The sequence below is a fragment of the Schistocerca americana genome, chromosome 2 (genome assembly GCF_021461395.2).
Source record: "Schistocerca americana isolate TAMUIC-IGC-003095 chromosome 2, iqSchAmer2.1, whole genome shotgun sequence".
NCBI lineage: Eukaryota > Metazoa > Arthropoda > Insecta > Orthoptera > Acrididae > Schistocerca > Schistocerca americana.
Window position 1 is genome coordinate 1,064,849,506 of NC_060120.1, and position 243,793 is coordinate 1,065,093,298.

The following is a 243,793-nucleotide window of genomic DNA, read 5'->3' on the forward strand; positions in this document are numbered from 1 at the left end:
GGCTCTTGGGAGGCCCGGTCGCCTTTCACGGCAGTCGGTGGCGGCCTCCGCTAAACGGCTTTGGCGGCTGCTCCTCAATCGCCTCGCTGCTGTGGGCTGCCATCACAGCCAGCCACCTGTTCCGTGGACGGCGTTACACTCAGTGCCATATGCCTACGAACCTGGGCGACGTCACGGAGAGAACTGCCGCGAAGCTCGGCACAAGCAAGATCTATATTGGGAAGGTCTGGACATTGGTGTTCGTAATGGAGCCGCCATATCAGCGCTAGAGCAGACTACACAGACGCTAGGGAAGAGAGCGGTTCCTTCGGGTAGTTATTATCCTTCTGAGAACAGTTTGCCTGTCTTTTGTGTCGGAAATTATATGTTTACGTTTAAAAATAAAATTCTGGCTATGTGAAAGAACAATATAGCACATTTCGTTTGAGTAAATCAATGTGCCTTCATGAATGTTTGTACCTGCTCAATGTAAACACTTGACAAAGAAACCTGATGCAGCATTATCATAATCAAGCCGTGATTGTGACGTCTGCTACGGAAGTCGCTGGATGTATCGTTACAAATGTTGTGCATTATTATTGATGCTATCTTTACACAGAGAAAGTTGTGTAGGCATGGGAATATGAAAACAGCACCATTTGCAAACGATTAGTATTGAGGGTATAAAAATATAAAGTTTAGTTTAGCGTTTATGACATTTATATCTGTACTGTAGTCTGAGTGAACAAACGAGTCAGAGAAGCTGTGCAATGTATCATGGGAGAGTCACTAGTAACTCGTTACCTGCAAAGTTGACCGTTTCATGTGCCTAAAAACAAGATACTGACTAAAACCAATGCTAGCAGGCGAAACAAAACCAGGCCAGAAAAACTCACTAGGCATTCCATCCTACCGACAACACCCCTCAGACTTTTTTTAATAATAACATTGTGATTCAGTGACTGCAACACAAGGAACAATTACAGACTATTTGAAGCATAACACATAGCTTTATGTTCCCCAGATATCTTTGGGGGAAAGCAAAATTTTGTTAATGAAAAGGTAATTTTCCTTGCAAGGTAACTGAATTTACTAATTGTATCTTTGGCCAGTATACAAGTATTGCAGTGAGAATGAATATGGTCACATTCTGTACAACCAGACTGCCTCACAAAAATTTTGGTTTCACTGCTTCGAACCAAATCAATATTGCAACTGACTGAGGGATCACGATTATACAAAAGATAAACAATGAAGAAAATACCAATAATTTACAAATATTTATTTTGATAAATGAGGGTAATGAGTGTGATGTACTTACTGCAACTGGAAGATTTTTTTTGTAAACTCATATTTACGCAGAAGGTTTATTTACACACAGTCCCAAATAACAGAGTGCTATCAGTTTTACATTTCCTGGAAATCAGTAATGTAACTGTTGCTGTGTGACAGTTTTAGTTTTAAATGTTGATCAGATAAAATCCATTAGTTATGGCAAACTAATATGTTGTCTAACAGTGCACATTATTCGCAGATCATAATAACATAAGGCTTTAGACTGCTAGTTACCTGAGCAGTATTTTCAACAGTCAATAGCTTACCAAGTTAACACAATACATGCGAAATACAGTTATCTCTTGAAAATGACTTTTACATCACTATGATCACAGTTCACCTTTACAACAAGTAAGACACAATTTCAGTGGAAGAATAGAGTAAAGGCAGCTAACGTGTACGATAGAAGTATCTTTTGCCTGAACAATGACAAAAATGGAGCTTGAAAAACAGGCTCAGTGAATTTTCTTTTACAGGCAATACCTAATCCAGCAGTAGACATCAGCTTTGTAGACATAAGTGTTAGGGGTATTGCAAAAATCGTTAGGTCACTGAAAAGCAGTAACTTTTCTGCTATGTTTCAGCCATTGAAAGCGTACTACAAACTTGCTGACGTGATAGCAGTTTCCTTTAACTTTATGTACCGACCAGCTATGTTTCAAATCTGGAAATAGCTGAGCCTCAGTGTATACTGTATCAATTACAGAAATATTATATTTATGGACAAAAGAGTCCACCACAAGCAGAAGAGACAGATAAAACAAATCAATTTTCGGAAGGAAAATGCTACAAACAAAATGTGCACAATTGTAAAATAAAAATGAACACAAGAGATTTGTTGATGGTTTGCTTAGCACAAAAAAGGAAATGATCAGGTAAAACGTAACGTTCTACTTACAGTAGCAAAACATTATTTCTGAATATCAGCTCTCGTTCGCATAACGAACTTCTACAGGTATAGCCTTTTGATTTACTAGTGAAACGCATGTTTAAGTCTTTGGCAAAAGTGTGTGGTCTCACAGAGAAAAAAGTCTTTAAAAAAAATTCCACTACATTATGCTCAGGACAAAAAGAACCACTGACACATTCAGTACAACTGAGACACATTGTAAACAAATTGTGAGGAACAATCTCATATTTCAACAGTTCGTAAATACATTTTTGGAAGACCTCTTCACCGTGGCTTATAACATCAAGTGTAGCCTGTATTGGATGCATCAGTGCCCCTTGATTCACAGTCGAAGTCCACACATAGGGAAGGTTCTCTGAAGATTGTGGAGAATATATTGATTTAAGACGTGTCACATGTAACTGACTTTGAAGTTCTGATAAGTTTATGCACCACCCACCCAGACAAGACCTGCTAGCTGAACAGTGTTAATACTTAAAGGTCTGATGGATGAGGCTCTAACTCAGTCTCAGCCTCTGGCTGTTTTGATTTGGAAGAAAAGTCTCATCATTACCGTGGTACACGTGAATACTGTGCAACGCTAAACTCCAGATTACATGCCTAAATTTTACTGGTGTAGGATGAATACCACCACTTTCACGGACTTGGGAAAGAAAATATTCTCTATAGTCTGTGGACAGCCTACTAGTTTGTAGATAGTCAATTGCCTGCTTGGAAGATAGTTCCTCAAACAAATCCAGAGCAGTTGTAATAGACAGCTGAAATCCAGCTTGTATTGGTTTCCACTGCTTCTTGCTGCTTAAACTCAATGTTGTAAACCACTTCCCACACCTGTCTCAAATGCATCATCCAATCGGTTTTGTTCTTACAGATTGATTCTGCTTTATTTCTGCTTGCCATTATTTCATACCACTTATTAACATTATTAATAAACCAGCTTGTTGTTAGAGCCTCTTTTGAAAGAAGCCCTGCTGTAAAGCAGAAGCTACATTATGATGCAACAAGTTTCTAGCCACTGGAACTCTCATCTTTCAAATGTACTCGGATTAATAATGTTCTCTAAAATGTGGGGCTGATCTGCAGCAAAATATAAGCTCTCGCCAGACAAGCACGGATGCTTAATTTTACAGTTCACCTGGCTACAGAGGAGGAGGAGATTAGTGTTTTACGTCCTGGCGACAAGGAGGTCATTAGAAACGGAGCACAAGGTCGGATTAGGGAAGGATGGGGAAGGAAATCGGCCGTGCCCTTTCACAGGAACCATCCAGGTATTTGCCTGAAGCGATTTTGGGAAATCACGGGAAACCTAAATCAGGATGGCCGAACGCGTGTTTGAACCGTCGTCCTCCCGAATACGAGTCCAGTTTGCTAACCTCGCTGGGTTCACTTGGCTACGAATTGAATGAATTCCTAGAATTCGCCACATGCCAAGATCGTTAGCACACATGACACTTTGAAATACACTTCACTGTTACACCTTTGGCATACAAACATTCAATTACTTTGTTGAGAATGTTCCAAAGTTTGTTTGGGGTTGCAGAGTTCCCAGATAAAAATTATGCCACAATCTGCTTCCAGTGCAGTGTTAACCCTCGCACCACAAAAACTAAGTCATGGCTGGCAATCTGTGCCTCTGATGAACTGCTTAACTCTTCACTAACAAATCCTATATATCTTTTTAAACCTTTGTCATATTCAACAAATGGCCTTATGGAGATTTCATCCAATGAAAGTACTCACAGTTTTCCTCGCACATCTTCAGACTCCAGGTTCTCACCTAACAACTGAATAATATCACGCTGAATTCCAGGTGCAAATATACAGCTTTCAGTCCTCCTCAGAGTCATTGATGATGGCAATGGGTAGTTGGTGCACCTCAGATTTCCAAAACTCTTTGTACCAACAACACATTTAACGTTTAGAGCAAATCTTATAGTTTTGTTTGACCATTTGTAAGGGTTTGACTGAGAAACTCCTTTATATTACTTTTTCTGGTCTGCGTGTAAAAAATTGCTAGGGTTGCTCTCCATTTCAGCCATCTTCTCTATAATTTTCTTCATTTGTGAAGATAGAAGAATATTTAATATGGACCTACCATCAAAATATATGTAAATGATAATCATTATTACACTTTTATTACTAGTGAATGTTTATGAATGATGCAAGTGAGTTCACTATAAAAACTCACATCTGCTTTCAGTCTTTTGTTTTGCAACTGCAAGTTTGCAACAGTATCTCCATCTGTACTGCATGCTTCCTGTTTATGTTCATGCGTTTCTTCCTCAGACGCTTCAGTGGCAGGAAATGTAATTACGAAACTCCATTATTTCACAGGAAAAAATATTAAAATAAAGACAAAATTTGAAACATCCTTTTCAGTAACCATCTTACCAGCATTGCGCCTTTAAACGAACACTGGCATGCATTCAGCTATGAAACCAAGTTCCCCAATCCCAACATTGCATTTGCAGCTACAGTACTGGCATAACACAATTAGTGTGTCGGGTGCGACAATTGCTATCTTCTGATTTACGATTTATTCTTAATATAACAGATTCCACTAACCACACTGCACAGTAACAAACTGTACAAACCCATGTTGTCGGCAGAATGCATGCCAGTACAGTACTGAGAGTCAACAGAAACTGCAGTAGGGCCAAAGGAGAGCTTTAAACATAAATGCTTCATATAAATTTATGTGCGGCTACAATGTAATTCCGGGCACAATTTACTCGCCGCTGATTTGATCCTCTCATAAGCTAAAATCATTTCAGGTTACACAAGAGCTGGTAACTGGTTATAGATTGGAAGATTACGTTCATAAATGTAAAATAAAATAAACTATTGCGTTCCGTCGGAAACATGGTTACATATGAAAACTGAAAAACGTTGATGAACATCTCACCTTCATTGAAAGTTTGGGTGCATTTGGGACGTCAAATTGTGTTTGAATGCCAGTCCATTTTAGCAGTCTTCTTCCATCAGCTCTCCTTAACTCGAACTGTGAATCCATAAAGTGAAGCTTTAAAAAATCGTAAACATATACGTTATTTAGAAAACATACGATATTCCAATTCTGATTCTTTTAACCGGTAATTTACTTACTTCACACAACTTGGAATGTATTGTTGGCTGCTATTTGTCTCTCCTACAGTTCTGTAACCATTTAACTCTCTGATCTTCCTCTGTAGGAAATGTGAATAAAGTGACCTCTTTCGCTGCAATTCGGTGCAGCACAGCAACCCATTTCTAAATACACTCACGTTCTAGTGACAAACTATACCTAGTATAAAAACAATCTGCTACAGTCGCGTGATAGGCTAGACCCAAAATGGCCGCGATCGCAAAGGATCACGGTAGCTTGACCAGACGTGTCCTGTATAGACCCTGGGCACAAGCATGTGCTCGTCAAACAGGAAACTCACCTTCAGTCACTATCATGGAGCGCAGTTACTCCCATCACAGTGATCGCTTTCGCTATTACTATCTATGCCACCTAAGCGTATTACTGTTTTAACAGTTTCATCGCCAAAAAAGATATCTTACTGCTAGTATACTCGTTCAATTTTTATGCGTGTTCGCACAACGGAATCCAATCTAGGTTGGCTACTGAACTAAATATCTCCTCTCATAAATGTTTCACAGCTGTTACGTTGGGAAGGATGTTGCTAGAAGCTACCCAAGCTTTCAGAAATGGGAAAATATTTCTACTATATTTAAGTCCCGGTGGTAGGCAGGATGGAGCAAAACAAAGTGACCCACATTGTGCAGAAACCTACTGACGGAAATACTCGACAGGCCTTCGCTTGGTTCTTCGAACAAGGTCGTGTTGAAAAGGTTTCAGCATGTCATCCGAGACTTGGGTAAGTTCCTTTGTTGGCCATTTTAGAAGAATTAGATGTTGGAGATATATTTATTTTACGGTTGTGATATAGAGTAATGTCAAGAATTAGTATAGAGTTACGATTTGAATTGGGAATCACCTTTTCCGTCATTTATTTTCTCAATTTTGTTCGTTCATGTGGTTGTGGTAATCTCCTATTGATTTGACTTATACATAACAAGCGCATTAGGAATAAACCCATTTTCATCGGCTATATGTGTAATTATTAGGCTTTGTCCCTCGATTCCGGCTTGAGGAGACAGTGAGTTGTGTTATTAGTTTATGATTTCCCACTTATGCGTGATGATAAAATGAAACTTTCATAAACGTAAACAATGTCTTCCTTTTCCTCCATAAATTCTATACTGAAGCGCCAAAGCGCCAAACGAGCACTCAAATACAGAAATATGTAAGCGGGCGCTCCGGTCGGCTACACCTACGTAAGACAAACGTCTGGCGCAGCTGTTAGCTGGGTTACTGCCGCTACAATAGTAGGTTATCAAGATTTAAATGAGTTTGAACGTGGTGTTATAGTCGACAGACGAGTGATGGGACATGGCATCTCCGAAGTAGCGATGAAGTAGGGATTTTCTCGTACGATCATTTGATGAGTGTACCGTGAATATCAGGAGTCCGGTAAAACATCAAATCCCAGACATGGGTGTGTCCGGGAAAACATCCTGCAAGAACGGGAACAACAACGACTGAAGAGAATCGTTCAACGTGACGGAAGTGCCACCTTTCCGCAAACTGCTGCTGATTTCAATGCTGGGCCATCAGGAAGTGTCAGCGTGTGAACCATTCAACTAAACATCATCGATATGGGCTTTCGTGTACCCTTGATGACTGCACAACAAAACCTTTACCCCTCGCCTGGGCCCGTTATCACCGGATTTAGACTGTTGATGATTGGAAATATTCTGCCTGGTCGGACGAGTCTCGTTTCAAATTTTATCGAGTGGATGGACGCGTACGGTTATGGAGAATGAATCAATGTACCCTGCATGACAGCAGGGGACTGTTCAAGCTGGTGGAGGATCTGTAATGGTGTGGGACGTCCGCAGTTCGAGTGATATGGGACCCCTGATACGTCTAGATACGATTGTGACAGATGACACGTACGTAAGCGTCCTGTCTGATCTCTTGCATCCATTCATGCCCATTGTGCATTCCGCCGGGCCTGGGCAATTCCAGTAGGACAATGCGACACTCGACACGTCCACAATTGCTACAGAGTGCCTCCAGGAGCACTTTAAACACTTCCGCTGGCCACAAAACTCCCCAGACATGAACATTATTGAGGATGTCTGGGATGTCTTTAATTTGCTGTTCAGAAGAAATCTCCGTCACCTCGAACTCTTAGGGATTTATGGACAGCCCTGGAGGAATCATGGGGCCAATTGCCTCCAGCACTACTTCATCTATTATCCGAGTACATGTCATGTTGTGTTGCGGCACTTTTGCGTACTCGCGGGGGCCCTACACGATATTAGGCAGGTGAACCATTTTCTTTGGCTCTTGCTCTTGAGTATATTTATCGTTTCAGATATGCAATTCTTTTTTCTAGGATGTTGTCTCTGTCTAACAATATGAGTCAGCTTCATTTTTTCTTTAAAAAATACTAATATTACTACCTTTCTTTATGAACCACCTTACACTAGTATTGCTACCTTCAAAGTCTACAGCTTCTTTTAATTTATTTGTAATTCCTTCCACTGTAGCCACTCATTTTTCGGTCAGATAAAAGTTGTAAACAATTCTGCTGACAACGGCCTCGTCAAAACTATCACTGCTTGTAACTGTTTTGCGTTTACATTTCCTATTTTCGAAAGTCACACGAGGGTGCAATGATCACAGTTCCTCACATATGGGATTTTTCGAGTATGATGAAGTGGGCCATTGAGGATTAATGCATTTACAATAACTTCATCAAACCTCGAAGGTCTTCTTGAACGTGGAGAGTCCCTAATGTCAAAACCATACTCCTTAAAACTAGAAGACGATTTCCTTGCCAATCTCTGTCCGATTGTATTACTCCATAGACGGTCCAAATGTTTCTAGCTGCCTCCTCTGCTGTCACCCCTCTGCTGAACTCAAACAGAAGAATACACTGAGGTGACAGAAGCCACGAGATTGCGATACGCACATATACAGATGGCGGTAGTATGGCGTACAAGAGGTATAAATGGGCAGTGAGTGCACTGGCGGAGATGCGGAAAGGTGTGCGACGTGGTTACTGCCGCACCACAGGAATAAACGGACTCTGATCGCAAATCGTAGTTGCAGCTAGGCGGGTGAGAAATTCCATTTTGGAAATCGTTAGTTAAAAGCGTTTTGTCATTACTTGGTTGCTGTCAACTCTTAGGTACAGGTATAATTTCTGGTATGGAACGTATCTGCACCTTTCACCCTGGTACATTCTTTTCCCTTACTGTGAAACATGTTTATTCATTCAGGTACTCCTTTCTCACCCTTTTTATCTGGGATGTTAAACCCAGGCTTCTTTCCTTCCTTCTTTCTTTCTCGATTTTTCCATACTACTCATGCACTGCACTGTTCCGGAAAGGGGCACGCAAATCTCCCATCGGCAGCACTTCTGTGTTAGCTCACATTTCGCATTTAAAGAACTTCAGTCGTATGTTTACACGCCATTTTCAATGAGGGTATTTTACAGGGAGCTCTGCTATATAGTACTTCATACGCCCAACCTGTGCAGTCGACTTTATATTGAAACAACTGTATGCATTACTCCTTCGTTAATTTGTTAATACGTTGGAGGTATCGCCATTGTGTGCTGTCGCTTACTCTTCTTAACACGACATTTACCCCTCACGATGAGGTTATCTTGACGCTCACGCCATTCAGTGTCGGTTGTTTTCTTCAAAATCAGAAATAAATTTCAATACACTGAACGAACTGTAGATGGTCGCGTTGCTTAAATGCATAAATTTACAAATTTCACGGCGAATACCTCCTTCAATCATATTTCGTGCTCATTTTCGCAATATGAAAATGTTTCGATCTTATCACAGGAATATAAACCGAGGAACGATTCGCTGTCCGGTGTGGCCGAGCAGTTCTAGGCGCTTCAGCCTGGAACCGCGCGACCGCTACGGTCGCGGGTTCGAATCCTGCCTCGGACATGGATGTGTGTGATATCCTTAGGTTAGTCAGGCTTAAGTAGTTCTGAGTTCTAGCGGACTGATGACCTCAGATATAAAGTCCCATAGTGCTCAGAGCCATTTTTCGAGGAACGGTTCTAGGCAAAGTAACTGCAAAACATGTGGATATTGCTGAAAGTCTCTATTACCCATCTATTTTGCTATTTTGGGACAACTTTAAATTAAGATTCCGAATTTTCGGTGATGCAGAAATAAATTTTTTGTGATTTCTTTTCTTATGAGTATTATTTAGTAGATTACCGACAGTTGCAAACAAATCGCGTATGGTTACAAAGTTCTCTAGAGTCACACGCGATGATAACTCTTTATTAGCATTGTTCCTAGGCGAGCCTCACAACAATTAAAGATCGCGGGACGTGCTGCGTGCGTTGCCTAGCAATTGTCTGCCTGGTGAACTTAAGCTGTTGAGGTGCGTATCGGTGATTGTAGAAAAAGAATCTGCTGAAAAGTGAAGTGAGCTGCACATCTGTCCTTGAAGGAGCTTAAGTCGTCGCCGATAAAAGGTCGATTACTGAAGAGAGGCAGATATCAGAGGAAACCATGAAGCCAGTGGAGGTAAGTGACCAATAACTGTCTACACTCAGCCATCATCAACGTCGAAGTAGAAATCCCCGACTGAGTGCATCAACCATAAAAAACGGCTACTGTTGAATGCTATTACCTCATACATCGTAATCAGAATAATATAGAGCTTCGTATGTGGGCTCACAGTCTCCAGCGTGATCGCCTATCACTGTGTATAGAAATCTATACTCCGCAAGCCACCTTACGACGTGTGGCCGAGAGTGCTTCTGAATTCCCACCTTTCCTCCTATATTGCCGGCCAGAGTGGCCGAGCGGTTCTAGGCGCTACAGTCTGGAACCGCGCGACTGCTACGGTCGCAGGTTCGAATCCTACCTCGGGCATGGATATGTGTGATGTCCTTAGGTTAGTTAGGTTTAAGTAGTTCTAAGTTCTAGGGGACTGATGACCTCAGCAGTTAACTCCCATAGTGCTCAGAACCATTTGAACCATTTTTCCTCTTGTATTCGCGATAGGTGCTTGAGACGACCGCTTAATAATACGCTACTGTAAAGTCTGTAATCAGTCAGAGTATCACACCATTATCATTTCAGGACAGCTGTAAGCGAGGAAATAATATCCTGCCCTATTCTCTCCGGAACTCACTCTTCCCAATTTCCACAGTAGCTTCTCCGTGTTGCACAACAACTCTTGTGCAGTCTCCCACTGGAGTTGAGCATTTCCTTAACGCTCTCGCGCTTACTATACAATCCCGCGAAAACACCTATCGATCTCCGTTGGATCTCCTCCAACTCTTATATTATTCCAAGGATCCAGAGTGATCAGCAGTAGCGAAGAATTGCTTGGACAAAAGTTTTTGTAAGTATCTTCTTTTGTGGATGAATTGCACTTCCCCAGGACTCTTCTAGCGAATCACACCAGTCCACAGAGTAGATGCAGTAATCGGGAATAGAAGTTGCTAAACTTTAGCTCTCATGTCTCCCGCTCGGGTGTGTACATGTTTCTCCCAGCCGTAGTGAGTCTATGTCCGATGACATGGTTCATCAGTAATTCTCCGACCTACCGCCATCACAGATAAGTTCTTTGCCGTATGTGCTACGCAGATAGATTTCCTAACATCCGGTGTCAATCAAATTAAACTTTTTCATAAACAGGACTGTTTAAATGCGATCCAAAGATTGTAGTAGTAATATTAGTATCCCGTTTAAGTTGCTTTTTCATTAAGTAAAGGCTGAATGTGCGACTACCACAAACAAATAGTGTTATGTCCACAAGAAGGTGGGACTGAGTGGAAAATAAAAGATAAACCAGCTTTGAATCATCATCACTCTTTCCTCACAATATCAGAATTTTGTTTTCGGCTGAAGCATTGCGAATTAACTATGTTCAGACAGCATGTTATGGTCAGCTTAACAATAACATTATTGTTACTGAAAGTGATTTGAAATATTTTATACAGGTTGACATGCTCAGAAAAATATGTTAAATGTCGTTTTTTGCTGGAAAGGCGAGGTCCAGGACCTTGCACGTCGGTACTATTTCGAGTCAGCAATAAATAATAACTTTCCTTCCTGTCAGGTATATGTTCTAGCTAAATACTATGAATAAGAAAACGATTTAGGGTTTTTGAATTTTATTTGCATGTTCCTGGAACCTCGATATTCGGCGTTTTATTCGGACACAATGATATATCACTCACAGAACAGGTCTAAATGGAGTATAATTGGTTAAACGCCAGTGAGTGTGTTGCGCATATATATATTAAAGGATCTACTAGCATAAAAAGCGCGTGTCAATGCCACCGTATTTTATCATCTTGCTACAGCTGCATTTTGTGTTGAGGTGTACATTGACAACGCAATGACTCAGTAAACGCAGCTAGTAGCTATTTTACGAATCTAAAATGTTTGTCCACTATGTATTTGCTGCTGATACATTTACTGAAATTTACGACTAATGTAGTGAAGGTAGTTATCTAGCGTTGTCGATAATAGAATACATTCACTACTTAGGGAGACTTCACAGACTCAAAAAAGACGATTCGAAATTGATGATAATTGTGAACCATTTATTGTGTGGAAAAATAATAATTTTCCAATTAAAATAGTGAGTCATTTTGTTGAGTTCCAGGCACGAATTAGGAAGATGGAGACTTAATTACTAGGAATCAAACTGCTGACTACTGATCCTAAATTTTGCCAACAGATTAAAAGGATATCTAGAGCTGTGTTGGAACTTCAGCTTATTCGGTGGATCGCAATATAGCTGAAAGGAAAACATGGCCTTGGCAACTCGGTGACGCGAGGATCCGACAAAGATGTGCCACTGTAAGGATCCTCTGTTCTCAGATGTACCGATCTGGCATCCGACTGAACTGACTTACGGAAATGAAATAAATTTCAGCTGAGATCCCTGAACGGCTCGAAACGTAGGAAACTCCAGTGCATTAACCTCTCCGTCACCGTGTGCTGCTCTTCCTAGTCGTCCACATTCAAAATTAAGCCGTAGCTGATTGAGATTGATATGAGTCGCTGGGCAATAGACGCATTAGCGAAAAGAGTTTCTCTCCTCTGTCGGCGTCGCTAATATCAGCAAGTTACTGGTAGTCCTCTCATACGAAGGCTATTCCATTATTAAGGTCTGCTGGGTAGTAAAGTCTAAACCACAGAGGAAATCCGATGAAACCTTGCACAGATGTCTCCGGCAGTGTCCCACGTATGTCCGTCGATCGCGTCATGTCACTATTTTCAGCTGTGGGAGGACAGAGAGCAAGTAAAAGTGCACAGAAAATAATGGCCCCGCCAAGAACAAGTGCCTGCCGATAGATTTCGCCTTATTACATGCAGCTCACGTACCGTTACTGTTAGGGATTTCCTTCTTCTTCATGAGATTTCTGGCCACACACTGCAGCGGCAATGAAGTTGCTCCTGCAGCGTTTTCGATGAAAAGTGTTTGATCACCTGCCCTACAGCCCGAAATGGCTCCCTCTGAGTTTCATCTCTGCTCACATGAACAGCTCTCCATGAAGAAGAGTTGGTTTCACGTGGAACAGAGACGAGCACTGCGACACCTGCACATATCATCCACCACGCAGTCCCGACTAGACAAGACTGCAGACCAGCCTAGAGAATTTTCGGAAAGCGCAGGCAGCTGCCTTCTAAGGCTTGGGTATTGCAAATGCAGTACAAGGATGCGACATTTGTCTAACGCTGAACGGTGACTATGTAGAGAAGTAGATGGATGGTGTTAGCCAAGTTTTGCGAACTGATGGATGTGGCGCAATGGTTAGCATACTTGACTTGCGATCCCGAGGACGACGGTTCAAACCCGCGTTCGGCTATCCGGATTTTTGGATTTCCGTGAGTTCCCTAAAACGCTTCAGGCAAATGCTGGGATGGTTCCTCTGACAGGGCACGGCCGTCTCCCTTCTCCATCCTTCCATAATCCGAATGGATCGAAGTCATCGCAGTTTGGTCCCATCCCCCAAACCAACCAACTCTTCCAAATAAATAATTTTTGACTATCACCGTGCTTTCCATTTCGCGACCGATCGGATCTTTATAAAACAACAGCACTCGTACATTAATCTGCCAAACAGGCTGAAACCGACTGGGTCGTAGAGCAGACAACGTGTGGATTTATCCTAAACAGGCATAAATAGAACAGGCAACACCAATGTAGCTTTACCTTGTAGGAGTTTTACTACTCGTTATATTTGGATTGGGTTTATTGAGGCACACTGCGTAAAACCTGGTACAAATACAAAATAATATGTGCTGAGCAAGCAGAATATAAGCAGTGCAAACAATGATTTCAAATTATTGTACAATTTTCTTGAAGGGCCATGGTTTGTAGCTAATAAATATTCACATATCAGCTACAGACAGAATACACCAAACACAGCTCAGGAGAGAATGAGAAGCATACACATGGACAATATCACCTTTATGTAATCACAGTTAACACAAATTTTATTTAATCATGTTTTCACCTCCTGTAAATCAAAAAAATGTTTTGTATCCTCATGAATCTTGAACTTACATATCGTACGTGAAACTTTTGTGTCGGTGGTCAATGTTTTTTTCTGGGACCAGATAAGATTGAAATACTAAATTACAAAAATTCTTGATGTTCACCAAATATTAGGACACACAGTACATATTTTACATCAGTACCCACACACGTTTCTCATCCTGGTAATGACTTATTTCCGCGGATTAATTTGCTGACGTTTACTTATAAACTGCCGACTGATTTATATATATATATATATATATATATATATATATATATATATATATATTTGCAAATACCACAGAATAGTACCTCTAATAGTAAGATAGAGATTCCCGTGATAGGCCAAGTAAATTTTACTGAATGCTCTCCTACACTTCAAACTGACACAAATACATGAGACGGTTTAGCAACATAGTTACCAAATCCCTGTAAACAGGCCTCGGAGCCTTCCACCAGTCCTTCAATTACTCGATTGTAAAAATCCACTCGATGGTCACAGAATCTCTCCAGAACCTCTATGTGAATGTCTTCATCGCCGGAAAATGGCGACTTTCTTGAATCAGTTCCTCGATGGTCTGGACATTGTGTTCTTTGGTCGATGTCAATATCGATGTCCTTCCTTTCCTATCAGCGTCTTACGCAGCTGATCAGCATAGGTTAAACTGATGACACCATTTCAATACAGCGGGACGCGTCTTTGCATTTTGTCCACACACAGCCAGAATTCACGGTCGGTTTGTGTGAAATTTAGATGTTTTGCCGACACGAATCGGACTGCCTCGCGCAGCTCAACTTTGGAGCAGCTTTCCAGTCGCCGTTCCATTTCACTCTCAAAGCGTGACGCAGTTATTATACGTACCGCAGTGTAGCTGTGTCTGCAGAAGGCTCAGGGCATGTACTATCTTCTGATCACGCACCAGTCTAGTTGTGCAGTGGTCTTAGCGTGGGACAACATGTGTTACTGCCTGAAGTCACTGCGTTTCTGCTTTTTCATGGAATTGAAAAGAACAGTTCCTTTTTTCTGTGAGACAAATACATTTAGTGTACTGCATAACGTGAAACCCTTACATCCAGGCAGCGCACATCTGAATCGACTTCTCTCGGATGTATTCAGTATCTCAGGTGGACACGACACAAGGCATGGAGCATCTTTACTGTTAGTGTTGGCTCAGGGTTTGGTGTTCTGGAGCATTTCCTCATTCGAAATGCATCGCTTTTGTCATTACATTCCACCTCTTCTTCCTCACAGTCTTCTGCGCCTTGTATTCTCTACTGTGATTGTGAATGTGTGTGTGGTTGCTGAATGTGTACAAAGTGCTGAATCTCTTAAGGTTTTTAAATAAAGCGTACGTTATTCACATTCTACACCTTTATTCTTCATATCAACATCACCTTTGCTTGCACCCTTTCATTACTATTAGGGCCGGCCACGGTGGCCGAGCGGTTCTAGGCGCTACAGTCTGGAACCACGCGACCGCTACGGTCGCAGGTTCAAGTCCTGCCTCGGGCATGGATGTGTGTGATGTCCTTAGGTTAGTTATGTTTAAGTAGTTCTAAGTTCTAGGGGACTGATGACCTCATAAGCTAAGTCCTATAGTGCTCAGAGACATTTGAACCATTTGAACCATTACTATTAAAGCGAAGTCCTCGAAGGTAATCTTTCAGTTTTGGGAAACAGATGAGACCTAGTCGGGAATGTATCGATAAAAGAGAACACAATTGACGGATTGTTTCAGATGTCGCAGCGCTCATCTGTGCTCTATTTGTAGACGAACTCTCCGAATTCGTATTTCCTGTTTTTTGAGATTCTGTTTCTCACGCAACGACGTAGTTACGATGGACACAGACATGTTACACGCAAAAAACTCGGAGCACTCTAGCACCAGCGTATTTCCACTTCCATCTCCGATGCTAAAAAGTCAACCGAGTAATTTGCATGACATGTAATACCTCAACCGATATTGAGAACAGAATAAAAAATTTTGAGGCATCACTTCTCATCACGCTTTCGTACATCGAAAAAATTTATCTTTACATTGTTTTTCGCAAACAAGCGGTCTCTTATTCCATAGCAGAATTTATACACATGTACAACCTTAAATTACCTTTCTCTGTCTAAACCACGCTAACACTGCGATAAACAGCTTTCTTCAATCAGATACTGAAACTTACAGGGAGATTTCAGAAACGGAACCAAGTGATGAACAGAAAATACATGGTGCAAAGTGCAACCTACAATGAGGCACAACAAGTTCAGTTAATTATCTGACCTAGACCAAAACAAATAAAATTTCGATACAGAGTATGTGCTTATCGAGGACTGGGAAGGGTATTTCAGGATCTTCATGGTACAATAAAACAGTAACACTTGACGGAAGGGAGACCTTCAAGATCTTGCAGGAAACAGTTGCATTGTATTTCGATGTATCAGTAGAAAAACAGTTACCAGCCTCCTCCTCTCCTGAAAATTTCGAAACCTGCTGGAGCTTCTAATAGGTGCTTCTATTGGAGTGTAGTATAGAATTCTATGGTACACTAAAAGACCCAATCCTCTGCCCATTCTTCCTTGGCGAGTGTCGTCCTCTGCAACCTGATATCTGAGGATGGTAAATGATTTAATTACAGGGTGAGAAACACCGGACTTGTTCGTCATCCGTTAGTCCTAGTCATTGTAAACTAATCCCAAGTGACCTCGTTTCCACGGAAAGGAGATTCATGTACCTCTTCGCTTAGTTGCAGTACCCGAATATTCATTTTACTGATCCATAGTCATTGCTGAACACATTCCTATACACATTTGGATTGTTACTCTACAGAACGTTCTAGAGCCTGGCGGGACGACCAGATTTGAGAGTCTCTCGAATCGCTATAGCTTCTGCTGTAGAAAATGAGACATGTGGTGGAAGACGAAACTGCTTGGAATATTTCAGCTTCTGGACAAGAAATACACGTCGTACTGCTGAAATCTCTTGAAAGAACAAGCCATTAGTATAAACATAACAACGTTCGTCGAATAAGACAGTTGAACTGATTGTGCCAAAACAGTTTTTCGTAAAACCGTAGAAGAGAATCTCGAGGTTTACAAACAGATGTAGGAACGGAATACCAAGTGGGCCGATGTAGATATCAGATTGAATTCAACCGTAGGTTTTAAACACCGGATCTAATGCTTAAACTAGTAAGGAATAAAGACGCCACATATCCGATTTGGAACTTATGTGTGGAGGAATTTATCTTACATCCCGTAGGAGGGTGATTAATCTACTGTTGGTCTGCTGTCTCCCTAGGCCAATAAACCTTCTCGCGAGTTAAACAGAGAACGGACTCGTGGCGATAACGTATTAGACCTTCTGGTGACAAACAGACCCGAAACATTTGAAACAGTTAACGCAGAACAGGGTATCAGCTATCATAAAGTGGTTACTGCACCGATCATTTCAGCCGTAAACAGAAATATTAAAAAAGCTAGGAAGGTTTTTCTGTTTATCAAAAGTGACAAAAGCAGATTTCAGAGTACTTGACGGCTCAACACAAAAGTTTCGTCTCAAGTACAGATGGTGTTGAGGATCAGTGGACTAAGTTCAGAATCACCGTACAATATGCATTAAATGAGTATGTGCCAAGCAAGACCGTAAGAGATGGAAAAGAGCCGCCGTTGTATAACAACCGAGTTAGAAAACAGCTTCGGAAGCAAAGGGAACTTCACAACAAAAACAAACATAACAAAAGCCTTGCAGACAAACAAAAATTACATAAAGTGAAATGTAGTATGAGGAGGGCTATGCAAGAGGCGTTCAACGAATTCGAAAGTGAAGTTCTGTGTACTGACTTGGCAAAAAATCCTAAGTAATTTTGGTTTTATGTCAAAGCAGTAGGTGGATCAAAACAAAATGTCCAGACACGCTGTGACCTAAATGATACTGAAACAGAGGATGACAGACTAAAGGCCGAAATACTAAAAGCCTTTTTCCAAAGCTGTTTCACAGTGGAAGACTGCACTGTAGTTCCTTCTCTAGATTGTCGCACAGATGACAAAATGGTAGATATCGAAAGAGAGCGTAGCGTTCCAAAACATTGGAAAAGGGCACAGGTCATCCCCGTATTCAGGAACGGACGTCGAACAGGTGTGCAACACTATAGACCTATATCTCTAACGTCGATCAGTTGTAGAAATTAGGAACACGTATTATGTTCGAGTATAATGACTTTTCTGAAGACTAGAAATCTACTTTGTGGGAATCAGCATGGGTTTCGAAAAAGACGATCGTGTGAAACCCAGCTCGCGCTATTCGCCCACGAGACTCAGAGGGGTTTCCCAGGTAGATGCCGTGTGTCTTGACTTCCGCAAGGCGTTCGATACAGTTCCCCACAGTCGTTTAATGAACAAAGTAAGAGCATATGGACTATCAGACCAATTGTGTAATTGTATTGAAGAGTTCCTAGATAACAGAACGTAGCATGTCATTCTCAATGGAGAGAAGCCTTCCGAAGTAAGAGTGATTTCAGGTGTGCCACAGGGGACTGTCATAGGACCGTTGCTATTCACAATATACACAAATGACCTTGTGGATAACATCGGAAGGTCACTGAGGCTTTTGGCGGATGATGCTGTGGTACATCGAGGATTTGTAACAATGGAAAATTGTACTGAAATGCAGGAGGATCTGCAACGAATTGACACATGGTGCAGGGAATGGCAGTTGAATCTCAATGTTGACAAGTGTAATGTGCAGCGAATACATTTAGCTACAATGTAGCAGGTCAGCAACTGGAAACAGTTAATTCCATAAATTATCTGGAAGTTCGCATAAGGAGTGATTTATAATGCAATGATAATATAAAGATGATAGTCGGTAAAGCAGATGCCAGACTGAGATTCATTGGAAGAATCCTAAGGAAATGCAATCCGAAAACAAAGGAAGTAGGTTACAGTACACTTGTTCGCCCACTGCTTGAATATTGCTCACCAGTGTGGGATCCGTACCAGATAGGGTTGATAGAAGAGATAGAAAAGATCCATCGGAGAGCAGCGCGCCTCGTTATGGGATCATTTAGTAATCGCGAAAACGTTACGGAGATGATGGATAAACTCCAATGGAAGACTCCGCAGGAGAGACGCTCAGCAGCTCGGTACGGGCTTTTGTTGAAGTTTCGAGAACATACCTTCACCGAGGAGTCAAGCAGTATATTGCTCCCTCCTACGTATATGTCGCGAAGAGACCATGAGGATAAAATCAGAGAGATTAGAGCCCACACAGAGGCATACCGACAATCTTTCTTTCCACGAATAGTACGAGACTTGAATAGAAGGGAGAACCGATATATGTACTCAAAGTACCCTCCGCCACACATCGTTAGGTGGCTTGCGGAGTATGGATGTGGATGTAGATGTAGAAGTACTTTGTTGTCAAGCACAACATCTAACGAAGTCTCTCGGGTATGTGTTCCAGTTACGATATCTGAGATTCCTTGTTGTACTCCACATATCAGATATCTTAATATCACTATTCATTGTTTCACAATAATTTATCCAGAGTAGACGTTTTTAGTTCTTTCGTGCAACACGTTAGTTTTAGCATTCGTCTTCTAGCAATTCAGGTTGTCTTCTGAAGATAAGGAGAGCTTATATTGCTTAAGCGCTAGTCCACGTTGCGCAGTAACTGTGAAGATTTCGTATCCCATGTCACAGAGCTGTCAATCTGTAACGAAGTAGCTTGTCGTTTTTTGGGATAGAGAGATCTGTCACATTTAATGCATTGAAAAATGTGTAGCAGGATACGTTCTATGGATCCGTTTCTGGCACAACAGCTACTGTATTCTCCACGATTGTTTGAAAGAGTGCCAAGGAGTGTTAGGAAAGAATTCCACGATCTTGCTGTCGGTTAGTCATTAGAACATTAGGGAAATGATCTGATCCTAATGGGTCATGCCATATTAAGTAGAAACCGTATCATCTGGTAACGAACATAACGTGAAAACGTCAACAGAGCTGCCTTTATGGGGGAAGACACATCAAGAGAGGACAGCCATCGTTGACAATTAACAGTATGTAAACAATAAAATCGGCAGCATCGGTCGTAACGGGTGTGAAAGCATTTATTACAGAAAATCGATTTTAGTCACTGAGTGACCACCTTCAGTGCAAATATTAAAGTCTTGAAGACCCATGTGATAATAGCAAATATTACAAGTTGGGATCAAATGGCTCTGAGCACTACGGGGCTAAACATCTGAGGTCATCAGTCCCCTAGAACTTAGAACTACTTAAACCTAACTAACTTAAGGACATCATACACATCCATGCCCGAGGCAGGATTCGAACCTGCGACCGTAGCGTTCGCACGGTTCCAGACTGAAGCGCCTAGAACGACTCGGCCACCACGGCCGGCGAAGTTGGGATCAATATAGAAGAACATGGCAGTTGACGAACAGATTTGTTCGTTAAGTGCTATGTTCTTTTATATTGTATACCCAACAGGTGCATCGTCTTAGTGTCACTGTGCTACAGCGCAGGCTCAAAATATGAATATTTCACACTATCTCTTGCTGTGGCAAACGGACGCGATCGTTTGCTGCCTTTTGCGTTTGATATGGTGTATGGTGTGTCTTAAGAGGCTTCTGGAGGTATCATTAATTTATGGGCGGTTGTCAGAAAACCACCCAAAATTGTTTATCATGTATACTTTCTACCAAAACCGAGCCGCGGTCTCCAAGACGGATTTTAATAGCATATGACTGGATTTCCTACAATATACTCCTACAATACCGAGCCCGTTTCCGTGAGACGAAGGTCGAAAGTTACCCTACTTGAACAAGTAAGATATGCACGTGTAACGGGGTGTGAGGCGAAATAGTAGCTTATACGGCGGAGATTCAAGCGTCTCTACTGGTAATGTATTTGTCGAAGTTGATCGCATTGTTCCAAGGCAAAATCGCTGGCAACCGAAATGTACTGCGTCAAGTTTATGAGGTGCACCTTTGGTATCCATAATCGATGACTGAGCGGAGGAGGCCCTAGGATATGTTCAAGAGAATGGTGGGCTCCACACCCTACCAAGTTACATCTACAGATATCGTAATGTTAATGCTGTTTCCTGATTACAAGAAATAAGTGATCATCCCATCTGAAGCGCGTTCCAAACACCACAGGCTTCAGTTGCCTATGGGAGGGAGACACTATGAAATAAAATGGATGAATTACACCGTCGCAACCATCTCCGGTTAAAGGGAACTATGGAACATTTCTGAGTTGAAATTGTTAGGTTGTTGACATTGTAACAGCGTGTTAATGCGTAAACGACTCTGTCTAAAGCCATGCAAAGATATTCAAGATCAAGCTGTACAGGATTCAAGACGCTGACTAGGCTTCAAGATCGTGGTGTATAGGAGAAAGGTATGAATCATTTGCAACCCGGATAGTTTCAATGCCGGGTGAAAAGATGTTGTACGTGGTCCGTATCTCGTGTGTACGTTTAAAACATATAAGGGCTGGGCATGGAGCACTGAGGCAGTCCTCTCTAGGTTGTAATAGCAATTTGTTCTGCAGTCAGAGCACTGTATTTTAGGAAGGTTTGAATGCCAAACAAAAACGTCTCTGGCATACACATATCGCTTAATTTTTGTAGTAGAAGTGAAATTTAAACATTGTCGTGCGCACCTTTATGTCGATAAACGCTAATGCAAAACTGTTGCCTAGAGTTAAACGAAAAATTTCAAAATGTATAATACGAAGAACGCATAGTTTCCGTTACCCTCCGGAAACCCCACCTGGTTTTCTGAAAGCAAATACTTCTATCGCAGCTACCACTCTGAGTGGGTCTTAATAAACTATCCAAGGGTCCTTCTGGCTCAAGACGACGTTCTACTTCCGGCCATTGCTTTAGGTCACGGAGCTGGAATAATTATTTGAACTGTTCAGTGAGGAGAAGTGTGTCATCCAAATACCGTTGAAAGTTCGTAGAAACTTTGTCAATGCACTATTTGGCGAATTACACAGCGAAGGATAGTGGACATGATTCACTCAAAGGACAGAGATCGTCGAGGACTGCAGCATTTTCTTCAGCTCTTTTAGCTGAAAAGGTGATCACAGGATATGGCCAGATTCTATGGCTACTGGTGGAATAACGGCACTGCAATCGTGAGACAAACATTTGGTCCGGGCTCCATTTTCGATTTCTGAGTTTTCATACTGTATTGAACACATCGGACAGTATAATGACACTATTCAACGTTTCACAATAATTATTTGTTTCTGATGTTCCTGACTTTGTTTTTTATTTTTACAGCCTATTAGTTGTAGCATCTGTCTTCCAGCATTGCAGGTTGTCTTTTCAAGATATGGAGATCTTATATTATTTACGTGTTAGTCAACGCTATGCAATCATTTGTGAAGATTCCGTATTCCATGATATCACAGGGGTGTTAGCGTGTAACGAAGATGCGTAATACGTTGTGAGCCGAAAACGTAGTTTATGAAGTGGCATAGCACCGATGAACAAGTTGTAAAGTGTCTTCACTAACATCAGAAGAGTTCTGGGAAGCCAACGTTGTAGTACTGAAGCACAGGGAAAGTTTTGTGCGCGTTAAATACTCTGTGAGGTGTAAAATTAGTCGCGCAATATTTGAGTTTCATATAAGTAATGTATCAAAATTTTACTGAACCATAAAGTTCTATCCATATGAGTGGCATTCCCTACTGTGGGTGGCAAAAGTGGGGAAGTAGCGGAAAAATGCTCCTACAGGAGCACTAAAACGGCGAACACGCTGTTGTTCAAAAGAGTCTGACAGAAAAGTGGAGTACCAGCTGCCTCATCTTGGTTTCCCAGCACCTTTAAAAAATTTCCCAACAATTTTGGTATGCAGGCAGATTCGCGCGCTTTTTTATGCAGAGAGAAAATGTTAAAGCGGCACTGGAAAAGACACAGATATACTGGAAGGTAGTAAAAGGTGGCTGTGGCATAGAAAGATCGGAGGAGGCGTTAGTAATGTGAGAGAAAGAGAGTGAAACAGTGGCATAGTATCGTAGTTGACAGTGCTAGGAAAAGAGTGAAGGAGACTGTGCCAGACAAACAGGAGTAAAGGGAAGGTGCAGTTGGAAGTGAGTGAACGCCAGTGATAAAGAGAGACAGCGTCTACGACAGTGACATCGAGGACGAGTGAGAGAGAGTGACAGCGAGAAGACAGCCGCAGTTTGAGTGGGTGAGTGAAATAGTAGCAGTAAGAGAGAGCAAGAGGGAGACAATGACAGTGAGGGGATACAGTAGTAGTTGGGGTGTGAGATATAGTTAGGGGAGTTTGTCGGAATGAGAGATGAGTTGCGTGTTAAATAGAGTGCGATATGTTCGCGTACAAAAACATTTGGGAAAATTTTAAAGGTGCTGAGGGAACTAGAATGAGGCGGCTTGTAGACCATACTTTAGTCAGAGTCATTTCAAACAGGAGAATATTCGAATTTTGAGCTCCGATAGGATTCATTTTCTCCGGAACGAATTTACCTATCTTGCGATGTAAGCGTTGAGATCACCAGAGGTTGTTCAACAGTGCATTCCACTCCACTTCGCTTACATTGCTTTACGGGGAGAAACGTACCGATAACAGGGTGAATAATACGAATCGTAATTACATCTGCGCTACTGATATCTACAGTCTTATATTAGGGGAACTGATCTATCGTTCCGAAAAAGTGTCTTCTTCCCACAGCAGGACAGGGACACCGCCTTTGGTTTAAATGGCTCTGAGCACTACGGGACTTAACTGCTGAGGTCATCAGTACCGCAGAACTTAGAACTACTTAAACCGAACTAACCTAAGGACATCACAAACATCCATGCCCGAGGTAGGATTCGAACCTGCGACCGTAGCGGGCGCGCGGTTCCAGACTGTAGCGCCTAGAACCGCTCGGTCATTGAGGCCGGCGACACCGTCTTTCCACTCTGGTCTGCTCGACCTGATAATACAGAACTCTCTAGAAATGATACGTCTGTCTTGTGCCAAAAAGGTTTCGGAAACGCAAGCTGCAGATATAATTGGGTATGAAATCTCTCGGAAGACTTTCTTCATTTTCTTTGGCTGACCAAACGCTCCACTGAACGACCCCGAAAACCGTGATAGGTGATAGCACATACAATTCCATTTCTTAAATCTCTCATGTGTACCTCTACTTTGGTGGGGAAGAGTACCTCGGTTGTTAATGTGATACTGCTGGTGTTACGCGTGTACTGATAGTGGCTGCCATTCTTCGTGAACGTCGTGAAGCTTACTTGCGTGCCTACTTCGTGACATGTCGTTCTTTCCTGGGATAGAGGAGGCAGGGGGATAGTCTGTGAGTTTCCGGCACTCTTCATGTGATTTTTTGTAGTTTTAGGGTATTTTTCAAACAAATTGAGGAAAGCGTCAAGTCCATGTGAAAGGTAGTCCACAAAAAATTCGTAACTTACTGACTGCTCTGCAGCAAGAGTATGAGACGGTGTCATTTTGCTGTCTGAATACATAAACTCTGAATCACACGTGTTCTAATGTTCTTTTGTCTTCGCAGGTGCTTTACAGCATTTTGTGCTGTATGTGTCTTCCCTGCAGGAAGAAGACACGTGATTTGGGGCAGAAATCAAAGAAAGCACGTTCGACGGAAGTCTATGATTACAGAAATGTGGACATGGAGAAGGTAAGCACTGAGCAAGTCTAAGGTGTATGAAAAATTCCACAATGAAGCCAACGCCCAGTTACATTACAGTTAATATAGTCACTGATACAGCACCATACAGAATCTCACTGTATCAGCTTCTGGACTCGGCTTGTTTATGACGAGTAGTTGAGGGAGTTTAGCCATCACCAAACGACAGCTCCTCCTACAGTGCACACTCACCCCACCGTTTTATAAGTGCATTTTCAGCGACAGTGAAATAAGTGTGGATCGAGCCACGTAACCCAATTGCAGCCACACGTATTCGTATCCATCACCCCCATAACACTAGCCGCTCACTTTCCTATGATCTTCGGATCAGCGTGATAGCTATACCTGCTTACAAAAGGACTCGTAATAACTGGTGACAACGGTAACAACACTAATGGTTGGAATTAAGCTAGTAAACTGAACTGAAGAAAACATTTCGGCTATACACGTACGCATCCCGGACCGACCAAAACTTCCATATGTCACATATTGCCCGTATTTTCTATGTTCGCATTTTGTTGTGCATGTGGAGGGAGAGACTAATTATTACAACCATCACACAGTCTGTGTTTATACGATGTCTGTATATTAAATTACAATTTCCTTCAGTCAAGCATGCAGTCATTAACGGTTTGAGAAAAGAAGACCGCGTACTTACGTTCTTCCTACTAGGAGGCAACTTCTATACATAATGTGGCAATCAGTCGCAACGCTGCGGACAGCAGCATCCTGTCTTTGATAAATAGTAAAGTGAAGTACGCATGAAGGCAACCGAAAATTACATTCAGTCGATATTGTTACAGATTTGTGGGTCAAACCGTAAAAACATGCCTGGTAGGATTAAACATCGTTCCTTTTGAGAATATTCAGGAGTAGCAATTGATGAATGGTTCAAACATTTAGGAAAACTTTATATATTTTAATGGATAAGTTCATTTCCGTTAGTAGATGTAACCCAGACATGTCACACCATCGCAGACCACGCGGTATTAAAATAGGTGCACAGTAGATTGTAATACGTCTACAATTATTTACGTTATCAATGCTCTTCTCAGCAAGCATCGGTGAGGAATGTCTGACATCATGACCTTAACCAGAGATATATGACATAGCATTATTTTCATGACGCCATCAATAAGGATATGCGTTTAGTGTACGCAGATGTGTGTTACTTAAGTGATATTCAATGTAGCAGACTTTCTGAAACCTAGAGTGGCTTGCAATGTTTATGTTCCGAGTCTTCAGATGACATGTCATTCGTCAGTAGTATAGAGATCACAGTGGGACGATGGCAGCAGAATGAATTTGCCTTTTGCAGGCACGGACTCCATCGACTATACTAACCAAGAACGACACACGACCTGTCCTCACAAGTGTACTTCCACCAGCGCCTCATTTAACGACTTCCAAACTTCACAGAAAGGCAAAGGTCTTGTACTCGAGTTTCATTCCGGCATATTCCGGCCTTCATATTTCACTACGTGTTTACTGAATATATCTATCCACATTTGCTTCACATATTCTAAACCTTCATTGTACATACAATTTTTCTCCTTTCAAGCGACAGTTTAACTATTACAGGATGCCTTAGCAGTAGCCGTATTACCGTGCCACAGTTTTGTCTAGTGTTTTCCGTTAAAATCTTACCTCACGTTTTCATTCTTGTAGCTCTTCGTTCTCTGCCTTATTTGATGTCTTAATTTATAACCGCCATCTGTAGCACCGTACTTCACATCTCTTAAACGATACAGTTATGGACTGCATATGTTGTATAAAATCTGTTTCAGTATTGTAAGTCAAGTGTTTAGAATGTTCGCATCTGTTAGAAAAATATGCAACCCACTCTTCCAGGTTTATGGCCGCTTGAAAAAGAGGAGGGTGTCACAAGTGCCTTCTGTCTTTGAGATATTTCCCTGCCAATGGACTCCAGAATCAGCTAGTCGCATCAAGTATGGAGATAACAATGTGGACTGTACGCTAAAGGACGGCTATGCAGAGGTAAGTCAGTTTCAATACAACCATGTGAAGTAAACTCGAAGAAAGGGTAAGAAAGTACGAGAGAGAAGAATGACCAAATAAAGTAGCAAACTGTATGCTTTGCAGAATCTGTTACTCTGCCGGATAACTCTTTCATTTGTACATGAAGGACTAAATAAGAATTGCATTTTATTACAATCCAGTAATAGTATCTTGCACTGGTTACAAGAAACTAAGGTAAATCTAAGGTGAAAAGCAGCAGTAGTACTCGTGCACTAAGCTTCCTCTGTAAAACTTCTGGGGGTTCGGAATATATCACTCGTTTCATACGCAATAGTGTTCTTCGGCGCTCCACCTTCACGAAATGAAAAACGAAGGTTAACAGTGACTTAGTGCACCAAAACTGGCAAAAGCTTTCGACGTGCTACCTCAGTCTCCAGTAGACAGGTTACGGCCATAGGGAGCGTTAGTTTGGATATCCTTGCATAAAGCTAAGCACTTCCATAAACTGGTAAAAGCGTATGCCTTCAGTTTAAAAGGAAGACGAAAGATGACTTTAATTTGAGTGCAGTAATTTGAGGAAGTAGTACGAATCCACCGCATAAAAATGCACACAATGGCAGAACGATATAACGTGTGTTTCAGTTCCAGTCCATATGACACTTACCTAGAGCCGATGCAGGAGGAAGTTTAGAAACTTTAAGAATAGTTGATAAGAAAATAAATAACCGGAACAGAGACCATAGAGGTGTTAGAGAGGGTATTAGAGGGCGGGGATTCTTAAACAAAAGATAACAGTGCTGCCGTAGAGACCCCCTGTAATGTTCCAGAATCGGAATTCGAGGTTGATTAGGCGGTGTGAAGAAAGAGAAAACGTAAATTAAAATGACGATGGGAAGAATAAGCTAAGAGAAATTAGTGTGATAACAAAGATAATTATAAACATAAATTTACATTTTCGTTAGTAAACACTCTCACTTGCAATTCCCTACGTATTTAATTGTGTACTGGCACTTCAAATTTATTTGATGTTGTGTCATAAGTTAACTGTTTGTTGATGCCTTAGCACTAGTAGCAACAAACTACAGGTAAGTAACTAAGTGTGCTCCATAAATATCTTTCTTTGTCTTTTCACTCTAGTACCTTTTAGCTCCCTACCTTATTCGATATCTTACCTTACAGCACATATCAATAGCACCGTACTAAAATTCCTTAAAACTGCAATTACGGGCCACTTATTGAATATATAGTCTGTTTAATTATTACAATTCAGATATCTAAACCTTTATATCTGCTGTATACATGTATTGCCTAAATTAGTGATGGTAAAAACAAAACTCCCCCAGGTTCGTATATTTGGGCGCTTCAAGGTGATAAATGTGGCCGAAGAAATTCCTCCATCTGTTGCCCACAACTGCAACCTTCCTGTAGAACCTCGCAACCGCCGGAAGAGGCGAGAGAAGAAACAGGAGGATCCCATTGACGTAAGTCAATATTATTACTACCATGATAAAGAAGCAGTAGGGAACGGCCAGACAGGGTGTGAGGAAAGAATGTACAGATGGTATCTCAGATGGTATGCACTGCGGAATACTCCACTGCCAGGTAATACACTGAAGAGCCAAAGAAACTGGTACACATACCCTGTATCATGTAGGGCCCCTGCAAAGCACCCAGAGTACCGCAACACGACGTGGCACGCACTCGACTAACGACTGAAGTAGTGTTGGAGGGAACTGACAGCACGAATCCTGCAGGCCTGTATATAAATCCGTAAGAGTTCGAGGGGATGGAGATCTCTTCTGAACAAGAAATTGCAAGTCTCAATAATGTTCATGTCTGTCTCCAGCTGCACACGCCTCACACCATTACTGAGCCTCCACCAGTCCCCTGCTGACATGCAGGTTCCATGGATTCATGAGGTTGTCACCATAACCGTACACGTCCATCCGCCCGATACGATTGAAATATAGAGACTCGTGCTTTCAGGAAACGTGTTTCCACTCGTCAACAGTCCAATGTTGACGCGCCCAGGCGATGCTTAAAGCTTTGTGTACTGCAGTCATCAAGGATATGCAAGTGGGCTTTCCGATTCGAAAGTCCATATCGACGAAGTTTCGTTGAACCGTTCGCACTCTGACACTTGTTGATGGCTCAGCATTGAAATCTTCAGTAATTTGCGGAGAGGTTGCTCTTCTGTCACGTTGGACGACTCTCTTCAGTCGTTGTTGTTCTCGTTCTTGCAGGATGTTTTCCCGGCCACATCCATGTCTGGGATTTGATGTTTTACCGGAATCCTGATATTCACGGTGCACTCATGAAATGATCGTACGAGAAAATCCCCACTTCATCGCCACTTCGGAAATGCCGTGTCCCATCACTCGTTTACCGACTACAACACCACATTCAAACTAAGTTAAATCTTGATAACCTGCCGTTGTAGCGGCACTAGCCGATCTAACAACAGCGCCAGACAGTTATTGTCTTATACAGGCTTTGCGGACTCCAGCGGTGTATTCTGCCTGTTTATATATCTCTGTATTTCCTATAGCACTTTCTTTGGTGCTTCAGTGTATTATTGGGAATCGCTCAAGCTCCATACGTGCTTTCAGAGCATGAGAGACCGCAGCTGACACTCAGATTTACAAGAAGAGCAATGAGAGACATTCACTCTATTACAGACCAATAATATTATCCTCAACTTGTTACAACACCCTAAGGTAAAACTAAGGTTGCATGCAAGGATATAAATGTGGAAAGGGATGCTAGGCCATGAAACTGAAGAAGACGGAAGATGAAGAACAATATACACAGGGAGACGTGGCTCTAGTATAATTGGTGTAAATTAAACAAACAATACGGTATTTATATGTTAGGAGGAATCATACATTTTCTTATAATATAGCAAAACAGTGTGAAAGGAGTATGAATTTAAAATCTGTTACTAATTACTTTTATTGTAAAAAACAATATATCAAGATATTGACAAAGATAGAGGAAATAACTCTACATGATGTATTGTTATTCAGGCGTAATATTTCGTCCTGGCGGAAGATACAGCGTAGCAATATCAAAATATACTTGTATTTTCGTTAGCAATCTTCTGTTTTTAAATCTACCGGCGTAGTTGCTGTAAGATTGCAAGTAGTAACCGAAAACTATCGAAGACGTCACATATCATACGGCTAAAAAAAGATGTGTCATGTTTTTTGTATCATCATAGTCTTGCTTGGTGTCACTCTTTTGTATGGCCTAATCATTTTATATCATGACACGCCCTATCCCACTGTATATGCAATGGGCTGCTTCTTTTTTTCTAACCTGCCCATATCTTCACAATTTTAACATACATTAAATACACTGTATTTCACGTTCATTACTGTCTGCAGTGAAGGCTTAGTTACTTAATATGTAATCCATTTAAGAATGCTGAGAAAGACGTCTTAACTTTTCTGTCCTTTAAACACATGCTATTCTAGATGAATCAGTGATGATAAACTCAAACCTCCCACAGGTTGATTTTACTTGGGACTTTGGAGAGGAAGAGATGGCTGGAGAGATTCCACGTTTTGAGAGCGACACTTGCGATCGGAGTGCTCAACCTGAAATTTTACCGCAGAAACCAGAGACAGAGTTGTTCGATGCTCCGCAGGAGGGCCGTACTGAGGTAAGTCAGTAGCATTACTACCATGAATAGTTAGTAGGAAGAAATGGCCTGACAGGTAGACAGCGGAAAAAAGCCAGTTACACCTCTGACTGCATGCATTGCAGAATCACCCACTCTGCGAAATTTATTTATTTATTTCGAATCTCTCACGCTCCAGACATGCCTTCATGACAGCAAAATGCACTCGCGAGTCACGTTTACCTTTTATTTCAATCCAGAAATACTAACGTCCATTGGTTAGAAGACGTTAAAGTAAACTTCAGATACAACTTAATTTTGCTGAGATGCAGTAAGCTTCAGATGTAAAATTGCCACGACTTCGGAATGCCACTAGCGTGACATGTCGGTCTAAAAGGAGTTGAGATGCACCGATTATAGACGACAGCCTTGGATACTCGCAGCTGGTCGAGCTCTACTGCTGGCCAGACTCTCATCTGTCCATCGGTGTCGTACGTTCGAGGCAAACGTGTAAGATTAGAAGCTGACTTCCAGTTTGCGACGAAGGCGTTATACACGCAGTGCGATTTCGAGTTGTGGGCCGCGGGAGACTGAAACCGGTTGCCTCATTATTAACGCAACTACGACGAGGATAGTGTCTAGCGATTTATGTTAACGTGGAGTAGTTGAATCAGTGAAAAAGTGAAATTATCATAGCGCATACTGATTTCAAGACTATGTCTTAACCAAGTCACCACGTTGCAATTTCACGCGGAAATAAAACTTTGTATACCTTGTGTCTTAAAGAAAGATACTATTCTTTACTGAAACATACAACCACATCAAATCTGGACTGTTCTGATGCTTGCGACTAAGCTTAAGTTGGCCTGTGCCTCCCAGTGCAGTGCGTCCTCAGCCATTTTGTGGGAGGAACACACGAGGTCGGTTACATGCCTCACTGTTCTGTAAATGTAGACCGCCGTTGCACAACTTGTGTCATCAACACACACTAAACAGAGGTATAATTGCGAAGACGTATCAGTAGTAAAGAGAAAAGCTGCGATGCAGTTCTGTAATTGTGTGACATTAGGCAAACCTGTTAGTTGAACTGATGTCTCGAATCCGACATCCACATGTCAGGGGATGTGAAACCAAGAGCTGGAAATAAATGACTATGAACGCCATAAATTAACATGTTGTGTGGCAGTAGGGGATAAATACAGAAGACAGAAAGAATCACAAAATGTCAATGATTGTAGCCGACTAGATGGTGAACATGCCACCTAAGACAGATGATAAAACCGAATGACTATTACACCAAATCAGTATGCGTGGTAACGGGTACAATGGTTGACTCCCTTGTAAAAGTTCAACAGGATAAATGTGACGACATAAAGATTCCGAATGAACTTATGGAATATTCTATACCATCCGAAAAGGCGCTCTACTGGGACTCTTTTATCTACCTTCTAACATAGCTCACACCTAATTGCTCCAGCTAAACTTTCGTGGCGTCTGATTTGCCCTATTGTGATACTGCCAACGGTTGTTCTAATGCTGACGCACACGTGATCTTGTAATTAAGTTCTTGATGAAAACTATTTGCATAAGTAGACTGTAAGAGTACAAAAATTGTAAGAGCTTACGAGCAGTTGGCAGAGACCACATGGAATCAATGGCACAAGCCGTAAGGAAAGGGCGATGAAGGGTTGCCCAGGCATTTTCGGTACAGCTTCTGACAGACTTAGGACGAGAACTGAAACAGATGCCATCCCATCTGCAGGTCCACACCGCTATCAATCATTGTTAATACCGAAATTATACGTAATTACTATAATATTATGACGTCTTTATTGGACAGAAATTCATAAAAAGAAATGAGGCAAGAATTTTGATTGGTACTAGCAATAGTAGGCTGCTTTCGAGGCTAAATTATTTAAAATAAGGCTGAAACACCGTTTTGGATCACCTTCTGTCGCAGGCTGAGCAACATCTTAGGGGCAAACTCTACCTCTACATTTACATCTACATATAACTCCGCTGGCCACCAAGCGGTGTGTGGCGTAGGGCACTATTCGCGCCAAAGCCATATTTAACCACCCCCTGTGTTCCACTCGTGGATCGCGCGAGAGAAAAACAACTGTCTCAACAGCTTAGTACGAGCTTTAATTTCCCTTATCTTTGAATGATGATCATTGCTGAATTTGTAAGCTGGTGGTAATAATATATGCTCTACATCCTCGACGAAGATAGTATTTTTGGAATTTAGTGAACAGCCCCTTCCCTTTAGCTCGTCGTCTATCTGCAAGTGTGTCCCACTTCAAACGTCATAACCATGTAATCCGAAGACAATGAATCGCGAAAAACGACTTACATAGTAGTATTTACCAAAAGACTGCGCTTCTTAGTCACAAAAGAGGATTACCTCTGACCACTTTTTACTTCAGGTACATAATCAGAGTATACGAATAATTTAGTAGGAAATGGAAATTTGTGCCAACTGTGTTACGGGTTTCGCTGGTCCTGTTATAAAACATAGTCGAGATGCATCCAATCGAAAAGAACACATGCTCTTTCACCCATCATCCTTTCCCATACCTAGACAAAGTTTTCTAATGACCTCGTCAACCATGGTACGTTACGTCTCAATCAGCATACTCCCGTAATTGCGGCTGCCGCTGCACGTACTTTCTACATGTTATGTTGCCTCGCCACAGCTGTGCTGTTAGGGATACGTCGGATAATATCTTTCTGAAATTTACTACTGTGTCGTTCATGGTGTTGCACTGGTTATCTGAAATCCTAAGGAAGTCGATTACTTTATTGAATGACTCGATCTGGGACAGATTCTGTACGGCTAAAAACGCTCCTCGCACTTATTAGCTGGGATGATTTGACCGAAGAGAGTGACGTACACAAATGCGTGCAAAATAGTTCCACGTGATAACACAGTAACAATTCTAGATATAAAAGTGTTACCACTGCATGAATACAAATGTGTGATACGTAACGTCACAGAAATCATTGATGAAAAATATATTACTCAACAAGAAGAATACTAGTAATTCATTAGGAAGTAATTCTATTTATTGGAGGTTAAAAATATGAAATCATACGTATAACAGACATCAGTTAAGTAAAAAAACAACATCTCTTGGGGAGAAGCGGATGTAACGTTATTGGAGTGAATTAAAACATAAAGCTTTAACAACTTCAGAGCAATTATACAAGTTCTGGTATATGACACATGAATGTGAAAGGCGTATGAACGTTTTATACTTGACTAAACACTTTTATTGTAAATGAAATTAACTATCTGGACAACTGACAAATATACTGCATTTAATTCCAAACGATATTACGATAATTGGATGTAATACTTAACTTTACTACATGATTCAGAGTAGTAATAAAAAACATATATATCGACATTTTCTTTAGCAAGCTCCCTTGTTTAGAGTTGAGTGTATGTTTTGCTACGTAGTTGCTGTACGTCTTTATGTGTCCTATTGTAAGAAGTAAACAAAAACCATCAAAAACATTACATGCCATATAGACGACAGACAATGTCTGATGTTTTTAGATCATCATTCTTTTAGAAAGTTTCATTCATCTGCGTGATCACTTTGTATCATGGTGTGCACGAAGCACTGCATGGGCAATAACCTGCTTCTTATGTTCGAACCTAACCATCTCTTAACAATTCTTACTTTCAAGTGCCCGATTAACTATTCCTCCTTGCCTTACGAATATTCACGTTAGCCTTCCTGATCAGTCTGCCCCATAAAAATGTTCCCCCTCCATTAAATTCCTGTACCTCATAGTTCTCTACCTCTTTCTTACTTTTCAACAGATATCTGTAGCACTGTTCTTCATCTTTATTACAACCTACACATAGAGATCTCGTGTAACCCATTTCAGAAAGTTAAGTCAGTATCTAAGGTGCTCTGTAGGTTAGAAGCTTGCCTTTACAGCTGAGTCAGTGATGATGAAGTCAAACCACCCACAGGTCCACGTCATTGGGCGTTTCGACGTGACCAATCTGCTAGAAGATATTCCACCGCTCGAGAACGACGCCTGTAAACTGACTGTGAACGCCGAGACTATTTGCAAGAAAGCAGAGGTGGAATTCGTTGATCTGCCGAAGGAGGATCCCTCTGAGGTAAGTTAGTGTTATTAGTACAATGAAGAGCTAGCAGGAATAAATGGCCACTCAGTTTGGAGCGACGAAAAGACAAATACATCTCAGACTGTCTGTATTGCAGAAACAGAAGATAATTTTCGCGAACCTCTCACAATCCGGTTACCTGTCACGACTATAAAATGTAGTCGACTGTCTCGTTTACATGAAGGACTAAACGAGAGATTTACTATATTACAATCCTATATTACACTCTAAGACAAAAGAACGACGCACCACAAACGAATTATCAGAATGGGAAGGATACCGGTAAACGTGATGTTCAGGTGTACAGGTACAGACAAACAAATGATTATGCGTTCAAAAAAATTGGATGATCTTAACAAACTGAGCAAGTCAGAAACGCGTTGGTACACCTGTGGACCTTCTCCAAGCAGTTGGTGGCCTTGGCATTGATTGACATGATTGTCTGATGCCCTCCTGAGATATCGTGCCACATTCTATCCAACTGGCGCGTTAGATGGTCAAAATCCTCAGTTGGTTGCAGGTTCCTTTCCACAATGCTGCAGACGTTTTCAATTGGAAAGAGATCCGGCGACTTTTCTGGTGAGGTTAAGGTTCGGCAAGAACGAAGACAATCAGCAGAAAATCTCGCCCTGTGCGGAAAAGCATTATCTTGCTGAAATTTAATCCGAGGACGGTTTGTCATAAAGGGCAATAAAACGGGGTGCAGAATACCTTCGACGCACCGCAGTGCTGTAAGATTGCCACGGATGACAACCAACCGAGTCCTTCTATGAAAGGATAAGGCGCACTAAGCATTATTTCTGGTTGTCGGTCCATACGTCGGCCGACATTCAAATTGGTATCTTACCGATGTCTGGGGCGTATATATGCGTTTTCAGCGACGTATCTCTTTGTCACGAGTAGAATTGTCTTCAGCGAAGAAGCTCTCTTCGAGTTGAGCACCGGTCACCAAAGAAGACGTGTCTCAGGAAGCCCCTGGCTGCCGCCCACCATACAGTCCGACAGCCAGGAGTGACGGTCTGGGGCGCCATTGTTTTCACAACTGGAACCACTTGGATTCCATTCGCGGCTCCTTTACAGCACAGCTGTACGTCGACGATATTCCACGCAACGCTTTGTTGCTATCCAGGGCTTATATTTCAGCAAGACGAGAGTTTATACTGCCTCCCTTCATGCTTGGCAGATTCTACCATGGCCGTCAAGTTCGTCGGATCTGTCCCCAATTCAGAACGTTCGTAGTGTTATGCGTGTTGTCCTCCGTACAGTTCGAGCTTTTGATGCAGTAAACACTCCTATTGGCAGAATATGCCACGATGCCGGGAGCACATCCAGTAACTGCAATAATCTGTGCCACGTCAAAAAACTGCTGGTATAAAGCCCAGAGGAGGAACAGCGCATTGTTGACTCCCTCAATTTGTGAAGCCCTTTCTCTTACATAAATAATTCAGTTTAACTGAAACTGTAGTAATTTGTTAGTCTATATATGTACATCACTTGGTTATTTAGAGTGTACTCACGTCCTTCAATTACTAGACACTAAACTGAATCCAAGGTCTAACGCGATGGTATCACTATAGATTATAAGCTTATACTGCAAAATTGTCTCGGGTTCGGTATGGTTACATGGCACCCTGCAAAGACTTGAGTCGTGCCAGTTGTAGACCATAGTTCTTGCGAGTCACAAGTCACAGTATGTCACTGCTGGCTGGAGTCACATCCTTCCGTCTACACGGCAGGTTCGAGGTAGTGGTGTAAGATAAGCAGTTACCTTTTATTTCGCGACAAAGACGTTATTTACGTAGCGTGATTTCTGATTGGGAAATGACGAATACTCAAATCGATTGACTCACTTTCAACGCATCTATGACGATCGATGTTTTACGTAATTTATGGAAATGTGAACAATCTAAATCTGGATAGTCGGTGAACATTTAAAAGGGCGCGTACTGATTTCCAGTACTGTGTCTTAGCCAACTCATAACTTCTCAACGTTGTAGTTTTCTTTGGAATATTGTCTCTATCTGGCTTGTTTCTTCCGGAGATGTTAGACTTCGCCGAAGTCGACTCCTTCAGTGATGAACTGTTCTATTAGTTTCAAGTGATCTCAAGTACCTCTTGCTTCAACGAGATTGCATCATTAGCTATTTGCTGGAAAGAACAGAGGAAATCACCAACGTGCTGGACAGTAATGTAAACATTGACCGCAGTAGCATAGGATCGTCTGAATGCGGATAACCTAACACACAAAATAACGGTGAACGTTTTATCATCTGATATGACAATAAGAATTAACAACGACGAGTTTAAAGGAGAATGGTATGATGAAGTGTGTTGAATGTCAGAAGATTAATAAAGCTACTGCATGTGAAGGTACAAGGATACCTCCTATCTTACGTAAGTTCAGTCGCCACTGCTACCAGAATATACCATGACAGAATATTTTTCGTGTAAGGATCCGTCTGTTTAGCCTCATCCACTATTTTGCTGTGAACAGCATCAGTACAGCTATAACGCTTGGTACGCACGGAACAGGCAACTATTAGAATATCAACCCGAGGCACAACCGTTGCTCTTGTTGTCTCCGGTCTGAAGAATGGCATTATGCAGCTCGCCACAGTAGTCCATCGAGTGAGAGCCTCTTGGTTTCTTCATAACTATGGCAAGCGTCATTCATGTGAGTCCACTTTACATGTTCAAGTCTTCATCTATCAGCAGAATTTTACAAACATCCCACGTTCCACGATCACACACACTCCCTCAGTCCTTTTTCACCAACTTGATAACCCCCTAAGGCTTCATGATGCATTCTATCAACAGATTCCACCTTTTATTCACTTTCTGTCATAAAAATATTTTTCTCCCCAGCTCGATTGAGTTGCCCCATGTAAGCCACGCCCTAGGTCGACTTCGTCTTCAGCGCTCTCCTGGAACACTTCCCTTCAAAACCATCTGCTCTTTTCTGCCCTGAACTGCTTACAGTTCACGTTTCATTCATGTACAAGGCTAGACTGCAGACAAATACCTTCAGAAAAGACCAAGTGACATTGAATTTTGCTATTGGCGTTCTCAGTTTTACATCTTCTGCACTTCAGCATCCATCTGATATTTTTCCACCCAAGTAGCAAAACTCTTTTGATACTTTCAGTGTCATTTCCTAATCCATTTCCCTCCGTAGCTCACAATTTCGATTTTATTCTACTGCATTTTACTACCTTACTTTCGCTTTTTTAACATTCAGCTAACAACATATTTTCAATAGGTTACCCATTTCTTTCAGCTGATAATTCAAGTAAAGTACCGTCTCTGATATAATTGCATTGTTATCGACTAAACAAAAGTTATTTTTTTCTTTTTTTTTTTTTTTTTTGCTTCCAGAACTAAAATATTCATTCCAAGTTTCGGTTTCCTTTCCGTATTGCCTGCTGAATGTCCACACTGAATAACAAGTGGAATAGGCTAAAATCCTGTCTAATTCGTGACTCTCATTTCATCCATGTTACCTTCAGAAATGCAGCAGGTATGAACGTCCGTTTGCTTTGCTTCAGTGTATCTCCCAAGTTGTAGAATTGAGTCAGTAATGGTTCGTGCATCTCTACATCCCTCTTGAACCTAAACTCATCTTTTGCCAGTCTAATCATAATTTCGTGTTTCCAACCATGCCATTAACATTCACACTCCTTTGGAATTTTCCACTTTCGAAGTGGGATCATTACATATTTTTGAAGACTGAGAGTATGTATCCAACCTTGCTCGTGTTACAAGTCTGGTGAACTCTTTTTTTTTCTTGCTTCTCACAATGATCCCAATAACAGTAAAGAAGTTTTGTCTACTCTAGGTGTCCTTCTTCGACATATGTCTTTCAGTGGTCTGTGAAATTCCTTTCAGACTATAATGTGTTCCTTCATACCCTCGTCTAATTCCTCTTTCCTTTCGATAATAATTACTTCAAGCTGGTACTCTTTGTTGAACCTGTCCGTAGGCTGTATCCCAGTTTCAGTCTTTCCTTTCTTGCTTCATACTGTCTTGCAATCTGACCCATAGGTATTCATTTATGTGATTTTCTCCAAAGTTTTCTTACATTTTCCTGTGTGGGGCGTCTATTATTCCCCCAGTCAAGTTTAGAGTTTCTTCTCCATTACTTTTAAACCTGTGTATTCACATCTGCTGGATTAATTTCCTGTATTTAGGTATTTTCTTCTTTCGTGAATAAAATTCTTTACTGATGAGTTGTCTTTTCCTCCATTTGATCCTATGCAGCTCTCATGATCACATCTCTCGAAACCAACCGTTCGTCATCTTTTGCAGTACATCTCCTATTCTGAATCAGCGGTTGCCTAAAGCTCCCTTTGAAACACTCGATAATCTTCTGAAGTCTTCTGGTATCACCAGGTTTCTAAAAGATACATAGATTCCTTTCTCTTTTTAAAAAAAAAACCAAATTCAACTGATTTCTGTGCACATTTTTCTAGGCGCCTTTCTATATAATTACTTACCCATAGCTCATGGTGCTCTGTTGTATTTTATATTGTCCTGCTCTCGAATTCCTGCCTTGCATCACAATTACTTGTTTCCTCCTTTCATGCAATGAATATGTTTTTCTATTGAAACTTAATTTATTTCCACCTTCTAATGATGTACAAGCTAGCAGCCTATCATTCTAACATCATGTGCGTGTAGGACTGATGTTTATCTGGCTACTCATGTTCATCTGGCTACTAAGTTGTTCGGCCGCATTCCTATTTTCTTGTTCATAAATAAATCATCTCCTGAGAAATTTCCTTTTGCTTTCAGCTGTAGGAAGTACCCACACAACAAACCCCACCACACTGACCAAATTAGCTCCCTTTAGCAGGAATACGTGTATCAGAGGGAAGTGCCTAATCAGGACGCCAACGAGCACCTTAGATCGTCCCGCTGGCTGGAATGAGGCACGCCTCAGCCAGGTAGCAGGCTTCACCAGTGAGGCAGCTGCATACAGTGGCACTTTACACTATACGCCGGCAGGCAGTGAGTTGTCTTTTCGTTTGCTATTCCATCATTTCATTGCAGCTGATTCCCTCATACCCTGACACCCAGCACAATATCACTTATTTCCGTATTTACATTAAGTTATGTTGGGTGTCCAGAAACCGCAAAATGCACTGAATAAGCAAATGTGCAATAGGGAAGAATAGGAAATGGGTAATTTCGGAGGACTCGTAACAGCTGAAATCAAACGATGCTTGTAACTGACACACAGTTCTTCATTGAATAAAAGTAAACCACCGAGTTGGGTAATTCCCAATCACAAGACTGCTCGCAAGCAGGTGAACTATCCGTTTTAGATTAACATCAACAAATTCAGAACAGATAATTCGATAACAGTAACAACACCCAAATCAGACTGACTTACAAGCAAGGAATTACATAGGAAGGGCAACTTAATTAATAACCTTCCAGAAATCGAATGAGTGTGTATCTAGTTAAAGTTCCGTTGCTAATAGATCTTCAGCGATATCCCATTGCACATTGTGCGATAGACGAAGACACTTGTTTGTAAACAATTTACTTCTCTTTTATATTTTTTAACGGTTAGCAGCCCTACGGTATTCTCTGAAGGCTGGACTTCTTAGTATCATTTTAGCGCTTTTCTGACGTTAACAGGACGTTGTGTTCCTGTCCTGGATTTGATTATACTCTGCTGCTACAACTCGAAATCTTCTATCATTGCTCGTGGAACTCGTACATGAGGCCACCTTTGGCAATTGACTGTGCTCGTATATTACAAATGTTGTGAGGCTGGTCTAAGATTTTCAATTTTCTCAAGCAGTTTAATGCTGTTTTGTTCAACCAACTAACCTATCATGACTTCATTAAGTTCATTATGTAGGTCTCTGGCTCTAGACCATCGGAGTTATTTGAAAACGTGTCTTATGCATCTCTTTCATATGACTTGAATATATTTGTCCGGAGTACTGTGCCCAGAAACGAACTTCTGTATATCTTGGCCTTATCGTGACTGCCTTATAACGTCTTATTTTTGTATTGACTTTCACGTTTTCGCTGTCTAGCAAGGGATGTAGGGCATCAATTAGTCTGATCGTCTTCTCTTTCTTAACTTGTATGTGTAAGTTGAATATAAATTTATTGTCTAATAATACACCTAGGTATTTGACGTGGTTGGTCCCCTGTATCTGTCTGTTATTGATTTGTTGTCTGCCCCTCGGGTCTGGCCTTCTTGTGGAGAACAGGACTAAGCGTTTCTTATCAGCACTTAGACGCACCATGTTATGTTTTGTCCGGTGCTCTGTAATAGTTAGATTGCCTCTAAAGGCGGCCTATGGTTGCATTCACTCTGCCACAACATCGTTTGCTAAATACCCCAGCTTACTAGTTTATAAATTGTGACAGACCGGAGACGACATGTAAAAGTGTATCATTTATTAGCTATCAGCTGTTATGGATATCGTTAAATCTTCTTTTTATTTCTTCTCTTCTTTGCACTACACGCGTAATAACAAGAATGGTATTCCGTATTAACTGTCTGTTCGTCACAGTGTCTGGATATACTATGCTACTATTATTTTATTATGTAAGTCCTAGGTGAAAACTGATTTTGTCATAACTATAGCTATGCTGTTTGCCTAGGTGGACGCTGCTGAAAATGAAAAACCTCGTAACGAAGTGAAGGAGGGGGCAGCCGAGGATCTCAGGAGCCATGCTTCGGTTGCTGCTTCCAGAAACTGAAGAAAAGATTTATTTGTTCCAATAGTTCTTGTTTGTTTCGAGTTTTTTGTTCTCTTCGAGTTATTTGTTCAGTTTTGTTCTTTGCTCTTGTGTTCGAGTTTATTTTTGTTCAGTTTTGAATTTTCATTACCAATCTTTTTCTCATTTATATACAAAAAATAAATCTTTTGTTTTTCGTCAACTGTTGTCTAGTTCTTTAAGTGTGTTACTGTAAAATGATAGTTCACGAACACACTCTCTAAGAAGTTCATTTTCATGTATTTAATAGCAATCAATAATATACGCTTTGCATTCTGGAAACTAATCAAAGATAGCTATTTAAACTAAAACAACATAGCCTGCTGTCAACCGAATGCCAAACACGTAAGCCCCTCGTCCACAGCACCAAATACATTGTCACCTCACGGCTGGGCCATTTTATGTAGTCTTATTGACGTGGGTATAGTACACTTCTCATTTCGTAGACAGCCAGATGCCATTCAGAGAAATAATATTCAGAGAAAGAATATACAACATCGATTCGATTTGTACTTCAGGCGATTGTGAAGATGGGACTAGTACCCCAAAAATCGATCATGGAAAGGTGTATATATATATATATATATATATATATATATATATATATATATATATATATATATATCCTCGCTGTCACAGGATACACTATTTGTAATTGATCACCATATGCAGCTGCATTACCACCAACCACTACGATGTTCGTTCAAGATACTCTAAGGCACTTGAAAACCTCAGTACAGTGCCGTAAATAGGGTAAACACGTACCTCCGACAGTGTCGCATATTTTAGCTTAGTTTACTATACCACGTTCACTTCACCATGACACACTTCATAAGATGCTGAGAAGCTCAATTTAATTATATATTTTTTAGAGTGGGTTCGATAAGTGTGTGTAATGAGGTGTAACACCATATCTCCAATGACTATGGGTAAAATCATGGCCTGGAAATTTGTCCACACTTGTGAACAACTTATATGGGGGTATATATCAGCCATAAGATGTTTAGGACTCCGTTGGATAAAACATTGATGGAACTTTGCGAAGAACTCTCATAATCTACTTTCTCCTAGGAAGCTTACTTCCATGTAGCAGATGAGTACAAATCTGAAGATTTCGCGTTCGTACCGATATAAATCTGCACCTTCAGTCTGATGATTGGGACATTTGTAATATATTCTCTGTGATTCTCCTTACGCCTTCCAAGAGTACCATACCTTTCTACTCGTAGTTTGTTTAGGAATATTGTATACATGCTCTATACGAATTTCTCACTTCCATCTTCCGTTGATACACGGGGTAGCTACTTCAGGAAAGGCAGTTACAACACGTTAAACTGTCAGTAAATGGCAAGCTCTCAGGGAAGAGGTTTGTCTCCCATTATTTTCAGGTATGGATAGCTGTATGGTGCAGTGTGTATAATACGTACGCGTTAATGTAAGAGTGCAAATTTTATTCCCTATAGACATGGAAAGTGTTGGCTCTTTAACGTCAGTTTAATTAATTGTACTGCATCTTGCCAAGATCATACCAAAATTGCGATTTTATCCTGTGTATCCTAGTGCAGAACTGGGTCATAGGTCGGCACAAAATGATTTTAGCTCTGTTAATCCTGGCTCTGCTTGATCTTTGTTATTCGTTGTGTACGCCAGCAGCACTGATCTCACCATATTCATAACTTTGAGTGAGGTCATTTTCGTAAACCTGTTCTGCTATCCTCACCCTGCAGATACAGCATTAATTGAATGCGATCAGAACCTTCGGAGGAGAGGTAATGTCGCTTGGCATATATGACATCCGAAAAGGCCAACGCCTCTTGAGCCGATATGTTTCGTCCGAACTGCGGTGGAACGTATGAATGGACCATAGCAGAGCGCAAAGTTCACAAAAGTACCTCTGTCGCTGAAATAAAAATAGAAAATAAAATTAGGAGGAAGACTGCGATGAACGTTCTTTGAGCTATTGGTTTGTTGATAGACTCGTCTCACTTTTGGTACTCGAAATACATGGAATGCATAGAGTGAATGTAAAAACTATTTCGGTACCAACATATTCCTGATGCGAAACTAATCCAGCAGACAAACTACTAAGCTATCAAAACATAGACTACATAGCTATGTGGTGTAAGAATAATTTTCCTGGTGGAATAGAAGACAGAAATAAATACGCTACATAAGATAAAATTGTAAGGAGTCGGCCGTTTCGTCGGTCCGCAAGTGTTTGAAAGCACAAGAAAAAGTACGGTAGTTAAATGCTTTCTTAAATTATTCGTCGATTCAATTTGAATGCCATTCTCGGGTAACTCAACGAATAACAAGCGCTTCTGACACTTCGCAATGTATAAATAACCGCAGTAAATAAATAAAAGAAGAAATATCACAAGAAATCAGTCTCTATCTCGCAGTAAATATTAATGCCCTACTTCAGAAAAAAACCAATGGTTCCAATTATGTCATGTGACTGACTATTTGTCTTACAGTGAAATGTGCTTCAGCAACCAACTAAAGAAAAAGTTCCTGCAACTAGCCAATATATTGGAACCGAAATAAAGCCTTCTGTTATGAATCATAATAAAACACCCTATGTTCAGACAACCACGCAAAGAAAATGACTAACATTACAAGCAAATCCTGGTTGTTGTATCCGCGAAATTTTAATGAAACGCAATGCATCAAAAAATCAATAGATTCCAATACTTGGTGATGCGTATGTTGTTTACATGAACAAACTAATACAGACATTTGAAACTCTATCAGTGAATGTGTGTATAGTGAGGTAGCAAACAGTTATCGTGTCAGACATCCCTTACAGAAATCATCAAATTGATTCTTCTTGTGTAAAAGACATTCAAGAAGCAAGGCAGTGCGTAAAGAAATACTTGCGAGTCAGTTGGGTATGTATGTTTCTTCTGTTTGCTTTATATCTCCTCTGTTAACTACAAATCCCTGCTGATCGCTTCTTTCCTTATTCCATGGTGATACTGTAATGGACATTTTCTCCGCCAAATAACGAAGTGCATTTTCAGTGATTCATTAAATGTGTAACGATAATGTGATATAAGTTATACCACTAGTTTTTTAGTTATTTTGTATTTAAGTGTAAATTAAATTGAAGTATTTTAGATATTCTAATGTTACAAGCACTTTGAACTGTATGCAGTTTACAAGTATAGAGATCGCTTTCGTCTAGCAGGAAAATTATCTGAGCAAAATTTTGATAAGCAGGAATCGAAAAATGGTAGGGGTCAGTCGCTGATGGGGCTCGGTAACCTAATGACGAACAGACAGGACAAGAAATTCAACAAGTGAGAAAGAGTGATAGTTTCGAGGAATGTAAGGGAGTTTCTTTGTGACGAAAGTCAGAAGATTTTATGTAGATCATAGAATCATCGTAACGAGTAGAAGAATGCTGTTTGACCGATCTAGTATGATAAAAAAAAATTATTATTATTACTATTAAATATATTTCAATTCTTTCAATTTAGATCGGTATTTCATACTAGAATGTCGTGTTCCCAGTTTGGCACAGCTTTGCCACAGGAGACACGAAAGCGGTCGAAGACGTCCGTCTTCTGGTCGGCTCCTGATCGTTGTCAGAAGGAGACTAGTTTTTGAATACGCAAAGACTTCTATTACTTGGAAAAGAACAACCCGGATTTCTTTACGTAATCAGTATGATTTTTAAATTACCTAAGGGACCTTTAACAATGAACAGTAAGAAAAAATGCATTTGCAAATGAAATCATTCATAAATGGGGCTGCTATGAGTTGTATAGAAGATAAGGGGCGGCCTTCTGTACACGACCAGGATGCCGCAGTATTCTCTGCTGTAGTAAAAGCTGTTTGACATTCATAAAAATAATATGGCATGGAGATAAAAAAAGTATAAAGAAAAAAAAACAGAATAAGAAGTTTGGTAAACACTAAATATATTCAAACAATTCTCACTAGCAAATTAGGGCTTATTTATAAACAATACAACTTACATAATTACTTTTCTAACAGTATGGTGCGATCAGATTTCAGCCTGCCCTGTGCTGTTTCCCATGTTCGCGTTTTTTGTCACAAATTACAGTCACTTTTCTCCTTCGTTGAAGACAATTCTTGCACTGTCCAACACCCCCGATAACAATAGCTTGCCGAGTTACAATTTCGAACATAAATTACTTGAATGTTATTAATTAATAATGTTGTCTGCACGCTGGCAAGACCGCTCACTCTTTTAGCTTAAAGTCGACCTCCTTTACGCTTTCACACCACAAGCAGAAGTACATTAAAATCTGAAGATCTACAAACGTTTTCTACCGTCATCTTTTATTTAGATCGAAGCGGAACGACAGTTCAGCTTCTGTTAAAATGTTTCTTTGACTGCGCAATCGATGTATTAGCGTCCGCGCTAGATGCGCATCTTTACAGTTACGTAAATTATACAAAACAAATGTCTTTCAAAGAATACTCAAAGCTTTCGTAGTACGGAAATACCAATAATATTACATCGCTTCCCGCGTGAGGAGTAATGAGTCTGAAAGATCGTTACGACTCACGCGCAGTCGTAATATTATTGGATTCACGTACTTAGTGAATGAAGTATTTAAGGATGTCTCCTTGTAGGGAGCAAAACAAACATAACATAAGGCACATGGAATTATATACGTTTCACACTAAGTCGTCAAAGCTACTCACAGTTGCCTGACCATTAACAAACTTGGTTGTGGCATGATGTCATCATAAGTGTTCAAGGATTTAACATAGGTTCTCAAGAATTACTCTCATTCAGTCAATTGAAACATTGAAATACTAACATAGATACAAGTACAAATTAAATACACATACAGATACAAAATACATAAATATTGACAATAAGAAAAAAGATCTATTATAGTATTGGTGCATTTCCGCCAATTGTGAACAGAACATAAAACTTTTATCAGTCTTTCTCGTAGCGACGTCACTCTTCACTTTGTAGTTGGGAGTATTTCCCATGAACTCGGGTGATTTTCACAGGGGAATTCTTTCATCACCTGTCACTTTTCACTGCACTAAAACTGGGGATCACCTTTTCACATTCTGGTGGAAAAACACTGGGAATTTCACTATGTGAAGGGGGAAGTGATATTTCTTGAGTCGACGATCCACCGGGTCATGTCGGGAATCAGGAAAGTTGATGACTGGTTCAATGACGAATGAGTCAGTTTGGTGGCTGTCTTAATCTCATTCCAATTCATGTTTCAGCACATGAAAATACAGAAAAAAAATCTGTATTAGGACTTGCTCATTAACTAGCATCTTAATCTAAGGGAATATAGAGTAAGAATTTAAGACAATAAAAATTACTACATAGACTATGTACATATACATTATATATTATTCATATTTTGTGTCTAGGTTTTATGTTCTTTCGTTAGCAAATATTAGCAAAACACGTTTCATCTGGTACAGGTCTTTCTTAAGCAATGTATTTAGCAATATTGCCGTAGCAATTTTTATAGTTAAGGAAAAGTCATCATTAGTGTCCTTTAAATGTAAATATAGTAAAATCGTGCGTAGTTTATCAACGTTTTATTATTTTTATGTCCATTTTCATCTCAAATCTGGAGCACGCTTGCGCCCGTTATGGAGAGGAATGCTTATTGTTGAGTACGGGCCGGCGAGCAGTCATTGAATGTTGCCACAGTGCTTCACAGTCACGTGGTAACGAACTGGCGGTTTAACAGCGTTGGCAGTCCGCGTCCTGCACGAGGCAGATAGTTCTGTGGCTGCCAACCTTTCTTTTAACTTGTGCATTTTGTTGAATCGTGGGTACTGGAGCAGCTCGTCAAGGCGACATGGTCAACCTGGACGGTAAATTGACTGCACCAGCGACGAAGAACAGTCATCGATGAAAATGACTACTGTCTCCTATTGCAGTAAGTACAATAGCTTGTCTATCCTTTGACTGATAGTCACTGTATCGTCGTTACAACTTGAGAATCCTTGTAATGCTACTTCACACGCGGAACATCACTCGTGTCCATAAGTTTATTACAGTTTTGATTCACACAAGAGATAACTAGTTTTTCGTGTCCATACATGTGTCAAATTACGATTTTACACACGTGTCCATCATTTTGTCACAGAGTCACACGCAGCAATCCATACGTGTCCATATAGGTCTCTCTATACCACAGAGTAGCACAGGTAATGCTAAAATTACTTATCATGAAAGGATCATTTACAAAATATACATAGTTTTTTTTTAATTACTGTCCAAGACCTAACGAAAAACGTGTTTGCTATTCTGAATGGTGCTTCTGAAGCACGTTAGATTTTATATATATTTTAAATCTGATTCTTTTCCTTTTCTTATTGTTCTGTAACAGCCCTTTTTTTTCGGTTACATCAATAATCAGTAAAATATACCCACTTTGGCGTGCCGAACAGTTTACGTTCAAAACTTCATCTAACAGAAATCGGGAAAATTATTCCTATTTCCTAGGATGCTTTTGCTCACAGCAAATCAGATTTACATCACGTTTCGATAAGTAACTGCAGATACGCATTAACCAACGAGCCACGATCGTCAATACACACAATATACACACGTCAAGTCTTTTGAACCAATTTCCAAATTTCTTCCCCTACCGGGTAGGGTAGAAAGGTAAGAACGCTAAAGAAGAAAACTACAATAGGATAGTGCAAGGAAATGAAAGATACGAAGATAGATAATAGGTGAAATAATCAGTTGAGCAAATTCATTCTTCGGCTCCACCGTTTTTAATGTCATCCACGTGGCATAACTTGACTTCAGTATTAAAATTTCGCACAAATCCGTTTCCAAAGCATCTTCAAATATATCTCAACATCACGGCATGCGGACATAGCAGAAGAATATAAGCAGATTATCTCAGTCCTCAACTAGGTGTCTTAATATCGAAGGTTTCTGTATAATACTCGTGACATAGGAATAGTCTCTCTAAGTTTCTCCAATACAGGACCTAATTCTTATTATAAATGCAAATTTCTTAACTGGTTGACTCATAGTAACAAATAAATTAAGGTTGCTCTCCAGTTGCGAGTACCATTATTCATTTCTTTGTACATTAACTATATGTTGCTGCTTATACTCGGTGTAATCTACAGATTACAATGTATCAGTTTTGCATCGTACATGGTTCCAGCGACTTAAAATATCAATCCTTTGAAGGCTTAACTTAGGTTAATACTTCACATATACGGACATTCTGGTCTGAATGAGGGATTTAAAGAAAATCTTTACTACTTGGTAAAAAGGAGATTTGCCATAACTTAAAACTAAAGCAGCAGGTGGCACTTTGGCACATCCCTTACTCAATCCAACGACTGCAGTCTTCTCGTGCTCAAGAGACTTAAAACTACCTTAAAACTAAAGCAAATCTTATTTTCCAAATACGTAGAGTACCTTCTTCAATCACTTCATATCTTTCAAGCTCCATCATTACTTCATGACCACTTCACTCAAATGATTACGTCACCTGCAGAATACATGTACATGCTGTTGATTCACTTACTTTCTAAACAGATCACACTCTTGTTTCAAGTTGCAGCTTAACATAATAAATGATATTTTTTTTAATGTTTTTCATGGTACTTCTTCAGGTCTACATGGTGGTAAAGTCCTTTTATTCGTCCACTAACTGGATCTGCCAACACGTAACAACCAATATGTGGCTTCCTGACTATAACAAACGGTCCTTCGTGTAGGTGTTGCCACTTACGATTTTTACGTAAGATGAGAAATGGTTTGAAGTGTGTTCTCAGAAGAACACGCTCGTTCAGGCGATACGACAGAACTTTATTGACATACTTGTCAAATGCCTTTTTTCTTAAATTGGCATGAGTTGTGAGAGAGATCAGGGCTTGTCTTAACTTATTATCTAGGTTGACTTCTGGACCTTCTATCTTGGGGATAGGATCAGTCCATTCATTGCTTTCCTTTTGCCTGGAGATTAGTTCTGAAGGTGTGAAACCGGTCAAAGTGTGCTTTTAGTTTTCCGTATATTCATTAGGTTGAATTTCGCCCACAGCTACTTTTGAAGTACCGGGCGGTACGCTCGGTACGAAGTTTGCTTCCGTATTCCACCTAAGTTGCGACCTATTTGCCGGAATTTCAGTCGAGATGGTGTGTGTTGGCTGGTTTTCTTGGGCAAAATAGATGCGAGAATTTTGAGGTTCATGATTTTGACTTTGATAGTTAGTAAAAGGCGGAGGACTATTCCTAAAGTTTGGAGCATACTGTTGTTTGTATTGCTTGGAAGGATCTGGAGCATTTCTCCCTTGAGAACAGTGCTGGAATCTAGGCTGGTTACCATACTGCTGTTTACTGTTGGTGTTAATCCAACGTCCCTTTCCATTGAAATTATTATTATAGCGATCATTGTAATTAACTGGTGAATTACCGTATTGCTGTTGTGTTGTCTGGTATATGGGGTGGTACCTATTTTGATCCTGGAATTTATGTTTCTGCTTCCCGTTACGGCAATAGTAGTTGTTATTATCGCACGGAACGTCGTGTCCTTTACTGTTGTTGGGTTGGTATGACATACCTGAGTCTGCGCCTACACCGTGCGGCTGTGTAGTGTGCGGGCCAAGATTACAATTACTCCGCGCACTAGCACGCACGTCTTCTCGAATCATGTCAAGGTTGTCAAGTACTGACAGAAAAGCCTCCGTGTCGTCGTCACTGACATTTACTAACTTCTCCCTGATTGATACCGGTAGCTTTGACTTAAGAATCATAATTACGTCCTTCGGGGAAATGGGCGTGTCCCAATATTGTATTTTTTTCAGGTATTTCTCGAAGTACCTGCGGAGACCAGCACTTCTCGTATTAAATGGTTCAGCATTATATACCTCCTTTCTAAGGCGTTGTTGTATGCCTGAACTCCAGAATTTGTTCAGAAATTGCTTTTCGAAGTCAGCGTAATTATTACATCTGTCAATTACTTCTGTTCCCCAGACAGAACCCTCTCCTTGAATGTAACCTACTATAAAGCGCATACGTTGCTTGTCATCCCAGCTCTCAGGAAAAACACCATTAAATGACTTCAGAAAAACCATTGGGTGGATGTTGCGTTTCTCTGGCAGAAAAGGCTGGAACACGCGGTGCTTGAGAACGCTTTCTTCTTTCATTAGCTCGACAAGAGTTACTTGATCATTCTGGTTGCGTACTAACGGATTCTTATTGCTGTGTCCATGTACAAGTGGAGAGAATTCTACACGAGACACGGGATTATTATTGTATTCATGTTCTGAAGAAAGCAAGTGTGAATGCTCACTTCTATTGTCATTAGGAAAATCATTGACTTGTCGTTTCAACTGCTCGATTTCCTCAGTGAGGTGTCGTTTCCACTCGGGAAGATCTCGGTGAAAAACTCTACGAATCTCTCCTAATTCAGTGAGAATCGTATCTCCTGATGTACCTGGAGCAGCTAAAACTTCAACTGTGGCTGACTTAACGGCTTCTTTTAAGTCGTGTTGAACCTTGTTTGCTATGTACTGTTCCTTAGTCTCGACCCATTCTACAAATTCTTTTCCTATCGTGGAACGTACGTTGGCTGCAGCATCATTCACCCTCTTTTCAATGTTTATTTCGGATAGCGCCTGTGTCAGGTCATTGACCTGGCCTTGCAGAGTGACGACATTGTCTGCAAGCTTGTTTACTTTAGCTCCGACCTCAGCGGACTTTTTTGAAACTTCTGTTGTAACTGCCTGGCAACTTTCGATTTGTACTTTGATGTCTTTGTGCACGTTACCTACTGTGCTCTCACATGCATCTACCTTCTGCAGAATACCTTCTATCCTTTCATTAACTTTAGTACTTAATTCCGAAATATATTCCACCGTGACTGTCCTAATTCTTGCCTCTAAGTTGGCATCAATATTATCTAACCTATTTTTCATTGTACCAATCATGGTATTCAGGTCAAACCATTTTCGCTCTGTCTGCCGTTCCTTTTCCCTTTCTTTTTGTTCCCTTTCGTGTCTATCTCGTTGTTTTTGTAATTTATAAGCTTCCCTTTCCCGTTTCTCCTGATCTCTTTCTTGAAAAAAAATTCTCATCATTTCAACCATCACATTTTCTCCCGCTTGCTGTGACGATGATTGCTGTGACGATACGTCACGCACACCATCATCGTCTACCGTTGTCTCCATTCGCGATTCGGGTCTGCCTGTTCCCGTTCGCGAACGTAGTGGGTATGACTTGACAACTGTGTCATCACCGTCATCCAGACTGTTTGTCGGCTTTCCTTTGTCATCTGCCATGTTTATTTTCAAGTTTGTGACGTAACTGCTCAAAGAAATATTTCGCGGTACGCCGATCGTCAACTCTCAGATGCGCGCGCTGATAGTCAAACGTCACACCGCGGTAGGTGACAATTGCAGAGCTATACCGGGTAGAAGACAAGATGGCACCTAACTTTGAAAATAAGTGACAAACACCTACTAGACACTGAATCCTGCTATTATGGCATCCATCTTGTGTTCCTAACCGTAGCAACAATGAAGATGCTCATAATACTCACAAATAAACTTTGCATGAAGAGATGATCAGAAATGAATTCTAACTACGTAAATAAGCAACTCTGCAAGGAAATAACAGCGATAGGATAAAATGAAACAGTAAGGAAAGAAATTCCGGAAATCAGTTATATTATACAAGACGCGAGATTTTATGCGTAATGAAAACCGTACTTACATCAGACGTTTTGCGCACTGCTGTTATTTTTCGAATTTTTCTCTTTGTTTTTTATACTTCCTCGATTTCGTTCAGTACTTCCTTTACGGCTTCCCGATGTCCACCGGATGATGTCATGAAACAATAACAGAACAGATTAAAATTTTTTTTATCAGGTCCCTGTTCGGGCGCCAGATCTAGTATGATAAAAAAAATTATTATTATTACTATTAAATATATTTCAATTCTTTCAATTTAGATCGGTATTTCATACTAGAATGTCGTGTTCCCAGTTTGGCACAGCTTTGCCACAGGAGACACGAAAGCGGTCGAAGACGTCCGTCTTCTGGTCGGCTCCTGATCGTTGTCAGAAGGAGACTAGTTTTTGAATACGCAAAGACTTCTATTACTTGGAAAAGAACAACCCGGATTTCTTTACGTAATCAGTATGATTTTTAAATTACCTAAGGGACCTTTAACAATGAACAGTAAGAAAAAATGCATTTGCAAATGAAATCATTCATAAATGGGGCTGCTATGAGTTGTACAGAAGATAAGGGGCGGCCTTCTGTACACGACCAGGATGCCGCAGTATTCTCTGCTGTAGTAAAAGCTGTTTGACATTCATAAAAATAATATGGCATGGAGATAAAAAAGTATAAAGAAAAAAAAACAGAATAAGAAGTCTGGTAAACACTAAATATATTCAAACAATTCTCACTAGCAAATTAGGGCTTATTTATAAACAATACAACTTACATAATTACTTTTCTAACAGTATGGTGCGATCAGATTTCAGCCTGTCCTGTGCTGTTTCCCATGTTCGCGTTTTTTGTCACAAATTACAGTCACTTTTCTCCTTCGTTGAAGACAATTCTTGCACTGTCCAACACCCCCGATAACAATAGCTTGCCGAGTTACAATTTCGAACATAAATTACTTGAATGTTATTAATTAATAATGTTGTCTGCACGCTGGCAAGACCGCTCACTCTTTTAGCTTAAAGTCGACCTCCTTTACGCTTTCACACCACAAGCAGAAGTACATTAAAATCTGAAGATCTACAAACGTTTTCTACCGTCATCTTTTATTTAGATCGAAGCGGAACGACAGTTCAGCTTCTGTTAAAATGTTTCTTTGACTGCGCAATCGATGTATTAGCGTCCGCGCTAGATGCGCATCTTTACAGTTACGTAAATTATACAAAACAAATGTCTTTCAAAGAATACTCAAAGCTTTCGTAGTACGGAAATACCAATAATATTACACCATGCAGAGACGAACAGAGTTTTAAGAATAGACACCGATGTTAACGTTATAAACGAAGAAGAAGATATGCAAGACAAGAAGATTTCAAGCAAAAAGATAGAAAGAAAAAATATCAAAAAAGGCGATTCAAGACTGTAATATTTGACAGTGAATAAATGCATGAGAAAAGAAAAATCAAGCCACCTGAAGTTTGAGAAGAACTAGCAGTCATCACAGAACGCTAGCGTACAGTGAATTTGCTGAGGCTGAGTACACTGAATAGTTATCAGCTTTATTTTGATTGAGGGAAGACTTTGAACGGCAATAGTAATGTGGATGGTGTTGTGAAAAGTGACTATTTGGCGGCCTACCATGTTTATAGAATTTGGTATGAGAATTGACTGTCTATTAAAAAATTACCTGTAATGAGGACCAAAGCAAACATTATTTGAAGAGTGTTCCTCAACACATATTTTGTGCAGACGTTAATTAAAGTTAGAGACATTTAAAAGACTTTGAAGGTTAGTGAATGTTATCCAAAAGAACAATTGTTGAGCTGATATATTTTTATATTCACTGAAACAAAGATCTGTCTCGCAATTAAATGTTGTTTTCATGTTATTAGAGACTGTATGATTTCTGTATAGTCAATATTTCTCTTGTACTTTAAATTGCAACAGTTGGTGTTGGTTAAGTCCTGCATAAAGTTTGCCCTCCCTGCGAAAATGAATAATTCTCAATTTTTATAATGAGGTCGGGCTACTCTCAGTGATGATTCTCAGTCCCCGACACTAAAAACGAGCAGTGTACTTTATATTTGATGTTTAAAATAGTCAGTTTGTCAGAAAAGCTTCAGGACAGGGTTTTCAAAGAATAGAAAACTGCGCTTGGCAAGTCATGATCCTAGCTCCGAACTAAGTAGTCCCCTTGGCTACCTACTAACGGTTACTAACGTTGCTGGAGGTCTTGGAAGCAAACAGGGAAATTTTCAGTTGTGGTGCTTCTAAGTTCATTTCTCAAAGCTTATAGGATGTCTGCGATATCTTGATGCAACTTTCCATTCAGTCACCTCTTCATTCGCGGAAACAAGGAAAAAATTTGAAGGCGAGGGATGGGGCGAATATGGTGGATGTGGGATGTCAATAATAGAATGACAGAACAGATACTCGATAACAGATGAAGCAGTGAGGTGTCTTGCATTGTCATTCAGTATGAAACAATCTTGTGAATGCCGCAAATTACGGCAGCGATGTCGAATTGCTTGTCGCAAACCTTTCAAGACTTCGATGTAAGCAGTTTTGTTCACTGTTTGACCTGGAGGAACATACTAGAAGCGAACTAATCCTTTAGTATCAAAGAATGTGTTCAACATTGTCTTTGTTCTCGAAGATTGTCGTTTGCTACCGGTATCACCAAACTTAATCACTAACAATAATTTTTGACAGAAATGTGGAATGACTCCATCCAGTACTTCAACAGAATCTCTTCGTCTTCCCTCATTCTGTTCGTCTGTTAGTGTTTGAGTTACGAGTTTGCAGTAATTTTCCGTTTGCCTAAATCTTCGCATAAAATCTCAAGACACATCACGATTCAAATTGAGTTCTCCTGATGTCCCACGCACAGCTGCAAGTCGCTTGGAATAAAAGCCTTACACGCTCCTCGTTTGCATCGGTATGTGCTGTAGACGGGCGACCAGATCGTGTTCGTCTTGATTCGAATCTCTGTCTTCACGAATTCCTTTGTGTTCTTGAAAGTGCCTCGCCTGCATTTATTGCCCAGTTTCACTAGAGGTTTTCCAGAGCTTGATGCAGAACTTTACACTCACTCTTTGCTCATGATCAGTATCCATTGTGTTAGCGTAAATAATGTGCCAAAAACCCAAACAGTGTGTTGCTAAGCACACCACTGTCACATCGTTAGTTTGTACGGCAACATGGCCGAGATCATTTAAGGAATGGACACATGCCAGATAACATAAAAACAACATTTGTCCTTTTTAGTATTGCAAACTCAGAAACAAAAAACCTTGTCCTAGAATTTTTCTGACAAAGGGAGAGATTTAAAATATTTATTGCTGGTTAACTTTTCCTTTTACTGAAACAGATTGAATGTTTCTAGGATCTAGCTTTCCTCTGATTAGTAAGATATGAGTAGTAGTTGTGCGTTAATAGATAATATGATTGTCTAACTGTGGCGAGCTTGTAATACCACAAAACGTGTAATGAGATTGATGCAGCTGCCCTCTCAATAAAGTAGCTTAATAAAACAAAAAGTATTGTATTTCTGAATATTCATTATGGGCAACTAGTTCTGAATGAAATATAAATTGAATTGACCACGAGAGTATTTAACTTGTTACTTCCACTCAAGGCTTCGAAGAAAGCTTGTTTAGCAACACATGTTGACTCACAAAAACTATGCTTCATTTAACATTGGTATGGATTTCAAATAAAACGTATAAGATTTATTACTTTGAATATTATGGTGCATCATATACACAAAATTCCCCATAGTGACGTCACCTAAAGCAACATGTATCACATGTTGTCCTTAGCACACCCCTACAAAAATCAGATTTTCGACGGATTTTTGAAGTGATGTCAGGTACAGCTTATTCGGTGAATGAAATACCGACTTGCTGACGCCAACCGCAAGATAAAGCCATTTCACAAACAGAACGCAAGCTATTTCAAAGAATCGTATTCATTGAGAGTCACTCTGTCCTGAGACAGACAAATTTGCACCAACCAACATGGCCTGCACACTGCCAGCATTTTGTAGTGCATAATGGTTAGATATGCCCAGGAGAGATTTGTTCTTAATAAAATGTCTGACACCTACCAACTATTGCTGATTCACACACACACACACACACACACACACACACACACACACACACACACAAATATATATACTATTGACAATTAAAATTTCTGCACCACAAAGATGACGTGCTACAGACGCGAAATTTAGCCGACAGGAAGAAGATGCTGTGATATGCAAATGATTAGCTTTTCAGAACATTCTCACAAGAGTGGCGCCGGTGGCGACACCTACAACGTGCTGACATGAGGAAAGTTTCCAACCGATTTCTCATACACAAACAGCAGTTGACAGTCGTTGCCTGGTGAAACGTTGTTGTGATGCCTCGTGTTAGGACGAAGAATACGTAGCATCATGTTTCCGACTTTGATAAAGGTCGGATTGTAGTATATCGCGATTGCGGTTTATCGTATCGCGACATTGCTGCTCGCGTTGGTCGAGATCCAATGTCTGTTAGCAGAATATGGAATCTGTGGGTTCAGGGGGGTAATACGGAACGCCGTGCTGGAACCCTACGGCCTCGAATCACTAGCAGTCGAGATGACAGGCATCTTATCCACATGGCTGTACCGGATTGGGCAGGCACGTCTCGATCCATGAGTCAACAGATGGGGACGTTTGAAAAACAACAACCATCTGCACGAACAGTTCGACGACATTTGCAGCAGCATTGACTATCAGCTCGGAGACCATGGCTGCGGTTACCCTTGACGCTGCATCACAGACAAGAGCGTCGGCGATGGTGTACTCAACGACTAATGGCAAAACGTCTTTTTTTCGGATTAATCCAGGTTCTGTTTACAGCATCATGATGGTCTCATCCGTGCTTGGCGACATCACGGTGAACGCACATTGGAAGCGTGTATTCGTCATCGCCATACTGGCGGATCACCCGGCGTGGTGGTATGGGGTGCCATTGGTTACACGTCTCTGTCACCTCTTGTTCGCATTGACGGCACTTTGAACAGTGGACGTTACATTTCAGATGTGTTACGACCCGTGGCTCTACTCTTCATTCCCTGCGAAACCCTACATTTCAGCAGGATAATACACGACCGCATGTTGCAGGTCCTGTACGGGCCTTTCTGTATACAGAGAATGGTCGACTGCTGCCCTGGCCAGCACATTCTCCAGATCTCTTACCAATTGGAAACGTCTGGTCAATGGTGGCTGAGCAGCTGGCCCGTCACAATACGCCAGTCACTACTCTTGATGAATTGTGGTATCGTGTTGAAGCTGCATGGGCAGCTGTACCTCTACACGCCATCCAAGCTCTGTTTGACTCAATGCCCAGGCGTATCAAGGCTGTTATTACGGGCAGAGGTGGCTAATCTGGGTACTGATTTCTCAGGATCTATGCACCCACATTGCGTGTAAATGTAATCATATGTCAGTTCTAGTATAATATATTTGTCCAATGAATACCCGATTATCATAGGTTGTGTGTGTGTGTATAAAGACACACACCTGTTTGTGTGTGTATGTGAAAGCAGCAATAGTTTCAATGTGTCATATATATTCTCAGCATGTGTAAATGCAAGCACCTTCAACAACAAATTATTTCACGCTATAAGACAGAACATCCTATCCCTACCATAGTCATGGGAAGATGAATAAGAAGCCTTCATTATTGTTCTGCTTTTATATGTCCAATGACTTTGGACCTGATTACCTCGTTGGCTGGGACTTTCTTGCTCTTATTAACCTTATCATGTACACTATTACAGCAGACCACATAACGAAAGACAATCAGTGGGTCCAAAGGTGACAGAAATAATCCCTTGCAGATAACTTAGATGAAACAAACCTAATCTATAGAATTTGGCAAATATCCAAGTATAATGGACAGCTTTCATCAGACTCTCTTAAAAAGGGAGAGCAGGCTTCAAACTTTTTTATGAACTAAACAGAAGATCACATTCCAAGCTGATTGCTTTTCGCAACCTCTACTGCTAGGAAGTCGTACTTATTCGCAAGTACAATCAGAAATAAAATATTTCACTATCCACTAAATAGCAGAAAATTTCTTTAATAAATAGTCTTGATAAATTTCAACATGTTCCTCCTGAAATTATCGTCAGTGTGTGTGAGGGTAATTGTATTCTATGGTATTGATTAACAACATTAGTAATACGTTTAACACTGATCTAGTAAAATGGGAGAAGTTCCCAGGAATGATACTTGAAAGATGTTACCCATATCGAAGTCATGATTGTAATATGATTTAAATTATTTACAATTAACAGCAGAAGTTGTGGAAAAAACTTAGACTGAAAAAGCTCTTGCATAATAGGCAAATGTAAATCCTCACAAGAATGAAAATGCACATGACTTAGCCAAAGCTATGGCCTCACTGTTGTCGTGATGTAAGTGAACATCAACAGCTAATATGTGAAAGTAATACAAAATACAAAAACATGATATTAAATGGAGTGTGGATGCGATGTAAATGAAACACACACAGCTAACATATCAATAGAATTACTCTAAGAAGGTGAAGCTTAAGGATACTCTCAATAGCTAACTTACAGGTATGTACTTTACGTGTACTATCTTAACTATTTTATAAATCTGAGCACCCATCTCATGCTCTTCTTTGGGGCAGAATTGTATATACCAAAAAACAGAAGATTATTCTCTTGGCAACTTCATCATGGTCGCATGAAGGACACATTAAATGTGTAAAAACTAAGTCGATGGAGATAATCTATATAGACAAGATGAAACAAATCTTAATACTCGAGATCCGATTATTTATCACACCAACGATATTATTGCAAAGGATTATGAAGTGGTTTCCAGTATAGCCTAGTGATCCACAAAAATTTGCCTCAGGTGGCATGTACAGTTACTTAGCTAATGTTGTAATTACCAAGGCTCAGTACGTGAGAGCATTAATGAATCAAGATGGTCCACAATGGTTTTTGTCCTGTTTAATTAACGTAGATGAAGTTACAAGTGTCATGCAACACATAACAGTTCGCCATCTGTGAAACATAAAATGATAAGAAATGAGCTTGTATTTATAAACTAGAAAAAGCCGACACACACATTATTCGTCCGTGTAACAAGGAATGGCTGATCTTTTAGTGGCACCAGATTTACCTTCCAAGCCGTTTGGTGGCTTGAGGAGTGTGATGTAGATGTATGACGCGCGCTCAAAGACAGGACGCTAATCGTCATCTTTGGCGCATCAAGTATACGAAAAAAGTATATACTACAATGACAATATTTTGTTTCATTACTATCAGGATTGTTCACTTCTGCTTAACTACAAAATTTGTACTTAATTTAATTGATGAAAGGTGCGTATCAGAGATAACCATTTTAGATTTCCCTTGACCTTTATAATTATTGTTGTATCTCGGGAAGACAAATGTTTTACGTAGGAAGGGTGCAGTAACTTTGTTATGTTCTGCAGACTGTCTCTTTTCTGCTTGCATTTTCTTAGATTTTTTTATCATACCAGAGGAAGAATTCACACTGGGGACGGATTGACTTTTATTCTCTGTTTTATTACGCTCGGTATTCAACATATTTCGTACCCTTACCCACCTTTCCTAAACATGGATGATTGCTTGGTTGTGAGAATGTCTGTGTAAATACGAACGTAAGCACATCGATAAGTTTAGATTGTCCTCTTCGGTCCCGTCTTGGACCTTGGAATGGCCGTAGGATCTTTTCCCCGAGGCTACGTTGTGTCGGCAGTCTAGCGGATGCGAGCAGAGGGGGGAAGCTCGGTCTGCTTGTTCATTCTTCACGAGTGGCTTCACGGTTGGTTTCTTAAAGATCGCTGCGCAAGAAAAACGATTGCTTCAATTTTTGATGCTTAGGAAATACTGAAATGAGAAACCAGGTGCTGTGTCTGCTGTCTCCTGATTGGAGGAGACGCTCGGCACCACTGCGGAGTCGCTTTGTCGACTGGTCAGTTCGCCACTTCCAAGGTTTTGTCTGTCGCTGTCCTCGGAGTTGCTGCAGGCTGAATGTTGTTCAAAGTCAGCAGACGCTGTTCGGGGTCTGTTTAGTGTGACTCCCACTGCTGTGCTCACTAGAAATGTGATTTTACTTGTGAGATAGTAAGTATTTCCACGTTAGGAAGTATCTGAGATTTTTAATTCATTTGTCGGAAGCACTTTTTGGGCACTTCGTGAGTGATAAATATCTGGTCGTTTAACCAGATTCAGTTAGGGAAGGCCTTGTTCCTCATCCAGTCATGATTTACTTCTTGCATCGCGATCCTTATTAAGTTTCTTGATGTCTTTCCATTGTCGGCTTCAAGCCAGTTTTCGCAGATCGTCTGCCCTGCTCTCTTTAAGTGTCTGGATTTTTGTTTCATTTGAGTGTCCAGTTTGAATTTTTCACTTGACCTAATCCTTACAGAATACTGTTGACTAAAATAGTTAAAGCAGACACCCCTCACTGATTGATAGTGAAAGGACTTTCTACATTATAAGTGTTTACAGGAGTAGAGTATTTCATTCTGTTTCATGAATAAATGTAGCCTGGAGTCAACTACTAAGCTAAACTTCTCCCTAGCGTGCATTCCAGCACACCATCCAATATTCCTGCGCTCATTAACCCCAACTGCCCTGTAATTAAAATCTATGAGAAGACATATATTTAAATTTTATCCCTCATCGGCAGTTCTCAAGTTTGCGTTAGAATTCCCTTTGCACACATTAATAAAAACAAAAAAAAAAAAGAAATTACGACCAAATTCAATTAAGATATCGTGTGACTTCAGCCAGTTCGGCGCAGTGGGTGTCCGAGAATGACATTTGTGGGGTCCTGCCCATTCGTCTCGCATAGAATGCCTAAAGGATGGTGCGTTCTCGGAATGTTGTACAACAATTGAAGCAAAATCACATTAATAGTTATTATTACAAATAAGAAGAATGACAAAACTTAACTTGTATTTACAATAAATGGTCGCAAGCGACGGGCGATATGCAAATAAGTGACCTTTGCTATATACAGTGTTAATGCAAGCATTTGATATGGATCACACTTCACTGGTAACATAACAGTCTCTGCTGGGCCGTGCTGATGCTGTCCGAATACTGAGCGGCCAAGGTTGGCAGGAACTGCGCTTATGTTCTCCTCTTCTAGAGGCCGCTGCTGTCGTGGTGCGGTCCTAATCAGCGCACCACTGGCTGACGTTGTTTCACCGCCTTCTCTTCTCTTGCGTTCTACAGCTCTGTTCTGGCGCTTGTGGTTACGCCAGAACCTCATTGTGCAGAAGGAAACATGGAACTTCGAAAATGATCACGTTACATGCCGAGAGCCCGTCCCACAATATACTCAGTTACCAAAATTTAGACGATATCAGTATATTTTTTCAGCAATGGGCATGTTTTAACCTAGACGAATCTAATTAAGGTTAGTTGAAAAAATTCCTCGTCTCAGCACAGCATAGAAAGACCAGTTATTTCACAAAGTTTTGAAAGGAATAGGCGATGCAGAACGTATGTGGTGGATGAAATACCGACTTGCTTTTCCTGATGGTCAATTAAACGCAGTTTATAAACAGAAACTGGAAAAGTGAACTTTAACCCCAGAAAGGCACTCTCCCATGGCATTCTATAGAACGCGCTCCTTTGTACCTGATCAGAAAACTTAACATTTATATATGATGAGAATCAAAATTAAATAAAATTCCAACCAAAGAAGATTTATTCCGGTGACACTTAAACTCTATTTATCACGTCGACAGCCCAACATTTCTCGCCAAATAGTTAGTAAAGGAAACAATGGTCATCTCTGATGCAGAATAGTCGTATAATGGGATCTGTAATATCACACAAGGACTTCACACACACAAACCCACTGCTGCTTTCATATATTGCTTACTCTGTGATTTGACTGCGTGTTGTACAATTTCATCAAGATTGCAATAAAACTAGTTACTTATTATTAATGTAACATGAGGTTTTATTCAATAACTGCTTTTCTCGGTTAGTGATGGTTATTTTGTTAAACAAATCTCCACCAGGGAATGTGTAGCAATGTTGTCTGCCGAGCATTGTAAATGGCACTTAGTTCACGCACAAAAGTAATCATATACATTCCAGCAAACAAGCTAAATGTATGATGTGTAATCTGAACTAAACAAGAGTAATGATTTTTAGTAATTTTCAGTGCTACTGCATAATACTCTTTTTTACTAGTTACAGATCGTTTATCGAATTTAACGCTACTGTTATTCGAGGCGGCAACACTTTTCCCTAAGCAAAATTAACAGTTTTGTCGCACAAAACCTCACGCACACAGCAATAATGCATTTTTTCGTGTCAAAATATTTCATAAAAGTTTTTAAGAAATAATCAAGCTTCATACATCAGCTTATACAAATTTGTATCACGTAAGAAGCTGTTTCCTTTCATAGAAGTTCACAATATTTAGAGATTATTCACAGCCTAATTGGAATTTATTACCTCAGATTAGGTTCTGGGCAACCAATACAGATTTATTACCGCTATTATGAGCAACAACATTTATGTCTGTATATAAAGTCAATTAAAAACTATCGCTGTAGTATTTGACTAAGATGGCGGCTAACGTAAGGCAATGAGTTATCAATTCTGCTCCAACCCCTGTTTTAATACTAACAAATAATATATATTAAACCTTTTTGTACCTTCACTATATGCATTAACATTTGAAAATATTTCTTAGTGTTAATCGCTTATTATTCAGCGTTTACCAATAAACCGCGCTGTAGATCAGCAGCTCCAATGGTTGCGCTGCTTTGTAGCTGATCAGAAAACTTAACATTTGCATATGACGAGAGTCAAAATGAAGTAAAACTCCAATCACAGAAGATTTATTTCAGTGACACATAAACTGTTTTTGCCAAATATTAAATTAGCAACATAATACGGTTTTTTACTGACCTCTGTGTTACCAGACATCAGTCACATCCTATCAGTACAACACTTCGGACAAGAAGAAGGATTATTCTAGAAGAGTCATAGATAACAAAGAGTTTTCCTTTATGTTTTTCTATAATTATTGTCTAAGATATAGTTTTTTACAAAATATTAAATTATGCTATTGACAATAATTATTTATTATTTTATTAACGACGAAGTCGTTTTTATTAATATCACGAGCATGTTCATTCACTTTCTACACACAGTGCTGTCGTGAATGTTATTCTGAATAAAATATAGGCGTGGGTATTACAACTCTCACAGTCTTCTCGTCATATACGAGGGGCAGTCAACAAGTAATGAAAAGCATTTTTTTCTTTTTGGCTCCACCATTATTGTTAAAAGATGCATATTTTGTTGTGCGGCATCGTGATATATTCCTGCTTCACGCCCTCCAGTTTCATGGAATTCCGACAGGTGCTGGCGCTATACGTAACCTTCGAAATGGCGCCTGCAACGGATGTGCATTACAAGCAGAGAGCTGTCACTGAGTTTCTTCTGGCGGAAAACTGGAGTATCACAGATATTCAGGCCGCTTGCAGAATGTCTACGGAGATCTGGCAGTGAACAAAATCACAGTGAGTCACTGGGCGATGTGTCTGTCATCTTCACAAAGAGGCCGCGTAAATCTGCCTGACAGCCGGCCTGCTGGCCGGCCGCACACAGTTGTCACTCCTGCAGTGTTGCAATGTGTAGACTCTCTGTTTCCAAGTGACCGATGAGTCACAATCAAACGCCAGGCTGCACAGCTGTGTGTCTCTTTTGGTAGTGCTGACTTACTCAAAGTCATGTGCTAACATTTCGCACATTCCGACTTCCATCTGTTTGTCCAGTAAAGGATGCAGTCTCCGGGAAGTAGTACGTGGGTGATGGTGAGCTTACTGATACAGCAAGACGATGGCTCAGACGTTGGCCAGTAGAATGATACCATGCGAGACTACAGGCCCTCCCAGTAGGGTGGCGTAAGGCTGTCACACTGAACGGAGGTGATGTTGAAAAGTAGGATTTTGTAGGCAAAGCCTGTGGGGAATAGTATGGAGTATTTGAATCCATAATACGCTCTCAGGGAAAAAAAATGGTTGCTTTACTTACTGAACGCCCCTCACGTATATACAGTTGGCCTCAAATGTTCAAATGTGTGTGTAATCTTATGGGACTTAACTGCTAAGGTCTTCAGTTCCAAAGCTTACACTCTACTTAACCTAAATTATCCTAAGGACAAACACACACACCCATGCCCGAGGGAGGACTCGAACCTCTGCCGGGACCAGCTGCGTAGTTGTCGGTCTCAATGGTACACCATTTTACACCGTAAGAAAGGACACCTTTCTCTATCACAGCCTCGAACAGAAAAGAAAGAACACGCAGGCTCTGTTTTCCTTCGAAATTTGTAAAAGAATGCCTAACGTCTCAGCTCTCTTTCCCTTCGTTGGCTTAGGTTATTCACGTCCTAAATACCTCAAGCAGAGAAACTACCGTAACAGACGCTGCAGTGAAAGTTTGTCGGTGGGTTCTGCGATAACAACAAAAGTTCGTCGCGAATAAGCGACACGTAAGTAACTGAAGGTTGGCAATGTGCAAATATAACAAGCAAATTTCATTTTGATAAGACACGCCAAAAGGAATCGAGGAATAACAGTTTCGAAATGGAGGAAGTGTGGAGAGTTAAAAGTACAGTAGAAGACCAGGGCTAGAGTACAGTAATCAGGTTCAAATTTATGTAAATTTCGGTAGTTACGTAGAGCTGAAGAGCTTTACACAGAACAGACTAGTGCAGAGGACTGCACGAAGCAGTCTTCGACTGATCTCCACAACGACACACACATGTGTAACGCTAAATTATTTACAGATGGTACTCAGCTAGGAAAGCCGATAATTGAGAAAAGTATTCTTTGCAAAATCTAGCAAAACAAAGGCTGAGTCCTTTGTTTTCTCTGTTGTCCTCAGTACTTGATGCAAATTTTTTGATAACCGTCACACCCAATTTGATATTTTGGTTTACTTCCTGTTGCACTGAATTTCAATGCAAGACCATCCACGGATGTGGATCTCAACCTCATCTGATCTGTACGACCTAAAATTTCTTGGCATATCTTTCGATATGTTCTCTAATTGAAAGATGTTGTATTATTTTCGTCACCGATACATGAAATGTGATAGTTTTCATCTTTCTCCAGAGATTGTGTTACGCTGTGAGGATGTAACTTCGCAGGTCTTTCTTGAGACAGGATGACAGTGACTGTTTTCTATTTTGGACAAATACAAATACTCTCGATGGTTTTTTAACGAGTTTCTGTCTTTTTGATCAGTTTGTGGATGTGGCTTCCATCGCCAAAAACATCACACTTGTTAAAATATTCTGGGTTATTACTGGGTTTGTTAGCTGAATTTTTGTGAAGCAACCCAACTTTAAAGTGGAGAAACAGGCATATATGAGCTGTTCCGAAACATTTTCTGTGATCAGGAGAGCATCACATTCTGTTTGGTAAAACTCTTGGCCTGGAAGTCACGCGCCTGTATTATCATACGATAAGCAGGGACACGATAGAGGTTATTAAACATACCTATAGTTTAATGGGATGAAGCTGATTGTGAAACTGAAGGGTATCTTTATTCCGCTGGTATAGAAGATGAGTACTGTTCTGTTATCATGGGGCGATATCATAGCGAATGCAGTAATCGACAATGGCCAATTACGCTTGAAGTTTGAAAACATGTGGCAGCACATCTCTGCACGGGAGCACGCAGAAACGAACTGTTATTGCAGTCTGCATGCTGCATGCTGGAACGCAAGTCGATTTCTTCGAACTGTACTCAGAAGAGATAATTAATATAGAAGTATCTTGAAGGACGTCTGCAGCGACTGGATACAATGTTGTGGAATTAATCGGTCCGCGTAACTGCTACAATCACCAGTGAGTATACGACGAGTATAACCAAAAGAAATGTGAACAACTGATGGTGGTGGTGGTGGTTAGTGTTTAACGTCCCGTCGACAACGAGGTCATTAGAGACGGAGCGCAAGCTCGGGTTAGGGAAGGACTGGGAAGGAAATCGGCCGTGCCCTTTCAAAGGAACCATCCCGGCATTTGCCTGAAACGATTTAGGGAAATCACGGAAAACCTAAATCAGGATTGCTGGAGACGGGATTGAACCGTCGTCCTCCCGAATGCGAGTGAACAACTGACACACACTGTCTGTTAGATATACTATTACGCGCAACAGCCGCGGAAAACGCTTAAGTCCGACATAATGCTGTCACAACCAAGCAGAAAACTCTTTTATCTACAACTGACATTTTCAACGTAATGTGATCGTTGCACAGATGGCGTTCGTGGCTAAATAGAACGGCGCACACTTCGCTAGGATCTGAATTTATGTTCACGCCTGCATTTTTTGGGGTGTTTCCTTGTTTTTACTCAACTCCCATACAACAGCACACACTCACACTAATACCCCTCCCGTATTGAGATAAGTTTCAAAGGCTTGCAGTTAAGGCAAATGCAAATTGCAGTTGAAGATGACAGTCTCCATTTTACTGGAGTGTGTAAAACATAAAAAGGAGAAAACAAAAGGAAAAAAGGAAGATTGGATTTAACGCCACGTCCATATCGAGGTCATTAGAGATGGAGCACAAGCTCTCATTCTGTTAAGGGTGGGGAACGAAATCGGCCGTGCCCTTTCGAAGGAACCATCCCGACATTTCTCTTGAGCAATTTCGGGAAATCACAGAAACCTACATCTTGATTTCTTACTTCTCACTCCATTAAGTTCTGATTTCTCTGATTCACCGAATCAGTAAATTAGTTATCGCCAAAGGTATCTTTCACGATAATATATGTTTATACTTATTACCTTTTTCTTTCATTTTATAACTTTATTGTAAAGCCTAACACTGAATGACACAGATATCACACTGTTAACTATAGACGATCCAGTCACATTTATGTGAACACGTGTCAGAAGGCTCAACAAGCACCATCTGTAACGCAGACTTGCAGGTAGCCAGTCAGTGAGGCTCTGGAAGGTACGGACAAGGACGTGGAGCCGTGCCTACTCCAGTGGCGTGGACAGCTGCCCTGTGTACTTTCCTTGAGGATCAGCCCGACCGAGGTGACCCCACAGAACTTGACTGATCTCAAATAGGAAGAGTATGGTGACCAAGGGAGAAAGAAAACCTCATGCATGTGCTCTTCGAATTTCACGTGTACACTCCGAGCTGTGTGATGCCTTGCATTGTCTTGCTGGTAGATGCAGTCGTGCCGAGTAAAATCCAGACTGCATGTAGGAGTGGTCATGGGCTCAGCGATAGATCCATACTTGTGTTGATCCATTTTACGTTCGAGAATAATGTCATTCACGGAATGCCACGAAAACGTTGCCCAGACCATGACGCTCGCTCATCCAGCTTCGAAGCTTCCGGCGAACGTTGCAGGGTCGTACGCGTCAACGGCAATCTGTACGATGAAGCAGAAAACGTGATTCACCTGGAAAGGCCACCTTTCGGCGCTCAGTGGACGTTCAGTTGCGATTCTGGCGTGCGAATCCCAGCCTCCGTCGCCTATGAACGGCAGTCAGCATGGGTGCAGGAAGGAGGCCCCTGCTGCGGAGGCGCATAAAGCAGCGACATTCGCTGAACGGCCGTTGAGGAGACACAAATTTATAGGCTAACGAAGGAGACGTGGGTAAGTTTTTTGCAAACGTGAACACTAAAAACAGTGTGCATATGATTTGAAAGTTGAAAATGTGCCGAGTAAGAATCAGTAGCAGAGGTTCTACCTTCATCAGCTATCGACGCAAATACAGTAAATGAGGCTTTAATTAGCTTACGAAAGCATATTTTTATATCATAGGCATCTATTCTTGGGTTGGGGTTGATTTGTTTGGGAGAAGAGACCAAACAGCTAGGCCATTGGTCTCATCGGATTACGGAAGGCGGGGAAGGAAGTCGGCCGTTCCCTTTCAAAGGAACCATCCTGGCATTTGCCTGGAGCGATTTAGGGAAATCACGGAAAACCTAAATCAGCATCTACTCTACGTAATCTTAAATGAAGAAACAAAGGGAAAGTTATATTTGATACGGCAAATCACGTGCGCATTTAAGGAAAACGAGAGGTTTGAAAATGCCTCCCTGACTCGATGTTCCTAGCGTAAGAATTATAATATTTACTATTTAAAATAACTGTCACGAACACGTGACAGGAATGACGAACAAAAAGCAACGTCACCTAAACCTGCATTACAGAGAAATAGGGAACGACAAAGATGAAGAAGAAGTAGAAGACGAAACAGAAGAAGTAAAGTATGTACAGATTAGTTTTACAAGAACCACTTTTTAGTGTCCCATAGGAAATGGTAAAGATTCAAGTATATTGGGAATTGTCTTTGTTTATGGTGTTAGATGAAATGTGGGGTGTAGAAACGAAACGTGAATACGAGAGATGAACTGCTTGGTGTAATCATTGATGCTGCTGCTCTCATTAGGGAACGTACAGAAGCACTCGCACAACCAACAGTACATGTCCTCCAAATATTCCGCATATGCAATGAAGCTGCGGTGGTATACTCTAGAATTTATTGTCAACTATAAAACACTTGTAATGTGACATGCGTAAGAGGGCTTAAAGTGAATCTGTTACAAAAAACGATATTTTTCAATTGACACTTTGTAAAATATGTTGTAACATTTACTACCTGTTATATATCTGTACATGTGTAAACCCGATATTTTACTGAACAGCACTGAAGCTGAATATGAAACTATACTACCTCGTAAACTATTCGAGAATATGTCCATATGAATATTTCGCCTTCAAATGATCGTTCTTCTGATATCCCTGAAAAGTCAACATACCTGGCGAGAAAACCTGTACCCAAGGGGTTTGCAGTTTAATTTTTTTCGTGTTTACACATTTAGTACTTGGTTGTGTGGACCAATGCCTGAAGCTATTTGAAGAAATAATAATATGAGGGACGTTCAGTGTGTAATGCAACAGATTTCTCTGAAGGCAGTTTGGTTTGATTTGCCATTCCAGTGCAGGATATTGTTTCCCTCTCTTTTGGATACGAAACTCTATTTTTCAGCATAATCTCCGTCCGATGAGAGAGCCTTACGCCTCCCTACCACGCTGACCTGTATGCCCGCATGGTACCACCTGCTGGTCCACGTCAGAGCCAGCGTCTTGTAGCATCATCCACGTACTGATTCCTGCGGAGTCTATTGTTCTTTCGACCAGAGACATGGAACTCGGAAAGGGCGAGATCCAGGCTGTAGGGTGAATGTGGAAGACCATTCCAGTGAAGGGTTGTGAGATCCTCTTGGATACCCAGACAAGTGTAGGGTGTTGTGTTGTTATGGAGAAGGAGACAGTCGTTCACATTTTCGTGGCAACGAACACGCTGAAGTCGATCCTTCAGTTTCATGATGGCAGCAGGGTAAACTTCAGAGTGTCCACACTACGAACAGAGATGTCCAGCTCTGGAGCGAGGTGTCTGTTTGTGATCCGTCAGTCACCTCGAATGAAAATGTCCACACGTTCCAACACTGCAAGATTCACAGCCCTGTGCAACGAACCGGCACAAGGGAGATCGGTCAGGTTAGCGCGACTCTGTTGCAGAGATGACAGACGCCCTCCCAGGCCTCGGTAGACATTCTGCAAGCACTTACGAATATCTGCGATACTCTCGATTTCCACCAAATGAAACGTAATGACAGCGCTGTGCTTTGAACGCACCTGCATTACAGATGTCATTTGGAAGGCGACATATAGCGCCGCCACATATCGAAACTTCATAAAACTACAGAAGCTGAAGCGTGATATTCCAGATTCTTGATGTTTTCAACAGAAAGGGACAGAGAAAAAACTATGTTACATTACTTGTTGAACGCCCCTCGTAGAACGATGCCTTCATTTCGAATGTGTACTTTACTCCGTTGACGATGTGTAGCTTTACAGACCGGTCGTCGGAAAAGAAATTGTTTGGAACAAATGCTGCTACGTATTTATTTATTAACATACAGTTGCGGTCGAACCGAATGTCGGTTTGAATAAGGCAAAAACTGCTCTTGTACCTGTTACAGGTTCTAGAAGCTACTCGTTGAAGCGTTCCACTGAAGTCGTCCATCGAACAGACAGATCTGTTTGCGCGCCGGCAGAGAGGAGTGTGGACTGCGATCTGGCGATAACGAGCTGCCCCGCCGGACGTACGCGGGCCGCCTGTCCTCTGGAGGCGAACAGCCGCTGAGGCGCGCCACTTGCTGTCAGGATGGAGCGGTGCGCAGGTCGCGTCGCCCTGGTGACGGGCGCCAACTCCGGCATCGGCGCCGCCACCGCACGGGCGCTGCTCAGGAGGGGGCTCGAGGTCGTCGGCCTCGACAAGAGGATCGACAGGGTCCAGGTAGTTAACTAACCACCAGCCTCGGTACAGCATTTCAAAACTGGACAGGTTCAAAATCTGTCCCAGAAATTCTCAAACAGAAATAGCGTTCGTTTCAGTGCCACATAGAAATGAATCTGATGTATTAAGAGTAAGGTATTACTTTTTTCTATTTTTAACTCCATCACTTTTTTATGACACAATCGTAACTGGTTTTCAGCCTTCATAGGTCATCCTCAAATGCTACTTTTTTTGAGTCATCAGTCTTCTGACTTGTTTGATGCCGAGTGCCACGAATTCCTCTCCTGTGCCAAACTCATCATCTCAGAGTAGCACTTGCAACCGACGTCCTCAGAAATTTCCTGAATGTATTCCAATCTCTGTCCTCCTCTGCAGTTTGTCTCCTCTGCATCTCCATCTAGTATTATGGAAGTCATTCCCTGATGTCCTAGATGTCCTATCGTCCTGTCTCTTCACCATGTGAATGTTTTCCACATATCCATTTGCTCTCCGATTCTGTGCATAAATTCGTCTTCATTGCCTTATCATTTAACCTAATTTTCAACATTCGTCCGTAGCTCCACATCTCAAATGTTTCGATTCTCTTCGGTTCCGTTTTTCCCACAGCCCATGCTTCACTACCACACAATGTTGTGCACGAAATGTACCCTCTCAGAAATTCCTTCCACAAATTGAGGCCCTTATTGCCAGTGATAGTCTGCTTTTGAAGTCCATCTTGCCCCGTCCGACACTGGACATATTGTTGCCCAGGAAGCAGAATCCATTAACTTCATCTACTTCATGACCATCGGTCCTGATGTTAGGTTGCTCGCTGTTCTCATTTCTGCTTCTTCTCATTACTTTCGTCTTTCTTAGATTCACTCTCAATCCATATTCTGTACTCATTAGACTATTAATTCAGTTCAGCAGATCATGTAGTTCTTCTTCACTTCCACTCAAGATAGCAATGTCATCAGCAAATCTCATCATTGATATCCCTTCACCTTGAATTTTAATCCATCTCCTGAACATTTCTTTTATTTCCATCATTGCTTCTTCGATGGTACAGCAGAGGCGAAAGGCTGCATCCCTGACTTACACCCTTTTTAATCCGAGCACTTCGTTCATGGTCGTCCACTCTTATTATTCCCTCCTGGCTCTTGTATGCATTGTATATTAACCGGCCCTCCCTATAGCTTACCCCTATTTTTCTCAGAATTTCGAACATCTTGCACCATTTTATATTCTCTAAAGCTTCTTCCAGGTCTACAAATCCTATGAATGTAACTTGATTTTTCTTTAGTCTTGGTTCCATTTTCAACCAACATGTCACGATTGCCTCTCTGGTGTCTTTCTTTTCTTAAGCCATGAGCTGTTAAGGTGAACGTGCGATAATTCTAGCGCTTGTCAGCTGTTGCAGTCTTCGGAACCATGTGGATGATATTCTTCCGAAAGTCAAATGGTATGTCACCAGACTACTCATAAATCCCACACACCAACCTGAATAGTCGTTTTGTTCCCACTTCCGCCAAAGATTTTGGAAATTCTCCTGGAATGTTATCTATCCGTTCGGCCTTATTTCATCTTAGTTCTCCAAAGCTGTCTTGAATTCTGACTTTAATACTGGATTTCCTATCTCTTCTAAATCCACTACTGTTTCTTTTTCTATCACAACAGATACATCTTCCCCTTCATAGTGGCCTTCAATATACTTTTTCCAACTATCTACTCTCTCCTCTGCATTTGGCAGTGGAACTCCTGTTGCACTCTTAATGTTACCACCCTTGCTATTAATTTCACCGTAGGCTGTTACGATTTTCCTATATGTTGAGTCAGTCCTACCGACCTTCATTTTTCTTCGATTTCTTCACATTTCTCATCCGGCCATTTTGTCTTAGATTCCCTGCGCTTCCTATTTATTTCATTCCTCAGCAACTTGTATTTCTGTATTCCTGAATTTCCCTGAACCCTGGACTTCTTATTTATTTCATTCCTCAGCAACTTGTATTTCTGTGTTCCTGAATTTCCCTGAACACTTCTATACTTCCTTCTTTCACCGATCAACAGAAGTATGGTTTCTTCGGAGCTATTTTCTTTGTACCAATGTTTCCTTTCCAACTTCTCTGATGCCCCTTTTTGGAAATGTCCATACCTCTTCAACTGTACTGCCTACTGAGCTATTCCTTATTGCTATATCTACAGCCTTAGAGAACTTCGAGCGTATATTGTCGTTCCTTAGTACTTGCGTATCCCACTTCTTTGCGTATTGGTTCTTAGTGACTAAAATCTTACACTTCAGCCTACTCTTCATCATTACTACATTCTGATCTGACTTTATATCTGCTCCTGGGTACGCCATACAATCGAGTATCTGATTTCGCAATCTCTGTATGTGTATGACGTTATCTAACTGAAATGTTCCCTTATCACACAGACTTTTGCAAGTATACCTCGTCCTCTTGCGATTCTTGTACAGAATATTCACTGTTACTAGCTTAAATTTATTACAGAACTGAATCAGTCTTTCTCCTCCCTCATTCATTTTCTCAAGCCCATATTCTCCTTCCCTTAAAACTGTATTCTGGTCCCCGATTACTATTACATGTTTATCTTCCTATTCGTACTGTATTACCCGCTCAATATCCTCATATACTTCCTCCATCTCTTAATACTCAGTTTGCGAAGTCGGCGTTTACACATGAAATATCGTTGGTGTTTGTTTGCTGTCGATTCGGATAGAAACAACCCTGTCAGAGAACTGTTCACAGTAACACATTCTCCGTCCTACCTTCTATTCGTAATGAATCCTACACCCGCTAAGCCATTTGATGCCGTGCGATATTACCCTATACTCATCTGACAATAAATCCGTTTCTTCTTTCCATTTCACTTCACTGGCTTCTACTATGTCTATAACGAGCCTTAGAATTTATCTTTTCAGATTTTCTAGTTAGCCGACCACGTTCAAGCTTCTGACAAACACACGTACCGACTCGTAGAACGTTATCCTTTCGTTGGTTATCTAACCTTCTTCTCATGGTCACCTCCTCTTTGGCCGTCCCCTCCCAGAGATCCGAATGGTGGACTATTCCGGAATCTTTTTCCAATGGAGAGATCATCATGAAACTTTGTTCAGTTACAGGCTATATATCTTGTGGATATACGTTATGTGTGTTTTATGCAGTGATTTCCGTTGCCTTCTGCATTGTTGATTGCGTTTACGTAAGTTTATGGACTGACTTTTTTCTGGTTCATAAACATTTGATCTTTATCTGTTATTACTTTTCTGTTGTAGTTTCATCTAATGGCACGTTCCATGACCTTGGACATTTGATATTGTTGATTCTTTCGCCCTTAGGAGCAGTTTCCTAACCCGAGGTCAAGAGAGTGCCCTGAACCTCCGTCCGCTGCACCGCCCTCTTTGACAAGGCCGTTGCCAGAATGAGGGTGACTCTTATGCCGGAAGTCCTCGGCCGCCAATGCTGGTTATTAATCAATATTTAAACAGTTTCGTGTTTCGAACTTGGGACCGAAGACGTTTTCGTTACTAATCAAAGACGATACCCCTCGACCACTTGTGCATCACCAGTGCTGCTATGGACAATACTAACGGTTATAGTAAGACCTGAAACAAGTGCTATATTTTCACTTGGTTTACTTGTGAGCTTAGTAATGTTGGTTTCATACCTATGAGCGGTATTTGATGAACAAGTGCTCATCAGCGTTTCCACAAACGGTACGTTGTTTTTTGCCAAATGTAGTAACAGTTCTTGCTGCTAACAAGTGAGTCCGACTGTAGGACTGTAATACTGTAAACTCTATTGTCTGAACTTGTCATGTTCACAGAGATTCAAAACACGTTATCTAATGGCGGCAAGCAAACAGACCAAGACTTACCTTAATGTTGCGTTTGGCTTCTATATTCACATTAGTGAAATCCTTCAGTAGAGTCCAGGTTTTCTCAGTAGTGTTTACCGGAATGAAAGCGTCATCCCTCCGCGGATTCCCATTTATTTTCACGAAGCATCTTTGCTATATTTGAGTGTTTCTCAAGTGTATAGTAACAAGTCAAACAGACCGTCTCTGAGTTGCTTCGATATCTTCCTTTAATCCGAACTTCTGGAGATCCAAAGTACTGGAGTACTACTCAAGAATGGGTCGCACAATTATTCTATTCGCGGTCTCCTTCATATCTGAGCAAAATTTTCATCAGAAATCTTCCAATAAATTTAAATCGATAAATCGCCTTCACTACTGCCGACACTACTTGCTCGTTTCATTTCATATAGCTTTGCAATGTTACACGTAGACTTACAGAGCGTAACGGGTGTAATTTATTTTATTTTTATTTACACATCAAGTTCCGTAGGACCAAACTAAGGAGCTAATGTCCAAGGTCATGGAATGTGTCAGTACATAAAATTACAACATAAAGGTAATAACAGACAAAAATCAAACGTTTATGAATCAGGAAAAGTCGGTCCATAAGTTTAAGTAATCGCGATCAACAATACAACAAGAATCACCTTAATTTTTCAAGGAATTCCTCGGTAGAATAGAAGGAGTGACCCATGAGGAAACTCTTCAGTTTCGATTTGAATGCGCGTGTATTACTGCTAAGATGTTTTAATTCGAGTGGTAGCTTATTGAAAATGGATGTAGCAGTATACTGCACACCTTTCTGCACAAGAGTCAGGGAAGTCCGATCCAAATGCAGGTTTGATTTCTGCCGAGTATTAACCGAGTGAATGCTGCTTATTCCTTGGAATAAGCTAATATTGTTAACAAGAAATGACAGTAAGGAATATATAAGCCCGACCGGTTGGCCGTGCGGTCTAACGCATGGCTTTTCGGGTGGGAAGGAGCGCCGGTGTGTGTGTGTGTGTGTGAAATCTTATGGGACTTAACTGCTAAGATCACCAGTCTCTAAGCTTACACACTACTTAACCTAAATTGTCCTTAGGACCAACACACACATCCATGCCATAGGGAGGACTCGAACCTGCGCCGGAACCAGCCGCACAGTCCATGACTGCAGCGCCTGAGACCGCTCGGCTAATCACGCGCGGTGGAGCTCCGGTCCGCGGCACGAATCCACCCAGCGGATTTGTGTCGAGGTCCGGTGAGCCGGCCAGTCTGTGGATGGTTTTTAGGCAGTTTTCCATCTGCCTCGGCAAATGCGGGCTGGTTCCCCTTATTCCGCCTCAGCTACACCGTCGGCGACTGCTGCTCAAACAAGTTCTCTATGTGCGCGTACACCACCATTACTCTACCACCACGCAAACATAAGGGCTACACTCGTCCGGTGTGAGTGTTCCCTGAGGGGGGGGGGGGGTCCAACGGGGTCCGAACCGCACAATAACCCTGGGTTCGGTGCGGGGCGGCGAAGGGGTGAAGTGGACTGCGGTAGTCGTCGTGGGGTTGTGAACCACTGCGGCTGCGGCGGGGACGGAGCCTCTCCGTCGTTTCTAGGTCCTCGATTAACATAACATAAGGAATATATACATATATAGACAGAGAGAGAGAGGGGGAGGCCAATGTTAAAATACCCAGACTCGTGTTGAGAGGCCAATGTTAAAATACCCAGACTTGTGAACAGGGGTCGACAAGAGGTTCGTGAACTTACACCACTTACTGCCCGAACCACTCGTTTCAGAGCCAAAAATATCCTTTTAAAATGGGAAGAGTTACACCAAAATATAATACCATACGACATAAGCGAATGAATATAAGCAAAGTAGACTAATTTTCGTATCGAACGATCATTCACTTCAGATACCGTTCGAATAGTAAAAATGGCAGCTTTAAGTCTCTGAACAAGATCCTGAACGTGGGGTTTCCATCACAGTTTACTAACTATCTGGACACCTAGCAATTTGAACTGCTCCGTTTCAGTAATCATATGCCCATTCTGCAAAATTAAAACGTCGGGTTTTGTTGAATTGTGTGTCAGAAAAGTAAAAACTGGGTCTTCCTGTGATTTAGTGTTAGTGCAGTTTATGACCTAAGTTCATGGCTTGTAGAAAATAAACTATGTGAAACCGTTCCAGTGTTGGACACAACATCCCTTACTACCAAGCTAGAGCCATCAGCAAACAGAAATGTTTTGAGCTACCCGTTTTACTAGATAGCATGTCATTTATATAAATAAGGAACAGGAGTTGCCCCAACACTCATAAGTGGGGCACCCCCCACCTGAACGTACCCCGCTCAAACCCCACATCACAGCCATTCTCAACATTGATAATAATAACGTTTTCCTGCTTGTTGCTAAAGAAAGAGGTGAACCAAGTGTGAGCTTCTCCCCTTATTCCGTAATGGTCCAAATTCTGCAGCAATATTTTGTGATCAACACAATCAAACGCCTTAGTTAAATAAAATAATGTGCCTAGCGTTCGAAAGCTTGTGTTTAACCCATCCAGTACGTCACAGAGAAAAGAGAATTAGCATTTTCAGTTGTTAAACGACTTCTAGAGCCGAACTGTACATTTGATAGCAAATCAATAACTTTTACAAACACTGATGGCATACAAATAAGTCTAAAATTATCTACATTATCCCTTCCTCCCTTTATCTAAAGTGGCTTTACTACTCAGTACTTTTGTGGCTCAGGAAACTGTCCATTCCTAAAGGAAAAATTACAAATATGGCTAAATACAGCGATAACATGTGCAGCACAGTTCTTTAATATTCTGCTAGACACTCCATCATAACCATGAAAGACCTTAGTGTTCAGCGATTTAATTATCGACTCAATATCCCTCTTGTCCATATCACAGAGGAGTGTTTCAGACACCAATCTGGGAAAGACATTTGTCAAGAAAATTATATGATTTTTATTTAATTCATCAGCAATTCTCAGAAAATGATTGTTAAATGCTGTACATATATCTGATTTATCAGTAACAGAAATATTTTTACTACGAAATGACTTTACATCGTCGACCTTGTGCTGCTGACCAAGCACTTGCTTCACAACCGACCATATGGTTTTAATTTTATCCTGTGAATTAGCTATTCTATTTGCATACCACATAGTTTTTGCCTTCCTAATGACATTTTTAACCACCTTACACTACTGTTTGTATTGGGCTACTGTAGCTTTATAGTGACTGCTTCTAGCATTTTGGTATGAATCCCGCTTTGTTCTACATGATATCCTTATCATACCAGTCAGCCACCCGGGCAGCCTTTTACTGCTAGTACCACGTTTAGGACGTTCCAATGGAAAGCAGCTCTCAAAGAGCATGAGAAATCTGTTAAGGAAAACATCACATTTGTGATCTATTTTATCGGCACAATAAACATCCTGCCTCTCTTGTTCCTTAACGAGGTTTAAGAAACTGCCTATTGCTGTTGGATTATCTTTCCCACATAGTCTGTAAGTATACGTGACTTTTGTTTGAGTACAAAAGCCCTTATAAAGGCACATTTGCATGCCGAGCGTGAGTTTCCGCGGAAACGCGAAATACTAATTAAATAAATAATCAGTGACCAATAAATAAAGCCTATGGCACACAACTGCAGCACTGTGTCGCTGATAAAACAAAAGCACAATTACGTTACTCTTATGTTTGATCAAGAAAGAGAGAGCTCTGGTTGAAGTGGTGCGAGAAGCACGTATTTTTTTATTGTCTGGCACACCGCCATATTTCATGTTATAGAAGAATACTGCGACTTGCAACCACACTAGGCACTCGATTCTGTAAAGAATTTATATTTATAAAAGTAAGTAGGATTATGAACTGTAGGCTTATTCATTGAATATATCTGATTTAACTAACTGTGTAACTTTTTTATGTTTAGTAGACAATCACCTCTGTACGACGTATTGGCATGGCTGGCAAATTATTGTAATATTGAGATTTAGATTATGAGTCCGCACCTACCGCAGCAGTCTTTGGAAACGATTTAATTACGAAGTCCGATTATTCAGTTTTATTTCACGGTCAACTACGAGTAACATTGCCTTTACGAAAAAGCCATTGTCAAGCGTCTGATACCGAATAATTAAACGTCCACGTTCCAGATAAGCAAATACAATTGCAATCACAATCACCATCATACAGATACAATAATTAACATATTTTAAATAACAACATCTTTTTTTTTATTTATTTTATTTATTTTATATTGGCGACTGCGTGTCGGACTTGTTATTTTGTCATTTGTTACATTGTTCTCTTTGTTTCATGTAAAAAATCAACTTTCTGGACCTGGACGTCAATGTATGAGAGATAACAAAATCTGAAGATGTTTTCCAATTCTGAAATTTTGCGGGAAGACGCAAAGAAACTTCCAGCAAAATAAGGTAAGACGCAGCATCTTTGCATTAGCAGGCTTGACCAGACGTATAATTTAGTGTATTAGCTTTTCAGTAAATTCTGTAGTGTTTCTTTTCTGCATAACAGTTTCAGTGATAAATTTCATTCTCAGTACTTTTCCCTAAACAATAACGTATGCAACAATACCAATACACGAGTGTACAATATGGCCGACTTCTGTACGATATCATGTAACATGGCCAGCAGCCATTACCAATAATCTCAAATTCAGTTTATATTTTTAAATTAACAGACAGCCATTTTTGCTACGAGCGATTCATGCTCAACTACATTTTATTTTAAAATCAGTGTCAAAAATTTTCTTGAAACATATATCACGTGTGGCATGGTAATAACTAGAAAACAATACGCAAAAATGGAACAGCAAGGACGTACTATTCAGACGCAATCCGACTCGGACGTGAGACAAATGTTAGAAAATGACTTTACGACAGCAACCGGTAGTGACGATTCATCAAACATTGACGCAAGTGTTGACGAAAATTTTGACGATAGGCCGTCCACTACAAAAATTTCAAAATCTCAATCAGAGCCCATGTTAATGCATGACGTCACGTCTAATGACGCGGCGGGGGCAGAGACCTTGCAAACGGTAAACATTGCCGACATGTTACAAATGCTAATGAAACAAAACGCCGAAAACATGGCAACCTTAAAGGCACAATTAGAGACACAAAATGAACAGTTAAAAACACAAAATGACGAAATCAAATCTGATCTCATAGCAATCAAGATAGGTAATGACACTTTATGTAAGCGTGTGGAACTTATAGACGCCACACTGACCAAACAGATGACCGAACTCAGTACTAAATTTTCCCAGCTCAATACGAGACAAGAAAAGACTACAACTGACGTAGCACTTTTACAGACACAAGTAAAAAACCTTAATGTCACGTGTGAAGTTCTTACTGAACAAATTCAAACATATCCTTCAGTACATGACAATCTTGAAAAACGAATTACTGACGTACAGAATAAATTTGACAATGTTGAACAACACCTGACTGACATCTTACAATCAGATGCCACAGCTCATTTTCAAAATATTAATAAAGAATTTCATGATTGGGTTGAGAACAAAGACAAACATTTTGATAGATGCTTACGTGAAAATTTACCAACAATTGTGCACGACTCCGTAGCGCAATACATTACTAATAACAAACAGCTGATCAGTGACGCAGTACAATTCGTCACTGCACCCATGAGACAATTCACCGATCAACTACAGTCTGAATGTAACGAAAATATCAGTCAAAATGTACAGTTCAGAAACCAATATACATTCGAGTATGATACACACATTCCGCACACGACAAATACACAAGAACAAAACACACCACGACTACAACACATACCACGATGTGGAAACACAAACACAAGCTATTATCATGGTAAACCACAGCAACATTATCGTAATTACTCGCCAGCTGAACATACCACTAATTACAGTGGAATAAATCCATATCACAATGCGAAGGAAGATGAAAGCTTAATGAAACACAGGCAATTTCAGATTTTTATCCCAGAAAAACGAACCATTCATCCGGTGATTTTTCTTAAATCTTTTAGTAAGGCATTTCCACGCACTTGGAGTGACCGGAAAAAGATTTCATATATTGTCGGTTACATCCAAGGCGATGCAGCTGTCTGGGCATACAGTCAAGCTGACGTATGTACCACGTACAGTGAGTTTGAGCGTGCTTTTCTGAACAAATTCTGGTCGCAATGCGTCCAGGAGCGACTCAGAAGACAAATTTTAGAACCTGAAACTTTTAACAGTAAAAATGGTAACTTACGCAGATATTTTGAAAAATACTTGAACATGGGACATTTTTTAGACGAACCAGTCGCAACGCGTGATATACTCCGAGCGTTGAAGGCCAAATTGCCTTTCAACATTAAGGAAAAACTTCTACATATCCCGGATGACGATTCAGATTATTTTTTAACAGCTTTAGATTCGGTTGACATGTTACTTGAAGATCAGCGCTTCGCGCGGCAAAACAGCAGCCACAATGTTTACACTAGTGGTATGCAAAACATGCAGGCTTGCCAACACAATTCTGGCGCGCCCACAGTTAGATACGCGGTACAACAAAAACAGCAAACTCACATGCCGTCTCAGTACGGAAATCAAAATCAACACGCGTATTCCAATACAAACAATAGTTACAACAGTGATAACATTTCATGCGGCAATCCATACAAAAGGCACCGCGGTAATAACTACAACGGTAACAACGGATACAAAGGTAATAACAAAAACACAAACAGAAATAGAAATAATAATAACTACGAGCCAAGACAGCATCAAGGTTGGACTCGTAACGATCAGTACTTTCATTCAAACTCTGCTTTACCACAGCAGCCACCAGGACAAAATTGGAGCATACCTTACGACCGACAGGTAAGTTATAATGCGCAACAGCAACAACAACCGCAAAAGTTTGGAGATCATAATAGGCAATATCCGAATGTGAATATAATAGAAATGACACCTGATGCACAACCTCAATCTGTGTCAATACCTAGTACAAATGATAATCCAACAAACTAGAAACAGTCACTACTTTGCCCCAGGTCGTGGCTGAAGGATTCTTGGGGGGCGACTTCAATGTTAATCAGTTATTTGACACCACACTTGAACAACAGAATAATGATATCCCGAGTAATTCTAAACAAAAACTACCTGTTTTATTTATAAGATACAACCACAATAACAATATATCAGATGAACTTTTACAAGACAGTACACAATGTCGTTTAAACACAAATGAAATTGTTTTAGCATCTACTACTGGTGTAGTAGGTGGGATTCCAACTACTATTATCCTAGATACAGGTGCAGCTGTGAGCGTTTTGTCTTTTAATTTCTATAAAAAGATGTGTGAATTGGAACCTGTGCCTGAGTTTCCTGCCCAAAACTGTAAAATAACTACTGCACTAGGTAATAAGTCATGTAGGGTTACGAAGCAAGTTTTTGTAAACGTTAAAATAGGTAATGGAACCGTACAATGGCCATTCCTGGTTGTACAAAACCTTGTGACAAATTGCATATTAGGAATAGATATTATGAGCGAGAAGGACTGCATTATAGACTTCTCCAAAGGTAAATGTATTTTAAATGATAAAGGCAGTGTAATTATTATTGATTTGGACAGGAGAACTCTAAAACATGACAAACACTGTACAGGGTACAAGGTTCAGTTAGTACTTGACAATGACATTCAAGACATGCAAACACACTCATCTGACACAGAGCTATTGGACTTGAAAACATTGCTTGATCATAAGTGAAGCTACAGCTCTCAGTGTACATGAACGTATAAAACTACAGGAAGTGTTATCCAAATATTTACAAGTTTTTGCCAAACGATTAGGTGTTATCAACACGTATGTGTACAAGATTGAAGTTAAGCCTCACAAGATCTTCTACCATAAGACATATAACGTACCGTTATCTCAACGACCTGCTGTGTGGCAAGAATTAAAACAAATGTTAGACTACATCTACATCTACATCTACATTGATACTCCGCAAGCCACCCAACGGTGTGTGGCGGAGGGCACTTTACGTGCCACTGTCATTACCTCCCTTTCCTGTTCCAGTCGCGTATGGTTTGCGGGAAGAACGACTGTCTGAAAGCCTCCGTGCGCGCTCTAATCTCTCTAATTTTACATTCGTGATCTCCTCGGGAAGTATAAGTAGGGGGAAGCAATATATTCGATACCTCATCCAGAAACGCACCCTCTCGAAACCTGGACAGCAAGCTACACCGCGATGCAGAGCGCCTCTCTTGCAGAGTCTGCCACTTGAGTTTATTAAACATCTCCGTAACGCTATCACGGTTACCAAATAACCCAGTGACGAAACGCGCCGCTCTTCTTTGGATCTTCTCTATCTCCTCCGTCAACCCGACCTGGTACGGATCCCACACTGATGAGCAATACTCAAGTATAGGTCGAACGAGTGTTTTGTAAGCCACCTCCTTTGTTGATGCACTACATTTTCTAAGCACTCTCCCAATGAATCTCAACCTGGTACCCGCCTTACCAACAATTAGTTTTATATGATCATTCCACTTCAAATCGTTCCGTACGCATACTCCCAGATATTTTACAGAAGTAACTGCTACCAGTGTTTGTTCCGCTATCATATAATCATACAATAAAGGATCCTGGAAGGTCATTGAACCATCCACCTCACCTTATTGTAGTCCTCTACTTGTTGTCAAAAAATCAAATGGAAGCATTAGGTTAGTGTTAGACGCACGAGCTATTAATGAAATAATTTTACCGGTTCACACAAAACCTGAAAATTTAGAAGAGCAATTACAGAAATTTCTAGATGCAAAATATTTTTCCACAATAGATCTCGCTAATTCGTTTGGCAGGTGGGTATCACTCCTGATTCTCGGAAATATACTGCATTTATGTTCGGGGGGCGAACCTATCAGTTTTGTGTTCTACCCTTCGGACTGAATGTCAGCTCTGGGGTATTCATTACAGCCCTGGATACCGTGCTTGGCGACGATTTAGTTGAGACAGTCACACACTATGTAGATGATATACTGATAGCTACACGATCTTGGAATGAACACGTTGACACTCTTCAAAGAATTTTAGAAAAATTTGCACAAGCTGGAGTCACAGCCAACCTAAGAAAATCAAAATTTGGTTGCAGTGAGATAAAGTATTTAGGACATATCATTAATTCACAGGGCATACGTCCGGATCCCAGTAAATTAGATGCTATCAGAAACTTTCCTAGCCCTCGAACTAAAAAGCAGTTAAAATCATTCCTTGGGCTGTGTTCATTTTTCAGCCGTTTTTTGCCACAACCACTTTTGAACAGTAAACATCTGCTAAATCTACTCAGAAAGAATCAAGTTTGGATCTGGTCGGAACAGTGCCAGAATGACTTTAATACAATTAAACATGCTTTAGTGAATGCTAACATATTGAGCCATCCAGATTTCAATTTAGATTTTTGTATGACTTGTGACGCTTCACGTACTGGCTTGGGCTGTTGCTTATTTCAAGTTGTAAAGAATAAAGAGGAGGAACAGATAAGAATTATTGGGTTTGCGAGTCGCACTCTAACTGAATGTGAGCGTACATACTCCACTACTGAGTTAGAAACACTTTCCATAGTATGGGCATTCAAGAAATTCAATTATTATTTATTTGGAAAACATACAGTAATTTACACCGATCACCAGGCCCTGACATTTTTGTTAACTTGTAAACTTGTACATCCTAGACTATCACGATGGGCAGTTACACTTCAGAACTACTCTTTTGAAATTAAGTACATAAGAGGTAAGGACAACACCATTGCAGACACTTTGTCTAGACTTCCACAAGGTATGAATGATACCAACAGTGACTTAGAAAATATAAATGACTACAGGATTCTCTTAATGCAAGACAAGCAGTATCACCAATATTATATTGATATGTGCAGAAACATGGCTGAATTACAAAAATCTGATCCTCACTGGTATAAGATAATAACATTACTGGTAGAAAAACACAATCATCCTTTGACTAAGTATTACAAGTTACACAATGATGTGTTATTTTACCGCCGACATCCAAATGCTACTAACTGGTGTGTATGCATTCCCAAAGAGTCTGAACGTAATCTAATTTGGCACACACACTTAGTTTGGGGTCATTATGGGACGAAAAAGTGTTTGGCAAAGCTCAGTACATACTGTTATTTTAGCAATATGAGAAGAAAAATTTACAGGGAACTAAAAACATGTGTCATATGTCAAAAATCAAAACCTCAGAATTTATCCACAAAAACAGATTTACATTCTATTTTACCCAGTAAACCCCTGGAAATTCTGTGTACTGACATCAGTGGACCGCATCCAGCAAGCTCTGGAGGCGTCAAATATATCTTAGCTTTTTACGATATATTTTCTAAACATGTAAAACTTTATGCTTTAAAATCCGCCACTGCAAATGCTATAATACGAAGATTCTCAAGTGATTACCTGACGCACGTGGGAAAACCTAAAGCAATTCTATCAGATAATGCAGCATACTACTCTGGGTACAAATGGAGAAATTTCTTGAAGGACAATAACATTAAAAGTATATTTATTTCGAGGTTTAGTCCACAATGTAACGCGACTGAGAGACTTTTCCGAGAATTAAATCGATTCATGAGGACCTATATTTCATCAAAACATACTAATTGGGTGTCCTACCTAAGTCTTTTCGGAGACGTACACAATAACTTAAATATTTATGATACGAATTACACACCTAACGAGATCATGTTCAATTGCAAACAGAACGATCAGTGGATAGAACCATTACCTAAGTTGTCAGACAAGGAAATCACACCTGAACAGAAAATAAAAGAAGTATTGACTACATTGACACATCACGCACAAATACGAAACAAACATCACAGAAACATAATAAAAAGAAAACAAAAATTCGAGGTAGGAATGATTGTACTACTTCGTACTCATCATAAATCTGTAGCACTCAAACGACGCAACGCTAAGTGGCGTCTGCTATATGAAGGACCTTATATAATTGTTAACATACCGCATCCTGGTGCGTATCTGTTACAACATCCTAGAACTAACAAAATTATTGGGCTATACGCACACCGAGATCTTAGAGCATTTCATGCTGAATAATGTCAAAGTCATACCCATCAAAATATTGCTAAGCAACTTGAAAAACTCTGTTGTTACAACACAGATAATAAGTAGTATAGAAATTTTCATTTCAGCGGTTCCAGTGACGCAGTTGAAGACAGAAGAACTCTTCTTTCAGCGCGCGCCTCCACCTGAAAGACGGAATATTAAAGTAAAATTTATATGATTACGTAGCAGTAGATGACATATTAATTTTTCACGGAACATTTGTTACTGAAGGTACCACTGACTTGGTGTGACACCTGACGAACTGACAGACGTCATCTGTGAAGCGATCTTTTACTTTGAGAAATAGATTAGACGCACATCTCTCAACACGAAAAGCATCTATCAGTAGTCAAGGCCACACAGACACTCTACACACACGCACAACACGCGAGGAATCGAACATTTTATCTCTCTTACTATTTTGAATATTTATTGAGTAGTGAAAACGCCTGGTCTTGCCTACTGATGTAATGAATGTTGTGTCTAACCTATCTTAATTTCAGATGACATCACAAAAAACATCGATAATATCCCAGCAAAACCGCTAAAGAGGATGTTAATATCTGCAATTCATGTAATCAAATGTGACACAATGTAATAACCTATAGCGATGTAATGATGATGTAAACATGTTTATGTGCAACTATATTATGTTTATGCTAAGAAAATATGTGACGTGTGTATGTATAATTACTTATTTTTTTTAACTGATGTATAGTGCAACTGTTACTATGTAAAAATTTGAACAAAACGAGTGCCAAAAAGACATTGCATAGTGAACCACTGTTCACGGACATTAACGAACATTACTAACTCTGCAACTACGCGGAAACCTATGTGAAAGAAACTGTTAATGCCATTCATTATGCAGCGTATCTATGTAAACGCGATGAACGATTTCCTTGATTAATAACTACGAACATTTAGGTGAGCTATATTCAGCAAAAAACTGAAAATGTGAAGTGCATAACTCGTGCATCGTCTAGTGACATTACTACAGTACCCAACTTCAAGATGTTAACTGGATTAAATGGACACAAAGTGCCTGTCCAGAAAACAACACGACGGGTGGAAGAATTTTGGTTGGAACTTCAGGGAATGAAATGTTCTCGAAATGTGACAGACACTCTTACCTGGACTGTCCAAGGATCGACGCCAGCTATGTGCCGTCCGAGGTTCTGCAACCAAGCTTCCACGGAATGTAAAAAACGAACTGCACGTGGAACAATTACTCGACGGGTCACGTCTGATCTGTAATAAGCAATGCTTTTAGTCACAATGAACTGCATCACTACGACTATAATGGAAATGAGAAATGGACACGCTTATGTATTAATCACGTTGTTATACAACGATGTTACTGTGATCAAAAAACTTTACCACGACGATACTAACCTGTAAAAAATTATTGTGCAGCGGATGAATATGAACTGTAATAACGACACGATGTGTATAGGTCAACGCACCTGAAAAATACGGACATTTTTCTCTGAAGTATTTCAAAACAATACTATGTAACTAAGAACATTCAACAATCTAAGTTTTATTGTGTTATAACAAATATTGTAAATTTAAAACTAAGTTACCTGTCATAGAATGTAGTCTTCATATGTAATCTTGGTTGAATATTTCTTTGTGCAACGACTGAAAAACGCGCGCACACGAACAATATGAACTGCAATACTGTGCCGCGTGATCTAACTGTACGATATAACGGCAGTGCCGCAGTTACACAGACGCTTCTGTGCATGCGCGCACTCTATCTGCCAACATAAGAACTTTTACGGCGCACCCGCGTCATTCAAATTTTGTATATAATGTGTATAATGTGTAATGTAAGTCATGTAAATAGTTGTAGATAACTTAGATTTTCTTGTGCCTTTAGGTGAATTGCTCGCCTGCGGGTGTGTCCTTTCGCCTCGCAATTCAGGGGGCAATATAAAGGCACATTTGCATGCCGAGCGTGAGTTTCCGCGGAAACGCGAAATACTAATTAAATAAATAATCAGTGACAAATAAATAAAGCCTATGGCACACAACTGCAGCGCTGTGTCGCTGATAAAACAAAAGCACAATTACGTTACTCTTATGTTTGATGAAGAAAGAGAGAGCTCTGGTTGAAGTGGTGCGAGAAGCACGTATTTTTTTATTGTCTGGCACACCGCCATATTTCATGTTATAGAAGAATACTGCGAGTTGCAACCACACTAGGCACTCGATTCTGTAAAGAATTTATATTTGTAAAAGTAAGTAGGATTATGAACTGTAGGCTTATTCATTGAATATATCTGATTTAACTAACTGTGTAACTTTTTTATGTTTAGTAGACAATCACCTCTGTACGACGTATTGGCATGGCTGGCAAATTATTGTAATATTGAGATTTAGATTATGAGTCCGCACCTACCGCAGCAGTCTTTGGAAACGATTTAATTACGAAGTCCGATTATTCAGTTTTATTTCACGGTCAACTACGAGTAACATTGCCTTTACGAAAAAGCCATTGTCAAGCGTCTGATACCGAATAATTAAACGTCCACGTTCCAGATAAGCAAATACAATTGCAATCACAATCACCATCATACAGATAGAATAATTAACATATTTTAAATAACAACATTTTTTTATTTATTTATTTTATTTGTTTTACACCCTTTAGTGTTAAAATTTGTGCATCATGGTCTGAAAGGCCATTCACCCTTTTACTAACAGAATGCCCATCTAGTAATGAAGAATGAATAAAAATATTTCCTATGGCTGTGCTACTGTTCCCCTGCAACGTAGTTGAAAAAAAAAAAAAAAAAAAAAAAAAAAAAAAAGAAAACACCGCCTGCATCAGAATATACGAATTTAGCAGACTATCAACATCCTTTTTCTTGCACCATCATACACAAAATTTATATTGAAGTCGCCACATGTAATTAATTTCTGGTACTTCCTACAAAGTTACCCAAAAACCCTGTCTAGCTTGAGCAGAAATAATCTGAAGCCAGAGTTAGGGGACCTAAAAACAACCACAATTTGCAGTTTTGTGTCACTAAATTCAACTGCCCCTGCACATCATTCAAATATGTGTTCAGTGTAGTGCTGTGATACGTCTATGGACTCACATGGAATACTGTTCTTTACATACATAGCCACTCCTCCACCCCGCAAGGAACTCCTTGAAAAACATCCAGCTAATCTGTGTCCTGGTAAATGAAGCCTCTGAAGTGTTAAATTATTTAAGTGGTGCTCCGATATACCAATAATCTACAAGCAGTTCTCTAATTTTGTCTCTAATACCTCTTATATTTTGAAGAAATATTCTAATTCCTTCTCTACTTGGAAAAATGACGTCCTTTGAATGTAAGCCCTTAGTTAGAGGGACTTGCTTTATGTAAGTGCAGGTATTTCTACTGGTGGCTGAGGACAGCGTACGGAAGAATGTTACATCTTTATTTATGTCACTGCAGTCTAAAAGTCGTACTCATTACAAATCATATCTTTTAGTTGGTTAGTATCTCTAAGTAGATGTTGCAAGTGAAAACAGTGAATGACCGTCTTTCCCCTCGGCAGTAAGTCGGGTGTGAAGTGCGGACGTGTGGTCGCAAAACGCTTAGTGTATACTGACAGGCATAATCCTCCTAGTGGTGCAGTATGATCATGCAGAAAGCCTCAGGTCCTAAAGTTTCTGATGTGTTTGTAGGAAGACTGTTCCACGCAGAGAAACAACAACCAGCACGCTGATGTGTGTACACATAAAGGTCTCATGCGTAAGAATGTCCGCACTTACAGATGTTACAGCCTGGATAATCGCCGTGTCTTTGTCCTTCAGCACAACACTACCAATGTACCCAACAATACAGGAGTGTTTTTCTACTCATCCGCATTAACAGACACTTTTCAACATTTGTAGGAAGCTGTCATTCATCATACCAAATTGAAATGATCTCCGACTCATCCTGTAGCCTCCAACACACTCTACGAAAACACTGTCCCTTACACTGCAGTGTAGTCAGCAAACAGTTGCCTTGGCAATCACATCGTTTATCCATATTTAGAGAATAAGATAGGTTCCATCACTCGTCCCTGGCATACTCCATATAATAACTTCGTCTCATTTGCCGTCTGGAACAACGTACTAGGTACTGGTCCATACTGTCGGACCTACATTAAACCACAACACAGCGCTGTGTGGCAATGTTTGGAATGCATTCTGGAAATCTAAAAAAATTGAATTTGCCTGTTGCCTTTCACCAATGGTTCGCAGGTTATCTTACAAGAAAAGGACAAGTTGAATTTTTCACGACCGGTGCATTCTACATATGCGCTGATTTGTGGACAGGAACGTTTCTGTCCAAAGGAGATTTATTATTTCGCTCCATAGCGTTACGGATCCCTTCTTTCACTCTTCTTGTGCACAGGGGTCACCTGCACTTTTTTCCTCTCAGTTGAGACTTCGTTCTGGGCGACAGATTATGCAAGCTAGGTAACGGACCAGTGACAAAGAGTACTCTCCGTAACACCAAATACTGCATTCCTATCCCTAAGTTGGTTCTCTCAGCTACACCGGCACGAAGGAGACACGGTCTACCATTGGACGTTACTGAGGAGCAGTATATTTCACATAGTTGAACCACGTTCCACTTCATAGTGGCAGTTGTCACAGTTAGATGTCGGAGATCGCTGAAACAAGCGTTAAGCCGGCGCGCCCTCATGTTCGGATGTCCACACGCAGTGCCCCAGCAGGCCAGAGACTCACGCAGCACTGGCTACCGCCGTGTACGCGCGTCTCAGCGATCGCTCCAGGTCTGCAGCCTGACTTGGCATACCAGACCGGAATGTCCAGGTGTGGAGGCGTCTAGGGACGACTGGAATGGTAGGAATTTGGACTTTATCAATATCTCCAGTGGCAACACTTGTCATTGATTGATACTGAATTTTCTCAAATATGATCACGAAGGCTGCCCAGCACATATTTGCTAGTTCGCTGTTCACCCTCCTAGAGTGCGGCATGATTTTGTCTCGCCGGACAGGTTTGTGAGGCTTAGCGACGGCTTGCGCCTTAAACCAGAAATGTCAGTTAGTTCCTGTCACTGGATACCTCTGCCAAACAACTGGACAGCTAGCAGACTCGTCCTAGAGAAACCAGCCACATATTTATCAGTGTAATTACAATTAAATATTACTATCATCGTACCAGTCTGATAATATTTGTCGATGAAAAAAGTATTGGAAATGGCTCCTGTTGACGGCTTGGGCTCTGGATACCACTGTTATGAGTGGACATAATTTTCCTCATAAAACCTTTCCTGTCCCTTACAGCAATCGGTGCAATGAAAAATTTTGTCCACACACACACACACACACACACACACACACACACACACACACACACAGACTAGTTGTCTCGATTCTCCTCATTTCTAGAAAATTATTTGATTTGAAGTCTCCTAGCCAGTCAAATTCGGGAATAGACTGTAGGTATTTTGAGTCAGCGTTTCTGGGAAGTGCTGCATCCCCTCCAAGACTCTCTCAAACAAGTGTTGTAAAACACAGGCCTCCGGCTATACAGGGTGGTCCCGAATTCATGGTACAAACTTTAATGGTAGGTACAGGACATTGTAACAAGGATTTATTGTATAGGAATGTATAGTCGCAGGTGACGCGGTGAGGCGTAAACAGGGGAAAGAGAAATGGAGTGATCGGTTGGTGTCACTGCCGGTAGAGGGCAGTAGATGAACATGATGTATCGCAGTAGGGACAAGCGCCATTCACAATTGTGCTGCCGTAGACGATGGGTGACTTTACGTATGCAGAAAAAGCAGACATGCATTACATGTACGGCCGTGCAAATGGTAACGCCAGAGCTGCGTTACGAATGTATCGCGCGGAGTATCCTAATCGACGAATGCCGGATCATAGAATTTTTCAACGGTTACATCGTCAACTTTGTGAAACAGGTACGTTCGACGTCAACAGACATGACGCTGGTCGATTAAGAGCTGTACGCACTCCAAGACTGGAAGAACGCATCTTGAACATAGTGGCTGATAGACCCGAGTCAAGCACAAGAACTGTTGCGCGTGACGTACATGTGAGTCATCAGACTGTATGCAGAGTGTTAAATGAAAATCGCTTACACCCCTTCCATTTTCAAAAAGTACAAGCATTGAATCCGGCAGATTATCCTCTTCGCGTGAACTTCTGCCAGTGGTTGTTGCAGCAATGTGCGTTGCAGCCGGATTTCGTAGGTCATGTGCTATTTACAGATGAAGCGACATTTTCACGCGAGGGTGTCTTTAATGCGCACAATTCCCATGTGTGGGCAACAGATAATCCACATGCAACGCGTCCACATGCGTATCAACAACGTTTCGGTATTAATGTGTGGGCTGGTATTGTGAACGACTTTTTGATTGGGCCATACTTACTACCCACGCGACTCTGTGGCGAAAGCTATCTTATTTTTCTGCAAGAAGTGTTACCAGAACTGCTGCAAGATGTTCCGCTCGCCATTCGTAACCGAATGTGGTTTCAGCACGATGGAGCGCCAGCACACTTCAGCACTGCTGTACGGAATTACCTGAATGCCACGTTTGGTGCTAGATGGATTGGGCGTGGTGGACCAGTCCCTTGGCCACCCCGATCTCCTGATTTCTCTTGCCTCGATTACTTTTTATGGGGACATCTTAAGAGTCTTGTTTATGAGACTCCAGTTGACTCAGATGAGGATCTCGTTGCTCGCATATCTGTAGCTGCTGCAGGTGTGCGTGAAATACCAGGCATCTTTGAACGTGTACGCCAATCGCTGCACCGACGCTGTCAAGCATGTATCGCTCATGGTGGACGCAATTTTGAACACTTACTGTAAACATGACACTTGTCAACAACGATTTCAATAAAATCTTTCGTTTTCCTTTCGGCCGTTATTTCCCCTGTTTACGCCTCACCGCGTCACCTGGGACTATACATTCCTATACAATATATCCTTGTTACAATGTCCTGCACCTACCATTAAAGTTTGTACCATGAATTCGGGACCACCCTGTATGTGATGATCAACAGTGCTCCCAGTGACGAAATGATTAGAAAGTCATCACCGATATGTGTTGGTGTACTGTAATAAACGACGCTGTCGATAGTGCCACAAAGAACATGCCAGGATCTGCTTAGGGGAGCCAATGAGAAGACGTTCTGTGATCCATTTTGTTGCAGCCATATTGCCCGCCCTGTTTGTACACTATATCAGATCCTGTTGAACCCCTGCATGATAATGCTCGCCCACACACGGCCAACGCGGTGAAGACGACATTGCAGCAGTTTCGGTGGGAAACGCTGGATCCTCCTCCTTACAGTCGCGACCTTTCACGGTGTGGTTTTCATGTGTCTGGACCTCTAAAACAAGCTATTCGCGGACATCGATTCGCAACGGACGACGAAATACGTGACTGGGTCCAGGCCTGGATCCGACAGCTTCTTCAAGGATGTAATCGAAAGGGATAAATGTGCCAATAGTTTTGGCGACTATTTTTGAGTATGTGTGCTGTGTATAACTACATTTTTGAGTTAATAAAATCGTTACCGTTTCTTTACACAAGTGACCGGGTTTCATTTGAACGCCCCTTATGAAAAAGGTACGAGGACTTATTTAATTGTAACTAGACCCTTTATTCCACAAAAGGTATGTGATAACGACGATGTGGCGAAGGGACGGGAGGGGGGGGGGGGAGGTGGGGGGCGCTTGCCACTGTGCTGTGCAGTGCGAAATGACAGCAAGCTGGTGCGAGTGTGAACATCAAATAATTTTTTCTGATGTCCACATTCGCACCACACATGTACACATGTAAACTACAATCACAGATGTGTATGTTTTAGAGTGTAAGAGTACTGTGGTCAGTGTTCCGACATAACCAACGAAAGTAACTAAGTCTGATTGTAAGGGAGATATAGAACTGATCCGGAAAAATTCGATTTAAATGCTTTGATTGCCATAAAGGGGATGAAAGGTTTCATGTGGAAAATTATTTCGACTCATAAGAATTGTATAGCCAAAGCCGACAGCAGGAGCGATTTCCAATACTTTGTTCATTGTCAGATGTCATTGTAATATTTAATTGTAATTACACTGATAAATATGAGGCTGGTCTCTTAGGACGACTCTGCCTGTATTCTGGGTGTTGGCAGAGGTAGCCGGTGGTCAGAATGAATTGACATTTCTGGATTCAGGTGCAAATCATCGCTAAGCCTCATGAACCAGTCATGTGGGGTAAACCGTGTCGCCGTCTAGGTGGGTGAATAGCCAACTAGTACTCAGTATGTGTTGGGCAGCATTCATGATCGTATTCATTGTATTATCCCACTTTTATGTTCATATTTGAGAAGATTCAATATCAATCACTAACAAGTGGCGCTGGTGGTATTGATAAATTCCAAATTTCGGCCTTTCCAATCGTCCCCAGACGCCTCCACAGCTGGGCATTCCTGTGTGATAGGTCTAGTCAGGCTGCTGACATGGCGCGGTCGCTGAGACGTGAGTACACGGCGGCAACCAGTGCTGCGCGGTTTCTGGCCTGGGGCGCTGCATGTGGACTTCCCGAAGTGAGAGCGTCGGATTTACTACTGTTCCAGCGATCTCCGAGACCTAACTGTGGTAACTACTACTGCAGAATGGAACACGGTTTAACTATGTGATATATACTGCTCCTCAGTAGCGTCCAGTGGACTCTGTCTTGCAGTGGAAAGATGGTATTCGTTGTTCTTACTGTCCTGCCACATGGTAGACCATTCCTTCTCCTTCTTCATTTCGCTGTATTCTGAGAAAACCAACTTAGGGATTATATAGTGCTTCAAAAACCCAACCACATCATCAAATTCCCGATTGAAAAATTTATTGTTCCTGATAGTGGTATTACGAGCATACATACCGATTGAACCCCTCCACACATTGTTTAAGGTCGTAGCACGCAATTCAGCAGAAATTTGAAATTTTCAGCTACCTCCAGTGTAGTGGATTTCCTACCAAATGACCCAACTGTCCCAGTATCCACCAACAGGAGGCAAGGGAAGAAAACTCTAGGAGTGTTTGGAAACCGGGCACTTATGTGGTCGAATCGCACCAAATGTAGCATTCCTAGTATCCGCCAATCGGGTACAAGGTAAAACTGGCAGCACATGAATGGTATTGATTTAATTAATTAGTAAATCAATCCAGTAGAGTAAGGGAATACTTCCAAGAAATCCACAGTTGGGTGTTTTCCGGGTATCCATTAGTCTTTTCAGGAGAAAGAAGGGATTAGTGCGGTACACAACACCCACTAAGAACTCCATCTCAAATGCTTTTCTTCCATCTGTTACCAGTTTCCCTAGCTATGGAAGTGTCAGGACAAGTAGATATAGCGACCACCAGCGCCAGGTAGGTGTGGGGGCCATCGAGGGATGGATGAGATGGGGTCGGGGGAGGACATCTTGGTCTGCGTGTGCTTGCATATTTTAGTTCACACAAACAGAAAGTAATTATTTGAAATAAATGCTGTGGGAGAGAAAGGGGGGGGGGAGGAGGGAGAGAGAGGCAAGAAATGAGTCTGGTATCAATTTTGAAAGGGATGCCACTGCCTGATTCTTTGTTTGCAAAGGATTAGTGCGGTCTCACAGTTGCGACGGTTCCTGACTTGTGGCACGCACTGTGCAGTGAGATTGGTCCCGCATTCAGTGACATGATCGAGAGCTTTTTCGCCATAAATCTTCAGGACAATCTGCCCCTATGTGTGATGAGTGTTTCATGACAGTATTCAATGTATGACCACAATAAAATAGCGCCATAAATGTTTAAAAATTCCATACTGTCTTGTCATCCAGAAACTGTTTAAAGAACCAGTATTACATACACTAAAGTAAATTTCTTGACAGATTCTTTAAAGGGATAAATAACTATATTACACATACTCCCTTGCCTGCCATAAATTATTTAAAAATATTCGATACGTCCCAATCGATTCCTGTCAAGTGGAGAATCAACTAAGTCTTTTTCTCCTAATTCCAGATGGGGGAGGCGAAGGGATCTGGGGGAGGGAAAGGCAGCTGGTAGTTTTCCCAGAGGAGGAGAGGTTAATTAATTGTTCAATTTAATTTATTAATCCCTTAGTTAGATATCAAAAGTGTTTGTATCCTGAGGGGATTTCCTGGAGGGGTGGATAACGAGGAGGGGGAGGTGTGAGAGATTTCTCAGAAGGATGAATTGCCCTCAGGGAGTCATAAATCAGCCTCCATAAAGCAATTAACAGAACAATAGGGAGAGTGTGGGGAAGGGGGAGAGATTACATGAAAAACCACCTAGCAGAGCAATAGGCTTATGTCATTAATAAGTGAACTGCATATCAATTTGCATATCAATTTGATATCAGTTAATGTGCTCCAGAACGTAGGTTGTCCTACCACTGCAGTTCTATACTGAATTCCCCCAAGAATGTGGAGCCAAGGAGATGCCGGCACACACACTGGAAGATGTAGTATGCATTACCAAAAGCATAATGGAAAAAATAAGAGGAGTAATTAAAATCTTCGGATCTTCTCGCCTAGAGGAACTGCAGAAAGAAACGGAGCTAATAGTTGAAACCGCAAAATAAGTATTTTACAGGAAGAAAATTTTGTATGTATTAGAATTCCAGAAAGTACTTCTCTGTATTTGTCAAGTTACATGCTGGAGAAAGAAATAGATGATGAAGATGCAGATCTATGTTATAATCTAAAAATTAAATTGGGAATTATTAAAAGTACACCTATAAAAAATAAGGAATTAGTTATTTTCTTGGTGTGAACGTATAAGCAAAAGGTACTACAGATTTAGTACAAAAACATTTAGTAATCGCTAACCTACAAAAAATTCTAAGACATTTCCTATATACAATGATCCATGTGTTTGTATTTCGGATGGGGGAAGCGGGTGGTAGGATGATCTTGAAAGGTAGTTGTAATTACGGAGATGAAAGTGTAGCGACCCCCCTTTTCTTACCTATATGGAATATGTAAAATTGCGAAACCTAGAAATATTACGAAATATTACGAATGAATACCATGAAACGTGCACAGACCGAAATCAATGAAACTGTGTGTTCTGGAGGGAAGTAGACTGATGCTACATATGGACACCTTAATAGTGGAAAGAGGTGGTCTCAAGGTGAAACGGTCATAGCATCCTGCACATGAGCAGTACAACCTAACATTGATTGGACCATGACTTCAGTTTGCAAGAAGAACGTTACAAGGGGCAGTGATAAGCTGCGATAAGACTGTTACATCTCCTCCGGCTACTGATAGTGTTGTTTATTTCTTCGTAAGATGTCGCTGTTTCTTCGTATGCATTTTCGGCTGCCGACGATCGTTTTATAGGACTGTTAGGAATATACTACAATTTCCAAACCGTAATCGGTCTTGAACTTCGTAAAAAGCACGCTTCATACATCTCTGGTAAGCTATGTTATTTGTATTACAAAGAACCGATGTTTTGTTTTATGACCTTACAGTTTAACTACGGTAGTTTATCGGAGAGAAATTTGCAGGGACAATGTATGTCATGCGCTGGAAATAACATTTCTTACTTCGAATATTAACAGCGGTATATTCCACGTGACTAATAGGTTGGAAACATGAACTCTAAGAATAACCGACCATGGAGTTCTGTTAAATTTTCAGCAGTTACGTCAAGAGCCCCTTGTCGGTAGAGTCTACGTGATTAGTATACTGTAAACTTTGACGGGAACTGACAACGAATGAGAAGATCTACGACTGCATCATGCAAAACAGTGCAAGAACATGGAGAGCCAATGAGTCAGAGACTGTATTAAGTGATACTGTATTTGTTCCTTAGCAAGGGTGTAACAAAATTCAATTTGCAGCAATTTCAAAATGTAGGCTTACTATTTAACCAAAACAGGGCATCATCGTATTTTTATTAGCTACATAGAGATCTATAGTGAGTTTGAACATCAGCCACAACTCGTCTATGAATCTGGAATTTGGAATAAGTGTTCTATTGCGTCTTTTACGTAGAACTGTCTATCGGTTCCAATTTTTGCGAATGATCCCCTTGATTTCTTTATAAATGTTTTTTCTCTTGGTGACCAACATCGCTAACCATGTTCGCCAATCACTGTCTCTTTGTCGGTGCACTCAGGATCATCTACTTTACTTGTTGTCAGCAGCGCTAAACTGTATCTCTCACGTGATTGTTGTGAAACTAATTTTTCGGAGCAGTTATCTGATGAGCAGTTTAACATTACTTTACAAGAATGCTTATTCTCACAGTCGATAATGTAAGTGAAAATTTCCTGGTTTGTACTAGCTGCATGAAAGTAGCTCCTTTCTGCTAATGTATAGTTGAGCTGCATCCGTGTAATTCAATTTAGGCTATGCTGAATGACTTTAAGAACGGCGCGTCTAATTCTGACACCTTGTGCAAGCATGCAGTTATCAGGCTAACTGGACCACCGTTAGTTACTTTCATCTGTGTGTACTAGCTGTTACGTTTGATTTGCATTTCACCTAACCTAATAATTTTGCGCACGCAACAACGAGGAGAGTTTCTGTCCCAACTTTGCCATATACATTCCCTTTACTGTTGAACGGAGATTCTAGTGTTATGTGAAAGTTATTTGAAGCTCTCGCTCCGGCAGATGACAACTAACACTTCCAGAACCTCATGTCCCGTATTTGAAATTATACCGGTTTCAGTTATTGGGTTTACAGATTACAAAATTTTACATGGAAATCTTGGGAAATTTCGATTCACACTCAAAAAAATGTGTTCCACATGCCCTCTCTTCCCTCTTGGCCGCTTCTGGTTTTTGATGGACACTGGGGTAACTGTACGAGTCTCCGTAGCTCGTGGATTCTTCAGGTAAGCCCTGCACCGAACTGACGAAGTTTTTGCTTTAGACAGTCCACTTGGCTCCAGTTCATAGCAACATGCTCGGGCTTTACAGTCTTTTACTGTACGTTCGTGGTATACATATATCCAATATGAATATACCCTGAACTGGAGTAATTTGATGTCAAGCAATAGATATCCCAGTTCGCGTTCGTTATTCAGTACAAGATAATGAAGTCAGCAAAGCGGCGATATCCACAAGCGACTTGAGACTCAACCATGTCCAAATGATACTGCTTTTGGAAAGCCTGGTAAAAAATTGTTCACAGGTGCCTCGACGACATGAGGCATCTTTGCAGAAGATGTGTACTTTGCAAAGATAAATATGAGCCGCTTCTGTCTGCGACCCACAGAAAAATCCGGGATAACACCTATGTTACCTCCTTTCTGACAGATCATACAATATGAAACAAGTCGGCAGACTCTTCATATGTACCAATTCCATAATTACTCTCTTGCCCGTTGCCAGGTCTGTTTGGAGAAAAACTGCGAACTATCTAGCGCAGGACCTCCTAAGATATCTTGCTACATCGCAAGAACTCCATAAATCGAAGACTCAGTGAATATCGCGCTGCTCTGATTGCCCGACAGGAGCAACAACTGCTACAGACTTTAATATTTCATCTTCACTATGACAAATACCAACTGCAGTTAGCTGAGACAACGGCAGAATGGTGAACGTTATGTTGCGACATCAGCTTCAACGAATCTGGCTACAGAACTATCTACACTCCTGGAAATGGAAAAAAGAACACATTGACACCGGTGTGTCAGACCCACCATACTTGCTCCGGACACTGCGAGAGGGCTGTACAAGCAATGATCACACGCACGGCACAGCGGACACACCAGGAACCGCGGTGTTGGCCGTCGAATGGCGCTAGCTGCGCAGCATTTGTGCACCGCCGCCGTCAGTGTCAGCCAGTTTGCCGTGGCATACGGAGCTCCATCGCAGTCTTTAACACTGGTAGCATGCCGCGACAGCGTGGACGTGAACCGTATGTGCAGTTGACGGACTTTGAGCGAGGGCGTATAGTGGGCATGCGGGAGGCCGGGTGGACGTACCGCCGAATTGCTCAACACGTGAGGCGTGAGGTCTCCACAGTACATCGATGTTGTCGCCAGTGGTCGGCGGAAGGTGCACGTGCCCGTCGACCTGGGACCGGACCGCAGCGACGCACGGATGCACGCCAAGACCGTAGGATCCTACGCAGTGCCGTAGGGGACCGCACCGCCACTTCCCAGCAAATTAGGGACACTGTTGCTCCTGGGGTATCGGCGAGGACCATTCGCAACCGTCTCCATGAAGCTGGGCTACGGTCTCGCCACACCGTTAGGCCGTCTTCCGCTCACGCCCCAACATCGTGCAGCCCGCCTCCAGTGGTGTCGCGACAGGCGTGAATGGAGGGACGAATGGAGACGTGTCGTCTTCAGCGATGAGAGTCGCTACTGCCTTGGTGCCAATGATGGTCGTATGCGTGTTTGGCGCCGTGCAGGTGAGCGCCACAATCAGGACTGCATACGACCGAGGCACACAGGGCCAACACCCGGCATCATGGTGTGGGGAGCGATCTCCTACACTGGCCGTACACCACTGGTGATCGTCGTGGGGACACTGAATAGTGCACGGTACATCCAAACCGTCATCGAACCCATCGTTCTACCATTCCTAGACCGGCAAGGGAACTTGCTGTTCCAACAGGACAATGCACGTCCGCATGTATCCCGTGCCACCCAACGTGCTCTAGAAGGTGTAAGTCAACTACCCTGGCCAGCAAGATCTCCGGATCTGTCCCCCATTGAGCATGTTTGGGACTGGATGAAGCGTCGTCTCACGCGGTCTGCACGTCCAGCACGAACGCTGGTCCAACTGAGGCGCCAGGTGGAAATGGCATGGCAAGCCGTTCCACAGGACTACATCCAGCATCTCTACGATCGTCTCCATGGGAGAATAGCAGCCTGCATTGCTGCGAAAGGTGGATATACACTGTACTAGTGCCGACATTGTGCATGCTCTGTTGCCTGTGTCTGTGTGCCTGTGGTTCTGTCAGTGTGATCATGTGATGTATCTGACCCCAGGAATGTGTCAATAAAGTTTCCCATTCCTGGGACAATGAATTCACGGTGTTCTTATTTCAATTTCCAGGAGTGTATTAGCACGTATCACAACAGCCCTGCTTCCCCAAGATTCTAGCCTGAAGGGGAAGAAAATTTTCACCATTAATAGGTTAAGAGCACCCACTTGGATTCCAATAAAACGGATATAATTAAAATCCTATCCACATTGCGATTATTACCCAGATGAAGAGGTGGTCCTATACACTGACGGAAATCTCAACACCAAGGAGTTTTGCGACGTAGACGAAAGATGGTAAGCGTGTGTCTTCATATTAAAGATGATGTCGATTCACATTTCGCCCTTGTCACTTAAGATTTGCGCTAGTAGTTACACTATGAGAAGCCAAAATGGGTTGGCTTCAAATACGTGCGGTCGTATCTTTGAGATTATACGTGGTGAGTTGATGTTAGTGAACGTTGCCCTTACAGGGACAAAGACGCCATTATCAACACCTCACTGGGTTTTAACGAGGTCCTGTAATAGGGCTACGAGGAGCTGGAGGTTCCTTCTGCAATACTGCAGAAGGACTTGCAGGGATATAACCACAGTACATGACAGCTGGGAGCGGTGGTTACGTGAATGTACGGTCGCAAGAAGATCGGGCTCTGGACGACCACGGGGCACTACCGAGAGGGAACACCATCTGTTTGGGAGTATGGCTCCGACACATCGCACTGCATCTTCAGCAGTCATTTGAGCAGCAGTCTGAACCACGATGACACAACAGACCGTTACAAATGGATAACCCCAAGGACAGCTCCGAGCCAGACACTTTATAGCGTGAATTCCACTGACCCTAAACTACTGCCGTTTGCGAATTCAGTGGTATCAAGCGAGAGCTCGTTGGAGGGCTGAGTGGAGGTCTGTTGCGTTTTCTGATGAATTTTGGTTCTGCCTCAGTGTGTTGGTAAGAAGGAATCCAGATGAAGGCCTGCAACCATCCTGTCTGCATGCTTGACACATTGACCTATACTTGGAGTTATGGTGTGGGGTGATATTTCGTACGGCAGCAAGAGCTCTCTCGTGAACAGCCCACGCATCCTGGGTGCAAATTTGTACGTCTGGTGATTCGACTTGTTGTGCCGCCATTCATGAATAACAGACCAGGGTTGTTTTCCAACAGGATAATCGCCCACATACCGCTGTTTTACTCTTACGTGCTCTCCAAATACTCGACATGTTGCCTTGTCCAATTCGAGCAGCAAATCTGTCTCTAATCGAGCACATATGGGACGTCATCGAACAAAAACTCCAGAGTCATCAACCAACAGGTTTAACCGCCCCTTATTGACCGACCAAGTGCAAAAGGTATGGAACTCCTTCCCAAAAACTGACGTCCGACACCTGTGTAACACAATAGATGCGCGTTTGCATGCTTGCATTCGACAATTTGGTGGCTACACGGGTTCTTAATGTACAAAAATTTCACATTTAGAATGGTTTATCTCGCGCTTGCATTAACCTATGACCTCGTAATGTTAATCAATTAAATATGTTAACTAGACAAATGTATTCCGTAAATTTCATTACTCTACATTAATCACTTTTTGATATTGCGATTTTTCCCATCAGTGTAGTTGTAAACAGTAGATGTAGCTAGATTGGGCGAACCAGGTTTCATTGTTCGATAGAAAAGGTGATAGTGTCATGAAATTTAGTCCATATTTATTAGCGGTGTCCCTCAGTGAAGAACCCACTATTACTTCCGTTGCTACTTCGCTTTATGTCTGTTTTTGTGTTATGGCTGTGTCTGTCTTTCTTTTATAATGCATTCGCAATGAATAGAACAAGATCAGGAACTGCACGTGATACTGATATGTTGCTACGTTGTTATATTTTGTAATAAGTTGTCCATACGTCTTCCTTTTATGGAAGGTTATGAATAGATTCCTGAAAGAGAGTCGTTATGTTGCGACATCAATTTCAGAGTACCTGGGGCCGACGTATCTAACAGCACATACCACATCATCCTTGTTTCCCCACAATTCTGGTCTAAAGCGGAAGATTTCCACCATCAATAGATTAAGAGCAGGGCATGTGGCTTCCAGTAGAGCAGCACACCTGACGTAGTCGATATCCTATTTGAAAAATGGTTCAAATGGCTCTGAGGACTATGGCACTTAACATCTGAGGTCATCAGGCCCCTAGAACTTAGAACTACTTAAACCTAACTAACCTAAGGACATGACACACATCCATGCCCGAGGCAGGATTCGAACCTGCGACCATAGCCGTCGCGCGGATCCTGAATGAAGCGCCGAGAACCGTTCGGTCTTAGCTGCCGGCGAGATGTCCTATCTGAACGGTGGTTACTGTTCAGTTGAAGAGCTTGTCTTTTAGTTTCTGGTGCACTAAGTACAACAGTGAACACAACACCAACTGAAGTCCTAAAAATTGTTTATTTCTCATACAGATTTGCTTTAAGTTCTTTGAAGAATTATGAAAATGTAAGTTTTTGGTTGTTACCTGTTTGGTGCTTTAATTCGATTAGTCAGTGGTAAAAGCGTAACATTGAATGACTATGTTAAGTTTCTTTACACATATAATCAAGTTAAGTGAGGCTACCTGTCTTCGCGAATTCCGTGGTTCTGGGGAGAGAACCAAAAATATTATCATCCTTCTTGGCAACAGCTCCTTTGTTCATGTAGTTACGACACTCACTTGTGTAGAATGGAATTTTGTTAAATGGCATACTTGATCTATCTCCTAATGATTTTTTTTCCTTCTGTCTCGTGCAGATTCGACAAATCTGTCGTTTATTTCTTGCAGGCTCGAGAACTGAAGGACGCTCCGGGTACGCTCTATCCGTTGCAATGTGACGTCAGCTGCGAGGAGAATGTTCTATGCGCCTTCAAATGGATCAAAGAGAATTTAGGAGGGGTCAATGTTCTTATCAACAGCGCCGGCGTCTGCAGAGAAAACATTCCCACAAGTAAGTGAGCCACAGTTCGTCTCCATTCAAGTAAGAATCTTGAAACGTCATGATGCTGCAAAGAAACTGGAAAGAGATTTACGGTTAATATGGACAGGTGGTAAATTACGCACAGAACCGGTGCTGAAAAGGATTCTTGTACGCTTACTGTTTCTCTTGTTTCTCTCTGGCCACGGCTGGATGTCTTGTTCATGTCGTGTGATATGTTAGAGACTCAGAGCAAGGATCGGGATTAACTTAAGGAAAACATGTTCAATGGTGGGCCAACTCCGTGCGTCATTTATCATTCACCTCAAAAAAAAAAAAAGATAAATAAATAAACAAATAAAAATTAAGAACATAATAGGAATTCTGTCATAAGCCAACTAACAGTTACCAAGAATCTCGTTAAATTAATACAGATAACTGAGGTTTTTAAAGTAATATCGCAATGCATAATGAGATTTGCACTACACGTAAAATTACAAGTGGTACTCTAATAACATATCAACCATGCAACACCGTGATGGCCCGATTTCAAAGCCGCGTGGAGTGGCCGCGCGGTTTGAGGCGTCATGTCACGGAGTGCGGGGCCCCTCCCGCCGGAGGTTCGAGTCCTCCCTCGGTCATGGGTGTGTGTGTTGTTCCTAGCGTAAGTTAGTTTAAGTAGAGTTTAAGTCTAGGTGTCGATGACCTAAGCAGTTTGGTTCCTTAGGAATTCACACGCACCGATTAGAAACAATTGATGAAACAAACGGGCGGCAGGGCTGCGCCTGCGCGTCTAGCAGCACAACTGTGGGCTAACCCCACAACAGGACTTGAATTTAAGTTCAACAAACGACAAGTAAAGGACGTCAAAATGCGTACATCTCCACTGCAGCCGGCGGGGTGGCCGAACGGTTCTAGACGCTACAGTCAGCAACCTCGCGACCGCTACGGAAGCAGGTTCAAATTCAGTCTCGGTCATGGATGTGTTTGATGTCCATAGTTAGGTTTAAGTAGAGTTTAAGTCTAGGGGACTGATGACCTCAGCAATTAAGTCCCATAGTGCTCAGAGCCATTTGAACCATTTCTCCACTGCAACAGTAAGCTCGAGACCTGCTCCGAGGCAAACATTGGTCACAAGTACGTATAATGTTGGTTAAGTCGCATAGTGCTCAGAGCCATTTGAACCATGTGAATTACAATGATTTTACAATAACAGAAACACTGACAAAATTACTTTCTCAAAATTACCAAAGCCATGATACCAAAGGAATGACAATAAACTGCTCAGCTTGAGGTGGAAATGAGAAATCCGCAGAAGCGTGTGTGACCTGCCAACAACTATGCCTCGTGCGTTGACGGGAAAGCCGCCGAAGCAGAAGGAAGACGCGTTCCTGTATCGGACCAGCAGAACAGCAATGCGTCAACCGCTGCCTGTACAAAGCTGTCGGCATGTACCAAACGTCAAAAAGCAGACACGTTTGACAGAAATTAATATACACAGTAGTATTTAAACGGACAATTAAAATTATTCGCAAGGATACAAACTACTAAAACTTCAGCACAGGAGCACCCCGCTCATAAACATTGCAAGTTAACCTTCCTAGAAATAACAAGGAAAAATGTACAAAGTCATTTGATAGAAGGCCATAACGTCTACAACAAAGAAAAATCACACTCAGTAGTATCAAATAATGATAACAGTGATTTCAGGAACCAGATTACCATTGCAAAATACTAGCTTGGGGCGTAAAGAAACCTGCAGACTGACACACACAGGTCCAAAAGGCATAAAAGAACCGGATACCTGGCCAGCTAGCACCGTAAGAGAATTAACAGTCTTTAAGTAGAGCAGTTACTGAATATAGCTTCAGGACATCAAGTAGGCACTGGATAATACTGCCCTCCTGCTCGTAGCTGCTAACAAGAGGTTACGTACACCTCGGCGTATTTAGGCCACCACAATTAACTGATGCATTTCGTAACCACGATACATGCGACGAGAACCGCTTTTTGCCCTCTCGGCTCACCCGAAGCAACGGTAAACGCTGCAGGTAAAGGAGGGCACCTACAGACTAACGGTCAACGGTTTCAACATTCTGCATCGGTCATTACGCCGGATAATCAGGCACACCCGTCCAGATCCGTCTTCCATACACCACTCCTTACTACACAACCCCAGAGGTAACACACAACAAAGCAAAGATGATAAGACGAGGGCCAGAATCGATGGCGCAGAAGTGGCGCCAGTACGAGCGCGTGCGAGCGCGCCCTCACAGAAGCCACCACTGTTCATTTCTGTTGTACAAACTGCGTGTAGCATAAGAAGCAGAGTTGTCACATACTATTGATACAATTTTCGATAAAGCATCGTTCAGTTCTCTAAGTTTGATACGCTTAGTCAATGAAAGAGGAAAAGAGGCAGCAGGTACAACAAAGAAAAGAATCATAAGTTACTCTGGGAAAATGCCGAAAGCAAACCAGCCGGCTACGACGTTCCAAGATGGCAGATGAAGCAGTTCCATGATGAAATAGCCATGGCAGTGTGTGGTGGTAAGCCATATCATGAGCCCAGCTATAGACCACGTAGCCAAAGAAAACTAATAGTATTAGGCGTTCATAGGCAGGCAGATAAGGCAATGCAATGTTGAAACGGCAAACACACTGCGAGATAAACCAGTTGTTGGGACTAGCGATAGGACACTTAGCTGTTGTTCACAGCTCATGGAATTTGAATGAAAAATAAGCAGCAGGAATCTCTTAGCAGACTCACACACACACACACACACAAACACACACACACACACACACACACACACACACACACACATACACACGATGGAGGTTTAATTTCGTCCTATATACGTATAAGCAGGAACTACCTCGAGCTGGGACACAGGCTGACAGTTACAGTAACTGTAGCAGTGCAGTATGAGGGGGATACCAGAGTATTACAGTTTTCCAATCTGTGTAATTAGCTTCAGATAACTCCCATCTGCTAGGCTGTTTCGTTCTGGTCTGTAGTAATTTCTGTACGACAGTTACAATCTTTCCATTATACAGCTGATGGTTGCCCATAATCGCAACTGCGAATACTTTTCATGTCACTGAAGGCTGTCGTCCGTTGATTAACAGCGGCAGTAGCGGCGCAACATTGGGCTGACCTGTCTGGGGTTTGAATGAGTCTCCAAGACGTGTGCTGTACAGGCCTAGACAGTTATCCTGGTAGGCGACACGGATTAATAATGCGTTACTGTAGCCAGAATAAACTGCCATTCAACAATTGGTAAAATCTTATTAAAAATATATCACGTATTTTATACCCACTGATGAGAAAAAACATAATGATCAATTACGTAAAAGCCTGTTCGTCCACATTTGGAAAGCAATACAGCGGCGACTCTGCGTGCAGTGGATTCTACAAGCTCGTGATAGGTTTTCAGATGTTTTCCCCGGTCAAATATTATTTTTAAGCGTACGTGAGGAACGATGTTAATTCCAAATGGTTAATGTGTGATTGGAAATCTTCACAAGTGAAGAAAAATCCTTTTTACTAATAATTTGTGGAAAAAATTTGTTTTATGTTCTCGGCAATTAAGAACTTCCGAGCCGTCATTGAGATTCGAATTTTGGAACGTGGATTACCCGGAAGATCAACGAGTGATCACAAAGTCGCATTACCCCCTATGGTGTGTCCGTATATACTTAGATGTTGACACTGTGTTCATATGGCAACATGTCACAGGGCATCTTTGAGGTTGTGTGACTGTTCTTAATTATTTATTCCGGAGTGTCTGGGTACGCCACCGTTTCCACAACACAGTATGATTCTCTTACATGTAAGATGCGAAATTCTCCTCCAAATTTCTGGCATGATGGCAGTAAACGTACGCCGAACAAAATTCTTAAGTACATCCGTCTCGCAACGTGTGACAGAAACCTTCCATTTTATGAACCCCTTAAAACGCATTGCACACAGGATGACACATCACAACTTCGAAGCGGCCACTCCAAAGGTACAAGCGAATGGACAGAACAACATCCAGTCCGTTTATGATAAAATATCTCATTGAAACATTCTCTAATGGCGATAACAGAATGGACTGGTGCCCTATCCTGCTGAAACCACATACGCCCGAGCAGTTCCCGATCTTGCAGATGCTGAATAAACCAATCGCGTTGCATGGTGACATAAGCAGTGTGATTCACAGAAGAGTTGAAGAAATATAGAGCTACCAAGTGGGTTGCAGACATTGCAGCCAATGTCAGGACATGTGTTGGGTTGTGTTCTAGTTCGTCATAAAAATATTGGTTTTCTTTACTCCAGAAACCTTTCTGTTTCTTGCACTGCGATATATTGCACACTTGTCAAAGAAAAACAATTTGTCACTTGAAGGAAGAGTTGCTAAGACATCAAGCATTCACCCACACAAGCCTAATGACTTTTCGGATGTCGTTACCATGCAGTTCGTTTGCAAACGAAGGTTTAAATGCCTTTAGCTTGTAATCATTCCTGATATGATTTTGTAATGTAGAGTTTGGAACTCCCAATTCCGCTGACCGTTTACGAATGGACTCCTTTTGGCGGACGTTCGACAGACACTGCATCCTCCACAAACGTTTGCATTAGCGTTTATGAACTTCTTGGGCGCATCAAATGTATTATACGTTCAGCTGAAGTGGCTTCGGCTAACCCCGCGCGGCGTCAGGCGCTGCAGTCATAGACTGTGCGACTGGACCCGGCGGAGGTTCGAGACCTCCCTCGGGCATGGGTATGTGTGTTTGTACTTAGGATAATTTAGGTTATATAGCGTGTAGGGCATGCAGCTTTACTCTATGGTTAAATGATGATGGCGTCTTCTTGGGTAAAATATTCAGGAGGTAAAATAGTCCCCCATTCGGATCTCCGGGCGGGGACTACTCAAGAGGACGTCGTTATCAGGAGAAAGAAAACTGGCGTTCTACGGATCGGAGCGTGGAATGTCAGATCCCTTAATCGGGCAGGTAGGTTAGAAAATTTAAAAAGGGAAATGGATAGGTTAAAGTTAGATGTAGTGGAAATTAGTGAAGTTCGGTGGCAGGAGGAACAAGACTTCTGGTCAGGTGACTACAGGGTTATAAACACAAAATCAAATAGGGGTAATGCAGGAGTAGGTTTAATAATGAATAAAAAATAGGATTGCGGGTAAGCTACTACAAACAGCATAGTGAACGCATTATTGTGGCCAAGATAGACACGAAGCCCACGCCTACTACAGTAGTACAAGTTTATATGCCAACTAGCTCTGCATATGATGAAGAAATTGATCAAATGTATGATGAGATAAAAGAAATTATTCAGGTAGTGAAGGGAGACGAAAACTTTAATAGTCATGAGTGACTACAATTCGAGAGTAGGAAAAGGGAGAGAAGGAAACATAGTAGGTGAATATGGATTATGGGTAAGAAATGAAAGAGGAAGCCGTCTGGTAGAATGTTGCACAGAGCATAACTTAATCATACTAACAATTGGTTCAAGAATCATAAAAGAAGGTTGTACACATGGAAGAATCCTGGAGATACTAGAAGGTATTGTATAGATTATATAACGGTAAGATAGAGATTTAGGAACCAGGTTTGAAATTGTAAGACATTTCCAGGGGCAGATGTGGACTCTGACCACAATCTATTGGTTATGAACTGTATATTAAAACTGAAGAAACTGCAAAAAGGTGGGAATTTAAGGAGATGGGACCTGGATAAACTGACTAATCCAGCGGTTGTACAGAGTTTCAGGGAGAGCATAAGGGAACGATTGTCACGAATGGGGGAAAGAAATACAGTAGACGAAGAATGGGTAGCTCTGAGGGATGAAATAGTGAAGGCAGCAGAGGATCAAGTAGGTAACAACACGAGGGCTAGTAGAAACCCTTGGGTAACAGAAGAAATATCGAATTTAATTGATGAAAGGAGAAAATACAAAAATGCAGTAAATGAAGAACTCAAAAAGGTATACAAATGTTTCAAAAATGAGATCGACACGAAGTGCAAAATGGCTAAGCACGGATGGCTAGAGGACAAATGTAAGGTTGTAGAGGCTTATCTCACTGGGGATAAGATATATACTGCCTACAGGAAAATGAAAGAGACCTTTGGAGAAAAGAGAACTACTTGTGTGAATATCAAGAGCTCAGATGGAAACCCAGTTCTAAGCAAAGACGGGAAAGCAGAAAGGTGGTAGGAGTATTTAGAAGGTCTATGCAAAGGTGATGTAATTGAGGACAATATTATGGAAGTGGAAGAAGATGTAGATGAAGATGAAATGGGAGATACGATACTGCATGAAGAATTTGACAGAGCACTGAAAGACCTGAGTAGAAACAAGGCCCCGGGAGTAGACAACATTCCATTAGAACTACTGGCGGCCTTGCGAGAGCCAGTCCTAACAAAACTCTACCATCTGGTGAACAAGATGTATGAGACAGGCGAAATACCCTCAGACCTCAAGAAGAATATAATAATTCTAATCCCAAAGAAAGCAGGTGTTGACAGATGTGAAAATTACCTAACTATCAGTTTAATAAGTCACAGCTGCAAAATACTAATGCGAATTCTTTACAGACGAATGGAAAAACTGGTAGAAGCCGACCTTGGGGAAGATCAGTTCGGATTCCGTAGAAATGTTGGAACACGTGAGGGAATACTGACGCTACGACTTATCTTAGAAAATAAATTAACGAGAGGTAAACCTACCGTTCTAGCAATTGCAGACTTAGAGAGGGCTTTTGAAAATGTTGATTGGAGTACTCTCTTTCAAATTCTGAAGGTGGCAGGGGTAAAATACAGAGAGCGAAAGGCTATTTACAATTTGTACAGAAACCAGATGGCAGTTATAAGAGTCGAGGGACATGAAAGCAAAGAAGCTGTTGGGAAGGGAATGGGACAGGGGTGTAGCCTCTCCCTGATGTTATCCAATCTGTATATTGAGCAAGCAGTAAAGGAAACAAAAGAAAAATTCGGAGTAGGTATTAAAATCCATGGAGAAGAAATAAAAACTTTGAGGTTCGCCGATGACATTGTAATTCTGTCAGAGACAGCAAAGGACTTGGAAGAGCAGATGAATGGAATGGACAGTGTCTTGAACGGAGGATATAAGATGAACATCAACAAAACCAAAACAAGGATAATGGAATGTAGTCGAATTAAGTCGGATGATGCTGAGGGAATTAGATTAGGAAATGAGACACTTAAAGTATTAAAGGATTTTTGCTATTTGGGGAGCAAAATAACTGATGATGGTCGAAGTAGAGAGGATATAAAATGTAGATTGGCAATAGCAAGGAAAGCGTTTCTGAAGGAGAGAAATTTGTTAACATCGAGTATAGATTTAAGTGTCACGAAGTCGTTTCTGAAAGTATTTGTATGGAGTGTAGCCTTGCATGGAAGTAAAACATGGACGATAAATAGTTTGGACAAGAAGAGAATGGAAGCTTTCGAAATGTGGTGCTACAGAAGAATGCTGTAGATTAGATAGGTAGATCACATTACTAATGAGGAGGTACTGAATAGAATTGGGGAGGAGTTCGTGGCACAACTTGACTATAAGAAGGGACTGGTTGGTAGGACATGTACTGGGGCATCAAGGGATCACAAATTTAGCATTGCCGGTCAGCGTGGAGGGTAAAAATCGTAGAGGGAGACCAAGAGATGAATACACTAAGTAGATTCAGAAGGTTTTAGGTTGCAGTAAGTACTGGGAGATGATGAAGCTTGCACAAGATAGAGTAGCGTCGAGAGCTGCATCAAACCAGTCTCAGGACTAAAGACCACAACAACAACAACAACAACAACAACATGTAGTGTGTAAGCTTAGGGACTGGTGACATTAGCAGTTAAGTCCCATAAGATTTCACACGCATCTGAACACTTTTTTTGAAGAATAATTAAAATGTCATGTAAGATTTTAGTTATTTTGGTCAATTGCTTGTGTAAGGGTGGATGGTGCTTATTCATACAGCCGGCCTTTAATGTTATCATGTTAAGACGCACCTTCGTCAGGAGTGGGTCAGTATAAATCTTGGTCCCATCTTCGTTGGTAGCCCCCCGCCCCCGCCCCCGCCCCCCCATAGAATGATTCTCTTCCATTGTTCCCTGCTCCGCCCCTACACCCTCTTCCCCCCCCCCCCCCCCTACAATGACACATGCCAGCAACGCTACCAAGGGCAGTTCAACCTTGCGACAGGAAAGGATGAAAGTCAGTTGGCTCAACAGTGGACACTATGAGGAATGCTGGGCATGATGAAGAATAAACGGGAATTAAATTACTTGTGATTGATATAAGTAATCTTACATATGTAGATGACACCATACTGGTTGCAGAAGGTGAAAGAGAATTAAACATCCTGCTGGTGTGAGGGAGAACGTCAAGGAAACGAAAATTGTGCAACTGCATGTATCACTGCATGGCATGCAGGAGGAGAAGAAATGGAGGTATTTTCTGTGTTGGTGAATGCAGCCACTAAATCAAGAAACCGTTGTTGCTTTGAGGATAGGGGAGGTACAACTTTGACAGTGTTTTAAGGAGTAGTGACGTAACTTTAAAACAAAAAACCTTATAGTAAATTGTGATATACGGATGTAAGACCTGAGTCGCAAGAAGGCTGGACGGCGTGGAATATATACCTCTGATTTGTGGTATTGGAAGAAAATTCTTAAGAGTTTCATGGACGGCAAAGAGTACGAATACAGCAGATAAAACCAGACTGTTGCTTCGACGGTATAATTCTCAAAAAAAAAAAAAAAAAAAAAAAAAAAAAAAAGTCCTACTTTGGGGACATTACTAGAAGACCACCATTCGATGGAAAAGGCGGTAATACCGGGAAAGATCGGAGGCAGAAGAAATGGGCGGCCAAGGATGAGATGAATCGACGGGGTCATAGCAGTAATGGATTCGAAACTGGAACGTCTGCAGGAGAGAATGCAGCACAGAAGAAATTAGCGTGCCTTAGTTCATGGGGTCATGGATAGTGGGAATCGACTAAACAAATAGAGTGAGAGAGAGAGAACGAGAGAGAGAGAGAGAGAGAGAGAGAAAGAGAGAAAAAGAGACACTACATACCAAGTTAACATCGTTTTACTCGTTGGATTGATCCGAGAGGGCGAGCTAACGCTTGTCCATCTACCCTCTTACCTTTATCCATTTTGAACCAGTGTTACACGATGGAATCCTTCCTTGCCGCATCATTAGTGTAAGTTTGGCACAACCACCTTGATTTTGTAACACAAAGTTACGCATATCTTTGGTATTATAGATATTTCTAACCTACAGAACTCGTTTCAATAATTTTTGTTTAAGTTGAGTCGTTTTTCAATTAGGCAACAGATTCCATCTGCACAGTACGATTGATTTATTTTACGAACTTCACACTACAGGCGACATGTTTTGTTTTACCTGTGTTCTTTGTAGTTTAAATTCATAAATTTATTGCATGTTCGTTTTGAGGCACCTTTCTGATAAAACATCAGTTACAAATGATTTATGATGATTCCTTCAAAACATTTAAGCAATACTGAAATTGAAAAATAAAATATCAGATTCATGAAATACACTCCTGGAAATTGAAATAAGAACACCGTGAATTCATTGTCCCAGGAAGGGGAAACTTTATTGACACATTCCTGGGGTCAGATACATCACATGATCACACTGACAGAACCACAGGCACATAGACACAGGCAACAGAGCATGCACAATGTCGGCACTAGTACAGTGTATATCCACCTTTCGCAGCAACGCAGGCTGCTATTCTCCCATGGAGACGATCGTAGAGATGCTGGATGTAGTCCTGTGGAACGGCTTGCCATGCTATTTCCACCTGGCGCCTCAGTTGGAGCAGCGTTCGTGCTGAACGTGCAGACCGCGTGAGACGACGCTTCATCCAGTCCCAAACATGCTCAATGGGGGGCAGATCCGGAGATTTTGCTGGCCAGGGTAGTTGACTTACACCTTCTAGAGCACGTTGGGTGGCACGGGATACATGCGGACGTGCATTGTCCTGTTGGAACAGCAAGTTCCCTTGCCGGTCTAGGAATGGTAGAACGACGGGTTCGATGACGGTTTGGATGTACCGTGCACTATTCAGTGTCCCCTCGACGATTACCAGTGGTGTACGGCCAGTGTAGGAGATCGCTCCCCACACCATGATGCCGGGTGTTGGCCCTGTGTGCCTCGGTCGTATGCAGTCCTGATTGTGGCGCTCACCTGCACGGCGCCAAACACGCATACGACCATCATTGGCACCAAGGCAGAAGCGACTCTCATCGCTGAAGACGACACGTCTCCATTCGTCCCTCCATTCACGCCTGTCGCGACACCACTGGAGGCGGGCTGCACGATGTTGGGGCGTGAGCGGAAGACGGCCTAACGGTGTGCGGGACCGTAGCCCAGCTTCATGGAGACGGTTGCGAATGGTCCTCGCCGATACCCCAGGAGCAACAGTGTCCCTAATTTGCTGGCAAGTGGCGGTGCGGTCCCCTACGGCACTGCGTAGGATCCTACGGTCTTGGCGTGCATCCGTGCGTCGCTGCGGTCCGGTCCCAGGTCGACGGGCACGTGCACCTTCCGCCGACCACTGGCGACAACATCGATGTACTGTGGAGACCTCACGCCCCACGTGTTGAGCAATTCGGCGGTACGTCCACTCGGCCTCCCGCATGCCCACTATACGCCCTCGCTCAAAGTCCGTCAACTGCACATACGGTTCACGTCCACGCTGTCGCGGCATGCTACCAGTGTTAAAGACTGCGATGGAGCTCCGTATGCCACGGTAAACTGGCTGACACTGACGGCGGCGGTGCACAAATGCTGCGCAGCTAGCGCCATTCGACGGCCAACACCGCGGTTCCTGGTGTGTCCGCTGTGCCGTGCGTGTGATCATTGCTTGTTCAGCCCTCTCGCAGTGTCCGGAGCAAGTATGGCGGGTCTGACACACCGGTGTCAATGTGTTCTTTTTTCCATTTCCAGGAGTGTATAATGAAATAAAATTTTTTGTTAGTGAAGGAATTACAATGTTACGTACTGTTTCAAAGTGTCAAAAGTGGGACACTTTAAACTAAAATCATGGACACAAATCCTCAGCGAGGCGACCAGTCTATTTACGCAGACAATGGTTTAAGAAACTGAGAGCTTTCAAAGAACATGGTTTGCGTTCCGAAAGCATTAAGCAGAATGGAAGAAAATTTGTACTATCAGAATGTGTGAATCTATTGGATTGCGACTGGTAAAGAGAAGTTTGCAAGTATTGGAAGCCAACAAAGATATCGTTGTATCCCATCTACTGGCCGGTGATGAAACGTGAATGTACAGAGTTGCCAGAAACAGTCTGAATAGCACTTAATGCTGTTGCAGGGTAAGTTGCGCTGAGAAATAATTCAGTACTTTGCCCCGTGTCCGAATAAAAAACAATGGAAGTTAGCCAATCAGGTCGTTGCGTCTTGAGCGCGCAAATTCAAGAGGCTTGCCAGAGACAGTGACGCCAAACATGTTCGTTTGTTTCCCGAATACCGAGCAAGAGAGCGACAGACCAAATAATCATGGGGCGGTAGTAAGGATCGAACCAGAGCCGAAGGCTGAACAGTCTCGAAAGTTGGCATCCATGTTATAACAACTGATACTAATTGAATCTGGCGGGCCGCCTGAATTTGCGCACTCAAGGACATTCAGTGCTTACTATTTCGGAAACGGAGCAACGTATCGAGTTCTTTTCTTAACAACTATTTCTCAACTCAGCCTACTCTCCAACACTCTCAAAAGCTTTTCAGATTGTTTCCGACCATACTGTATATAATCCAGAATGAAAAAGGTCCAGGTACAAGCGACGTATCTCCTTCCGAATACTAAACAAATGTAAGAGGCAGCCAGCAGCAAAAAAAAAAAAAAAAAAAAAAAAAAAAAAAAAAAAAAAAAAAAAAAAAAAATTATTTCTATTTTTGGAATAATAAGGACGCAGTTCTTGATTTTCTGTAATGCCGCTGTTCATAAATAGCGAGAGACACGTTCACCTTTTACAAGCATAAAGTCGTCACTACCACGAAGAGATTACACAAGTACACGGAAGCGATCTAAATTCACACTAGTAATCCCAAACCGCACGAATCTTTGGCAGCTAATCTGGCACCTTCTTAGACTGGACCAACATCCCTTACCCACTGCACAGTTCAGAAGTGACCCTCCGACTTTTACAGGTAGGACCCTGTGGAAGACAGTCTTCAGCGTCTCAAATTGATAATACTGGTGACATAAAGTGGCTGTGACGACGTAGATACAACAGTTTGCACTCGACTTCTTGTGACGAGGATTACAGAATCGGCTTAAACGACGATGCTCTGTCACTACATTAAAAAAAGTAGCTGTTATGAGTAGCTTCATTGTATAGAGGATCACTAACTTTAACAGCATAAGCATTTCGAATGATGTGTCGGTACACACTGTTTCACTGCAGTCTTCGTCCTTCGCTTTATTGCTGACTGATGATGGCGGCATGCTGTGTTCCCAGGTGGACAGACAGCCGAGTGGCAGCAAACACTGGACGTCAACGTCCTGGGGCTGTCCGTCTGCACGTGGGAGGCCGTCCAGAGCATGCTGGACAGGGGAGTCGACGACGGCTTCGTCATCCACATATACAGGTAGACCTCAAAGCGTTTATAGCTATGTATTTTCGTCTTGTGAGACTGTATAGAGGTATTCTTAAACATAGAGCCATTCAGCATTTAGCTTCCAATAAACGTCGACATCAGGTACCGCGTGAGAATCATTGTCTCTGGTACCTCAAAACCGCCCTAAGCTTGAATTCTGCACTGACACTTGCGATAGCTCTGACATGAAGAACGTTTCATGAGATACCTTAGGGAGGAACTAATAAGTTTCTTGACAGTTCTTGGATTACAGTACTCCTCTTCATCATGCAGCAGATACATGTTGCAATGTAAAGTGAGATAGGTTCAGAATTCTCCAGTGCCCAACTGTCTATTGCGATTCTCAAGGAATAATCCTCATACATTACTTTGGAAAACGTACAACCGAACCTGAACCCTATTATGCTTCATTCCTGGATCGTTTGAGACTTGAGTTGGCTGAAGAAAAGCATAGACTAGCACACAAAGAAGTGCTCTTTCACCAGCATAATGTTCCATACCACGCATCAGCGATAATGGTGTGAACTGGGCTTTGAACTGCTTCCTCATTCGCGTTGTTCACCAATCTCAGCTCCAAGTTACTTTTTCCTGTTCCCTAAATTGAAATTTTTGCTTGCTTTGAAGGAATTTTCAACAAATGAAAAAGTGACAGCCGCAGTCAACGAGTATTTTCGCAGAGTCTGACAAAACCTCTTTCTTTTGATGGGACGAAAAAACTGGACCAAGTGTGTACCCCTCATGGGCGAGAATGTCGAGAAGTAAGGTGAGTTGTTTACCGAGCAAACTTTTTTCCTTGATTTCTTACTGCACTTAGTATACCACCTCGTATTGCCACACAGCTTAAAATATATTGTTGCATTACCCCTGGTTTGACGCTAGTTGTTAGGTTGCAGTTATTTGGTAATCTTGGACTCTGTTTTTTCACTCTTGTTCTGTGGTGAGCTATCGTAACTATTTCGGTTGGCACGTTCACCAAATTCTCAGAGCAGAAAAATGAACATCTTTAAATACACTTTATTCAGGATATGTGGATAATCTACCCAGCTACAAAACTAGAAATGATTTTTCGTGATATACAAATTCAATCTTGATTTGAAAAACCACAAGCAATGTCATCTCGTAAATACACTCTTGCAAATTTTCATATAGGGTTATGTACACGTGTCTGATATTTTTCCTGTTAGGCTTAGCTATACACAGCGTTTAGCTTTCATTATTACAAGACTAGCTACTTTGTTTACAATTCGGTCAGTAGAATTACAGGTGATGATATCACTGTGTATTGTCGTTTAAGAATAATAAAACGATTTCCGTTTTCCGAATACCTGGTTCTCGAAGTATTGGTACGTATTTATAGCTGCCAAAAGAACAAACATTACCTCACCTTTTTACAAACTGTGTAGTGCTTACCTATGTTAAGATAACACTTGAAGATTTGCAGTTGGTGTTTTACTTTCAGAGTTTATAGCGTTCGTTTTCACTTAACTATTGACACCACTGTTAATCATTACTGTTAATCTGGTGCTGTTACTGTTGGTGGTAGTGCTCATGTGACTATGGCGATGGTGGTGGTCGTGGTGGTGGCTCGAGCGGCGGCCCTATATATATACATATATATATATATATATATATATATATATATATATATATATATATATTATTCGTTACAGTCAACTTTGGACTACGCTAAGCATCAGTCATTTCTTGTGCTTTTTCTTGCGTTCTTCCCAGTACTTCTTCATTTTTTCTGAGTGGGCTTCTTTACGTTCTTGCGACCAGGTTGTTCCCGTCTTCTTTGATTGCGTTCGGTCTTTGAATCCCTGTATTTTGTTGATGGCATTCCTATATTCCATTCTGTTGTAAACTGTCTCTGGTATAATGTTCATTTCTGCAATGTCTTCTTCTACTTCTTTCAGCCAGTTAATTTGTATATATATATATATATATATATATATATATATATATATATATATATATATATGTGTGTGTGTGTGTGTGTGTGTGTGTACGTGTACGTGTACGTATGTGTGCGTGTGTGTCTGAATGATTGACAGTCGGTAATGTCCTATGACAGCCGACCTCTTCTGAACTTTAGTTTTATCTGCACTTGATGCGAAATTTAACAAAAAAAAAAAAATGGTTCTAATGGCACTGAGCACTATGGGACTCAACTGCTGAGGTCATTAGTCCCCTAGAACTTAGAACTAGTTAAACCTAACTAACCTAAGGACATCACAAACATCCATGCCCGAGGCAGGATTCGAACCTGCGACCGTAGCGATCTGGCGGTTCCAGACTGCAGCGCCTTTAACCGCACGGCCACTTCGGCCGGCGAAATTTAACAACTGCGCAATTTGCAAAACATCCATTACGATTATGTTTTTTTGCTGTTAGGCGTTTTCATTGCTCAATTTCCAACCAACGTCTCATGTTTCGAGAATGTCAAGAAGTTCTTGTATTTTTGCGTGTTTATTAACGAACATGAAAGCTGACTCTTATCTCCACAGTCTGCACTGGTGTCCAAAATTAAAGCAACAAACCACTATTCCCCCGTTGTCTGTATAATTCACGATATAATCATAGAAAATGTCAACAGATGTCCATACAATCGTGATCGGCATGAAGGATGACATTTCTATAACGCCAACGATGACGTCAGAGCACCCATGAAACGAGGCAGTATTTGTCGAGCAGTGCGACAACCGCGGTCGTGGTGTACACTGTCACAGACGGTGCCGTGTGGCACAGAGGAGTCGCCATCAGATTTTCTGCAGTGAAGAGAATGGAAGCGGGACAGTCACATTAACCAGTTGTCGGAATGTGTGTGAAAATGCGTTAAGCTGAAAAAAAACGAAGACAAAATGGTGCAGTTGTTTACGTTCTGAATTTTTTATATTGTTTCTACTTTACTGCCATCTGTTTATATCGTTTTGTTGCAAAATTAACGCAACCTTGCATGATTTCTGTTTGTTGCTTGGATTTTGGACACCAGAGTAGATAAGACGTTTGATTCTCAGAAAAAAATATTTGCATTATACACGGTTTTCTCGAATGAAGGAGTCGTTACAACGGATCTACTTTCGCTTCTCCTTAAAAGACAGCGTCTGTGAAAGTAATGTAGCATTCTGATACCATGTAGAATTCTCATGCATCTAAGGAAACAGGAAAATTAGAATTGCGCGAGACGGTATGGTGGATAAAAAAGGTGCAGGTGTGGATTTTAGACCCCCGTCCAGCGATCCCCATGAAAATTTCCTGTGGTTCCTTTGTTCACTTTAAGGCCTAAGCCAGAATAATTCTTTCAAGGCCACCATTGATTTCTTAACGTGATCATTTTAAACAGGAATAGTGTTTGTCCCTAGTAACCCCGATGTCGACGGGACATTAAAACTTCTTCGCTTAGACCTGACGAAGTGCGGTGTGCTTTTTTTGTGTTCACTTGAACTCTAGAAACGAAGGCATACAATTATTGTAACCTACAGATCTTTCATAACCTACTCTTTGTAGGGCACCACGCATTTTCATATATCTGTGTGCTAATCCGTCATGTGCCAAAACCATTGCCGAGTAGTGCTAAATACTATGACTTGCTCACTGTTACGACCAACAACATGGTGAAGTGTTGAAACTAACATTCGTAACACTCATCAACCAAAACCTCCACAGAGGAACTCAATGTACAGCACCTCTGGTGTATCAGTTCCTGCACCTGTCGAATCTATCAAACACACTCCTCACACCTAACCCTCTGTTTCGCTCCCATGGTTGGTAGGGAGGAATCTGCAACTTCTTCAGTATCACACTGAAGTTTATGTATTTTAAGGATAGAAAACAATGAGAAATACAGACGTGTTCCTAAGGGTGCTGTCACTTCAGTGCCAATACTACTCCTTCTAATTGCGTGTGATTATGTGTATGGCAGTAAATGACATGATGGCAATGGCATGATCACGCTTAATAAGTGAATTAGATTAGCTTTACCACTGACAGTCTCCAACTGGGAGTACCGTCTGGGTTAGTCCCCAAGTTGTGACAAATCTCCACTCTGACTTGATCAAGATCGGTGTCTGGAGCCCAATTCTAGCAAGAGTAGATCATCCGCGTACCGATAATACCTTTATTATAAAAACAACTCTCGAAGAAACAATGCGAAATGATCATTCATTGGCATAGGACGTTAACTGCTACTCATTAATCTTAATTTGAGACTTTATTCGACAAAAACATTTAAGTGGTTGACACTGTTTAACATCTAAGTTAAGAAAGCCTCTACCCTTACTGGCATTGGCAGTAAAAGGCACTGAGATCAAAGAAATGGAACGCACGTATTCAGAAAGAATGCCTATCTGCCGAGCCGTGGTGCGTATATCGCCAAATTGAATTCTGTGAAGAACAGTTCTGGAGCGATAATCTGTAAACTGCTGCCAGTAGTCGTAGAGACAAAGTGCTTTGCGTAGCTGAAAATTCTGACTACACAGAGGACGTCAAATGGCGTCTGCAACCTCCTGGGGTCGAGGCCACTTCCGTGTAATGACGAATTAAGAATTCTACTTACTTATAAAACAGGGTCAGAGACTTTTTTAAGTGTGAGCTCGTAAAGAAGCACTTCATAATGCCTCCATCTCCACGGAGAAGCACAGGTTCGTATCTCTATTCATAGAGACGCGAATGATGCAGTTCCTAGTGGCAACATCAGCACATACGAATCTGATGCTGAGACAGTTCTCTGACACCTCGCCAGCCATGTCTCAAAACGCTATCCACCTAAGTTTATCACTCACTGACACTCACCAGAGAGCTCTCAAAATCGCTATCTAGCCAATTATGTCCTACCGACACCACCAAGAGAGCCCCCCCCGCCGTGAAGCGCCGAGTTTAGAACAAACCTCGCGTCATTAGTATGAATTCTCCTTACAGCCAATCACAGCCCCCGTTACAATTGGAGTGCCTTCCTCTCTACACGTCATGAGGCTATCAGTCAACCTCTTTCAGCTCATGATCAAGTCAATAGAAGCTTCTAGAACAAATTATGACCCCTCCTCCATCTGCAATTGAACTAACCGAATACGTTTCTGTGTCTTTTGGCAGAAATGCGGGATGGCACTTCGCATAAGAACTTCTTTCGGCCGTTAGCACGCATTTGCGGCAGGCATCCCACGTACACTCCTTATGCTGAAAAACGCTGTTCGTGGCACTTGTAAGATTCTATGTCGACAATCTCATGCTTTCAGCGTCATCTCGCCTAAGCCTCCGTAGCGACCACAGGTCAATCAAGAGAAGTCCTTTCCACCGGCCTCACGATGAGGCGACTGTCTTGGGCTGTAAACTACCAGCATTCTCCTTTTAGATCCATGAAACGGGCTTCCCAGCAGCTTCCATGTCGATCACAGGTACCGTGAAGTCCCACTTTCGCCTTTCTGTCAGAAAATTACACTCTCGGTTTGCATCTCCACAGAAATGTTAGTATAAGGCTACCCAGCACCAACTAAGGAACGATTAATAATTCGATAGCTCCCGCCCCCCTAAAAGAATGCGATCCCCTACTAAGTAAATGAAATACGAATTGTCAAAATTATTCATATTTGGTGGTTAAATCCTGCCAAGTTACACAGTATATAATCTTTATCCACATAGTACAGGCAATACATGTTTGTTTCTTTTTCTTGTTTTCAGTATAGCTGGTCACATCATGCCATTCGATCCATTGTACTCGACGTACTACGCCAGCAAGCATGCTGTCAAGGCTCTGCTTGAAGGACTGAGGAAGGATCTGGTTGCCGGCCGAAGTGGCCATGCCTCGGGCATGGATGTTTGTGATGTCCTTAGGTTAGTTAGGTTTAACTAGTTTTAAGTTCTAGGGGACTAATGACCTCAGCAGTTGAGTCCCATAGTGCTCAGTGCCATTTGAACCAAGGATCTGGTGGCCAGGAAGAGCAACATACGGTGTGGGGTGTTTCAAATACATTATATTGTTACGTTTCAAAGTCTCCGAGCAGGACTGGTGTTTCTTAATTTTGTGGTTACGTAAATATACTTTTCAGTCATACAGAATTTCCTAACCTGGTAAATAGACAGTTGAAACAAGTGTACATAAATTGCAGGAAAGGAAATGGAGTAAAGAGAAACTTAAAATGCTCATTATAAGCATCCAGGCTTCGTTATAGACATAGGAAGTTAATTAAATAAACCATTGATAACACAATCTCACAGACGAATCTGCCACTATGGAGCAGACTGTGTGCCAATCTGAAACTTGCTGTCTGTCTGATCCAATGCTCCGAGTTTTTGACTCCAACCTGAAACCTTGACTTCGGTAGCAAGACTCCGACTGGCTGACTTACCCACACAGAACCCGTCTCCTTACTTCCGCAGTCCCACTGCCTCCCTCCACTCCCTCCTGCTCTCCAACCTTCACAGAAGCTCTCCATGGGCACCCTGGTCCACTGGCCTTCCTGAAAGAATGAATAAGGGAAGAAATGCAATGAAGTAACCCCCTGTTGTCGCATTCATCTAGTAAATACGGCTATCAAATATTAAAGTCATGTAACAGTAATTGTTTATTCCGTGCATGGATTACACAAATAATCGGAATTCTCAGGCCTAGTACGAAGAAGACACTGCTCAGAAATTACACTTGCAGCAAGGAGTTGACCATTTTATCTGCCATGCTGAAATCAGTGGTGGAAGAAGGCGAAGGTGGGCCCACATGATCTGTCAGTTTGCAGTTGAGGTTGCGTGGTGCCGCGTGGCTGTTGACAGACAGCCGGTGGCTTTTATCTTCGCATTTCTCTGTAGCCGACCGCTGCTTTACAAGCGACACTGAGAACAGTTCAATACGCGTCACGTGCGATGTTTTCTCAGTAATCGTTCTGCAGGAGAAACGGTCAGTCAACATTTGACACAGAGCTGCTGTCCCATGCAAATCGATTGTTTGCTGTCTCCCACAGTACATGTGATGAATTTTATCTGCAGTAATTTACCTGCAAGGGTGACATCCAAGCTATATTTATGCAGTTGTAGGTCAGGTAACAAGAACACAATCGGAAAAGTGGACTGAAAGAAGAACCGTCCGACAATGAACGGAAGCTGTGGATGTCACAAAATGACAGTAGATCTTTGGATGAATGCAAGGCTCAATCAGTCTGGAAACTGATTACGAGACAGGTTGAAATGTCGCATGAATGCCAAGTCAGAGTGCCCACTCCGAAACACTGTCACCTCTTCACACAGAGTGCGCTCAAATCAACCAATTCCTTCCCCTCGAAGGACCGTGCTCAAGCGTTTTCTTCTTCTTCCCCCCTAATCCTGTTTTTGATGGCGCTGAATTTCCCATAGTGTCACCATGTTAATGGTGGGCTCAGTTTCCACTGTAGCACAATAAATGGCAGAAATTAGGTAGCTCCACCCTATCATTCGACGTTACAGGCTGCCAACCACTTCGATCCCACTCCAGAGAATCCCTCCACGGCGACTAGTATTGAGATAAGATGTTCCCACGGCGGTCTCACACAACTCGATGCGCCAGTCACTGTCTGCATCAAGTTCCCTACATACTCACACGCCAGCTTTTCGTGAATGGGTTCTGGTTTCTGTTATGTGCATTGTAGAGTCGCCAAGATGGCACCAGCTCAACAGAAGGTCCGTTAGTTTCTACTGGGAAGGCCTTTGAGGTTCCCACTCAGGTATATCAGGTACTTGGAAACTCGGTGTCGTCCATTAACTGTCTCAGCCTTTTAATGGGACTCTCATTTCAGAGTGAAGTGAAACACAGTCACCAATTTTCAGAGGCTGCCGGGATAGTCCTAATAATAAAGTGTGGCTTAACGGGAACCCTATTGCTCAGAGCGTTGCATACTTTTTAGTACACACAAGAGGTCGTCACTTCATCGCTATTCAAATGTACTTCTCTGTAATCACATCTGTAATATCTTACATGGAATAAAAGGAACCACATTGTTGTCAATATTTTATCAACTTATCTTCAAAGCTGTATGCATCGTCGGATGATAATCATTGAACACTTTTAGTAAATGAAGCCTGGTATGTTGCGTTCTTACTATTCCACATCACGTTGTGTCTAATTGTAAACAGTATAGATTCGCGTATTTTACATCCCACTTCGGTGTGTTCCAACGCCATTTTCCCTCTCTGCTCCCGTCTATTCTCTACAGTTGGTGTTTTAAATGCTTTTGTTTCGTAATTGGCAAACTGCTCTGTATGTGTGTGTGAGTGAATCTCTCGCTAACTATCTGAAAGAAAGGTTCTAAAATTCTGGTTACCATCTCTGATATAGAATCGTCTATTGCTTCCCTACTTCTGAACGCAAATAGATTCTTGCAAATTACTTTTCTTATGTATGAGATTCCGATTAATCTACAACACACCTGACCGTATGTGAATTAGAATGTATGTGAATAATGGTGGCTTTATCATGAACAATCTGTCTTACACAATGGTTAACCGTTACGTAATGTAAATGTGCCCCTATCAGAAAAATGCAGCTTCTGAATTTATGTGAAACTCTGTAAATCAAAACTTATCTTAATTTCTCTCAAAATGTTCGTTTAGGCCCTACAGTTGTTCCTTATTTGGTAACGGGTAACTCGGCTTTGCTCTGACTGCACTGCAAAAATGATGGGCTGAAATAAATCACTGCGCAGCAGTTTGCCTGTTCATATTACTTGTCAGACTGATATTTGCTAATTAAACTTTTTTCCTTTTTTTTAAATACAGAATTCGCTGTTCATGCAACAGTGAAAGGCATGTCGGTGCTGATCTATCTTTCACGTAATACTGAGGCTTCACTATTAGTAACCATTAACCAAAGGGTTCGTCAGCTGGTCTCGTACTCCTCCGTAATAATCCTTAGATGTTAAGCAATTTGGAGGAATCCGTAATGTAAATTTGTAATTGTTTTCTTCTTAGTGTCAGTTGGTGAACCAACTGCGGCGTCAAACCGTTGAGGTGATAGAAACAGTAAATTTCTTTAAGATTTTTCACGGGGACTATAAGAAACAATTGGAATGTTTCCAGTACTAGTATCACTGAAAGCAAATTCACTAGAATGTAATTCTCGTCATGAGATATCTTTCAGTTCTTGATGTATATGCTTCTTATTAGCTTGTAATGTTCCCAAGAGAGTTTGCTTGTGATTCCTCCATAGATCTTTGGCCAAATCAAATGAATTGTAATATCTGTCTGTGGTGACATGTCACCCTGATTTATGTAGAGGAACCACCAGGCGTTTGACCACAGATGCAGCGGAATTTTGTTGTTTTGCACCATCATTTCTTTTCCCAGCATAAGGCCCCATGCTGAGAACATATCTGGTTTTAGCGTCTGTGAGCATGCGTATAAGTATACCGTATTAACCAGGTTTTCCCTTCATGAAGATCTTGAAGGGACGGTTGCCGTGGAACAATGAAAAAATTTCATCAATAACAATGTGCATCCCAACAACATAATATTTTCGCAGTCATTAATTTATTTTATGAAAAATTACTCGTATTGCAGCAAAGTTATCAGGTTTCCTGCGATCGCTTCTCGACTCTCTGCTATCAGATCTTACTATTTTAGTAAGCTGCTCGAAAGTGATTCGGCTCATGGTAACAGTATAAACAAACCTTCCTGAAGTGTAGGACCATAAATCCGTAACAGATGACTTACTGTCATTCTCCTTCCCCATAATAAAAAGAAGTCCTATATACGCCATGAGTTCAATACTGTCTGTCTTGGGTATTTTCTGCCTCTGTGCCTCATCATTGGTACGCTTTATTATGATGTTGACAATTTCTAGAGATAAAAACTTTTCGAATGATTCTCTTGTTGTTCCTACTTTACCTTCGCCTTTATGCCTTCTCATTCTGACTATGTTTTGTGCTACTAGTCTTCTAATGTGAGGAGGTTTGGTGATATAAATTTTTCCAGTGCTTGTAATGAACTTGTCACTAACTCGCAAGCTGCCTCGTCATCAGTTTCAGGTTCCCAGTCTTAGGTTCTCTCTCACTGTCCATATCCTCGCGCACAACACATACTTCTTCAGGTTCACTAACTAGTCGTCAGTTGCATCAAATTCAACTTGAGAATCTGTGGATTCTTCCAGGATTTATGGTATTCCTCAGTCACTAAGTGACTGTCGCTACATTTTCAATCACAGTTGTATCTAACATTGATCTAAGTGCCCTTGAACAGGAAACAATAAAGACCCAAACAGAAATGAATCATTGTTGAGACCATTGTTAATGTCAACTCAGAGACATATACTTTCCCCGCGTTCTGAGGTCACACCATGCTATTATTTGTGGAGTAAGGCGACTGTCGTGGGAAGTCGCATTACTATCAAGAGCAGAAGACTTTATGAACATCTCACTTAAACTTAAATTTTCCGATTAAACTTAAACGAGAAATGTGGAAGAATCATGGAATCTGGGGGAAGACTTCATTAAAGACAATAAATAATTTTTACAAAATTTTAAGAAATAAAACACCTGACTAGATTTCAATATTTCCAAAAGGAAGGCATAAAGTAACGTATCCTCCCAACCCTTTGGTATTTAGAGGGTTAATATCGGTCAAATACAGTCTATAAAGCTTTTACAGGGCCTTCCGACTGCAAGCTGCAGTTATTTACGTGCTGTGCTACTTGTAATAATAGTAATAATTGCCACCGGAAAGCTTCGTTTATATTTTTTATAGTGAACAACATGAAGCATCATCGATGTCCCTCCTAAATTGGTGCTTCAGACTATTTAAACACTTTGAAATACATACTTTGAGGGTGTGTTGCGAATAATTAGATCCAGTGTCTCTATTTGAATGCCAACGTAGCACATATTTTTCTGCAGCTATAGGCCTGGATAGGGTAGTTTTATGACATCGAATTTTCAGGCCTAATTTCTAAAATGACGACTGTTGATCTTTGCCTTGGGGTGCATACTTCAGACTTTGGTCACTAATTTAACGACTATATATATGTGGAAATTAACTCACACATTTTTTTTTACACTGCAGTGTTGCAATGTTGCAACATCAGAGAGCGTTTTAACCTCTAATAGAAATGTAAATTATGCATTTTTCGTGCTGCTGCTGTTTTTTAATTGACACTGGAGCCATCTACTGTCGTGGTACAAAGATCTAACTATGGACTCGACTTTACAGTGCAGAATTCTGCTGGTGATTGGAAGAATTGGGATTTGCAATTATTTCGCGTTTTCTGGGTTTGTGGAGTCGCATTTAAGCTACAGATCACTTTCAACAATTACGAATTTTAAATTTTTTATTTACATTTTCGAAGAAAATGCTGATTTTTAATTATTTACAGAGAAATATCGATTTTTCATGCAGCCATCTGGTAAGTAACAGGAGCAAGTAAGATGTGAAAATGGACTTGCTCTTATTTATGTTTTCAGACGTTGTGGGATAGTATTTAATGTAAAAATCTCATTTTCAGTGAATAAGAATTCCTAATTCATTACTTATATTTTAGATCAAATGTCTGTTTTTATTTGTGAGTTAAGAAGTATGCAATTTACTCGTTCCAGTATTCCACAGCGAATGATACTTAGCTACCAACGTGTGGACAGGCATAGGCAGTCCTTAAACGAATTTTTGGAAGTTAGTAATGCATGTGAACAGCAGTCGAATCTCGCTCCCACGAATGCAGGGGGTGCACAACGTGTGTGTGTGTGTGTGTGTGTGTGTGTGTGTGTGTGTGTGTGTGTGCGGGGGCGGGGGGTGCTCAATGCAAAATTTCCACAGTGGCAGTAGGTGTACACAGGCCCTCTCCCCCTTGACCTTGGGACGAGCAGCATGACACGATTCCTCGAATGACTGGTGAAATACTGATGTTGACATCAGTAAAATATGAGAAGCTCAACTGCGTGGTATTTCCCAGAATGACCTCTAGGTTGGGCTCAAGGTTGTCTCTTTCTCTCCTTGCCCTACTACTTCTAGAATGGACCAACTTTGTGTTATAAGATATTTGCACTTAAATTTTGCTAACTCAAATGGAAATGTGATTGAAATGAGGAAAGCAGTGGTGTAAGTGGCTATGATACTGAGAATTTTGAAGAGTAAATAATAAAATACGAGGGTTATTCCAAAAGTAAGGTCCGATCGGTCGCGAAATGGAAACGACTATGAAAATCCGATAAAGCTTTGCACAGATGTGTTGGGTAGTGTCTCTAGTATAACCCCAGTTAGCATCACGTCGCTCTTCTCATTTCTGAGCTCGCAGTGAGTGCGTAAAGATGTCTAGAAAATAGTGTCTGCCACCAAGTACGAGGGCCTGGTGAGAAATTTCGCCTGAAGCTATGCAGCCAACATTACATAACTGTCGTGCTGTTTCGTCTTCACGACAATTCTCAGCCGCATTCTGCAGGGGCAATGAAGATGCTCCTGCATCGTTTTCAAATGGAAATGTGAGATTACCCACAATACAGTCCGCAATTGTCTCCCCCTGAGTTTCATCTCTGGTCACATGAACCGCTGTCTTTGAAGACAACATTTTGACACAGACAACGAGGTGTAGGCCAGCGTGGAGAATTGGCGGAAAGCACTGGCGGCTGCCTTCTATGATGAGGCTATTGAAAAGTTGGTACAACGCTATGACAAAAGTCTAAGTCAGAACGGCGACTACGTAGAGAAGTAGTTGAAAGGTGTAGCTAATTGTTACAAGTAAAACATTTCTGATGTTCACTGTGGTTTCAATTTGGCAATCAATCGGACCTTACTTTTGGAATAACCCTCGTAATTTAGAGAAGATGAAAATACAGCTGGATAAATGCAGTGGTCAATAATACAATTATGCTGTATCTATGAATGGCAAATACACAGGTTTGCATTCAGGAAGTAAAGCATTTTACCTAGATTTGCTACGAAATGATTGCGTCATGAATATGTAGGAACTGCAACAGTTTTACGACAAAGGGCCATGAATGTATGTGTTCTTCAGTGCTTACGTGTTTCAGAGATGACAAATAAAAGAAACTGATGAACTAACAGACGTGTTAGGCTCTGAGGAAACTGTGCCCATCTAGATGGACTTCCAAATTTGATTCATTCCTGCTGAACAGAATTTCATACACATTTTGCAATGCCTATCCAGTACAATTTCGGGGAGCAACGAAAGAAGGGATAGAAGTAACTTTTAATTTGTTAATGGATGGAGACATTTGAGTTTGTCCTGCCTCTTGTATTCCACATTAGGATTTTGGAAAATACTGACTTAGTTTCTAAACTACTGCATTCTTCTACTACTGATCTTTCTGAGCGCGGGTTGCTATTCTAGATTTGTTCCCCCAGACACATTCAACAACCCCCGCCCACCAAAGTTGGTTGCAGTATTCCTGGGATACTGTGTGTGTGTGTGTGTGTGTGTGTGTGTGTGTGTACCCACGAGCATAAAGCTCTGGCCCTATACTTCCGTTTCACTCTCTCGCCAGATCAGCTACCTAAAGACACACATAGAAATAATTTTACCCATGCTTCAGAAAGAGTGCCTAAAAGTAGTGCAGCGAGTCTTTATGTTATTTTACTTACGTAACATAACTTACTAACAGCTATGGATTTCTCAAGACATTTGGATGAGTAATGCATGTATAAGTTCTTTCATTAGCTAAGAACACACTCCATTCTGTGGATGCACTAAACACTTACTCGGAAGCATCTGTCTCACAATACTTATATACGATTGGAAAAATAGTAGCTCGTTAATCAGACTGAGTAAGATCAGGCTTGAACTTTAGTGTACATAAGCCAAACATACGCATCTCTTTGGATTGTCGAAGATGAATTCACACAACATACTAATCAAACTGAACCACTGAATTCCCAAGACAGACGCCATCAAAAAATAAAGACGTTTACTAAAGTCAACTTCATACTTTCGATGCCGTCCAAAATACGACGTTTAGGGAACACTAATTATGTAATTGAAATTATTATCTGTTTATGAGTTTAACACCTTGTGAAAAGTGAATCTGAACTAACAACTCTTTATGTTTTCTAGACTGAACAAGTCATGTAATTTATTGGTAAAACCTGTTGTAAAACCTTTATTTCACAATGTATGAGGGCTAATTTGGAAAGTAAGGAATTATTGGTCGCGAAATGGAAACCACAGTGAAAATCCGATCAGACTTTGCAAAAATATGTAGGGCAGTGTCTCTAGCATGCCAGTAGATAGTGTCAAGTTGCTCTTTCTAGTTCTGAGCGCACAATGAGTGCATAAAGATGCCCAGAGAATGGTGGCTTCCACAAAATATGATGCGTGCCGGGAGTTTTTGGCTTCGTTTTATGCAACTCCACGTGACGTAACTGTCATGCATTATCTTGTTTATGAAAGTTTCCGACCGCACACTTCAAGGACAGTGAGGACGGTCCTGCAACGTTTTCCATGGGAAGTGTTCGATCACTCACCATACAGCCCGCAATTTGCTCCCAAAGATTTTCGTCCCTGTTCAGATGAACTGCCGGCTATGAAGACAACATTTTGACACAGACAACGAGCTACAGACCAGAGTAGAAAATTGTCGGAAAACACTGTAAGCTGCCTTCTTGATGAGTGCGTAGTAAAGTTGGTACAATGCTAGAACGGACGTCTAAGTCGGAGCGGCGACTGTATACAGAAGGAGGTGGAAGTTGTAACTAACTGTTCCGAAACAAACATTTTTGATTTCCACTGCGGTTTCCACTTTGTGACCGATTGTTTCTTACTTGCCCAATAACCGTCGTACGTTTAATATACTTGAACTAGGATAATAAGTTTGAGAAATATATAAATGATCCTTAGATAAATAGTAAATTTCAAGGGCAAATAAAACAGTTTTTAAAACTAAGTAATGTCTTCTGCTTGTTAACCTTTGATTTTTGTTTTAGGAAATATCGCCAGGAATTGTGAAAACAGCTATATATAATAACTTAAAAAAGTATTCGATTGAAGCACTGAAAAATATGCATACGCCTATGATGGAACCTGAAGGCATAGCGGATGCAGTTATCTATATGTTATCGCAACCTCCACATGTTCAAGTACGTACTGACAATGGTCATAAAAGATGCAGAAAACCTGTTCTGTGTATAAAATATTTATTTAATTAGGCATTTCTACTTCCTACGAAAATTACAGACTATCATAGGTAATCCAACACCTTGCAAAGGTTTTTTACGCTAAAAAGATAGGTATTCGAAGTTTGATAAAAGTTTCATTAAGCTTTATGATGTTAATAAATAAAATATTGGTTGCTACAAACGCACACAGCCCATTTCAGATAAATATTTAAAATTTATATCAAGGGCCAATAATAATAATAATAATAACAATAATAATAATAATAATAATAATAATTGAAGATCCACCTCGAGATACGATAACAGGATGTAGAATATTGACGGTGTAATAGCGCTTATGAGGAATTTATGTGACACAGATGAAATTGACGTAAGTGGAAACAAGTTATTGGGTAAGAAACAAAGTAGCATATTCAGTTCTGCTGATTCAAATGGAAATAAAGGAGTGTATGAAAAGGATGAGAAGAATAGGAGAGAATTTTCTTCTGTTTACCAGTCAAAAAGAAAAGAAACTTTGATTGGCAACATTACTATGATCACTTAGGAAACTTTGCGACTTATTGTTAAATGTAGCAGTATATACCAGCAGTAAAATACCACTATTTGAGCACAAAGAATGAAAATGGACTGCTCTATAAAAGACTTTAACTGAGAAGTGGGTAACCAACTGTATCAGTCCTCATTTCGACGACCTCACCAATGATTTTGGCATGTGAAATATTCGCACTATTTTAATACACAACATTCTATTTCCTTTTACCCAGTCACTCTTAGTACCGATGTCATTGTATTCATCATCTCCCTCTCACTGCTACGTCTCCTTCCCATGTCTACTTCTTCTCCCATTGGACATTCTCCTGTCTGTCTCTCTCCCATTGCCATTGTCATCATACCCTTCTCTCGCTCTTCCTTACGACTGTCTCCTTCTTTCACTTTCATTGTCTCTCTCTGTCACAATGCCATTGTTATCTTTCTTTTCAGCCACTATTGTCTCCTCTCCACTTGTGTCCTTGGGGGTGGTTTCCCTGAGGGTTTGGTCTCTAGACTAGGAAACTTAAAAGCGTGGGTGGTGTGGGAGAAAGTGGGCAGGCTATTCTTGTTAACTTTTGTTGATTGGGAGGGAGAATGGGAAGGTTCCAGACCTCTAAGCCTATGTGTGGTTCCACTCATCTCTCTTTCTGCTTTCCATTGTCTCCTCTATCTTTAGTTCCCACTATTATAACATTCATCCATCTCTTCCTCTTTCGCTGCCACATCCCCCAACTCCTCTCCCTATCTCTCTTTTATAATGTGAGTGTCTCTCTGCTACTGTCTTGCAGCACAAGAAAACGTGAATATGTTCCCATGCCAAAAACTTTTGGTGGGGAAGGCGGAAAGGGGACTGAGGCAGCTGGTTCCCCACTTCTCTCTGAATATTTTACAGAGTAAGCGTATTTGTCTTTTCTGTGCTCCGACAGAAGAATTGTTCAACTAATTCCCTTCTTTGCCCTGTTGCAGCAGGGTGTGCTGCTTGTATAAGATGAAGTCTGTATCTCAGTAAAGTCTTGACATTTTACTTGTATACTTCGATGTATTTACATACTACCACACATATAAACGAAAAATAAATACACATATCGTAACGTTAAAACAGAATCGTTTTCCGTCCAATATAACTTCACTTTACAGTCCTTTACAAAGAAGAGCTCAATATTTTTAGGCTACGCCTACAGTATACCAAATCATGCGGTGTTTGAAAGTACAAAAAATTTCGTATTACAGTTTTTTGTAAGGTGCTTATGGCGTTAAGAAGCACCAACAAATACTTTCCAGCTCAAGATAGTGACGTCAGAACCCTTGCCATGACCCCAGAACCCTTGCCATGCGGTCTCTACGTCAGTTAAAACTACATTTACGCCTCAGTTCAGATGTTTTACTTATGTACGGTGAATTTGAACCTCTGGATCCCTGTAACACATGTTAAAATCGAAAAAAGGTTTAGAAATTCCCAGAGAACATCATGTTAAGGACATACGGGAAAATTTTCAGCGATTTAACATTACAGAAGCGGCCAGCAGGACAACTAGTAGCATACTTGTGGTGCCCAAAATCACAGTGTTTAGGGGTTTTCCCAAGTACAGCCATTGAACAAAGACTAAAGTAATAAATTCCACACTAGACTACACCTGATTCTAAAGAACCATACAATTTACTCAATAATGTGAACATTTTAATTATTATCAACAAAATAGCCTGTGCCATAGCTAAATTTAACCATAGATCATAAAGCAAATAACCATAAAAGGAAATGTTAAGGAAAAAAATTTTCAACATCAATCCAAATTAAAGAGATAATACAGACATCAACAGAAACTTTTCTGGGTATGGTGCCATTCTAAAAAAGCAGATAACAGCAACACAGCAGTTATTGTGTATCGAAGTGACTACAATTCCAACACAATCGAATTTTTTGTATCTAACATTATCACTGAACTAAAAAGAGACCACACCCAAAAAATTATAACGGTCAGCTGAAAAAATTCTTAAATTTTAAATTTTTTACTAACCATTACTGAAGCCCAGTACCGTGTTGTAATGAATAAACAGTCCTTGAGGTTAAGGTCTTAACCTAGGATTTACAATAGTGGTTATCCTATATGTCCAATTGTAAATGTTATAAACAAGCTACGACACAAAATACCACAAATCTTAATGATACACTGAAGAAATATTAAACTATCGAAAACAGCTTTTCAATGAACAATATTTTTGTGTTAATCAGCAACATTAAGTGTCTAATAACGCTAGACACTGCTGTATTTGCCTCTATTGACATAGTAAACGTCTACAGAAATATATTCTTCAAATACAACCTGTCAGTAATACAAATGATTTTTATCAGGTACAGAAAAGCTAATCAATGGAGAAATTTCTGAACTCAGGATATCGCTTGAATTAATGTTGTAACATATATTTTTATTCAGTGGTAAGTATTATACACAAGATACTAGTCTGGCAATGTATAGTAACTGGGTGTGTTTGCTTGCAGGCTTATTTGTACATAACCTACAACAAAAACTATTAACTCATCCACAATATCCCACCAAAATTATGTGGTATAAAAGATACGTGAGTTACGCAATGGCACTTTTCACTGGTCCAAAAGAAGAAGTAAATAATTTAGTTGATGACATGAATGAAATGTACTTAAATATCAGTATCGTAGTTGAAAATCAGGGACATGAAGGAATTAATTTGATTCATATGACTATTTTCAGTATTTGTAGTCACAAGAACAAGCATACCTCCCAAACATATAGAAAATCCACTACTGCTGATGTTACAATTACCAATAACGCATACCATCCTGACCAACACAAAATCTATTCCTGTCATCTTGTAAGTGCACACTATGCAACACCATCAGTGAAGCAGATGGATGTGAATAAATGAACATACTTAAATCTATAGCCCAAAATATATAACAGTTCCCTCATAAAGACCCTAGTTGAAAAATCGAAAGTTAACTTAAGCAACTACCACCACCATCAGAAGCCAAGAAATAAACGACAAAATTTGCCCGCCTTACATTTCTTGACAAAGTGTCATACAAACTTACAAATCTTTCCAGATCGCATATTATAACAAATACCATTCCACAGAGTCGTTAAACTACACAATAAGAGTTGTTCACATTAATACAATGGAGAGTGTCATCGAAAGCGTGACGTGCTCCTGTTCTTGCTTCTGTACAGGACAAACGGGAAAATTTTTGCAACGTGCTACAAAGAATATAAAGAGGACTTTGGATGCAAAAACAGAAATAAGCCCAGATTTGCATCGCATATTGCTCATCATGAACACTCTATTGGTAATATCAATAAATATTTGTGCCCCACATATTATAAACAAAGTGTTAAAGGAGAGATTTACATTCACAAGCTAAAATCATCTCAAAGAATCCTTAACGAACAATGTGAATTAATGTAAAACTTTTTATTTCAGTATTTTGAAGACATCCCAGACCAAAACAGAAATGGACTAGAATGAGAAAAGGCTTAAAAATTTGGAATGAGGATATAATGAAAGCTGTCAAAGAAAAACAGGATGCATATATAAAATACTTAAGCAACCCCACTATTGAGAAGAAACAATACTATACAGAGAAAGGAAATAACGCTAAACGCGTAGTAAAGAAAGTACATCAGGATCCGTGGGATAGGTTTATTTCTAATATCAAACATGATATCCATGGAAGACCACAAATGTCAAATAAGGTTTTAAAAGGATGAAACACACCAGAAAGAGATAAAATACAAATAAATTGTGTTGAAGAAGAAGAGTGGATAAATCTGTACAGCGAATTGTGGTATGATCATAAAGCACAAGAAACAGAAATTGAACAACCAGAATAGAAAGGATTAGATGAAATCAGTCTGACGAATTAACATCTCCACTAACATCACTTAAGAACAGAAAAGCAACAGGAAAGGACGGCATTAAAGCTGAATTATTACAATATGGAGGAATGATGCTACCAACGACTGCTAAATCTCTTCAACCAATGTCGTAAGAAGAAGAGTATTCCCAATGACTGGACAACAGCTACAGTGATATCAATTTTTAAAAAAGGAGATAAAAGCCTATGCAATAATTACAGAGGAATAAGTTTACTGGACTCAGCATACAAGGTGTATGCTAAGATTTCAAATACAAGATGTAAAAACATGGCAGAAGCAGTACTGACTGCATGAGGAACAAATGGGTTTTAGAAAAGGACACTCCTCAATAGATGCGGCTTTTATTCTACAGCAAATAATAGAAAAACTATGAGAGTGTAATAAGTCAAAGTACATTGCTTTTATTGACTTTAAAAAAATCTTTGATCAATATCAATCGACAGAAACTTTGGGAAATAATGATGAACCGTGGATATCCAAACCATCTTGTGAATGTGATACTAAGTTTATGTCAAGACACAAATATCAGCCTAGATCTCAATGGTGAAACAACTAAGGAGATACCAACTAACAAAGGGGTACAACAAAGTTCTGCATCTTTCAAACTTTATCCAACACCAACATTAATGAAATAATATATATATAGAAATCAATATTTCATAAAGGCACCCACCTAGACAGAAACATTCTTTTAAATAATTTACTATATGCTAATGAGGCAGTGATCCTAGAAGATAAGGAAGATTTCCTTCAGAAAGGAATCTACTTGCTAAAACAAATAAGTGAAAAATTTACCATGGAACTTTTAAAAAAAACTAAGACAATGACCTTCATGGGGAAAGAACCAATCGGTACCAAAATACTGATAGATCAGAAGATTTTACCACAAGTGAACCATTTCAGTTGCCTTAGATGTAAAATGACACATGGCTAAAGCAGAGATATTGAAATGAAGCTAAATAAATTCAATTGGGTATGTGGAACAGTTAACAGGTGCCTAAAAAAGAAAACCAGGAAAGACACTCAAATTAAATTTTACAAAACTGTTGCAGTTCCCACACTTCTCTATAGAAGTGAGACCTGGATTATTACCAAGAAGCAAGAAAGCCGGGTTGATGCACAAGAAATGAAATTCCTTAGGGGTGTTAAAGTTTGAACAAGAGAAGGCAGGCTAAGAAATTAAGATATTAGAGAAGAACTGCAAATCTTTAGACTCAATGATAAAATTCGAGGTTACAGAAGAAAATTTAACGAACATCAACAAAGAATGGAGAGTGAGAGACTTACCTAAAAGACAAGATATTATAAGTGCCATGGGAGAAGAGAGCGAGGAATACCCCGACAGAGATGGGTGCCATAACAGGCAATTCCTGCCTAATACGGAAAGAGAAATGGAGGTGATAAGAAATATTCATCCTCTTGCATAAATTATATTCTCATAGTCACGTAACAAACATGGCGTACTGTAACCCATTTGCTCTTTAATTACATACTTAATATTTCACTTTGTTTGTTTGTCTCTTGTGTGACTTTTTAATCCATATTAGATGTACATTGCCAATATAAGAACATACCTGCAGCTAGGAAAACTGACTTAAATATGTTATCTGTGCTTGTATTCTCTCATGCAGAGCCCTTTGCGCCGAAGATCATGAGTAGGAAAGACAGACATCTACCGATTTCATATTCTTTGTAGTTACATCAAGTGTTTTCCTCCTGTGAATAAGTATCAGACCACGCGTAGTTAACTATTGTCTATAATCGATAATGTGCATTGTGGGAACGTGTTTACTCTGGATATCACCATGCAGTGCCCTGTAAGTACCCATAAAATAACAACCTTTCCGATTCGTTACTAATTACAAAATTTTCGTTACCTTTGCCAGAACTATCACCACGGCGTCTATATACATTTGGTGAACGACATAATGTTGATGTAATATGTACATTACGTTATGAACCTGCAGTGGCTCGAAAACTAGTTGATAGTACAATAAGTCGTATCAAAACTCCAAAAAAGCAACTGACTGCATATTTATATCCAAACAAATTGAAAACTCATTGATTAAAGGAGAACATGTGCCCGCCTCTGATGTTTTCGCTGTCGACTTGTCCATCTGATCAAGGCGTAAACTGCTTATGCATACCACTTGACACAGTATTTCTTTGGCCTGATGTGCTTGTAGCCACACTCAGTCTTCTTAGTTGACAGTTAGTCGGGATATAATACATGGTGACAACTGTTGAACTATATGAAATTCCGTTCCACATAGACATTAAACTACAGAATAAAATTTTTTCACATTAATCCAGTGAAGAGTGGCATTGAAAGCCTGGCAGATGCAAATTAACATGCTCCTCTTCTTGCTTCTGTTCAGGACGCAAAAACTTAAATAAGACCAGATTTGCGTCGCATATTGCTCATCATGAATACTCTTTTGGTAATATCAATAACAATTTGTGGCCCACATATTATAAACAAAGAGTTACAGGAGTGATTTACATTCAAAAGCTAAAATCACCTCAATGAATCCTTAACGAACAGTGTGAATGAATGTAGAACTTTTTCTTTCATAATTTTGAACACATCCCAGACCCAAACAGGAGAAAGCCTGTAGTAAGAAAAGGTCTAACAATTTGGAATGAGGATATAATGAAAGCTGTCAAAGAAAAACAGGATGCATATATAAAATACTTAAGCAACCCAGCTATTGAGAAGAAACAATACTATACGGAGAATGAGTTTCATTGTGTGAGCAGGTAGCACATGACCATTTCTGCATCCAGAGACGTATAGCAAATATGTCTAAAATGTGCGTGAGGAACATCACATATGTGATATATGGATTAAGTTACATACTGACAAAGTGTGAAAGAAAGTACAAAAATGTGAGATAAAAATTTATTATTTTCTATACAGCTTAAAAGTAATTTTACGTTTTCGTAAGGAGACACAACAGTACTTTCATACACTCTGTAGAGTGATTGTCAGTACAGTTTCCCTGCCAAAATAAAGAAAATTCTTCCAGCAGCAGATAATTGTCAATTTACTGCCAATTTTGAACCTCTCCTGGCCAGCAGTGGTGGCCCATACACCAAGGCGAACACCTTTGGTTCATTCAGTCTGGAGTAGTAGAACCGAACGAAGTTGTACCTTGTGCTGTGGATTGACTGGCTATTTCAAAACCCATGAACAGCTCCAGCACAGGAACAGTCTCTATGAATTGCGAAATGCATATTCAGTCCATCCCACTGCATCAGCGTTACTTGCAGAAAAGTATTCCCCCTACACTCATTAGTTATCACTTATTTCCATTCCTGTGAAGAAACCTGCAGCTGCACTCTTCAGCTGTATGTTTACTGGTAATAAACTTATTAAATTCCTCGCTTTTCAGCACCAAATATTTCCTGACAGAAATAAAGACACCATCTTCCTCTCCAGTCTTTTTCCCACCAGTTCACAAGTGGGGGAACTGAATTAGGGAGAGGTGACAAAAAAAATGTCACAGGATCACCATCCCTTTTCCCAGAGAGTGGCGGAGTGAAATGGGTTGGGGGTTTCTCAGATGGACAGATTTATAACCCCAGGGTTTTATAAATCAATTAGCATAACAATAGGTTAAGGGGAGGGCAGGGGGACGATTTGCCCTTGAATATATGCTTGTCTCTGTATGCATGCAACCCACAGAAACAAAATGCACCAGAGTGAGCTTTGTCCCAGTACTTTAAGTACTTCTCCAGAGTGTGATTTACAATCTGTTTAAGCTTTGTTCAGAATTCCTCTACACCCATCATACTGGAACTAAATGATGTCAGTTCATTGTCTAAGTTGGATGCTAACAACTGGCTATCTGCTCTTTGTAGTCGATATATCTCCTAGCTTTTGTGATTGATTTATTAACCAAAATCGCTATGATGACATTGTGGCCATTAACCCCTGTCTTTATAAATACATCGTCGAACAGATTAGGCCTGTTTGTAGCTACAAGGTCTAAAATAGTTCCATTACATGTGGGCCACCCTCATGCTTCAGTGTAGTATGTTGCAGTGGAAATCGTGATAGTGTTGGGTTGAGGGCCACTCCGCACCCCCTAAAGCCGCCTCGAGACACATGTAAGCGCTTGTCGCATCGCCGAGGCCAATGCTGGTATCTCACATGACTGAGCGATGAAACAGTTCATAGATTAAAGATGAATGGCATCAGATATGTGATAATATGTAGACCACTTCTTGTGTGTGCTGGCCGTCATCTGCACCTTACAGGTTGTAGAGTATTGCCCAGAAGTAATGTGCTATTTCCGAAATGATATGAGCCTTTAAAACGCCTTTCACAGTTTAGTGGCGATTCCCTTCTGCCCCGATACATAGTTGGATATCAGCTGTATGTCCAAAAGGACCATCCTAGAAGGTTTCCATCGACTAGCTGGTTTTATATGCCTCCTACAGCCGCATTAAATGTAGTTGGCATATGACTGCGAACCAGATGAACTGCTCATGTGCTGTTGGTTCCCACTGCACAAAGCTCCTATCATGCAAATTCTACAGCAGGACAGTTCTTCCGGTGCACTAATGTCGCCTATTTTAAGAAAAACCAAATTGAGGACCTAATTGAAAATAAGCACTTTTTTTTACAAGGTTAGAGACATTTATGTATTTATACCAAACATGAATTTCAGATTTATTATTTGGCTTTTATGGGAGATCGGTTAAAAAAGATTTCTTCTCACCATGGGAAACGAAACAGTGCGTCGAACTGCAACAGACAGTACTTGTCGAGGCAACGTAGCAGAGCTGACTCTACAAGTAAAAAATCCCAGCTAATTTAATGTACACTGTAGTACGGCGGATACTGACACTGCCCAGTACTGGTTACAGTAGACTGAGTCTCAGTCACACAGCACAGCGTGTGGAGTCCAAATATCTGTCGACACTAAAACAATTGTAAAAACGACAAGGAATGCAGCAGATGTTTTCGCCACACCATGGCACCAGAAAGTTGTGGGGATCGGTAGATATCGAGAAAGGAATGTCGGTGGAAACTGATTTTGATTACTGCCTTTTCAAAGGCCCTACAGCAGTTGCGAAGGGATGAGGAAGGTAGCAAATGTTTACAACGCTACTGAGTTCCACAATGCCTTGTAGATCAAAAGGCGGAGGAAGGAACGATTGCTGAAGATAGTTTTATGGCTGCCTTGTCGAAAATAGCAGCATTTAAACTGTTCACAACGTTCTGAACGTGATAGTTCCTAATGAGATTTTCATCTGCCCTCTGCCTAAGAATTTGAACTCTTTGACTTCTGTACACATTTAATCAAATTTACGATTGTAATATTTCGCTTCTACAAGTGTTATGCTTCGGAGATTGTGTGCGCCGTATGTCAAAATTTAGGGCAAGGAGTTTTGTGCCAGAGAAGTCACCATTACTTGCACGAAAACTATGCTGGTATGACGGAAAATTTATAAAAATATGTATAATAATATAAAAATATGGCCTAACAATGTTAAAATGATGTAGAGTTCCTGTTGTAAAATAAATTAGTAAGTCGGTATACACGTGAAGCACATTAAATTATGTAATTTGATGTTGTAGTATGCTTTTTTTTTATTAATGCTAGCAGAACATCGTTAACCTGTGAAGTATTTTTTTCACATTCTCATATTTACTTAAATCTATGAGCTTTTGTTGCAATAGTCAACGAATACCGTGCACAAATTTACAAACAGAAAATATTTCTTACTGTCAGCCAACAAAGCTGTGTACTTCGGAGAACTGTTTCTTACTTCAGCTGATGTAAGATCAGCATACTTAAAATAGGCAGTATGACTAGAATCTAAACCTGCTTGATTAAGCCATGCGGGGCGGCTTCGTACAGCTTCCCCCCTCAGAGGTTCGAGTCCTCCCGCGGGCATATGTGTGTGTTGTCCTTAGCATAAGTTAGTTTAAGTTAGATTAAGTAGTGCGTAAGCTTAGGGACCGATGACCTCAGCAGTTTCGTCCCATAAGACCTTACACCAAATATCCAATTTGCATGATTAAAAGAAAATTTTTCGGTCACCAAAATTATAAAATGGAACACAGCGTTTCTCTTTCTCCTAGCACCTTTTCATCTTCTTTGGCACTTATGTCCCTACTTTACTAAAAACTAATTTAAATTATTCGCAAATTTTCACTTGTTGTGAATTTTGTATGAATGTTGGCCTGAAATTTCAGCAGTAAACGCAAATTCTTTGGCAAGTTCAATAGATAGCTTTGGTCTATGGAATGAATCAATCACGTTTTCACAACGTTAACTTTCATGCAGGCATCAATCAATACAGTACCGTCATCCTTTCATGTCATGGCCGAAAACTAAAATTCTGCAATACGTGAAGTTGCTTTCAGAAATACCTTACTGACACAAGCAATGAATTTGTCAATATCAATGAATTTGCTACCATCTCTTCTGCAACTCTGTGTAATGTGTGAGCCAAACATGTTGTAGGCGTATTGTCATATCGCTGGCTTAGTCGTGAAGTATCTTTGCGGGCAGACGCGTTTGTAGTGAGTCGAGCGAGGGACACGGTACTCTTATGTTGTGTAGTGTGTAGCTCTGCATGTGAGAGGCTTTTTTAGTATTCAGGTTGAAATGTTGCTGCAAGTGCTGTTACAGTTAAGTGGTGAAATATGGAGGTGATTCAGAGGAAAGTGTGTCAAGAAGTAATGAAAAAATGAGTAGTGCCGTCGATAACGTGTTTACGTTTCCTCTCGTTGCGTGTCGCACAGCATCGATCATCCGCGCCGTGTTCGGTCTACCAGAATGAACCAATGTGAATTAGTAAAAATTAGTTATCATGAAAGTGCAGTTAACTGCCAGTGTTTTGTAGCGAGCGTGCGAACGGGCGTTCGATCATCGCGATTCCGCATTAACAACAATCAGCCGCGCCACGACTGTTACGCGCACGCTCGTACAAGTGAGAACTCAGAACTGAAAAATTAACTTTACGAACAGTGTTATATCATTACTAGTGACAAGGAAGACTATTACCAGGTATCTGTATGTGTGAAGAGCGTAAGAACTTTCGCTCGGTTATTCGGCTTCCGCATCATCAACAATCACCCGCGTCTTGTCGGTTACGCGTACGCTCGTCTAGATGATATTTTGTGAACTGTTAATCATCCATTAATTGGGATAACCATTCTGAATGAGAATGTAAACAGTGCAACCTGCGATTTTCCTTTAATCGTCTCAGAATATAGTTGTTCTTACCAGACGTCGAACAGTGTTGTGTTTTAACGTTGCGTAGCTCCCCTAATTCCGCTTGCATATTTTCGATAGATGATTTCAGGCATGCCTACAGCCAGCTGTGGAGCAGAACAATACGACCGCCACGGGATTGCCAGGTACGTGGTGTGAATAGGGCGCACGTTCACGAAACGAGAAGCCAGTATAAGGTACGCCCCCCCCCCCCCATTCGTACTCCCGTATAACCATGTGTGTACAAAGACTGATTGTTAGTTTATAGTATTGAGCGACGTCACATGAGCTCAGGGATGTGTACGTCAAAGAAGTTGTGACACAGTGCATGTACTCGTCCGATCCATGACAGTGCAAAGAGCTAGTGCTACGAAGTAAACATACTCCACGGTGGTGCGCTTTTGACACGCTAGCGGCATCTATGTGCGAAAGGGAGCAGTTATTTGGCAGCCATTACGGAAGACGACGCTAGTGTCATCTGTAGGTATAAGTGAAAACTTTTTGGCAGCAATCACCGTGTACCACGTGAGCGGCGCCTAGGAGCGACGCTGCAAATATTACCACGCTTATCAGAGAGTGTGCAGTGCTGACAGCCCGACGGCGTCAACTGAGTCGACGCTACGCAACAGCCGCGACTACGGAGCCAGAAGACAACGCAAAGTAAGGGCGAATACTGACTACTCTGACATGTCGTGGAAACACATGGGCTCATGTCATAACGCACGTGATACAAAAATCCAGTGCAGGGTTTTCTGCACTTATGTTTATATTGAGCTGACGTGACGTGAGAATACGTTGGATGATGCAATCTGACGCTACACGCCTTATGACGCGTGGGAAGAATATTTGAAGTTCTAGATTTTCGTGAGTCGTGGGAAGGCGTCAGAATTGTGAAGTGGTTTCTCCTATACCGTTTGCAGTTATTATTTAAAGATGGAGGAGATGTTGATTGAATACGTTCGGTCAAATCCGGACTGTATGACGCTACAAACCGGGAATATCGTAACCAGCATTCAAGGAAAGATTCAAGGAAAGAGGCTTGGGACGAAATAGGAGAAAAACTCGGCATTACAGGTTAGTGAAAACAGTTACTTTTTCCATATTCTTTATTAGTTTTTCTTTTTTACAATTTATAATAGTTCAATAGGCATTATATTTTATTTTGACAGTGAAAGGGTACAGTACCGCCCGACATTGAAAATAGGTACAACATACTTCATTATTCTTGTCAGAACAACATACACTCCTGGAAATGGAAAAAAGAACACATTGACACCGGTGTGTCAGACCCACCATACTTGCTCCGGACACTGCGAGAGGGCTGTACAAGCAATGATCACACGCACGGCACAGCGGACACACCAGGAACCGCGGTGTTGGCCGTCGAATGGCGCTAGCTGCGCAGCTTTTGTGCACCGCCGCCGTCAGTGTCAGCCAGTTTGCCATGGCATACGGAGCTCCATCGCAGTCTTTAACACTGGTAGCATGCCGCGACAGCGTGGACGTGAACCGTATGCGCAGTTGACGGACTTTGAGCGAGGGCGTATAGTGGGCATGCGGGAGGCCGGGTGGACGTACCGCCGAATTGCTCAACACGTGGGGCGTGAGGTCTCCACAGTACATCGATGTTGTCGCCAGTGGTCGGCGGAAGGTGCACGTGCCCGTCGACCTGGGACCGGACCGCAGCTACGCACGGATGCACGCCAAGACCGTAGGATCCTACGCAGTGCCGTAGGGGACCGCACCGCCACTTCCCAGCAAATTAGGGACACTGTTGCTCCTGGGGTATCGGCGAGGACCATTCGCAACCGTCTCCATGAAGCTGGGCTACGGTACCGCACACCGTTAGGCCGTCTTCCGCTCACGCCCCAACATCGTGCAGCCCGCCTCCAGTGCTGTCGCGACAGGCGTGAATGGAGGGACGAATGGAGACGTGTCGTCTTCAGCGATGAGAGTCGCATCTGCCTTGGTGCCAATGATGGTCGTATGCATGTTTGGCGCCGTGCAGGTGAGCGCCACAATCAGGACTGCATACGACTGAGGCACACAGGGCCAACACCCGGCATCATGGTGTGGGGAGCGATCTCCTACACTGCCCGTACACCACTGGTGATCGTCGTGGGGACACTGAATAGTGCACGGTACATCCAAACCGTCATCGAACCCGTCGTTCTACCATTCCTAGACCGGCAAGGGAACTTGCTGTTCCAACAGGACAATCCACGTGCGCATGTATCCCGTGCCACCCAACGAGCTCTAGAAGGTGTAAGTCAACTACCCTGGCCAGCAAGATCTCCGGATCTGTCCCCCATTGAGCATGTTTGGGACTGGATGAAGCGTCGTCTCACGCGGTCTGCACGTCCAGCACGAACGCTGGTCCAACTGAGGCGCCAGGTGGAAATGGCATGGCAAGCCGTTCCACAGGACTACATCCAGCATCTCTACGATTGTCTCCATGGGAGAATAGCATCCTGCATTGCTGCGAAAGGTGGATATACACTGTACTAGTGCCGACATTGTGCATGCTCTGTTGCCTGTGTCTATGTGCCTGTGGTTCTGTCAGTGTGATCATGTGATGTATCTGACCCCAGGAATTTGTCAATAAAGTTTCCCCTTCCTGGGACAATGAATTCATGGTGTTCTTATCTCAATTTCCAGGAGTGTATTTTTTGTAAAAATAACTCAATTTCAATTAATACAGCGAAGCTGGATACCAGTGTGGGAAAGAATGACAATTTACTTATTTAATTAATCACATGTGCACTCCCACAAAATAAATCCCTACATCCAGTTTGGTGAGATCTGTGAAATGAATGAATGTATGGTCGTCTGCTAACTGCAGATAGTGAATGTGAATATATGATCATCTTTGAGACGATCTTTTGGTCACCATTGGTGGAACCAAAGAGATGAAATTTACCAGAGCTTTGAGCGCCTGAAATGTGGCTGACCAATGGGTAGGATGGTCTTCCGCCACCTCAACGGAGGTGCAAGGTGACCTGAAGAACACCCATGTTTCAGCACTCTGCCGCTGGATTTAGCATTGGTAAGACCTGTCTTAGGTGTGCTCCATAAAGACAATAGAGTGGAGACATGGTATGCATGTGAAATACTTAAGAGTAGTTTGGAATAATAATTTCTCTATTTCAGGAACTTTTGTGGGGAGAATTAAATGTCAGGCAGGTAATATTAAGGGGATGGTAGTAATCTTCGGAAGTGACCAACGGTCACAATTAAACCACGTGTGGCAGTAAGTTGAAATACTTCCGAGTGCTTAAGTTCAGCTGAATTACTAGCTTGTGTACTATAAGTTGGAAATATTTATGAAATGGGGTGTGCAAGACTTGAAATTAGAGAAGAGTACTTCCATGTGGTGAGTACTGTGTGAGTCTTAATCTGTGTATGAGACAAAGGATAAAGAGAAGTACTCGTCCATGGTATCAGTTGAGGACTCGCGTGTGTGCTGAAAATGTTCTTAATATTACTTTGCGTGTTATGTTTCCGTGTGACGCTTGATTCAAACTATAATACTCTGAGATTGATGCAAAGTGAGTCAGCCGTCTGTCCAACAACGCCACTTGGCTTGCATTGCACAGGAAGACGTGCATATATCCTCCAGAGTTCGTAGTAGGAAAGAAAAGTTACGAAGTGGGGCAGTGTCGTGTGAAACTGGGATGAATTTTAATTAAAGTGGGAAAGCTGAAAGTGATGTGATTATAACGTTACGACTATTCCTTGTTTTGTATTGTATGTTGCCAGTGTAATGTATTTCGTGAAATTTAAGTATGTATGGTTGGCATGGGAGAGTAACAAGATAGTTTCAGAGGCAGTGGGTTATGCACGTTCGTTTTTGTACCACTCGGTCTGGAGGAAAGTTTCGTGATGATAGGTGTGAGAGTCGAAGTGTGAGATATTGCAAAAGATCCATCATCCTCTCTAGAAAGTGCACTGTAGCGTTAAATAATTACGAGACCATAAGATAGAGAATCACCAATGTAAAGCCATGCCCACTGGGCGGAATTTCTCATGTGTTATTGTTATAGGTTATAGAATTTGTGTGTTTAGGTTATAGAATTTATCGGAGTAAATAAGATAGTGAAAAGAAAAAGATTGGTGGACTTTTCCTTCGAATAGTATGTTGTCATGATACCCAGAATTTATAATGTGTGCGCCATTCATATTCAGTGCGATGGCCACGTGTTGTTCAAAGCCGTTGAATGAGAAAGGAAATGTGGTATTGCCAGTGCATAGTGAACATTCAGAGTTATGTAAATTACTAACAGTCAGATGTGCGTTATCCGTTGCGTAATATTCATACAGGAGGATAATTTGTAACTTAATTGTGAGTACGATAGTTCATGTTACTCGATAAATAAAAATGAATGCACTCGCTTGGCAGACCACTCATCATGCAGGCCTGACTGCTTGATACCACAGTATGAGCAACGCATGTGGGTGCCTCTCAATAGGAAAAAGTATCAATCCATAACAAGTAAAACCAGATATGAATATAACAGATATCTATTATATAAATTAGATTATACGAATTGTAATTAAAAATAACACCCAACTGAACTTAAAATGGTTGGTTATAACGAATGCGCTTATTAAGTAAATAATACCGGATGTGTCATGGAGCAACTATACCCTTTCGAATGGAGTGCCACTCCCAAGGACAACTTGCTGAACCATAATAAGAAACAAAGTACTTTTTGAACTTATGTCTGGTGATAGCCGCTTCTCTCACAAAATTTCTATGAATCGGTTTGAGGTTGGCTACATCATGAATGTGTTCACTTTCCATTCTGATTAGTTCCTCGAGAGGGGAAATATTTGTTGATGTATTCCAAAGCATGTTATGTAGACAGGTGGAAGCTAAAACTATTAGATCTGCAGTTTCTGGTTTAGTTTCAATAGGCTTTAGAAATATTCTCCAGCGCTCGGCTAGAATTCTGAACGCATTTTCTACAGTCCGTCGAGCTCTTGAATGCCGGTAGTTGTATACCCTCTCTTCGCACTTGTAATGGCTGCTTTGCTGTATGGACGCATCAAATAGGTTTTAAGAGGGAAGGCTTCGTCTGCAGTAATTACATAAGGTATCTCTATTGCTGGTAGTAGCTCTTTATCTTTTGGAACAGCGTATTTGTTGCTTTCAAATCTTTTCCCCATCTCAGATCGCTCAAAAGTTCCTCGTTCGCTACTTTTTCCGGAAGCTCCAACGCCAACAAGCGTGAATTTGTAATTTGCATCTACCAATGCCAATGAAACAATGGAATATATTCCTTTGAAGTTATAGTACAATGAACCAGCACCAGCTGGACATCGTGCTTGCCGTCCAAAGCTCCTATGCAGTGTGGATAACTCCACTTCTCATCATAATCCTTGGCTTTCTGTTCCCATTCATCTTTCTTTGGTTCTGGCATCTAAATCGGTCGTAGACTTTTCCAAATTACCTCACAACACTCTTCAACTATTTCTCCAATAATTGAAAATCCAATCCGAAAAGAAAAACCCAATGTTCTGTAAGAATTGCCAGTTGCCAAGTATCTATGAACAGTGAAAAAAAGCCCACTTCTTGAATTATTAATCTTCACGTTGTCCTATGGCAACCAAGCGACGTTTGTCTTTGAGCGCCAAAGGAGAATAAATGAATAACTAATAGATAACTATGGTGCATTTAAAACTACTTACGACTTTTGACAGTTCCGTATGGAGCGAGTGGAGGGGAGTGTTGCCAATGCGTGCCAGCAGGCGGCGATTTCGCCACACCTAAAAGCAGCCGGCCGCCAGGTAAACATTCTTTAGCGGTAGAGAAACGACAATAATGAACAGAGAACGTTCTTTGGCGGCAAGGAAAACAATTGTGGTAGTGTTTACCTGCGACCTGGCGACAGGAATGCCTTACAGGCCGTACCGGTGGCGGCTCAGGGGGGAAGCCTGGATCGCCATTGGTGTTGCCTGGGTAACGGACTCACGTCACCTCCGGCAAGCCAAACGTCAAAATTCGCAACCAATTTTAAATGCACTATAAAGACTACCCTAGAATTCTAAACTAATTTCTCTGTTCTAGGTAATTAATGTAAACACAAGTGGAATAAACTGTGGAATACGTACATCCAGGCTAAACACTGTAGAGCCATACAATCAGATCAGGCAGCAAAGTGTTTGAGCAAATGGAAATTTGAAGATGAAATGACTTTTTTTAATGTAGCTCTCGTAACAAGTAAAACTCGAGGAAATGCGGAAGACAGCCCCAATAATGAAGATTGTGACGGAACACGAGAAGAAACTGGCTTACGTCCGATTGATGAAACAGACTCACCAGTGGCCCCATCAGAAAGTTCCCAAACCAATCCACCGAGAAATGGTCTACTGAAAAGTGCAGTCCCTACAATGGCGGAGGCCATCGACAATCCCACTGCTAATGTATCAGATTCGCCAACAACTTTTACTCAACCTTCAGAGAAGCCTGTAAGGCCTTATGTTGGAAAAAACGTTTGTCGTCATCCGTACAAGAAATGGTTAAAATAATGAAAGACAACCAACGCTTGCGCTCCCAAGTACTTCTTCAAAGTGCACCGCTACATCAAGTGACAACGTGGACGATGAATGCGAACTTTTTTTCCTCACCATGGCAAAAAATGTGAAAAAATTGCGTCCTGATGAGCAGATTAGAGTGAAGATGGAAGTGAGCAACATTGTTTTGGGGGAAGCGTTGCAAGCAGCACATGGGAGCTCATTTCAGATGAACCCTGGCTACCACAATACTCTTAATACAAATTCATCATCATTCTATCAATCCTCCTCAACACCATCTCCTCAACGATCTGAACACAGCTTGGACTGCACAACGGACTCAACATTGTCCTATACTTGGGAAGAGAAACAGCAAGAAAAATTTCTTATTTGTAATTACCTTTCTGATGCATAATAAAACACACTTTGTGAAAAGAAAATAAATAAAAATTCCAAAATGTCTCTGTGATAATTTTTTTCCTCCCAGATATTGTTGTTGTTGTGGTCTTCAGTCCTGAGACTGGTTTGATGCAGCTCTCCATGCTACTCTATCCTGTGCAAGCTTCTTCATCTCCCAGTACCTACTGCAACCTACATCCTTCTGAATCTGCTTAGTGTATTCATCTCTTGGTCTCCCCCTACGATTTTTACCCTCCACGCTGCCCTCCAATACTAAATTGGTGATCCCTTGATGCCTCAGAACATGTCCTACCAACCGATCCCTTCTTCTGGTCAAGTTGTGCCACAAACTTCTCTTCTCTCCAATCCTACTCAATACTTCCTCATTAGTTATGTGATCTACCCATCTAATCTTCAGCATTCTTCTGTAGCACCACATTTCGAAAGCTTCTATTCTCTTCTTGTCCAAACTATTTATCGTCCATGTTTCACTTCCATACATGGCAACACTCCATACGAATACTTTCAGAAATGACTTCCTGACACCTAAATCAATACTGGATGTTAACAAATTTCTCTTCTTCAGAAACGCTTTCCTTGCCATTGCCAGCCTACATTTTATATCCTCTCTACTTCGACCACCATCAGTTATTTTGCTCCCCAAATAGCAAAACTCCTTTACTACTTTAAGTGCCTCATTTCCTAATCTAATTCCCTCAGCATCACCCGACTTAATTAGACTACATTCCATTATCCTTGTTTTGCTTTTGTTGATGTTCATCTTATATCCTCCTTTCAAGACACTGTCCATTCCATTCAACTGCTCTTCCAAGTCCTTTGCTGTCTCTGACAGAATTACAATGTCATCGGCGAACCTCAAAGTTTTTATTTCTTCTCCATGAATTTTAATACCTACTCCGAATTTTTCTTTTGTTTCCTTTACTGCTTGCTCAATATACAGATTGAACAACATCGGGGACAGGCTACAACCCTGTCTTACTCCCTTCCCAACCACTGCTTCCCTTTCATGTCCCTCGACTCTTATAACTGCCATCTGGTTTCTGTACAAATTGTAAATAGCCTTTCGCTCCCTATATTTTACCCCTGCCACCTTTAGAATTTGAAAGAGAGTATTCCAGTCAACATTGTCAAAAGCTTTCTCTAAGTCTACAAATGCTAGAAACGTAGGTTTGCCTTTCCTTAATCTTTCTTCTAAGATAAGTCGTAAGGTCAGTATTGCCTCACGTGTTCCAGTGTTTCTACGGAATCCAAACTGATCTTCCCCGAGGTTGGCGTCTACTGGTTTTTCCATTCTTCTGTAAAGAATTCGCGTTAGTATTTTGCAGCTGTGACTTATTAAGCTGATAGTTCGGTAATTTTCACATCTGTCAACACCTGCTTTCTTTGGGATTGGAATTATTATATTCTTCTTGAAGTCTGAGGGTATTTCGCCTGTTTCATACATCTTGCTCACCAGATGGTAGAGTTTCGTCAGGACTGGCTCTCCCACGGCCGTCAGTAGTTCCAATGGAATATTGTCTACTCCGGAGGCCTTGTTTCGACTCAGGTCTTTCAGTGCTCTGTCAAACTCTTCACGCAGTATCGTATCTCCCATTTCATCTTCATCTACATCCTCTTCCATTTCCATAATATTGTCCTCAAGTACATCGCCCTTGTATAGACCCTCCCAGATATATAATACAATAAAGTATTAGCACTTACCTCAAGCAAACTGCAAGTCGTATCTCCGCCGGAATGCTTTCCCTGAGTTGAGTGGAGCGTTTTTCTATTATCGAACCAACGAAGCTCAGGAGATGGTAGATTTCGGTTTTTGTCATTCTGTAATACCACTTAAACCACTCTTCACCTTCTATTAGTTGGGGCATTAAATTTTGGAACTCCCCGAATTCGTCTCGCCCCATATTGATAGGATGCACCCATTCTCTAGATGAGCAAACGGATGCAATACACAGAGCAGCCATTTCTTCTTCTTCCAGCATGTCAAAAACACACAGTACATTCATGGTTGCAGGTTCAAAACAAACTGTCGGAAAATACAATGCAGACGAAGGAGTTGTGTCATGCTGCTATACGTCAGGCCAATGTGAACACAGCTTCATGTCTGACGTGGTCCCACGCTGCCTGACGTGACGTGGGAACACGTCACATCAGAGTAGTCTGTGTTCACCTTAAGTCGCGCATCACAACGTTACCTCACGCAACTGAAGCAACGAGAGTAATTAACTGACAGTGCAGATAGCGTTCTATACTTATGTAATTACAAACAGTAACAGTTGAAATACTTTTGTTCACAAAATTACGAGCCACAATTACTTTGCCGATCGTACAGTGAAGTAAATGTCACTCTCAGGCGGTGGTCCAATTTTTTACAACTATTAATACACTTGCAGAACAATATTTACGTTAGCTTATATTTAATTTTTTTCTGCTTTTGTTTTACGTGATCTTGTATGTTATGTGTGCTTCTGAGCACGAATTACAGCGTTGAATGCATACGGTGTTGTAGTTTAGTTTCAGTTATTGCCATCCATTCTGTGCTATGAGTGTTACTGTGATTTTTTTTATCTTTTTTGCTTGAGTGACTTTGTGGTTCAATATGGCAAATAATGAGGTTGGTGCAACAAAACTGGATAGGGAGGTGAAAGCAGACTTTTTAGATGAAAGTAATCAGGTGGAGACAGAAACAGAAGCAAGTAGTAGTGAAATGTCGAAGGATTCCGGTACAGGGGACAGTAGTCTATCAGCAACCATTGTTGACATGCTCAAAACATTGTTGAATGGTAACAAACAAATAGAGGAAGACATTAAGCGGCAGAAGGAAGATATTATGGAAACGTTAGAGCAAAATAATAAACAAGTAGAGCAAGATAACAAACAATTAAGGGAAGATATTACGCGTCAGAAGGACGATATTAAGCAGTCGGTGGAGCAGATAAACGAAAGTTAAAAGATCGACAAGACTAACGTGGCTCTGAGGAAGCTGGCTGAATCAAGTCATCAGAGGATAAATGAAGTTACCATTCCACTTGAGGAGAATTTTGCAGGCAATACTAAACGTTTTGAAAATATGGAATTGGATGTCAAAGATGTGAACGAAGAAATTATTAAAAAGATTGAGGCCTAAGATGAGAATTTTGGATGAGGAAGTGAAACACTGTAAACACAGGATATCAGTTGTTGCGCTAAACCAGGCTGCTTATACACGGCAAGTAGAAGAGGCGTACAGTGAGGTAGGTAAGACTAAGGAACAGGTCGGCCAGCAGGTGAAGAGTGAAGTGAAATAACTATTAGGTGATGGAAGCATTGCTGGAGGTAGCTTAATTGGTATACAAAATGATGAGGTCTTCCTTGGTATAGGGAATTTTAAGAACTTCGAAACAAATGGGAAGTGGCATCCTAAGGATTTCTTAGATCAATTTAAGGGCGTGTTGCCTGAATTATGGGACGAGCAAAGAAAGGTACGCTTCGTTGGAGCAAGATTGGAAGGTAAAGCTGGTAACTGGGGTATGAGAATAGGACATAAGTGTACAACCTATGCTGAATTTGAAAAGGAGTTTTTGCAACAATATTGGTCAAGATGGAAGCTAAATGAAGTACGTAACAGTCTATACCACGGTCGGTTTGAGAGAGGGCGTGACCAGAACTTAAAGAAGTTCTTCGAGGATTATAATGAGAGGAGCTCGGATCTAGATGACGACAGAAGCAATAGTGTCCCTGACCATAAGTAAGCTACCAACTGGAGTTCAGGATAAGTTGCTAGCTATCCTTAAAGATGATGTAGAGGCAATGAAATTAGTCTCAGGATAATTAAACCCATTATATGAATACAAGGAAAAGGAGGAGAAGATGATAAAAGAGCAACAGGGAACAATGAAACCAATACAAATACCCATTCAAATGGTAATAATAGATATAATGGACGACATAGGAATAATAACAATGACAGGAGACATTATGATGGTTTATGTGGCCATGGTTGTCACAGAGGTGACGGTGACGACTACAGATATCAGAATTCATGACAGGATGCATCGGATGACCAGGTGCGAAACCGGAAACATAGCAAGTGGAAAGCGTATATAACATATTTTGAGGGTGTAATCAACAGCATACCTCATGCCACGAGGGAAAACACCATGTAGAAAACAATAATCTATACTGTAGTGAGTGAGATTAACTGCAGCAGAGTCATTCGATGTTTTGAAGAATATTGGTAGGTAGGTCATCACAGAGCAGACCACTGTAGTCCTGGTAGAGAGTATGGTATTGGTGGGTCACCAGAGGTGCAGATCCACTGCAGTCCTTGTAGAAATAATGGTATTGGTGAGTCATCAAAGGTGTAGACCCATTGTAGTCCTTGTAGATGCGGCCAGCAGCCATCTGTTGCGACTGTACAGGTGCACAATCACCATAGAAGAGTCTTGCGGACAATATAGCAAGTCCATAAACCACCACTTGTGCACTCACAAAGTTTTTGAAATGTCCTTAGAACCAGCAATGCTGTTGATTAGTCCCTTGCTGAATTATCAACACATGTCCAAGCCCTAACAGTCCCTACTTCTCACATATTGTCCATATACTATGACCAACACAAATGTGTGCAGTGAAATGTAACTTACAAGTTACTTAATTTGATGTACTGGTGTCAATTACAATTTGATAACATAAGAACACAATAACAAAGGTACAAAATACATCATTAAAAACATAATAATACAGATAACATTTGTAGTAAAACAGGCTTTACAAAAGAATAGAAATAAACAGATACATCAGTGTTACAGGAATTATGACATAAGTAAATATATAAAATAATGAGAATAGTTTTCGAAACATTAATTTCACACTTGAGCACAGAAACAGAACAGAATTAATAATGTCTAAACATCTTTACAAAGTGAATAACATATTATTAATCCAAATATATTTGAGGATAACAGTATTCCTCATCATAGTGAATGTACCTTAGTACTAGAAAAATTCTACAACATAAATCGTATTAGCTAAAAACATGAAGACAGGAAAAACACAAATATACAAGAGTACACAAACACATAGCAAAGTAACAAAGGGGGAAAGTACAGGGTTTGTTTTCAGTGTAACATTTGGTACTGCAGTATTTTGCAAACAAAACCCTTTTTTTTTTCTTGGAGATCTCCCTTCGTTCATCATTATTCCCAACAAGTCCAATGTATACCTGCTTTCTATACTTTTTTCGTATAACTTCTCAATGCATTTCTTCCAATTCATCGCAACTCATTCTCTTATATAGTCTACCCCCTCTTAAGCTAACTTAAATCTGCTGAGCTCAGATATATATACTAAGGGACGAGGCAATGCAGCAGCACAAAACAATTAATACAAACAGCAATGAAAAAAAAATTCAAATTGGCAAAGCAAGCAGCACTAAAAGAAATTAGCAGAGCAATTGCAATATTACAACTAATATAAGGCAATGTGCAGCAAACAATAAAAATAAATCAATAGTAAAACTGGCTTAACAGAGTAATACAAAGTCAAATTCAGTAACACTATGCCTGGCAAGCAGCAGCAGCAAATGCAATAACTTATACCTAAACATGACAAAGCTCAAGCAGAAAAAATAGTACACTAAAGACAACAATGCAGATAAGGGAAATGTCTGTTCATATCTTAATATCTATGTCATTAAAGAGGTGCACCACAAAAACTAATTCTACAAAAATTACCAAGTACTTGAAAAGAAAATTATATATGCACTTACCGTTATTAGTCCCTTCTTATTGTTCTTTCCATTCCAAGAGCTCCTTTTTCGAAGAATGTGGATCATAACGTAATTATTTAATAGATCTGTTGACAGAAAGTGTTCACATTAGCAAATGCATTTTATTTTATTTTATAAACAAATGCTTCAACACAGCTGGAAACCAGATATTAAACAAAATGAGCAATCTCTCAACTAGAAAGACAATAGATGTAAAATGTTTCTCATCATTTCATTACGCATTTTAGTAAATATCATAAATTAAGAGCTCCACAGTGTAATCATATATTTTCAAGTTTGAGCGTGTCATATTTGCAATGCTTTCTACAAAGAAATGTCAATAGCAAGGATAATGGCCTCTCTTTTTTTTCTCCACCTGTGCCTCTGAAAGGCACACACTAATGGCTTTTTTCCAGGCGATTGTCACGCAGCTGGGTGCCCACAACGCATTACGTGAAGGTGGTCACTTAACTTTCTTACCGAAATATTTGCGACAGCAGCAACAGTCTCATATAAAAATTCCACAGGTCGAGAATTTGCGTTACAAATGTGTAGAAACAAAATCCTATCAATATAACAGAGTAAAAAAATTTTCGGCGGCATTGTGATACATTCACGCATGTACACACATTTCATAACTCTTTAAAGTACGATTCTCAGCTTATTGATCATAAACGTACCTCAACAGCATAATACACATCGTCATCGCAATAATAACATCATAACAGATCAATCACATCTCAGAACCGTTGCAGCTTCTTTCAAGAATTTCAAGACCTTCAATAAAGTCATCTACCTCAAACATACTTCAAAAATCATGATCCCTTACCAAATACATCATTGTAAGCTCTCATAGTATCACAACGGTTCTGAAAAAGTATGAAGAGTTCACAAAGTACAGACAAAATACAATTTCATAAGTGTGAAGTTATCCAATGGTGTAATTGCGTAAACATGACGTAGTAAAAATATGTTTGTTTCTCTGTTAAATAATCAGATAGCTGTGTGATTTTGTGTTAGAGAAATATGGTACCGATGTGTAAAGTTGTATAAGCAAATACCGTATTAGCTAGGGCTTCTTGTGCTTGCCACACACATGGTACACAAAGTAAGCGTGTACCCTCCCAAGGATAAATGTAATTATACCTTCTGGTGTTACAGATTACAGCAATGGAGTGAAATGTATCACGGAAAACTTTCTTTCTGTGTTATTCAAAAATCTTGAAAAATAAATGGTTAAGTACAAAATTAATCACTCAAATGCGTGTCCTGTAGCGCTAAATGTGCGTCTTGCTGTAAGATATTTCTGTGGAACTGTCGTAGTTATCGTCCTCTCTAAACAAAGTTCTGCTGAAGTCAATGTACTTACCTCATCATAAACGAAAGTGAAATGCTTTGCGTATAGATACCATAGTTATTACGTACCTTACCGTGATCAAGAAAGTACTATAATGTAACGTATTATTGTGCTACGAAGAAGGCTGTCTCATTGTAGCTATACCACAAAAGTTACTACTAAAGCATGTTTTACTTTCCAGAATAATACAGAAAATCTGTGCAGATATAAAACAGATACAGCTCAAAAGCAACATTGTAAATTGTGTCAATCATTAGTAGCGTCGTGATAAAATCGTGTAGCTGTCAAATAAACTAACCACTGTGTCATCTGGTATCTCACAGAAAGTACTTTAAATCCAGAATGTGTTTTGGAGTAAACCAAAATGTTGCATTAAAATCTCATTAGCAGTACTGGTAAATGTTCTATGTATGTGAACCTTATAGTCATTATGTAATCGTGCAACTAACAAGCAAGAATGTACACACACAATAACACTGTGTCGTCTGTTCACAATAACAATGCACTCGTAATTTCTGTTTAAATAAGTTCTCTTGGTTCTTGACTGGATATTTAACTTCAAACATTGTTGCATGTTAACAAAGTCTGACAAAGCATACTAGCAATGTAAAGTGAACAGTTATATGGCAAAGACAAAGTTAAAAAGGAGATTATCTTTCAATAAACGGTTTTACATGTGAAATGTGGTGTAAACCTTTACTCTTCCTAGTACGCAGAGTTTCAACTTCAACGCAATTATCATGTGGTATACGTCGAATTCTGTAAGGTCCATTGTAAACTAGAAAGAATTTGTGACTCAAGTGTTTCTTCTTATGTGACAGTGAATGAGCTTTAATGAGAACTTTCTGACCAATATATAATTTCTTTGCATTTGCTTTACCATTTAGTTTTCTCCTTTTGCCTGCTGCAGATATTATATTTTTAATAGCCAAATCAATTATGTCTTTGTGTCGAAGTTTACGTGTATTCGGGAAAGGTACAAGCTCTCTGATTCTGTTCGGTGGTTCTTCATTTTTCAGTACAAGAGTAGGTGGTAAAGCAGTGGAGTTATGAGGCATTTAATTCAGCACGTTTTGAAATAAGTGTAAATATCTGTCCCAATGCTGATGCTTTCTGTGACAATAAAGTCTGCAAAGCTTATTGATTTCTTTCATAATCCGTTTGGAGGGGTTACAATGTGGTGAGTACCATGAAATAAAAACGGGTTTGATTTTATGATTCCGAAGCATGCGTGACTAAACAGCAGATCTGAATTGCGGTCCGTTATCTGAAATGACTTTACTAACGTGTCCAACTTCACGTAAGAAATTTTTAACAAAGGCGTTGGATACAGACCGTCCAGTGGCTTTGCGTAACGGAGTGAAAGAAACAAATTTTGAAGTAAGTTCAACAGCGTCTAGAACGTACGAAAATCCATTAGATGTTCTGACAAGCGGTCCCAAGAGATCAACAGCAGCAAATTCTTTTAATTTAGAAGGAATGATAGGAAACAGTGGAGCACGATGGGAGATAGTAGATGGTTTTGCCTTTTGACAAAGTTTACAAATAAACAAGACACTTCGAATTCTCTTTTCCATATTGTTAAAATAACAAGTCGTTCGAAGAATATGTTAACATTTTCGTGGGCCAAAATGTGCATAGCTGAAATGAATGTACCAAATGAGCTTATTAACAAAATCGTCAGGAATGCAAAGTATCCATAGCTTGTCATCAACAGTGCAGCGTTTGAACAGTATGTTGTTTCTAACCAGATAATAATGCCGAATCTGTGTGTGTGTCTTTTCATGCCATTTGCTTTTGATGTCTTCGAAATCGGATCTTTATCTTGTCCATGAGCAATGTCCTTTAAAGATGTGGTGATGAAGTTTTCAAAGGCGACTTTCTGAATGTAAAGAATACTGAAATTTTTCTCGCGGTTGCCTTCTGTGTTACTTTTCTCAAGACCAGCCGGTGCGCGTGACAGTGCGTCCGCAACAATGTTCTCCTTGCCGGGAATGTAGACTATTGTGAAGTGGAATTCTTGCAGAAACAATTCCCAACGTTTTAACTTGTCATGATTTAATTTTGAAGACATTAGAAATTGTAATGCACGATGATCACTGTATACTTTTACGTGCTTGCCAGAAAGAAAGAAACGGAATTTGTTAAATGCCCAAACGATAGCTAAAGCTTCTAATTCAGTAACGGAATAATTTTTTTCAGATTTTGTTAGCACTCGGCTAACAAAAGCAATGGTTTTCTGAACAGTAGTGTCATTTTCTATGGCTTCTTGAAATAAATGGGCACCAAGACCGACTTTAGAAGAATTTGTGCTAAGGCAGAAACCTTGTGACGGATCTGGATGAGCTAGTATTGGCGCGTTAAGTAGCGATTCTTTCAAAGAATTGAATTCCAACTGTGCTTGTTCGTCCCAGCTCCAAATAGTATATTTTCCAGTGAGAGAACAAAGTTTTGGTGTAACAAGAATTTGCATATTCAGAAAACGACAGTAAAAATTTACGAGACCTAGAAAACTGCGGACTCTTTTTTTTGTGGATGGAACTGGAATGGCTCTGATTGCTTCTAACTTTTCAGGATCCGGCTGAATGCCTTCAGAAGAAATAATATGTCCCAAAACCTCACCTTTGACCTACCGAATTCAGACTTTTCCAAGTTAACTGTAATTCCAGATTCTGTAAAAATACGTAACAAACTGTTGAGGATGCGATTATGTTGTCCCCATGAGGCTTCTGCTATCAGAATATCGTCCACATATAAGGTGATGTGACGTTTTAAGAACTCAGGTAATATGGAATTTAGCCCGCAAATGAACGCTGCCGAAGAAATGTTCAAACCAAATGGACGTTTCCGAAATTGATAACAAACGCCGAAACAAAGGAAAGCTGTGTATTTTCTACATTCTGGATGAAGTTCGATCTGATAAAAGCTGGATCTGAGATCAATGGAAGACAACACTTTTACACCATTAAAATTTTGAAGAAATTCTTCCAACGTTTGCGGCCTGTCTGTTTCAGGAATAATGATAGTATTGATTTGTCTCGAATCTAAGAGAAGCCTGATCGATCCATTTTTCTTCTTAACAACATGTAATGGATTGTTGTATGAGGTTACTGCAGGCTCAATAATGCCCTCGTCAAGCACAGATTGTATTTCTGATCTAACACGGTCCCTATAATGTGCTGGAATTACGTATGGTCTAACACAAAATTTAGTATGCTCACGAACACGAAATTGGTATTGAAATCCCTTGATTGTTCCTGTTTTGTGAGTAAAAACAGTAGAATGTGCTTGTAAAATCTCAAAAAGGTCCTGCCTATCAGTGTCATTACAATTCTCAATTGTTTGAATTTTATTCTAAATTAATTCATTAGTATCAAATATGTCGTCGATATCATCCCTGTTAGTACTTGCAGAGTGATTGTTAGTGTCTAGTTCCGTAGAAAATTCCGAACTGTTGTCTAACAGAAGGTAAAGCCGATTAATTTCCTCGTCATGGTTTAAGAGCCAATCTTCAAATTTCAAAGCTATTGACGTACCTTCTTTCTCTAAACTTATTTCAGCATCGTGAAAGTTTAAGATTGCTTTGTATTCATTCAAAAAGTCTACTCCCAATGTAATTTCCGTCGACAATAATGAAACAATAAGAAATTTCATAGAGAAGCTGTGGCTTTGACAAAAGAATTCTAAGTTGGTTTGTTGGCGTACATCTACACTTTTTCCAATGATTGCACCTTGTAATTTAATCTTACGTAACGGAAGTGTGGGGCAATCGTTCGATTTGTTGCATTTGCTAAAAGCTGTTTCACTAAATACTGAAATGGGACTGCCAGAGTCAAGTACTGCCGTAAATCTTACGTCATTTACTGTAATGTGAATCACAGGATATGCAACGTTGTTACGTTTTACGTCGTGTTCCTGGAGTAAGATGTCCCTAATGTCTTCCATTTTTACGTAATTACTAGCTACGGCAGCTGCATCGTCAGTTTCAGAAGTACGTTTTGTGGCTGCCAGCGGTATGAGTCATTGCCTATTGTGTCTTTGTTGGCGCGCGTAATTATTGGGATTTGGAGACCTAACTTCTACAAATTCACCTTCTCGAGAGGGCCCTGCACTGTTTGAATCCCGCCAGTTCTGATGCAATTCAGGTCTGTCGTTACGATCATATCGTCTGTCGTCATGTCGGTAGATTCCATAGTCTCTTTATTGTCGGTGACGTGGTGGAGAATTTCTCCCTGAATCGTAACTGTGCGCTGGACCGTTGCATCTAAAGTTATTCTGTCTCCCTTGATAATAATTATTTTGGTTCCCATATTGCCTGTTTCTCTGATTGTCTTTGTGACAGTCACTACCACGGAGAGGTGATCTTTCCCTGTAATTATTACTACTCTGCCAACGGTTGTCATACGGGTGGTGTCTGTTTTGGTCACGATTTGTGTTGTGAGAATAGCCTTGTCGTGTCCAGTTATTATTTCTTTCATCGCGGAATTGCGACGTTTGTGACCTGTAATTGTTGTGTTCCTGTTTTCGCGTTCCGCGATTGTCAGTGTCAATTTCCAGTTCTTGTAACGGTCCCTGAAAAGCTTCAATGTCGTCTTTGCAACGTCCTGCCAAAATAATATGTCGTAAATGTTCAGGTAATTTGATTAAGCAAATGCAGATGAGTTCTGAGGGGCTGTATGGGTTTGAAAGATACTGATTCTTATGCAACATGTCTTCAAAAAATTTCATAAGACTGGAAAATTCAGATTGTTCGAAACGTTTCATCATTATGATGCTATGTTTTACTCGGTCTTGCGTAGCTTGAGACCAATGCGCTAAGAGGAAGGCATGATAAAATTCTCCTTCACTGTGACAGTCGTGAATGACCGATCGCATTCTTACAGCTGGTTCATTCTCCAAGTAGCCACACATAAATTCTAACATGTGCTCCAATGACCAGTTGGGAGGAAAACAATGAGAGAATTGATGAAGCCATGCTTGTGGATGAATGCTATTGTCAGAATTCTTAAATGTTTTGAATTTACGTGTAGTAATGAACAGCTTATAGTCAAAATCATCATGTCGGCGAGTAGCATATCGGTCATTGTTACGTCGTGTCGGCGGTTCCATCTCAAAATTCGGTGCACCTTTCCCATTTCCTTTATAATTTCCGAAATGCCCTGTGTTATTATTTTGTGGTTTTTCCGAATTTCTGAGTCCCTCTTCCCGTATTGGAGCGCGAGTGTCCTCTGAAATATGTAATTTTTGTATTACTTGTACCAACTGATCTTGTACTTCCTGGATTTCTCTTCTGTGTTCATATTAATTTGATTCTGATTTTGTTTGACACAGAAGAGTATGAACAAATTAAGAAATTCAGTGAAGGCTACAGGTCTTGTGTCATTCAGATCATCATCTACCTTTGTAGATAAGTTAGTGAACTGATCTGAAAGTTCGGCTACTTTATCCGCTAGTGAAATTATTTCCTCTGTGTGTTTTTCTGAATCAAGTTTCAGAGTGTCCATTTGTGTTGAAATCGTATCTACTGTGTCCTTTAAGTTTTCCTGAGTTTTTGCAAGTTGCGTAACCGAATCGGTAGATGCAACTGAGTCAATTTTAGCTTGCAAGGTGTCGTGATTTTCATGAACAATAGTTTGCAGTTCTTTTATGGATGCTTCGTGATACTGTAATGCATTCTCATGACGCGAAAAAATAGGTTGGAAATGCTCACAAATTTGTGTTTTTACGTCATTACAGACTTTTTGACATTTCGATTCAATGTTATGTAACTCAGTAGTTAAATCTTCACGTGTTTGTTCAAGTGTGGTGTCTAACTTCCGAAGATTTTGTTCCATTGTGTCCAACTGTTGCTATGTTTGTCTCTGTTGTCGTTCCATTGTGTCTAACTTTTGAAGATTTTGTTCAATTGTGTCTAACTTTTGAAGCTTTTGTCCCATTTGTTGCATTAATTGTAATAACAATGCACTGGTGTCTGAAACATGTTCCTCAGTGCTTTTCGGCAGTGAATTTGCACCGGCAACATTCACATTTTGACAAGCGGAAAATGTATCTTGACTCATTTTTGAAAACGGTGAGAACCCAAAACCTGAGTCTACAGCATTTGCAATATTGTGTTCTGTCATTCCCGATCCCTGAGGCGAGCTATTGCCGACCGATCGATCGATAATGCTTCCCTGTTCCTACCTGTTTCACTGTCTACACCATTATTTGACACCCGCTCCATTTCCCTATGCACAGTTACCAAATTACTACTTTGAATATTAATTAATTCATTACATGGTGGCGCTAACACACTGCTTTCGTCTTCACTGTCATTTCTCAGTTTATTTTGGAGCCTAGTATTACGTTTTTCACACGCCATTATTGTCACAATATTTCACACGACAACACAGAAAAACACAATTTGAAGAGCAAAAATAAGAGAACACATTAACATAGCACTGAAAATAATATCTAGTGAATTGCAAGCGCAGCTGCGAAATACTTGGTGCAAATTTACATGTGTGCCTCACCTGTTTTACTGTACAACAATGAAAGACTGCAACTACAAAGAAGATTCTCTCTACAATTACGCGCTAGCATTAAACAAAATCTACACAAATTACACAAACTACAAGAAAAAATCAGAAGATTCCAGTGAGGTATCCTCGGCTAAGGGTCGACATATGAAACGTCCCCTTTTGAAAAATTATACATGACTGTGTTTAAACTGACACACAATACTTTTAGCGGAACGCAATCTGACTTTCAAAAATCCCTACAAAAGAATGGCCCTGACTAACATTAACCTACACCTTTCACAAATCACTTACCTCACAAAAATCTTCGTTACTCAAGCTACAGCAATACAGCGAGCGCCACTACTGCCAGCTAAATAAAAGATTCAAACTACCGAAGGCACTAACTACTGATACGCATAGTTAGCAAATGAAAGATTTTGATAGAGAACAAACCATGTATTTACCTTACTAGTATTCAAAAGTCATAATATATATAGCAGTTCATGACAACCAGTCTTACAAATTTCAAAACTCCGCCATCTCTCTCCCCACATCCACCACTGCTGGCGGCTCACCTCCAACTGCGCAACGCTACGCGCTGTTCACATCCAGCTGCCGCTGCCCAACACTAAAATAGCAGACAACAATGCAAACTAGCCACAGACTGCACACAGCACAGCCAGTGATTTTCATACAGAGCGCTACGTAACGTTGCCAATAAGAAAACATAAACAGCCTACTTACAGCACTTCTATCAGTTTAACCTAGATTATATGTATTACATTTCTTCTTGCCCACACAGTGTTATGGTTGAGTGATTACTAGTGTCTAGTGTTTATAGGTTGTGCTAACCAAAAGTTTTTCATTTAAAAGTTTCTTACTACCCCTGCTTAATGATTTGCTATTAATTTTTGTACCATTCACTTAGCAACAAAATTTAACTTAGTGGGCATCCATATATTTTTCTTCTTGACTGCATATGTGTTTATTATGTCATATAGAACATCGTAATCTTTACTGTAGTAGAAACGGACTATGAGTAAGTTGGATAGGCACTGCTAGGACAACATTGAGACCGTCATTATCCTGTTTCATGTACGCGAATGGACGGATTACCGCGAGGCGAGAGTGGCGAGCTGACGACTATGCTGCCCATCTGCCGGTCGGCGCAGCATCGACGCTTCAGTCACTCCCCACCCCTTTCAATGCAAAGAACGCTCCTTTGTGACGCAGTGCTGTGAGTTGTGAAATAGTTTTTTTTTTTTTTTTGCTGGATTCTGACGGCCTAGTGCTGATGGAGGTTCTTTAGTTTTTTTGCCTAATAGTGCCACCAGTGATACTGTGTACTTGGAGTAACAGTGAACGCGTGTATTTTCCTACTATTTTTTTATATCCTTTTGTATTTGTAAACATTTCTATTCCAGGGACTTAGTATTCTTGTGTCTTATTCTATGAACTCTTTGTTTATCCATTGTATTGTAACTGTGTTTTGCTATACAGGTTGTACTGTAGGTAGGGTTCTTTTATTACGTAAAATTTTGTATATTTGAGAACTGTTTCCGTGATTATGTGTAACTCATGTCTGGTCCGTAATGTGGCAATGGTATATACTCGTGTGATGGGACAGTATACCTCCCACCCCTCACATCATCTCCTTAATACCCTTCAGGAGGGAATTATCTAGATTTTTCGATATTCTCTTCGACAATTCGAAAACTTTTTCGTGCGGGAATGTAAGCGTATTTTCATATCGCTAGCTTAGTTGTGGAGTATCTTTGCGGGCAGCCGCGTCTGTAGTGAGTCGAGCGCGGGACACGGTACTGTTATGTTGTGTAGTGTGTACCTCTGCAAGTGAGAGGCTTTTTTAGTATTCAGGTTGATATGTTGCTACAAGTGTTGTCTACATCTACATCTACATGATTACTCTGCAATTAACATTGAAGTTCGGATGGATAATTTCACGCAAGCCAACAGCCAGCTGTGGAGCAGAACAATACGACCGCCGCGGGATTACCAGGTACGTGGTGTGGACAGGGCGCACGGTCGCGAAACGAGAAGTCAGTATAAGGTATCCCCCCCCATTCGTACTCCCGGGAGTGTTGCAACGTGACATGCAACACTTTACTGTACAATGTTTGTAGTGACTCGGCGGTTTCACCGTACAACATCCTTTACGAAGAGTAGCACAGTGTGATCCTTAATGCTTTCGGATCATATGGCACCCATAGACCTGTGGAACTATTTACTAATAACAGAGAAATTTACTGCCTCCCAATGTTCACATTTTATTAGAAACTTTTTGCCTGGACCATTTTCTTCCAAGCTTCTCACAATGAGAATTGCCGTATATCGTCCTATAAAATCTATGTTATCATCAATTGGTAACCAATACTTTTTTATTTCCAATCCATTATCCGACTTGTAACACCGTTTTCTCGTAGTTCCGGCTGACGTATATATTTCTTAATATGACGCAGTCCTTTGTTAATGAAGAAGAGTTTCAAAGAGACTTGCCCGTTTCTTTTTGTGATAATTCACAACATTTTGGACAGTTAACAACGCTTGTGACCGAATACTCGGGAACATTGATTTACGCAAAATGATGGTTCTATTAACTCAGTATTAATAACATGCACAGGTGTTGGTTACCAATGTATGGTAATATGCAGTTTACCGTTGTAAGTAGTGTACTTAGTTTATATGGATTAGTTTACTCTATCAGAGGAAAAGTGTGGTCTGAAAAATTTTGTATGGGAAATACAGTAGCAATAATATAGGGAGCGTAGAGTTAAAGCAGTACATACCCTCTTAAGTGACTGCATGTTGTTTATAAAAACCAATCTCGCACTTGCTGCGTATGCAGTTCGACTAAGAACCTGAGGGAAACGGCGACTGCAGACGATCTGTACAACAAAGAGTCAGCCAGGAGTAATGACACCCAAAAGTCTCCTTAAATGACAGACTGTCTCCTCTGTGGGTACATCGGTGCCGGGATGTAGTAAAAATGCAAGTGAGAAAGACAAAAGAAAATATTACTGAAGAGCAAGTGAAAGGAATAGAGAGCGTAAATACTAACAATAAAATTAAAGCAATCGACGCAGATGATATCGGCGTCACTGGCTAGAGTCATGATGACAATCACCAGAATTTGTCTGTGGAAGTCGAAAATCATTTGGACTCAGCAGCAAGATTAATGAAAGCAAAGAACAGTAGAAAAACCGTCAACATAGGTACGCAAAAAAACGATTGAGGTGACGAAGCTATGACTGGCATCATTCTGGAAAAATCGTGGTAAATGGACACAATAACAAAACCTCTTTTATGTTTCGACGGTCTCTTTACTCTTAACTGCGAAAGTACAAACAAACCACAGTGCCTTGTTCGAAACAGAAAAGGCAAGCAGCGCAGAAGCTGAGACGAGAAATCCGGAATCTTGTTCCGATTATCAAAAAACATAAAAGGGAAAAGAAGGACAATTGGATCGCGCTGAAACCTTGTTGAATGTCAAGGAGTTATCTGAACTGCAGAAAAAGACAAGGCAGCAAAACTTTGTGTTCTGGGCAGATCATCCACCAGACACAGCGAATGAAACCCGAAGTTATGATGATCTGGCTCGGAACGATATTAACGAGACGGAAAACTGTGTAAAGAGGGAAGAATTCAACGTAATGAAACAATACGTAAGCGTTTCGAGGGACACATCACGAAAGAAAGATGAGAAAATAGTTACAAACCATAAACTAGGAACAGAATATCAATCATTCGTACACGTAGTCACATAGAGACAAGAACAAAGAGACATACGAGTACAAGTGTTAGTTCTAATATTCTAACGAATCATTATGTCAACCAATATCTATCATCTGTAATAGATATCTATCATCTTTAAAAGATATATAAAACTCATTTGAAACTTAAATAATTTAGGTTGACAACATGAAAACACTGAAACTGTTAATTGAGGTTTATTCTAGAAGACAATGTTATGAGTTAAAGTTTCCATTTTTCAAATGTTTTAGTCAGATGCATTAAGATTCTAGCAAAAAAATAACGTATACAACTCAGTTCAAGAGATCACTTATTTTACAATTTTTTTCCTTCATATTTTTTCCGCTGTTTATGCTGTTGTTTTTCTTAATGGGAGAAGAAGCACATTAATTTATTCACCATGAAGCACAAAGTTTTTAGTCCAACAACAAGTTCTTAGTCCACCAACAGGAGGTGCTATAATTTAATTACAATACGTTGGACTTAATTTACTTCAGGCTGATGTAACCTTTTCCTTTATTACTCCTATTTTAAATGATGCCCAAACAACTGGAATGATAAGCACCATCAGTACGTACCCAATATTTCCTTTTTTGGAAAATGTAGTAGCGAACAACGCAAAAATTTTATTTAAATATCATTAAAAAAGGAAAACGTAGTTCAGGTGGCAGAGTACTTGTCCGCGAGAGGAAAAGGTCACAAGATCAACTGCGGTTCTGCACACAGTTTTAATGTTCCAGGAAGTTTTGCATGACCACAGAGAGCTCACAGAAGAACAATCTTCGATGTCATGTTGTCTTTGTTTTCGTATCCTCTCTTCCACAGTCACACTGTTACAAGTATCATTGCAGCTATTCCATCTTTTGATAAAATATAAAGCCTTATTTGGACTAGAAGTGTTTCGCTTTGTTAAAATTATCTACAGTGCTCAGTTTTTCGGCCCCTATATTATTTCCATGTCTTCTTCTACACACCGGCATTCTATTTTTAAGGCACTGAACTATACGCAGACACAATATTTTTCGAATGCTTGTTTTATTTAACCGCATTACTTCGATCGTCAGTGCAATGCATTAAAAATTATCTGGGACCCGAAACATTGGCCAATCATGAAGTTTTAAATGAAACGAAATGATTATCGTCCAAATAAGAATTAATGTAGTCGAGAAAGAAGGAATAACTCTCACGTGACGTCTATTTCGTGTTTTCTAAACATAGAATGAACCACTGTTCATATTTTCCTATAATTTTGAAATGCTGCAACTGTTGAAGACTTATAACATGGTCCTCATTGTCAAATGTTTTGATAAATCGAAGATGATTCACACAGTCTTCAACCTTCCATTTAGTACTGCAAGTACCTCTCACATAAAATTATGCATCGCTGCTCTGCAGCTGTTCCTTTCTCGAGGTCAATGTGGAATGTGTGAAACAACTGTGAGTATAGAGATGTGTTACGCACGGACTTTCAACAAACGTTTGACATCCATCGACACTTGGAAAATTATCAGAAAAGTTTACATTTTCTCTCGGGTTTCTTTGTAAAGTGATTTTACCAACAACTATTTTAAATTCTTTGAAAGGATTCAGGGGACAGTTGACTGAGCACGAAAGTGGTTCGTACATCGACTTCACGCTTCACAATTTATTGTTTAATTTCTAGGTATTGTCATATCAGGCTTGAATTTTGCATAAATGCTCTCAGTACGAAATGTAAAACTTGCAGCCCGTACGAGTAAGAATATGGAAACTGGGAAATATGATACATCCGGATTGTCAGCTGTAAAAATAAAAGGAACGATACAGTATAAATACATGTAATGGCTACAGCGAAATTGTTTGCCCTATTGGGTAATTTAGCTCATGGTAGATAATAAAGGATAAAAATTTAATTACTGTCAGAGTCAAATACAACGTTGACGCAGAGGTCGCGAATAAGCCAGTTAATGAATTATCGGAGCAATAATGCGTTATTGGAATTTTAATTTGTTTCATAAATTCAATTTAACTCAGATGTTTTTTTTTCATTTCTGTGTTCGTACTCCGATAATTCTTTTCGTCTTGCTAAAATTCTTTTTCAACGGCTATGCTAAAACTGTGGCAGCGGTGAACATCCCTCTGTTCAATCATCCTTTCCGTTACATCTCGGTGTATCATTTCCAGAAAACGTGATGTGTTCTGTGCTATCACGAACGTTCTTTTTTAAAAGATGCGATGTCCAGTTATCGGAGCGTTGCGAGAGGGGTCAGCGCTGTGCTACACTCAAAACACTTCACTCCCGCTGAGCCTCTATGCGCTTTCTTCACACTGTAGTAGTGGATGTGTTCGTTTTCCGTCGACAACACAACGTAATATCCACAGACTTGAAAGTCTTGTAATTCAAAATATTATCAGCTGATATTAGAAAACAAAGGGAAAGAAAACTTTCCTGTTACAGAACATGTTTGAAAAAATAGTAGACAAACATGAATCAAGAATCAGATAATGGATTTCGGTTCATAGCATATGGCGTGATCTTCCGATACGCAAACCTCACAGTTCATACGGGGAATCTGAAGCAGTGAGAGAGAAGTAAGCAGTATGTGACTGAAGTGGCAGGTAGTGCACCTTCTGCCTTGTAGTGAAAGTTACGCAGCTGGTGAACCATATCGGCCAGTTCGAGGCAGATGGGGCAGAAGGAAGAGATTAGGATGGAGAGCGGTGTCCTGTTGGCAGCTTTAAGACCAGCAGAGGTCGGCACCGTGCCAAAACGGAGGCGGGATCTGGATACTCAGGCTGCGATCGGGAGCTTTCTTCGTCTCTGTCGCCAAGCATCGTCACTTCTATCACGTTGCGTGCGGAAATACTGAAAAGCTAAGGAAGTCTTTCAAGGAAACCCATCTGTTTCTTAGTATAGAATCATTAGTACTCATACATGATAATAGTTCGTAAGACTATAATTTCCCCTAAATCTAATGTAACCTCGCGCTGTTCGCACTATGTCGTACAGGGGAAATAGTTCTGCGACGATCATATGGACTCTGCCTCCCACATCAATATGACTATCTACGAGTATTTAGCAGGACGATCAGCGCGGCTTAATGCAACATCAAAGACTTCGGTTCAGTTCCTGGAACTGCTGGAGACATTTCCTCGGATAGACGACTCGAACGGGGTGCTCTTAGCCCAGTGATACAAATTCTGGAGCTCCTTCTTTTCCTCGCCGATTCTCCAGCTAACATCTTAATTTCTTCTTCTCGACCTAATTTTCAACATTCTTTTACAACGCCGCATGCAAACGCTTCAATTATTTTCCTGTTTTCCCACAGTCTCTGATTCACTTCCACGCATTGCTGTGCTCAAAGCATACAATCTCACAATCCTCAAATTATATTCAGGGCAGGAATATCCTTTTTGCATGTTTTACGTAAGTCGTCCTTGTTTCATCTGCCATGTTGTATCTTCTTCCAAGGAAACAGATAAGATGAGAACTACACAAAGATGATCGGTAATCTCATTTCTACTTCTCTCCATTAGTTCCATCTTTCTTTGGTTTACACTCCATCCGTAGAGTGTGCTCATTAGATTTTTCAGGCCATTAAATAGTTTCTTTAAATCTTCCCGACTTACAGTGATAATAGGAATACCATCGGTGAAACGTATCATCGGTGTCCTTTCGTCATGAATTTTAATCCCACTTCTGAACCTATTTTTTATTCTCGTCATTGCACCTTCAGTTCATTGACTGAACACTACGGGCGAAAAAAATAGCACCCCTCTCTTATATCCGCTCTGATCCTTTCTTAATCATCCGCTCTTATTTTTCCCTCCTCGTTCTTCCACGTCTGGAGTAGCATCAGTTTGCACAGGCTTCCTCATCGTAGTTCTTGGACTGCGTCTGCAGGACTTCTAACTTGTTGACAATAAATGTCAGCAGTGGTGGTTACACCTCGCGGAAGCAATTCTTAGTACACCACACCATCCCTGTTCCACCAGATGCATAACGTTATCTTTTGTAGATGCGCGTGGGACATTGTACGTGGATTTGCTTCTTTGTTTGCTCTCAACCACTCCTTTCTTTCCCTTATGTCAGCATAAAGGCACCATTTCGCGTTACCAGCATCAATGCAGGGCAAGAATGGTAGGTGTTGTTCACGAGCCAACTGATGACGAGCAAGAAGAGATGTAGATATGGTCACCCGCAGATTTTTTTTTGATTTTTGTTTAGAATGAGCGGTCCACATTCACTCGATTATTGAACCTTTCCCATGGCTTGCAAAGGTCGCACGATAGTCAAATGATAACAGTTCGTGACATCTGCAAATTCTCCAGTACAGTGACATGATTCACAGTGGATTAATGCGTTATAAACGATCTTCATCAGACACCAGTCATCCTGAAAGTGGAAAGTCACTGGAGTCAAAACGATCTTCCTCAAAACGAGAAAACCATTTTGTTACCTTCCTCTGTCCAGTGGCTTTATTCTCATAAGCGGTGCTAACGTTTCGGGCTGCCTCCATTTTTCTCACGCCTCTACTGAACTCAGACAGAAGAATGTGTCGCAGATGTTCCGTTTTCTCCACTTGCCACTTGATTTTCTAGTGTCCACAGCTCCACTCACTATCTCCGAATAACAAAATGACAATTTTAACACTCAAATATTGATAGTGAACCACAAATAAAAGTGACAGTCGATAGACAAATCCTTAGCAACAGTAACACCAATAGCTAAAACAAAAACGCTACCATCTTATGCACCAACCTAATATATCTTCTCGTTCTTCCTGCAGCTATTCCACTTGCATTCCCTGCACTTTCTGTTTATTTCAGTTCTAAGTTTCATCAGTTGCTGTACTTCTGTATTCCCCTGAATATTTTTGTACTTCTTTCGTCGATCGGTTGAAGTAATTTATCTGTTACCCAAGATTTCTCCTTACCCACCTTACTAGTGTATTTTATTCTGTCGAACTTACGTGGTTTCCGTACACAGAGGTACCCATTCCTCTACAACTTAATTAATTACTACAGTATTCATTATCGCATTATCTCCCCACGTGGAGTAAACCATAAATGGACACTTTTAGCTGCAGTAAACTGTTTAACTTCCTTACTCGAAAGGGAACGTCAATCTGGAGTAACTTACCTTCTTAGACATTATCCACTTATGTGCTAGCAGTATGCTGCTGCACTAACTGACTAACGTGCTGAGTTATGCCTGTTGTCACATCATCCGTTCTATAATAGCAGTACAGATTTCGAAGTTAGATGCCTGAACAACCTCGCTGTCAGTCCAGCCACTTTATTCATGAGCCATATCACGTCATTGCTCCTACAGGGGAAGAGGTGAGAGTTTGCACGGATGATAATACGTAACCATATGAGTTATCGTTGACGGCGTCGGTGGCTGGAGCACGGCGTGACATTCCTGAGCGCACGACGGTGCATGAAACGATACTCTACTGCGTTTCCTGGTGAAGCGTAAACCTTTTGTGACTGACGATACGCAAAGTTTTCCGCTGAGTCAGTATTTACCGCAGCGAATGATGCTCCAGTACTTGTATACAGCCTGCACGCTGTCCGTTTTAGCGTCAAGTGTATCTGAAATTCATCTCGCTGTAGCTGTGACAGTTTGGGTATGGATGTGTTATCGTGGTCTTGGGGTGCGTAACGCGATGGATGACCGAGTCAATGTTACCTAGTGTTCTCATATTGTGGGTCACGTTATCATCCCATCAGTACGATAACTATATCCTGAGGGAGTAATCTCTTCTTTTCTTAATCTATCCACTTTTTGTGTGCTGTGGTCTTCTTCTGAGATTACAATATTTACTCTGAAAAATGGAAGATTTTTCCGAATATGAAAATATGTTCGAAGGTACCACAAGGTCATGTAGCTAGAGAAAAAAAAGCACTATTGGAATTGAAAAGCGTTACAATCGAGGAAATTTTGTCAGTACTGTTTATCTGTTACGTTAATGTTATACTACGCTCTAATGACCTGTTAGTGAAATCAAATTAAATACAAGCATTACCAAAAACCAGTGTCAAGTTACATTTGGATTAGAGGCTACTAAAAACCAAAACAAATTTCCATTTTCAGGCATTGTTGAGTTCTTAAGACAATAAAGAAAAGACATTCTTTTCACGGTGCACGACCGACTAAGTATGGCTTCATTGCCTACATGGTATGTAAACAGCTCAAAAATACACAGCATTCTACTCACCAAAAAATGCTATACTTGAAGAATTAACAAAATATATCCCTAAAACTGTTAATATATTACACAGCACTTGAAAACGTAGAAATAAAAAATCTGCAAATAATGCGCAAAACACAATCTCATGTCTAGCAACAATAAAAACCGCATAAAATGGTGAAAACGGTTTATGACGTTCTCTTTTCAGCATTCTTTCATGTGACTCTAAACCAGTTAGTGGATCGAAATACCGTCCAAAAAACATCGTGCGTTTCTAGACACACTGGCCTCTACGTACAATACAGTTATTGTATGCGGCAACATATAATTCTAAATATGTGCATATATTTTGTTACATCACATTTTTTGTTGTTATTGAACTTGATGATCTATTTGACAGGTTGTTGGAACCAGATATTTACTCAGTTTGAATACTTCGATCATTAACTGCGTTTTAAAAAGTGATGACTGATGTAGTGAGACTGCAACTCAGTCGTCACTGCTGCTTTTTATTACTGCTCACAGTTCCCGCCTGGCTACCTTTTTCTCCAAGAACTGCACACCACCGGAAATCTGCATCCGTACTGCTCGTCAGGATACACCTCACATGTCATCGATGTCCTTTGCCAGGTACTATGTTTAGGATTTACCTTTGAAAGATATATGAGATGCGCTGACCGTTCACACAGTGACGACATATTCCACTGTGTAGTGTTTATGCACATATGACATCCACATTCTTACATAGTTCAGATCCACTTTCCACGCCCGACAATCTGTACCAATACATGTGTTGTGTTGGCAGAAGAGCCAACACCGTGTTACTAGTGGAGGCCGAAGTGCGCGCGTTTTAGCTCACGCAGGCTGGCGTGAGGAGGGAAGGACTATACTGACGTGAGGCCTGGAACATAACAAGAAATTAGAATTCAAAAAGCGGACGTAATTAGTTTGATACTTAACTTTGACCCATTAATGATGAACGTCGCTCTTGACGGTACATGATTGCTAGGTCGTAGCAAATGACGTAGCTGAAGGCTATGCTAAACTGTCGTCTCTGCATATGAGAACGATGTAGACAGTGAAACATCGTCAGCAAAGTCGGCTGTACAACTGGGGCGAGTGCTAGGGAGTCTCTCTAGACTAGACCTGCCGTGTGGCGGCGCTCGGTCTGCGATCACTGCTAGTGGCGACACGCGTGTCTGACGTATACTGACGGACCACGGCCGATTTAAAGGCTACCACCTAGCAAGTGTGGTGTCTGGCGGTGACACCACAACATGTCCATCTAATTTTTTTACGTTAACTGAGTGACAACATGAGACAACTACACAACGGGCCATTAAAATTGTTACACCACGAAGATGACGTGCTACAGACGTGAAATTTAACCGACAGGAAGAAGATGCTGTGATTTATTAATGATTAGCTTTTACGATCATTCACACAAGGTTGGCGCCCATGGAGACACCTTCAACGTGTTGACATGAGGAAAGTTTCCAACCAATTTCTCACACGCAAACAGCAGTTGACCGGCGTTGCCTGGTGAAACGTTGTTGTGATGCCTCGTGTAAAAAAGAGAAATGCGTACCATCGCGTTTCCGACTTTGATAAAGGTCGGATTGTAGCCTATCGCAATTGCGGTTTATCGTATCGCGACATTGCTGCTCGTGTTGGTCAAGATCCAATGACTGTTAGCAGAATATGGAATCGGTGGTTTCAGGAGGGTAATACGGAACGCCGTGCTGAATCCCAACGGCCTCGTATCACTAGCAGTCGAGATGACAGGCATGTTATCGGCATGGCTGTAAAGAATAGTGCAGCCACGTCTCGACCCCTGAGTCAACAGATGGGGACGTTTGCAAGACAACAATCATCTGCACGAACAGTTCGACGACGTTTGCAGCAGCATGGACTATCAGGTAGGAGACCGTGGCTGCGCTTACCGTTGACGCTGCATCACAGACAGGAGCGCCTACGATGGTGTACTCAACGACGAACCTGGGTGCACGAATGGCAAAACATAATTTTTTCGGATGAATCTAGGTTCTGTTTACAGCATCATGAGGGTCGCATCCGTGTTTGGCGGCATCGTGGTAAACTTACATTGGAAGGGTTTATTCGTCATCGCCAACTGGCGTATGATCCGGCGTGATAGTATGGGGTACCATTGGTTATACGTCTCGTTCACTTCTTGTTCGCATTGACGGCGCTTTGAACAGTGGACGTTACATTTCAGATGTGTTACAACCCGCGGCCCTACCCTTCATTCGATCCCTGCGAAACCATACATTTCAGCAGGATAATGCACGACCGCATGTTGCAGGCCCTGTACGGACCATTCCGGATACAGAAAATGTTCGACTGCTACCCTGGCCAGCAAGTTCTCCAGATCTCTCACCAATTGAAACGTCTGGTCAATGGTGGCCGAGCAACTGGCTCGCCACAATACACCAGTCACTACTCTTGATGAACTGTGGTAACATGTTGAAGCTGCATGGGCAGCTGTACATGTAGACGCGCTCCAAGTTCTTTTTGACTGAATCCCCAGGCCTATCAAGGCCGTTATTACGGCCATAGGTGGTTGTTATGGGTACTGATTTCTCAGGATCCATGCACCCAAATTATGTGGAAATGTAATCACATGTCAGTTCTAGTATAATATATTCGTCCAATGAATACCCATTTATCATCTGCATTTCTTCTTGGTGTAGCAGTTTTAATGGCCAGTAGTGCAGCTGTTCGTGAGATGATGATGTGTTCAAAGTTCACTACCTCCGTTTTCCAAATAAGACTGTCACTTTTGGTACATCAGTTCAGACTTAAAGTGCAACAAACTGTGCACATCCGTTTACATGGCATGATATGTGTGAGTATTGAACCGGGGACCTCGAAACGACGGAGAGGCTTCGGCCCTGCCGTAGCCCTCAGTGGTGCACAACCCCACAACAGACTACAGTGGTTCACTCACCCCACTGCCACCCCACACGGAACCCGGGTTATTGTGCGGTTCGTCATGGTAATTTCAGTTGATCGGCTCATAGCGAGCTATGTAGTTCAGCATTAATTTGGTTGATTGGTTGGTTTAAAAGAGAAGGGGAGGGACCAAATCGAGACATACAAATACATGTGGAAGTAAGGAGAAACCACAAGTATGATAAAAGGCAACAAACACTAAAATGGGCAAAGTCGGACAAGAAAACCACAGAAAGACGCAAGAAACATTTAGAAGAGATGAAAACAGAAGAGCAGATTACCACAGCTGGCTGACCATGACAATAAAAAGGAGAGGCAAGCCTCTCTGGAACATATTAAAACCTCCACCCTAAAGGCACTAGGTTGGAGGACACAGAGGGACAAAGACATGTGCTAAAACTTAGATCAAATAATAAAACCCATCTTCACGAATTAAACGTAAAACTAAAGCTGCTGTTGAGGCACTATCGCCATCACCGAAGTTATGGTGCTGGGAAAGTCAAAAGTCCCCCGCAGAGAGGCTAAAAGTGGGCAGTCCAGCAAGAGGTGGACGTCCGTCATTTATGAGCCACAGCGACACCAAGGTGGGTCCTCGCGATGGAGGAGGTAACCATGCGTTAGCCACGTGAGCCACGTGAGCCGGCAAACAGATTCGCTGCGAGAGGGCCGCAAGGAAGACTTCCACACATTTGTATTATCCTTAATGACGCACTGTTTGTTGTGCGTACTGTTATGCCATTTCATCTGCCAAGGTCGAAGAACCTGTGGAGTAAGACAGAGCGCAGGTTTCGGAGACGCCCATCTCCAGACGCGGTTTCCGCGTAGCCTGTTTGGCCATCCTGTCGGTAAGTTCGTTGCCTGGGATTCCGACGTGTCCTGGGATCCACACAAACACCACTGAACGACGGGACTATTCCAGGGCATAGACAGACTCCTTAATGGACGCTACCAAAGGAAAGCGAGGGTAGCACTGGTCGATAGCTTATTGGCTGCTCAAGGAGTCAGTACACAGGAGAAATAACTCGCCAGGGCATGAGCGGATGTGCTCAAGAGCACGAGATATGGCCGCCAGCTCTGCAGTAAAACCACTGCAGCCATCTGGCAAGGAGTGCTGTTCAGTATGTCCTCCACGAACATACGCAAAACCTACGTGACCACCAGCCATCGAGCCGTCGGTGTAAACCACTTCATGGCCCCAGTACATGTCGAGAATCGAGAGGAAGTGATAGCAGAGAGCTGCAGAGTTAACGCAGTCCTTATGGCCATAAGAAATGTCCAGGATAATCTGCGCCCTATGTGTACACCATGAAGGTATTCATGAATGGACCTTGAGGAGAGGTGGTAACAGGAAGGACTCCAGTCCAGACATAGGGGACCGGATGAGAACTGCAGTCCTAAGCCCTGACTTGGGCTACCAATGCGAGAGATTGTTGGGAAAAGGAGACCGTAATTAGGATGCGGAGGAGATCTATGAACGTGTGCAACGTAGCTGGTGAGCAGTTGTGCACGCCTAGCTTTCAATGGAGGGACTCAGGACTCCACCAGGACTCATTCGAAAAACTCCCGTCGCTATGCGAACGGCACAGGCGTGCACTGGGTGGAGTAAAGGCAATGCTGAGGGCGCCGCCGAATCGTAAACCAGATTCCAATAGTAAAGGCGGTTTTGAACAAGGGCTCTGTAGAGCTGCAGTATTATAGAGCGATCTGCACCCCAGTTGGTGTTGCTCAGGCAGCGGAGGTTATTGAGGTGCTGCCAGCACTTCCACTTAAGCTGACGAAAGTGAGGTAGTCAAGTCAATCGGGCCTCAAAAACCAGTCCTAAGAATCGATATGTCTCCAATACAGTGACTGGATCGTCATTAAGGTAAAGTTCTGTTTCTGAGTGAACGGTGCGACTTCGACAGAAATGCAAGACACATGACTTCGCGGCTGAAAACTGGAAGCCGTGGGCTAGAGCCCATGACTGCGCCTTGTGAATGGCTCCCTGTAGGCACCGCTCAGCAACACCAGTGCTGGACGAACAGTACGAAATCCAGAAGTCATCCTCATACAGAGACGGTGAGACCGACGGACCTGCAGCTGCTGCTAGACCTCTAATAGCCATTAAAAATAGACACTCAAGACAGAGCCCTGCAGATTGCCATTCTCCTGAATATGGGGGGAGCTATGGGAGGCATCGACTTCGACACAGAATGTACGCCGGCCTGTGTGGCCGAGTGGTTCTAGGTGCTTCAGTCTGGCACCGCACGACCGCTACGGTCGCAGATTCGAATCCTGTCTCGGGCATGGATGTGTGCGGTGTCCTTAGGTTAGTTAGGTTTAAGTAGTTCTAAGTCTAAGGTACTGATGACCTCAGATGTTAAGTCCCATAATGCTCAGAACCTTTTCGACCATTTTGTTGAACGGAAAGTACGGAGCGACAGGAAGTTTTGGATAAAAATCTGGAGCGGCCCCAGAGACATTACTCATACAATGTGGCAAGGATATGATGTCGCCAGGTCGTGTCGTATGCATTATGCAAGTCAAAAAAATGGCAACAAGATGTTGGCGTATGGAAAACGCCGTTCAGATGGCAGACTAGAGTGACACAAGATTATCAGTGGTAGAGCGACTCTGGCGGAAGCTGCCCTGACATGGAGCCAGTAGGCCATGTGACTCCAGGACCTAACCCAAACGCTGACACACCATACGTTCCAGCAGCTTGCAAGGAAAGTTTGTGAGGCTGATGGAACGGTAGCGATTCCCATCAAGCGGGTTTTGACCGGGTTTGAGCACTGTAATGATGGTGCTATCCCGCCATTGCCATGGACTGACGCCATCGCACCAGATCCGGTTGAAGATGACGAGGAAACGCCGCATGTAGTCAGACGAGAGATGTTTAATCGTCTGCCTGTGGATCCGATCTGGCGCAAGAACTGCTTTGGGGCAATGTGCAAGGGTTATAAGGAGCTCCCACTCTGTAAATGGGGGGAGGGGGGGGGTTATAGGGTTTCACTGTGACGTGTATTGAACGAGAGGACTTTCATTTCCATCCTCCATTTGAGGGTGCGAAAGGCTGAGGTGTAGTTCTCTGCCGCAGAGGCTCGAGCATAGTGCTCAGCAAAGTGCTCTGCAAACGCATTTGCGACAGTAGGTAACACACCATTGATGTTAATGCTAGGGACACCTGGGGTCTGGTACCAAAAAGACGTCTGATCTTCTTCCAGACTTAGGAAGGTGACATATGGCACCCAATGGCCGACCGATATCCCCCCCAACACTCCTGCTTCCGTCGTTTTATAAGCAGGTGATCGTGGGCATGGAGCCGTATAAAAGCTACTATGTGCTCTAGGGAAGGGTGCCGCTTATGTCGCTGTACAGCAAGCCGACGCTCTTTAATTGCCTCAGTGACTTCCGGCGACCACCAAGTTACTGTCTTACGCCTGGGGCATCCTAAAGAACGAGGGATCGCGTTTTCCGCCGCAGAAACTTTCGTTGTAGTTACCTACTCAACGACAAAATCGATCGCACCTTGTGGGGAAGATTCAGCGGTGACAGCAGCGGTGAAGGCTTCCCATTCTGCCTTGTTAAGCCCGTCTGAGTAGGAGTCCGTGGGCATGACTCTGGGGGGAAAGAGAGGACGATGCGGAAGTGTTCACTACTACACAGTTCGTCATGTTCTCTCCAGTGGATAGATGGGAGAAGGCCATGACTGCAATACGAGAGATCAATGACCGAATATGTGCTATGTGCCACACTGAAATGTTTGAGTGCACCTGTACTTAAAAGGCAGAGGTGGAGTTGTGACAGTAACTTCGACCTCCATATCTCTGCCAGTAAACATGGCGCCATCCCACAAGGAGTTATGCACGTTAAAATCTCCCAAAAGTAGGAAAGGTTGAGGGAGTTGATCAATCAGTGCAGCCAATACGTTCAGGGGTACTGCACCATCTGGAGGAAGATACATATTGAAGACAGTCATTTCCAGCGTCGTCCTTATACTGACAGCCACAGCTTCAAGAGGGGTTTGAAGGGGCACAGGTTGACTATGAGTTCAGGATATAGACGCAAACTCCACCTGACAATCTATTATAGTTGCCACGATTCCTGTAACATCTCTTATAGCTGTGGCGGGCAGGGGTTCGCATTGCCTGGGAATCAGGTTCCCTGTAGGGCAATGCAGAAATGAATTGTAAAGCTTGACAGTTGCCCTAGCTCAGCCAGGTGGTGGAAAAAAACGCCGCAATTCCACTGGAGGATTACGTGATCGTGAGGCTGGTTAGGCATGAAACACTGAGGCAGTCTATGCCGCAGGGTCACCTGCTACCACCAGATGAGTACCTGTGCGATCGACATCCGTTGTGTCTGAGGGCCCAGCGAGATCTGGGTCCTCAGTGGACGCCATAATTTCCACCTAATCTTTGGACACAGAACTTGTAGATAGTGGTGGTGTGGGTGCCACCACAGTTCCTTGGTTCTTGGGGGGGTCTTTTTCTTTTAGGTTTCTCCCACAGCTCCTTAGGTTTGCCCAGCTGGGTGGGCTTCACTGATTTAGTCTGAGGGACTGAGGAGGACTGTGAAGCTCTATGTTGCTTCAGCCCTTGGCAGCTTTGCCACTCGTAGGAACCTGGGAAGGGAGTGACCCAAGGGTTTATTTCCTGGCGAGAGGAGCCGAGGAAGACTTACGCTTTTCTGGCTGAGAAGTGGTGACTGATGTGTCTGATGGTTGGGGGCGGGGTGTGTTGGTCCTGAAGTAGGTTGTGCAGGAGCAACAGGGAGGGAATTACCCCCCACCATCAAGGGGGCAGTTGGAGTCTGCCAGCTCTGAGAGCCATCTGTACGTGGCTGAACGGAAGATGGTAGAACCGTTGTCGTAGCGGCGGCATAGGTTGACGTCATATGCACAGGATGTAGCCTCTCATATGTTCTCATAGCTGCAGTGTAAGTCAGTCGGTCGAAGGTCTTGTCTTCCATTATTTTTCTTTCTTCCTGGAGAATCCTGCAGTCTGATGAGCAAAGCACATGGTGCTCTCTGCAGCTGATGATAGGAGGGGCGCAGCGAGTATTGGGATGTGAAGGACATCCACAATACCGACAGATGACGCTGGAGGTACAGCAGGAAGACATATGGCCGAACGTACAGCACTTATAGCACAGCATTGGGCGAGGGATATATGGCTTTATGTCACAGCAGTAGACCAGCACCTTGACCTTCTCGGGTAGTGGGTCACCCTCGAAGGCCAAGATGAAGGCACCGGTGGCAACCTGATTATCCTTCGTACCCCAGTGTGCTCTTAACTGGCGAGGAGCTTATCGTCAGACTGCAAAAGAAGGTCCATGTGAAATGTGATACACTGGACCATATTTAAGCTCTTATGGGGCGTGATGGAAACAGAAACATCCTCCAGCTTGTCACAGGAGTAGTACCTCGACTAGGCAGGCGATGCCGTTTTGATCACGACCGACCCTGACCGCATTTTGGACAAGCCCTCCGCCTCGCCAAATTTGTCCTCTAAATGCTCCACAAAAAACTGAGGTTTCACTGATGAGAAACATTCCCCAACAACCCCCATACACATGTGGTGCCGGGCTGAATAAGCTTTGCTGACATCCTTAGCCTGGAATTCCTCCCATGATGTGGCCAGGGGAGGGGGGGAGGGGGACGATTTGTGGTCATATTTCTTAGCATTGAAGTTAGACCTTGTCCACTTAGTGACTGATGGTGTTTGACCACCAGCAAGAGGTGACATACTACACTTCATGGCATGTCATTTGCCCTGATACCACCCACTCTGACCAGGGGCTCTCCTCACAGGTGCCACCTAGCCTCAGCTAAGGCCACCTGGCAGGGAGGTTATTGCCGGGAGTCCTGATGCCCCAGGGTGATGGGCATCTACTTCTTGGCATACGTGGAGAGTTAATGGCGCAGGCATCAGCAGAACGATCCCTGTGTGGTCAGCGGGCTACAACCAACAGGGTACATGGTGGCCCCACCACAACGGACTGGCTACCTTGATGAATATCAGGTGTGAACAACAAGTCCATTACCGGAGATATCGCAGGAAACGATTCTGCACCGAGGATGGAGGAAAACGCACCCAGGAGGGTGACCTTGCTCAACAGCTGGAGAATGAGCGTGAGCCTTGCGCATCTCGTGTTCGTGCCGTTTTCGCTTGACATCGTGTCTTGGCGGTACTGCCATCTCGTTTCTTATTCGATTTGTAGGCACCACTAAGTTGCTGGCATGCCTACCCGTGAGTGGCAGCAGCAGTGCTTATCGATAAAGGCACTGTCTTACTATGTTTGGAGCGACAGCTAGTATTTCTGGGTTGTCGTGTGTCGGGAGTTTAGTGGGGGACGGAACAGCAGTGAGGTCCGGACAGCCATGTCTCGTCCGACCGTTGCTGGCACACATGACTTCGCCCTGGGGACGATCTTGGTTGGTCGTTCGGTCGGTCATCTCATTGGACGACGTTTATTTGGTCGCCGACCACTTCTGGGTTCTCTGTGTGTGTCGAATTATGACTCCCCCTAGTTGTTCCACAGTGACTGGTTTTAGTATTGTTCGAGTTGTTTGGGGAAGTGATTTCGCAGAACCGTGTCTAGCTTGTGTGGTTTTGAGTGAGCAGTTATTTTAATGCTGTCTGCATGCTGGATTGAGGTAGTCAGTCGGTTGGGACGGAGCAACGAGGAACTTTAAGCAGCGCAAGCCGAGCCGGGAATGCTGGCGGCGTGCACACGCTGTCGGATCATTAGGCGCTAGCTGCAAGATCGACAAAGTTTGTTGTCCACCGAAACCGGACACTGAAGTTGAGTGATCAGTTAACCTGTTACGGAGCCTCAACTACTGTGACATCTCTCCGTTCATTTGTGGGTTTTTACTCCCTGTACTATTCGGGGTAGCAGCAACATATGATGTGTTGGGGTTGGCGAAATCTTGCTGCCATCTTCCTATATTGTGATTAATTATTAAATTGACTGTTGCTTACCAGTGAAGTGCACCAGCGGTATTTTCTCCCCTGTGGCCGTAACGCCCTAGTTACCTGCCCTGGTCGTTAGCGTACTTTCCCCACAGTGTGCCTTTCCTCGTTGCGTTGATGCTGTTCGGCGTGGCCTGTAGTTCCACAGCCTTTTAAGTTGTTTAGTTCATATTTGCCTAAAATGGTTATTGTTCCCTTAGTTTGAAGTATTGTGCGAGGCCTTCAGACGTGTGTTAATTCAGTTCTTTCTAATGTTTACAAAAAGGCCTTCAGTCGTGTTATATAAAAACTTTGAAGATTGATTTTCTTTTAAAAAAGGAAAAAAAACTTTCCTTAAAATTGGTTCTATCTGAAATTGTTTGTAATCCAGGACCTAAGCCGTTAGTTGTTCTATGTGTTATGTGTGGCCTTCAGCCGAGGATTCACGTGATCCCCTTGTAATAAGGACCTCAGCCGTGTGTATTCTTTAAAGGAAACTTTTTATAAGAATGATGGGCTTTATTTTAAATTGTTTGTATGACATGTTGTTCAGGCTTCAGCCATTGTTTCAAATTTTTTGTGGCCTTCAGCTGTGCAATGAGTTAATATTTCTTTAATTAGCCTCTCAGCCGTTTTGTTGTAAGTTTAAAAAGAAATTTCTTGGCTGGAAAAATTGTTTGTTAATGTGTTTTGATTATAGTTGTCCTTCAGATCTGTAGTGTAGGCCTTCAGCCGCTAATTGTCTGCAATTGCACGTTTGCTTTAAAGAAAGTATTTAGTTTCTATTTTTTTACCTTAATTGTTTTCAAATGCAAGTCTTTTTCAAGAAAAAAATTTTACCTTCTGTTTTTAATTGCTTTTCATTTCTAAGCAGGCCTTCAGCCGTTCTTGTTTTTGGTGTGGTTTTGAGCCTACAGCCCTAACAGCATCTCAAGTTCTCTAACTAGGCCTTCAGCCATATTGTTTAGTTGTGATCTTTTAAAGCAATGTGTAAATGAGTGGTTCTTAGAAAATAAAGCTGTGTGTTTGATTGTGCAACTCACAGTAACTGTTTACGGCCCCATCCACAATCATAAGCTTATCCTGTGCGCTCTCTGAGTACCTACTCAACAGGTTTCAGAGCGGAAGTGCAGGTACACGTCGACGAAGGATGCGAGCAGTTTCAGTGCATGATGAACACTATGCACCATCTAAGTCGCCCTTCCCCAGTTGGCTTGCTCTTTGGGAAAACTTTGAAAAATGGGGGTCAGGCCTTACAGGGAACCATCACATAAAGGCCAAAATCTGTGAGACTCCTTTTAGTCGCGTCTTACGACAGGCAGGAATACCTCGGCCTATTCTAACCCCCTGATCCGCAGGGGGGAGCATTAGCTTCTGTAATTTATTTTAATAATTGTATTGTATTGTACTGTATGGAACTGGGGACCTAGAGACAACGGAGAGGCTTCGTCCCAGCCGTAGCCCTCAGTGGTTCACAACCCCACAACAGGCCAAAAGGCTACAGGAGTCAACTCACTCCACAGCCGCCCCACACCGATACCAGAGCTATTGTGCGGTTCGGCCCCCCAGTGCCCCCACGCCCCCCCCCCCCCCCCCCCCATCAGGAACGTCACACACCCGATGATTGTAACCCCAATGTTTGCGTGGTAGAGTAATTATGGTGTACGTGGAGAAAGTGTTTGCGCAGCAATCGCCGACAAAGGGTACCTGAGGCGGAATAAGAGGAACCAGCCCGCATTCGCCGAGGCAGATGCAAAACCGCTTTAAAAACCATCCACAGACTGGCCGGAATACCCTACCTCGACACTAACCCGTCGGGCGGATTCGTGCCGGGGACCGGCACGCCTTGCCGCCCGGAAAGCAGTGAGTTAGACCCGCTAACAGGGCGGGCATTTTAATAATTAATCACCCTTTTATGGATGAAGAGCATCTTCATATCATTATTTCTACTACTTTTGTTATTGACTCAGTGACACCTCGATAGGGTGCCCATAAGAAGCTTTATCTATCTAAACGTGGGGTTAAACAGGAGAATATTCATTGCTATCTGCTCACTCGTTATATTGGTATAAAATAATTGTTATTCCCTAATCGTTCCTTCTATCATTAGGGAAGATCGGACATGTTGTGACGATTGAAATTCCACGTGAGAATAATTATAAAGCAGAAATCATGACTCCATCAAATAAATGAATGGTAAGTTATAGAATAATGGCAAAAATTACTTTGAAATTGTTGCGTATATAGGTATGTAGCGGGTATGCCGCGCATTCACGATTACAAAAGGAGCGGCCCTAAAGTTATGCAACACATCTACTTTCTCTGCCAGCTTCGGCTCAAAAAATGCAGACTTTATTGTGGAACATCGTGGAATAGTCCCGCTCCAAGGTGGCGGCACTATACGTAGCTTTCTAAATGCCGTCTGTAACGGAGACAGAAAGCTGCCACCCATTTCTTTTGGTGGAAAACCAGAGCACTGCAGATATTCATAGAATTGCAGAATGTCTACGGAGACCTGGCAGTAAATAAAAGCACCGAAGCTTCTGTCATCATCGCAACAAGGTCGCGGAAACGTATCCGATCTCCAGCCTGCAGCCCACATCTCCTACACTCCACCTTCGATCTGCTTGGCCCAATGAAGGAGGCACTCCACCGGAAGTCATACGTGGATGGTGTGGAGGTTACTGATGCTCCAACACGTTGACTGTGACGTCGACCAGTAAAGAGGTACCATGCTTGCATGTAGGTCCTCCCGCTAGGGTGGAGTAATACCGCCGCATTGAAAAATGGGGTATTGTAACCAAGAGGATGGAGAATAATACGGTGTATTGCAATCCTGAATAGAACCAACCTGCTTTCAGAAAAAATGAGTTACATTATTTGAAGAACTCCCCTCGTACTTGTGGACCCGTGTACTCGCTCTCCTCTCTGAGCGGGCGGAGTTCTCCTGTACCCGACAGCAGACTCAGGTGACGAATAGCCTGCGATGGAGACTCACGAGTTCAGTCTACGGGCAAACGGTGACGGTGACGTCAGAGATGCTGTCACAGGACTCCCTGGCTAATCTAATAAGACTATACGAACCTCATTTCTGTTGTCTAGTGCAGAGCCAACCGCAGTGCGCTGTGATGCGTCTGTTTTTCCGTTTCGTGGCTTGACTGCACACCTCGGCAGGATATTCCATTCCAGGATGGAGAAGCGCTCCGGACAACGTGATACTGAGCTATGATCGTAAGACGGGAGCCCCATTCAGCATTGGGTACAGCTTGCTGAGCCGACCCATGGCCTTCGTTCCAGATGACCCGGATGTTCTGCCGTCATGTTAGACGGCGGTATAGCGTGATACAGAGATATCACACAGGCAACTCAGTGCAACATATGTTCATGGGTGACAGCATTGCGAGTGGTGCGACCAGTTCACTAGCGAGAACTATGTATCGGCAGCACTGAGCCTAAGGCCCCACTGGACGGCTCAGGTGTACAAGCTGTCATAGGTGAACTGAAGTGTGTTACTGCAGCCGAAGATTGCCGGAGTGTCAGCGTACAGTCCGGCACACCAGTGCACATAAGGCCAGTAGTTTGTCAGGGATTGGAAGTAGAACGGTCGTGGAATGATATGGACAGTTTTATCACAAGAGTATACATGCTGTGTGGCTAGAGCCTCCCATCAGATAGACCGTTCGCTTGGTGCAAGTCTTTCGAGTTGACGCCACTTTGGCGACTTGGATGTCGATGGGGATGATATGGCGATGATAAGGACAATACAACATGCAGCCCCTGAGCGGAGAAAATCTCAGATCCAGCCGGGAATCGAACCCGGGCCGTTAGGTATGACATTCCGTCGCGCTGACCACTCAGCTACCAGGGGCTGACATCAGAAGAGTGGAATGGGTGGAAGCCACTTCCAATAACAATCGAACAACCATGCAACGTTCTACTGCCACACACGATTCGGCATCGAATTGGGGAAATAATAGACAAGAAGGATATATGGAGTGTGACAATGAGCTCTTCGTCCAGGCCCTCAGGCCAAAAGGATGTCGACTGGCCGCCATGTCGTCCTTTGCTGCATAGCATCATGCGGATACTGCATAGATGAAAGTGTGGTCAGCACACAGCTCCGCCAGCCGTTTTGCCAACCTCCCAGACCTCGGAGCTTCTACTTCTCAGTCGAGTAGCTCCTCAGTTGGCATCACTGAGTGCACCGCGTAAAGGCCTCCCATCAACGAGATATCCTTGGCTGTAGTGCGAATAGATCTGCGGGAATTGTTCTCCACATTGCAGCCACCTGCAGTGATCATTTAGCAACTGCGAAGGTCGATTGGACAGTGGAAAGACTGTCAGATTGTAGGATAAATAACAGAAGAAAGGAAGAGTATAAGACATGTGAAGGAATTATGGGCAAGAAAATACGGAAAACGAAGGTGAGTGGGTTTAGAGGTCCGCTCATCCGCTAAGAAACAATCAGGACCTGTAGCATTGAATATACAGTCAAGAGTGACGTCACACACTACACTGTGGGCTACGCAGCCGACTGCGAGGAGAGTAACATTCACATAGCAAACAGTGATATCTTGCACAGCGATGGGCTGGACGAGGCGATCTGTTAGCAACTGGTGGTGACGTCACGATTAGCGTCGGTAGGAGTTGTACGGAAGTTGACCGTTGTCACCCCATTAAATTAAATACAGACAGTGATCAGCAGTTAATACACCAACTAAATGAGGGCTTTAAGTAATTATAATTATTGCAATTTATATTTTGTAGTATGACCTGGCAACGTACGGGAGTATGATGCACGTTCCCTGTGGTGTCACCGCCAGACACCACACTTGCTAGGTGGTAGCTTTAAATCGGCCGCGGTCCATTAGTACATGTCGGACCCGCGTGTCGCCACTTTCAGTGATAGCAGACCGAGCGCCACCACACGGCATGTCTAGAGAGACGTACTAGCACTCGCCCCAGTTGTACGGACGACGTAGCTAGCGATGCACACTGACGAAGCCTCGCTCATTTGCAGAGCAGATAGTTAGAATAGCCTTCAGCTGAGTCAATGACTACGACCTGGCAAGGCGCCATTAGCCTTACATAGCTTGTATGTAAAGAGTCTCACTTGTCTCGTCAAGAGCGATGTACCACAAGGATGGATTAAAGTTAAGTATTCCAGGAGCTACGTACTTTTCTTTATAGCATTCATTACGTATCCTGTTGCAGACCTATCTCTATTCTGCGTGAGCTTAGCGCGTGCCTTTCGGCTACTTCCGAGTGGCGTGGCTGTCTTGTTACGCCACAACATTCCCAATTGAGGGGTTTGAGGTAGTGCATTGAAGGAAAATCTTTTGAGTGCAGCTTTGTACCAATTAGCGAGCCTTATGCACCGTAATAGCGGCGTATTGGCCGTGTCAGACGAGTAGGAAATTTCATTTGGTACCGCATCAGATACAGAGCGATACTGTGAAGAAATAATACAGAGTTGACAGCTGTTACTGTTTATTGGCTACGTAGGTAGTAAGAGACTTTCAGTCATCCTCAGCTACTTTATCACTGGTGTACCACAACAGAAATAATTTTACTTATAAAAATAAACTTCCGCTCTGGCTGCATATTACGTATTCTTCAAAATTACCGCCTGTTATCCGAGAAGCTAAAATAGACCTTACAAATCACATTTTCTTGGATACAAATAAACTCAATACATATATTAAACATTTTTATACTTAATTTTTTAGTATTACAACAACTTATTTTACTACAAAACTACAATTAAACCCTTAACCCGTTACCCAGATACTAATACTACCATCAGCTCTACAGTATCTGGTCTGTGTTTGTCCATTTATGTTGGTGCATCTAACCTGTAGACAGTTGTTTCAGCTAGTGTAGCCAGCCTCATACTACCCCAGGCAGCAACCATTGTATGCTGGATTCCTTGGGCGTCGAGCAACAAGTGAGAGCGTTTCCACTACGACAAGTAATTCTGTTAATCACTGTTACGTACTAAAGCTCACACTTGCATGATCACTTGCACCAACGCAGTGCAGATTGCAAAGAAACTGTTATATCCCTTGGTCGTCGACCTCAGTTGCCTTCTCTCCATCCATAGTGTGAATGGCTGCATGTTGACACGTGGTTGAATGCCTCGTTAAGTCTTCCTTGGCCTTCCTGTATACTGCGTCTGTGGTATCGTATAAGGTGCGCGGGTCGACTCGCTCCTTAGTGTTGCTGTGCAACGCAACAACCTCAATGCCTGATGGCCATTGCCCACCGCATCTTCATAGGGCGCGCAGCCCCACAGTGTGTGTTCTAGTGTGCCTAGCCGCAAGCGCAGCTATCATTCATCTGCCTTTTGCTTTTGATTTTGATTTTGTATGGAAACGTAGCATGCAGGCCACGGCCAGTCAGGTGATGTATCAGTCCACTCGACGGGGTAATAAATCTCGTTTTTAGTCTTTCCCCGGTGTTACGGAGATATTCGTATGTTCTCCTGCCCGTGCCTGAAGTGTCCCATTTATTTTGCCACAGTTGTAATATTCGACCTTTTATTACTATTTAGAAACTGGCCTCAGTGAACCGTATTATCTTCATCTTTGCCTAGGTGTGGTGTGTCGTCTTCCGGAGCCTTGGCTTTGCTCTGCCGCGATTGGTCCGTTTGCTTTTAAATTTCGGAGGGCGCTGCGTTCTGTGGAGAGACCTGCTGACGACGAGAGTATCGAGTGCTGCTGCCGGAGTGAGACGGTGAGTTTTGTTTCCGGTTGTGTGGCAGCGCAATGTTGCGGGAAAGGTGGTATAACTTCCTGTGAACGCACGTGATTGCTACGAGCGTGTGTACTCGGGACGGCGGCAGTCGTTCTGGACGGGCTGTGTGATAAGGAACCTCGGCGTGGCAATTGTTGACGCGGCGTGTCCGCGTTCTATGACGGACCTGGGGCCATTGACATATCTCGAGTTGCAACCTGTCGCCGAATGCTTGTTTGCGTTTTGGACTAACGGTGAGAATTTCTTGACTTGATGTGTCTCACTCAATTGCCGCCCGTGTCGTCGGGTGTGTTTTGCTCTAAGGTCGTGTGCCATGGTGTTTCGCAATTTTAGTAGGCTCAGGCGTGCCCGAAATCCCGATTCAATGATCTGGTGTGATATTGTCAAGTGTAACTATCACTAGAAAAGAGTGTTAACTCTCTGTGCCTTAATAACTGAACCTAAAATATTATCTGTGGTTGAAATTTTATTCTGGCCAAAATGCAATAACGATGTTGTATTTTACAATTTGTTGAGTAATATTAATATTTAGTACTGGCCCTCACATTTACTCAGTCGAAGATTTACGAAGGCCAGTGGGTGTCATTAACAGTTCCTGCCTATATAGGCGTTATATTTTGAACCATATGTTTCAAGGTTTAGTGATTTTTATTTTATGTGTTGTAGAGAGTTGCTGTCATGCCCTATGTGTATGATTCGCCACGTCGGTGAAGTTTCTAGTTCTGCTTGTCTGTGCCATATTGCTAAAGCAGGCGGTCCTAGCACAGCTGATTGTAAATTTTTCCTAGTGTTCAGGAGCACGGGCTGGTTTTAAGTGCTAACTCACTAACTTCAACGATTCTCAAGTATTTATTACTACTGATATTGAGGCCCTTCAGGCCGAGTGGCGACGTCACTACCCCTTTTTGGTTATTAATTTTATCTTGTTAGCTTGTTTCATTAAAATAACCCTTGGTATATGAATTTGCCTTTTGGTCTTTACTGCTCCTTTGGACGAAGTAAATTAACTGTTGGTTTTGTATTCTTGTAGCATTATCAAACCAGCATTTGTGGTTATATTTGATTGGTCGTTCTGGCCGAATGATTACAGTCATTCCTTTCAGTAACTTATTGTATTGGTCAATAATTAAGCAAAGGTGTTGGGTCCTTCAGATCGTGATTATCTCCTTATGTTGAATCTTAAGGTTGTCATTCTGACATTACAGTTGTGAATGTTCAGCGGCCCTTGAGGCCTGGAGTTTAAAAAATGTTGTTGTGTTGTGTGATATAAGTACCAGTGAACAAGTGTTTTTTAATGTTTAGTAAAATTAAATTGTGTTTGAAGCTGTAACCTCATTTAGGTCTACGCTTTCACTCCCTGCTGCCTTTGAGCTCTGCTTACCTTACGTTTTCGTTAAGTTTTCCCGTACCACGACGTATCACTCAGTTTCAAGCATTGTTCGTACTTCCGTTTGATTGCCTTTCTTTAACCAGTAAAAGACTCCCCTTTTCCTAATTTCCAAGTGCAGTGGGCTTATTCTTAGAATTATTAACAAAGCATAGTTCGAGCTAATGGAGTAGGCGCCCTTTAATCTTAATGACACGTCTCGTGGAACTCGTCTGACGAGTGAGGCCTGGCTTTACTGGCTGCAATCTATGAGCCCAAACACTCGCTCCACGTCCTATGCGTGATGCTAATATCGACTGGTGGCATGCTCTGACTGTTTTGAAGGGAACCGATATTTCCTATTTCCAATGATTATATTTCTATTACGTTTGTACCTTTTGTGCCTACTTTCTCCATATCATGTGCAAAGTTACGACGTTCTTCCAGAAATACCCTTACATGGGAACTTTCTTGCGAACTTTAAGTGTTACACGAATTCAACAAATATTGCTAACAAATGTTTTGATTAGTTAAATAAGAAAGCTGACATTGCCATTCAGACTTAAACACACGTGCAGAGCAAATGTCGCAGAACACTAAGAGACAGCCGGAATCTGACTGATGGATACTTCGGTGCAAGTACGACTCCACGGTCTTGTGGCAGTGTATACTAATGAGACTGTTTCCATCCTGCAGCCCCATCAAGTGGTAAGGCTTGATGTAAGCGTGACTTCTGAGCAAAAGAAATTGGGACCAGTCAGTGTTATTGCCAGCAGACAGTCAGATCATACAATCCAGTCGCTCCAGCTATCACATCCTCTTACTGCTCCCTGCCTCTTATTGCTGCCTGGGTGTTCCTGTTACGTGATTCACTGGGCAACACAAATTGCTAGTCGCCACCTAGTACTAACAAACATTAATTCACACAAGAAAATTTACCTTAAATTGCTAACTAACATCCAGGACAATTACCCTTACATGTAAAAGATTCATGTATGGTACTGTTGTATTTTTAACCTTACTGTGTGACGGAAAGGAATAAACTTGTAGGATTATATTTTCTGATAAAATGACTACGAGGGGCCTTCAGTAAGTAATCCTACAGAATATTTTTCTGAAGGCAGGTTGCTTTTATTTAGGATTCTAATCAACTATATTATTATCCACTCCCTCGGTTGCAAAATCCTGTTTCTCAACATAATATCCGTTCAATTCTACTGTCTTACGCCACCTTGCTGGGAGGGCCTCTATGCCAGCAGGGCGCCACTCTACTGGTAGATGCTGGAGCCTGTGTCTTGCTGCATCAGTAACCTTCCACCATACGGCTTCCCGCAGAATACTCGTACATTCTTCACTGGGACATACGGACTGAACTCGGAAGATGGACGATCTAGCCTGCCGGGTGGAGATCGACTATGTTTGCGCGATTTTGTTGTGATGACTCATCATTGTTCACTTCCATGTCTCTGTAGACATTCTGCAAGCACCAATGAATATCTGCGATGTTCTGGACTTCCGCCAAGAGAAACTCAATAAAAGCTATTTGCTTGGACCACCCCTATGTTACAGAGGTCATTTTGAAGGCTACGTATAGGGGCTGATACAGCAATATACCACGATGTCTCACAGCAAATTGGACATCTTCTCAACCGAAATAGGCCGACAAAAAAGTATTGCATTACCTATTGAGCGCCCCTTATAAATTCACTTTATCACTGACCTATAACAAATATTTTACGGAGACAAACGCGATACCAAAACGTTTTAGTGATATTCCTGCAAACCGTGCACAGAATCTTTTCATTCACTACGAATTCCGCATTCATGTACAGTTTTTCTAGGTAAGAAATGTAAATTATATAACTTCATCTTTTGCTTAAAGTTCACTTTTTGCCATATTTGCTTGCTAATACATAATTATGGAATTACCGTTCTGCCATATACAGACACAGTTTATTCTTCCTGAATATCCAGACATGTTGAAGAGCAGTTTCACCATCATCAGGGCGTTCACTAATTTAATGTCGGCTGACAGGAAATGAACTCAGCGTTTTTCAACGTATCATTGAAAATCCCTGATCAATTGCAGATGAAGTACTGAAAAGAAAATTATAAATTATGCTGAAAATGTCAGGCATTGACTTAGAAATTAGTATATAACAATACAAAATATATTCCTATATACTAATTTTTAAGTCATTGCCTTATACAAAATATATTCTTATACAAAATATTTTCTTCTGTTGATATTTTTTTGTTAATATTTTGCAAATGTAAATAGCATAATCCGCAAACTATGAGTATTATCGGACAGCTTTTTATATCTTATTTGACTGAATCTAAGTCAACACATTGACGATGGCGTAGCTTAGGCAAAACATGTTCAGGAGTTAAAGATGAAGAACATGCATTCGCTGAAGACAGAAGTGTACCTTCATCACTTTATTAGTTAATATCAGTTAGATTCTGGAGTTGTACAATACAACATATAATTCACCACATACTCTGACTTCCAGAGCACGTCTAACAATCGTTCAACAAAAGAAGTAGCTGCTCAAAATGTCGCTTCTCTTTTATCTGTCTTCTGAAAGGTTTGATGCGACACGCCACGAATTACTCCCCTGTCCCAACCTTTTCGTTTCAGAGTAGCACTTGCAACCTATGTTCTCATTTATTTGCTTGATACATTCCAATCTCTGACTACAGTTTTTACGCCGTTGCCTCTAGTGCCATGAAAGTTATTCCGTGATGTCTTAACAGATATCCTGTCATACTGTCCTTTCTCTTTTTGTTTTCAATATTTTCTTTCCTCGTTGATTTTGTGGAGGACCTGCTCATTCCTTACCTTATCACTCCAACTAATTTCCAGCATTCCTTTGTTGCAGCACATCTCAAATACTTCAATTTTCTTCTCTTTCGGTTTTCCCTCAGCCCATGTTTCACTACCATACAGAGCTGAGCTTATAGGTATATCCTTCTTAACTGAGGGTTATATTTAATGGTAGTAGACTTCTCTTGGTTATGAAACTGGTGCTAGTCTACATCTTTGTGCTCCTTGTTCCGTCCGCCATGGGTTATTTTGCTGCCTGGGTAGCAAAGTCCTTGATGTTATCTTCTTCGCGATCTTCCATTCTGATGTTAAGTTTCTTGTATTCCCCTCTTTGATACATAAAATACATATAAATACATACAAAATATATGTAAAAACATTGAGGTTTTCCGATGACATTGTAATTCTGTCAGAGACAGCAAAGGACTTGCAAATTTACTTGAACATAATGGACAGTCTCTTGAAATGAAGATATGAGATGATCAGCAACAAAAGCAAAACGAGGATAATTGAATGTAGCCGAATTAAATCGGATGATGCTAAGAGAATTAGATTAGGAAGTGAGCCACCTAAAGCAGCATTTCAGTTTTGCTATTTGGGAAGCAAAATGGCTGATGATGGGCGAAGTAGGGACGATATAGAATGTAGACTGGCAGTGGTTTGAAAAGCGTTTCTGAAGAAGAGAAACTGGTTAACATCGAGTATAGATTTGAGTGTCAGGGAGTCTTTTCTGAAAGTATTTGCATGGAGTGTAGCCATGTATAGAAGTGAAACATGACCAATAAACAATTTAGACAACAAATGAATAGAAGCTTTCGAAACGTGGTGCTACTGAAGAATGCTGAAGATTAAATGGGTAAACCACGTATCCAATTAGCAGGTACTAAAGAGAATTGGGGAGAACAAGAATTTGCGGGCCTGACTGGAAGAAAGGATAGGTTGGTAGGACACATTCTGAGACATCAAGAGATCACCAATTTAGTACAGGAGGGAAGCGCAGCGTGTAAAAATCGTAGAGGGAGGCCAAGAGATGAATACAGTAAGCAGATTCAGGATGATGTAGGTTGCAGTAGTTACTCGGAGATAAAGATTCTCGCACAGGATAGAATAGCATGGAGAGCTGCATCACACCAGTCTTTGGACTGGAGACCGCAACAACAACGACCTTATACTGCCATGCCTAACACCACGCAGGAAAACTGCTTTCACTCTTCTCGGAATGGATAAATGCAGGTCCTGTGTGACTTTTACGTGAATCTTATATAGTTCTTCTTGAAAAGTAGTTCTGATAACTATCATGCAAGTGGATAACGATCAAGCGGCCTTCTGTGCAAAATAGACCACAATATTGAAATCTGGTGACTATGGTAGCCAGCAGAGATGAGACAATTCATCCTCTTGTTCACGAAACTAGCCATGGAAAATGCGAGCAGTGTCAACAGGGGTGTTGTCGTCTTGGAACACAGCGTCACCATTGGGGAACGAATATTGTATCTTGGGATTAAATGATCGGCCAAAATGGTTAGAAATTACTTGGCAGCAATGCGACTTTGCAGTGTAACCATGGGGCCCTTTCAATACCACGATATGGCAGCCTAAAGGTCACAGGACGCCACGCTTCAGTGCTGGGAGGTAAACTTGGCCAAAGGTTGGAAACGGAGAGAAAGAAGACTTACCTGAGCAAAAGACTTTCTTCCATCCCTCCATAGCCTAGGTTTTATTGCTTCGACAACAGGTTTTCCCGTTACGGCAATTTTCATCACTGATGAGTGGCTTTGTAGTACCAGCTCCCCCTAGTTTCCCATTGATCTGGAGCTCTCGTCGTGTTGTTTCGGTGCAGACAGGGTTCGCGAGTATGACACTCAGGTCTGTAGCCACTTTTGTAGCTGGCGTCCTCATATTTTCCGTACATTCCTCTAGATTGACCGTCCGTTACGATTACTCAGTAGCCCGCATGTCACATAGAGGATGTTTCTCCATTTTCCTTTTATGTAGTATAAATCTTCGGCTCCGTGTTTCTTGTAGCACCAAACACTTCGGCCAACTTGATTACAGTGGAAGCACCAGCTATACCAGCACTAACAATGCGGCGACGTTCGTATTCACTTGTCTCCGACATAACGCCCTCTAAACTACACAGAAGTATTGTGGTGTCACCGCCAGACACCACACTTGCTAGGTGGTAGCCTTTAAATCGGCCACGGTCCGTTAGTATACGTCGGACCCGCGTGTCGCCACTGTCAGTGATTGCAGACCGAGCGCCACCACACGGCAGGTCTAGAGAGACGTCCTGGCACTCGCCCCAGTTGTACAGCCGACTTAGCCAGAGATGGATCACTGACAACTACGCTCTCATTTGCCGAGACGATAGCTAGCATAGCCTTCAGCTACGTCATTTGCTACGACCTAGCAAGGTGCCATAGCATTTGATATTGAGATTATAACATGTACCGTCAAGAGCGATATACACCAGTTGTGGATTAAAGTTAAGTATTATATCAACTACGTACTTTATTTGCTACTATTAATTCCCTTAACTGTTCCAGACCTCGCGCCAGTCAGCGTGTAATTAAACGCGTGCATTTCGGCCTCCTCTAGCAACACAGTGTTGGCTCTTTTGCCAACACTTCAAGTATATTCTGACCACGACTGACATTTGCGGCATATTGAGGGAATCGCACAGGTGCCATTTGTGGTGAAATACAACAGCTCCACCTACTGGCTTAGCTAGCGTCAGAATTTACATTCAAGCGTGTATCTGACGCTGTGATTGCCCATCCCCTGCACGTGGCCGTGCCGGAGGGTAGCAGCGCTGTAAATTTTTCTACTCTAGCTACCTATGTGGGTGATCAGGAATTCGTCACTTCACTTGGTTCGTCGAGTGCACTGATGTCATCAGAGAACTGCACTGGAGAATACGCTGCGAAGAGAACTTCTGTATGGGTACAGCGCTCACTTGTACCAAATCTTGAGATAGCGTTGTGGTGTACGTACCACTTAGTTTTCTTCTTAATGTCCCCGAAAATAAAACCCGCTAGTTGGTTGCAATAAAAGTTCCTGCAAAAGTAGCTCCTAAATGCATTGGACTTGGTGGTTTTAAAATAATTTATGAGTCTCTTTATGGCAGTCAACAGAAATAACGGATATTAATGAACAGACCATCTCTACATGTTTAGATTCGTGAAGTGCGCCTCGGCGTAGCTTCAAAGCGTACCACCATGGGGAAGGCGTGTCAGAATACGCAGACAAATCATCCCTTTCGTAAATATTAGTTCGCAATAAAGACATTTCCAAATCGGGCAGCTGCTGTTGCTCCTTCCCAGGCAGGAATGAATGGCACGCACGCGCATTTGCACCCATGTTGACGTTTGACGCGTCACAAACGCTGTCAGTATTGAGCAACTCTAAAGCGGACAACTCTTGGACAGATGTTGTATCAAAAATATATGTCTATTTTCCTCATGCATCGTTGTTTAAGCGCTATCGTCTTTTCAAATCCTGGAGGTACTTTCGTATAACCCTGTATTTTTCACTAAACATTCCTCCTTAGCACCTAAACAGCTTTGTGCTAGAAGATCATACGTCGCAGTACACCGTCATTCCAAAAGTTTTCGGGATTGGATTAATAAATGTATGGGACAATGAAGGCAGTGCTTTAACGCTTCAGGTGTTGTTCATAGCCTCCAACCGCATTTGAGTACAACGCACTGAAAGTCCGTACAACCAGGTGAAATGTCAGAAAAGTCCTTCTTTGAGATTTTGTTCATCTCGCGGGCCACAGTGACATTGCTCCTAATTCCTAAGTATACGTTTCTGTGCTTTTTCGTTTTGTGATGATCGCGTCACCTTTGATGATTTATCCTGGAAGACAACTGTCCGCGTTTCACATTTCAGTCGAGCCGAGGGAGGTGTGCATGTGTCATTGTTTTTGTTCGGGAGTCAAGGTGTGAAGGACAAAAGTTGCACACACTTTCCACCTCTTCAAAATATTCTTCAGAACGACTAGGAAGTTTGATTTCGTAGTTCCATTTCAATTTGTGATACAACGTGTTGACACGCTACAGCCTCACATACACTGCTGAGCTCTGCCTTCTCTCAACAAATTAATCGAAGGCAGATCTGTTGTTGGTTGAAGCTGCCTCCACAGTTACTGTGCAGACCTCGTTTTCGTGCTAGGAATGTTAACAGTGTAGGAAATTTTTGGACAGACGGTACATGCGTCGTCGAACTGTGACAATGACCACCCGACACTTCATGCTTGAAGCCCAGCTCGCGTTCACTAATTAGAAGCATCTGTAATGCATGTAGAAATCTAATTTTGTCTGAAATGGAACTAACAAAAATTCGTAAAATGTCCGACCCGTTGCGTCAGGGACCGTCTCATGATGGGTGGATCTCAGATGCCTTTACCCGAAAGATTCTCTCCGTCGCAGTCCCGCTGACATTCGCTCGAACCCGAATGGACAGCAAGCACTCTGGCAGTTTGATGGGAGCGGTCGGCAGAATGCTCGGAGAACAGTCCTGGGAAGGCGTGTTAGGAGGGCTCCAGAATGCCGGAGGTCGCACTTGCCAAATCTTGGGAGCTTCCGCCCGAGTCTGCGTCGGAGAAGGAGAAGAAGGGGCTAATTGGGGATTTAATTAACCCGTGGCAGATCCGCCGGCTCGCGAGAGGGCTGTCTTGCGGCGGCGGACGTAACCAGCAGAGGCGACGGCTGTGCTGCGTCAACTCAGCCAATTAAGAGAGAGATAAACAGTAGCTTCTATAAGTGTAAGAAATAAGAGACGCAACTGCGTTGTTAAGTTACGTACGACATTACGACGTGAGAAAACGTTGGAGGAATGTGCATGATGTCTTATTAATAGCAGTGGGCAAACTGTCAGTGATAGTCACCAAACCGTGTACCGAGATTTGCAAAAGAAATATACTAAAAATTACATAGCAAGTCATTAAAATTTCAAAAACCTGGGTGAGAGGCATGTGGCAAGCGTCAAATAAGCATGAAGCACACAGTGTACTAGACATTATATCGATATGATGCGTAAAGGGACAATTCACTATAAATAAGGAAAAGTGTGAAATCATTCACGTGAGTGCTGAAATGACTCAGTTAAATTCCGGTTACACAATAAATCACACAAATCTCGATGCTGACAGTTCAGTTAAGTACCTAGGAATTACAAATACGAACGACTTAAACTAGAACGATCACGTACATAATGTTGTCGAGAACACCAACCGAAGACTGCGTTTTATTGGCAGAACACTTAGAAGGTGTTATAGGTTAATTAAAGAGACAGCCTACACTACACTTCACCGACCTGTCGTGGAGCACTGCTGTGCCGGAGAGGACCGTTACCACATAGGATTGATGGAAGACGTAGAAGAAGTCCAAGAAACGCAGCTCATTCTGTATTATTGCGATACAAGGAAGAGAGTATCACGGATATGGTGAGTGAGTGGGATGGCGGTGAGACCTTTCCACGAAATTTCGTCCACCAGCTTTTTCCTCTGAATGCGGAAATGTTCCATTGACGTCAACCTACATATGAAGAAACGATCATTCTATCAAAATATGAAAATCAGTGTTCGTACGGAAAGATATTAGTATTCATTCTTCCACGCGCTATTCCAGACTGGAAAGGTATAGAAATGGTCTGAAGCTGCTTCGATAAACCCTTCGTGAGGCTCTTAAACGTAAACTGCAGATCAGTCATGCTGATGTGAGTGTTGTGGTAGTGGCACAGGTAGTTCTGGGACAGTCTGTGCTGTCTGTCGACTGATGTGTCCGAGTCACGGCCAGGGCTTGCCTCTAAGACACGCCCTGTCTTCTTGCAGCTGTGTGGGTTGAGTTCTTGAGCCTAGCGGTGACTCGTTTTAATGCTTCGCATCCTCTGTAGCTGTCGACGTGATGGGTTTGCTGCAGTTGACGCAGAAGGCTTTGTTATCTTCCTTCAGCACTTCACTTACGCAGCGCACTGGCACAGTACAGTGGCACGCAACATCTCTTACCCTCTGCGACCGGAAGCATTGTTTGGTTGGGGTGGGGACTGCCTGAGTTCTCAGTTCCGTTCGCAGTTTATAGTGAAACAGCTTGGTTGCAGAGTTGCAGTGCGGTGGTCTCATGCTGGTGACTGAGCGCGCTTCGTAATATTGGTGCTGTGTCGAGTTCTGCGTCCCTGCACGGCGGGGGCATCATACTTTTAGGAGACCACGAGCTCTGATTATGTGTGGCTCAACGCTGACGAAATGACCATCGCTCCTAGCCACCGAAGCTGAGTTCCGTGCTCTCCGGCGGCTTTCAGAGCACCTGGCCTAGATAAGAGGTGGTTATAACACTTTGTACACTGGTGTGCAGATTTTGAGACGAAAGTATCTTTGGTGTGATACGTCACTGCCAACTAACATGGACCACCAAAACGATAATGTTCGATTACGTTTTCGAGTACGTTACATGTTGCCACCACTCGCCGTATGAGGGCACGACCAGCATTGGCGAACATGTTCGTCTTGATGCTCCTGGTGTTATTTTGTGTGTATGTGAAAAGGGGGAGGGGGGGGGGGGGAGGCACGCCGTTGCATGTGCGTACTGACATTCAGATCTTTCGATAAGGGACACACTCCGGTGATCGTTATTGTGACACTGTACTCTTTACTTAAGGACGTTGAAAGGCGTGCACTTCACTCACCATTCAGCGGTCGTATTTCATATTTCTAATCCCAGCATTTTAGCATTCGGTAATATAATAATTCAGGCCCTTTTAATAATTTCTGTGGGTTGCCTAATTTATTTGACGATGTTTACAGTTTGTCTCACACTGATCTGCGAGAGGAGCTTGGCGCTAGGAATTTTCTTTATTTATGGGCTAGGGCAGCAGTCTTCCTAGCAGCCATGATAGCTTCCCGTTTCCCATCCTTTTTTCCGGTCGCCAGGGTGGCACGTGGTGTCGTTTGAACGTTCAGGAGTGGCCAAAGTTTCTCCTGTTCTGAGTTCCCCGACCTGACCTACCAACCTTGTAACTGCTATTTCTGCTCGATTTTCACGTCGCGAGGTCGCCTCCCTGTGAGATTCCGGCCCTCTGATTGGCCAGTTCAGGGGGCGCCCGTTTTTCGCGGGTAGGCGCCAACCGCCCTCCAAGGGAGGATAGTGGACAAAGGGGCAGTACGGCAGTTCTAGTGTGACCGTGCCTGAGACCGGAGATGCTGCTTCCAGGAGATGAAGTTCAACAAGCATGAGCGCCAACATGCACTGTAGCTTCGCGCCCTGCGGGCCAGAGGAAAACTTACAGGTCATTTTACTGATGCGCGTTCCTTAAATTACGGTTTACGCAATTTTTCCGGGTCATAAGACTGTAGGTTTCTTGTACAGTTGGGCATAATGTGCGAAATGTGTCGGTTAGTCACAGTAGCTTGCAGCACGGCACTGAAGTGTATACTTTCACGCTCACTTTTCCGCTTCGTCTGGCAGTAGCTCTTTCAGTTCTCCCGTGCAAAATTCGACTCAGAATTAGGTGTTCCTAGAAAATTGTGCCCTTTGTCCTACGCCACGTGGTGAGTGTCTGGCACCCTTTCATGTTTCATTAATGTAGTCGGACCGCGAGCCTAAGGTATCTGGTATCGCCCGTATGAATAGTTTCGCGTCTTGCTGGTTTTATTCCTTTAGTACCTAGCGATTCACCAACAGTAGCATGTTTCTTAGTCTTTGGCTGACTCATGGTGGTGGTCGTTGCATGGCTACAACCCCTTCCTTTAGTAAATTGCCTCCATTTGATAATACGGCGATCGTTCCTAAAATTCCTTTTCTCCTGCTATCGTGGCTTATTATGAAAGATCGTTGGGACAAGCTGCTGAACTCAGTTCTTTCCTCCCCATCCCCATTTGATTGTATAATTGTTCAATATTCAACTGTTAAATAAATGAGCCCTATAATCTTTACATTCTCCCTTTCATTACGTGAAATCACCCTTAGTGTCACAGTAGAATAATGCAAAACTATAACGGTTTCTATAAGGTCGTGCAGGTCTCGCGCCATTAATGATAGGATAACGATTTAATATCGTGCGCCTGGCACGACCATTGCACGCATGGCACCGATAATAGTAATAATAATTTTCAGTTATCCCCCATTGATAAACTGGGAAGTGTTCACGGCTCAGAGTGAGTACGTGAGCACTAAATCCACTTTATATTGTGGAAGTAGTGGCCTCTGTTTTACCTTGCTGGTTTAGAAAAAATACCAAATATCACAGCCCGTACAGCAAGGGATAGTAACCTGAAAAAGACGAGCCACCGCTTTTAGCGGCTTCTCAGTGGTGCATTCGGCCTTATCTTCATTTTTATGGACGACAATGTGCGAACACGTCGAACAGCGTAGATATACAAGTTCTTGGAACGAGAGGAACTTCGGTGAATGGACTGACCGGCCCGTTCCAGCGAGCATATATGCAGTGCACTGGGGAGACACAACTATTCAGAAGTTACGAACAGCTTTGGCGGAGGAATGGAACGCCCTGACAGAGGAAATCCTTACGAGCCTTGTGGCCAGCATGGCCTCATATTGCAGGGCACGTATTGCGCCTGTGCTGATCGCACACCCTGTCAAGAACAATGTCCTGCCGTTACCAATGTTAAGGGCATCATTATGAATAGCGGTCTCTTCAGTGTAATAATGTCCCTGTAGAAAAGAGTGTGTGTGTGTTTGAGGTTTACGGGCGCTAATGAAGAAAAGACATTGCTGGAAGTACTGCAGGGTCTACGAAAAGCTATTAGGTCTAGGATGGATGAATAGAAAATCCCGAGGCAGCGTCCGCGTGGTAGACAAGGAGGAACGTTTGTCTCACAATTGGCTGACGACAATGGGATGGAATACGTCCCAATATAAGGAGACCCCTTCTGCCAAGTGCCAACAGCCTCCACGGGGTGTGGATGAGCGGGTGGGAGGCAGGGCACTATCTTTCTCATAATTCTTGATTATCATTTATTAACATTCATTATCATTTATTATTATTTATTATAATTTATTATTATTTATTATAATTTATTATTATTTATTATAATTTATTATTATTTATTATCATTTATTATTATTCATTATTATTGACCTGCCTCCACTAGAAAATTCCCTCCAAATTCAAATTCTAACAAGATAATGACTGCAAAACCTTAATTTTGTTTATTATTGTTCATTAATATTTATTAAAATTCATTATCATTCATTGTCATTTATTATCATTCATTATCATTTATTATCATTCATTATCACATATTATTATTATTTACTATTATAGGCCTACCTCCACTTGAAAATTGTGCCAAACTCAAATTCCAACACGATAATGTCTCGAAAAGTGTACTTCTATTTATTATTATCATTTATTACTTATTCAAGATGTCCGATTTTCTCGGCAAGAAAGCCATTTTCCTTACATCCATAACAAACCTATATCACAAGTTCAGATCCCATCACCATAATTGATCACATTACAAGCTTTCTCCGTCACTTATCTTTTTTCACTGGTAGCCTATCATAATCGCATCAAATAATAAACTGCACTTATATTAACGTTAGCCACGTCCTTTGATTTTGCAAGTGGGAAAGGACTGAAGACTTTATTTCAAGCAGTACGGTTATCACTTGTTCTCCAACACAGTCAGCACACACATCTTTGATATCGCAGTGCAGTCACCACGACGTCCGCACTCCAATCGAGTTAGTTCAAATCCTCGCCACCACCTGTCCAGCGCGCGGAGACACTGCCGACACCTGTCACTTGAGGTGGCCGCCCGCGCTGGAACTTGCCGAGTTTGACGTCACAGCGGTCCCGTGTCCGCTCACCACGTGTATTCGTAGCCTCCGCACGTTTCCCGCCAAAATTGTTTGCCTCGGAGCAGAATCATATAGCAGTCGGCTGTTCCCTGCTACAGTTTTGGCGCCAAAGTTGTTTTCCTGGGCACGTTCAAACCTGTCGATGCCGACCCCTCACCGTCCACCACGTGTCCTTGTGCGATCCAGAACGCAGTGCTACACTTTTGGTGGCAAAGTTTGCTCGACAGTGGAATCCGCCATGACTATATAACAGCGCGTTTGGTCCACACTACAACGCTCGCTAATTGACTCGCTCTCGCGCGCGCGTGATAACTGTACAGTCGCTGCGCCGCCGCCTCGCTTACGTCACACACACTCCATAAACGTGACGGACATAGTCTTCTGTAAATACCTGGAAAATTACTCTTTATTTCAGACATTACGGTGATGCAGGTGTCTCCAACTGACTTCTCCATGCTCACACAGCGAAACTCCAGAGCGCAGCTGATGTACACGTGGCCGGCTGAGCCTGCTCCATCAGCAGCTCCCTGGCCAGCTGACGTCAAGCGGCCAGCGGTGCCCGCACAGCCCCCACAGCGAGCGCACCAGGTAGGTGGCTAGCTGCGCCTCAGAGTCCAGCCACAAACGGTCAGCCGCGCTCGCCCTAGAGTCCGGCTACGTAAACATCTTTTCGCGCCCTCAAGCACTTAACGCTGGACAGGATGAAACCTGTCGCCCACGTGCTGAACAAAGGACACGTTCCACCCCAAATTTATTTTTCTTAACAGGTTCGAACCTGCTTATACCTACCTCACACAACCGCCTGAGATGTTTGGAAAGTTCTGTCATGTGGCACACTAAAACCTATATCGGTCCTAAAGTTAGCAAATTCCCAGCACCGATGGACAGGAACCGACATACTTGCTGTGTCCAAACCACCCTCACGCCACATACCACCCCACCAGCACGTGTGATGGAGCACAAACGACGCTCTCATCCCCATAAACTTTGCAATTCAAGACCAATAGAGACGAACCGACACGCTCAAACTGGAATGTTTTTTCTACCGAGTTGGAAACTTCCTTGACCTCACAACACGCGCTCGACCACGTGACTCTGTCAGACAAAGAACGCTCTCACTAAGTTAACTGATCACCTAATTCTCATTATTCAGCCCACATGCTTCGATTATCTAATCCAGGATCTTGGCGAAAACACACGTCCAAACACATGAGCCGTCGTGCGCACCTGGCTTAGTACCTCCGCAAGTGAATGTAACAAAGTCCGCATGACTATTTAATTAATCTGATCAGTTAATTAGCCTCTTTGATCCGGAAAACTCCCACGTCCACCTAGACTTGGAATCAATTTTCACCACTGCCACACCCACCTGGACTTGAAATGAAGTAGTTAAAGTCCCTACCGACCACCACGTCCTTTTACCGACCCACGTTCGTTGGCTAACATGTACTAATGCTTGCTTCCGTGTACTAACGTGCACTAACGTGTACTAACCTACATTAACTTATATCACATTCTGTCTATACAAATAAGCCAAGCTTCAATTCTGATGGTCAGTTCGTGTTTCATCACAGTCTGGGCCTTTATATTCGCGTCGGACATACTCCTCTATAAATATTCTAGCTAAACTATGACCCTAATACTGTTGTTCAATCCACATGGTCTAGCACGTGGCCAGAGCACACCCCCAGTGCCTAAGCCGAGAACATCGCTCGCCCCACCTTTAGTTAACCGCTGAGAGACGGAGATATGCTGCAATCACACCGCTCGCGCTCTCGTAGCTACTCGCCTCAGCAATTCGATCTAACAAACCCTCCAAGTAGAAAAAATAACAACCAACTCGAATTCTCTCATATTCTATATCGTCCCACAAATACTTAACTTACATTTTATTTATGCATCGAGTATACCTATCACTCTCATACAAAAAACACTCACCAAGATATACCTGGTGTCATGTTGCACAGTCGGCAGGCACGCAAACAGCTCCTAATTTCAGTGCAAATATCAAACTGCTCCTAAATAATGCAGTACACATAACTTTAAACACCATCAGTACTCGTAATCTGTCCAAATAACGCACAGCAAAGTAACTCAACAGACGCGCGCCATCAACCTGTTCCACACTAAGTCACACGTCCGACAGCTCTCAATTCGCTCAGAGGCCTCTGTTCGACCCTTCAAACATGACTTGATGACAGCCGCATTCACACCTAACACCTGAGAAATTCATATCACCTACACGCCGAACATGACTATCCAAGCCAGGCCACGCGAGTCGTCTGCCACCGTCCTAGCTCAGTGCGGTCCAACACACATGTTAAGGCCGCATTCCATTGCTTGCTGGCCTATATGCCACACATCTCCACCTTCACGTATGTTGTCAGAATAGCCGAGAGCGAGTTCACACACACACCGTCCGCACACATCCCAGCGCTTCTCTCCCCTCACAATCTAAAACGATCATTTGAAAATTTTTAAAAAAAAAGGAAGAAAAATAAGAGCCCAGTCAACCTCTCCGAAATTGTATAGTGCCCCCAAAAATAGTTCGCGCTTTCTTTCGTGTTTTCTCAGCTTTTTTGTAAATTCTAATTCTTACCCTAACAGAACTTGTTCACCAAAATAATACTGAATGCGCTCCCCACCTCCTACCTTTCTAGCTCTCAGCATACGCAAATGTTCTCAACCCTCCTATATCCCAGCACAACCGATTAATCATTCTTATTCCTTGTTATCGAATTTACTGGCATAATTTTCTAATGACCCGTTATCGAAGTACCATCCTGCTTTTCTTTCTGCTGCTTCCTGTGCTTACTTTTACAGAGATTGCTAAATTACATCCACAGAACCCCTCAATTTACACACACACACACACACACACACACACACACACACACACACACACACGGTCATCCTCTCTACTCATCCCATAACATAAACAATAGTTACTTTACAATCCAATATATACAAACCCTACACAATTCAAGCCACATTAACTTTACAATACCCACTACATGCCCCAATTCTCTCAGTTTCTAAGGAAGCACTGTAAACCTGCACTTTCTTTCTACACACGCCACACTCAGCGGTAATCAGCCCTTCTACATCAATGGACGGAACTCCCTTTCAGAACTGTTCCACAAATTCGGCGATCGCTCCCCCTCAAAAATACGTTACTCTCTCTTCTTCTTCCTTGCCTGCTCATAGACTACAAGAACACACAGATTTTTTTTTCTAAGTACAGCATCCTTTAAACCACTGAATAACTAGAAACAAACAGACCAAAATATTATATTCGCACTCTCGAATACCAAAGTCCTTGATCTCATTATACTTATACAGTTAAATCTTACAATCGCGGCCTCATTTGATTGGAATTCCACAATGAGCTAAGTAGCGGAAATACACTCTCTTGACCGCTGTTACTCTGGAAATATCTCTACCGTCCTTACGACTTCCTCTCTACTCATCACATAACATAATCAATATTAACTCTACAGTGCAGTATATACAAACGCTACACAATGTAAACCACATTAACTTCACAATACAGTATATACACATTTGACACAAAGCAGTGCACTTATCCAGTATATCTCTACAGCATGCAAAAAAAATATCCTATTCCTACAGCGTCTATATACAGCAATGTTCCCTAACCCTAGGAAAGCACCGTCAACCTGTTCCCTACACACCCAACACTCAGAGCTAATCTTCCCTCTTACATCAGCGGACCTAAGTCACCCTCAGAACTCTTTTTACAAATTCGGTATCGTCCCCCCCTCAGCACAAACGCCTTACTGTCTCTCCTTCCTTATCTGTTCACTTTTCTACAAACATCCTCAGACTCATAGACTGCAAGAACATATGTATTTTCCCCACAATATTACACCATTTTAGCTGTACTTCTCAATATCATGCGCTAGGCTACACCCTACGGATCACTAGTCATCATAATTCCCAAGATATAGACTTCAAATTAATTCTGTACAAACGCCGAACTTAATCTATGTGCAGCATGCTGTAAACCACTGACTAACTGGAAACAAACCTACGCAAAATGATATTTCCACTCTCGAATACTGGTCTCAGTAATGTCACATTTTCGTGATCTTGGTTATAATTTGCACGTCAACTAAGGTCTGTCCCAGGCCTAGAGAACAGAAAAGCATGTATCCAACACACCACAATCGATCTTCACTGAGCTAAATAAAGGAAGCAAATGTGCAGAAGTAGTCAACCAAACAATCTACATCCCATCTAATAACACTCCAACCCAAATCAATCATCTTCTCAGATTCTGACTTGATCACCAAAGCCGCCCAACACATACAATTACTTCGCTATTCGGTCGTCTAGAGGACATCAAAGTTCGCTCTTACAGATCCATACACTCCAACAGGTCTCTGCATTCGGACAGCTGCTCCAGTTATTTATTATCATTTATGATCATTTATTATTATTTATTATGATTTATTATTTATTATTATTTATTTTATGTTTCCTAACAAAAATGGCTCTAAGTTCAACTGTGTTTAGCTCCTATGACAACCACCAGAGCGCTCTGTCGTCACGTCAGTTGATTACGCAATTACCATTATTCATGACGGCTGCTCCCAGTGCGAAACGTGTCGCCTTTCCCGAACCTGCATGCTACATTAAAATTCCAATTTGGCTTTAGTCACATCCTACACATCGTTCAGCTGATCCCATTTCCAGATCTTTGCGCATCTGATATATGCAATTTAAGTCGGGGAAAGACATATCAATTACCTTCTGCAGCCTGTCTACAAGCAGAATGACCTCAGTTACTGCAACAGCACCTTGTCTTGACCATTCGCCTGAAATGCAAGCGCCGCCGGCGGCATGTCAAAGTCACGTATCCGTCCATATAAACAGCCGTCCACTAAGCCCCAGGACCAGCATGCCGTAGTGGGCTCTCTCTCTATACCTACTCTCCAGCTATTGTCTAACGACATACACTGCACAGATGGATTTCTGAATAGCGCAGATATCTATCTTCCCCTGCATCTCCAACTCGACATGTAAACAGTGTCTCCCCCAGCCAGCGAACCCGTCGTCATTCACACTGCGCCGACAATTCTGTCAAAACTCACTTTCTAAGCAAAGATGAGTATTCATTTAGAACAAATAGACAAACATAACTCCAAGCAGAAGTCATACATTTGATTAAAAAGAAAAAAAAATGACCTCAATTTAGATTACCCGACATTTATTTACATGTCCTAATGATACAGGCGTAGATGAGTTGTGTCATCCACTCGCTCACTCCTTCTACACACGCTTTCACAGAACTTGTTCTACTTATATGCCACCCACCCTGTTATAATAATTTTGTACAAGCATTTACGCCCCCACATACAACCCAACTCAATAGAACATAATAATTCCTTTTTCCACAGACAGTCATATTCGGTGAGCACTTAGATGTCCTAAATTACGCATACATGTAGTCAAATAAGCAAATACTTTTACCGACATTAACACCCGTCACACTGAGGATAGGGCATTTAATATTATATACTTAAACACAAACCAATGATGACCATATTCCGACGCGCACCTTGTCCTCGTAATAAAGCACACTGGCCAATCATGTGACAGCATGTTTTCCTAATTTCAATGTCATAGCTAAACCATACCTCCTCTACTTTACAAGCATCATTGCGAGCATTGATAGATGACTGCTCAGTACGTCCATTCACACTTAATTCTCGAACAAATAAAAACGATCAAAGTATACCAGACAACGATATATATATTTCTAAGACCTCGCACATAGTACTCGATCAATCTCTCTGCCTATGGCGGTCACAGAGCAATCTCGCCCTCTTACATTAAAAGACCATCCTCTCCTCGGCATTGACCAGGCTACCCCGCAACGTCGCTACCCAATTAATCCTCAACCGAGCAGAGGAGTACAGCTACACTTCACCTCTCGTCTGAATAGATCTTTCCTAGGCCTAACCCCTCCTAGTGCACCACATTTCTCGAGATGTACCTAAGTATTGGAGCTTAGCACACCATATCGATCTATAGTAACAGATCTCAAAGTGCATTAATTTAATAGCATACAGCTAAGAAGAACAAGAACGGAGTGATATTTACACACAACGTAGTTCGACACATACGAGGGTTATTCCAAAAGTAAGGTCCGATCGGTCGCGAAATGGAAACGACTACGAAAATCCGATAAAGCTTTGCACAGATGTGTTGGGTAGTGTCTCTAGTATAACCCCAGTTACCATCACGTCGCTCTTCTCATTTCTGAGCTCGCAGTGAGTGCGTAAAGATGTCTAGAAAATAGTGTCTACCGCCAAGTACGACGGCCTGGTGAGAAATTTCGCCTGAAGCTATGCAGCTAACATTACATAACTGTCGTGCTGTTTCGTCTTCACGACAATTCTCAGCCGCATTCTGCAGGGGCAATGAAGATGCTCCTGCATCGTTTTCAAATGGAAATGTTAGATTACCCACAATACAGTCCGCAATTGTCTCCCCCTGAGTTTCATCTCTGGTCACATGAACCGCTGTCTTTGAAGACAACATTTTGACACAAACAACGAGGTGTAGGCCAGCGTGGAGAATTGGCGGAAAGCACTGGCGGCTGCCTTCTATGATGAGGCTATTGAAAAGTTGGTACAACGCTATGACAAAAGTCTAAGTCAGAGAAGTAGCTGAAAGGTGTAGCTAATTGTTACAAGTAAAACATTTCTGATGTTCACTGTGGTTTCAATTTGGCAATCAATCGGACCTTACTTTTGGAATAACCCTCGTATTTCCGTAAATCACCCAATCTATCGTGTGTAAAGCACTGTAGCTGCATATGGCTAGAACGAAGGCTATATCACGTGACTAAAGCATCCAGATAGAACACTTGAAAAAAAATTGACCTTCATTAACTTGTCCTTCTCTACAATAAATGAGTCAACGTTTAAATCGTACCTAGTTGCAGCTCTGTCTCAATCGATCATCCCGTACACTCTCTGTTCTCATTTAACACAGATGTGAGTAGGTTTAGACGTGAATGATTCCCTGTCCTCCTGAAAAGCATCAAATACGGTATTCAACTCGCATGTATCACTGCACCTTAGTAGACATACACTATAATACGAACTCAAAGAGAAAATAATTGTCTACCTTCCTGATTCAGCTCGCTTCGATGTCATTGTTTTCCTACACTTCTCTTGCTGCCACATACTTGACTCCATGTACAAACTGCTCCAAGCTAACCAGAAGATAAGCAAGCACGTTCTCACTTTCACTGCATCTCGGTCTATATTAGGTCAGTGTATACGTATGCGCTAATCAGTTTTCTCATTTCTTTCGATTTTATGTCAGATCGATCCATGCGACCGCGACATAACATATCGTTCTCTCCAGAATGAGATTTTCACTCTGCAGCGAAGTGTGCGCTGATATGAAACTTCCTGGCAGATTAAAACTGTATGCTAGACCGAGACTCGAACTCGGGACCTTTGCCTTTCGCGGGCAAGTGCTCTACCATCTGAGCTACCTAAGCACGACCCACCCCCGGTACTCACAGCTTTACCTTTGCCAGTATCTCGTCTCCTACCCTGCAAACTTTACAGAAGCTCTTCCGCGAACCTTGCAGAGTTTGGAAGGTAGGAGACGAGATACTGGCAGAAGTAAATCTGTGAGTAGCGGCCGTGAGTCGTGCTTCGGTAGCTCAGATGGTAGAGCACTTGCCCGCGAAAGGCAAAGGTCCCGAGTTAGAGTCTCGGTCGGGTACACAGTTTTAATCTGCCAGGAACTTTCATATCGTTCTGTGTTCTAAAATTGCCTGTAAATGTAACCCACGCCTATCCAGTCACCTCCACATTCGGAGAACGCTTGCCCTGTTTTCTGTATGTCTGTGTACATGCACGCCTCGCGGACGGCTCCGCGTGCTGGCCAGGAGGTGGCGAGGATTTGAACTAATTTAGTTGGAGTGCGGACGTCGTGGTGATTGCACTGTGATATCAAAGATGTGTGTGCTGACTGTGTTGGAGAACAAGTGATGACCGTACTACTTGAAATAAAGTCTTCAGTCCCTTCCCCCCTGCAAAATCAAAGGACGTAACTTACGTTAATATAAGTGCAGTTTATTATTTGATGCGATTATGATAGGCTACCAGTGAAGAAATATAAGTGACGGAGAAAGCTCGTACATGTGATCAATTATGGTGTTGGGATTTGAACTTGTGATAGATTTTAGTTACGGTTGTGAGGAAAATGGGTTTCTTGCCGAGAAAATCGGACATCTTAAATAAATAATAAATGATAATAATAAATAGAAGTACAGTTTCCGAGACATTATCGTGTTGGAATTTGAGTTTGGCGCAATTTTCTAGTGGAGGTAGGCCTATAATAAAATTAATAATAATATATAATAATGAATGATAATAAATGATAATGAATGATAATAAATGTCAATGAATGATAATGAATGTTAATAAATGATAATGAATAATAATAAACAAAAGTAAGGTTATGCAGCCATTATCGTGTTGGAATTTCAATTTGGAGGGAATTTTCTAGTGGAGGCAGGTCAATAATAATAAATAATAATAAATGATAATAAATAATAATAAATGATAATAAATAATTATAATTGATAATAAATGTTAGTAAATGATAATCAATAATAATAGTAAAGATAAGTACGGTTTCTGCATGCATTATCCTGTTGGAATTCAAACTTCCCACCATTTTTTCTTCTGGCGGCTTAGGTTAGTGGACGTAGCAAAATTGGCCTGTTTTCCCACCCAAATTCAAACTTCCCGCCAGTTTTTTTTGAGGTTAGGTGATTGGACATAGCACAATTGGACTATTCTCCCGCCAAAAGCCGCCATCTTGGATGACGTCATGCGATGTTGCCAAGTCTACATGCCGCCATCTTGGATGACGCCATCGCCGCCATCTTGAATAAATTTGGCAACAATGCAACGTGAGTTGTCGCGAAGGTTGACCCTCTACTTACCTCATCTTCAGGCTAGATGACATTACAAAAACAACTCTACAATAAGGTCATAGTGATATTACACAGTCTTTTTATAAATTCTGCGGTTATTCTGTGGAAGGAAACTTAGTAAGAGGCGATGTCACTTTGGAAGCTGGGCTGATGTTTGCACTAAAATGTTTTGTGACGGTCACTCACTTTGTTCCTCTGGCGTGGCAGTCTCGTTGTGATGCGCTGAGGTGTTTCCATTTCCGTGGCTCTCTTAGCCAAGAAACACCTCAGCGCATCACGAGACTGCCTCTCCAGAAGAACAAAGTGAGTGATCGTTCCAAAACATTGTAGTGCAAACATCAGCCCAGCTTCCAAAGTGACATCGCCTGTTACTAAGTTTCCTCTTCTTCCACAGAATGACCACAGCATTTATAAAGAGATTACGTAATATCAGTATGCCCTTATTGTATAGTTGTTTTTGTAATGCCATTTAGCATGAAGAGGAGGTATTCCCCCGAAACATGTCGCTAAATAAGTGAGTAATACAATAGTTGACAAAGTTTGTGACTGGTAGTGGTAATTTTTTAAAAAAAAAACTTTTAAAAAATTAGGAAACGTGAAGAGAGAAAGTGTAATACATATTACGTCTTTTACGGCTAAGCGGCGGGAAGAAGAAGGTAAAACTGAATCAGGAGAAGACAAGGTAATGTATAAAAGATTGGAAAGGAAGGAAAAATGCAAATGGGAGCTTATAGAGGAAGTCTAAGAAAGAAATGGAAGAGGACAAGTAAGAATTGTAACGAAAAGAGACTGGAGTAGTATAATGGGAAAGAGAAGAAGAAACAACGTAGATGTTTACTATGAACTGGGAAAGACCAATGAGAGGGGAATAAAAGTGAGAAACTTTCGTGAAAGATTTGATCTCTGGATTGCCAATATTTTGCCCATGTACAGTCAGCTGATATTATACACGTCGAGAGCTCCAGATGATATTGCTAGATATCAAAAAGACTTTGTTATAATCAATCAGAGATTCAAAAACAGCATTAAGATGGCAAAAACATTTCCAGGTGCATGTGCTGTACGGATCATAAGTTGCATGTAGCACATATTAGGACAAGATTAAACTATTCTAACAAGGGAACCTCCCCATCGCACCCCTCTCAGATTTAGTTGTAAGTTGGCACAGTGGATAGGCCTTGAAAAACTGAACACAGATCAATCGAGAAAACAGGAAGAAGTAGTGTGGAACTATGAAAAAATAAGCAAAATATACAAACTGAATAGTCCATGTGCAAGATACGCAATATCAAGGACAGTGTGGGCTCTGGAGTGCCGTGGTCCCGTGGTTAGCGTGAGCAGTTGCGGAACAAGAGGCCCTTGGTTCAAGTCTTCCCTCGAGTGAAAAACTTACTTTCTTTATTTTCGCAAAGTTATGACCTGTCCGTTCGTTCATTGACGTCTCTGTTTACTATAATAAGTTTAGTGTGTGTGTTTTGCGACCGCACCGCAAAACCGTGTGATTAGTAGACGAAAGGACGTGCCTCTCCAATGGGAACCGAAAACATTTGATTCCAAGGTCATAGGTCAACCGATTCCTGAACAAGAAAACACGTCTGCTATATTCTATACGACACTGGTGACGGCATGTGCGTCACATGACAGGAATATGTTGTCGACCCACCTAACTTGTACACTTGGCGAATGGGTAAAAAGATCCTTCTACCTTGCCCGATTTAGGTTTTCTTGTGGATGTGATAATCACTCCCAAAAAAGTGATGAAAACATAAGAGTTTGTCACATAAACTGCAACAAATGAATGCATCAGTTTCACAGCCGCACAGTTTTCCCTGTGCTCTGTCAAAACATATGTTTTTAACGTTTTCAAATTTTCCCTTGTATAGACTGTCAAATCCTGCATATGTCCAAGCAAATCTGAACTTGTCCTGTAATTTTGGAAAGCGAAGTTGATTATGTGTGAGTACCTGAACTTTGATAGTTGCCTGAAAAAAAATTAAACTTTTCACTTGAGGGAAAACTTGAACCACGGACCTCTCGTTCCGCAGCTGCTCACGCTAATCACGGGACCACGGCACTCCTGAGACCACACAACCCTTTATGTTGTATATCTTGCACATAGACTACTCAGTTTGTATATTTTGCTTATTTTTTTCGTAGTTCCACACAACTTCTTCCCGTTTTCACAATTGATCTGTGTTCAGTTTTTCAAGGGCTATCCACTGTGCCAACTTATAACTAAATCTGAGGGGGATTCGATGGGGAGGTTCCCTTGTAAGAAGAGATAATAGATAAAGAAATTTGATGTTGAGAAATTAAAGAATTACAACTTAAAGAAAGAGTACAACCACTACATCGAAAATAAACTGGAACACCTAAGGAGGAATGCAGAAGTCACAGAAGAGTGGAATACCGTTAGAACTGCTACGATGGAAGGATTAAGATATAAACTACATAGATGAAATGAACAGGAATGTAGAAAGAGTGGATAACAGAAAGTGTGCTGGATAACAGAGATTAGTGCAGGGGGCTGAGAAGTGACAATTCGGAAGAAGGCGGAAGACAGTGCTGATAACTGAACAATGAACTAGCAACGTTAACTAACCAGATTAGACGGGACTCGATGAGGAAATAATGCGAGGAAATGGGAGAATTCGAAATAAGGAAGAAATGTAAAAGACAGTGAAATTCATAACAAGAAGACAAGTAAGGGAAACAGGCAAACTAGGAACGTTAAATAAACAGGGAAACAAGACAATATGTATGGAATAACAGAAGAAAGTTCGGATAGATTATCTGGGAGAGTTGTACGGTGCACAGACTGATAACTCCAGACTTACCTTGGAAGAACGAAGAAAACTGGGATGATAAGATACTGGAATGAGAATCGGAAATAGCAATTCAGGAATTCCGGGAATAGAAAATTCGATACCCAGATGGACTGAGGTACTGTACAGAATTTATGACTCAGGAATTTGGCGTCAAGGACTACTTACGACCACTCTAATATCTTTGCACACGTGGTCGAAGGTTAGAGTTTTTCACTAGTAATCCAAACGTCCTCGACCCGGGTTCTAAACCCGCCCCCACTTAAATTTTGAATAAAAATTATCAATAGTGATGGCCAAAGGCTTCCACCATAAGATGCCCCCCTCATTCATCCAAAGACCTTGTCAAAAAGGGCGGAGGAGCGGAAACAGATTCAGGGCACTGTCTTGCACTTGGCGTGGGAAACTGCTCCTAAGAGCGGAACAGTCAGCAACTATCGACGGCATTGGGATACAGAAAGCAGTGAAAACCAGTGCATTAATGACAGTCTGTATGTGACCTGTAACTGAAAAAATGTCATGAAGAGCTCTCCATTTACAAAAGATTCTGGACTAGTCCCTCAATCTGATTTCCGGGAGGGAGCTGAGCAAGGCGGAAGCGACCATGGAAAAATATAAATAATCAACGAAAGGATAAAGTTCTACTAGTCGGGACGTGGAATGTCACAAATTTGATCCTGAGAGAGAAGATAGAAAATCTGAAAGGAGAAAATCTAATGCTCAGTCTGGATAAATTGGGTGTCAGTGAAGGCGGAAGCGACCATGGAAAAATATAAATAATCAACGAAAGGATAAAGTTCTACTAGTCGGGACGTGGAATGTCACAAATTTGATCCTAAGAGAGAAGATAGAAAATCTGAAAGGAGAAATTCTAATGCTCAGTCTGGATAAATTGGGTGTCAGTGAAGTGAAATGGAAGGAAAATAAGGATACCTGGTCAGATGAGTATAGAGTAATATCAACAGCAACAGAAAATGCTGTAACGGTGAACCGGAGCTTGTTTTTCCGTTCCACATTTTTCCAATAAATTCCGGTACAGGAGACTATAGCCAGACTGTTTTGACTCGGCAGAAATGAATTCCGTGTATAACAAACACAAGAGAATGGACCAAATGGTGTTTATTTATTTATTCATTCATTTTATTTCATGTGTCTTATGTTTCCTTGTACCCTTTCCCGTATGCGACCTTGGACTGTGTGAATGAGATAGTATGTGAAGTAGCAGAAAGCTTCGGTCAGAGGTCGTAGCATTGCATGTGTAGAGTCGTTCTGTGGTAGGATAGTACCAACCCCTAAACTTGGACAAGTTTGCCAGAGTTGGTGGGCGAATCGGGTCAGAGAGGTCTCGAAGGCACGATTATTGGCTCCGTTAGGTTGGTGAACCATCCCCTCCAACACCTTTTGAACGATGAACGGTTAGGCGAGGTGTCCGGAGGTCCACTTGTTCCTGGGTTACGGCGCCTTAAGCTCCCGGTCACATTATTGCTCTGCGCTTAACGGAATTTCATTCAATTAGTGTATTTTAATCTGCTGCTTCATTTACAGTAATATTTGGGGGGGATTTTTATTTATTTTCCACATGTTTCCTTTGTGAACTAGGTTTCGCGCCATGTGGTCGGTTGGAGCAACCGTCACATTGACAAATTGTAGTTTCGGTCTGAAATTGTGTTGTACACGACGAATAATCATACAATAGTGGGCGAGTGTAAAATAGGGAAGGAATAATCTTCTGTGTACGTATTTTTCTGTATTTCTGTTGGCTACCGAAACTTGGCCACGTGTGTGATCAGCGTTGAAGTGATGATGGTTCATGTGCTCCAACATAAATATTTTATTTGTTGGCGATGTTGTGCATTAAGTAAAATACATGGTTTAGACTCGTACCACTAGGAAAGTGTCAGATTTTAGTGCCCACTGATTTGATAGAGACTTGCGAAACACTCTTCCACCCGGACATGGTTTGTTTGTAGTGTCTTTGCTGAACTTGTTCTGAGACACCTATAGCCATTGTGTGTTTGTATAAAATTTCATTGAAGCCAGGTCTGCGCTCCCCTGTCCCATTCCATAATTACGTGGCGAAACTGATGTTAACTAGAGAGACCAGTTGTGACGATGTACACTCCTGGAAATTGAAATAAGAACATCGTGAATTCATTGTCCCAGGAAGGGGAAACTTTATTGACACATTCCTGGGGTCAGATACATCACATGATCACACTGACAGAACCACAGGGACATAGACACAGGCAACAGAGCATGCACAATGTCGGCACTAGTACAGTGTGTATCCACCTTTCGCAGCCATGCAGGCTGCTATTCTCCCATGGAGACGATCGTAGAGATGCTGGATGTAGTCCTGTGGAACGGCTTGCCATGCCATTTCCACCTGGCGCCTCAGTTGGACCAGCGTTCGTGCTGGACGTGCAGACCGCGTGAGACGACGCTTCATCCATTCCCAAACATGCTCAATGGTGGACAGATCCGGAGATCTTGCTGGCCAGGGTAGTTGACTTACACCTTCTAGAGCACGTTGGGTGGCACGGGATACATGCGGACGTGCATTGTCCTGTTGGAACAGCAAGTTCCCTTGCTGGTCTAGGAATGGTAGAACGATGGGTTCGATGACGGTTTGGATGTACCGTGCACTATTCAGTGTCCCCTCGACGATCACCAGTGGTGTACGGCCAGTGTAGGAGATCGCTACCCACACCATGATGCCGGGTGTTGGCCCTGTGTGCCTCGGTCGTATGCAGTCCTGATTGTGGCGCTCACCTGCACGGCGCCAAACACGCATACGACCATCATTGGCACCAAGGCAGAAGCGACTCTCATCGCTGAAGACGACACGTCTCCATCCGTCCCTCCATTCACGCCTGTCGCGACACCACTGGAGGCAGGCTGCACGATGTTGGGGCATGAGCGGAAGACGGCCTAACGGTGTGCGGGACCGTAGCCCAGCTTCATGGAGACGGTTGCGAATGGTCCTCGCCGATACCCCAGGAGCAACAGTGTCCCTAATTTGCTGGGAAGTGGCGGTGCGGTCCCCTACGGCACTGCGTAGGATCCTACGGTCTTGGCGTGCATCCGTGCGTCGCTGCGGTCCGGTCCCAGGTCGACGGGCACGTGCACCTTCCGCCGACCACTGGCGACAACATCGATGTACTGTGGAGACCTCACGTCCCACGTGTTGAGCAATTCGGCGGTACGACCACCCGGCCTCCCGCATGCCCACTATACGCCCTCGCTCAAAGTCCGTCAACTGCACATACGGTTCACGTCCACGCTGTCACGGCATGCTACCAGTGTTAAAGACTGCGATGGAGCCCCGTATGCCACGGCAAACTGGCTGACACTGACGGCGGCGGTGCACAAATGCTGCGCAGCTTGCGCCATTCGACGGCCAACACCGCGGTTCCTGGTGTGTCCGCTGTGCCGTGCGTGTGATCATTGCTTGTACAGCCCTCTCGCAGTGTCCGGAGCAAGTATGGTGGGTCTGACACACCGGTGTCAATGTGTTCTTTTTTCCATTTCCCGGAGTGCATATTGCAACAGAAACACGGCTAGTTGTCCCGCCATTAGTACTGAATAAGTATCAATCTCTACCCTCGACGGATTATTTAGTCCACCCATCATAAAGAATAGGTGGAAGTCAGTATCACAGTCGAATCCTGGGTCATGAAAGCAAACAAAACTATGCACTGCCTATTAAGCACTGTATAGGTGCCTTCTGTAGTGGATCAAAAATATTGCGTTATCCGTTGCTTTTTTACCGGTTGGTTAAAACCTGCCGCTAGAAATTATTTGTGGTGTCACCGCCAGACACCACACTTGCTAGGTGGTAGCCTTTAAATCGGCCGCGGTCCGTTAGTATACGTCGGACCCGCGTGTCGCCACTATCAGTGATTGCAGACCGAGCGCCGCCACACGGCAGGTCTAGAGAGACTTCCTTGCACTCGCCCCAGTTGTACAACCGACTTTGCTAGCGATGGTTCACTGACAAAATACGCTCTCATTTGCCGAGGTGATAGCATAGCCTTCAGCTACATCATGTGCTACGACCTAGCAAGGCGCCAGTACCAGTTACTATTTATACTGTAATAATGTACCGTCAAGAGCGACGTTCACCATTAATGGATTAAAGTTAAGTATTCCACAAGCTACGTCCGTTTTTTCTAAATTCTAATTTCCTTGTCCTGTGCCAGACCTCACGCCAGCCTGCGTGAGCTAAAACGTGTGCCTTTCGGCTTCCTCTTGTAACCCGGTGTTGGCTCTCATGCCAGCCCACAACATTATTAATACTCGGCAATAACCACAGGGGCCAGTAATTTAGGGGACTACAAGAATTTAAGAAACCATTTACTACAGACGGCAGCTTGCAGGAGTTGTAGGACATGACAAACCGAAGGTAATCTTCCTACTTCGGTAGAGTTTTACCATCACCACTACTGGATGGTTACGTTGCACGTGGCGTCCCTGTCAAGGGTTTCGAATCGCAGGTCCTTCTGGTCAGTAATTAGGAAGTATTAATTATATCAATATTTTAGTGTACTAATGATTATTTTTTCCTTCTACAGCTTAGCAGAATTCTGCTTGTATTGAATACAGAATCGTCTTCACTTGTGTTGTATTGTGTTGTTTTGTGTGTGTTGCGTTAGATTGTAAAATTGAAGGAAATTTCTTTAACTTAGTTAATTACAATTTTTCATTCGTGGTTTGTGGTAGCATTCTGTATAAGTGGTAAGAAACTGTGTTCAGGACGGTACAGATAGGTAATGTGTTAGATCATTACCAGGGCTCGTGCTAAAAATATAGTGGATATGGAACGGTAGTCTGGAGAGCGCGTCGGCATTGCCGAGTGCAGCTGAGTCTGGAAGCGTGGCAGTAAACGGACAAGGTCAGCTGACAGCTGGAGGCGAACAAACTAGCAGGTCCGGCGCGACCCTAACGGAAACAGAGGTAGGAAGCGTGGGGACGAACTTGGTGACCGCCAACATTGACGATAAGGCGAGAAACGAAACTGCGGAAGAACCTCTTCCAACAGTCTTGACGAATGCGGGAAGCATGAGCATGGAGAACCCGTTTTTAGCAAGCATTCTTCATTTCATGATGCAGCAAGCCGGTGGCAGAAAGGTGCACTGAATAACTTGACCGTGCAGATTAATGACTCCAATAAAGCATTAAGTGATAAATTGAATGAGTCAAATAAAGCGTAAAGTGATAAATTGAACGAGTCAAGCAAAGCATTAAGTGATAAATTGAAAGATTCAGAGAAAGCATTAAGTGATAAATTGAACCATTCATACAAAACATTAAGTGATAAATTGAACGATTCAGGCCGGCCGAAGTGGCCGTGCGGTTAAAGGCGCTGCAGTCTGGAACCGCAAGACCGCTACGGTCGCAGGTTCGAATCCTGCCTCGGGCATGGATGTTTGTGATGTCCTTAGGTTAGTTAGGTTTAACTAGTTCTAAGTTCTAGGGGACTAATGACCTCAGCAGTTGAGTCCCATAGTGCTCAGAGCCATTTGAACCATTTTTTTGAACGATTCAGAGAAAGTATGAGGAAAGGTTTGTGCGGCTCAAATAACGAGTTGCGAGATGACTTGACAAGGATATTGAACGAGCAAATAGGCCCAATAAATACGCGATTTAACGAGCAAGAACATAAGCTAGGGCACCACCAGGAACGCCTAGAAGCGTTAGAATGTAGAAACCAAACATCAGCTGCTGGAAATCAAGCACCAGCTGACTCGATGTTAAAGGAGATACAGTCTGTGCAAACCAAAGTCAATGAGGCCACCGGCAGACGTGAAAATCGTGAAATAGTATTACAAAACGAACTGTCCTCGCGAGAAATCGTCATTCCTTCGGAGCCGCAAATAAGGGAAGTCCTAATAGACGTCTGCAAGGAGCAAGGAGAGTCTTTTGCTCGTACGAGCGAACAAGTTGCTGCTCAAGGTGCGCAGATTACGACGCAAGCAGACGAGATTGAGAAAGTAATCAATCTGGTAGGCGCCCTAACGAGTGCAGTAGAAAGGATCACGCTAACGAATGAGGCAGGCTCGGACAGGACGCAGCCAGCCGCAATTGTGGAATCCGAAGAAGTGCATCACTTCTGCAGTCTAAAAGGGGGCAAGCAGAAGTAAACAAACGCAACCGGGACTTGATAGCTGACTCGCGTAACAAGCTGCGGGAAAACGAAAGCGCAGAAGGCAGTGCCACTACTGTTAAGGCTACTAGAGAAGTGGAAAGCTCCAATGGTAAGCGTAGGCGCGGAGAAGACGAGGAATACTGTGACTTCGAAGAGAGGCTCAGTAATCTGAGAGGAAATTCGGCGCCACCTGTGCGGGCGGTGAACAGTGGTACGAATGTCGATAGTGACGAGGAAGAATGCAGGAGACACTTTGTCTCTGTAAAATGTTGCTCTCGTTTCCCAGACCCAAATCATGACAGCGCCCTCGATGTGATTAAACTAGTTTGAGCACACGTTAACTCGCTCATGGGGAGATGTGCTAAGAATAAAATTTGCTTGCAGTCACCTGAGAGGTGAAGCGGCAACCCGAATGCAAATAATACTTCAGGACTGTCGAACGCAAGAGAATTAAAAGAAGGCTTTCCTCAACGAGTTCCGGTTTCGGAGCATGCAAGAAAGGGTAAAGTTAGGAGAAAACTATGCTGAAAGGACATACAAGCACTCCGTGGAATTTTACAAAGAACTTGTGAAAAGTAATCAGTTTCTTGATGCAGCATATGATCCCAAGGAATTTGTCTGACTAAGCTTCCGAATAAATTGCGCAAAGATATTACAATTGCGGGAAGAGATGTGGATGACGTTAGTGGTTTTCAGAACCTGCTGCAAGAACTAGGTACTGAAAGAAATATAAAATTAGTTAGGTTCGAAGGTAATCATGACGGGAATCACTTAATTGGAGGTCTCAATTTGGTCGCAATAACAATCATGATCGTGGTAATGACAGGCGTGGGCGTGGACCTTGGAACCCACGGCGCAGTGATAGAGGGAGGAGACGCTTTAAGGGGGATCGGCCCCGGCCTGATAATGGCAATGTGTTGCACACAACGGACGGGATGTCAATAAGGCCACACGATAATTCCCGAGGCAACAATATTGACGAAAGTAGGGACGTTCGACTAGCAGTGATTGGAACGAGAACATCAGTGATGCAGAATAATCAAATTTAAGATGTCAACACAATGTGAGTAGAAAACGAAGACATCCCGGAGGTGTTATTAGAGGATACAGCAGTAGTAAACTCAGTCAAATGCCCTACAATCAGCATAACAGTTAACGAAATTACGATTCCCTGTCTATTTGACTCAGGAAGAGAGGCATCGGTGATTAGAGATGTGTGCGCGCGGTGCAGTGTGAAGAGTCTGTGGCCGACGCATCCATGGCAGAAAACGGAAGTGCGTGGTGCCGTAGAGAATAAAAGTGTAGGGACGAAACAGCAGGCATACGCTGATTTTACCTGACAATCTGACGACCTTACGGCCGTCTTCCTGATAGTGCCGTCACTAGCAGTGGGGGCAGTGCTTGGCCTGGACTTTATAAGATGTTATAAAGCCGTTCTAGATTTTGATTGAATGTGCGTCCATTTGCGGGATCACAAAACAAAATGATTGTTGTTTTCTCTGAGGACGGGCAGAAGGAGTGGGATTTGCGTCCCTTGGTACACGCGTGATCGGCGAGGGTGATGACACCGTAGTGTGCCTATGCTTGTTAGATACAATGGAAGGAGATCGGGATGGCGAGAAAACAGTACAGGAGGTGATACGCCAGAAAACTCGGCATTTAGAATTGACAAGGATAAGAACAACTACGTGGGCTTCTCAGCAGGTACCAAACCGTTATTTCAGATTCGCCTGGGCCCATAGAAAATTTCCAGTACGAATTTAAGGTGAAGTCACATACGCCGTTTGCTGGGGTAACTTATCCCTTATCTGTTTTGCACCGTCCAGCTGTAGAACAGGAAATTAAGATTATGTTGGAGCAAGGTATAATAGAACCGGCTGTAAGCTCATACAACAGTCTGATACACCAGATTGTGAAGAAGAGCGGGTCGATTCGCTTGGTTCTGGACTCAAGGAAGATCAATACTATTATTGAGACAGAAAGTGATCAGCCAGGGACGCTTGACACCCTGCTCCAGAAATTTCATGACGTTCGTGTGCTCACGTTGATCGATTTGCGAACCATCTTCTGGCAGGTCCCATTGGCAAAGGAATGCAGAAAATAAACGGCATTTCTCTGTTTTGGCAGATCTTATCAGTTCCGATGGCTTCCCTTCGGATTGAGTGTCTCCTCTCCCGCCTTCATCTGCGCGTTGGACACAGCTTTACCGGAATGCCCTCCGGAATAGAATTACGTATTATATTGATGACATGCTAATCATGTAAGAATTATGGGAAGAGCACCACAGAGTGCTCACGTCATTATTACGGGCGCTGAGAAATAGAAATGTGAGTGTCAACCTGGGCAAATCTGAATTTTGGGTAAAGGAAATTCACCTCCAGGGACATATAGTCTCAGCAGGGGGTAGACGACCTGACCCCAATAAGTGGCAGGCTGTTAAAGAGTATGCTACGCCCAGAACAAAGCGCCGATTACGTGCGTTCCTTGGCTTAGTAAACTTTTACAAACAGTTCATTACGATAGAAAGTGTTACCACCCCGCGACTGTGCGAACTGACGGGTGAAAGAACAACTTCGAGTTGGGACAGTAAAGCACGCATTGAAAACGTCATTGTTGTACACGCCCATCCTGATTCACCCAAACTTGGGGAAGGAATTTTGTATGTCTTCCGATAGTTCCCGGGATGGCATAGCAGTTACCATTTTTCAAGAGAGTAACCAAGACGGCAATATTGTGCCGCAAACCGGGGCTTTCGCAAGTCGTGTTTTAAACCAAGCCGAGAGAAATTACACGGTGACAGAACTAGAGGCATTAGCCATTGTATGGCGGTTCATCAAGCTTCGGTATGGTCGCACTACGAATGTGTATTTGGACCACAGGGCGTTACAGTTCCTAATGAGGGCGAAGCTTACGCACAATCGACTGTTGCACAGGGATTTGTATCTTCAATAATTTTCCTTCAAAATTTTCCATATTCCTGGTCCACAAAACGTGGTAGCAGATGCCCTATAGCGGGGTCCGATTGGACTGACGCAGGGGAAGGATGAGGAGTTCAAAGAGAATAGGTTCTATCTAACGTATATGAGCCTGGTTACTTTTGAAAATTACTTAAGTGCGGCCTTCAGCAGTATAGCAAGAGAGAGAGACAAAGATGAGTTGTGGAGCTCCGTCAAAACTAAACTGCAGCGCCGGAGAATGGCGTCGGATCTACTCGTTAAGGAAGGGCTTGTTGTTTTCCAGACATAACATCAACAGTGATGAGTGTTTGGTCTGTGTCCAGAAGAAGTAATTTGTAACTTAATATGGTACATACACCTCGGTTATGGCCATTTCGGGGCGCGTAAGTGCTGTATGCAATTGGAGTAAGTGGTATATTTTAACAGCATGGAACGCAGGTTCAAAAGAGTGCTTCGAACGTGTAAGGTTATCCAGAGGGCAAAGCATTCGACCCAGTGTTGTCGAGCACCCTTACATCCAATAATACCGAGTAGATTAAAGGAGTTAGGAGTGGCGGACGTGTTTGGGCCTCTCCCACAGACCACACAGGGATATCGATATGACCTTATTGTGGTGGAGCTAGTCTAGAAGTATGTGGTGTTTACCCCATTGCGCGCTGTGACCGGGGAAACGGTGACGTCTGCACTTAAGAGGGATTTCCTTAGAGAGGCAGAAAGCGTAAAGAAATTAATCTTGGACAATGGTCCAAAATTGCGGTCAAGGTCTTGGCTAAACACCCTAAGGCAAAGGGGGATAAAGCCGGTGTTAATTTCCCGCTATTTCCCCGCCAGGAATCCCGCGGAAAGGGTCATAAAGGAGCTAGTAAAACTATGCAGAATATACTGCCACAATAAGCACCGGATATGGGATCAATATCTGGCCGATTTTCAGGGCATATTGAACGAAATTCTACATGGGACCATAAAGTTCAGCCCTGCGCTAGTCCTGAGAAATCAGCCACCGCCCAACAGAGGAAGGGAACTGGTAGACTGGCCAGCAGAAAGGCGACAGCGACACAGTGAAGTGGTAAAGTTGGTAATAGGGAACATTAAAAGGGAAGATAAAAGTAGGAAAAGGTGGCAAAAGGGACGTATAAGACAGTTAACCCTTGAAATAGGAGATAAAGTTCTCCTTAAAACTCGCAGATTGTCCAAGAGTCACCAGTACATTTGCAGCAAATTTTTCAATGTCTATTCTGGACCCTTTTGGGTGAGGCGTGTCGCTCATCAGAACGCGACTGAAATGGAAATGATCAGGTCTCGTACGCCTAGAGGTTTGCATCACATATCAAGAAATGTGTCGAGTAAGAATTAGGGACAGAGGTGTCATCTCACGTCAACAACAAATTAGCTTTGTGTTAAGAAAATTGCACTCTACAACATAATGTGTAAAGGATTTGGTACTCTTAACTGTCTTTGCCTGGCCATCTGTTAGGTATGAATAACAATAAGGAGTGTCCAAGAAAGATATTCGTACGTTACGGTCGTGATTTTCTCCGCAGGAGAGATGATCACTTGGAAGGGAAACAAGAAGAAATGACGCTAGGAAAGGTAAACCTTTCGGAATGTACAATTATGGGGAAACGCGCCGTAGATGAGCTTATGTGTAGTAATGGCTCGCGCCGAAGTAGCGACGGGACCAATTGTCGGGTGCAAAAGTTACCGAACTTTGTGTGTTGTTGTATTATAGTGGTGTACAGAGACGCAGCGCTATGAAGTGTTACTGACTTAGGCAGTAATGACTTTGAGACCCCGAGGAAGAGCATGACAGACCATAGCGAGGAAAATCAGAGGGAGGCACGTTAAGGTTCAAATGGTTCAAATGGCTCTGAGCACTATGGGACTTAACATCTATGGTCATCAGTCCCCTAGAACTTAGAACTACTTAAACCTAACTAACCTAAGGACATCACACAACACCCAGCCATCACGAGGCAGAGAAAATCCCTGACCCAGGCACGTTAAGGATCCTGAAGGTAAATCATCCAGAGGAATGAAGGCAGGACTAACTACAGAGGAGGCCCTTCGAGGTAACAGAAGGGAGTACTGGTAATAGTCATGAATGACATTTATTTAATGAAAGATGCTACTTGTAGAATAAGAATATGTAAACTGGGCCCTTAGTTTTAAACGAGATGTATGTGATATGTGGTACCTTTGATTTTTTTTGTTCATAGGGAATAAAAGACACTAAAGAGGGCGAGATACTGATGACTATAGATAAAGATGAATTGCGAATAACAAGAATTGGTGCAATAACTAAAGTGGAAGTATCATGTTTTTCTGGGATTTTAAGTGAGCAACTCCATAGTGGTTTCCTTAGAGAACTAAACTAGAGAGAACGAAGAGCAAAATGTCCGATTTGGACAATGTAAGAGTGTGATCCAAGTAGTAATAACTCCAGGTGGTATCGTTCCAATTAGTTTTGATTTTATATATTTTTCTCTTGTACTGTGTAATTGTCTACTTGTCATTTGATGATGTGTTATCGTGGTCACACCCTCATGGATGACCAGATTCGTCACCTGTCTTGATTGTCGTGTGTAGTATAGGAACAGTAATGAGACATCTAACCTGTTTTGGAAGTGGAGTAGAGGAAAGTGTGATAGTAAGACCATATTGTGATTTGGAAATGTTTTGGGTAACCAGCATGTAACTTAGACCAGAAAGTCTATGAGATGTAATTAGGCAGAATAGTAGGACATGGAAATGTAGATTGCGGTAGTGGTGTAGTGAATTGCATACCGATTCCCACAACCCAAGATACCTGTCCTAATTGGTTCTACAATTTGCTCATTTGCGGGCAATCGAATACCTTTTAAAATAAGAAATAGGCTAGTTATTGTAGGACGTCTCCAATACTGTCAAGACTTCTACACACGTATTTTCTATATTGAATTGTTATTCAGGAATTAAAAGAGCTTGTAGTGTTAAGCCATTTAGTAAGTCTAAAATGCCTTACAGGTGTGGATGGACGTTTTAGAGGCCTGTGTTTGTAAGCAAACATGTAATATATAGCGATTTAGGATTGTTCTATTTTTGTTAATAACTATTCGCCATTAATTGTAAAGCTCTGGTGAAATTCGTAGGTAATGTACGATAGGTTAAGTGAAAATTGTACTTGGTACAAACAAGAACAATTGACGACTCCCTAAGAGTAATTGAGGACCACCAAAGTTTAAGGGAGTGACAATTGTTTCATTTGTATGTCGCAAGGTGACGCGAGCAGCAAAGGGCAACCGGTCGGCTCCAGAGGGCAAGAACATCGGACGACCTGTCCCTGTCGGACAGCTGGTCCCGTGGACGCGAACGGCAGGCCCCCTCCCCCCCTTTCCCCCTCACCAATTGGCAGTGGTGACTGAATGGGCGACGACAGCCACATCGGCTGCGCGCTGACGCACGGAGCCAGCTCTACGGCATACGGCGCGGCCAACTGCGGCAGGGTCACGGCCGGTCAGAGCGGCTAAACTCTTTCCACTTCAAAGAACACTCCTGTTGCTATCGCTACCAGACACCTTGTCGGACGGAAATGGCAATGTCGCTCCACTAGAGCACGGGAGGCGGCAACTTTGGCAGTGGCTGTTAGCGCTACTAAACCTGTTAGTTGCTGACGGTCAACACTGCCGCTTTTGTAAAAGTCAAGGGATAAGGGACAAACTACTTAGGACTGCTAGTCGCATTACTAACCCTTGTTGAATGCATAAACACTGAGGATAGGAAGAACACGCTGTAGCACATTCTTTCTAAGAGAGGATAGTTAAATAAACTGATATTTGAGTAAAGTGTGTGTGTAGTCATGATGAACTTACGTCTTGGTAATCCATGATGGTGAAGGGTAGGCACAGACAGCTGTGACAAACAATCATCGCAGAGCTTAGGCCCGTAAGCCATGGCAAATTGCTGTTTAAAGTATTCGGAAGTAGACTGAGAACACTAAAATAGGTCAACAGCTTAGAGACACGTACGTGCAGTGAAGTTGTTTGACATATAGTTTTATTTGGATTGCTGGAACTGATGTACCGTTAGTCTAATCCATACCATTAGCGCTAATAATAATAAGAAAAGGGGAACTGGTTTATGACAGTGTGTTGACTGCAAATGAACAACTAGTTTGCCTCCATAATTCTGCAGAAAATAGTTCTCTACAGAACAATAAATTTAAGGCGACAGCATTAGTTAGACAGTTGGCACAGTGCAATAGGCTACCTCCAAGTTCCTTTGGAAGAAATCCTTCGCCGACAATTACTCTAGATGGTGTGTGTGTGATTTCATTGTACCGTGTGACTACTCAAACGTACGACGTGCCAAACAATATCGGAGCTAGTATGTGAGCTGGTCCTGTAATCATATCAATTTTGGTGATTTTCGTCAAGATATCATCATATTAATATCGTGTGTTTTCTTATTAATAACTTAGTTAAATATGTGGAGGATATGAAATGATGTTTGTCTTAGGTTAGTCATTTTAGTTATACCTGTCTCTGCTGAAGCGTGCAACAAGTCAGTGCATTGATTACTGAGTAGCAATTTTGAGCAGAGAGGAAAGAGGGGATGTTTTTTTGCTTTAATGTTATTAAATAATCTCTAATCTTAGGAGCGTGATCGGTGGTATGTTGTTTTTGTCATTTATCAGCCTGAAAATGGAGAGTGAGATCAACAAGCGTTTGCTGGTTCAAGGCCTTCATTCCTGTCTGACCAGAACTACATTTGTGGATTAACGAGGAGGCCCTAAGCCTGAAAATAGTAGATATAACGTATTCAAATGCTATGTGATCATAACGTTTAAAAGGGAGTCATACTCTGTGAGTTAAGGATAATTCATTACATTGCTTGCAGGAAGTAAATAACATGATTGCTAGTTGGTATGTGTCAAAATACAAAGTTGCTTTTCCAATGAAATTTGTGATCTACCTAACGTGCCAGTGTATAATTTTCTTCTAGTTTAATTTGAGATTTGGAGTTGATGAATTACTAATTATTAACTTTCATTAAGTATAAATAGTGTACAGTAGGATCTGTTTCAAATGTGTACGTTCTTTATCAGAGTTTCTGATTAGTGACTAGGGAATATGCATAACAGTAAACTTTTGTGGAGCCTTTGAAGGCTGTGTGTTTTGTATGATGAACTGAATTACTAATTATTTCTCTTTTTTTTTTTGTGCAACTGATGAATGGGTAATGGACATAGCAGAAAATGTTTTGAAGCCTTTGTAGGCTGATTTATGTTAATGATTGCAGTGAATGCTTAGTCCCTTTTTAATGCTTCGCATAGAGCACACTGTGTTTTGTTGAGATACACTAACAATCACCTATGTCATCAGTATTTGGCTCTTATGTCTTACGACGATATATTGTGTCTATATAATGAGTACCAACCTGTAAGGGATATAAATGTAATTAATAGCTTAAGATGATTTCATCTATAGAATTTTTGTGACTTTTTTTAAAAACATTTGTGGCAGTGGCCATTTTGCCAATAGTATTCTGTTGTGTGGTCTTGGCAGCTTGACTATTTCAAATAATGTACTTTCAACCTTACCAAGCATAAAAAAGTAAGAATAACGGATTATGTAGCGGGGAAAAAAATGGTTCAAATGGCTCTGAGCACTATGGGACTTAACATCTGAGGTCATCAGTCCCCTAGAACAGAACTACTTAAACCTAACTAAGGACATCACACACATCCATGCCCGAGGCAGGATTCGAACCTGCGACCGTGCGGTCGCGCGGTTCCAGACTGTAGCGGGGAGATTAGGGTCTCCTCCTCGTGGCACCAATTGAAAAAAAATGTCCTGGACTGGTTCCAACGGAAAGAAAGCCCTGACCCCATTTTCTTCGAAGACACCCGAGAGTGATGAAATGGAACTTGTCCCATTCCACATTTTTCCAATAAATTCCGGTGCAGGAGAACTATAACGAGAGTGTTTTGACTCTGAAAATGTGAATTCCGTGTATGACAAACACAAGAGAATGGACCAGGTGGTGTTTATTTAATTATTTATTCATTTTATTTCATATGAGCCACGTTTCCTTGTATTCTTTCCCCGTATGCGACGTTGGGCTGTATGAATGAGATAGTATGTGAAGTAGCAGAAAGCTCTGGTCAGAGATCTTAACATTGCATGTGTATAGTCGTTCTGTGGTTGTTTTGACAGAGATGGTGGGCGAATCAGGTCAGAGAGGTCGCGAAGGCACGAGTATTGGCTTCGTTAGGTTGGCGAACCTTCCCCCCCCCCCCCCCCCCCCCTTCACCAGTTTTTAAAAGAAGAACTGTTAGGCGAGTCGTCCGGAGGTCCACTTGCTCCTGAGTTACGGCGCTGGACGGACGTGGAGACGCAGCTCCCGATTATGGTAATGTTAACAGAGGTATTAGACTGTCTGAACTCTGCTCGGTAATGAAATCCATATGTTGAAATCAGGTGTGAGATTACCACTAAAGGGGATTTATTTCCATAATTTGTCCAAATTTCAGTACAACTTTGAGTTTGTGCCTTGGCCAGGCCACGCACCATTGGCCTTAAGCACACGGTCGCATTATTGCTCTGTGCTTAACAGAAATTCACTCATTCAATATTCATTTACAGTTATATTTTGGGATTTTTTATTGATTTTCCACATGTTTCCTTTGTGGACTTGGTTTCGAGCCATATGGTCGGTTGGAGCAACCGCCACATTGATACATTGTAGTTTCGGTCTGAAAATGTATTGTACACGACGAATAATCATACGATAGTGGGCGAGTGTAAAATAGGCAAGGAATAATCTTGTGCATCCGTATTATTCTAGATTTCTGTTGGCTACCGAAACCTGGCCACGTGTGTTGACTAGCATTGAAGTGATGATGTTTCTGGTGATTCTGTATAACTATTTGAGTTGTTGGCGATGTTTTGCATTAAGGCAATACATGGTTTAAACTCGTGCCACTAGGAAAAGTATCTGATTTTAGTGCCCATTGATTTGATAAAGACTTGCGAAATACTCTTCCGCCCTAAACTGGTTTGTTTGTAGTGTCTTTGCTGAACTTGTTCTGAGTCACCTATAGCCACTGAATGTAATAAGCATATGTTTAGGTATAATTGTGTGTTTGTATAATATTACATTGAAGCCAGGTCTGCACTCCTCTGTCGCATTCCATAATTACGTGGCGAAACTTATCTTGAGAGACCAGTTGTGATGATCTATATGGTAACAGAAACACAGCTAGTTGTTGAAATACCATCGGTACTGAATAAGTATTAGTTAATCTCTACCATCGACTGATTATTTACTCCCTCCATCATAAAGAATAGGTGAAATCCAGTACCACAGTCGAATCGTGGGTCATGAAAGCAAATGAAAGCTACACTCCTGGAAATTGAAATAAGAACACCGTGAATTCATCATCCCAGGAAGAGGAAACTTTATTGACACATTCCTGGGGTCAGATACATCACATGATCACACTGACAGAACCACAGGCACATAGACACAGGCAACAGAGCATGCACAATGTCGGCACTAGTACAGTGTATATCCACCTTTCGCAGCAATGCAGGCTGCTATTCTCCCATGGAGACGATCGTAGAGATGCTGGATGTAGTCCTGTGGAACGGCTTGCCATGCCATTTCCACCTGGCGCCTCAGTTGGACCAGCGTTCGTGCTGGACGTGCAGACCGCGTGAGACGACGCTTCATCCAGTCCCAAACATGCTCAATGGGGGACAGATCCGGAGATCTTGCTGGCCAGGGTAGTTGACTTACACCTTCTAGAGCACGTTGGGTGGCACGGGATACATGCGGACGTGCATTGTCCTGTTGGAACAGCAAGTTCCCTTGCCGGTCTAGGAATGGTAGAACGATGGGTTCGATGACGGTTTGGATGTACCGTGCACTATTCAGTGTCCCCTCGACGATCACCAGTGGTGTACGGCCAGTGTAGGAGATCGCTCCCCACACCATGATGCCGGGTGTTGGCCCTGTGTGCCTCGGTCGTATGCAGTCCTGATTGTGGCGCTCACCTGCACGGCGCCAAACACGCATACGACCATCATTGGCACCAAGGCAGAAGCGACTCTCATCGCTGAAGACGACACGTCTCCATTCGTCCCTCCATTCACGCCTGTCGCGACACCACTGGAGGCGGGCTGCACGATGTTGGGGCGTGAGCGGAAGACGGCCTAACGGTGTGCGGGACCGTAGCCCAGCTTCATGGAGACGGTTGCGAATGGTCCTCGCCGATACCCCAGGAGCAACAGTGTCCCTAATTTGCTGGGAAGTGGCGGTGCGGTCCCCTACGGCACTGCGTAGGATCCTACGGTCTTGGCGTGCATCCGTGCGTCGCTGCGGTCCGGTCCCAGGTCGACGGGCACGTGCACCTTCCGCCGACCACTGGCGACAACATCGATGTACTGTGGAGACCTCACGTCCCATGTGTTGAGCAATTCGGCGGTACGTCCAGCGGCCTCCCGCATGCCCACTATACGCCCTCGCTCAAAGTCCGTCAACTGCACATACGGTTCACGTCCATGCTGTCGCGGGATGCTACCAGTGTTAAAGACTGCGATGGAGCTCCGTATGCCACGGCAAACTGGCTGACACTGACGGCGGCGGTGCACAAATGCTGCGCAGCTAGCGCCATTCGACGGCCAACACCGCGGTTCCTGGTGTGTCCGCTGTGCCGTGCGTGTGATCATTGCTTTTACAGCCCTCTCGCAGTGTCCGGAGCAAGTATGGTGGGTCTGACACACCGGTGTCAATGTGTTCTTCTTTCCATTTCCAGGAGTGTATATACCGCATATTAGGCCCTGTATAGGTGCCGTCTGTAGTGGTTCTAAAATATTGCGTTATCCATGCCGTTCAAATTTTTACCGGTTGGTTAAAACCTTCCACTAGAAATTATTAATGGCCAGCAATAACTCACAGGGGCCCATAATTTCGTAGACCACACGAATTTAAGAAACCATTTACTACAGACGGTAACTTGCAGGAGCTGTAGGACATGACAACGCGACGGTAATCTTCTTACTTCGCTAGAGTTTTACCACCACCAGTACTGGATGGTACCGTCGCAACGGGAGTAGCATACGTTACGTATAGGAAGGTGGGACAAAGACTGTATTATTGTGAACAGGTCAGTGATATTGTTTGTCTCATCAGAATCGACAGGAAACCAACACCGACAACGATGGGTATAAATGCCGACGTGACAAGTAGAAGATGAAGAGACATAGATAGTATGAGAGGATACTGAACAGGTAATTCAGTATGTTTAAGGGAGATGAAAATCTAATCGCCATGGGAGATTGGAATGTTGTTGTAGTTGAAGGAGTATAAGAAAGGATTACTGGAGATTTTGACTTGGTAGTATGAATGAGACAGGAGTTAGACTAATTGAGCTCTGAGATAAATTTCACCTAGTAGCAGCGAATACTCTGTTCAAAAATCACAAAAGGAAGAGAAATACTTGAAAAGGGCTGGGAGATACAGTAGGTTTTCTTAGTCAGGCAGAGATTCCGAAATCGGATCTTGAATTCTAATGCATATGCTTGGCCAGTTTAGTACGCTACTGATGAAGATTAGGCTGAAGTATAAGAAAATAGGCAGGAAGAAGCAAAGCGCAAAGAAGTGGCATACGTATGGACTAAGCGATGAAACGATACGCTCTGGGGCCATAGGTACTGTGATAAGGAATAGTTCAATAGGCAGTTTAGCTGAGGAGAAAAGAACGTCTCTAAAAAGGACGATCACAGAAGTTGGAAAGAAAAACGTAGGGGCAAAGAAGATAACTGCGACGAAACCTTGGGTAACAGAAGAAGTACTTCAGTTGATCGACCAAAAAAAGGAAGTACAAAAATGGTCAGGGAAATTCTGGAACACGCAAATACGAGTCACTTAAGTATGAAATAAATACGAAGTTTAGGGAGACTAAGGAGAAATGGTTGCATGGAAAATGTGAAGAAATCAAAAAAGGATTGCTTGTCGAAGAAACTTACTCAGCGTATAGAACAGTCAGTACCACCTTTTGTGAAATTAAAAGCACGTGTGCTACCAGTAACAGTAAAATGGAAACTCCACTGTCAAATGCAGAGCGGATGGATGGTAAGACCACACTGAAGGCCTTCATGAGGGCGACGAATTGTCGGCTGGCGCGACACAGGGAAAAACAAGAGTCGAAATAGAAGAGATAGGGGATCCAGTATTAGAATCAGAATGAAAAAGAGCTTTGGAAAACCTATGACAGAATAAGGTAGACGGGATAAATAACACTCCATTAGAATATCTAAAATCACTGGGGCAAATGGTAACAGAAAGGCTACTCACGTTGCTGTATAGAACGTGGAGTGTGACGATATACCACCAGACTTCCGGAAAAACATCATCTGCACAATTCCGAAGAATGAAAAGGTTGAGAAGTACGAAAATTATTCCACAATCAGCTTAACAGGTTGTGCGTCGGATTTGCTGACAGGAGTAATACAAAGGGCGAATGGAAAAGGAAACTGGGGATGTGTTAGATACCGATAAGTTCAGCTTTAGGAAAGGTTAAGGCACCAGAGAGGCATCCTCGGTGAAAGCGAAGAAGACGATGCGGTTGATAATGGAAGCACGACTAAAGAAAAATCAGGGCACTTTCATTGGGTTTTTCGATCTTTAAAAAGCATTCCGCAATGTCAAATTGTGCAAAATGTTCGAGATTCTGAGAAAAAGAGGGATAAGCTGAGGGCAATGCTGGTAATGTACAATATGTACAACAGGATAGAGGGAACCACAAGACTGGAAGAGGAAGAACGAAGTGCTCCGCTTAGAAAGGATGTAAGAGAGGGATATTGTCTTTCGTCCCTACTGTTCAACCTCTATAACGAAAATAAAAGAATGGTATAAGAGTGGAATTGAAAATCAGTGTAAAAGTATATAGATGATGAGATTCGCTGACGACAATGCTATCCTCGGTGAAAGCGAAGAAGAATTACTGAATCTGTTTAACGGAACTGATAGTCTAATTAATACAGAATATGGAATGAGAGTAAACTGAGGAAAGACGTAATTAACGAGAAGTAGCAGAAATGAGTACAGCCAGGAACTTAACATCAGGATAGGTGATCATGACGTAGACGAAGTGAAGGAATTCTGTTACCTAGTTAGCAAAATAACCAATGACGGATGGAGCAACATGGTCATGAAACGTAGAGGAGCAGTGGCAGAAAGGGCATTCCTGGGCAGTAGATGACTACTAGTATCAAACATGGGTCTTAATTTGAGGAAGAAATTTCTGAGAATGTGCATTTGGAGCACAAGATTGTATGGTAGTGAAATATGGGCTGTGGGAAAAATGGAACAGAAGAGAAAGCTTTCGATATGGGGTGCTACAAGAGAATATTGAATGTTAGGTGGACTGATAAATTAAGGAAGGTGGAACAGAAGAGAAAGCTTTCGACATGGGGTGCTACAAGAGAATATTGAATGTTAGGTGGACTGATAAATTAAGGAAGGTGGATGTTCCTTGCCGAATCGATGAACAAAGGAGTATATGGAAAACACTGGTAAGAAGAATAGAGAGGATGGTAGGACCTCACGGAATAACTTTTATGATATGGGAGGGACCTTTAGATTGTAGAGGAAGGCAGAGGTAGGAATAGGCAGGAACTGGAATATATCCAGCAAATAACTGAGGACGTATGTTGCAAGTGCTTCTGTGAGATGAAAAGGTTGGTAGAGGAGGGACCCATCAAACAATTCGTAAGACTGAAGACTCCAAAAAGGGTACATTTACCTAAAAAATACAATGTAAAAGAATGCAAAGACTGTGGAACAATTTCTTCATCATTCCTGTTAAAAATGCCACAAGGAGAAACATGCTAACTGAAAACTAATTTGAGGAAATTACTGGCGAAGACCAGTTCAGGATCTAAAAGGGTAAAGCAACAGAGATGCTGTTGGCTGAAGATGACTGGAGAAAGAATGATGGAAACCAACAAGGAAGTGTATATTTGTTTAATTGACTGGGAGAATGCTTTCGATAAAATCAACTGGAAAATACTGTAGAGAATTTTAAAAGATGTGGGTATAGATTGGAATGATAACACGTTAGTAAAGGAGATGCATTTAAAAAACGGAAAGTGACAGAGTAAGGAATGAGGATATGGAAGAGGTGAGCAATGGAATATGTGTAACGAATGGATGATCCCTGTCACAGAAGGTATTCAAGATCTTAGAAGAAGATGCAGTTGGCACATACGCTAATGATCGAGTACTGCCGGCGGAATCAGAAGAGCAGTTACAAAAAGATGTTGAACAGTATTGCAAGAAGAGGCAATATGTATGGAATGAAGGTAAATACACTAAGGTGGCAAAAATCATAGGGTAGCTATGTGCAGATATACAAATTGCGCTAATATCGTCTACAGAAGGTATAAAAGGGAAGTACTTCAGCGGACCTGCCATTTGCACTCAAGTGAATCACGTGAAAAGGTTTCCGATGAGTATGGTCGCATAACGGTAACTAACAGATCTTGAACGCGGAATGGTAGTTGGAGCTAGACGCTTGGGACATTCCATTTTGTAAATCGTTTGAGAATTCAGTATTCCGAGATCACCAGCGTCAAGAATGTGCCGAGAACACTACATTTCGGGCATTACCTCTCACCACGGACAACGCACTGTCCGACGGCATTCAATTAACAATTGAGAGCAGAGACAGGGGCTTGGAGTTGGGTGAAATAGATGCAGAAATGAATGCGGGACTTGCGAGAAACATATCCGTTATGACAGTGCTGCGAATTTTGGCTTTAATGAGCTGTGACAGCAGATGAACGACGCGAGTACTTTTGCTAACAGCACGACATCGCTTACAGCGTTGCTTCTGGGCTCGTGGCCATACCGGTTGGACCCTAGACGACTTTGAAACCGTGGCCAGGTCAGGTGAGTCGCAATTTCGGTCTGTAACAGCTGATGGTAGGGTTTGAGTATGGTGCAGACCCAACTTGTCACAAGGAACTGTGCAAGCTTGTGGTGGCTCCATAATGTCGTGCGCTGTGTTTACTGGAACAGACTGGGTCCTCTGGTCCAACTGAACCGATAATTGATTAGGTATGTTTAGTCTCAGCTACTTGGAGACCATTTGCAACCATTCATGGACTTCATGTTCCCAAACTACGATGTAATTTTAACGAACGACAATGCGCCATGTCAGAACAGTTTCGACAATTGGAGTGTATGATTGGGACACCCAGATCGCCCGACATGAATGCCATCCAACATCTAGTGGACATAATGGAGAGGTCAGTTCGTGCACAAAATACTGCACCGGCAACACTTTCGCAATTACGGAAGGCTATGGAGGCGTCACGGTTCAATATTTCCGCAAGGGACTTCCAACGACTTGCTGAGGCCTTGCCACGTAGACATTCTGCACTGCACTAGGCAGAAAGAGATCCGACACGATGGTAGGTGGTGTTCCATGACATTTGTCACCTCAGTGTATGGGAGAGTCGAAAGTGATAAGAATGAGGAAAATGGAAACTCCAGTTAACATATTCGTAGACAGAATAAAATAGAGCGTACTTAACATCCTTTCTGTACCTGCGAAGTATAATGGCATAGAGTGGAAGCTGTACAGATGAAATGTGTATTTTATTCATGGGAAAAAGAGCACTTAAAAAGGTGAAGCAGTTACTAACATCTAGAAGAATTCCGATGAGATGAGAAAAACCTGTACTGAATGTTATATTCAATGTAATGAAGAAATTAGGAGAAGAAAGAGGAAAAAGTCTGTGCTGGGTCACATTATAAACAACAATGCATTGTAGAAGGAAAAGAGAAAAGAATGATAGGACGAGGTAAAAAGAGTATTGGAATGATGAATGCCAATACGGTTTTTTTTTCAGTTACACTCTGTGCTAGTTTGTAGTAGTTATTTCTATGTATATTCGAAGTTTGATCCACGTGTCTGCGAAAGTCTCTTTAATCCCTAATTTTCACACAAATGTACATTTAATACTGTAATTCGATTATAGATTGAATAAATGTAACCCGTTGTGGTAATGAAACATGGTGGTGGTTCTTATGAGCTTATTTATTGAAGGAATACGATAAGAATCTAACAAACGTACAGGCTGAAGAGAGGGCGTTGCCCTCGGAAACCACGCGCTACGGGGGCAGCGCGCAACGCGAGTTCCCGGCTTCGCTGCAGCGGCCGCGCGTCATCGCCAGAGGCCGCAGCGCTGAGACGCACCCCAGTGGGCCGTACCGCAGCAGGTGTCACGCGGCCGCAGCTGAGTTCCCTCGCTGTGGCGCCGCCTCACTCCGCTTCCGCCGACCGGCCTGTGTGTGGGAAGCAGCCGCCGCGTACGTTGAAATATGGAGCCGGTCGCCTGAGTTGTAGACAAGCCGCAGCGCACAGCTGCAAGGCTGCCCGAAAGATAAACAGGTGGGAAGCACACTGGATGGGCAGCTGCCAATAGCCGTCGTTTTAGGAAGTGGGGCTGCTGCGTAGCTATCCTGAATTATCTGCTAGTCGAAAGCGCTTAAATATGTCAATGTCTCGACAGTGCCAGCCTGTCTGCAACCGCATTTCCTGCAGTGACAAATGTAGGATATAGTTTACAGCAAGATCTGAACATGAAGTAGAAATTACGAGCCGGCCGGAGTGGCCGTGCGGTTCTAGGCGCTGCAGTCTGGAGCCGAGCGACCGCTACGGTCGCAGGTTCGAATCCAGCCTCGGGCATGGGTGTGTGTCATGTCCTTAGGTTAGTTAGGTTTAATTAGTTCTAAGTTCTAGGCGACTGATGACCTTAGAAGTTAAGTCGCATAGTGCTCAGAGCCATTTGAACCATTTTTTGAAATTACGACCATCTTCTACGGTAATAGCACATTAGATGACGTCTACCAGTAACAGAAAAATGCACTGGCACACCTTATCTACCGATATTGTGAATGATTGATGGAGTGAGATGTATTTCACCCCAGGATCCATGCTCAGCTCACCTCAGTCGCTCGCGCTTTTGCGTTTGGGGACATCTGACGAGCATCGTGGGTAGTTTTTACAACGACACTGAATCGCGTCAGGCTGGAGCCAGCATGTCGGTTTCATTGTTTATTAATACCACATATTCGGCTGAGAGATTTTTACATTTCTGTGTTAGTACAAAGCGGGTTTTGATATGGAAATGCATCTTACATTACGAATGCAAGAAAAACGCCGTTACAACTATGTTTGGCCAGAGAGCGTCACTGGCGGCTGCGCTCTCTTTGAAGTTCGTTGGTAGGACGGCAAGGTTGGTCGAGGAGCAGAGCCGGGAGTGGGGTCCCAAATTCACTCCCCGTCGGCTCGAGTGAACTCGTAGTATGGATCCGTGGTTCGTCGCCGTAATCCTCCGTGTTGCATACGAGGAGTGTTGGCCGTTGCGACTTCGGAAGATCAGAGTGGGTTCGGTCGCATGGAGTAACCTGACTGCTGTTTACCGCCGTAGCAGCATTCTGCAGTGGACTGGGGCAAGGCAGGTCTCACGCCGACGTCAACCTGCGTTTTCCAGCAGCTCGCCTTTGTGTTGTGGCACTCTGTGGTCTCGGTGCATAGGGGTTCTCTGTGCGACCAATTTTTTCAGACTCTTCAATTGTTTTAACCGACCCGACGGTGCTATGATTCTCTTCCCAATGTTGCTACTGGTGAAGAACCTATTTTGTGGAACCAAAGAAGTATGTTTTAGACTGTTAAATTATATGGGTGCAGTCCAGTATTACTGGTTTTTGTAATTGTTCTTATGAACTATTCTTTAAAATTTTGCGGTACATAAAACAATTCTGCACTGCACTTCCCACTTGTGCTTCGTTTGAATGGGCTGTCTCAGAATCAATTCTGCTCCCTTTGGTTGTGTTGACGGGAGCTCCCTTTTACTTGGCACACCAACTCGTGGTACAGCAAGCCTTGACATGTTTATACGACAAAGCGGATTCGCATGCTGTAGGTGTTGCACCTTACTTGGTAAAGTAATTCATTTTTACCTAGCTATTAATTTTTGTATTACCTGAATTAATCCTGTCTTCTCTACTTCCAATGCGACTGCATTGCACTTTATTAAATAATTTGAGTTCAAAATTAAGTTTAATAACTTTTTTCAACTTTCTTGACAAGTTTTACCGTTTCAGTTCTTGTCCAACCGTGCGTTCGTTAAATCTCGGGTACCTTGCTGTCAAATTTTGGTGCGTGTCAATTTATACCATCGGATTTACGTGTAATTTCCTTCAGGCGCACGTTTTTCTAGCCGAACACAAAAGCGCCATTAGACATTACTGGGGGTTGGCTACGTTCAATTTAAATTTAATTGGTTTTAGAGAAAAGAGATTCTTGTAGTTAATGGCACTATCTAAAGTGTTAATTTGATCAGCTGTTATCACGCGCACGGTAATGTTATTTTACGTCCGTGTTTAGAATAAGATTGTGTCTCTGTTCCGTGACCAGTTTGGTATGTGAAGCGTCCCGATTATCCCGTAGCGTCAGAACTGAAACTTATTCCGTTTGACTTCAATTGACAATTTTCACTTTATTCTTAACGTCTATACATTTGTAATGGAAATTGGTCATTGTAATAAAGTGTAATTAAAATTTGTCTGTGTCACGAATGGTGTTCACGCTCTGTTTCCTCAGTCCTTATGGCTCCAAGGAAACCATGCGACAGGACGATTTGCAAATTGTGCGCTGGTTTGCTTGTGGGGTGTGGCTGGCACATTTTCTACGTCACGGAGACGCCTTGTGCAGACCGGTGACATCGAAACCATCCATTAGTGCAGAGTGGGACTGAGCAGCGACTTCCTGGGTCATCAGTTCAGCGTGTAACCGGTTCGTGGGTGTTGTGCCCTCCCCCACCCCACGCCGAACACTCACGGCATCGGCTGCCTGCCTGCCCTCGCTATCTGGAGCGCGCGGGACCTGTCTAGAGACTCTAGACAGTGGTGCTGGGGGCAGATTATTAACTGCAGAGGCCGTAGGAGGGCAATTGTACACACAATTTGCCCACTCCAGAATGTCAGTGTAGTGCGGATGGCAGCGAGCAGAGAGGATGCTTCTGGGAAATTTGGGCAGTAGGCTTGAACTACAGTTAACATCTTGTGGAGGACTTTGAGCGCAATCTCACACAGTAGCCGCGGACCTGAGCTTCACCACCACCACCACAACCCTGGCACCAGGGCGTGGAGACTCTGGATCAGAGTTTTTGATGTGGCAAATAGAACAAGTGTTGATTGGATGGCGTCTTTATAATTAGGTAACGAGGGGTAACTGGCATCACATGTCATAGGTGAATAAAAGCATGAGTTCTCTTACACTGAACAGAGTTTCAAGCATGGAGGTATCACACAACTTGTTGTAATTTTGTTTAGACTGAAAAAGTACAAGAGTAACTCGAATACCAATAAACTTTGCTAAGAGAGAGGTAAATGTTTTTCATGTGATCTCTGATTGGAGGGTTTCTAACTTTCTGTATGATTGGACTCATAAAATTTTTGGCAGTCTTTTCCCAAATACTTCAGAGAATTGTTCTTTTTAAGGAACTCTTGTTCGGACAGCAAGTAAATCCGAACTCTGTCGGGGCGCGAGAAGAGAAGTTTTACACGTCAAAAAACGGAAGGAAGCAGAACGGTGCTCTTTTGGGACATAAAGGAAAGCGGAACTGTTGGAAGGGATCCGAAGTAAAGCAGCGCTCTGTTGGTGCCTGAGTGTTGAACAGTAACACAGGCGCAGAAATGCCTTGTTGCGGCTTCCACACTGATATTTAGTGTTCGCACCACTGTGCAATGTAGTGTCAGTTTCCCCATCAGCAGATTGTAGGCAGCGAATAGCATGAAGTTCAGCAAATGAAGACCATCATCTCTAGCGCATCTTTGGCTAGTTCATAGATTGTTTTGGAGCATCAGGGATATAGATTCACTACAATTAAGTAATCACAATATCGAGTGCTGTTGTTGTGAATGTCATCGATACCTATGACCAGCTGATGAGAGCTGGAGGAACTGGACCATTTAAATGGAGCTATTGTGAGACCATGACCTGAGGCTGAGTTCGTGATGCTATATTCATTTAACAGGATGTTAACTGCTGTGTAAGGTCCTCACTAAATGTTCTCGTGGAAGAGACAGAGTTTCTTACACCGTGTCTTAGGAGTTAACAAATAGGCTTGTCTCACTTCACTAGGTGTTCCTTTGCATCATTATATCTGCTGAATGCAAATTCTCACTATATATTGCCTTTCGCAGTGTGAAAATAAAAATTTATAATTTATTGCGCATTACTGTTCTATGCCATAACACTGTTCTCCTACTTAAGAAATTGGTCCTGAGTTTTCCCCTTTTTATCTATTTATAATTACTCTATACATTCCTTGTGCTTTACAATTTACTCTACAGCTTTTTTCTGGGTTGCACCTCAACCCAAGTCTTGATTCCCAGTTAGCTTATTTAATCTTCTTTGCCATTTTGTCCTGGTTACATTCATTATCTACGTTTTTTCCATAAGTATCTCATTTGAATGAAATACCTTGCACCTTATACAAAAGTAAGTTGCACAAATAATTTCTAGAACCAAGACCGTGCTCATCATTGATACATCGAAAATAATTGTGTTTATCTACCTTTCTCATTATATTGTCCCACATGTGGCAATATTCGATTGACTGAAATTTGTTCTTCTTCTGAATTTATTGATTCTTCCAGGAATTATAGCAAAGTGATAGCTCAGATTTCGTTAATGAAAGTAGGTTTTGGTTAGGTAATACGTGTGGCGGTTCCTCCAGCCAATACAACATTCGCCTCCAGCCATACATATTTCATTTTGACTTATAAATCATTGTTGTGCCCATGATGGTAGGTGGAAGGTGAAATTATCTACATGATATTTTACATCTAGTTTCATTAATTAACAATCTATGGCCCTGTAACTTTAGTTTCGTTATAATGACCTAAAAACAATAGTATTTCACAGTACTGGTTGTTCGTCTGTTATCACCACTACAGAACAAATAATATTTTGTCTAACAGAATCATTCGAATACTGACATGAGCATCTCTCCATCTACAAACTAACACTATTTCATGAATTTTTATTTGTTTCCATTTCTCAGCTGTTCTCGTCTAAACGGATATGGATGTACTGTGTAACATTGGTGTTGCTCGTTTGCTACTGAAAATAGTATCTAATGTGCAAACTAGCTCGATCAGCATCCACTCTTACATCAGATGTAGAATAAAGGAAAACTATATCTTAACTCG

General features: G+C 42.0%; 1 protein-coding gene across 1 annotated transcript; it reads left to right on the forward strand.

Moving 5' to 3' along the window:
* Positions 1–69,950: 69,950 nt before the first annotated feature.
* LOC124594676 (dehydrogenase/reductase SDR family member 11-like) lies at positions 69,951–238,916 on the forward strand. The gene is made up of 6 exons (XM_047133044.1): positions 69,951–70,082; positions 91,805–91,810; positions 102,885–103,047; positions 115,545–115,674; positions 121,357–121,456; positions 238,647–238,916. The coding sequence occupies exons 1-6, from the start codon at positions 69,951–69,953 to the stop codon at positions 238,914–238,916; spliced, it is 801 nt and encodes a 266-aa protein (XP_046989000.1).
* Positions 238,917–243,793: the final 4,877 nt, after the last annotated feature.

Coding starts and splice junctions, on each gene's coding strand:
- LOC124594676 (XM_047133044.1), top strand. CDS start 69,951: ATGGAGCGGTGCGCAGGTCGCGTCGCCCTGGTGACGGGCGCCAACTCC. Junction 103,048..115,544: donor CAGAGAAAACATTCCCACAA/GTAAGTGAGCCA, acceptor CTGTGTTCCCAG/GTGGACAGACAGCCGAGTGG. Junction 121,457..238,646: donor AAGGACTGAGGAAGGATCTG/GTTGCCGGCCGA, acceptor ACAAACGTACAG/GCTGAAGAGAGGGCGTTGCC.